Source organism: Crotalus tigris, unplaced genomic scaffold (assembly GCF_016545835.1).
Source record: "Crotalus tigris isolate CLP2741 ecotype Arizona unplaced genomic scaffold, ASM1654583v1 scf7180000018265.1456218, whole genome shotgun sequence".
NCBI lineage: Eukaryota > Metazoa > Chordata > Lepidosauria > Squamata > Viperidae > Crotalus > Crotalus tigris.
Window position 1 is genome coordinate 1,157,729 of NW_024096912.1, and position 288,358 is coordinate 1,446,086.

At 36.6% G+C, this 288,358-nt stretch overlaps 4 long non-coding RNA genes across 6 annotated transcripts; all 4 read right to left on the minus strand.

Moving 5' to 3' along the window:
* Positions 1-8,264: 8,264 nt before the first annotated feature.
* Positions 8,265-242,812, minus strand: LOC120310684. Of its 3 annotated transcripts, XR_005557434.1 has the most exons (6): positions 242,453-242,812; positions 225,402-225,444; positions 24,390-24,492; positions 23,370-23,602; positions 19,900-19,975; positions 8,265-9,878 (listed from the first exon to the last, which is right to left on the minus strand). It is a non-coding gene; the product is annotated as an uncharacterized LOC120310684 (long non-coding RNA). The 3 variants fall into 3 exon arrangements; XR_005557433.1 differs by lacking the exon at positions 8,265-9,878 and having other exon boundaries at positions 18,520-19,975; XR_005557435.1 differs by lacking the exons at positions 8,265-9,878; positions 23,370-23,602 and having other exon boundaries at positions 18,520-19,975.
* On the minus strand, positions 65,091-71,033 carry LOC120310686. The gene is made up of 2 exons (XR_005557437.1): positions 69,661-71,033; positions 65,091-69,153 (listed from the first exon to the last, which is right to left on the minus strand). It is a non-coding gene; the product is annotated as an uncharacterized LOC120310686 (long non-coding RNA).
* LOC120310683 lies at positions 72,760-133,700 on the minus strand. The gene is made up of 3 exons (XR_005557432.1): positions 133,329-133,700; positions 92,796-92,858; positions 72,760-73,745 (listed from the first exon to the last, which is right to left on the minus strand). It is a non-coding gene; the product is annotated as an uncharacterized LOC120310683 (long non-coding RNA).
* LOC120310685 lies at positions 128,346-133,322 on the minus strand. Its single transcript, XR_005557436.1, has 2 exons — positions 132,584-133,322; positions 128,346-128,541 (listed from the first exon to the last, which is right to left on the minus strand). It is a non-coding gene; the product is annotated as an uncharacterized LOC120310685 (long non-coding RNA).
* Positions 242,813-288,358: the final 45,546 nt, after the last annotated feature.

Sequence of the window (288,358 nt, forward strand, 5' to 3'; positions counted from 1 at the left end):
ATAACAGCAGTATGCTGGCTTGCAAGTTATTCTGCTAGGTAACATGAAAAGTTTGGTGAGAAGAAGGTAGAGCAATTTCATTAAAAGTGACTGGATTATTGGAAGATTCAAGTATGAATAACCAGAGACTATATGGTCAGATTAAAAAAAAATGTTTAAGAATATATGTATATCTGACAAAGGTAATGAATATAAATCTAAAAGCACAATTGATTTTATTATTTATTGCAAAATAAGAAATTAATGAAGAGTCTGAGGCTAATGAAAAATTCTGAATGTGAAACTGACTGAATCTGATTAAGTCAAGAACAGATCTTAGGAAATCATGAGCACGAGAGAAAAGAAGTAAAAGAAAGAAAAGTGAAAGTAGAATGACTTGAGGACCAGAGAGACAAAAAATAGCGGATAAATTAATTTCCTGAAAGAGTAAATGGAAAGTAGATATAATCAGCAAGTATGGTGAGGCTGCCTGGAAGAAAATGAAAATAATTATGCTACATAGTATCCTGGAATTGAATGCAGTGGTGGGATTCAAATATGTGAACAACCGGTTGTCTGTGTGGATGCCGCTTTTGGAAGTCCATTCTGGGCCTGGGCAACAAAAAATTAGCTACTGGTTCTGCCGAAGTGGTGCGAACTGGCTGAATCCCATCAATGGGAAGTATAAAGAAGTATACTTGCAGGAATGATGATGTGGAAAAAGAAGAAAAAAATATGTATAAGATGAAGTTTGGAAGAATTTAAGATGACAGAAAGCTCAAAGCTTAAATCAATTGTGCTTTTAGAAAAAAAGATAATTGCAAGAAATATAGTCTGGAAGAATAAGAAATAAATAAAAATAACAGACACAAGGAAAACGGAAAGCAATTTCAATGTGAGTAAATTAAATGTTTCACACATGGATAAAAAGTTAAACAATGACCTTCTGGTAGATTAAATTAAATTTCTTTTTTTAAAAAATGGTGAAATGATTAAGGCATCAGGCTAGAAACCAGGAGGCCATGAATTCTAGTGCTACCCTGGGCATGAAGCCAGCTAGAGGCATAGCAAACCGCTTCTGAAAAGCTTACCTAGAAAATTATTATAATATTATAATTTATAATAACTAATATTATTCAGATAATATGAGAGAGATCCAGTTTTTAAAGGCTTGGTTAACAATGAGCCAAGCTCCAGTATTGCCTCTTTTTTTCTTTTAGGCCATTAATTCCAGAATAAAGATTTATTAGGAATCTAGGCCAGGATTGTTCTATAGTGTTAATTTCCCATGAGAATTAGCATTGAATTTAAGTATCAAATTTAAATATCTTTAAAGCCCCACATTGCACAGGACCTGTGTATTTGTGGAACTGCCTCTCCCTAAGAATATAGGTCTGTCCCATTAGATCAGATACGATAGGTATGCTCCAGATTGCTTTCTTAAAAACCTGCCACTTAATAGGACCTTGGAAGTCTGCCTTTTCTATGGCTGCCGCCACTTTACGACATGCATGTATGCATTATATCTTCCACATGGTTACATTTAGAAAGTTTTTTAAAAGAAATTCTGGAATAGCATGTTTGTTTTTTGGGAGGAGGAGTGGTGCTTCATTAACAATTTCCCCAAAAGCCTTATCTAAATGATTAAAATACAAACATAATGTCTTGTTCTTACAAAAAAAAAGATCAAAGCCTTTATTTTGGGATTTGCTTATTTCCTCATCAGGCAACTCCTGCCGACAGGCAGGTTTTTTTTCTTGCTCTTATAAGATGTAATTGAACTCCCATTTAAACTGTTTTAAGCACCCTCATTTAATTCTAGATTGCATGCTCCATAAAGAGGCAAAGTATAGAACTATGAATATTCACCACCTGCTCAAGCACGAAACCCTGTATCATTTCAGACAAATGGTCTTCTTAAAAATGCCCTGTGTTGGAGCACCCACAACTTCTGGAGGAAAGTTGTTCGACTGATTAATTGTTCCTACTATCAGGAAATTTCTTGTCCAGCCTTCAGGTGTTTTGAAGAATAGGTTTATTAATAGTTCTTCCTCTAATGCAGTGGTTCTCAACCTTTCTAATGCCGCGACCCCATAATACAGTTCCCCATGTTGTGGTGACCCCCAACCACTCATACATCACTGGGTGCCAGGGGCGTGGCCAAAGAAAAGGGGAAAAAATGGTGGACAGCCTTTTTTGGCGACCCCCGTGAAATGGTCGTTCGACCCCAAATGTGGTCCCGACCCACAGGTTGAGAACCACTGCTCTAATGTTACCTGCCTTCACTTTTTCATTTTCATTTTTTTAATGTTAAAAATGGATTTTTGTATTTTTTTGAAGTGGTGGGATAAAATTGACATTAGCAAACTGCTTTCTTACAGATTGCATTTTTATCGCATGCCCTAGTAATGGTCTCAGTTAAGCAAATTAATCTCCAAAGAGTAATTACACATTAAGTAGTAAGTAGTTCAAAATATAGTCAGAGACTTTGCTGTTTGCATTTGATAGAAAATTCTTTTTAGCATCTACATTTTAGAATTTAGAAGTATAATATCACTGCCATCACTATTTTGCCTTCTTATTTTTAGAAGCAGCAGATTAAGTATAGCAAGTTAGGCTTTGTTTTTATTTTGTATTAATTGTTAGCTGTCCAGAATTATTTATTTATTATAGTTGCAAGTTGTGATGGCTCATGTGATCACCTCACTTAATGGCTTAGGCTTTCCTTGATAGGCACAGGTCAATAAGGAAACATGAGTTACCATGGGATGAGAGAGGTCATCGGTGACCTAGCCTAGGTTCATATCCACACTATAGCATCTCCTCAGCTTGCATTTGGCCTGCCCTGGGTCTCCTAAGGGTTCCTCTACCTCGTGAGGCAGCTGAGGTCCACCTCCAACCCCTCATGGTCCCTGCAGGATTTGTGGCTGTTTCCCTCCCACACTGGGTCTTCAAGCATTCAGGGGCTCAGTGAGACAGGATGAGAGGGAGATATGTGTGTGTATGTGGGGGGAGTATTGCACTCCATCATAAGTGCAGACAGATTTTGTTCACATGACCATAGGGGAGCAGCAGGAGCTATAATATTGAAACTGGATCAAAAGTAGCTTTTGGGGGATTTGTCATATCTTTGGTCATCAAACAATCAATCAGTCATAAGTTGAGAACTACCTACTGTCCCTTTGTAGAGCCTTTCCAAAATATAGGCAATTTGATTGAGGGAAAAACAGAATCTATACAATTAAAAGCTTTTGTTTGCATCTTTCATGTAGGCTTTTTAATAAAGAGATTTTGATTTGCATTTTTCCCAATAAAGTTCTAAAGGGATTTACCTAATGTCATGCATTTTTGTATATATTGTTTCACATCTTCACATACATTATTAAACCATTTACATGAATATCAGCATTGCAACTTTCTGAATACTGAGAACAGGTGTACATAATGTTATTCTAATTATTTTCCAAAAATAAGTTCCATTTTTTAAATTCCTAATGATAGGAAGGGAAGAAAGAATTCTTCAAATGCTTCTTTTTGTGTAGTAATTAGATTGGGAAAACAAAGGTCGTATTTGTGCATAACAAACTATTTTTATGAGTTTAATTACTGTATAATTCAACTAGGATTAAGGCGGAAAACGTGGCTGGGCATGACCAATGGGATTTATGATTCCTTGCTTGAAAATTAATTCCACCGATTTATACACTGCAGTCATGTAGTTTGGGAAGTTGATGTTTGAAAAACAGCACAAAGGTATAAGCTTGTTTTTAAATGGATCCCAGCCAATATGTGTATTTGTTTTTATGGTGATATTAGCATTCTTTTCTTCCTTTCACATATTATCACATTGAAGAGAAGGATTCCCATATTTTATTTATGACATTTCTTTACCCATGCCTTGACTTATTCACTGCTGCCTCATCCATTGTACAAGTTATTTGTGCTTTTTTCTCCCCTTCCATTCAATCATTTCTGATTTTTAGAAACTGCCTGGACAAAGCCCTGCAATTTTTTGGGCAAGATTTTTCAAAAGTGGTTTGCCATTGCCTCTTTCCAAGGGCTGAGAGAAAGAGAGTGGCCTAAGGTAACTTATCAATCCTCAAATATTGTATGTAGCAGCTGGAAAACTGAAAAAAAAATATAGAAAAGAAAGAAAAGCCTCCTTATACATTTTTTTTTGTCCAATGGAACAAAACTTTTTAAAAACTTTTTTAAAAGCTATCAACAACTGCATTTTGGCAGGAATACATGTCATGTGCCAACCATTTTTCCGCTACAGAGGACATAGATTTTAGCTTTTGGGGGCTGTAATTTTTTCTTTTCTTTTCTTCCTTTGTTTTTTGTGCCTTCAAGTCAATGTTAACTCCTAGCAGCAGCCTTGACTAATTGCTCAATTTTGTTAGCAAAGTTTTAAAATGTGGTTTGCCATTGCCTGCTTCCTGGGACAGATAGTGATCAAAGCCAACTGTGTTTGTGCCTAAAACAGGACTAAAATTCACACTCTCTGTGTTTCTAGCATGGCATCTTAAATCACTACACTAAACTGCTTCTATGTACTATTAGTATATTAATAGTGCTATATTAATAATACTAATAGCGCTATTTTTTAGTATTATACAATTAGTGTTTTTAATGTTGAAACAGCAAGATAGCAAAAAAAAATACAAAATATGTTCTAAAAATACCTTACAAATGTATTTTATTCTACAGTATACTGGCTGTTCTATACTTGTGCATTTGGTTTTTCTTGTCTAAATGTAAAACCTTACTTTTCTCTACACTGAATTTCATTTTGTTAGATAGGGCCCAGTGTTCATGTCTGTCAAAATTGAGAGATAGAATCAAGATCACATGAAGTGTTAATACCACTTTACAATGCCTTGGTAAGGCCACACTTGGAATACTGCATCCAGTTTTGGTTACAATGATGTAAAAAAGATGTTGAGACTCTAGAAAGAGTACAGAGAAGAGCAACAAAGATGATTAGGGGAGTGGACGCTAAAACATATAAGAAACGGATGCTGGAATTGAGTATGTCTAGTTAATGAAAAGAAGGATGAGAGGTGACATGATAGCAGTGTTCCAATATCTCAGGGGCTGCTACAAAGAAGAGGGAGTCCAAAGCACCTCAAGGCAGGAGAAGAAGCAATGAATGGAAACTAACCAAAGATAGAAGCAACCTAGAACTAAGGAGAAATTTCCTGACAGTTAAAACAATTAATCAGTGGAACAACCTGCCTCCAGAAGTTTTGAATGTTCCAATACTGAAAGTTTTTAAGAAGAGACTGGACAGCCATTTATCTGAAGTGGTATAGAGTTTCCTGACTGAGCAAGGGGTTGGACTAGATGACTTCAAGGTCCCTTCGATCATCATCATCATCATCATCATCATCATCATCATCATTTAAGATCTAGCTATCTAGTTATCATCTATCTATCAACCATCTATCATCTATCTATTTATGTATATGGGCAATGTATAATACCATTAATAAATAATAACAACAGTTGGAATTTAAGAAGATATGCTATGCTTTTCTTTTGATTACATTCTCTTTTCTTCTTGAACTCAGCAATGATTTTCAGGGCCCTCCAGAAGAAATTGACTTTAAACCTGCAAGGAATAATGGCTCATGCTAAACTGAAGATAGGAAGTTGTGGGGACAAGAGAAAAAACAGAAGCATTGTAGTGATAGCTGTTTTTTGGTGTGTTTTCAATTATGAAACAGAAGAAATGTGTATGGGCCAGACAGGGACCCAGAGCAGCTGCCAACATTTGTAAAGTATACAGATAATTGTCCCTTCCTGCAATCTATATAGAGATAAATGATAGTACGAGAATCTTAAGATTTTGAGTGTTGCTTTCATTCTTCTAGTCCATGGAAAAGATGAAGATTCTGGCTGGGAAATTCTGTTGAGGGAAGATATTTGGTTGTTGAAACTACATCTTCTGTTTTCTGGATGAGAGATTTCTGTCACAAGATAGATTATATGTTAGAAGAACTGAAAGGAATTTGTTGGCCTGAAGCAGGATGAACTTGAACAGGGCAACAGAAAAATGTGGACTTAAGACATGAAAACTCTGTATTAAGGACCTCCCCTCTCAAAAAGGAACAAAAAGGTATTCTAGAAGAAGGTGAGAGTAGTGCTATAATGGGCCTCTTAACCACTCAATTAAGGCATAGGAAGAACATTAATTACTTATGATAGCCTTCATTGTATATACTAATATTTAGAATATGGATTACAAGCAAGATCAGCTTAAAGCCTTAATAAATAAAGGCAAATATGATTTAATAGTTACAATAGGTATCTGATGGGATAATTTATTTGATTGGAATATGGCAATTAGAAGATACAAAGTTGTCAAGACAAAAGAAGTGTCAGCTGCTGATCCATGAAGAAAAATTTGGATGATGTTTTTCAAAAGCAAGATGTAGATCTTTCAAGCAGGTATGAATTAGCATTGCTGGAATATTATAGTTATCAACCTTGCCAAGCATGGTATTGAGGAAATCATACCTTTCTTCTTTATAGGATGGAATCAGCAATGAGTGTAGTGAGCTGAGGCAGTCGAGAAGATACTTCAAATGCAGATGGGAATTTTTGCTGTATCTGTTGAGACATGTATGTCTGCACTTTCTTATATTCAGTGTATCTTTTAGTGGAACCACAAAGCAGATGTGGAAGGTATGCATTGTTGATTATCCTAGGAAATTGGATTTATAGTTCTTAGTATAGCCATTTTAAGAATTTGTATACATTTATATAAATTTGCCTCCTCACACATTCCAAAGCACCATTTTTTCTTCTGTTCCAACAATAGAGCAGGGCTCTAATTATATATAATTACACTTTAGGCACAGTATTACTAAAAATGGCTACTAGAAGGGAAAAATAGTAACCTGTCTCATCCCTTATATGGCTATAAAATATTTAATGTAATTAATTATCCATTGTAAGATAGACAGGCAGATTGTCTACACATTTTTAAAAGATATGAAAAGATTTCTGAAGAAATAGGGGACTATAAAAAGTGAACAACCATAATAGCAACTATAAGCCAGAGATCTAAGGGAAGAACAAAAGGTAGTATTTAACTCAACAGAACCCTTCCTTCCCTTCCCCTTCCCTCCTCCCCCATCTCCCTCCTTTTCCTTCCTTCCTTCCTTCCTTCCTTCCTTCCTTCCTTCCTTCCTTCCTTCCTTCCTTCCTTCCTTCCTTCCTTCCTTCCTTCCTTCTTTCCCTCCTCCCTCCCTTCCTCCCTCACTTCTTTCTCTTTCCATAAGGGCTAAACAGGGCAGATATCCATAGAAAAAAGTAAATAAAATGAGTTCATCGAGACACTTTATCATGCTTTCAAACTGTGGCAAAGTAAGTGCCTTTTCACCATCTGTTACTTTTTATTATGTAACTATTTTATTATGTAACTATTCATTTACAGTGTGATCTAAACAAAGATAAATTACTTTACTGTATATTGACATTGCCAGGCCTCTTTGTGTGCCAGTGTCTCCCCCCTGCAACCAAAAAACTGGCATACAGAAAATTTTGGCATCAATTCATCAAATATCTTCAAATTCCTCTTTGTGAGAAATATACAACAAATGTTGTAAATTAGCATACATATGTTTCTTATATCTATTTCTCATTAATCTTGAGAGGAAATGAAGCAGTGATCTGCAACTGGAAAAAAATATAGTTGTACTAAATATAGAGCATAATCCTGACGCTTAAAATGTTGTCACATTTTGTTCAATAAATTATGCTTTTTTCTTGCTACATATTTTTGAGTTTAGAAAGAGCTATGGAGGTAATACACAGATACAAATATGAGTATAGTATTCATACAAAATTGCAGCCATGTTCAAGATATTATTGGAAGTAGAATCGCAAGGGAAATCCACTATTGACTCTACTGAGGATGGATCTATGTAACCTTTTCTGAACAGACTTTATTAAAACATAATAGTTACAATCTAATTTACAGTCTGGAATATACAGATATCCTTATAAGCCAGTGGTTCTCAACCTTTTTAATGCCGCGACCCCCAACCGGTCGTAAGTCGAGGACTACTCAACCGGTCGTAAGTCAAGGACTACTCAACTGGTGCAGCACCGTTTGCAGAATGGGACTTTTGGCGGGCTCAGCAGGGCAGAGACAGCCTGGACAATTCCTATTGGCTTTTGAAAGCCAATAGAATTAGACTCTATTCAAGAGAGTCTATTCTATTGGCTTTCAAAAGCTAATAGAATAAAAGGGAGTAGCACAGCTAAAGAAAAGGGGAAAAAAATGGCGGACTGCGTTGTTTGGTGACCCCCGTGAAATGGTCATTCGACCCCAAATGGGGTCCCAACCCACAGGTTGAGAACCTCTGTTAAAAGCAATGATTTTCAATAAGTAGAGCAAAAAGGATTGTCAGGACCAGGTAAATAGTTGAGCTTTCTGAGAAAGAAGACAAAATTTGAAACTGATATAGACATAGATTTACAAATGGTCCTGGTCCATGGAAGATGTTCCAAAGCTTGACTGATCTCAGGTAGAGGCTTTTATTCTAGAAACTCTCAGTCTGCACCTTTGCCCTTTAGTGTTTGATGTAAAGATGGTGACGACCTTATGGACATAATATCACTGTTGAGATTTACAGGAGCAAGGGCAGAAACAGAGTTACATGTTGCCACTAATGCTATAACCATGGATTCAGGTCTGCCTTGAATTCCTTGGATTCAGATCTGCCAGATTCTGCATCCTTTCTTCATGTTGTCTTTCAGGGATGAATCATGTTTAAAATTTGCTAGATTTGCTGTATATAGGAAAACAATATTCATCCTTAATTCCCATCCTTCCCCACGTGGTTTTCCAGGTTTAGTTTTTATAGTAGCTTCTTGTTTTTGTGAAGATTCCTTTCTTGGCACCCCATTATTCTTAATATAATCCACAATCTGGCCTGATTTCCACAATAAAAGCTTTTCCTTAGCTATCATAGGTATTTCTGAAATCCACTTGTATCTTTTCCACTCTGAGATTTTGGAAATATGTTTCTACTTTGTTTTTTTTTAATTCTTGGATCTTTCTATACCACCTCTGATTCATTTTTGCATGTTAAGCCTACTAAATCTGTTAATAATATTGTATTATATGCTAACTATCCACAAACTCAAATTTAATTTTTTTAATTTTCTAAGTTTATCCCACATACATAATACCAACAATTCATAAGCTGCTCCATGGTTTGTACTGGGAAGTGTTCTGGATGATTGGATTGCTCTTTTTGGCTTCTGTTTCCTGGTAAGTAGTTAATTTGATTCTGTTGTTCATCAGGTGAATTCCAAGTACAAATTATATATGTTGCTTGAAGAAAAAGTTGCCAACAAAGAATTCTATTTGCAAAACTGAATTAACCTGAAAATACAGAAGAGCAAAATAATCCTTTTATGTTGTTCCCAATTACTAATTAAAGGACAGAAGAAAGTAGTGCCTTGGTGATCCTTTCCTTTCCAAAGATACGATAGGGCCAAACAGGATAACTACAGTGTTCAATTAAAGTTCCCACCCTTGGAGGTACTTTGTGTATGTTGAAGTTCTTCCAGGCTTGGGAAGACTGCAAGCAATCTGAAATATATCCAGTGTTAAAGCATTTGTGCTTGTCCTACAGAGAAATGTGAAAGCAATGGTCTGAAGGAATTTGAAGCCTCCTGAATTGCTTTGTAGAAATAAATTGGAATTAGGTCACCTCCAGGGTTTGATGATTTCCCCAAAGTGAACCCATGTCAGTTCACAAACTTTTATACTATACAATGCAGCTTACTCCTGGCAAATAGTATCCTCTAGCAGGACAAATCTGATTAAACTCTTCTCTTCTCTTCTCTTCTCTTCTCTTCTCTTCTCTTCTTGACATCTATAAAATTCAATTTTCAGAATTCAATTTTTGAATAATAGAAGAAGGACCTATCTTTAGGAATTGAAAAGCTGAGCTAATTTTTAGCATACATCTTTATTAAAAGTACTATAAAGTACTTTTGCGGTATGATTGAATTATTTTATTGTTTTATTCTCGATGATTGTTTTAATTTTGGATGCCGCCCTGAGTCCTTTGGGATTGGGCGCCATATAAATCAATTAAATAAATAAATAAATAAAAATAAATAAAAAGAAAGAAAGATTTTTGCAATAATCAAAACTAAAAATCATAATTGCGTTTTTTATTGTATATCAGGGTTTCCAGTCAACCATAAATGTAGATATTGATTTTTTTTCTAATCAAAGAAGTTAATTTAGTCATCTCCACGACTTCTATTTTCTTTATCAATCATTTCCCATTATAGGTAGTACAATATTGAACCTCTCTCATTTTGAACATATAAGTCTAACTGCAGTTATCATATATAAAAACAAACTCCTGTGACTTTTTACTAGCTTACTAGTTAGTCCCAAAAGAGAAAAACTAAACTACTTTTTTATCTGCCAATCCATTCTGTTTTTAAATTATCATAAAATTACCATTTTAAATTAAATATAATTAGTCAAACTGTCACTAGTAATTAAAATAAATACAATGTACTCTGTACCTCATGAAAGCCTTCTAGACTTACAGCATTGGTTCTTGATCAAAACTTGCCAGGGACATGAATGCTTCCCTTAATCTATGCCAAACTATCTTGGACAGCAAGATCTTGCCTGGAGCATCCTTCTGGTGGTATTTAAAACACCTGGTACCCCATGGTAAGTGAAAAAAATTTTTTTTCATTGTGTTTATAACTACATATATACCAGAACTGGGTACTTTTATTACTGTGGACAGAATAATATCACATTATGTTCAAAAGTAATCCAACCAATAAATTAATAGTTCATGCAAATTGTAAATTAATAAGCAAGCAGTAACTTTCATGAAGGAACTTTTTCATTGTGTGCTTTATATCAGAGGTCTCCAACCTTTCCGGGATTGAGGACTCGAGGGAAGGAGAGCAGCTTCAAAATTGGTGCACCACGCACACTGCAGCACTAGCGGCCCTGTTTGCACATGCAACATGCGCTGGTGCTGTGTGCATGCATGAATGGTCATGCACCCTCTGTGGCAGCTAGTGGCCCATTCGCGCATGGGAAAAGGGGCCATGGACACTCACCCCGCGCTAGCATCCCCATTTGTGCCTGCACACATGCAAAAATGGGACCGCAGACCCTTGTGTGAGTGGGGGAATGTGTGACCATGTGTGCATGCACTGGTCAGCCATTTCTGTGGCCCACTGGCCAAAAGCCCACAGCCCAATCCCAGGCCACGACCCTTAGGTCGGGGACCCCTATACTAAGGAATTTTAAATCTTGTAAGACATTATGACAAGTGCCTCAATTTGAATGGCAATTATATTGAAAAGTAATGTAATGTTGTAGTTTGCTAATGTGTATAATAAGTTCCGTATCTGTGAGTGTCTGTCATTGATAACCAAATGGAGGTTTATTTCTGAATTGCCCTCGTATAATGAAAGTATTGAATGCACAGATTTAGTTTAAATCTCACTGTACATTGTCAATGTCACATATTCATATTTGAAGTATACTTGAACAGAATTAGTTCAATTGACTTTCATATTTAAATGTAAGTTTTCTTTTTATTCTGTTTGTATGACTTCTTGTACCTGTTAGTTAATTAATTTGTGTTGGATAATAAATTTGGATAATAATTTAGATAATAAATGATCATTTATTTCTTCTGAGACAGATTATATTGACACAATGAAACAGTCAGTTGGGAAGGCAGTTATGGATTGCTGAGTTACCATGATTTCCTTGGTGTTGGAAACTTTATTTTTTGTTTAGTTGCACTATATTTGTTTTTTTTTTTGGTATGGTGATAGTAATATCACTCTATATGCCATTGGAAAGTATTCTAGACAATTGAGATGCTATAACCCAAAGCTAGTTTAACAGCTCCCTTTGTAAAGAGAAAATTTCAGCAGTGAAATTAATAATAATAATAATAGTAAAGTTGGAAGGGACCTTGGAGGTCATCTAGTCCAATCCCCTGCTCGGGCAGGAAACCCTACACCATTTCGGACAGATGGCTGTCCAGTCTCTTCTTAAAAACTTCCAGTGTTGACTTATTGACTTATGTCCCATGAGTTTCCTCTTTTTTCTTCAGAGAAAACACGGAATGAGCATTTTCTTTTCATTTTCTACTATTCTTCTCGGGGTCTCTCTCTCTCTCTCTCTCTCTCTCTCTCTCTGTGTATGTGTGTGTGGTTTGTGTGAATTAGCATTTTTGCTGCTGCATTTGCAAAAATGTCAGCATTAATAAATTTTTTGCTTTCAAAAATGAAAAATCCCTGAAAAATACACAGTTAAATTGTGGACAAGCAACAAGTACTTTTAAAACAAGATTTAAGATTAATAAATCTTCATCATAGAATATATATATGTAAGAGAAGATAAATAATAACAAATTTCTTCTGGAAGAAATATTATTAATTGCCTACATTAGGAAATCAGGCATAGAAAACTTCCAGTTGAAAGACCTTAAAAATATAAACGGTTATGATATATCCTGCATTTTTAAGTTATAATAAAAACTTCAGCATGAATACCAAACTGACCTATTAAGACAGTCAATAAAGTGTACAGAAATTTTAGCAATTGTACTCTTTGCGAAGCATACTTTGTTTTGTACAATGCACACACATTTATTCATGTTTTTTTTGCTATAAAATGGCTATAAAGCATTAAAACTGATGGAAGCAAAACTATGTATTGATTTTTGACATATAATATAATTCATTGTATAAGTGTTGAGCAAAGATGTACTGTCTTAGCTCCATCTCCTTTACTTTTGCTCATTGTAGAATAGACTCTTGTCATGGATTAGCCTGGATATTACAAACTGTAACATGTTATCCAATTCATGTTTTATGAATCTCAGCAACTTGTGACAGTATATTATCATTTTACCTACAGGTCTAATTTGGAAATAACAGTTCTACTGTATCAGATATTTAAAGGAAGCTGCCCTTGAAAAATAAGGACTGTTATATTTTGATTAACTTTGGTATACTTTTAAACTGTGGTGGTGTTGCTCAACCCTTTTAGTGGTTAAGCTTTAGTAATAGACAATATCAATACTTTTGTTTTAATATGATCTACTTTATTACAGAATTTTGTCCATCATTATTGTAAAATATTGAATCTATCATAATTTCCCCAGGAATCCATATAAACATATACTACAGATTCTGGCTTTAGCAATGTTTGCTTATTTTACTATTTTTGCTGGTAATTGACCATATTTTTAGTACAAAATAGATAAAATAAAAATATGTTTTATTCTTTTAAAAATGATAAGAAAAAATGAATGTGCATGAATTTACATCGTTCATAAGGTGTCTTACATACATATTCATATCACCCTGAGCAATCTATTTATATTTAGATAAGTGTAGTTTTAATAAGTAAAAATGGCAGAAATGTAAATTTAAATATATAAACAGATAACATTATTCTTCTGACTCATATTCTCATATCAAGACCACAATTAACACCTTTGCTCCATGAAGTGCACTGGACCCAGTTTGCTTCCAGGTTCAATTCAAAGTGTTGGTGATCACTTATATAACCTTATATGTCATACCGGAAGGCTACCTAAGGAACCAACTTCACATCAGCCTATCCCACTTGATCAGACAGAGAATGTATACTGAAGATATACCTATCAGTCTGTATAATAACATGGCTATTCTTTCCTTTGTTCAATTATTTGGATCATATTTCATAACATTTCTGCTCCTTTTATAATAAAAACACTTATATGATACCTAAAATAAAGATCTGAATGGGAGGAACATCAACAAATAGTTAACTTTCAAGGGTACATGACAAATGCTTCCACAAAAACTAAAACTCTGTATTCCTTTTCTGTCCTTCCATGTAATTAGAATGTTTAAAACACTTTTCCCATTGGAAAAATGGCATCTGATCATAATAGTGGAAAGATACTTTAATATGTGTTATATTTGTATGTTATGCTTACAATTAATAAAATGGAAAAGTGAAATCAAGGACTACATTGTGCACTAAAAATAAAATTTACTTTGGGCCTTTAGAGGGGAAGAATAAAACCATTTCTGAAAAAAACCTTGCCAACAAAACTGTAGGAACAAGTTCAGGCAGTAGCCAGGAGTTGACACTGACTTGAAAGCACATACACACATGAAAGGGAAGGGGCAATGCCAATTGCCATCTCTTTTTATCTGTGTAAATCCTTTTTCTATACTGATTATGCCTTTTGGCTCCTCAGTGAATTCTTTCCATATCAGTCGTGTTGTAAGGTTTCTAAGGCTTTTGAGTTTGGCCTCAAAACATTACAAGTATAGTTTTTATTCATGATAATCTGTTACTTCTTTCTGCCTCCAAGTCCAACCACAACTACAAAAAGAATATACAAAACAGAATATTTGTTTTAAAAGAGCACAAAGGAAAATATTTCAAGATTTATAAAATATGTGTTGTTTACTTACATCTCTTTTTTCTGATCTATATTTTTTTTTCTAATTTGTATTCTCTCTCTTTCACTAAGGTCTTTCCCCTTTGCTTTTAAAAATATGAACTAATGAAAAATTGTATGTCTGAAATAGCAGAAAATTGATTTTGTTCAAGGACCATAAAGAATTCCATTCTCAGCTTTTCCAGATAGAATAAGAATAATCAGTATACAAAGACAAACTTGTTATTTCAACATCTCAGTTGAGAAAAGGTACCTCATTCACTTTTCTGGTTACTTCTGAAGACAATTTGCAAAGACATGAAGCAGAATCTATCTATATTTATGATGTTGCACTTAAAATTGAAATGTTATCAAATTTCTACATTTCAACTTTGGTCCTCCTACATGGCTCCCTAGACTTTTCCTTTCTTATAACTTTTGTCTTATTGCTTAGTTGCATTGCTTGCACAGAACTGATGTTTTGCCGACCTTTTGTTTTCAAATATTTATGTATCTATTGTAAGACTGCCCATACCATTTATAACACACATGAAAATTCATCATGCAATACCATTTTTGCAATCATATACACCAGAACTTTTAAAACTGATTTAAAGGTCTTCATATATGTTTAATTCTTCCAAACTTCTTGTTTTATAATGTCAGTAATATTTTAAGTAAATTGGTGTCTACCAGGTAGTGCTTTTTCTTGCAAATTTTAAGTTAACAATTTCATATGACCATAGATTTTAAACAATGAATTATAGCATCTTTAGAAAGAGTTTATTTCATTTGCTTACTTTTAATATATTCAATCATCAATGTTTTCTAATGATTTACAAAAGAACTAAAAACATTAAAGGTTATTTTTTTCTACAACCCAGATTTAAAAAAAAATTAACATGCATTTAAAATTAAATCTTCACAAAATTTTAGCAGGATTTTTCTTCATAATTTTATATATATGTATGTATTTTGTTTATTTTTAAATTTTATTGGCTGCCCATCTTACCACAGGACAACTCTAAAACATTAACAGAATAACAGAGTTGGAAGTTGGACAAATGGCTCTCTAGTCTCTTCTTTAAAACTTTCAGTATTGGAGCACCCACAACTTCTTGAGGCAAATCATTCCCTTGATTAATTGTTCTGTCAGGAAATTTCTTCTTAATTCTAGGTTGGTTCTCTCCTTGATTAGTTTCCACCATTGCTTCTTGTTAATATTTTATGAGACAAATCCTACTAATTTTAATTAGTGTTAAATTTTGCATTTTTTTATTTTATATGTCAGAAAATGTTCACACACATAAATGATTATTTGCATCTGTTAGCAATTATTAAGTTGTTGTTGCTTATGAAAAAGAAAAGACAGTTCATAATCAAATTTATGCCATAGGTACAGGGACCATATTTGCTTGGAAAAATAAAGAGAAACTTGGAAAAATCTGAAAGAGATTTATAAGGATAAAACAAGAATACTTATATTTATAACTTGACCTTACAAAGGAAAATTCAAGAGCAAAAGTAAGAAAATAAATAATTAAAGAATCCAAACAATCTGAAATAAAGATATGGCCCTTATATTAAAGGATCGGTAATCACTTTTCAACATAGCAAAAAGGTTTAATTAAAGTAATGTGATACAGCCAAAAATACTGTCTTTCAAATATAAGCACAAGGAAATATCATTATATAAAATGTCTATTCATTGCATACATTTTTATAATGATTGGCTAATATAGGTCATAAAGGATTCTTGATTCTTCAGCAACATGGAGATTTTGGGATGAGAAATAACTGTATCATTTTATACAATAGCCATATCCTGTTAATTGTATATTATGAAATATAACCAGCTATGGAGAGGGAATCCACAAGCATGTCCATGCTATTGTTAGACTTATATCCCACCTATATTTTTTTACAATTTCTAAGGCAGTGGTTCTCAACCTGTGGGTCGGGACCCCATTTGGGGTCGAACGACCATTTCACGGGGGTCGCCAAACAACGCAGTCGGCCATTTTTTCCCCTTTTCCTTAGCTGTGCTACTCCCTTTTATTCTATTGGCTTTTGAAAGCCAATAGAATAGACTCTCTTGAATAGAGTCTAATTCAAAAGCCAATAGGAATTGTCCAGGCTGTCTCTGCCCTGCTGAGCCCGCCAAAGGTCCCATTCTGCAAACAGTGCTGCACCAGTTGAGTAGTCCTCTACTTACGACCGGTTGAGTAGTCCTCTACTTACGACCGGTTGGGGTCACGGCATTAAAAAGGTTGAGAACTACTCTTCTAAGGGCTTCTACCTCATAGCTTCTCCACATTAATAACCCTGGGAGATGGATTGGTTGACACTGACTGCCCTGACTCTGACTCACCCATCCAGGTTCTGTGATCAAGTGAGGATTAGAACTCACAGTTTGCCAGTTTCTAATCCAGGACCTTAACCATTGCAACAAACTATTAACAAAAAATAAATAAAAAATGGAACAAGTGAAAAGTGGACTAATAGACCTAGTTTGGCACTGACCTTTTCAGAATACTTTTTTCACTTCCCAATATAGTTTACAATATTAACCTACTATCCAATTAGTAGCCAAGTTTCACCTTCTGTAACTTAAATGTCATTTATGTAATACAATCTGCCATTATATTCTCTTATAAGCACATTTTAAAAACCACTTTAATAATTATATAAACTGGATACTAAGTGTAGTGTTTGTTCTGTAAATAATTTTGACTGAAATGAGTGATAACCAAATGCCTTATAGGAATTGGTATGCGTATGCCTAGTTTTCAACTCCTGGAATAGTCCCTGCAGGTTTTTTTGTAAAGTTTTTCAGAAATGGTTTGCCATTGCCTGTTTTCTAGGACTGAAAGACTGGTTCAAAGTCACGCTAGAACTCACAGTCTCTTAATTAGAGGAAATACATAAGTAAAATACTGAAGACATGCCAGTCATACAGTGAAAGTAGTATTAAAAATTCAAGTATGAAGATATAAGAACATATTGTTGAAATCATATTTAATAAAATTATTCACATGCTTAAAATGCCATAAAATAAATGAAGTTAACAATGTTGGGGACGTATCTCAAATCATATTTTTTATCTGTCACATTTATTTTCCATTAGCTTTCTGCCACTTTCAACATTATTATCAATCATTTTTTGGCTAAATGTTTTTGAAAGCTCAAAGAACCATATAAATTGGTACTGCTGTTTGACCTCTCAGAATCAAGGTTAATGAAGCTCTTTGCTGTCAGAAAAAAAGCTTCAAGCCAAAGTAACGTGTCAAAGGCAGCCAGTCAGGAATAGTCCCAACACAAAAATACTAGTTAATGTAATACAAAGCAGATGAAACATTTTGAAATGCCTATACTTGAGAATTTTACTTCTGATTTAAGGATTGATTACCTAATATCACTAAATTTTAGTTCTTCCCAGCATACCTGGAAATGACTTATTTTCAAAGATGAGTAATATAGTCAGTGCTGAGGTAGTGATGGTTTTTAAAAATATTAGGCTAAAATGGGAAGGGAACAATAAAACATTTATCTGATAATTTTTATCATGTGTTAAAAAAGAAAGCAGCATTGACATAAACAGCTGCCCAGTAAAATAAGATGATTTGGAATTTTGTACTAGATTTCAGATATTTCACTTTAGGTGTAGGCCACAGGTCCCCAACCTATGGGGCACCAGGCAATGGTTCCATGGGGAGAGGCTTTTCTGCGGACCAGAGGATGCATGGTTTTGTGTGCTTCTTGCATCTCGTGGATGGGGCTTTGCTTGTTTGTGCAGACCAGTTGCTGGCATGCTGCGGCCAGAGCCGGCACTCAGAGCCATTGCCCCAGTCCTAAGACTTCAGCTGGGTTTTATAAAACCTTTTCACTTTAGGCCTCCAGCGCCATGTGCAAAAAAAAAAAGGGTTCAATCAATCAGTAAATTTCAACTTCTCGTGGTAAAAAAAAGATCTTGCAAAGTTGGAATTGATTGATTGAACTTTTTAGTCCCATCCAGTCGCTGTTACCACCGCAGCCACGCCCACCCAATGGGCCACACCCACCCAATGGGCCACACCTATCTGGCACCCGACAATGTATAAGTGGCTTTTGGGTTGCAGTTTGGGCACTCGGGTCTCTAAAAGGTTCGCCATCACTGGCTTATATGATAGCAGCTATCCTAGCTATTGTTTCATCCATCTATATCTCAAGATGCCAGAAGTTATACCTAAGATTTTATTCATAAAATATATGCTCCATCCAAGAAATTCTGTTCTAAAGGTATTATACTATTGTATTCCCCCTTTAAAAATGATGCTCAGGATAACAATTGTACTTGCTGTTGATTTGAGCCTAAGAGGTCTTGCACCATCTTTTTAACATGACAGCTGAAGAATATGTGTGGCTTATATCTTGTTCATTATGCAAGTCTTTTTCCAGTTCCTGCAACTTCCCTAGCAATCTCAAAGGAAGATGTCATGAAGAAACCCTTTCCATGGGATTTTTAAGAACTGGGACTAGCCTGGGAGACTGTAATTCATAGCAGAAAAGTGCATCAACCATGGCTGAAACTTCCACAACTTTTAAGGAGTTTAGAAAAAGTTCATCAGATAAATCAAGCATTCTTCACTGCTGCCATTCTATAAAATCAATATTTTACATTAGTTATGTTCTAGTGTTGACCCATAAAGTATTTGACTATCCCAAGTTGTTGGGAAGCATACTTTAGGATTGCTAACTCCACAAATAAGAAATGATTGATAGATTGTACTCCCCACGAGATAACATTACTTTTTTAGCAATTAGAGAAATAATTGTCAGATCAATGTGGGTCCATCTTCCACACAACTGTGAAAACTGGCTTGCAGCTTTTTAGGATTTCATCACCTTACTGAAGATACCAGAAATCATTCATATGGAAGACATGTACTGAATTAATCTCATGTAACAGAATGGCCTGACATCTGGCACACTAGATTGCCCCGAAGTTCCTGATTGCACAAAGAATGGTACATAGTCATTGGGATTCATGAGATTACTAGGCATGCCATCTATGCCTCTGAACTATAATTCCTAAGCAACACTATAACAATACCAACAAAATCTAAAATTAATAATCAGTCACCAAAATTTATAATTATTTGTTCATTTTTTGATTTGAGTGGAAAAATATTTTTTTATACATCTACATGCTCCCTAAATTAAATGTAGCATATCTGTGATCTTCCAATATTTCTAACTATAACACCCAGAACGTTTCATTATTGGTCATCCCAAGGCTTACAAGTTCCCCAATTACCATAATAAAATCTCATTGCATATCTAAAAAGAACCCTAACCAATTACATTTTTTTCTGGAAATGGGGCATATGGAAAATCATATCACTGTGGCAAACTAATTGACAGGACTTCATAAAAAAAAGAACAGATTGATCATAATGCCAAACTGCACCTGTTTGGCTTTAGATAGGAAGCACTGCCTGGTCAGCAGCTCTTAGAATTTTCAGTGCCCTTCGGAATCCTTGTGTCTGAAAGGCAAAATGTAAAATTAAGCAATTATTAATAGCAATCATTTATCATGACAAAGCCATACATCTCTGCCTTCTGCTGGAGACAGAAATCAGACAATGTAATAGTTGATTAGCTTACTGCAAAGTCATAACCATAGGCCATATTGATTAAATGCTGATCTGACAGAAGGTTGTGTCTAAATGTGAGAGGCTAGAAAACAATAGCTATATTTACCTCTTTGCATTCATGTTCCCTAATACTGGGACAGTTTTTTGCAGTTTTTTCAATATAGGCCTCTCCCGCACTGTCTCATTTATGTTTACGTTTTTTTGATGGCGAGTCTGAGTGAAGCTGCTATGCACCATAGATGTTTAGCAGGGAATGGGAGTTAATATTTGTATTAGGAAACATATTCATTTTTGATTACATTTTCTTATACAGCACTAACACCTTATGTGGCACTTTATACAACAATATAGTTTCTTGCTTTGAGGCTATGTTACTATCCAGCTCTCTGTCCCTTTAATTCAGACAATTCTTATGAAGAGCCATTTTTACTAGTTTCAGGTGCCCTCTGCTCTCGGTATATTTCCACTTAATAAAATAACAGAACAATACATTTGCCTAGTTTGTTGCATAGAAATGTACTACTGACTAAAACTGCATCTCATCTTTTTTGATGTTCTATGACAGCAGTTCTCAACCTTTGGGTCGCGACCCCATTTGGGGTCGAACGACCATTTTACAGGGGTCGCCAAACAACGCGATCCGCCATTTTTTCCCTCAGGGGGCGGTGCCGCACATGCGCACCACACATGGGGGCGGCGCACATGGGGGCGGCGTGCAGGGGGCGGCGGTGCGCATGGGGTGGCGGTGCGCATGGGGCGGCGCGTCCTTATGACTGGGGTCACCGTATAAAAAGGTTGAGAACCACTGTTCTATGACATTTTTGTCTAAAATGCCTGTAATTGGCTGTATCATAAAAAGGTTTCAGGGAGATGGATAATATCTGTAGTACTTGAATTTCTATTTGTTTTGTCTTACTTTAGCCTGATATATTTCTGCTATCAAATCAGACAAGTCACACAAAATAGTAATTGTTACAAGAAGATCACATCCCAAAGGTGCTTTTTCAGGAGGCAACTGGACTTTCTTGTTTTTCTTTGAAGATGTTTCACTTCTCATCTAAGAAGTTTCTTCAGCTCTGACTTTGGATGGTGGGCAATAGAAGGATTTCTTTTAGAGAGTTGTTGAGGCCATTTGGAAGTTTAGCTATGTCCTCAGGGTCACCTGAGTAGTGCATCTTGTGCTTCAGTTTGAGATGCAGACAACACAGACTCATCCCCAATAGCCTGTGCCTGACTGCAACAGTGAAGGGACACAGGGCAGAAAATATCCTGCGGTCAAGAAGGCTCCACATACATTTGCACTACTCAGGTGACCCTGAGAACAGCTTTGGGACACCATGACCTGGATGACTGAGAACCTCCATAGACAAGAAGATCGCATAGACTTCATATGGATCGCATGAAAAAATAGCAACAATGGTGCTTTGGAATTTCTGCAGGAAATACAATTTGCCTGCAAGCAAGACCTGGTGGGACCACATAATAGACAAAAAGAGAAAATGAACAGGGGTCCTAAAAGTTCTCAAATGCTTTGGGACTTTAGAAGTCAAACAGACAAGAACCTGGTGCATAATACTCCAGATTTAACAACTGTTGATTAAAAAAACTATTGATTAAAAAATACAAAAAAGTCTGTAGATAAAAGAGAAAGAACTGGGGAAAAAACACAAAATACAAAGATCTGGAAAAAGAAGTAGAATGACTGAGGCAAAAGAAAGCAAAGATAGTATCAGTACAAAGATAGTACTATTAACAGGTACCTTGGTGCAATCCCAAAATATCTAGAGCACCACCAATGCCATCAATATTGACAAAATCACCATCATTCAATTGCAAAACAACATCTGCTACTCCAAGTCTTTGGGAACGACTTGATAGGTGGCTGACTAGGTGGCAACCAATCAAAGCATATATTTTATACACTACCAAAGTAAGAAGGAAATATGAGTAGAAATTCCTGCTACCCTTTCCTTCTCTTACTCTTAGGATTAGTAAAGTTATTTCAAAATTCTTGAACTGTGTTGAATGTGCAAGGTTGAATGTGCAAAAATTACATTGTAATTTTTTTATCCTGTCTTTTCTGTAGGTGCTCAGAAACCTGGAGGCTACCAATATTTTCTTCTGCTGACAGCCATACAGGTAGTTTGGGTTAAGAGAAGATGAGTGCCTCAAAGCTACCCTAGTGAGTTTCCATGCCTGAGGATAGAGTTGCTTGTTAATTTTCCTATATCAGTCCAGTTTTCCATTTTCTACACCATTCTGGCTTAACTCTTATACAAATAATATTTAAACTGTCTTGGTTAGACATTATGAGTTTTGTATAGACTAAGAGTGCTACTCTCTCACATTAAAATTGAGACAATAGACAATTTTAACTATCTCTGACTCTGTTCACTATAGAATATCTCATTGGACCATAAAAATATTGCCAGTCTAATTTACTGTATCATGTCTTGCTCTCTGGCATAGTGGAATTGGGCTATTTCCTGGGTGCATCCAATCATAATTCATAAAATGCTAACACTGCCTCAGTGGTGAGTCATTTAATTGCAATGATAATTAGACCTGCGCAAGTCAACCCTTCATATTTTGTACAATGAAGGTGACAATATTTTTCTCATCAAAGAATTTTGCATTATTTCCTCTCCATTGTCATGCACCAGCACTTAACTTATTCTGCATGTGTTTTCCGATAATGTGAACACATGGCAATTATTTTTGGTCTTAAAAAATCTTTTGTATATGAGGATGGATTCTGAAATGAAGAAAACTGGAAGAAAGTTAAACCTTCAAATGCTGTGATCCTAATCCAAATCGTGATCCTTTCACTATACAGTTTGTAAACCAACTAGCAAAGAATAAACTTCGGAGACATAAAAGACCAGTTGCACGGTCTGCTGTAGGCCACTTCAAAGCAAAGTAGATTTTTTTCCACTAAAATTATATAAATATGATTTGCTTTATCACCTTGAATCCTCTCAGTGAAACAATTTTCATAGTCTCAAATCTCTCTGAGCCCGTGCTTAAAAATAGAAGGCTTCTTCTGCCTCAATGTTAATTGAAATGGTCTCAGACTGAGGGATTTCACATGCCACTCTGCATGCACTGGAGTTGCCCCTTCAAATCTAGAGTGCTAAAAAAATATGCCACCCCTTTTCTTTCAATAATTTAAGGGCATGTTTCTTATCAAACAAAAAAACCACCATAAATTATGAGTCAGGCCTCTTTCTCATCAATTCATTGCCTTTACAAAGATTGAGTTCAAGTGCTTCTTATTTCATACCTTTGAAAATATCTTCCAGATTTTGGCTGGGGAGAATATTTGTGGTTTGTGAATTGGCTAAGGAAAACTAAATACATTTACTCTTTGTCCATGTCCTCCCTCCAAATACTTTGGGGATGGCAGGCAGGAATGGAAAACAATTGTTTTGGAATGTTTGGCTCTGAGATGGTTGGGAGCCTGACCAAAGCAGCTTCCAGTCATAGAAAATAAATCTTCTAACTTCAATCCCAGAGCTAAAAGAATAAGAAGAAAAACCCTCTTAAGACGTTCATTTTCAAAATGATGATTATAAATATTTCTTCTTGGACTTATTCAAAATGTTCTAACAAAATGCATATTGATTTTAATTTTAGATGACATCAAAATGCATCGATCTTTGGGGTAAATATTAATCTCTTCTTTGGCATAAATCAATATTTACCACAGGTCAATACATGTGGATGCCTGGTTCAACAGAATCAATAGCAGCTTAATTTGCAACAAAGTTAATTATACTGTTACAATGTTTTACATGTCATTCATACCTGAAACAGATTTCTAATATTTATTGTTTAAAATGCTTAGGCAGAGAAAATTTACTGCTTAGGGTCACAAACTCCAATGTGGATGCGGACATATAAACACATTTATGACTTTTATTTCAGTTGTGTAAAGTTTTACTATTATGGAAAACCTTTCCTCTCTCCTCCTCCCAAAATAATTAGAACATTCAAAAATTTAGAAAAGAGTTGGAGCTGTAAAATATCTCTTAATGACATACACATGTTTGTTTAAAAAGATAGATGTGGTTAGGCTACTCTGAGGTTATTCTACTGGATACATTGAAACTTACTTCTCAGAAATATTCATGCTACCAGGCTACATGTCTGTGTGGTCAGAATTATCTATAGACGTTTTTTATATCAGATAAATGTCCATTCAGTCAAGTGCAATATAATCAAGTGCATATTCACATCCTAGCAGAGAGGACAAAAATAGAAATTGCTGTGCAGATTGTTTGGTCAGACTTATTTCCCTTACCTAATATTAAGCAATATTAGATTGTCACTGTTTCTCTCTCTCTCTGTCCATCCAGGGTAAACAGTTTTTTGAGATTGTCAATCTGAGATCCTTATACCAATATCTGGAGAAGAGAAAGAATAAAATCTTTAGCCCATTCCCGAATCTCCTCCTTATAAGCAGGACTGTACAGCAGCTAGAATGAAAATAATGCAGGAAAAGAAGAGTTGGTATCACTTTGAGACTGCTGGCTGGAGATGACCCATTTTTCCAGATTCTTCTGGAGGCTGGCAACATCTGTGTTTTCTGGCCCTGTTATATGAGTATAACTATTTCAACTATTTTACTTTCATACTTTATTAAAATGATACTAAGCCTTGTTCAAGCTAAGAGAAGCAATCTTCCATTTGATATTCCAATATTCTGCTGCAATTACCACAGCAGAATGGGATGTACCACAACAATTTTCATCTCAGCAGGATGCCACAGTTTTTAACCTTCTTAGCATATACATATATATATATATATATATATATATATATATATATATATGTGTGTGTGTGTGTGTGTGTGTGTGTGTGTGTGTGTGTGTGTGTGTGTATATATATATATATAAACCTTCCTCTTGCCTCTATTTCCTCTCTTTGACTTTTAATTTGAATTTTTTTTCCTCGATGGTCCATTTTTCCCAAGTGAAGGAAACAAAAGCTTATTTTACTGGACCTTCAATTTATTTTTGCAACAGAAATATTGGCCACCATGAACTTGAAAATTCTCTTAGGGTTTTGATATGTAAAACTTTTGCTGCATAAAGAAAATAACTAACCATCAAGTACATTTCATCCACATTACTCTTTCTATAAAATGGCTTTAAATTCAGGCATAAGGAGCCTGAAGTCCTTCAAAGGTTGATGCATAGAATTTCCAGCATTATTTAACATTGGCAATGCTAACAAGAAGTGTTAGGAACTGTATTTTGATAAGATTTGTAGATCCACAGCTTTCCTATAATTGGTTTAAATACAAAACCTAGTGGGCCCTATAAGAAAAAAATATTTATTCATAATCCAATAGATTTTGAATGTTTGATCAATGACAGCAAATGTTTCTTTAATGCAGTGCTGATGCATTAAAGTGTGTCAAGAGTGGCTTCTGGAATTAAAAATATAATACATTATAAATTAATAGACATCTAAGGAAGGTCTCTTTTTTATTAAAAAAGCTGACCATTTAATTTTCAGTTGTGACATATTGTCCTTCCTTCCTTCCTTCCTTCCTTCCTTCCTTCCTTCCTTCCTTCCTTCCTTCCTTCCTTCCTTCCTTCCTTCCTTCCTTTCCTCCTTCCTCCCTTCCTCACTCCATAACAAAGAATAAAATACTTTCTTTTTGTGTGATATTATAAAATAAAATAAATTCAGTTGTCCAGATTATTGCATCATGTTACAATTGCATCTTATAAATAATACTTACTGATAATTCTTAAACAATATAGCTCTGCTTCTGAGTGCTATTACACAGTCAAGATGGTGCTCTATTTGAGAATTCTGAATTCCTGCTAATGACAGATCCTTCTGCATTTCTCCCCATAATATAATGTTCAAATGATAAATCCTTTCATCATCCCAAGAAATTTAAAATGTGTTCACTATTAATAAAAATGTCTCTTCCACACATAAAAGCCAAATACTTTAAACTGAATTAAATAATAGAACAGATTTCTTGTTGAAAGTGACCATGTACTTTGCCCTTCTATATCAAGTTTTAATTTGTTAGTAGGAGATTTTGTTTGAGAAAAATAGTCATAAAAAGTTATACACTGTATCTCTCATCAGTCATAGAACATGGCCCTAAATCAGGAGCTCAGCAAAATATTCTCCCACACAATATGTACCAATATATTTGTTAGAAAGGGATGATGATGATGATGAAATAAGATCTTGCTTCTGTCAAACTTGACTTCTAGTGATTTCATGCATAAATAATTGTATGGCAACTTTATAGAAGTGATTTGTCATTAGCTTCATCCTGGATTTTCTTTTCAACTTCCCAATCTTATATAGAGTGGTTTCTCATAGAATCATGAAACAGACTATGCTTAAGTTATTAAGTTATTCATAATTTTTAAAAAAGTAAATTTGTAGTAATGATTTATTGTTATATAAGCTTTAGCTAAATCATATAGAGTTATTTTGATCTGAGTGAAATCCTTTATAATAGTGTAATTAGATTTGAGTCTGATGTACTTTACTTTGATAATATATATCCAGATTTCAAGTATCTAAAATATTTTGCTAAACCAAATATAGGAAGGGTTTGGGAATATTTTTAAGGGTCTAATAATAATATCATAAAGCTCTGATAAGTTTAGATTTCAATATTAGATTGTGAGTATATGCCAGATGCCTTCAAATGAGTAAATTATGGATTGCAAAACCAGAAATATTGCACAGCAGAGTCATAAAGTTATCTGTAATAAAATGTATATTGAACAATTTATACTTGACATGTTACATTGAATTGTCTATTTGTAAACATTTTCTTTTTTTCCAGGAAAAATTAGTATTAGATAATACAACAGCTGTTCTTTGAAACATCTAGTATTTCATTTTACTTCTATCTCTTTATCTACTTAAAGCTGCTGCCAGGTATACTTTCAGTACTATCTATGGCATATGAGAAGAATGGACAGACTAAGGCACTGTAATTTCAAATCCTGAAGACTGAAGTAGCAACCTGCCAGTTATATTGCTTCCATATTTGTGCCATACTGCTGTGCAGCATTTGTCAGGACATTTTTAAAAATTGCTATGTATATTTGCTATACATACAAGAAATCAGGAAAAACTTTCTGGTCTTCCCCAGTTCTCACAAGAATAAGAATGGCTTGGAATATACTTGAATAAATTTGATTGGGATGATTTATATAAACTTGGTTTTAGAGAAAAGTTATTGAAATGAAGCTAGGAACAACCCACTTTCATACCATGAACCACAAGTAAGCATATTTTACCTATAGAATGTTAGAGAATACTGTTTTCCTATTTCACAATCAACATTTTATTTGATAGGATAAATAATTTTAACCCTACTTAGAAGAAACAAGGTGCTGATTTTTCCAAGATAGAATATACTTCTTAATGAAACTGTTTCCTTAATAGTAAAACCTATTACTATATATTTCATTCCCAAGCAATAATAATAATAATAATAATAATAATAATGCACTGAAGATGCATTTAAGTTAGTAAATCAGGAAGGCTTATTGACTACTGGAGAGACCAAACTGGCCTACAAAAAAGACCAAATGAAGAACAAAATAGAGGCACAGGAAGCAAAGCACTACATGGCCAGTACATTAAAAAAAATAGCCAGGAAAGCAGATAATAACAAGACCTGGCAATGGCTAAGAGAAGAAAAGTTGAAGAAAGAGACCAAGGGACTAATTTTGACTGCAAAGACCCAGCCTTAAGGATAAATACATACAAAGTCAAAATTAAGAAGAAAGCAACAGACAGTAAGTGCCGCCTATGCAAAGAAGCTGAAGAAACAGTGGACCACCTGGTAAGCTGCTGCAAGAAGATCACACAGATTGACTACAAGCAACAGCATGACAAAGTAGCAACAATGGTGCATTGGAAGATGTGCAAGAAATATCATTTGCCTGAAAGCAAGAACTGGTGGGACCATAAAATAAAGAAATTCATAGAAAATGAAAATGTTAAATTTCTCTGGAACTTTAAAATTCAAACAGACAAGCACCTGCCACATAATGCCCCAGACTTAACAATTGTCAATAAGAAAGACAAAAAAGTCTGGATAGTGGATGTGGCAATGCCTGGAGACAGCAGAATAGAAGAGAAAGAACTGGAGAAGATAACAAAATACAAAGACCTATAAATAGAAAATGAACGATTGTGGCAAAGGCAAGCAAGTGTAGGACCAATAGTAATAGGCGCCTTGGAGGCAATCCCAAAACAACTGGAACACCACTTGGACAATATTAGCATTGACAAATTCATCAATCAATTGCAAAAGGTGGCCTTACTGGGAACAGCTTCCTCCAACGATGATATCTGTAATACCTTCAATTCAGACATCCACATCTGCCTATCCCAGGTCCTTGGGAAGGACTCGATTTGTAGATAAAAATGCCAAAGCTAGTGTGAACATCTGGCTGATTGTGCAAATAATAATAATAATAATAGTAATAATAATAATAATAATAATAATAATAATAATAATAATAATAATAGTTGCAGATCAATGGTGAGAAGCTGGGAGAGGTTAATATCAAGAGAGGAATATTTCAAGGAGATTCATATCACCATTACTATTTGTTATTGCACTGTTTCCTCTGTCAACAATACTGAATAACTCAGGACATGGTTATCAAACATCAAAAACATCTGCTAGACTATCCCACTCCTTTACATGGATGATCTGAAGCTGTATGGAAAAACATCATCTGAAATAGAATCGCTGCTCAACACTGTCCGTATATATAGCCAAGATATTGTAATGGAGTTTGGCTTGGACAAATGTGCCACACTTACTATCAAACAAGGAAAAATAATGAAAACTGAAGGAATCAAGATGCCCCACGAAAATAACATTAAGAGTCTGGATGAGGAAGAGTACTACAAATACTTGGGTATCCTTCAAGCTGACAACATCAAGCACACTGAAGTCAAGAAAAAGATTAGAGGTGAATACATCAAGAGAGTGAAGAAGATCTTAAAGTCCAAACTCAATGGAGGAAATACCATAAAGGCAATCAACACCTGGGCAATCCCAGTCATTAGGTACACAGCTGGAATAGTGGACTGGACTCAAGCAGAACTAAAAGCAATGGATAGGCAGACCAGAAAAATAATGACAATGAATCATGCCCTTCATCCACGCAGTGACATTGATAGACTTTATCTACCAAGGCAAATAGGTGGGCGTGGAATGCTACAAGTACATCAGATGGTTGAAGAAGAAAAAATGGCTTTGGAAGAATATCTGAAGAACAATGATGAAGATGCACTGAAATTAGTATATCAGGAAGGCTTACTAACTACTGGAGAGACCAAACTGGCCTACAAGAAAGACCAAATAAAGAACAGAATAGAGGCATTGGAAGACAAAGCACTATATGGCCAATACATGAAAAAAAATAGCTGGGAAAGCAGATAATAATAAAACCTGGCAATGGCTAAGAGCAGGAAAATTGAAGAAAGAGACCGAGGGACTAATTCTGGCTGCACAAGATCAAGCCTTAAGGACAAATGCATACAAAGTCAAAATTGAGAAGACAGCAACAGACAGTAAGTGCCGCCTATGCAAAGAAGCTGAAGAAACAGTGGACCACTTGGTAAGCTGTTGCAAGAAAATTGCACAGACTGATTACAAGCAGCGGCATGACAAAGTAGCAACAATGGTGCATTGGAAGATCTGCAAAAAATATCATTTGCCTGTAAGCAAAAACTGGTGGGATCATAAAATAGAGAAAGTCATAGAAAATGATAAAATTAAACTGCTCTGGGACTTCAGAATTCAAACAGACAAGCACCTGCAACATAACCCCCCAGACTTAACAATTGTCGATAAGAAAGACAAAAAAGTCTGGATAGTGGACGTGGCAGTGCCTGGAGACAGCAGAATAGAAGAGAAAGAACTGGAGAAGATAACAAAATACAAAGACCTACAAATAGAAATAGAAAGACTGTGGCAAAAGCAAGCAAGGGTAGTATCAATAGTAATAGGCTCCTTGGGTGCAATCTCAAAACAACTGGAGCACCACTTGAACACCATTGGCATTGACAAATTCGCTATTAGTCAATTGCAAAAGGCGGCCTTATTAGGAACTGCTTCCATCCTGCGACGATACCTGTAATACCATCAAACATCCACATTTGTCTATCCCAGGTCCTGAGTAAGGACTCGATAGGTAGACAAAATGCCAAATCCAGTCTGAACATCTGGCTGACTGTGCAATGATCCAAAATAATAATAATAATATCTAGGCATATTGGAAGCAGATAACATCTTGAATGGAAAAGTCAAAGAGTCAACGCAAAAGGAATACATCAGAAGAGTCCGCAAAATTTTAAAATCAAAGCTGAATGCTGGAAACATAATTAAAGCCATTAATACATGGGTAGTCCTGGTGATATGCTACCCAGCTGGAATTATCAACTGGACTTTGGCTGAACTGGAAAACCTAGACTGGAAAACGCATAAACATCTGAATATGCACCATGCTCTACATCCACAAAGTGACATCGACAGGTTGTACCTGCCAAGAAAAATAGGGGGCAGAGGACTATTGCAAATCCACGAAACTGTAGAAGAAGAAAAATGAAGTTTGAATGACTATGTGAATCAAAGTACAGAAAAATTGCTTCAGGCTGTGAAAACAGAGAGCACTATAAAAATAACAGAAACAAAGGCAGAATATAAGGAAAAACGACTAGATGACAGATTAAATAGACGGAAAACCAAAGCTTTGCATGGACAGCATTTGAAAAGTATTGAAGGAAAATGTGATAACAACATGACATGGGCATGGCTTAAGATGGGAATCATCAAGAAAGAAACAGAAGGCCTAATACTGGCTGCTCAAGAACAAGCACTAAAAACTAATGCCATGAAAGCGAAGATACAAAAATCCACTGACAATCCAAATTGCCGACTTTGCAATGACAAAGTTGAAACTGTTTCACACCTAATTTGTGAGTGCAGCAAAATTGCGCAAAGTGATTACAAATCTAGACATGACCAAGTTGCTAAATTAATCCACTGGGCATTGTATAAAAAATACAACTTGCCTGTGTCCGAAAAGTTGTGGGAACATAGGGTGGTAAAAGTTGTTGAGAATGAGAGGATGAAGATCTTGTGGGACTTTCGAATACAGACAGATCGCCATTTGGAACACAATACGCCAGATATCACAGTTGAAGAGAACCAAAGCATACAGCTGATTGATATTACTGTACCAGGAGATGCCAGAGTCGAAGAAATAGAACTGGGAAAAATTACAAAATATTGCGACCTGGCCATCAAAACTGTGCAATTATGGGTGAAACATGTAACAGTAGTACCCATTGTCATCAGGACACTGGGAACTATGTCCAAAAACTTTGCAAAATACATCAAGAAACTGCAGCTTCCGCAATAACTCCAGCAATGTTACAAAAAACTGCGCTACTCGGAACATCTTATATTTTAAGGAGATACCTGGTTGACACATAGGATGCTGGTAGCAACCCGTGTCAACCATCAGCACCAGCCAATTTCAATGTTCAGTTTGACTGAGGTTCATGTTTAATTAATAAAAGATAACAACAACAACAACAACAACAACAAGAACAACAAAATTGAAAGGAACCTTGGAGGTCATCTAGTCCAACCTTCTGCTCAGGCAAGAAATCCTATACCATTTCAGTCTCTTCTTAAAAACTTCCAGTGTTGGAGCATTCACAACTTCTGGAGGCAGTTTGTTCCACTGATTAATTGTTCTAACTGTCAGAAATTTCTCTTAGTTCTAGGTTGCTTCTCTCTTTGGTTAGTTTCTATCCATTGCTTCTTGTCCTGCCTTCAGGTGCTTTGGAGAATAGCTTGACTCCCTCTTCTTTGTGGCAACCCCTGAGATTTTGGAACACTCCTATCATTTCACGTCTAGTCCTTCTCTTCATAAAAATAGACATACTCAGTTCCAGCAACCGTTCCTTACCTGTTTTAGCTTCCAGTCCCCTAATCATCTTTGTTGCTCTTCTCTGTACTCTTAACATCTTTTTTACATTGTAGTGACCAAAATTAGTGCAGTATTCCAAGTGTGGCCTTACCAAGCCAGTGTAAAGTGGTATTATCACTTCATATAATCTTGAATCTTTCCATCTGTTAATGCAGCCCAGCACTGTGTTGGTCTTTTTGGTAGCTGCAGCACACTGCTGGCTCATATTTAAGTGATTGTCCACTAGGACTCCAAGATTCCTCTCACGTTGCTACTATTGTACAAGGTACCACCTATACTATACCTGTGCATTTGGTTTTTCTTGCCTAAATGTAGAGCCTTATGTTTTTCACCATTGAATTTCATTTTGTTAGATAGCACTTAATGTTCAGGTCTGTCAAGATCCTTCTGTATCTTAAGTCTATCTTCTGGAATGTTGGCTGTTCCTGTCAGCTTGCTGTCGTCTGCAAATTTGATGGGTTCCCCATCTATCCCCTCAACCAAATCATTGATGAAGATTTTGAAGAGCACTGGGCCCAGAACAGAGCCCTGGGTACCCCACTAACACTTCCCTCCATGTAGATGCAGTTCCATTGAGGACCACATGCTGAGTACGGCTGGTCAGCCAGCTACGAATCTATCTGGTGGTGGTGCTGTCTAACCCACATTTTTCTATCTTATCAAGTAGTAGGTTATGGTCTACTTTATCATATGCCTCTCACAGTTACTACTATTGAACAAGGTACCACCTATACTATACCTGTGCATTTGTTTTTTCTTGCCTAAATGTAAAACCTTACTTTTTTCACCACCAACTGACCAAATTTTCTATCAGTTAATTGGACTAGAACAGGGCTTTTTAACCAGTAATACGTGTTGTGTCCTGAGCCTGCAAAGGCAGGCTCGGGACGTTGCAATGGTCCCGGGCAGTTGCAAGCTGCCCGGGACCAGACTGAGTGGCGCCGGCTTCGCGCGCATGCACGAGGTGTGGAAGCGTGCCAGAATGTTACCTTTTTGCCCGGGGATTCTATTAAAGGAGACAGAGAGGCCTGCGAGCCTCAGAGCTGTGTTGGAGAGGGAACTACTGAAATAAAAGGCTGTTGGAATTACAGAATGTGCTCTATTCATTCACCGTTGACTCGAGGACTCAACACTGGCAACGAGGGTGGGATAGCTTACAAAAACAAAAGAGAAGAATTGTAAGCTTACCCCAAGAGTCCTGGAGAGAGGAAGATGGTGTTAAACTCAGCACCTGGCCTGCCAGTACAGCGTCGCTGGAGGTAAGCTGGCTAATAGACCCCTTCCTAGTGTAAGAAGCAAGAATGGCGAAGATAGGGAGACTGTCTGAATTCGATGTCACTCACCCAGAAAGATGGGAGTCTTATGTTGCTAGAGTAGAAAATTACTTTAGAGTAAATCAAGAGAAGATGGCTTGAAGGGCGCTACTTTGCTGTGTGTCTGTGGTCAAGATGCATTTGAAATTGCAGAAAATTTGGCAGCCCCTGCTCCTCTTGAATCTGTCACTTACACAGATTTAAAGAAGTTATTGAAGGAACATTTTCACCCCAAGTTGTCTGTTATTGCGTGGAGACACACGTTTGAACAGAGGGATCAAAGAGTTGGTGAATCAGCTAAAGAATACATTGCAGCCTTGAGAAGAGCAGCTAAGCCTTGTGATTTTAAAGATTTAGAAGAAAGGTTGAGAGACCGATTTGTATGTGGGCTCAGGAACAGAGACTTGCAACAGAGACTCTTTGCAAAAGAGGACATTTCATTCCAAGATGCCTTGAGAGAGGTCACAGAGAGTAAAAAGATCTCCCAAGTACCTTGAGGACTTTGTAACCTTGTTGTCAAAGCAGGGAAGTGAGAGGGTGCCTGCTGTTGTTGGGAAATTGGAAGTGTGAGTATTGGGCAATTAATTCCAAAACAATAGCCTGGTACCATTCTGTAGTGTGGCTAGTGAGCATCTGCAACAGATGTGCAGGTCCTTGGGTTGGCACACCATGCTCATGTTGAGGTCACATATAACTACCTATATAGTTAATAAGTCTCATCCGGGGGGGAAGGGGTGTTGTGTCCTGAGCCTGCAAAGGCAGGCTCGGGATGTTGCAATGGTCCCGGGCAGTTGCAAGCTGCCCGGGACCAGACTGAGTGGCGCCGGCTTCACGCACATGCGCGAGGCACAGAAGCCCACCAAAATGTTACCTTTTTGCCCAGAGATTCTATTAAAGGAGACAGAGAGGCCTGCGAGCCTCAGAGCTGTGTCGGAGAGGGAACTGCTGAAATAAAAGGCTGTTGGAATTACAGAATGTGCTCTATTAATTTGCCGTTGACTCGAGGACTCAACAGTATGGGTACCACCTGTGGTACATTGGCACCTGGCAGGTGGTACACAACCATCCCAGAAAAGTGGTAGTGGGGGAGGGGAATGAGCTGAACTGGTGGCAGCACCGCACAAGCCTGAGCGAGAGATGGCTGGAGCTGCAGAGCTGTCAGGGCTCAGCGGAAGCACCAGGATCAGCACTTCTTTGGGACTGTCAGGGCTCAGTGGAAGCATCAGGATCAGTGCCAGGCTCCAGCTGAGCCCAGAAGAAGCACCAATCAGCTGGAATGTTGCAGCATCTCCAGGGTCTTGTGATTTACATTCAGATGCTTGGCAACTGATTCATATTTATGACAGTCACAGTGTCCCAGGGTCATGTGAAGTGACCAAAACCTGCTGCAACCACCCAGCAGATAGGGGGAATAAAAACACTTCCCACCCCACTCCTGCTGCCAATCCTCACAACAATGAAAACCTCAGACAGGAGGAAGAGCACTGCCGGGTGGGCAGATAGGTAAGTTGCTCGGCTGTGGCTTAGGGGGCACTTTTTTCAATGCCATTGTAACTTCAAATAGTCACTAACTGAACTGTTGTAAGTCAAGAACTACCTGTACTTCATCACTTTTTTCCTTTTTTTTTTTTTTTTGGTCATCAAGTTTTTGACACCTTGCTAGGCGACTGGTGGTACTCACATATTGCCATATCCTAAAAGTGGTACAATGGGTGAAAAGGTTAAAAAGCCCTGGACTAGAACACTTCCAAGGTCCCTTCCAACTCTGTTATTCTGTAATGTTCCACAGTGATATTGACAACTACTCATGATTACTGATTCATCTGCAGTTTCTGAACCAAATCTGAAATTTATCCAGTGAAACCAGAGTAAAGTTCAAGTAAAGAGATTTTTACATCCTTGCCAGCTCCAACATAGGGTCAAAATCCAAGCAAAGTGATATTTAGCAAGAAGGCCCAAAGCTATTTTAGAATAACTTGTTTTATGTTAAATGTAAACTAAATTTATCATGGGCATTAATCATCAAATTTCTTTTTATAAATAACCCAGTGGGGTTTCAATGATGTTGGATAATTGATAGTGGTTTAACCTGAGAAGCAATGAAATAGCAATTGAGGTGTTGGTTTTTCATAATCAAAACAGAGAAAAGAAGATTTGAAGGTAATTTAGATTACAGGATAAATTAAGGAGAAGGAATTCATTAACAAGCAGAGAAAAGCCTACAAATAAAACAGTATTGAGGACTTTCTAAGGAGAGGGGGGTCTTCCTCTCAAAGACTTGAAAAAGCAACCAAACTTAATGTTTAGGGAAAAGGTATCAAAACATATGCTGTTGTGGGTTCAGGAACTCAGTCTTGGGGACTTTGCTGGACCCAGAGAGAGTAAGACTGGATTAAAGTACTAAGAAAAAGAAAAGGAAATTGTTAGATTAGCAAGACGACTTGAGGAGATTTTTTTAAAAAGCAACAATTTAAGGAAAGATAGAAAAATTATTTGAGAGGAAATGTGTAAAGAGGTAACGTATTAAATTGGAAAAAAAATAAATCCAGAATCAGAGGCAAGTTAAGAAAATCAGCAGAACAAGTGACAGAAATATTTCCCAGAATTAGTTAGTGTGTCAGCTACTGATTGAGGACTGAGATCAAGTAGACAAAGAGTGCCACTTTGTAATGATTAGGGAGAGGATTAGGATTGGCAGAGCCAAATTGCTGACAAGGAGCTGTCCGAATCTGAAGGGGTCCAAAAGTATTCAGGTCACTGGGAGTGGGACCTTTTTTCTCCTTAGTTTCTCCTTAGTTCTAGCTTGCTTCTCTCCTTGATTAGTTTCCATCCGTTGCTTCTTGTCCTGCCTTCAGGCGCCTTTGAAAATAGCTTGACTCCCTCTTCTTTGTGGCAGCCCCTGAGATATTGGAACACTACTATCATGTCAGCACTAGTCCTTCTCTTCATTAAACTAGACATATCCAATTCCAGCAACCGTTCTTTATATGTTTTAGCTTCCAGTCCCTTAATCATCTTTGTTGCTTTTCTCTGTATTCTTTCTAGAGTCTCAACATCTTTTTTACATCATGGTGACCAAAACTGGATGCAGTATTCCAAGTGTGGCCTTACCAAAGCATTGTAAAGTGGTATTAATACTTCACGCGATCTTGATTCTATCCCTCTGTTAATGCAGCCCAGCACCGTGTTGGCCTTTTTGGCAGCTGCAGCACACTGCTGGCTCATGTTTAAGTGATTGTCCACTAGGACTCCGAGGTCCCTCTCACAGTTACTACTACTGAGCAAGGTATCCCTATACTATACCTGTACATTTGGTTTTTCTTGCCTAAATGTAGAACCTTACTTTTTTCATCATTGAATTTTATTTTGTTACATAGCGCCCAGTGTTCAAGTCTGTCCAGATCCTCCTGTATCCTAAGCCTGTCTTCTGGAGTGTTGGCTATTCCTGCCTAGTTTGGTGTCATCTGCAAATTTGATGATTTCCCCATCTATCCCCTCATCCAAATCGTTGATGAAGATGTTGAAAGGTTTTGTGTGGTGCTAAAGACATCCCTAAGATGTTGGATGGTTGGCAGCAGAACAGGTTAAGCATTATGGCTAGAAATTATAAAATAAGGAGGAACACTATGGCTAAAAGATTCCTTGGAAGACAATTTCTCAAAATCAGTAATAGCTACTGAATAAGAAGCAGAGGTATCTCAAAATCCTACATATGTTTGCATTTTTCTTATACTTGTTTTCTTAAATGCTATCTACCAGATTTGTTGAAAATATTGAAGCTTTTACATCTTTGAATCCAATCAATATTGTTTAATAATGATATCTGATTGATTTAAGACATCTCTGGAAAGCAGACATCATGGCTTTGTTAAATTTCATAGTCCATAATTAATCACAGAAGAGGCATCTAAGATTCTCCTAGCTATCCTTACATTAGTATTATGTTCCTTTTGAAATGGATTCCACATGTTTTGCAGATGAAAACACATTAAATAGTGAATGCTTGAACAGCTTTTCTTTAAACTTAGTTGAAGATGCTTCTGTTTTAGCTTCCAGAACGAAGAAATTTACAGGTAGCCCTTGACTTACAACAGTTCATTTAGTGACCATTCGAAGTTACAATGTCACTGAAAAAGTGACTTATGACTCTTTTCCACAGTTATGACTGTTGCAGCATCTCCATGATCACATGATCAAAATCAGACTGCTTGGCAACTAATTCATATTTATCACAGCTGCAGCGTCCTGGGATCATGTGGTATTTACCTTCTGACAAGCAAATCACTGGGGAAACTAGAGTCACTTAACAACCATGTTACTAACTTAAGAACTGCAGTGATTCACTTAACAACCATGGCAAGAAAGGTAATAAAATGGGGCAAAAGTCACTTAACAACTGTCTCACTTAGCAACAGAAATTTGAAGGTCAATTGTGGTCCTAAGTCGATGACTACCTGTATAAGCAACTACATCATATCTGAACTTAAAAAACAATAAAGGAGGGGCAGATTTAAATTATAGATCTCTGTTTTCACTAATTGCCCACATCCAGTTCTTGATTTGAACTGCATCTCTATGAAATTAGACTACAGGAAGTCCTAGAAGATACTGAGACAGACAAGAATGGCAGCTATTGATCTGCTGTGACCTCAGGTACTGTGATCTATATTAGTCAATAATCTAAATATTTCCCTACTTACATTATTGCTTTAGAGGAATTCTATTTTCCTTGTAAGAAAAAAAAGCAAAGGGTAAAGCAGAAATAGGGGAAAAAATTGAAATGAGACCCAAAGCAAAATATTTATTTATCAAATTTCCATCTCATCTAATTGATTCTGGGCAGTTTACAGATAACATATAAAATAATATATAAACAGGACTTGAAGCATGGTTAAAAACAAATAAGGTTAAAAATAAGAATCAAATCACAAGATTTTTAGTTAGCAAGGTGGAGGAAGTGCCCTCAAGCCACCAGCCATCCATACGGTTACAGGATAGTCTTAGAGACCAATGCTAATGGGCAAAGCCAGGTCTTAACACGTTTCAGAAAGACAGAAGAGTGGGGACTCACCTCAACTCTGGGGTAACAGGGCAACAACCGAACAGATCTCTACCTAGAACCTGCCAGATGATTACATTATGTATCATTTGCTGTCTTAACTTCTGATACCAATGACTATTATGTTAATAATTGGAATAAGAATGCCTAATTTTTACATGGCTGTATGGCCCTATAAAAATTATGGAACAAGGAAAGCTTTTTGGTGGTTGTTTGCATAATGTACTTGCTGTCTTGCAGGGTAAAGTGAAGCTTTTAAATGGATTTGCAATTTCATGTTTAATATTTGTTTCCTCATTGGAGGCCTGGCTGGCAGCAGCAAAAGGAATGAGATTTTATTCTTTATCTCAAATAAAAATTAAATATATATTGAATATATATTTTATATTCCACGCATAAATGCTACTTTGAAAACCCGTGCATGATTTCAGAAGGAAAGACTATGAATAACTTATAATGTAATATCTCAACTGTGTCTTCTCAAGCATCAGTTTTATTGATGTGAATCTATACTCTAAATACCAACACACACAGATAAAGTTTCCACATTTTAATAAAATGTTCAAAATGAGTTGCAGGAAGTTTGAACAGTAAACAATAAGAATAAAACACAATGAAATAATGAGACAGCAATAAGAAACTGCAAATAATAATAACAAAAAACTAATGTTCTTTTGTAGGGTATTACACTTTAAGCAGGCAACAGGCCTAAGCCCAAGAAAATAGTTTTGTTGTTTATTATTATTTTTTTCCCAAAGGCAAGCGACCTGATGCTTTGCAGTTAGAGAATTCCTGAGTCAAGGAACCCAGCACAAAGAAAAAAAAGACAGGCAGCATGTGAGAAGGAAAGATACATTTAGAGTAAAATAGAATATACAGTATTGCTCAGAATAACATGTATGTTTCAAAGATTTTCACTGACATCAAAATGAGTTCATTAATACTATACCATTATTATTATTTTTTTAAAAAAACATGCATATTTTTCTTAAAATGTGACTTTTCTATAATAGTTCATTGAAATGTAAAATAAAGAAAAATGGTTTGCAAATCTAAATGTGCTTTACTGAAGAAAAGATTCAAAGATATATGAGGCATATTACATGTGGGTGAGTGAGTGGGTGGGTGTGGGGAAACACTGGAAATAAACTGAGTGTCTGAACTGAGACTAATTCTCAAGTAAATGTATGGATAAATTGATACAAAATCTCAGTGATGTTTATATAATTTATACTGTAATGATAGTTTTCTATTGTCTCCAAAGAGTTTTGCCATCCTCCCATCTCTATCCTGCTTTTTGTCTCTCAGTGCACTTTTTTTTTGTTCAATATTTCACACAATTTGTAAAGTCTCCAGAGCTACAGGAAGTTGGGTGGCATATAAAGTATAGTAAATAATTATATTCTTGAATAAATGTGTACGTCAAAGAAAAGTATTGGATTAATTTTTGTGTATTCTCCTATGTATGACTGCTCATTTAAGCAATAGACCTCTCTAAATTTCTCACCAATTTGTCATAAAGTGACATGGTTCATATGCACAGATGTATGCACTGCTTTTCAAACACACTTTGCTGTGAGAGATAACATAGCCGACAATATTTCAACGCAAGTGCAATGTTTTTAATTCCCAAAATTACCTCATCTCCCTCCACTTGTTCTGAATTATGTGGAAGGAAAAGGAAATGACGGGAGACAAGCTGAATGCTTAGGGAGTCCCTTGATTCAAGTCTGTCACACTCTTAAACCTCCTTTGGGCCTCAGGGGAGTCTGGCTGCTCTGTGCCTCTTCTGCCAGCCAGACAGTAACGGCCCACTGCTTTTATTCATTACTTTCAATGTATTGCACTAAATTTAACAAGTAATGCAGGCAGTGAGAATGTATTGGCCTTTTCCAGTATGATTGAATATGTAGTGTGGCTGTGGGCTGCAATTACTGCTGATCCCAGCAACTAACTTCATAAAGGGTTTCATTAATTAATGAAAGTGATAGTTTGCATGAATGGAAAATCTTGGGTGAATGGAAGGATGTGTACACACACACACACACACACACACACACACGTTTCTTCTAAAAATAATATTGCAGTAAATGTAGGAATACAAGCAAAAATGGATTTAATGAAAAAGATGTGAACAAGAAAATAGTAAACTAGTATTAAATTAAGTATGGGGCTACTGGTTTAGCATGCAAGACCCCAAGTGGGCTCATCCATATAACACTACTAGTACAGGAGTGTTATTGATTACTAGTCAATTTTAAAAGTGGTGTTATTATTTGCAAAACACCCTATATAGACCAGTTTTGTCTGGTCTATATGAGTAGGGTATCAGGCTAGAAACTAGTAGAAGAGTGCTAGTCCTGCTTTAGGCATGAAAGCCAGTTGGATGATCTTGGGCCAATTACACTGGGTCAGCCCAACCCACTTAACACCGTTGTTGTTGTGAGGAAAATAGAAGGAAGAAGTTATATATATTCAATAATGATGGTGAAAATGCGACTCCCGGGCATAATTATAAATGGAATGAATAAAGTGCATTCACCAGGAGAGTTTAAAGTTAAAATACTTTAATTAAAGTATTTTACTATATTAAAAGGTTGCCAAGCTTTCGTTGGGAAAACTCCCCAACATCTTCAGGGCTGAGAGACCGTTTCTCGGTCAGCCCTGAAGATGTTGGGGAATTTTCCCAACGAAAGCTTGGCAACCTTTTAATATAGTAAAATACTTTAATTAAAGTATTTTAACTTTAAACTCTCCTGGTGAACGCGCTTTATTCATTCCATTTATATATATATATATATATATATATATATATATATATATATATATATATATGTGTGTAGGTCTTTGGTTGTTCGGGTTTTCTCCCACGTAAAATTGGAAGTGTCTTGGCGACGTTTCGACGAAGTCCCATTCGTCATCTTCAGGCTGGTGCTTTCAGCTTCGTGCCTCGAGCAGCAGACACTTCGTGCCTCGAGCCAAGACACTTCCAATTTTACGTGGGAGAAAACCCGAACAACCAAAGACCTACATACAAATACCCGCGAAAACCTCAGAAAACATATATATATATATACACACACACACACACACACACACACACACACACATATATATATATATATATATACATATATATATATATATATATATATATATTATATATACACATATATTATATATATATATATATAATGGAATGAATAAAGCGCATTCACCAGGAGAGTTTATATATATAATATATATATATATATATATATATATATATATATATATATATATATATATATATATGTTTTCTGAGGTTTTCGCGGGTATTTGTATGCAGGTCTTTGGTTGTTGCTCAAAGCACGAAGCTGAAAACACCAGCCTGAAGATGACGAATGGGACTTCGTCGAAACGTCGCCAAGACACTTCCAATTTTACGCGGGAGAAAACCCGAACAACCAAAGACCTACACACACACACACACACACACACACACACATACATATATATATATATAATGGGAAGCTGCATTGGAAGAAGAGAAAAACATCAACAATGTGCACTATGCTAATGACACTATTCTAATAGCAAAATGCAAAAGCTCTGCAAGATGTACTAGACTAGAAGCTAATGAAAAAAATGGCATTAAAATCATAAATAAAAAAGACCAACCTATGACAACAGGTTATAACAACTGATACTGATATTAATGAATTCTTTTGAAATTTCAACCAAGCCATACTTAAATTAATTTGGCAAGGGAAAAAACCAAGGATTAAATTAAAATTATTACATGATGTTAAGGAAAGGGGGGGTCTCGGGATCCCCGATCTGGAAAAATACTATCAATCTACAATTCTACTGTGGGTGCAGGATTGGATTCGACTGGAAAATCAGCGATTATTAAAACTGGAAGGTCATGACATGCAGACGGGATGGCATGCCATGTTATGGGATGAGAAGCATAAAGTTCACCAGTACTTCCGGAGGCACTACATCAGACAGGCACTAATAGATGTATGGATCAAAATTTGACGACAGAACTACAGGCAGGTCCCTAATTGGATCTCAACATTAGAAATGTACATACACCCAAGGTTTATTCAGTTGGGGAAAGTAATAACCTATAAAAACATACTAGATGAGAGAGGAGAATTAAAATCAAGGAAGAATCTCCAAGATGCAGGGATAGAATTAGAATGGTGGGCATACCTCCAACTACAAGCAAGATATAGGCAAGATAAAAAAAGAGTGGGGTATAAAGATAGTACCGACAGAACTAGATAAAATGTTATTAGGTCCCGAGGATAAAATGATTAAAAAATATATCATTTTCTTTTAGATCAGACAACGTATGAAGAACAGGTTAAGGAGACCATGTTAATTTGGAGTAGGGATTTTGGTTTTAGTATCGACCTACATATTTGGCAAGAACTGTGGGAAAGGAATAGGAAACTCACTTTAGCTACCTCATATAAGGAAAATCTTTACAAGATGTTCTCTAGATGGCATTTCCCATCCGTAAGGTTAGCCAAAATGGGTTCAAACAATTCACCCCTATGCTGGAAATGTAAAACAGCATTAGGTTCATACTACCATATGTGGTGGGAATGCCCAAAGACCCGTGAGTATTGGAACAGGACACGAAACTGGTTGAGGGATATATTAACACTGGATTTACAGTTAAAACCTGAACTCATCTTGTTGGGAATAACGACAGAAAAATATGACATGGGAACAATCTACCTGCTGCTACACATCCTGACTGCAGTTAGGCTTGCTTTAGCGCAAAAATGGAAGAGCAAGGAAATTCCCACAGAGGAAGAGTTAATACATAAAATATTAGCATGTGCGGAAATGGACAGGCTCACAATGATATTAAAAGATAAATGTGGATCAGTTTATTATGAAACCTGGGATAAATTTTACCGCTGGAGGAATTTGAAGAGGACAGTAGGATTAAAGACAAATGTTAAGATAGAAATATATGTTATTTTAGAACAAATAGTATATATAAAACTTAGATGTATATGTAGAGATGAAGAATTGATTGTAAAAAGTGGAATAATCTGATAAGAATGTATATACTGGAATGTCACGTCAAATCCAATGTTTGTTTGTTTTTGATTGTATTATAAATAAAATTTATAAAAAAATGATATTAATGAAGTGGTAGATAGCTTCTGCTTTTAGGATAATCAATAGTAAAGAAATAACCAGTTGAGAAATATGTGGGAGTCTAGCATTTGATAATTTGGTTAAATAGTGTCATCAACACAATGATCATGAATTTGGACATTTCATTTGGAAATTTCCAGAAGACAAGGAAAGACAGGGGAGCCTAGTGTGTTTTGGTCCATGGGGTTGCAAAGAGTTGGACATGACTTAGCAACTGAACAACAACAAAGCATTTGATAAAGCAGCCATGAGGGCCTTGGAAAGCATTCTCTGAAATGGCTCCTGCCTTTGGAACATTCTGTTCCAAACATCTGGACCAGCTCTGCTCTGTTATACAGCCATGGAAATACAGCTTTTCAGTGAGGCATCAGAAACACTTGAAGATTATGCTGTTTAAATGATGAAACATCAAAGCCTTCTTATTTTAATGTTTCTCTCAGTGATTTTTTTGTATTTAAATTTATATTATTATTAGTGAACCATTCAGTCTTTGGAAATAGACCAGCACATAAGCTAAATGATATAAATATATGTCACCTCTAAATTAGCTTGGTGGAACATAAATCTAGTAAATAAATAAATCTTTCAGTAATGTGTCTCTATGTTACTTTAAAATTTACATGTTTAACAACAAGACCTTGAATATGGTCTGATTGTTACAAACAGCAGTTTTGTTCTTTAAGCATACAGTAGGTGTAATAAAGTATATTCTGTACCAAGAGAAATTTTTGAGCAGTAAAAATGGAACTCCCAAATAGTGAGCATGCCTGAATTAAACTGTGATGTTATCCACACATTTATAATAAGAGAGATAGTACAACTTTATACAGTGTACATAGTGGGCAATGTATCAGACTTTGACCATGAATATCTATATGTAAGTCCCCATTTCATGCTATTGTTCATCATAAGACTTTAAATCAACCACTGTCTCTCAAAACAATCCCTATTGTATAGGAAAAAAATAACAGAACTTTCTCTTGTAAGTTATCTTGAATTCCCAGGAAAATATATATGTGATCTAACAATATATGTAATAATACTGTAATTACTACTTCTGTATTAGAGAACATAACTGGCATTCAAGCAAAAGTTAGCAAAAAGTACTTTTGCCCATATCATTATTTTTGCTAGTTTGCTTAATGAAAATAATGTAATCCTGCATTTTCATTTTATTTAAAAGATAACCAACCACATGGCCACCCCTAAGTTATGTTTATATTTCCTCAAGGAACTTCATTATATACCTCATTCAGTGCTGATAAATTTTCCAATTCATGGATTTCATATTATCAGGATTCAAGCTAAGTCTGGTGATGTTGATGTAACCCATAAAGACATCCAAGCATTGATTAATGATTGGATGTAATCGACTAAAGCAGACATAAAGAGTAAAAAAGATAGATGTCATTAGCATAGCGTGATCTGTCTTCTTAATCTAAGTCAGACTGCTCTTTTTGAACAATGCATATACACATTACTGGAGAAACAATAAATATACTGTAAAACTGTGAAGCACAACTTCCAAGGTGGCAATGCTATTAAGTGGGATCAGTTTGGCACTAGGGGTTGAATCAGTGCAAAATAGTGCTCCAAAACATAGTTTACAAAGATGGTCCAACAGAAAATTTGATGCTATGATATACCAAGAAAATAGTGAGTTTGGTGTAGTGGTTAAGACACCAGCCCCAATCTTGGGAATCCATGAATTCTAGTCTTTGCTTAGGCACAAAGTTGGCTGCTTGGCCTAGGACCAGTCACTTTCTCTCAGCCTTAGAGTGGAAAAAATGGCAAATCACTTTTGAAATCTTTCCAAGAAAATTGCAGGGACCTGTCCAGGCAGTTACTAGGAGTTGACATTGACTCAAAGGCACATTGTAATAATAACACTAAGAAATTCATTATGAGCAACAAAATTTAAATCCCCCAAATACATCTAGATTTACAATTAAAATCATTTTTCTCCTGTCCCGTCCCATCATGTCTGAATCAACTAGAGCATGGGTGTCAAACTCGCCGTATCATGTGACCTATAGCGATGCATTATGACTTTTTTCACATTGCCAGAGCTGGGATGGGCGTGGCCTCCATATGATGCAACCAGCCCATGGGCTGGCAGTTTGACACCCTAAACTAGAGTATTTAGAAATACCAATATGGAGAAGCCATTCTTAGATTAATCCATGCAAACAACCCTTTCAACATTATATTTATATAAATTCACCCCCTCCAAGGGCTCTAAAGACAATTACTTTTTGTTGTGGCTTTTTCTGTATTAATGAAACATCTGGTTGTACAAAAAAATCTGCTTTTTGGTGGGAAGAACTCCAAGGTGTAGAACTGGTTTTACAACATTTTATATTTTCTTCTTAGTTCATGTGTCCCTGGACATTTGGACAGCATTTGTTAACAGGAAATATCTGATTCTTCGGACAACATTTGTTAACAGGAAATATCTGGTTTTTCTTGATTTACTTTTCTTTGAAGAATGAGTAGTTGGTTACCTTTTTAAAGCAGTTTCTTTTAATGTGCATCTCTACACAATGTGATTGTGAATAATGTCACACCTTTTTATTTTAAAACCTACATTTTTGCTTAGTTACTAGGTAAGACTGGATTTATCAAACATTTTTAAAAAGGGGCCAAATGTTCAGTGTTACTTCTGAACATTACTTCTAAATATTAAAACATTCTTATGGTTCGTAGAAAGTTTCCTTATAAGCACAATGATAAAGCACACCCGAGTTTTCAAATGCTACAATTTTTCATATGATGACAAAACTACCCAATGGTTTATGGCACTGGCAAAATAGAGATGCTACAAAAGCTTATCATGAAATGTCATTGAATTTTGTGCCAATTGTAACTTCTAATTTTTCTTCAATGACCATTCTATATGTGAATTCATTCAGTGAATTAAAATAAGCCAAATAGATCATTCTAGATAGGGATTCCCATTTTGATTGTCCTCTTGCCATGGCTACTTGCCTACATTTTGAGCAAAAGCTATGAGTCCAGTAGGACTCCTAAATTGCACATTACTTCCGTCCAGGGGAGTACAATCCTATTCAGAACCAAAGTTGGAAGACTACAGATTTAATGTCCTTAAAACCCACAGCTTTTCAATCTCATCAATGTTGAACTGAAGTCTGCTCTTTCCCATCCAAACCCAGAAATAGTGCTACTGCTTCCAATTATTCTTTTAGATTTGAAGGGCATTTCCATGCCTCTTTCATAAATATTTATTTTGACCATTGCATTTACTTGCTTCATTTTTTCATAGAATGGGTAACCACATAGTTATGATGATCTTTATTCTTATAGGGAGTGAAGAACCATCAGTTTGTAAACATGTCAAAAAGGGGATATATTGTAAGTAATTCATAGTTTCTGAGGGAGAGTGAAATATTGTGTATGTGTATGTGTGTTATGTCAATAATAGCTGGCTACCCAGCTGTTGTCTACTGGCAAAGTTCCATAATCATTTTGATTCAAGGACAGATGTCCAGTCCCTTTTTCTCATTTCTACCTTATTGACAGGTCATGCAATCATGGAGCTTCTGTGTGATGCTCAAGCAACTCTTCTTTATGTAGTCTACCTTGGGAATACTACTGTGATTTGTCTCCCTGCAAGTTTGGGATTAATCTAACAAATGAACTGGGAAATGCTGTCGCCTGATTAACTAAAACGCTGCACCAGTGACTGCAGAGAAAAGGCTGGTAACAGTCACAGACAGCTGCCAATACGACTGCAGAGAACTGAGACACGGAAGGGTTAAAAGTTTTGCCTGTGACACTGAAATTGAGGCCAGCTGTAGGTCATATTCATGTCCCAGCCACAGGAAAATGAACCTGTGAGACAGAACCTAATTATCTGCTAAACCAAAAGCCAGTCTCAGTTCAATAACTTACAACAGAGCTGGCAGCCAGATATAGGGTTGCCATGACAACATTAAAGTGTGTTTTTTTTTTTTTTAAAAAAAATCCTATTGCTGCAGAGAAGAAGGAAGAGAAAAGTATGTAACCCTAAGTGTGCTGTAACCATTTGAACTTGGACAGTTTTAAGACCCAGGCTCCCTCAAATGCCAATCAACTTTAATAAACTCTGTCCTTACCAAAATTAACATGGTGTGATTATAATTCTCTTAAAGCTAAAAATCTAGTTACAATCAACCAAGCAAGAATTATTTTGTCATTTTAGTGATTAAATCTGAGACTTTCATTTACATAGGCTTATAAGATGTAAATGCAAACTAAAAACAAGGTCAAGTTACATGCTTACCTAAAATGACTTCAGGCCAATTAAAGCTTTGGTTTCACTTTGGTTCACATTTCTAAAATTAAAGTTATCTGTACAGAGTAAAGCTGTTTTGTGGAGAATAATTAGGCAATAATTCAAACTACCAAATAAATGACATTGGAGTTATCAGTAAGAGGAAAATGGGTTCTAATTAAGGCCAGATGTAAGAATTATAAATACAATGAATATATTCATAGATGCTCATTTTTGCTGATAAACAATTAAGCAATTAATTGCTCATTAAGCAATTAAACAGATCAGTGAGTCATAAGAAAGAGTATAATACAAAGATCAGTAAACTAAAATTACAAGTTTATCAGAATGCCAATGAAGACCACTGAAAATAACTGCAGTTCAGTCACTTGCTCTTTCACAGTGATAATTCTAACACAATAATTAATCCTTGTATTCATTTTTGTGTACTGAAAAATATTTGCATTTCAGCTTCCAGAATGTGATAGATACTCAATGGAATTGCATCTACACGGAGGGAAGTGTGTAGTGGGATGCCCCAGGTCTCTGTTCTGGGCCCAGTGCTCTTCAATATCTTCATCAATGATTTGGATGAGGGGATAGATGGGAAACTCATCAAATTTGCAGATGACACCAAGCTGGCAGGAATAGCCAACACTCCAGAAGACAGGCTTAAGATACAGAAGGATCTTGACAGACTTGAACATTGGGCGCTATCTAACAAAATGAAATTCAATGCTGAAAAAAATAAGGTTCTACATTTAGGTAAGAAAAAACAAACACATAGGTATAGTATAGGTGGTACCTTGCTCAATAGTAGTAACTGTGAGAGGGACCTCGGAGTCCTAGTGGACAATCATTTAAATATGAGCCAGCAGTGTGCTGCAGCTGCCAAAAAAGCCAACACGATACCACTTTGCAATGCCTTGGTAAGGCCACACTTGGAATGCTGCATCCAGTTTTGGTCACCACAATGTAAAAAAGATGTTGAGACTCTAGAAAGAGTACAGAGAAGAGCAACAAAGATGATTAGAGGACACGAAGCTAAAACATATAAGGAACGGTTGCTGGAATTGAGTATGTCTAGTTTAATGAAGAGAAGGACGAGGGGGGACATGATAGCAGTGTTCCAATATCTCAGGGGTTGCCACAAAGAAGAGGGAGTCAAGCTATTCTCCAAAGCACGTAAAGGTAAGACAAAAAGCAATGGATGGAAACTAACCAAAGAGAGAAGCAATCTAGAATTAAGGAGAAATTTCTGACAGTTAGAACAATTAATCAGTGAAACAACCTACTTCCAGGAGCTTTGATTGCTCCAACACTGGAACTTTTTAAGAAGAGACTGGACAGCCGTTTGACTGAAATGGTATAGGGTTTCCTGCCTGAGCAGGAGGTTGGACTAGATGACCTCCAAGGTCCCTTCCAACTTTTATTATTATTATGGATCATTGCACAGTCAGCCAGATGTTCAGACTGGATTTGGCATTTTGTCTACCTATCGAGTAGATAGATCACTCAATCATTTCACTATGTTTGAATCAATGGCTGGAAATATCACAAATTCAGTATCTCACACTGCCCACTGTATATTTTTTTTCTTGAGAAATGAAGATGATTGGAGCAAATGCAGCTTTTTTTCCAATATTACAACTCTGATGGGAAAGGTTCAAAGAATGGATCCCAGGGCTTTGGGATCTCTCTCTCTCTCTCTGTGTGTGTGTGTAATGAAAAGAAAAATGAATGGTCTTGTGTCAGCGTGAGGACAGATAAAAGGAGATATAGAGTGCTGTCTCATAGTGCACAGAGGTCATTTTGCTCTGGGTCCTTCAAGTCTGACATAGGTGAGAGATAAAGATAAAGAGATAAAGCTAAAGATCTGTACACAATATACCAATATACTTATGTATCCAAATCAGCTGAATCCAAATTGTTGGACTCAATTCAGTTCAATTCAATAATTCCTAGTAAATTTTAGCTATAAATTAGGACTAACGCTTACAAATAACATGACATCATAAATCTCCTTCTAAATCACGTATATGATCCTATAGGGCAGATACGAAATGATTGAATAATCTCATATGTGTGTATAATGTAGCCAACCCCAACATGGTGTTTATAAAAAAACCAACCTTTTCTAATTCTTGATAGTTAATTTATAAAGTAGACTACTAGAACTGCTTTCTTTGACAGAGGAGAATATGATGCTTTTCAGATGATTCCCAGTTGTGAAAGATGTTTGCTTTTGTGGTCAATTTATAGAATTGAAACAGCTGTTTGGTTTCTTTGATAAGGATTTAGGTAGCTGCATTATGATTGTCAAATTCTTTATTAATTTTGAAATATGATGGCATTTTATATGTCGTAAGAATTTTCTCTTCTCTTCCCCTATCTAAATATTTTGACTCGGATTAAAAACTAGGCCAGTGTGTTAATTATTGTACAGTTTATATCCTGGTCCTATTAATAAAACCTTTGACTTCTCAGCCTTAATAGCAGATTGTTTTACCTATAGTAAAAAATAGATAATCTGCCTCCTTACTATGATATTGTCAAATTTCATGCTTCCTCCAACACTTTGCAATTTCATGTCCATAAATCACTTTATAGGCTGCTTAATTCTATCACAATCCTAGATCAGGGATCCCCAACCTGTGGGCCGTGGCCTGCCGGCCACCAGGCCATGGGAGAGGCTGGCCAGTGTGCACAGTGTACATGCAGATATTCCCACTTGCGTTAGTGCCATGGCTGCAAGGTGCGAAAACAGGCTGCCGCTGCATCTCGGGGTACAAAAATGGGATGCTGCCATGCTGCGGGGTGCAAAAATGGGTGTCGTCATGCCGTGGAGTGTGGAAACAAGATGCTGCACAAGAATGGGGCAGGGCTATTGAGTATCATGCAGGAGCTAGCCCGCCCCATTTGTATCATACATGTGCTCACAGCGTGCGTGTGCATGTAAAATGCTTCCCCCTCCCTTTCCCTTCAGTCAGCCAACCGAGAAAGGTTGGTGACCTCTGTCCTAGATAATATACTGTGTATATCTAGAAGAATACAAACAAGAAGAATAGCAACAGCAATAGCACTTATATGCCTATATGCTTTACAGCCCTCTCTAAGTGGTTTACAGAGTCAGCCTATTGCCCCCAACAATCTGGGTCCCCATTTTACTGACCTCAGAAGGATGGAAGGCTGAGTCAACCTTAAGCTGCTCAGAATCAAACTCCTCGAGTTAACAGTGAGTTAGCTTACTATACTGCATTCTAACCACTGCACCACCACAGCTCAGGAATCCAGAAAGGACAATCCAATCATTCCAGCAGGATCTATTTTGTGAACAAGTTCTTTACTATCATGTCACTAGTCATAATAAAGCTGTGTCCAGTGTCTGAATTTGTTCTCATATACCATTAGAAGTCTTTAAGGGTCTTCACAACCATAATGCAAAAGGACTAATTCTTGTATTGGGTGTGGTTTCCAAAGGATAATAGGCTCCACTAAGAGGTGTGAGAACAAAATCTTAAATATGTTATTACATTTAACATGCTTGTTTTTCAAGATATTACTGGGCAGACAGATTTCATTTTAGCTAAAGTAGTTCTAGTACTAAGATATTACATAGTTTAATTTTGGCATTCCCATGCTGAACCAGCTGCAGCTGCCAAATTGTCCTCAATAGCAGTCTCATAGGGAGTCAAATGTGAGATGACAAGGATGTACTATACAGGATAATGATCAAAGGTTTGTTTCCAGAAATGATTGCAACAGAGCATCAGAGTATCAATAACCCTGAGAAATAGGAGGAAAAGCCACAATCAAGTCAACTATGGTCAGATAAAGAAATATAACTCTGGCCAAAACTGTAACCTGAATTACCCTCTCATTCAAGTTCCTCCCTCGTTTTCACAAAGATAAAGGGGAGGATGTGGGGGGAAGAAGATTGTAAGATTATGTTACTATAACATTCTATTCTATTCTATTCTATTCTATTCTATTCTATTCTATTCTATTCTATTCTATTCTATTCAAGCAGCATTAATATGCATGATTTTGGTTTCCTAATCTGCTCCATCCTGATAGGTTGACAAGTTATGCAAAAGCCCTCTTGGCTATAGAGCTTCCACTTTCTCATTCCAAGAGACTACTTAGATTGTGAGCCAGCTGCATGCAGAAAAGCACTACCCATTCAGAGCTAAGAACTGTAGACTGTCTCCAGAATTAGTTGACTTCCAAACCACATTCATTATCTCTTGCTGGGATGAAGCCTAAGCTTGTTTTACTCCATCTAGACCCAAACAGCTATAATGGATTAATATGAAACCTGAAATGTATGTTCATTCAGGATTGTCAATAGTTGCCAAACCTGAAATGTATGTTCATTTAGGGTTGTCAATAGTTGCCAATTATAGCATTTTGAATGCCACCCATTTAAATTACTAGTCAAACAAATGAACGCCATACAATAAAGCAACTATTTATTAGTTCTATTGATAGGACCAATCAAAAAAGGAATTTCTAGCATATGCAGTATCCAGAGTATTTATTATTTCACATTACCAAATTCAGTTGTGCAGATAGTTGCCAAGTTCCAACCATCTGCTATAGATGAGTCACTGTTTTGCATATGTTGAAGTTTATATTTTATTATCTATTTAAAATATGGATTCTATATTTTGTAAAAGTTCTTGCAAAGCTTCAAAGAAAGGGCACTTTCTCTATCTTTTGCTTTACATTTCCATGCAATTGGGATTCACATACAACATATACAATTAGGTACAGGTAGTCCTCAACTTTTGACCACAATTGAGCCCAAAATTTAGGTTGCTAAGTGAGAAATTTGTGCCTCATTTTACGTCTTCTCTCGTCACATTTGTTAAGTGAATCACTTCAGTTCTTAAATTAGTAACATGGTTGTTAAATGAATCTGGTTTCCCCCTTGACTTTGTTTGTCAGAAGGTCACAAAAGGGAGATCACATGACTCCTGGGCACTTCAACAGTCATAAATGTGACCCAGTTGTTAAGCATCTAAATGTAAATCACATGACCATAGGGATGTTGCAATGGTCATAAGTGTGAAAAATGATCATAAGTCACTTTTTTCAGTGCCATTGTAACTTCAAATGGTCACTAAATGAACTGTTGTAAGTCAAGGACTACCTGTACATCTCTAGCATTGTAATAGGAGCTTAAACAAGCAACCTAAAAAAAAATCCCTTATGCCAAAAGAGGAAGAAAAATAAGAATGGGTTTGGAATAGTATTTGTGAAATGAAATTGATTTCCATTCCAATCAGGTCTTTTACTCTTCTTGAAAAATGTCAAAGTGTCAGCTTTGGCCATTACCTGTTTGTGATTTATAGTTGAGACAAAGCAATAATACTCAGGTGACTGTCTGGGGCTGTGCTGTAGTGTCTGTGTCTAAAAAGACTGCAGATGGCAGCCATCTCTTTTCTTAACCAACTTGCATTGCTTATTTAAGCTTTGAAAAGCTTTGTTTTTCCCATTGAGAAGAAGATGGGAACAAATATAGCTAATATTGATGTTGGCTGGATGGTTTAGATAATATAAATCTTTAAAAATAAAGAAAAAATATCAATATTAAATATGCTTCCTAAAATATTAATGTTGATAGACATATGATTGCTTAGATTTTTTGCTTAGATCTAAAGTTGACTGTGGCATATATAAAAGACTGAAAAATACATTAAATTATTTATTATATACTAAAGGTTTATATCCTTACTTAATACTAACATCTCCACTGTGTTGTTACTGATTCTGGTTTTTGCATATTAAAGCATAAAAAACCCCAATCGTTTTCTAAAACTAATCTATCTGGTTTCTAACTTCTCCTTTCTTGTGGAGCTACCAATTTATTAGCATTTGAGTCTCCTTAAAAACCATAATGTAAGTGTATATTTGTCATACTGCATCATTTATTGCAGTGGTTCTCAACGTTTGTGTGACAGCAACCCCCGTCACACAAACGTTCTGCGCAGGCGCGGCGGCGCCCCGTACGCAGCACGCATGCGTGGTGCCGCCCCCTGAGGGGAGAAAATGGCGGATCGCCTTCTTTGGCGACCCCCGAAAAATGGTTGATCGACCCCAAATGGGGTCGCGACCCATAGGTTGAGAACTGCTGATTTATTGCATATATGGGAACCATTCTTGCTTGAATTTGGTTGAAACTTTCTTCTAAACATTTGCTGTTAATTTTGCCATTTTTGCATTCTATTCTATTCAAGGTCCCAGTCAGAAGACATCAGAACTTTATCTTTCTCCCAGTGTTGGGTGAAATGTATTCTTGCTGCCATGTATTAAAGTTTAAGCTACAATATTTCTTGGTATTTTCTGCAGACTGTAACTAACCTCCCCCGCCCAAAAAAATGTGATCTCACTTTAAATTTAATTTCTATCATATTTGTCTGTCTTAAAATTTTCTTCTGTTTCATGACATTTCCAACATTTATTGATTTATGAGATATCTATTTTGGATAAGTTGTGTACCATCTGTAGGACATTTTGTACCAAATTTATTTTATTGTAGCTTGGAATACATTTTATGGAATTTGTCAACAATCCTTCCTATTGTTGTGTTCTGACTGTTTTGCATCCATCTTGTTATACAGTTTTTTAATTTGTTCATTCTGAGTTTTGCATTAAAGTAGGAATTTTTATATGCATCCTGACAGATGGTATTATGTATATAAGAGCATTGTGAATTATGTCATTTTTCTTAATGTTCTTTCTTTATTTTTAAGACATTATGCTTAAAACAATTTATAAATATATTAATACAACAATGATACACAATTCATACAGTATTGTGGCCTTTACTGAATAATTCTTGCTGGGTCTTTAATCTGTCCATTGATTCTGAGTGGACTATATCTGCATATGTGATTTTTCACAGTGTTCTTACTATGCTTATTTCCAGCATGAAAAGCATTGGAAGAAGAGGGTAGCAGTGAAATTGTTGGACTTTAGTTTCATCAGACTTTGTCTAGTAATATATTCTTTTATATATTTATGGTCCTTTGTATCTCTTTACTATAAATATCTGCAAAGCCCATGAGATAAACTGGGTCCAGTATTCACATCCTACTATTCAGCAAAGTTACCTATGGTGTTATCAAGCAACTTGTTTGATGATATTTTAAAACTTGAAAGGGCAAGACTATCTTTTGAATCTTGTAAAAGTTTAAATCTAGATCCTTTCCCAGTCCATATAAATGTTCTGACAATTTCTTGCTATTCTGTAAGGTTGTCTCTGAGATAGTAATTAAAACCATGTGAAGCAAATAATTTACTTGGATAATACATTCATTTGGAAGACTGCAATATAGCCCAACAATTTGATTTTAGATTCTTCCCCCTTTAGTGATTTCTTTTGATATTTTGCCATTGTTTAAAATAGTTATTTTGATACATTTCTTGATTGTTACCTGTCAAGTGCAGCAGAAATATTACACTGAGTGTGCTAATCTGACAACCAGATTCTTTCTGCAAAAGATTAACTGGTTCCTGGACTAAGTGTCTTGTGATTATTTTTGATTTATAGACATTAATTTTGTATTTGGAAAATTCTCAAAAACTAAGTAAGAGTTAGTACTACTTCATCTGCATAACATTTGAGTTTATGTTTCTCTCGTTATTTGTTTACATATATTTGTTTATCGACTTCAAAATCTTTCTTTCAATATTTCTAGAGATATGATGAATAATAAGGGACAGAGTGGACATTATTATCTTCTTCCCTTGATTTTAAAATCTGCAGACAGTGCTCCATTAGCCATAATCTTTGCTGTTTGCCATTGATAAAGACTTCCTACCCAGGTTGGGACCTCTTCTCCAGCATTCATTTATATCAATAAGACATAATAATAAAAGATGTAAAAGTCAACAAGAATTACCACTGCAAATTATCAAAAGCTTTTTCTTCATCAAAAAACATTAATAACACTTTTTGTTTCTTATTGTTTATGTGTTCTATTATACTGATTTTGAACATACTATTGTCCTTAATAATCTACTCCGGGATGTAACCTGATTGATCAATGTGTATTAAATGTGAAATGCATTTTTTCAATCACCTAATATTGTTAGAATCATTTTGTAATCTACATTCAGCAGGAAAATTAGTCTATATGCATTTCCTTCTTTGTAAATCAGTGTTATATATGCTTCTTCTTATGTTGATGGTATTGCCTTTTTTTTTTTAATCACAATGTTAAGCAATAGTTTTCATGCTTTCTTCTTTGTAAAATTGAGTTATCACCCTAACTAGACCTGATGCTTTTACAAATTAACTTCATTTTATTGTTTCTTTATTTCATTTCATGGACCATTATAGGTTTCCTTAATATTTGCTTTAAAAATATTTATTTGATACCTTTGAGTCAGTGTTAACCTGCCAACTTTTAGCATTAGACCAGTTTTCTTGGCAAGAAATGGTTTGTAATTGCCTGCTTGTTAGGACTGAGAGTGAGTGAGTGGTCCAAGGTCACCCAGCCGGCTTGTGCCTCAGGTGGGACTAGAACTCCCAGGCTTCTGATTTCTAGTTTGGTGCCTTAACCACTACACTGAAATGGCTCTCAATATTTCTTTATATAGATAATCAAATTCTCTGATAACCAATTTTTCATTATTTTTGTTCATAGCAGTTTCACTGATATTGATCTTAGAATTATTTTAAAAAATGACTTCTTTTATTATTTCTGATGTAGAATTACAGGCAGTAGTGGAATTCAGCTGGTTCGCACCACTTCGCAGAACTGGTAGCTAATTTTTTGTTGCCCAGGCCCAGAATGAACTTCCGGAAGCAGCATCCACACAGAGAACCGGTTGTTCACATATTTGAGTCCCATCACTTATTACAGGTACATTTACAAGGCTAACAGTTGGGGTCCTTTCCTTAATAGTGAGATGGGCAGCATATAAATTTAATAAATAAATAAATAAATAGTTTGTGATAATGAGTATTGCAGTTTATGATTTTATTTTATTAAATCCACAGCCTAATTGAATATAGATTATAGCAGTGGTGGCAAACCTATGGCACTCAGAGCCCTCTCTGTGGGCACGTGCGCCATCGCCCCAGTCCTAGACCTTCAGCTGGGTTTTATAAAACGTTTTCACTTTAGGCCTCTGCTGCCGTGTGCAAAAAAAAAAAAAGGTTCAATCAGTCAATTTCAACTTCTTGCGGGGAAAAAAGATCTTGCAAAGTTGGAATTGATTGATTGAACTTTTTAGTCCCACTCAGTCTGCCGTTACCACCATAGCCATGCCCACCCAATGGGCTACACCCAGCCAATGGGCACACCCAGCCAATGGGCCACACCCACCCAATGGCCACACCCACCCAGCACCCGACGATGCATAAATGGGTTTTGGATTGCAGTTTGGGCACTCGGTCTCTAAAAGGTTTGCCATCACTGGATTATAGAATGGTTGTAAGATAAACTATTAGTTGACATCTTAGCATGGGCCACAGGGAAGATCTTCAGTATCTCACATCACTTTCTGATATGGATGGATCCATCAAAACCAAATGTCCTTTTTCCACCTGTCTGCAATTCTGTCTGTCTATCTATCTATCTATCTATCTATCTATCTATCTATCTATCTATCTATCTATCTATCTATCTATCTCATTTCTCTCAAAGGAGAGAAATCTAAAACCAGGACATATACAATAGCACTAAAAGCACTGAAAAAAAACCAAAAGAAACAAACTTAGATATCTCCTGTTTCTCTGAAAACACAAGTTTCCAAGTATAGCACCAGGTTTGTTTCAGTTCAGAATTAAAGCAGTTAGCTGAGCTTTGTATTCTGCCAGCAGCAAGCCCAGAGAGAGAAAGAGAGAGAGAGAGAGAGAGAGAGAGAGAGAGAGAGAGAGAGAGAGAGAGAGGGAGGGAGGGAGGGATAGATAGATTAGCAGTCATCTGATGCTTATGTCTTCAGCATCTCCAGCAAAATGAGAATTCCTATTTGAGAAGGGATGTCATGATTCTGCAGAACTGAGCAGAGATCATTCTGCCTTTGAAAATGCTTCTAGATTCACATTGTTTTTTCCCATTTTTATATAATAAACTAGATAAAGTGAAAAGGATTTTCTGATTATGGTATCTGTCCACACCACACTGTTCCTAAAGGCTGTTCCTAAAGGCTGTTCATTTATTGATGGTTATTAGAGGAAGTGTTGCTTGAGTTTTGTATTTTTGGTTTTAGAGCCATTTGAAATATGGCAGATAAATATTTGTAATAAATTACAAAATAATCAAACAAATAAATATTTTGCAATAGGCAAAGCAGATTTGGGATGGTGTAGGAAACTGCAAGAGACACAATTACAAAAACCAAAATCCCCACAGATGAGCATACAGAAAAGCAGAAAAAACTTCATTTTAACAAAAAAAAATTATTAGAAGAGTTCAAGGAACTCACAATTGAGTTCACACAATTGATTCATGTAGGGATATTGTATTGAGATTTAAAAAAAAATCTTTATGGCTTATCTAGCCAAAAGTCAAACTATACGGAAAACACTAATGCTGTCTTATGCTCAATCTGGATTTTTTGCAGTCTAAATATAATATATATAATTCATAAAGTTCCTTTTAATTCTTTCCCCAATCTTTTGTGCATTTTTATAATTCACTTTCAGCGAATCAGATGAACAGAAATCTCTTTAAATTATTTCCCTATCTCTCACCCAAAGAAGAAGAAAAAAACTGTTTACAAATTTCAAAATACTAAAAAGATAGATTTCCTAATTGCCAGTATTTTTTTTTTTTTTTTTTTGTGCATCTGTAGCCTTTCTCACTTTCCATTAGAAAAACTTAATTGGATGAATTTTACTTAAATAGGTTTAAACCAAATTTTCAAAGCTCATTTCCTGAAAAGTGATTTGGAAACACAACAAACTTTCTAGTGCTTCTGGTTTTACAGAATTTCAGAAGCACTGTAGTAGATGTTATTTCATAGATAAAATGGATTAAACTTGTAATATAACAAACAAATTAATTTATAAAAGATAGGTATAATTGATGAAGGAAGAGGACTGCATGTAGTGATGGGCTCTCTGATGATGTCATAAGTAGTCATCTATTAGTGGAGGCTATTCTATGACTTTGTATCTAATTCCTCTGGAATTTGTTCATGTAGGTTTGCTGGGGTGGGACAGCAGAAAGAGAAAGAAAAATATAGGTGCAGCTTTATACTGCCATTCTTTTTTTTTCACCGATTTTCTCTGTGTAGTGTGATTTTATTACTTTTCCTCAGTCAATATCATATTCTTCATTACCTCTCAATCTATCTGTCTGATGTCTAGTATAGTTCCAGTTAGTCTTGAGAGCATTCTGTCTGCAGTATTATAGCTTTTGGGTTTTCTGCTTTTATTTCCTTCATTTATCTTTCATATTCCTTATTCAATCCCACAAATTAATAAAAAATGTTTTATTTCTGCTTTTTGTTCATCTTCATTTTATCTTGACTTGAGTGATTATTTGCTAAATGCATGGATATGAAATAATATAACTAAATTTCTACACCTTGAAGAAGTGGAGAAAATCTTGAAACTATTTCATTAAAACCTTTCCCCTAAAATGTCGACCAATCCTGCCAGCTTATTCCACTTTACAAAAAATGAAGCAGAGGGACAGAAGACCTATATCAAAACAGCTGATTATCCAACACTTCAACATAGTGAAGATGAAGCCACTATCAAAACCTGAGATAGAAAAACTACATATTACATCCCAGACTCAAAAAGACTCAGAAGAAAACCTGGATATGCGCTTCAAGCTGGAACATCATTGATACTATCTCCATTGTAAAGCACCACAGGTCATATGAGGCATCAGATCATGGATAAACCAGCTACAGTCAGCCCTTGAGACCAGGTACCATCAGCTAGTATGCTAGAAAATGCCCATAGAGCCCTCATCACAATCCCAACTACTATCATAACTTAAACTAATAAACTGGTATATGCTACCACTGCTGTAATCCTGGGGATGCTTGGCTATACAATGAAGAGTACATACTTCATTCTATACTTCTTCATTGTATAGTCATATACCCTGTCCCTCTCCCCACACCCATAAAATGAGCTTAGAGACTAAGATCAAAGCAACTTGGAGAGAAGTTAGTCAGCTGGTGGAACCACTGAAAAGTGGTGAAACTTAAAACATAAGATTTGGCTACAAAGGCCCAAGTCTATCTGAAGCTTTAGAGACTGCTAAACAAAGGCTCACAGAACTGGCTACCAGGCTAAGGAAATACACTAGAGAAGCAGAAGCCAAGAACTTTTCCAAAGAACCATCCAAAGTACATTCCCAACTGAAGTATAACAACACTGTAACAGCTTACCCACCAACAGCAGAAATTGAACAATACTGGAAGAACAGATGGGAGAAAGAGAAGCACATTATACCAGTCCAAAGTGGCTGGATGGCTTGAGATCAGATCCCGGGCAATCTCCCAGAATAAGAACCAGTCACCATCACCATAGCAGATATCCAAGAGCTGTCTGCAATATGTTATACAGAAAATTGGAGTTACACATAAAACATGCCTCACATAGACTGAATAATCCTTACGCTTCCATCCATAAAATATTTTCAAATTCTGGAAAAAGTTTGAATGAGAAAAATATCTTCTTGCAATAAATCAGACACTGTTTTTTCAGCAATAATTTGAAGAAGAATCCATTAAGTTATAAATTAAGTATCAGTTGTGTAATTAGGGAGAAATCGATTTTTAACTGTGTTTTTATTAATTAATTATAATTTTTAGAGGAAAATGTGCTAGTAAAGATATAGCAGTCATGTAAAGTATAATATCTGAACTGAACTTTTTTAAAGGAAATGGTTTTCTTAAATAAGTATATTTCTTTTTCTGTCCTGCTAAATCCTACTTCAGACTTTGCTCTCATTGTGTATTCTAAGCTTCACCAGTGAATTTTAATAGGTTTTCTTATATGTTTTGTGCATTCAGGATTTCTTTGTTATACTTCCCACCCTGCTGCCTTATGTGAATCCTGGCACGGAAGTCGAGCAGTCAGTTTGTTTTCTGTATTGATAAAAGAATCTACTTTCTTTCGGTTCTTTGAAGATGTTGAAAAGGCTACATGTGAGGGAGGAGGGGAACAGGAACAGATTGAAGTATAATTCAACAAAATGCTGCCTAGGTAAAAACTACTCCACCCTATCCCCTCCACCCTGGAAGAAAATGTTCAAATGGTCAGACTACATTATTTTCCATTAAAGAAAACTAGAGCAATATGTAAATGACATAATGAGTTTTGATTAGCCCTGCAGATCTCATTAAGCAAATGGAAATTAACAAGTAAATAACAATAATAACAATATATTTTGAGATCTTAATCTTAGAAGTGATGCTTCAATTTTTCAAAGCATATGGAAATGGAAGCAGTAATACTCAACAGAGTACGCAAAAACATTGAGTTTATCATTAATTTTGTATGCATGTTGACTTCATGCTTCACTCCAGTAAAATTTTATCAGTGCAGATTCCTGGTGACACTGTAATAAAGTTCACTTCATTTCTAAGATAGATAAAATGATAATGAAGACAAAATAAGTCAGTTTATGAAAATTGATGGCAGTTTTAATTAAACAGTATGAACTTATTCAATTTTTTTTTCAAATGCTACTCATTGACTTCAGAACTGCACAGCAAGCTGTTTTATTGCCTTAAAACACACATTAAATGCTGAAAGGTAGAAGGTCTTTTTCATACTACAGAAAGTTATGTAAGTTATTAAATTCCTCTATCAATGTAAGTACATGTATTGGATAGGAAAATGAAATTAAATGTGAACTAATGCATATTACACGTAAAAGGTAAAACAAACAATTCCCAAAGTAAGAAGATAAATCAGTGCACTAATTAAAGATGGAGAAATGTAGTGTGTGAGCTCACATAGCAATGAATGCCAATGCAAGCAAAATGCATTATTACAAGACCATGATTCTTCACACATTTTTATAGAAAAGTAAGATTTTAATATATCACAGGAAATTAAAGCAAGAAGGACAGGGTTATTTAATAATCATGTGTGATAAAAACAAGATCATGTTAGAAATAAAAAGCAATGTACAGATTAACTGGATATTATGCAAGAAAGGATAGTTTACAAGAACAGAAAAATATGGTGACATGTAGTGAATAATTTTTATGTAAATTATTTTTTCTTTTTTCTCTTCTTTTGTTTGCTTGCCATTTCTTTTTCTATGGTTTGTATAGCATTGTTTGTTCTAAAAGGGAATGCCACATGAACACTGTACATATATATGTTTTTTTCATGTTCAAAGAATCATAAAGTTGAAAGCGACTTTGTAGGTCTTCTGATCCAATCTAAGGCATAATTCTCATATTATTCTAAACAAATGGCTGACCAGCCTTTGCTTGCAAATCTCTAGTAATGGGTGTTCTACACAGCAACAAAAGCAATTTTACATGATTTCTATCTTCTATATATTAAGTTAAAACAACCACATTAATTATGCTAGATATAAAATGCTTCATCTTTTAAATTTACTGATTGCATTTGATGATCAATTGAATTGTAGATAGGTTGGTACATGAAAACTGTAACTTGCTATGGTTTTAGCTACAATTATTATTTGGGAGGCTAGAAATTGCTTCATTTATTGTAGTTTTAATATTTTAATAAACTAATAGTGGTACTCATTATGTTGAACTGTTTTGTTATTAATATTTTAGATTTGAATGCCACATTTATGTGTTTATTATGATTAAATAAATCCTGTTTCAGAATTAATGTTAAACATTGACATAACATGATTAAATGCATATAAGTTAAATATCCTTCCTGAATTCTTCCTGAAAAAAATACTACTACTTGTATTACTGTTACTCCAATATCACACACTACACTTGATCTTACCTCAAAGACTGAGAAGTGATATTCCAACTCAAATATTGAAATGCAATTATAGTGGTAATTAATTTGTCTAATTTACTTTATATATAGCTTGGGTTTTTTTCTCTCCTTCTGTTCAATCATGTTTGATTCTCAGAGACTGCTTGAACAAGAGCTTACGGTTTTCTTGGCAAGGTTTTTCAGAAGTGGTTTGCCATTTCCTTCTTTCTGGGCTTGAGAGAAAATGAGTGGCCAATGGTCATCCAGTTGGATTTTTGCCTAAGGATGAACTAGAACTCACAATCTTCTGGTTTCTAACCGGATGCCTTAACCACTACACTAAACTGGCTGTCCAAGTAGGTTGTTAATAACCATTTAAGACAGTGGTTCTCAACCTTTCTAATGCCGCGACCCCATAATACAGTTCCCCATGTTGTGGTGACCCCCAACCACTTATACATCATCGGGTGCCAGGGGCCTGGCCAAAGAAAAGGTGGGAAAAATGGCAGACAGTCTTGTTTGGCGACTCCCGTGAAATGGTCATTCGACCCCAAATGGGGTCCCGACCCACAGGTTGAGAACCACTGATTTAAGAGGTTTCTTTTTGTTTGTTGTTGTTCCTTTATATTTTTTTAAAAAATAATACTGATAAAGATAAATTGATTCCACACGATCAACCATGGGTCTCCTAAATAATGTAATGTTTTTCACTGCTCTGTCATCAAATGAATGAAAATATATAAAAAAAGATTGTGGTGATCAAGGTAGTTTTCTGTGCGACTTTCACATGGTTGTAAAAATCAGGTAGAACTCATCTATGCTGTTATTGCCTATACATGTTAATATATATTTATTGCAGAATTTCCTACACTTATTACACAACTGATGACAATCAGGCCAAAGCTTTTTTTTTTTTTTTTTTTGCTATTCTAGGTGGAGAGACTTTCACAATGAAAAAGATAGACTTTAAAGTGTTGAACACTGACTGGATTTTCATTAATATTAGTCAGATGGTATTACTTGTGTATAATATATCAATTAGTATTACTGATTTTGCTGTTTTACTGCAGTGAAAACAGAATTTATACTATTCGTGGCTGAGAATCATAGATATTGAAATTTACCACATCTGCAGGGCATACATTTGGAAAAGCTGTATTGTTAATGCTACTGAAGTTAATAAAAAGCTTTTAGCAAAAATGCTTCTTTTGCCCACAGCATAAACATATTTTATTCTCTATATCAAATAGAAAGTATTGCCTTGACTTAGAATCAACATGACATTTGGCAAAACAGATGTTATCCTCCTATGACCATTTGAAATTGATACAGATCATTGCCATGATAATGTATAATCATTTTCCACATGGCAGACAAAAGAACAATTATTTTTAGCTTTTGTACACATGCATGTTAAGAAATAGCATTCTTGGATGACAATTAATAAGGAAGTGATATAAAGGTATATGGGAAGAAAGAAAGATACAGGCAGTTTAAAATATACATGCAAAAGCATGCTATTACTTTTAAAGCGTACAAATAAGCCAATGTCAGAAACTAGATGATTTTTCATTTCCACCACAGTGAACACAGCTCAAATCAGCAACAGCCAGCCATTAATGTGTGCATCTGGCTCAATCTGTTACCAACAATGAATTGTTAATATGACTCTTTTTTTGTATGCATCACACATTATTTTCTCTCTCCTGCTTTGTTGGTGCTGTGGAAGTTGACTTTTTAAAAAAGATATACTAGCTGTAGCATGATGTATATGCACATGTACTGTAGTGTATAATGCAAGATTATATTGTGATGGAAAACTAGCATGGAAACGTGCATGTACAATACAAACTTATATAATTAGTTGTCCATCTATACCAGTGGTGGCGAGCCTATGGCACGGGTGTCAGAGGCGGCACTCAGAGCCTTCTGTGGGCATGTGCACTATCGCTGGGTTTTATAACACCTTTTCGCTTTAGGCCTACGCCGCCGTGTACAAAAAAAGAGATTCAATCAGTCAACTGATTTTTCTCGTGGAAAAAAAAAGATCTTGCAAAGTTGGAATTGATTGATAGAACTTTTTAGTCCTACCCAGTCTGCTGTTACCATCGCAGCCACACCCTCCCAATGGGCCACACCCACCCAGCACCCGATGATGCATAAGTGGGTTTTGGGTTGCAGTTTGGGCACTCGGTCTCTAAAAGTTTTGCCATCACTGATCTATACCTTGACTTTAGAAAAAAAATATTAATTTGGCACAAATGGTCAATAAAGGACTTAATCTTTATTTTGCTTTGTTTTGTATCCAAGTTTCATTTTGCCAACTCTCAGGATAGTATTTGTTCTATCTGAATAAATATTGGGCAATATTTGCTTTAACATCTTTCAAAAGGCTGTGACATCACCCTTTCATAAATCTTCTGGCTGCTGGATCCTAGGTTTGGTCAAACTGGGATTGACTACCACCTAGTACTTCCTCAGGCCTTCAGGTACACCAGGAGCACCACAAGACATGCCTCTTGGATTCAGAGATCTGCCAGGCCATTTCTGTAAATTGCCTGGTTAGTCTTTGGCATTAGGAGGCAAATTGAACTTTCAGTGAGTTTGTTCCTAAATGTTCAGTGAATTTGACATGCTTCTGGACCTTCTGAAGTTCTGGAACATCACTGGATGAGGGCTACAGATGACTAATTAAAAATGGATACACAGTCAGCTTATGCAGTTAATAAAAGAGGCAAAGTATTATTAATTTACTGATTTCACAATCTCTTGGCTGGTGACAATGTTTAGGTGAATTTCCTTTTAGAGAGATGAGAACAGGTGCATATTCCACCGGCCCCTTGTGATTGTTTTGCATAGGATGTTGTTGCTGGCCAGTAACACCACATCAAGGTGTGGTGGTGAGATTGACAGATTGTCCTAGCAGTGGTCTTGCATGGGATGCCAAAGGGATTGATCTTTCCTTCCCTCTTGTTTAGTATTTACATAAAGTCCTTTGGAAAATTTGGAATGCAGCATTATCAACATATTTGTGATATGCAATCATATATTGTCATCCAGTTTGGTGCCTAAAAACTGTTAATCTAGAAGGGAGAAAACAAAAGTTGGATGCTACCAAGATGGAGCTGTTCTTTGTCTTTCGTGGCCAATGGCTTCAGAGAACATTGTCCGGAGAAAGCAGGTCCACAAATTAAGGGTCTTCCTATTAGTCTAATACTGAATGGGCAGATGGAATTCATGGCCAGATAGCCTTTGTCCCATTCTGCCTAGTTTGCTAGTTGTGATTCTCCCCATTACTATGCAATATAGAGTACTGCAGTGCGTTCTACATGGGGTTGCAGCTAATATGGAATAAGTTGGCTCTGTTTTGTGAGATGCTTGACAAAATTACCATGTGACAGTAATTCTGCAGGCTCTGCAGGTCTAGTGGAAATCATGTTATTGAAACAGATACTATTATAAATCTGTACTAATCTTTCAAAATGGAATAAAGTTCTACTTATAGCTCAGGAATACTTCATAGAATCTCAGATTCAGTCCCTGACATTTCCAATTGAAAGGATTATGTAGGAAGCAGTGAAAGATCAGTTATATAATATGAAGCTAACGGCATAAGCATCCAGTACAAATTGCAAGGTTGCAATAATTATGAAGTGTGAATTGCACTGTCATGATGTAAACTCTGGTCTTTTGCATTTGTGTCTCAAATTTGGACACAAGAATGAAAGTCACATTGTGTTTCAATTCACATTTCTCATGGGTCTCCTTTGTCTCTCTTATTTTTACTTATGCTGAAGTGCTAAATGTTTTTTACATTGGTTTATTGTTCACATAGTTATTCTACTGTTTGGCTTATAATAGGCCACACTGTTAGGACAATTCATCTGATTTTTCACAGTAGGAAGTTTCCATTAGCTATAGTCAATTATGTTCATCTCATAGTCTCCCTCCTTCCCAGAAATGGAACAATAGTTAAGCAAAAGCATTTACAGGGCAACTTCAAATTCCTTAACTAAAATTATGAAAACTATTTGTGAAATCAAGTGGCTTGTGATGAAGACATGAAGATAAAAATGTCAAATAATTCTTATACTTTTGTTTATTTTGCTGAATGCTAAAATTGGCATCCATTAGAAAAATATTACCTCAGATTAAGATGAGTGTAAATATAATAACTACTCATTTCTTGTGATAAAATGGTTTTGTCTTCTATATAGATTTAGAAACATTTAATTGAATAATTTTGGTTATGACTGAATTAGTTGCATTATGAGTTGTAATTGCATTATATCAGTTGCACGTCATGAAATATCAATAGATTCCTAGCTGGCTGAAAAATCATAGCCAAAGATTACTTATTAATAATTTCTCATCAAACAGGGAAGAAGTATCAAGTGAGGTGCCACAAGGTTCACACTACCCCCCTTTTTATTAATTACTTAGATGAGACATAAGGGATTTTTTTAATCAAAAAAAATTTGCAACTGACACAAAATTAGATAGAATAGCTAATATCCTAGAAGACAAAAACAAAATTCAAAATAATTTTGATGGGTTAGAAAAATGTGCTGAAAATAACAGAGTGAGATTTTATAAGTTCTTCCTCTAAGAATTATAAAAGGAGTACCTTGGAGGTCATGACAGATGATGCCAAGACCTGCTGTATTATCCCAGAGGGCAGAACACAAAATATTCCAGGAAGACAGATTTCTGCTAAAAATGTCCTAACAGTAAGAGCAGTAGAAACAATTGCCCAGAGCTGTGATTGGTTCTCTGCATTGGACATGTCCAAGCAGAGAATAAATCTTGTGTCATACATTTATATTTCTGTACCACAAGATTGGCTTCTAAGGCCTAAATGGCCTCTTCCAATTTTTCAAATTCTATGTCAGATTTCTTTAATATAAATACTCTGTGCACTGTATAATTGTGGTTGGAAGGAAGTATAACAACATACTGAATCACTCTCTAGGATAAGGACAATAAAAGAAGAAAAAAGATCAACTGTAATCAAAAATATCATTTTTGGAACATTTTTGATATGTAAACAACTCTTTGTTTCAGCCTGTAAACTTTGGATTTTTTGTAGCAGTTGTTGGAAAAAAAGTAGAACATAGGAAGCTGAGGTAAAACCTATAAATAAAGCTGTACATTAACAAATAAATTAAAAATACTGGTTAAAATCAAAGTATCAAATATCTGAAGTTTCTAATTCAGACTGCTAAATATTTCACTCATTTTTAATACAATAAATACAATATATATTTATGCAGCACATGCTAACATATCTATGCATACTGCTTTTTTAAAAAAGTCAAAATGTTCATCCTTTTCATATAATTTTCTCTTTGGTCAAAAAAACCAAAACAAAAAACAATGCAGATAAAATTAATCAATAAAGTCCAAAGTTGCTGGTTCCCCTCCGCCTAGGTCCCAAGAGCCTGACTTGTGATTGTTACTAAAAAACCTCACAAGTTAGGGTCTCAGGGACTAGGAAAAGTCTGATAAGATCCAGTCGAATTCTTCTTCAATTAATCAGAATGGGTTTTGTAGTTATTTTATTTCAGTAGATTTGGAAGATGTAACAAGCAGCTTTAATACTGTCAAAATATACTTTCAATTATTTTGGAAAGAATATATATGTCTATTGCATAGAGGCAACAGAGATTATATTTTTAATGCATAAGGCTTTCATTCCAAAGAAGTCAAAGGAAATACATATAGATTAGAATCTGCTTCCTTTTCTTCCATAGCTTAAATAAAGCATCCATGGTTCAGCCTTATTTCTCTAGTAGCATTTGTATAGTGGGCCCTGAACATACGTATTCTGATCTTAAAAGGCTTTCTGGAACAAGAAAGTGTTTGCAATATATTTAACTCCCATCGATCATCTCAGATTATCATACACTAGAATTTTTTATCTAGTATAAAAAAATGTAATCCACCCAAGTATTTTTCACCTCCTAAATTTATAGTGACTTTCAACAACTTGTTATTCTTTGTGCCAAGTCACTTGAACAACATCTGATCTTTTTTTAAAAAATCTTCATACAAAATAAAAATAAAACAAAATACACCCTTGCTTCCCATCTTTTTTTTGTCCAGGTCCAAGATTTTTAATAACAGAATCAGAGCGCTGAAAAGATTCACCCTTGCCTTCAGCATTTTAATCTTATCTGAAGAATGAAAAATAATGTCTACTTTAGGAACAGATCCATGATGCTCGGCAGAAGAAATAAAAACCAAAGAGATGCCACAAAGGCGCTGGCCACTTAAGTAGAGTCTGGTGTCTGTAACTCATTTAGCCTTGTTTCAAGATGCAGATCAGCTGGGGGGAAGGGAGGAGAGAGAAAAATAATTAGAATACGAAGTTATAAAACAAGCTATACAGAAAAAAATCTTGAGAAATATTTTTAATGATTACCCCTCCCTTGAAGCTGGTTTTCTATATTACGCAGCCCCTCTTCCTGTTTCCACACTATGTTACTTAGGTGTTCAATTACTTGAAACATTTGAATGAGGACAAAATCTTCCTTTGCAAACAACTCTTTCTCATTTGCTCTGTAGCACAGCTTGAATGCTTATAGTTCAGGCATGAAACAGTTAAAAAAAAACCAGCAGCATTATGTATGCTTTTTGTTATGAACTGTAATATGGTTTTCCCAATACCAATTTGACCAAACCAGTAATTAGGAAGAAAAAAAAGCTACCTCTCCATAAATATAATCTTAACATAATTGCACCATCCCTATCGCACAGACCCATCCTCCTTAGGGGATACATCTGATGCTCAGTTGATGGAAATCAGTCAGATTTTAACTCCTCTCCAACGTACCTTCGCTTCTCACTGACTGGGTTTTACCTCCCATGAATATGCACGCGCACATTCAGACAGACAGGCTTCCTTACTCCGAGACATGAACACGGCCGCGCACGCACTCCAGCCCCCCCCCGCAAAAGAGTACACGCGCGCGCACGCACAAAGGCAAGCAAGGCAAGGCAAAAGAGCGACTGCTGACTCAGAGAGGCGGGGTGGGGTGGGGGACGGCATTCGGCTGGCATTTGCACCGCGCTCCTCGTGGATAAGTGACATTCTGGCGCGTGGTCTCTAGCATCCGCCCTCCGGCAAACCGCAAGATTTGCCTGATCGCCCATCCTTTCTGGTCCTTGCAAGAAGAGGAGGAAGAATAAAGGGGGAAGGGAGAAGCAGCCCGAGAATATCCAAAGCCTTCATTTCTTCCGAAGGCTTCCCCCCCCCCCCTCTTAGTTTTCCATCTTTCTACTTCCTCTGTCGCCGCATCTCAGTTGTGGGACATCTTTCCGGAAGAAAATGCCTTGAGCTGCAATAAGCCAGTTGCCTGACGACCCTCCCCTCTCTTCCCAGTTCTATTCCCACCCCTTTTTCTCCCCCTAATCAATAATAAGACAGCTTTCCAAATGCAGTTTGAAAATAGGCTCTGCATAGATGGTCCTCCTCGATTTTCTGCCTCGGGAAGAGCGGGCAAACTTCTCTCTCTCTCTCTCTCTCTCGCACACACACACACACGCACGCGCGCGCGCGCGCGCGCGATGTGGAGAGAAATAATGCCAGCAAGGCTTAAACAGACTTAGAAGTTATCCTGCGCCTTCTTCAGCTTTTCCTCTCTTCCCTTTGCGGCAGCATCCGTCAATGGAAAGAATCCCTCAGTTACACACGGCTTCTCCCAAGCGTTTAGCTTGCAACATTTTTATTCTGGTATTTTAAACCAAGTTAATAAGAAATAGAATCGGGACTTTTTAAAAGTACTAAGGGGGATCTTGGGACTGTATTTTTTTTTTCTTTTGATAAGTTTGGAATATTTAACAGCAGTTCTAGTCTTATTAAAACGAAGTGTGTGTTCATTTGAGCCTGAAGAAGGAGACTGTTGCTCTCTGTTCCTGTGGGTGCGGTGCTTATGTGAGAGGTTGAGCGTGTTTGAGACAGAGCAGCTAGGAGAAAATAATATATTGTACCATTACAGTATATCAGTGTGTAGTGTTTTCGAATTGTATAGATATCTTAAGTATGATTCCATTTATGAAAATACTGAGTCATTTGGCATAAATAAAATATACATCATCTCAGTTAAACTCAGCAAAAACTTTGCTAATGTGCTAAAACAGTTATAAAAATAGATGTTTGTTTCTCTTTAAAGAATAAACTGATGTATGCTGAATGGAATAATAAGCCTGCTTAATTACCGTGTGACACATTGATTTCAAGGCAGAAGGAGCACCTTGCACAGGGATTTGAGGCTTTGTAATCTATGGAATAGAGTGCAACACTGTTATCATGACTGAACTATCAGTTCACTCTAACCTTTTGGTACACAAACAGATCTGATCATTCACTGCAACTATGCTGCACCAATAAAGGAAAATAAATGGCAAAGAGAGTAGGTGGGAAGCAACATGAAGTGTAACTCTTGCCACAAAGTGAAAATGAAAATATTGCAAACAGTTATAACAGAATGATAATGCATCTACAAAGGAAAAAAGAATTAAATGCACATTCCTGTATTGGAACAAGTATTTGTTTTAAAAAAAGAAAATTTGTAAAGCAAGAAGGAACTTATTGCAAAAGGAAAATAAAAAAAATGAAATCAAATAAATCAACACAGGAAGGTTAAACTGAAATAAGACTTGATTCTAATTATTAGAAATTAAGGAGCATTGTAGCCTTCAATCTTATATACTTGTTTACTTGAAAATCCATTCAAAATGGATTCATTCTACAGCATGACTTAAATTGCTTATTGCTGCCAACTTCTATCTATATATTACAGTTCTACTTTTTGCCTTGAAATCCTATGCAAGAACTGAAAAGCAAATGAGCTGAAAACTAGGGAATAAGGGTACTGAATATATGTGCATTTGTCAAATAAGCATATATGGAGTTGAGTTTTAAATCTCTTTTGCTTTGACTCACTTATTTTTATGTTACCATTTTTATCTTAGTTGCTTTTTTTTCTCTGTATCCACGTTACCTTGAATAATGCAGTTATGTAGCAGTCTGGGAAATTGCCTACTGAGCATGTGTCTTCTGCAAATAATCCATCAGACACCTTAGATTTTTTAAAAACTTTTTCTTCCAAAACAGTCTATGGCAGCTTTGCAATTCAGAAACAATAGATGTACATACGGACTAAATATTGTCCCTCCCTTTTTCTTTCTGAATTACTTATTTCAATCTATATTATCTTCTATTCTTAAATTTTGATTATTTATAATCCTATTGAATAGGAACACTTAACAAGAACATAATTTAGAAAAATATGAAATATAACTATGTTTGGCTGAACATTTTTTAATAAATTTTATGTAGTACTTCCACATACCAAAGCTACATTTTGGAGCAATGGAAAATTCTGAGTAGATACAATCAGTAATTTAGGTGTCATAATCAGCTCAAGGGACACTGTCATACAACCAGATTTAATGTTCTTCCTTAGTCCTTTTTTCCAACTTTAAGCTTTCCTAAATTCTTGAATGTTCAGTCATATTACTTTAGGAAGTGATTAAATAGTGGACACGAGTATCCTTGCTTTTCAATATTGTTCTCTTTAAACAATGGAAAATGAATTATATGCTTTCTTATTATGCATAATTGTACATTCTTTAAATGTGTATTCCATAGGTTGGTAGGGAGATAGACAAACTGATGGATGGATATATATATATATGGGACAGAGTATGCAAATGGGTGTGGGTGTATTGTTATGGCTGGAATACGTAGGGTAGCTCAAATAATGTTTAACATGAAATGTAACTTTTTTTTTAGAAGAATACAAATATTATTGTCTTGGAAATAGCCTTGGAATCAGCTATGGCTTTGTTCTAACAGCATATGAAATATTTCATCCTCTGTCACTTGTTTTTTGTTAGAGGAGGTACACATAGCAACATACACAGAATAATAAGTGAAAGCAATTCAATTTTTATATAACATATCAATTACAGAAATAAATAAACAAACCACATATTTCCTTACACAATGAAAGTGTGTAGAATAGGATATTTGGCATGTTAACTTTTCTAATTTGAATTCAATTTTGTGGAAAATATTTTCATTTCTCAAAGAATAATCTCACTTGACAAGAAACACTTCTCAACTTCTTTTAAAAATATGCAATATTATTAAGCAACACAATATGTAGTTTACGATTTCTAATCCTAAATTTGCTAGAACCAAGCAGTGTCAGCACATTTTCCTAGCAGTGAACTAGTGCCAAAGAAAGAAGAATATACTGTATGTATGTGTGTATGTGTGTATGTATGTATGTATACATACATACATACATACATACATACATACATACATACATATAAATACACATTTGCGTATCCAGTTGGAATATTTGCTGCATATTCCTGAAAGATTTTTTTTAAAGTGATGTTTGGGATTTCTTATATTTTTTTGAATAAAGCCTTACTTAGGCATAAACTCCACAAATATAAGAGATTTTTCTTCTGCAGACTCCACATATTCCTTGATTATATTTCTCAGTGAGGCAGATTTGGTGACAGCTTCTCTTCATTTCTGTCTCTTTGTAGACTTTCAACTTCGTTCAGTAGAGGATAAGGAAGGGATACATTACTCCCATTCTGTTCCTTCTTGAATGGAAATAGATTATTAAAGGATTCTTAATGTCTGAACAAGGTAAAAAAATGTTGAGTAAGAACCAGCAAATTCTGTGGGATTTATTACAAAGTAAGCAGGTGTAGGTTTGTGCTCATTGTTCTTTGTTTAACTATAAATTTAGCTTTCATAGCCTTTTTTCTCTTTTCTGTCCATTCTCTTATCTGCTGCATCTTGTTCCCCCTTCATCTTCTCTTTCCTTCCCTGTTTAACTATTTAATTCTGTTATTTATTTCAATCTTCCATGTTTCTTTGTTGTTTTCCTGGGAAAAGAATATTAGTATTTCAGAAAATGTATATTGTACATTTATTATACAAATGAGGAATCAATTCATTTTACAATTTAAAGAAGGAGCTATTTATTCAATTAACATTAATTCAATTGTTTTTCCTAGCCTTGTTTTTTTCTGGAAAGTATGTGCTGAATTATGCACACACACAAACACATACATATATTTCACAGAAATAATTGTGTCAGAAACATATTTGGGTGGGTGGGGAATATCTAGGTGTGGTTTAACTCACATTGTAACAATGGAAAATAAAGTAGGAAAGGTGGATATTAAACCTATTTTTTGTGTAAAAACCTAGAGAGAGATAGAAATACAATGAGTCATTCAGTGATAGTAAGTCTGCTTCAAATCAGAATAGTTTTTCTGATCACAACACCATGAGTTGTTCCAATCACATTATTTTGCCAAGAGGACTTGGTTGGAAAGGTTTCAACAAGATACTGCAAGCAATCTTTTTCATGCACTCCATGTCTTTATCTCTTGTTCTGAGAAGCTGTGTGATTGTATGTTGCATTTGATAGCGGATAATAACTAAAAATCAATTTATTTTGTGAAATGGAACACTGATAATACTTAGACCTCAATTCCGACAATTTGCTCCATTGGACTAAAGGAGAATTATAATTCCATATGACCATAACTTAACAAAAAACCTTCAACCATGTTATATGAAATTTGGCAGGGAAATATTGCATTATCAAGATTATTGTTTCTACAGATGTTTTTAATGATGTGTCACAAAATAATGAAGTGATGTCTATTATAGAAACTTCAAAAGCTTTGTACTGATTAATATGATTTTTCTGCAACTTATCCCATCATATGGTTTAGTTTTCCATTAATTTTAATCCCATTTCACAGAAAAGCAAGAAATGAATGATCGTTTGGGTTTTATTTCATCTACTTTAAATTATGTCTATATAGAAATATGTATGACAGTAGGATTATTATTGCTACTGAAAGCAATGAAATGGCAGAATACTAAATATATTTTTATTGGACAAGACACAGTATTTCTGAAAGCTCATATATATTATTGAACTGTATATTGTATGTGTGCTTAAAATTAGATATAAATCTCATATTGTGATCATACTTATTTTTGGCATAACTTAAATTTAGGGTTAGGATTAGGATTAGGGTTAAAGTATAAATAAATAAATTTTCAATCATGTCATAGTTTGGAAAATAGCATATTATAGCATTATATGTATATTATATATTAAACTGTTATTATATAAGTGCATACAAATGTAGAAATTAGCTCCGACAGGTTTGAAAATATGTACTTGCAACTCATTAATTTCTTCATTCAAGATAATACAAAAATGCCACCTTATTTTACAACAACTGAAACAAAGGTTAACAACCAGAAAACACAAAGAACCTTTTTTGTTTTGAAGAATTTTAAAAAATAGGGGGGAAGGTAAGAAAAGCAATATTTTAGCAAGATAAATGTGAATTGCCGATATATAAAGAATGAGTGTACCGTTATAGTTATCGAAAAACATGACATAACTAAGGCTTAAAAACATTACAATCATCCACAAGGGGACACTACTTGCGGCCATAGCAGAAACTTCCTGTTTCCACATGAAGAAGTAAAAGTAGAAGCAGCCATTGCTGCAACTAACAAAGCACATATTCTAGTTAATTTTTAGAGATGGGGTCCAGGAAATGGTTCACAAGTTTTTCAAATGATACATACAATGCGTTATGCTTTAAAGCAAAGATATTTTGCATTGCTACATTACAGTTTGTGATTTTTGAAGAAGTAGATATGATAGCAAGATCTTTTAAAAATAAAACCTGAGTTATTTTGGAATAAAAGAATATTTTCTACAGAGAAATTAAGTGCCACAATATGTTAATACTTGATTTTGATTAATATGCTTAGAAAAACATACACACCATAAAATATAAATAAATAAAACTTCATATGCAGAAAAGTAATAGATTTAGTTTTATTACAACTGAGATATTTTGAATGGAATGGTAGTTTCATCATATACATGCCTCCTAAGCAGTTTTAAACTCCACTGGGTACACTAACTTTTACTTCCAAGTAAGTAAATAAAAAATAAGTCCTAGCCTCAATCTCATAGTGTATTCCCTTAATCTTCTTAAAATCTATATATTTTAACAAATAAAGACGTAATTTGATACATACGCCTACATATGATTCAGGAAATTTTTATTTTTATTTCTCCAGTTTTAGACTTGTCATTTTTTTTTACTTTTTCTGCAGAGTAGTACAAATTTTGAATTATACTATATTTCAAATTTAATTGTGAAATTGCAGACATTAAACTTTGTACAAAATGTTACCCAATAAACACTAATTACCATTCATATCATTAAAAAATCCTATTTATTACTATTTCAGTATAATTATAATTTCAGTGTAAATATATTTCATATATTTTTGCTTGTAATTGGAAATACAAATTTAAGTTTTCTAATGTACAAAAACATTTCCATTTTTCAGGAAAAAGCCAATATTTGAGCTTAAATCATTCTATTCTAGTAAAATGATTAAGCTTCAATAATTTTATACATTTCTTCTTAAAATGAGTATGTGATTTGTAAACACTGTTAAATAGTTAGCATGCTTTATACAATTTTAAAAAACACAAAATTATTAATAAACTTTTTGAAAAGATTTTAATTTTATTTATATTGAAATTAAATTATTTCTTTTCATCCTATTCTAGATCTATGTATTTAATTTTTTAAAAAAATAGTATAATAAATCTCTGCATTCTAACCTTATTATTTCTGTACTAGAACAAACTTGTCTCTAACCTCAGTATCAAGTGTAATTTATTTGTAATATTTATAAGGCTGATATACATTAAAAATGATATGAATATAGCTCTAGGTAAGTAAGCATCTCATTGTCTTCTTCCAAGGGAAAGGGTTTTGGATTATTGAAAAAAAAAATATCCTGCACAGGCTAAATTCAAAAGCAGCAAATGTTATTATTTATAACTTTTTAAAGACCATTGTGATATTTAAACAATCTTAGATAAAACGGTTATGTGTTAAGTACATGCATACAATTAATATTTCAAACCTTTACATTCAATAAAGGTTAAAGCCTATTCTGCATTCTCATGGTTTGTGTTTCCATCAGTTCCATTGATTTTTAGGGTCAGAGGCTATACCTTCATTGATCAAAGAAACAGCCTGACACAGCGAAAGAGTCTGCCAATTCCAGACAGATCAATCACACTTTTGTCTGCTTTCTATATATAATGGTTATTTATTCTACATCTTAGTGGTTTTCTGTCAAACTGTTTTTAATGCAGTAGTGCTACTGAGAAAAATAAAAGGGAAAATATTCCACTAACAATATTATAAACATTTCTCTGGACTATCTGAAGGTAGATTACAATGAAACTTTGTCAGCACCCTAGATTTAATTTTTGCATTGACTTTTGACCTGGTATTTATGTTTGTATTATGAACATTTTGTGGGAAATGAATTAAAGGACAGCCATTGTAAAAACTCTGAGTAAATATATATTTAATTAGATAGAATAACAGTTACAACACATAGTAGCAACATTCATTTTCAGTTTTTATTTTGAATGTTAAGTATTTGATATATGCTAATATTTGTAGCATCTTACACCAGAGCATATCACTTTTTAAAATTGGAGAAGTTGGAGAAATGTTCCTTTAAAATGAATAAAAGCAATACCTGTGATTTTATGGAGGTAACTTGTTCTTAATTGATAAGACCAAGGGTCTTCAAACTTGGCCCTTTTATGACTTGTGGACTGGCTGAGGAATTCTGGGAGTTGAAGTCCACAAGTCATAAAAGGGCCAAGTTTGAAGACCCCTGGATAAGACTATGTCTCATTACTGTAATTACAGACATTCATTTCTATTGCTGAATATAGTCTTGTCCTTGATCCTATACAGTGCTTTTTTTCTAGAAAAAAAAAAGGTGCTGGAACTCGCACACATCATACAACCTGCCTTGTCTACCCTACAAGGTTCCATCCAAAAATGGTGCCGGAACTCTGTTCTGGGCGTTCTATGAGAAAAAAAAAAGCCCTGATCCTATAACTGCAACTTCAGTTTCTACAAGCTGGAAAGCATATGCATATGAAGTTCATGCAACACAACTCTGCAGAATTAAGGCTACTGAAAGGTTGCCACTTTCATGAAAGATCTGTATTAGTTTTAGATATATGAAATTGTACGTTTTCCCACACTTAAGCATTAAACCGAGCAGCCTCCCATTGATAAGCTACACAGCACAATAAGACTGACACTCTTAAATATCGCAAGGTGATAGGAGTATTCAAACATCTACAGTTACCACTGAAGAAATGAAATTGAATTCATAATATTTTGGAAATTTTTGGAATAAGACCGTTGACTAGCTTACATTGCAAGGCTATAATAAACCATAAACACTTCCATTCCACACAAAAGGGCTACACAAAGACTCTTCTTTTAGCCATTTAATCTGGTAATTTATTTTTTCAACCATCACATAAATCGAAACACAGCTGTAACCAATGACTTGCAGATTCACTTCCCTGCCAGCTGTATTTTGTTTTGCTGAAGCAGCAAGATATATTTTTACATTCTTCACTTCTGTGCATCTGGAGAAATCACCAAGGATTAAAGGTGAACAGAGTACTTAACTGAAATAAACTCTACCAGAAATTAATATCAACTTCATCATCTGCGGAATCGTTATGCCATGCCACATATTAGTTCTTATTTTGTGAATTTCAGAATCTTTAGAAATAATTTGTAATTTATAATTTTCTTTAGTAGAACTAAAATGCAGCTGTTTTTTCTGTTTCAAACTCTTGATTTTTTTGGAATCCTTTTCTACAGATACCAGAACTAAAAGATTATCATTTTTATCAGAATGAATCAATCTACTGAAAACGCAAGCTTCTTCACTGAAATGTATGAACATAATTAATCTGAGTGCACAAGTGTGAGTGTTAGACATTAGACAAGAGGTTTTTTTTAACTTCCTGATGTATGGCTAAGAAGGAATAGTGGGCCAAAAATCACCAAACCTGCCTCCATTCGTAAGAAAGGACTAGCCCTGCTTCTATCCTAGCATTTACATGTGAGAAACACACAGTGGTTCTCAGAGTAGAATGATTTCCCATATATTCAGTTCAAGGGAAAATTCTTAAAATAGTTCCAAACTACCTGCCTATTGTGACTTAAGTAGCTTCTAAAATGCTCTTCAAACTCAGTTCATTCTTCCAGACAGAAAGAGTATGCTTGACTCTTGAAGTGAAAACAAAATGAGATTTGCATGTTGGACAGTTTTATTTAAAAATGATCTTATGTATGTATGCACTATGTAAGCAGGCACTCGTCAGAAAAATGTCTTCCATTGTCAAGTTTTATTTGGATGCAAGTATTGTTATGCAGCATTTTAATGAGTACTATTAAACATTACCAATAGATTTTCCCAGTTTTTACCACACTAATTCTCTGGAGTTTGAGTCAAAAATTGTTTTAAAATTTAAAAAAGCCCACATATAAATCTCTCCTGGGGATGGATATATTATATATATAATAGTTGATCTCCTATCCTGAATCCAGGTTACTCCAGTAAAGATGTCTAGTATAGAGCTTACATATAATGCTTACTTGGCCAATAGGATCATAATGAATGGATTGGACCTCATCCCCTTTTTAAATATAAAGACAATAATAGATGTATTCTATTCAGGGGGCATTTTAAAAATACAATTTATAGTTGTACGCATATGCTGTTTACCATATTGTAAACAATGCTAGAATCTATGCTCACCAGTTAGTGCTTAGTTTAATCAGGTCTGGTGGGATGATATATCTCTCCTGAAGCCTTTGCCATTTTACCATTATGCTATTAGTTTGGAGATTTAATTTGAATTGACAGGAGGCCAGCATGGTAGGTTCCACAGAACCTCTTTAGTGATTATAGAATTACAACTTTCAGGAATGATCAATAATAAACCTCCTATCTAGGAGCCATAATTGGAACCTAATTCAGGGCTACTTTCTCTCATATAGTCAGAAATGATATAGAAAACATAAAATTATCCCTGATCTTGGAAACCTTAATTATTTTTTCCCAGAAGGCATGTTAAGTGAGTTTGCATTCTATCCCCCTTATTATTTAAACCATTAATGATATTGTGGCAAGATTCACAAAATTAGGACATCACTCTCCAAACCTGGCTGGAACAAATATCTTGTATGCAGGTGATGTGGCCTTCATTTTTACTTCACCTATCAGTTTGAAGGAAGCCCTAAAATAAATTGCCTCCTACTGAAAAGACAGAGATTTAATTATTAATCATGAAAAAAGTATCTTTTTTTCAGACTTCTAGAGAAAGAAAAGGTGGACTAGAAACAGCTTTGTGAAAAGCGAGGCCAATGATCATAATGGAATGAAGAGTTTATAAATATATTGGCTTTTCCAAACCTCTCCAGATAAGAGGAGACTTAAGATTCTCCACAAGTGCTTCAGATAGCTGCTCCTTGCAAGGAGATTGTAAGACGGTGATCTCTAGTGGGTTTTGAACATTCCTCAATCTGCAGTCATTGTCTTTGGAAGGATACAATTGAACATTATGATTTCTAATCACTTTTGGAAATTTCTTATTAATTGTTTTTCAGTTTTCAGAAACCTGCAGTTTGGATCAAGAAATTTGAAAATATCACGTGAATTTCCTTCAATCCTTAGCAAAAAAAAAAGTTTTAATGACAAGTTTAAAAAAGAAATGGGAGGGGGAAATACACTTCTGGATTGGGAGCTGTACTATCAAACAGCGGCCCTGATGTGGATTAGAGATTGGATTACTCTGGAAAACAAAAAAATGTTTATATTTAGAGGGGCATGACCTCCAGCAGGGCTGGCATCCTCACTTATGGACAAGGGAAAGCAGGAACTATCAATATTTCTTGAGGCACAAAGTTCGGCAAGAACTCATAAAAAGCTGGAACATAGTTAAACGCCAACACTATATAGGAGTTCCAAGTTGGCTCTCACCATTAGAGGTAGTTACATACCCCAACTTATACAGATAAGATAAGGTTATTACATATAAAGATATCCTGTCAGAGGAAGGCCATCTAAAGCAAAGATAAGAGTTGAGACAACAGGGAATAGTTTTGGAATGGTGGTCCTATCTTCAGAAAGATAAGAAAGAGTGGGGAATTAACAGATGAGATACAGGTCTTGACAAAATATTACTAGGTTCAGAGAGAAAACAAATAAAAAATATATATAAATATATGTTAGAATATAAATTATATGAGGAACAAGTCAAAGAAACGATGGTTACCTGGGCAATAGATTTGGGACATGCGATAAATCTGGACCAATGGCAGCAATCTTGGGAGTGTAACAATAAAATTACATTGGCGACATCCTGCAAAGAAAATCTTTATAAGATGCTTTATAGATGGCATCTGCCATCGGTGTCAGACTTGCAAAATGTATAGTGGTTATTCACCAATGTGTTGGAAATGTAAAAAGGAAAAGGGTACATTCTTTCACATTTGGTGGGTTTGTAAAAAAGTACAGGTTTATTGGTTCAAGGTTTGGAAATGGATAATAGAAATGATGTGTCAAAAAATTCAGTATAAACCAGAGATATTTCTAATAGGAATATTAGAAAAAAACAAACAAAGATGATATATATTTAATTATACATGTGATAACGGTGGCAAGAATCTTGTTTGCTCAAAACTGGAAAGCAACTGAAGTACCTAGTGGAAACGCGTTAATAAGGAAAATTTTATATTGCGCAGAATTGGATAAGATGACTAAAGAATTAAAAAATCAGGAGGAAACAGAATATTATTTAATTTGGAATAAATTTTACAAGTGGAGGGAAATAAGAAGGAAGTTGATAGAAGGGATATAAATAGAAGAAGATTCCTAGAAATGTATAGTTGTATATATAACATTTACTTTCATATGTAAAGTATGGAATGATTAGATAAAGATATATGTCAAAGATGATACACCACGTTCAATGTTTTTTAATTCCTTTTTCTTTTCTTTTGCATCTAATAAAATATTTAATACAAATTTTAAAAAAAAGAAATGGGTGGGGGAAATACACAGCAAAGCATAATTAAACTTTTAATTTTAGAAAGCTACAGACAGAATAAGGGTCCGAATAAATTTGAAGTAAGATTTAGCAATTAATTGTAAAGAATTCTTTACATGGGGAAATGCTTTTGTTTTGTTTTTTTAAAAAAACTTTTCTTAGTATTTACTTAGCTTTTTGCTTTTTTCTCTCTCCTTTTTTGTTTATTTTCTGCCCCTTATACTCTTTATTTTTATTCTATCATATTTCTAGTTTGCATTAGTTTATATTAGTTTATATATTTATTATTAAAATATGCTGAAAACAATAAAATCAGCTTTCATAAACTAAGTTTGATCCATTGTCCTTTTACAGAATGTCAGTAACCTCTTTCATAACTCATATTAGAGCATTACACTTTCTTTTCAACCTGCAGTTATGAAGAACATATATTCCCTATCAACTTCTTGTGAGTATTTCTGTGGAATAATGCTATATTTATCTCACAGCCATAGATTTCTATGTGTTATAATTAGTTTTTAATAATGAAAAAGTAAGAAAACATATTATGCTATTTCTCAGAAAACATGAGAAAGCTGTTTCAAATTTTTCTAAAGAATATGAAATTCTTAAAAAAAAAGAACAATGTCACTGAATTTACTTGATTGTTAAACATGGAGGATGTACATACATTTGCTTCTGTTAATGCTGTTAATTTCTTTTATAATTTTTCCACTATAATGAAATTACCAATCCTCAATAAGAGGCATTGGTCCATCTTCAAGTATTCAACAGAGAAGCAAAGAACTTGCAATCTACTAGAAAACTTGTAACACAGGTATCTGTTCTCAACCACATTGATGTTTATGACATTCACTATTATATTTATGTTATAACATTGAAGATAACTAGGTAAGTGGTAGAGTTCTCATGACAATATGAGTACACACATTAGCTCACTTGTCTAGCCCTGTCCTCTCTTGCAAGATGCATAGGTCTTCAAATGACAAGACACTTAGATTTGTGGCCAGCTTCTAACTGAATAAATGTAAGAGTTCTTTATTCCAGATATCAGAATTTCATTTTAAAAAATCCTCCTCTTTTGAAAGAAATTTGAAAACCAATTTTCTTATTTCAAAAGGAAGAATAAATTATTGGATAATATTGTTAATTTTTCTACATTACTTTTATTTTAAATGTTTTAGATCAATGAATCTGCAGCCATATACCCACTATCATGGCATCTTGATCCTAACGAGCAAAAGTGTTAAGAACAACTGAAGCCAGGTTTGCAAACATTTCCAGTTTTAACAATGCTGTTAAAGGTGAAAAGGTGAATACAGGATTGGCATCTGTTTACTAAAATAAAAAATTGACTGTTTAGAATAAATGAAAGGAGGAAATGAATATGTTTGATATATCTGATCTATCAATAATATCAGATATTATCAGGTAATTATTGTTATAACATATGCAAAAAAACCTAAAAGTTTTCCAGTTACAACATTTATCTTTACATAGAAAGTGTCTATACCCGGAAGAAAGCATTTAGCTTTCTTTCCCCAAAGTATGGTACCATGAAGAAAATAATTTGAAACTTGTGGCAAACTGTTTTACATGAATGGCTTGACTCATCTGTAAGTCCCACATGGTTGTACTTACGATGATCATTATAGGAAAGGTATATTTAATTTTTTTTAAAGTATTGGATATGTGTGTGTGTTCACATATGTATGTTTTTACTCCTAATATAATGCTTTCTAGGCTGAGATATAAATTTGTTTAAATATTAATGAATGCACTAATACAAGATTACAAAAAATATATTGCAATAATTACAGACATAGACCTCTTATACTGAACACAATACACTGACTACATTATTTTCTTTATAAAATGATTTCACAAAAAATCATTACTAACTTTTTTAGAATGTAAATAAAACCAATCAGAAGCATTACATTACATGGTTGGATTTTTCTAACAAAAAACAGAGGTGATTGTTTCCATCTCTGCATTCATACATATGTTGGATAGCTATAAAAACATAAAAACCTTAAAGCCTAAATTATCCAGGCAAAATAGCTTGAGTTGCAGGATACAATACCATTAAAATATTATAATGTATGTACATACAGAATAATACATAGCTTTTAAATGTAATGAAAATATTTTTTTAAAATATTGTGTTTATGAGGTCATTACTACTTTTAAATAAATACAATATTTTTCAATATAATATATTATGTTCCTGTTTATCTAGAAAATATTATATATTATCGTCTTGCATATAATTGTTAACTGTTGAGTATCAAAATTACAACCATCAATATTTTATTTTGTATATCTCCATGACTGTTCATTTGTTAATATATAGGTGTGAGTATGTGAGTGTACATGTGTATGAGTGTATGTTTATCTCTCTTTTCTTTTGTATATATGTATGCATATTTATCACACTATTCAATTTCAGAATAAGCAGTCATGCATAAAAGGTAATCAGCTACAACAATTGGTAGAATTTTTTTTTAAAAAATATAAATATAACTTAATTTACACAAAGGTCAATGACAATTTTCCAAATCTTTTTGTTCCATCAGGCCATCCATCCTTACATCTATCAGCTGCATATACTGATTGATACCCAGACATTTTGTCTTTATAGTCTCTCTCATTTTAAATCTTTTTAAAATTCCACTCTGCTATAACTTTCTTGGTCTTCCCCTTCTTCTCCACTCTACATATAATAGAGTAGGGGAGAAGAGGAAGACCAAAAAAGTTATAGAAGGGTGGAATTAAAAAGACGTTCAAAATAAGAGAGACTTTAAAGACAAAAGATCTGGGTATCAATCAGTATGTGGAGCTGATAAGGGTAGGCCAAGATTGGAGAAGCTTTCAATGAATGTCTGCAGGATCAGTGGATCTCAATATGGTTTTGTTTTTAGTTTCAAACAACATTCACTGAAAGCCTCTCCAATCTTGGCCCTATCCTTGTTTTTTTTCACATATATTTTTAAATAACTTTTCATATAGTTCCATCTTGCGAACCATTGTTCTTTACATCATATCCATATATCAAAATTCTACTCTCCACAAACTTTTATCATGCATTTTTCCTGACATATTAATTCAATTTTCATTTCCATATAACAAGATGGGCAGAAGGGTACACTTAGGTAATTTTGCTTCTTTTGATGAATATTCATTCTTCACACTAGAGTGCATATTACCCCATCTTTCTACTATTAATTACACACCTTAAAACTTCCCCATCCCTATCTACCTATGATGTGCTTGGTTTTTCATATACCTTTTGATTTTAAGATCAAGATGTTTTCCACTATACGCATCAACTCTTTTCCATTCCTGGAAAGACTTTACTGTGTAATCAAACTCATGAATATATGAATGTGTTCCAAGGAAAAACATAAACTACATTAAAAAAGGACAAATAATTTAAATTATAACTCAGATCTCTTCACAAATGTGTCAGAAGATAATAAAAATTATATGTAATAGTGCTGGAAAATCTTCAAATCCTAAAAGGTTGTACACTGTTACTTCCAAGTAAAGCAGAAACTAACAGAAAGTGCCTGCTAATACACTTTAAATTCATAGTCTCTATGCAAAGGGATTATAATTGTATTCAGTAACACGGTTGTGTTGGAATACCTCCTATCAGTATTGTGATTCCTTATGCACAGATAGCAGGTGACATCTCAATCCATATATACAATGTACACATATAGATGTTTTAGTCTTGATGAAAATGGTCTCAAAAATTTGGTGTTTATTTCCCTCAATGGACAGACACCATGCATAGTCTATGCTCTTAGATAATCCACAGAGTGATTAGATTAGTGAAAGAGAAAATAGAAATATAAAAAGTAAATGTATTTGTACAGTCAAACCAGTGCTTTTTTATTTCAGCAAAACATTAAAATAAGAGATCAACACATTCAATAAAGATAGTCATTGTCCTATTTTTATAGCATTTATAACAGCAAAGCTTTGTTTAGTGCCAAATTCCAAATAGCATGAACATTCCAGACAAGCCCAAACTAACAATCAGAAAATACTTATGAAAAATAGAGAACACATGGTATTTTAACTGTTTCTTAAAACTTGTTTCCTATTTCAACTTTTTCCACAGTGCCCAGCAACTTCTCTTTTGGCGTGGTACTCAATTATTGCTTTGCTAATAGCTCCCTCATATGTCAAAAGCTACAAGTGATCCTAAATTCTGCCATGTACTATTTCAGAAGTGTTTGGATGCTTTAGTTTTTATCTGAAAACACCCCTCAAAAACTCCTACAGAAAACAAACGGATTTATGAAAATGTTCTTTTATATTTAAAAAAAATACCAAAAAGTACTATTAGGAAAAATAATTGACTTTTTTCCAAATAAAAATAAAAATGCACATATTATAACTATAATATACAGAAGCGAAATCCCTTGTATGAGGATGAAAATGTTCCAGATAATGTTCCTAAAACATTTCCAACATTATTATAAATATACCAAAAACAAGTCATCGTTCTTTCTCAAATACTATACTGTGTAATTATAGAGCAAGAACATTAGCTTTTTTCATAACACTGTATATAAAACAGTCATATTTCAATATCAATAAAACTTCATCCAGATAGTCCTTGACTTATGACTATTTCTTTAATGACCAAAGCTAGGATGGTGGTGGAAACCACCACTTGCACTTATGATTGTGGCAGTGCCTCCATAGTAATGTGATCAAAATTTCAGGTCTTAGCAATGCTAGTTGCAGTTTCCCAGAGCTGTGACCTTTCCAGGGTGTTCTCAATAAGCAAGGTCAAAGGGGAAACCAGATTAATTTAACCACTACTTGATTTACTTAATGACCATGGCAAAAAAAGTGATAAAATCAGGTATGACTCACTTAACAACCACATTATTTAGCAATGGAAATTCCAGTCTGAATTATAGTCATAAGTCAATGGCTATCTATAGTATTCATTCTCTATTTACTACACAATGCTTTGATATATTAAAAAGACGATGAAATCTTTGAAGATTCAAGTGTGCTCCAAGGAAAGCTAGAAGGTTGTACAGTTAACTCCTGGGTGTAACTCTAAACCATACAACCTACTACCTCAACCCGGATGCACACAGCTTGTAATGTCTTCTGATCTTCTTCTCTTTTAGACAAGCATTTTCATAGATTGTTTAACACGAGTGTGAAAAGATCTCTGAACCTTTGGCATCTGTCCTACTGACTACGTTTACTTTTGCACAATAAGATAAATTATGAGGTTGCAATAATTCAAATAAATCGTATTAAACACATATATTTTAAATGAAAGTGCTTCTGCAGAACAATAAATCTGAGGGCCACTTTACATTCCAGCAACAAAAAGTTTTTGTCACGTTTTTCCATGCTGCACTTAAATATATGTGTCATTGGTCTGGTGCGTAGAAAATTTCCTCTGCTAAATCAGATATATTCTGTCAAATATAATGATAAGGCAACAGTTGATCTAAAAGATCTCTGTTCAGTTTCTTTCAGTCATAATAGATCTGATAAATGTATAAGAAAATCCTGTATATGGTGGATATAAAAAGTTTACATGTCCCTGTTAAAATACCAAGTTTTTGAAATTTTAAAAAAATCAGATCAATATAAATCACTTCAGATTTTTTTCACCTTTAATATAACATATACACTTCAACTGAAAAACAATTTAGGGGGAAAATAGCAATAAAAATGTACAATAACATGTTTGTGTAAATGTGCACACCCTTTTATAAGTAGGGATGTGGCTGGCTTCAGAATTAACCAATTACATTGAAACTGTTATAAATAGTACTCAGTACATACTTGGTATCAATTAAAGTGACTCTGATCAAGCCCATATAAAGTTCAGCTGTTGTAGTAGGATTTTTTAGACATTTACTCATTTATTTATGAGACTTATATACCGCTTTAAGTGCAAGCACTCTCTAAGCGATGTACACCAGTAAGCAATGTATATATATATTTACATTGCCCCCAACAATCTGGGTCCTCATTTTACCTACCCCGGAAGGATGGAAGGCTGAGTCAACCTTTGAACCGCTGACCTGCTGAACACAGTCAGCTAAAGTGGCCTGCAGTACTGCACTCTAACTGCTGCGCCACCTCGGCTCATTACATTAAAAGCCATGCTCTTCCAAGACCTTACAAAGCATCAAAGGGATCTGATTGTTGAAAGGTATCAATCAAGAGAAGGATACAAAAAAAAGTCCAAGGCATTGGATATGCTATGAAACACAATGAAGACAATCATCCACAAGTGGAGAAAATATGACGTAATAGTAACATTGCCAAGAACTGCATGTCCCTCTAAAACAGAACTTTTCAACCTTTTCACCCATTGTATCACTTTTAGGATATGGCAATATCTGAATACCACCAGTCACCTAACAAGGTGTCAAAAACTTGATGACCCCCCCCCAAAAGGAAAAAAGTGCTAAAGTACAGGTAGTCGCTTAGTGACTGTTCAGAGTTACAATAGCACTGAAAAAAGTCCCCCCCCCAGGCACAGCCGAGCAAGACGCCTGCCCGCCTGGTCACGCTCTTCCTTCTGTCCGAGGTTTTCATTGTTGTGAGGCATTTCTGTTGAGGATTGGCAGTGGGGATGGGGTGGGGGGTGTTTGGTTTTTATTCCCCCCGTCTGCTGGTGGTTGCAGCAGGTTTTGGTCACTTCACATGATCCTGGGACAGTGTCCATCATAAATATGAATCAGTTGCCAAGCATCTGAATGTAAATCACAAGACCCTGAAGATGCTGCAACATTCCAAGTGATCGGTGCTTCTTCTGGGCTCAGCAGAAGCATCAGGATCAGTGCTGCTTTCCAGCTGACTGGTGCTTCTTCAGGGCTCAGCGGAAGCACTGACACTGATCCTGGCACTTCCACTGAGCCCTGACAGCCCTGAAGAAGCGCCGATCAGCTGGAGCCTGGCACTGATCCTGGAGCTTCCACTGAGCCCTGACAGCCCTGCAGCTCCAGCCATCTCTTGCTCATGCTTGTGCAGTACTGCCACCGGTTCAGCTCATTCCCCTCACCCGCTACTTTTCTAGGATGGTCACGTACCACCTGCCAGGTGCCAATTACCACAGGTGGTACACGTATCACTGGTTGAAAAGCCCTGCTCTAAAAAACAGGTCCAAGAGGCTGATAAGAAGTCTACAACAATATTAAAGAAGCTGCAGGAATTTCTGGCAAGTACTGGTTGTATACTACACATGACAACAATCTTCCATATTCTTTATATATATGGGCTGTGGAGTAGGATGGCAAGATGGAAGTCTTTTCTTACAAAGAAAAACATCCAAGCCTAGCTACATTTTCCAAAACCTACATCAAGTCTGACAAAAGCATTTGGGAAAATGTCTTATGGTCTGATGAGACCAAGGTTTAACTTTTTAGTCATAATTCCCAAAAATATGTTTGGTACAAAAGGACTGCATACCCTCTGTGAAGCATTGTAGTGACAGCATTATGCTTTTCAGCTACTTTTCTTCAGTTTGAAGTGGGCTTTAGTCAAGGTAGAGGAAATATCAGTCAATTTTTGCACAAAATGTTCAGGTCTCTGCTAAAATGCTGAAGATGAAGAGAAATTTCACCTTTCAGCATGACAGTGACCCAAAGCATATCTCCAAATAAACAATGGCTTTAGAAGATCAAAGTTTGGGAATGATCTGGCCAAGGCCCAGTTCTGAATCCAATTAAAAATCTGTGGGATGTGCTAAATAGGGATGTGCATGGGAAATGTCCTTACAATCTGACAGATTTGGAGTGCTTTTGCAAGGAAAAAAGGGGAAAGATTCCCAAACTGATAGACTCCTACTCCAAAAGACTGAATTGTATCATAAAATCAAAAGGTGTTTCAAGAAAGTATTAATTTAAGAGTGTGCACACTTATGTACAATAACCACATTATTGAAAGATTTCAGTTTATTTTCCCATTAAATTGTACCACTTATATATTATATTAAATGTGGAAAAAAAATCTGAAGTGCTTTACCTTGATCTGATTTTTTTACATCTCAAAAACCTGGCATTTTAACAGACTTTTTATATCCACTATATGAATGGTGTGTGTGTGTGTGTGTGTGTGTGTATGTGTGTGTATGTGTATATATATATATATATATATATATATATATATATATATATATATATGTGTGTGTGTGTGTGTGTGTGTGTGTGTGTGTGTGTGTGTGTGTGTGTGTTTGTGTGTGTGTGTGTGTGTAGGAGAGGGAGGGGGAACCCATTCCATAATGTAACACTATTCCCTAATGTTCAGTAGCTCCCAATTTGCCCTTTGGGCTAAAATAAATTATCTTTCCAGGATTACAGGGCTAAGTGTACAAGGAATCTGGCCAAATTTTATCTCCATAAAACAGATTTTTTTATGCTTATTTGTCATATTTTTATGTTGCTTCTCAGGCTGTGCATCTACAATATTAGCACAATTTATAATTCTAAATATACAGGTAGTCCTTGACTGATAACCACAATTGAGCCCAAAATTTCTGTTGCTAAGTGAGACATTTGTTAAGTGAACTTTGTCCTATTTTACAACCTTTCTTGCCACCATTGTTAAGTGAACCATTGGAGTTGTTAAGTTAGTAACACTGTTGTTATACGACTATGGTTTCTGCATTAACTCTGCTCGTCAAAATGTAGCAAAATATGATCACATAACATTAGGATACTGCAACCATAATAAATATGAATAAATTGTCAAGCAAATGAATTTTGATCAAGTGACTATGGGTATGCTACAGCGGTTGTGTGAAAAATGATCATAAGTCACTTTTTTCCAGTGGCATTATAACTTCAAACCGTCACTAAATGAACTGTTGTAAATTGAGGAATACCTGTACAATATATGCATAAACCCCTACCATTAATGCCTCTAGGTATTTTTATGTTCCCATCTACATCCATTCATCTCTTTCTCTCTTTCTTCCTCCACCAACATCATTTACAAGAGTATAAATCCCAATGGGATGTAATCACTTGTAATTATTATATCTTATAATCCATAGACTTGCAGACCTGTACAATGTTTACTGCCAGCTGTGGAATGGCCAATTTTGTATTCCCAAGCTACTACATTTCTATATGTACTAAGTACTATATGTACTAAGAAAGCCAACTTCAGTTTTTCCTTATTGGATTTTGTTTATTGGTTATATTGTTTTAAAAATAATTTAAAAGCATTTTCCTGGAATGTATGTATGTATGTATTAATAGGTAAACAATGATTGCTTGAAAATAGTTGCCTAGAAATCAATAATGATGCTTGATATACCTTGCTATTTACACTTCCGTTAAATCACCAGACTGACACTGACCCATAGAAACGAGCTTGTACATACTATTTTACCACAAGATCGGATCTACGGGTTTATGCCAATTGGCACTCATGGAAATAAATTTGAAAAAAATAATTGCTAAGCATTTATGAGGAAAAGCAAATCTCAAATTCATATTTGAAAAATGGTACAAATCATAAAAAAAATGGTTACAATTATGCATGTTTTCAATATTGAAAAACTACTTAAACTTTAAAGTATACTTATCTAACAGATCTATGACAAAATCATTTGCAGAAAACTAAGGATACATTTTGGCTAGTGATATACTGATACAGTAGTACCTCAGTACTTGACTACTTCAAAACATGGTACTCAATGCATTTTGGTGCAGAAATGTCCCAGTACTCGTGTTTGTTTGGTACCTAATGTGCTATGACAGGAAAAGAGAAATGGGCATGGGGAACAGACAAGAAGTCAGCCATGCCAGGAAGTTTGCTGCAAAAAAAGAGGGAGATAGCCACAGAAGATGAACAGGAAGTTAGTCATAGGAAAAGGGTCAGACAGGAAGACCTTCCTGCCAAAAGAAAGGGCCATGTTGTAAGTCACATGGTTTGTTTGACACTTGTTTCTAGTGTTCATCACGCCTCTCAAAACCCATTAATGATGGGTGCTGAGGTATCAATGTAGCTCAAATTTCATAATTAAAAAATTAAAAAAATGTGATGCAAATTTACCAGACTATTAAGAATGAAAAATCAAATTCTCAATCTAAAAACAGCTTTTATGCAAACAAATATCCAGTCCCTCTGATTAGCTTCTTAAACTCAGAGAACGAAACAGATTTCTTAAATCAGCATTCAGACAGTAGCAACAAAGGTAAATACGTTTGTTATGCATTCTTAAAAAAAAGTCATATTAAGCAGGAAAGCAGATCATTTGATAAAGTGAAATGATCCACCTATATATCCTCATATATTGTCTTCAATTAGAAGAAAAAGATGGCCCTCATGACCCATATAGCGCCCCCAAAGTGCAATGAGCCCCGTATCAGTAGTTAGGTAAATTATGTTTCTTTTAATAGATTGTACTATAAAGTCAACTTCCTGAGTTTCTTTTTGGAATTTCTATATTTGATCATTTTTTAAAATTATTTGTTACTTTCATCATAATAGACTTTGCTTTAGAAATATTAATTCTTTTATTCCAAAATATCATTAGGTCTTCCTAAAATGTTTTTCCAAGCAAATCTATCTGGTAAAACATTATGATGTTGTCATATTTCATTCCTAGAATGGAATACATATACTCTCAGGTAAATATAAATAGGTCTCTCAATTCAAAGGAAAGCCATTGCATTACACATTGGTTGTGATCGAATAACATTACTTCATATACTTTAAATCAGGAATTCGATTTGGTTCTCTTCATTGATAAACCTCACTTTCCGATAATGAATCCAAAATATTTAAACAAAAGTTTAGGGCAAGATAAACTTGTACACTGTACTCATATGGTAAGTTAAAAGTTTGTATTGAAACATTATGTAAATAGCATGTATGAGACTATACAAAGGTACAGATAATATTTGATTACCTTGTTTAGTTCTTATATGATCAAATTCTTCGTCTGTTTTTTCCATTTATTTTTTTCGTAACACTATAATAGAATTAAGAAATACAGCATGAAACAGTTCCATATTAGGAGACCCTTAAAAAAGTATATCACATGATCATGTCATTCCCCCTCTGAACACCTCCTGAGCTCTTTGGCAGGATATATTTAACTATTTTTTTTTCAATAATTAAAAGAAAAGGAATAATATACTTTTACCCTAAATAGGCAAAATATTTTTAATTGGACGAAACAGAAATATATGCTACTTAGCAATGAGACTCATGCTGCAAATTAAGGTGACCAACTTTTTTACAATGAAAAGGAGGACACAAATAAATTGAAGAAAAAATATCGTAAATAAAAGAAACATTTTATTCATTCCAACAATAATATAGACAACTTGCATGTGCAAAGTTTGCCGACTGGGTGTTTTGGCGTGCTCAGCACAATTCCTATTGGCTTTCAAAAGCCAATAGTGGGATAGCACAGCACATGCAAAAGCTGAAAAAAAAAAACATCAAAAAATGGTGCCGGAACGCCATTCTAAGCGTTCTATGAGGAAAAAAAAAGCCCTACAGATTAGTCTTCAACTATCAAAAAGGAGGACATGTAGGAGGACACTTTTCGAGGGAGGACAGAACTTACAAAAGGAGGACTGTCCTCCCTAAAGGAGGACGTTTGGTCACCTTATGCAAACCTATGTAAATGCTTGAAGATCCTGCTAAATATTGTAACCTAAAACTATGACTATTACCTTTACTGTAATAATTATCAGTTTATAATAGCAATAACCTGCTGTTTATGAAATATTTATTTTTTCCACTAAAGCAATTGGCACCAAATTTGGGTGTAACTACATCCCCTCAAAAAGGAAAATGATTTATTTCTACTGCTATTCCTATTGTTTTTGTGAATGGTCATTTAATGAGCAATTTGCTAAGTCAGTTTCAGTCTGACTTTAAAAAAAAAAAATACTGGCGTTTGCAGCTTTCTTGGCAAGATTTCAGAAGTGGTTTACTACTGCCTGCTTCCTAGGGCTGAGAGAGAATGACTGGCCCAAAGTCACCCAACTGGCTTCATGCCTCAGGCAGCACTAGAACTCCAGTCTCCCAATTTTTAGCCTGTTGCCTTAATCATTACCTGTATTTTAATCTCAATATACAGAGAAAGACTGAAGCAGCAAGCTACATAATAATTTAGTTAAAATTCTAGTTAAGGATTTATGTTTGTGAAATGTGAATAATTTTTCACTTGGCAGTAACTATTCAATCAACAAAGAAAAATAGTTCACAATAATAGAATAAATTCCATATTTGAGAGCACACAATGAATTATTAGAAATATTAACTGTTTATGGAGTGATCTGTATGCCTGTAGAGAATATAACTATTACTTTTTATCAATAATGTTTAATTTAGAATATATTTTTCATATGGAGACATAGTTGTTGCTTTTTGAAAGAGAAATACAAAGAGTCATAATAAAGCATATAAAATTGCCTTATATTGATCTGAATTATTTTTTACATTCTGCCTTCAAGTGAAAATTAATTTTGATTAGAAATACTCAAGTTACATAGCAACAAACATTTATAAAGAGCTGATTTGCTACACTGGCATTACTTTTCAGTACCATGAGTACATCTACATGACTCCCTGAAAAAATAAATGGTGCACATTTTCCCTTACTTCTTGGAGAAGTACCAAAACCCCAGAAATAGACACTGTTACAAACTGGAACTCTACTCACTATCTATATCAACTTCTAAGTCAGGGGTCTGCCACCTTGACAACTTTAAGACTTGAGGACTTCAGCTCCCAGAATTCCTCAGCCTCTGGGAGCTGAAGCCCACAAGTCTTAAAGTTGTTAAGGTTGCAGACTCCTGTTCTAAGTATACGGTTTATAAGACTAAATAATTTGTAATATTATTATACAGAAATGAGAAGACTTCTTAGAAGTGCCAGAAGAATCAGCATTTTGTTTTCAGGCACCAGAAAACTGAGTTATTCTATCAATTTCATGCAGCTTAACCCACTCTGTTTAAGGAAAAGGTTTGCATTCCTTAGCAGCACCCCCACCCCCACCCCATGTATTTAATGTCATACTGATAATCAAAGTTTAACTGAAAAGGAAATTGACAAAAGATATCTGCATTACTTCATCACTTAATTAAGATTAAATGTGGCTCAGAATTAATCATAATATTTTTGGGTCTTCGTTCCTCCCCCATTTTCATCAGTATTCTGATATGAATTAAAAAGCCCTTAAAAGCAATGCAATTAGTTAAGGAATCATAATTTAAAAAAAGCATTGAAATAAAGGTGCTATATATCTGTTTGGGAAAAAATATGTCAGCCATAATGAAAGCACATTTTTATTCAAATCACATGGCACAAATCAGTCTTTTCATCTTACTGGACTATGTCTGAAATACCCTAAACCAGTGGTTCTCAACCTTTTTAATGCCACGACCCCCAACCGGTCGTAAGTCGAGGACTACTCAACCGGTCGTAAGTCGAGGACTACTCAACTGGTGCAGCACCGTTTGCAGAATGGGACTTTTGGTGGGCTCAGCAGGGCAGAGACAGCCTGGACAATTCCTATTGGCTTTTGAAAGTCAATAGAACTAGACTCTATTCAACAGCGTCTATTCTATTGGCTTTCAAAAGCCAATAGAATAAAAGGGAGCAGCACAGCTAAGGAAAAGGGGGAAAAAATGGCGGACTGCATTGTTTGGCGACCCCCGTGAAATGGTCGTTCGACCCCAAATGGGGTCCCGACCCACAGGTTAAGAACCACTGCCCTAAACATATCTTCATTATTTTTGTGAACAACTGCAGTAACTGCACTGCCAAAATCAGTAGAGATATCTTCCTGGGTACTGATCCAGGCTTAAGATCATAAATTGTGTTGTATTTTTGTTATTTCTCTGAGAATTCTAGTCACACAGAATAACATCCAAGAAATTATAGTGATAACCCTCTCTAAAGAACTAGAAGCAAGACAAACCAGCCCCCATATAAAAACAACAAAATCATTGTGCTGATTTCATAAATGTGGATTGCAAAACTTGCCCAAGGAAAGGGACAAAGGGGGAGTTGCTGAATTTGCACTGTTCAAATTCCTGTTCAGCAAAACTCAAGATATTAGTATTTTTCAACACTCAGAATTGGGGGTATAAACTTTCCATCTTGCAAAACGCAAATAATACATGCAAACACAGACAACTTCATTGTCTCTGGAAGGGAAAATCCGTGGTGGAGGGAGGGACAGAGTTTGTGCTTTAAGGGTCACTTGCAGAATTTATTTAATATAGGATACAAAGGTTCGTCATTTTCTGACACATTCAAGAAAAAAGCAATAGGTGAAAAATTCAGTTCTTTTTTTTTTTGAGTCTCTGTTGCGTAATTGCAAAATATTATCCATAAAAGTCACATTCTTTTATCCAAATATTGAGTGCATTCTCAAAAATCATTCTGTGAAGGCAGCTATTGTCTACTTTATACCCAAAATTCATCCCACTGTTCATACCGGTAGCTAAAAAATGCATCACCACTGGGACTTAGGAGTCATGGTAACCTCTACTTGGCCAGCTTCCCACCTTTTCTGCTTGTTAGCCAGAGGCAGAATTATGCTGCGTAAATGTAACAATGCCTGGGGAGTGGAGTGTCCCAAAGTGAATCTGATCCTTGTTCATTCTTTCATTTGTTCCTTGGCAGATATAGATGGATCTGGCTGGGACATGGGGAAGAGAGGGAAAGAAATAGGGCAGCTTCTAAATACAGCAGTTAAAATATGTGTATGCTTGCATACTTTAGAACTTGCCTCTACTGAGCTACATTTTTAAAGAATTGAAATGTTTTTTATTGTGCATATTTAATGTTTAAAACAGTGCTTATTTTATTTTTCTAAATAAAAACAACATTTCCAACATGTCCAAATGCTTAATATATATTAGATATTTTCCAATGGTTCCCCTATATCTTCCTGCTACTTTTATTAGTGTATGTCTATACACTGGATATATGTCTATATCCAGACACAGATTGTAGGCATAGGCAGCTGTACCACAAGTGAACTAGAGAATTCAATGTCCCTTCATTAAAGATGAAGTTCAAATGCCTTTATCTTGCTGTGTTTTAGAATGCCTTAACCACATTCAAGCTGTACACTAACAAAGTGACTGAAAATAATGTTTTCTTTCATTCACAGTTTTAAAATTGTTACTATTAAAAATATATTTAAAGTTAAAAAAGATACAAGAGCTAGTTGTTCCGATCATGATAGAACAGTGTTTTTCCTCCTCCTCCTCCTCCTCCTCGTCCTCCTCCTCCTCCATTTGAAGACAGAATGGAATGTGCAGCAAACCCTAATAACATTATCTGATCTGCAATATATGTCTGCCCAATTATTCAAGACTCTAAGGCACGGTGTCAAACTCAACTGCTTTACATGATGTATCGTGATGTATCGTGATGTTTTTTGCCTTTGTGGAGCTGAGGTGGGGTGGCCTGCATGTGACACATCTGGCCCATGGGCCGCCAGCTTGACACTCCTGCTCTAAGGTAAGCTTAATAACTTATTATAAATAAAGTTAATAATATGCATAAAATATACATCACTCTGAACAATACACATGGATAAAAGTGCAGCTTGCAGAACAAATCTATTTCCATTACTATCTGCTCTGCTGCATTTTGGACTAGCTGAAGTTTCCATGTGGTCTTCAAGGGCTTCCCTATGTACAGTATAACGCATTGCAATAATATAAATGGGAGGTGACCGAGGTATGAGTGACCACAAACACCTACTGCTTCCATACTTTGCCTTTTATTCTGGGATAGCTGACCTTTTTTTTTTTTTTTTTTTTACTTTTTAGGAATCTTATCTCCATTAGTCCCAACTTTCTTGGTCTTCCCCTTCTTCTTCACCCAGCCATTTTTTCTTCTTATATTTGTTTTGCAATTTAATTGGTCTCTATGTCCAAACCCCCCAGTGTGCTATCTTTTTTCAATATTAGTCATTCACTTTTCCATTCCATTTACATTCATTCATTGCAAATTCATTTTTGATCTCATTTTTGGTTTTATAACCTACATCTTAAAGATCACATTTCACTGTTTTCAAATTGCTTTTATATTACACTTAACCCTCATTGCTAGTCAGAAAAATGTATAGAAGCATGCTTTTACAAACAGCCAGTTTTTGCTATTTTTCACAAAAATAGCCCTAGAACGTATCACCTAAAATCCGTAAGTTTCATACAGCATCATCTTAAGATTTATTCGTCCATTTCCTTATCTTTAGTAGACATTTGACCAAGATACACAGATATGTCTATGTGCTGTTTTTTTACCAGTCACATATAATACTGTATGAAATCTTTCATTATACTTTTTCTGATAGACACAACTTTGATAATCTTTGATATATTAATCACAGGTTTAGGCTCCTAATTGCAACATGCCATAATATCAGTTGCAGATCATTTAGACTTCATGCAGCAATATGTCATTAGCTATATCCAAAAGTGCACTCATACTGATATCCCCAAACAAAATGCCTTGAACATCATCATAGGTATATTCAAACAGATATCCATAAAATATTAGAAAATGAACACATCCTTGTCAATGCTCAGTGGTTCAGCACTGAACATCAGTGCTGAACCATTCACTAAGCATTTTATTTAGCTTATATATATTTAGTTTCAATCATATACTACTGTTTTCCCATTACTCATGCAATGTTCAATTCCATTTTCACATAGAACTTTATCTTATACTTTCTGTAAATTAACAAATATACATTAGTAAAGCATATGATTACTAAGACCAGATGAATTTAGTTGAGAATAATATGGCTTATTTATAGCATTAAGACTTATTATTTATTAGCCTTTAAATGGCGATTGTATTTTGTTTTCTATTTATTCTGTTCTATTTCAGCCAGCTTTGTCAGAGGTCTAGTCATTATTGAAGCTTATAACCCAAATTTCTTTTCAGCTATCTGTCCTGTTTTAGTTTCATTCTTAAGCTTACTTTTACATAACTTATCTTCCTGTTCTTATTTTTTAAAGTTAACTTTTCTTATTACATTTTTAAAGTTAGTTGTCTAGTTTATAAATCTACAATTATATGGGCTAATGATTTGTTTTGTGCTGATTAATGACTGCAATGAAGATTGATAATGATAAATGTACAATAAGCTTTTTCACGCATATTATACATTTCTTAGTGATATGCGAAAGAGCACCATATAGCCTGCACAGTCTTTTCCCAGAATAAAACAGCCCTGTATCTTCAAAATTTAACCAAAGTTTTGGTAGGTATACTTAATAAAGTAACAACTATGTGGTTTTTGCATTAATTCTTATTTCCTTTCTTTTTCTGTAGGGGAACAATAACCACATTCTTCTAAACGTAAGGAATTACTGCAGCCTTCATATGTAAATAAAATCATATAGCCAAAATATAAGCAAACCACACCCATAGTTTGACATTTCTCCAGTTATATCATTACACTTGTGGTCTTACCATTTCTCACATCTTTTATAAATTCCTTTAATTATTTTTTTGAAACCTACCTTTAAACCATTTTTTTCAATCCTACTCTTGAATATATTATTCCCATAAAGATCTATAAATAATCTTCCTGATTTAAAAAGTATCTATCCGAAACAGAAAAAAATATTTCTTCATTTCACTTGCATCCCAGATTAAGTAATCATGTTTAATTTTTAATTGTATTAACTTCGCTAGATGTGTCTTTAGTCGTCTTCATCCATTTTGGAATAAGATTGTACAATATGTTGAATTATTGAGAAAACTCTTTTTTTATAAAAGATATGTGTATTGTACATGTACAATATATAACAACTTGGAATTTAACATGTTTGATAAATATGGTGTTTTCATGCTCTAATAATAACAAATTATTTGTGTTTGTGTTTGTGTGTGTGTGTATACACACACACGGGTGTGTGTGTGTGTGTGTGTGTGTGTGTATGAAATGACATTAAAAATCGAAGAATAACAATTCCTGGCTATCACCAGGAGATAAAACAACACGGTTTTAATAAATAAGACCAAGCTTTCGATGGCTAGGAATCTGCCATCATCGTCAGGGTATAAACCAACCAGTGAGGAAACCTGCTTATGAATACAGCCGCGCCCGCACTCTGCGCCTGGACCTCGTGATGGGTCCCAGCCGACCGATTCTTACTTCACTTATAGCATTTGATGATTCCTTCTTATGGTCCTTACTTACATCCACGTAGCCACCCACCTCCCCATCCACTTTAGTTCTCAAGTCATGAAGGCAACGTGTATTTCCCAAAGTTAAAGTATCCTCTGCGCTATTGAGTTGGTTCTTCTTCCTGTGTTCCTCAAAGCATTTCTCTCTTCCACTCCTCCGGTGCACATCATACTCATTTGTATTTTTGTTACCACAATATTTCATACCGGGGGTTCTACCCTGACCCTCATTTTCCAGCACATTTATTCCTACCACCCCTCCAGCACCCTCACGATTTTTACCATTGATCTCATCCATACTTTTGTTTCCCCCCACTGCTCCTAATGTATCATCTAATGGAATCCAAGGTCTGCCTTGTTTCACTGTAACTGGTGTTCCCCGAGACGTTTGTGTTAATTTGATGTCTATTCGATGTCCTCCGTGCTCCTCCTTTGTGCAATCCGGCATGATTCTCAATCCGGTTGCCTCTCTTTCAGCCTTCTGTAGGATACAACTTAATGGATGCTTGTGCCCTAGATTTTATGGCAGCGCTAGAGCCTGCGTTACATCGTATTGGGACAGAGGAGGTTGGAGATTCTATCAGGCACTGAGTGACAGGACTGCTGATGGGCCACAGACATCACCAAACTCTGCCCAGAAATGAGCTGGAGGCTCTTACCCAAGTCAAGAAGGAGGGTGCCACATACATTGGACAAACTAATAGGAGAATAAATGCACGCATCGCAGAACACAAAAACGCAGTCAGAAAAGAAGAAAAAACTTCCTCCCTCTTCCAGCACCTTAAAGCTACAGGACATGAAATTGATTTTGAAGGAACCAAACTAATCTCCAAAACTGAACACCACAACAAGAGAATAATTATGGAAGCCATCGAAATAGAAAAACACCCTCACAACATGAATAAACGTGACCTCCCGCCTAACAGACATCTGGAAACTATCCCTAATCAACAAACGAGTCCTAGCCATAAAAACTGACCCCGGACCCAGAACAACACAGTACGCCACCAACATTCACCCTCACCAGACCCAAACCCAAGCCCAAACCCATCCCTCAGACGAAATGCAAGCACCATCCAGAAGCCAAACCACGACAACATTACCAGCTGCTGCACCTCCCTCTGACCCCCACACAAAGCAAACAGACACACGCCATGAACACAGAGCTAGACTGCAAACTCGGAGCCAAACCAAAGCCTGGTATGTTATTTCACAGCCTTCAGCTCTGGACATCACATCACAGAACTCAGGAGGCTACAACGCCAAAGCTCAGGATGTTACAACACAGCCAACCACCCAGGATGGTGCAACACAGGATCAAATATCTTCAATTAATTCTTAATAATACATCTTTTCCTTAAAATTAATTTTTTTCCATATAATCACATTTCATTCCCCAAAGTCATAGATCTCAGCTGTAGGTATAACATCATTTGCTGTTCAAAAGTCCTACATCTGTTTTTCATTGGAAAGAACAGTTACTTGCGATTATTGCAATGCAATACAACCAGTGATTAAATAATATAAATTACATTTCTCAGATGGTCTTTTAATATAATGCTTATCCAAGTTGGAGTTCCAATCACTGATGAGAAGAGGAGGAAGTTGATAAATGTTATGATCAATTTCAATTTGAAATTGACAAAACATGCAAAGTAGTTGTGCTTCTTTGATTTAAGACCAGACTGGCAAAATTGCATATAGTAAGGAGAAGAACATAGTTTCAGTGGACTAAACATTGACATGACACATGAAAATGACTCAACAATCTCTGCCTATACAATAATTTCTTCATTGCTAACATAATCTTGTGAGTTCTATTGCACAACAGAACAAATCAACACCTGAAACACAAATGACCAGGTTCAAATTACCATATTTAGGGCACTGCTTCGAAAGGTAGAAAGAAAGGGGAAAAGGATGACCAGCAGCAAGGTGGATTGATTTGATTACAGCACTGATGAAGGTCACCATTGGAACAAATACAAGATTGGGTCAGATCATCCTGGAAAATTATGTAAATGCTAAAAGGTGACACTGACTTAATGGTGTATAATCAATGAAAGGTAATAAACCAAATCATATCTTAGAATAATTCCTCCACTATTCCATCCTGAAGGTTCTACTTTATGATTATTCTAATTCTTTCTCCTTTATGATTATGTATTGAAATTTTTAGATTAAAACATGTCAAATAACATAGTGATCCAAGGCACTGATATTTTTTTAAGATACTCCCATTATAGGAACTCTAAAGATATTTTGTCCTCTTTTACATTCCACTGGATATACATCACACAGAAAAGAAATCTCTTTCCCCTTTGCCTTTATTCTTGGCATTGAATAATAATACTATTTTTTCTAGATAGAGCACAGAAATTTTATTCAGTCACTTCCATTCTTGAATGGGAAATAATCTGGGATCCAAGTATTGCTAGACAATAATTCACAGCATCTCTCATCACTATTCATGCTATCTGGATTTGCAGATGTCCATGTTGGTGCTTGCTCATGATAACAGCTAATCTGATCTATAATGTTTAAAAATGTCTCTGGCATTTTTCTTCAGGGAAGAGCTATGTAATGTTGGATATTCTCTAGTCTAAGAAGAAAGAACACTGAGAGGACTATAGATGAGAAAAAGTTTAGCAGGGAAAATATTTGAAGACATCTTCTGAATTACAACTTTATCAAACTTTTACTTCTTCAAAATAGCTTTAAATAAAATAAAATCCAACTAAATTGGGGGTCACACTAATTTCCCCTATTGGTATGGTCTCTTCAGTTTGCTTTTGAAAAGAGAAAAATACTCTTAAATATCCAATTTGTGTCACAGTATTTTAGTGGCCAGCAATAGTTTGCAGATCAAAATTATGAGCTAATTGATTATACTGAATAAAGCTTTCACTATTTTGTTGAAATCTGAATAAATTCAGATTTAATATAGTTTATGATTAAAATATGCAGTATTTTCTGATTTATATGTACTTGCAAAGAGCAATAAAGAATAAAAATGAAGAATAACAAGCATATCAGTCTATTACAGTACTTCCAGATAATATAGAGTAAACAAACAAGGTTGCATATGTTAAGAGCAGGTAACACACACTGATCAAAATTTTTCTCTTCAGGCATGGGAGGAGGTTGTTCTTGAAAATTACACTTAGCCTGCTGACCAACCACATTTAACACACTGTTCAATTTCCTTTATTGTATCATTTTCCACTGAGATCCACTGGCCAAGATATATATGGTGGTCTACTACATCTAGTTCTTCTCCAGATATATATTTTTTCTTTTTTCTTTTGGTGATTTTATTAAACATAACCTGGCTCTTTTTGAGGTTTATTTTTAAGCCAAATGTTCTCCTGCTTTGTGCAGCTTTCGTATGTGTTTTTGTAGCTCTTCTGGGTCTTGTGAGAAGAGGACAACATGATCTGCAAATCTTAAGTGAGTTAAATAGGCCTATACATAATAGAGTTAATGTATTTAACAATTTGCTCATTGGATATAATCACATTTCTTTGTGGTTTATTTGAGTTTATAAGCTTTTTCTACTAAGTTTTAGTTAACTCTGGGAAGAAGGGGGAGGGTTTTGGGGAGAGTTGGGAGGGATTGGGAAAGGGGTTTTCATTGTAAAATTGTAAAAAATTATAATTTGTATAATTGTAAAAAATTATAATAATAAAAAAGTGAGTTAAATAGGCGCCATTGATTTTTATTCCATCTTTTGAACATGGACACTAACTTCACAATCAATACAAAAGCTACGAGTGGCGCAGAGAGTCATGGAAAAATACAAGCTCAGCAGTACAAGACAAGATAGAAAGACCTGCACACGGAATAGAGAACAAACAAAAGTACACTATATCATCAAGAGAGTGAAAGAATTGAAATGGAATTGGGCTGGTCACAAAGCAAGAAGAAATGATGGCAGGTGGACAAGGCAGTCATAGAATGGATCCCATTTGATAAAAAGTGTCCATGAAAGAGACCTAAAACAAGATGGATTGATGACATCAGCAAATATTGTAAGCCCAAATGGCAAAAGAAGGCTCAGGACCATATTGGTTGGAAACATGTGGAAGAGGCCTTCATCCTGTAATGTATAGACAATGGATAAAATGATGATGATGAAACAAGGTTGTAAAAGGATAGAGAAATATGTAATGCCAAAAACCCCCCACCCACCATCAATGATACCACCACAACTCTAAGGTAAATTTAAGAGGACCAATCCAAAAAGATGCTTTTCAAAGCTGCCTCAAAGGGAGGGAGAAAAACTGGAGCATTTTTCATAGCAGAATTTTCAAAAACATTTCATCAATGCAAAAATTTTTATGTAAAGTATACATTATATATTTTTGCAGATTCTTTTAATCTTAAATATTCTTTATAAATTGTAGAGTATCGAGAATGTATCCTGCACAGCCTCAGTGACTGACCCAAGGTTTTTTCTTTTCTTCTTTAAAAGCAGTGGAAAGTATAATCAAATAAGTGTTTATATCTTTATAATTATACTTAAAACATCAACATATTTTCAACTTTTTATATTTGGGATGCTTTTTAAAAACAAAACTCTGTGTTGTTCTACTTTTTAACAAGGCAATTTAATTCAACAGCAGTGATTTCCTCTTAGTGAAAGAGCCTTGATTCTCGGAATAGAAGTGATTTTGACTAATGACTAGGGATATGGAAAACTTTTTGAGAATATTATTCCAATCAAGAAGACCCAGCCTTTTTAAAGTTTTGTTCTCACCATGAAATAAATGGTGTCATTTTCAGGATGAAAGAGGGATGGCAACCTGACCACTGCAGACGACCTGTTTTGTGAGTTATGATTTTGAACTTTTTTTTCCCAATCCTTTTTCATGCTGGCGTAGCAGAGACTGATCATATCCTTGCTATTAGTGATATGGATAGTAATAACAATAGCACTTAGACTTACTGTATATACAGCTTCACAGTGCTTTACAGCACTCTCTAAGCCAGAGGTCCCCAACCTTTTTGGCACCAGGGACCGGTTCAGGGAAGACAATTTTTCCATGTATTGGGAGTGAGATGGGATGGAGGGTGTAGGGGAGGTTCATGATTCAAGTGCATTATATTTATTGAAAATGTTCTAAATAAACAAACAAATAAATAATGCACTTATTTCTATTATTATTACATTGAATTAGATTAGATCAGTGACTTTCTGCTTCTAAGAAAGTGGGAAGGAAGAGATAATCCTAAACTCAGCCTTCCAGCAAAACCCAGCATGTTGAGGAAGTGCTGAGAACACCATGAGAGAGAGAGAGAGAGAGAGAGAGAGAGAGAGAGAGAGAGAGAGAGAGAGAGAGAGAGAGAGAGATGGAAGGGGCGTTTGGCTTGCAAACTTGGAGACCTGCAGAAGAAAGGAGGAACAGACACACAGAGAGACCAAAATAAACTACGAAAAGCAGGCAAGATGTTGCCAAAATATGAGGCACCTGGAGCATCAAAACAAAAACAAAAAAACTCCGGTTGAAATGCAACGAGCCCAGCAGTCTTAGAAAAGGTGCAGACGAGAGACAGACAGAGAGAGAGAGAGAGAGAGAGAGAGAGAGAGAGAGAGAGAGAGAGAGAGAGAGAATGAGAATCCTTTGGAGACTTGCAGGGTTTAAGGTGAAAGGTAACTTTTCCTTGCCCCTATTTGGACCCTGACAAAAAGACACCCTCACATACACATACCTTGGGAAGGTTCCCCTCCAATGAGGCTTTGGGGAAGCTCCCGATTTCAAGCTGGGCTGGTGTGCACTTGTCTTGCAAACCTGGAGAGTTGCACAAAGGGTATGCAAACTCAGCTGGGGTGCCGGAAGGGGGAGAGAAGGAAAGTGAGTAAGAAGAGGAGGAGGAAGAAGAAGCAGGAGGAGGAGTAGCCAGTTGCAAGTGCAGTTGCCGGAGGACCTTTGCACTGAGCAACACAGTTTCTGCCCAGCCACTCTCCTGCCCCTGCCCAGATCCCTGCAGTCTCGCCTCATGTCTGGAGGTGGAAGCTGTGCCTTTAGCGCACCTTCAGCTGCACAGCCCGGTTCCTAACTGGCCACAGACTGGGACAGTCCACAGACCGGGGGTTGGGGACCCCTGCTCTAAGCAGTTTACAGAGTTAGCATACTGCCTCCAACAAGCTGGCATTTCACCAACCTCAGAAGAATGGAAGGCTGAGTCAACCTTGAGCCGGTCAGTATCAAACTCCTGGTAGTGGGCAGAGTTAACCTGTGATAATGTTTTCTAATTACTGTGCCACCAAGGCTCTGGAGGGTGATGTAGGAATGGGGTTTGAGTTATATATGCACAACAATACAGCTTCAAGTTACATAACTGCTAATTTATCTGATAACATTGCTGGTTTTGTTTTAAAATTTATGAGGTGGGTAAGGAATTCTATTTCTGTCATCCTGCCTTATTTTAAAGGCAGTTAATGCAGAGGGTAAATGTGTGCACACACTAGCTTGCTTTTTACACAAAACTTTCTAATGCTGCTGAAGTTATATAAAAATAAAGGCTACTAGGATAATGCCTTTTAATGGTATGTTTTTCATACAGTTAAGAAAGAGCATTTGCTCTCTTTTTTGTTTTGCTTTTGTTTAGCAGCCAACAGATTCCCTTATGTGCAAGCATAAACATCAGTTGCTTTGCTACAGAAAATTGGCAAAACAATAAGAATAAAACCACAAAACAGTAAGAAAAAGTTATGCCACATATTTATTCATTGAGACAAATGCTAGATTAGCTTTCTCATTGTCCTGCACCTTGCTGATGGTATAAGCCACAAGTCGGCAACCTGCGGCTCTGGAGCCGCATGCGGCTCTTTGAGCCTTCCCCTGTGGCTCCCAGCCTCCTCTGCCATTTGCAGAGAGAGACAGAGACAGAGAGAGGCACTTGCGCTTCCCTGCTTCTCTCTCTGTGTCTCTGTGTTTGTGCTTATATGTGTGTTTGTGTGTGTGTGTGTGTGTGTATATATATATGTGTGTAAAAGAGAGTGGACTCACTGTGTTCTCCGACAAGCTGAAAATCTTTTGAGGCGTGGCTCCTCCCTTTGCTGCGTCTCTGCAGGAAGCAGGAAGGGCAGGAGAGAGCTAGCTAGCCCAGCTATGCTGACTCAGGAATTCTGGGAGTTGAAGGCCATGAGTCATAAAAGAGCCGAGGTTGCCTACCTCTGAGCTTGTTGGAGAACAGCTTGAAGCCAGCTTGCCACATGAGCAGAAGATCGGAGAGGGGGGAGAGAGAGAGAGAGAGAGAGAGAGAGAGAGAGAGAGAGAGAGAGAGAGAGAGAGAGAGAGAGAGAGAAGAGGACTGGCAGACCAAGGGCAGAAAGAAAGAGAGGGAGAGAGAGCCTTTTGATATCTAAAATGAAGATAACACTGCATATATCCTTTTTTACCTTTATGAGATATATATGTGTGTGTATATGTGTATATGTGTATATGTGTATATATATATATATATATATATATATATATATATATATATATATGTGTGTGTGTGTGTGTGTGTGTGTATATATGTGTGTGTGTGTGTGTGTGTGTATATATATATATATATATATATATATATATATATATATATGTAGGTCTTTGGTTGTTCGGGTTTTCTCCCGTGTAAAATTGGAAGTGTCTTGGCGACGTTTCAACGAAGTCCCATTCGTCATCTTCAGGCTGGTGTTTTCAGCTTTGCTGCTCAAAGCACGAAGCTGAAATTTTTTGCGGCTCCCAGTATTTTGTTTTTGGTAGGAAATGGGTCCAAGTGGCTCTTTGAGTGTTTTGGGTTGCCTACCCCTGGTATAAGCAATAGGCTACACACTGAAAGACATTGCTTCTTTCTGTTCAGTATATGCTCACCTAAATAAACGTCAGTTGATAAGGGCAGAATTATATCTTCATTGTTTTCTATAGAGATTTATTATCATTTTAAAATGTTGTAAAATCCATGGCCTTGATCGTATTTTATGGAAACTGGTTGGTAGATTGTATTCAGAACTGACAATGCAATTCAATTGTTTTGTACAGCTGAACTCTCAAAATTGTATGAAATGTATTTTAGTGGAACAAAGAATATTGAAGCTCTATTGAGTGTTGGATTCAAAACTGTCAACTCAAAACATTTGACTGAACTGTTTGGGGCTGCTTTAGTATCAACTAAAAATGACTTCCCATTTCATTCATACCCTTTTTATTCCTTCCATTGGAAGTTTCCCATTGTTCTGGGCACATAGGGCTGTGTGGGAAGTTTGTACACTGCCTTACTACTTACCCTTTTAAGGAAGTGAAAAGCTCATGAAGTTAATTAACTCTGTTTCTTGACCTTATTTTAAAACCTTAGACCTCATACAATATTTAAGAAAATCAAATATTCTGGGTTATATCACTGATTTATTTTGGTAAATAGGATTTCTTCTAAATACGTTAAGAATAATGTTTCATTGATATTTTAAACTAATATTTTAAATGTAATGTGGAATACTGGGAACTAATGTTTTCGCAGAAAAGAACTCAATTTTAATATTTTAATAAGAATTCACAATTGGATAAATCTGTCCATCATCATCTGTCTGTCTGTCTGTCTGTCTGTCTGTCTGTTTACTATCTATCTATCTATCTATCTATCTATCTATCTATCTATCTATCTATCTATCTATCTATCTATCTATCTATCTATCATCATCTAAAGAATAAAGTAGAAATATGCAATTATCCCTTCTGGAATTTGTAAAAGTTGCTTCCATTTGCTTAAGCAAAGATTAATAAACATGTATTTTCAAAAGATGTGTTCATAATGCTTGGTTTGTGCATAAGTTTAACAGAGGATTTCATTTTTATTAGATTAGAAGAGGTTTTGTGAAGTAAAAAAATTAAATCAACAAAATCAACAAAAATCTGTATCTCCGATAAAGAGAAACTGGGTTCAATATGTCTCTTACACATCTTCCTAGGGAAGGTTTCTGATGAAAGCAGAATTCTTGTTGTTTCCCGTATCTGCTACAGATCTGTAAGTAACTGAAACTCTACTGGATAGAAGATTTTAGGCAATAGTATACTGTTGGCTCAGATTACAGGAAAAGAAAACCAGCAAAAACTCAGAAATCTACAACTAACAGAAGCAGAAACTAATTCAATTTTTATTCAAAATATTTTCTATTGTTTTAATCTGATTTGCAGATTTTTTTTGAGAAGCCATTTTCAAAATTTTATTAATAATGCCAAACTTCTATCACAGAAAAGTACAGTATATACTTTTCTTTTACAAAAAATCAGATTAATCATTAGTTTAGAATGTATTAAAATGAATCCTGCAAACCATACCCCTGAATCAGTTGCAGAGGCACTTTATTTGTCAGAATCAATAATACAGACAATACAAGCCTCAGTCGTAATGGATTATGAGCAAGATAAATATTACTAAAGAATATTAGCTTGAAGCTGTATCTAATCTGAATGTAACAGCTATATCATCATCCAGAATACCATTAATTAAGTACTACTGCTTACACAGGCAAACTCTTGAAAAATGAAAATAGTTTATTTTGTTCAGAAAATTGAAATTTAGGCAGGATGGTATTGGTTAACAAGACCTAGATTGACCATAATAAATCTGAGAATGGACTCTAAAATTTAACATACTATCAGCTAACACAACATAGCTTTATGATTAACAAATCCTGTTCATATCCGTATACACATAGCAGTTATGTAAAAATGGGACATTGCTGCTGTATGCTTGATGGCAATGTATTCACTGGCCTTAATGACGAGGGAAACAGTAGAGTGGACAACGGCAAAGCAGCTTTTGAAATAAAATATGTTTAGAAATGCCTATTTTGAGGGGTTTTTTTTCCTATAGATAAACCTGGAGAAATATGTTTTGCTAAGTTCCAAAACTTACCAAAACTTATATATATCTCCCCCCAAATTTCTTCCTGCCTATATATTATATATATACCTTGGAGATAATTTTGCATTCCTATTTGATTACATTTTTTATTTATTTGGTTACAGTTTTCTACATTACAATTTATACTTTAGCATTTTTAATAAAAACGCCAATTTAGAAATCTTTCCAAAATTGTAGAACAAATTTTGAAACATATTTTGTAATTTTCACTTCTGACTCACCAAAACAAAATTGTTTAGTAGTAGTTTGTATAGTTTCTTTCCTTTGATGATGTAACATTAGTTGTATATTATTAGATTTGAAAATATAAGTGCTAAAGGAGTTATATTCTAGAATTATAAATATTCAGGTACATTTTTCATTTTCTTTTAAATTGCACTCCTACAGAGTTTTATGCATATTTATCATGTTTTTAGAAAGAAGATAATGTAAATCTCACTGGCACTTGTATCACCATACTAGTGACTTGAATTCTTAACATAAACAAAAGTGATTAAGAGTACAGTCTTTCTGATTTGTTCTTTAATTCCATCATTGCAACACTATCCATTCCTGTTTGGCATTTGCTTAGGCCATTGTATAAACATTCATGTGTGATTACAAAGCAACCATACTAGTTTTTTTTTTTTAAAAAAAAACCTCATATATTGAAGATACCGGTGAAGCCTGAATTAAAAAAGGAGAGTATGAGAGTCAAGAAAGTACTGAAAGAAATGAGGAATTGAAAATAATTGTTCATATGTAGGAAGAAAGCAGCTAAAAACAAAATTCCAAATAAAGGGAGTTGGACAAAGATCATAAAGGAAATGCAAAGATAATTATTTTGTGTGACAATTATAAAGAGACTAGGCTAATGATCCTATGAAAAAGCATATTTATTCTACTAGGATTTTGAATAAATCTTTTGTGAGAATAGCCAGGAGTAGATTAGAACAATGCTTATAAAGTACTGTTCAAAGAATACAAAACATTGTTAGGATTATTGATTTAGAAAAAGAAAAAGAAAAAATGTGGGGCTACTGACATTGTGGTGCATAATATGACACTGAAGCATAGGAATAAACAGAGGATAAGAAGTACAAAACTTAAACCACTAGCTTCTAACCATGTTTCTTTTTCCAGCTCCTAACCAAGATGTACAATCATGCAAATATACAGAGCAGAGTTGGACAAGGCATGAATTATTTGTACATATACTGATGGCACAACTGAAAGGTGATTTTGGAATACTGATGGGGATATAACCCAACAATACTTGAAAAAAATTGGGTATGAAGAAAATAAAATTGCCTTCAATTTGACCTTGACTTCTATTGACTTCATGATCATGTGCATATAAGAGTTATGAAAATAGTTTGCCACTGCATTAGTCCAAGATATATTTCTGGTTTTTCAATGTAGCTTTCAGCAAAAAATGGCTTTCAAATTCTTCAGAAAATAATTTGTCCTTTGCCTTAAAAGTTAGGATTTGCACACTTCCAGTTCTCTTTCTTAGACCCACATACAGTTTTGGACCTAAGTATGCATACACATATGAACATTATTTTACTATTTTTGGTAATTTTTATGTAAAATTATTTTTTATTTTTCAGTTCTGTTTTTGATTCAACCTTCTTGCTGAAGATGTGAAAGTTTAAAAAAATCGTATTTATTTTACTGTTTGTATCAAAACTATCTTTGAAGAGTTTTCCAGTCTACAGATTTTTATCATCATTATTATCATCATTGTCATTATCATCATCATCTACTAATTTTTAAAATGTTTATGTTTGCAAGCTCTCAAAACATTTTGCTTACATTTTCTGTTAATTTATGCAAATTTTCATGGACAAAAATAATTATTTTTTCTTTTTTACATATACATTTCCTTGAGGTAATTTGTCAAGTATAAATACTCCCATTGCAATTTTTTTAGAAAAGTATTACAAACATTCTTTGCACATAAGTGATTTTTAAATGGATATTATATTTATCATAGGAAAACAATCCCTGGAAAGCTTTGCTTGAGGCTAGTGAGCACTAACGATTATGTAAAGGAAATGAAAAACCATCTAGCTGTTTCTGTTTTTGTGTCTGTCGTCTTGTATCTTTTTTCTGAGATAAAAGACAATGGTTGAATATTGGCTTTTTCTAAACAAATAAACAAAAATCTTTTAACCCGACAAGATAAGGAATACTTTTCAGTTGTTTTTCAGTATCTGAGATAAGGAAGTGCAAAACTCCTGTAATATGTCCCCAAAGTGACTCATATTATCCAAACTGTAGAAGTATCCATGAAAAGAGCTGATCACCATAGTTTAAAATGAAAGAAACTATTCTGTGCCAGTTACTTTTATAACAGCTTTGAGCTCACTTTCTCTCTCTCTCTCTTTCTCTTTTTAACAATATTGAGTGAACTCATGGGAAAAAAATGAAGCTGATTTAAGATACTATAATTTAAATTTTGAGCATAAACATATATTAGTTTATTGAAAAAAATATTTATTTTTAATATTTTTGTAGACAAGATGCAACTAATTCATTAACTTGACTTCATAAATATCAGCATTCAAAAAGTATATACAGTGTTAAATTAATAAATTAATCAGGTCAAAATCCACAGATATTGGGAAATCCAAAATTTAAATCCCACCCTTTGTTATACTCATGTGGCACAGATATGTTTTATCGTATCGGTAAGACCTCACTACATGCTTTAATATGCTTTACGTTAAAATTTTCCACTCAACAGGATTGTATTTTGGACTATCTTCAAGGCAATAATTTACAGTATTCACGATCTTTAGATACCATGATGTCAAAGCATAACATCTAGGCTTTAGACTCATAATTAAATTGTAATCAAATATATTTCACTTTCATAAAATTAAAAGGTGTAATGTCCCTATTTTTATATACCAGGCTTTCTGCAATTAGCAATTTCTGCTGATTTGTTGGATGGCTACGTCTTTATTTTCAGGTGCCTTGATGAAGAACAGAGTCCTCACTTAATGTCCACTTGTTCAGCAATGATTCAAAATTATGATGGTGTTGAATGAATGGGAGTTATAATGGGTTGTCCTAGTTGTCTCCATGGTCATGTGCTTCTGGTGCTCAGCAACTGGCCAGCAGTTACATGGTCATATGGTCACCATTTGTAACCTTCGGTGCTGGTTTCTGACAAAGTCAATGGAGAACCCAGCAAGAGGTTGCAATCATGTAACCTCAGAAAGTTGTGACTGGGCAGAATTCATGTAACAAAGGCAACATTATAAGTTGGTGTGATCACATGACAAGAGTTCTTAGTCCCAATACTACTGGTAAATGAGGTTTATATGTAGACCATTTCTATTTTTAACCAGAAGGCAGAAAAAGAAATAGTTCAGAAATATTTCTTCTTTTGAAAAACAGCATTGTTTCACAGGGGCTCAACAAAAAGGCAGAAGTGTTAGCAGGAAAATAAATGTATCCCTATTATGAGACTGGCCACAACTGCTGGTCACAATAAAATTAAACTAAACTTGCACTAAATAATGGAAAAGCAGGAAAAAACTGGCATAGTTTAAGCATGCTGTACTAATCTACTCCTAACCTATTCACAGAGGGCAGCATTGTTACTGAAAGCTCATTGTCATTTGAATGTATTTGGCTTTACAGCTATCATCATGTTTTTGGTTGCCATAAAGAATTCCAGAAACAAGAATCAAGAGTTGTCAGAAACAAAAACAGAAAATACACTGTGTTTCTTTAATAGTTCAGGAGCAACTACTTAATGCTATAAAAGATATTATAGGTCAACAGCTTACACGTCCTAGAATAACTGGGAAATATGACATACATTTGTTAGATGTCATCTATTAACAGTATCCAGAATTAAAATAGTTGTCCACTTAGGGGACCAATCCACAGCCAAATTTAGAACCATTTAATAACGGAAAAATTAACTCGCCTCAAGTTTCTTATAACTTGGCTACAACTTCTAAGTTTTGTTGTTCAATTTATTGTAGTTTTTTTATTTGTTTTGCCACATGGCAACCTTTTGTAACTTATGTATTATATAAGAAAAAACACTTAACTCTTAGTGAATTAGGAAGCAAACAAACAAGTAATTTTAGAGTGTCATCTAAATTGCTTCTATCATTAAAGGATAAGGATTTATATTGTCTGACGGAATACTATGTACTGATCTCTTTAGCATTTTACCACCCATATAGCTTTAAAACGTATTTCTTATTTCACAGAATCAGAGAATCAAAGGGCTGAAAGAGATCTTGGAGGTCTTCCAGTCCAACTTTCTGCCCAAGGCAGGAAATCTTATTGCATCCCAGACAAGTGGTTGTCCAATCTTTTCTTGAAGACCTTCAGCAACAGAGCATCCACAACTCTAGGAGATAAGCTGTTCCACTGATTAATTGTTCTTACTGTCAGGAAATGTCTCCTTCCAGATTGGATCTCTCTTTAACAAGCTTCCACCCATTGTTTCTGTTCAGGTTTGTCTTTTCTTATTGCTGATATATTGTATATTTATTTTGTTTATTATCATGACTTTTCTGCTGTTTCAGCCTGACTCCTAGCAGTTGCAAAATATCTATTCAACAATGTAGAAATATAATCAAATAACATAAAATGTTGTATTTTTTACAATATGTATCTAATACTTTTTTATTGAATATAAAGAAAATTGCATACAGTTTTAAAATTAAAGGTAAGCAAAAGATAGATTATAAAAAAAATTTGTAGCAGGTCAATTAAGAATATTTGCTAGGAGTCACTAGCACTTACACCCTTTTTCAGCTTTAAATATGAGAAATTAACTCTTAAACCACCAAAACAAATCATTTTTGTAAGAATTATTACATGCATTTTAGTCTCATGCCTAACCACCTATATTTTAATAAAACATTTCCACTAATTTTAAAACATTAATTATATTTTAATCTTATGTAACTAAAATGCACTACACAATTATGCAGAAGGTGACTGGTGATTAGAAAGCCCTAAGGCAGTGGTTCTCAACCTGTGGGTTGCGACCCTTTTGGGGGTTGAACGACGCTTTCACAGGGGTCGCCTAAGACCATCGGAAAACACATATTTCCGATGGTCTTAGGAACTGAGACACTAGTGAGAATTTCTGCTCAAGGCTAGCTTCGCCAGCCAGCTCGGACAGACAGGAAAGCAGCCACCTCAGCAGCATGGCAGGGCTGCACTACCTATCGCAGAGCAGCTACTGTCACGTCGCCACAGCTATGAACCTCTTGCTTGGCATCTTTCAGGTCCTCTTGCCTGGCTTCCGTCTGGGAGAAGCACAGGGCCAAGGTAAAAGAAAAAAGCCTGGCAAAATACTCCCGAGGGTAGCGTTGATCTGTAGTGGGAGGGGGTGGGTGGGTGGGGGTTGACCAGAAGGGAATCGAGTCTGATAAGGGCGAAAGTTGAGTGAGGTTTTCCCCCTCGCCCCTCTCCCCGCCTCCCTTTATGCAGTGGCGTCTCTGGCTGCTGCCTTCCCAGTTGCCGAGAAAGGGGGGAAAAAGAGCCGTGAGCGAGTTCCCCTTTCTGCCTCATTGCTTAAAGCTTTTTTTTAAAACGACCGCTCGTTCAGAACTCCTCGGGGCTTGTTTGCACGAGCTTGTGGCAGATCAGTAAATAAAGGGGTGGGAAGCCAAACTGTCCAAGGCGTTTGCACCATGAACGTGTGGGGGCTGCTTTCATGACTTGCCACCACCGCCCCCTCTTTTCCCGCCCTGCTCTGGCAACGTGCTGCTGCTGCTGCTGGCTGAGATGAGCTGAGCTGCGGTGCCAAGCCGGTCCCCATGCCTCCTGGTTGCCCGGCCGCGCTCCACCCCGGCCACCCTCCGCGCCATGCCAGAGCCTCCCCCGTGCCGCCCGGCCCGCCTCCCTCGCAGTCGGAGGTCGCCTTGGCCCTCTGGCGCCCGGTGTGGCCCTGGGACTGGCAGGCAGGAGCAGCTCCTTCCCAGCTCACCGGGCTCTGGGCTCAGAAGCAGCCAGGCAGCATTGATGCCCGCATGTGCATCGGAGGCCAGCCAGCTGGCCCAGGAGGGGAGAAGCAGCACCTTCTAAGCGGGAGCTGGCACTCCGGCCATGCCCCTCTCATGTGCGATGAGTCGGGAAAGGGTCGTGGCAGTGAAGGCTGCGCGGCATGGAAAGGGGTTCCTGTGACCCCACCGCTGTGAGGCTGGAGGGGCAGGCAGGTCCCGGGGGTGGCTGGGAGAGGGCAAGAGTTGGGAATATTGGGAGTTGCAGTTCATCACCATCTGGAAAAACATGACTGTCCAAAGAGCAATCCATCCATCCATCCTTCCTTCCTTCCTTCCTTCCTTCCATCTCCTTCCCTTCCCCTTCAATCTCTCCTTCCTTCCTTCCTTCCTTACCCCCTCAATCTCTTTCCTTCTCCATCTCTTTCCTTTCCCCTTCAATCCTCCTTCCTTCCTTCCTTCCATCTCCATTTCCATCCCTTCCCCTTCAATCTCTCTTTCCTTCCTTCCTTTCCCCCTCAATCTCCTTCCTTCTCCATCTCCTTCCTTTCCCCTTCAATCTTCCTTCCTTCCATCTCCATCTCCATCCCTTCCCCTTCAATCTCTCTCTCTCCTTCCTTCCTTCCTTCCTTCCCTTCCTTTCCCCTTCAGTCTCCTTCCTTCTCCATCTCCTTCCTTTCCCCTTAAATCTTCCTTCCTTCCTTTCCCCTTCAATCTCCTTCCTTCTCCATCTCCTTCCTTTTCCCTTCAATCTTCCTTCCTTCCTTCCCCTTCCTTCCCTCCCAACATTTCTGAGTAAGGAAGAGTAAGCTTCTCCAGTGAGCATTGCTATATTGTTTTTGTGATTAATCACTATGCTTTAATTATGTTCAATTCGTAACAATGAAAATACACCCTGCATATCAGATATTTACATTACGATTCATAACAGTCGCAAAATTACAGTTATGAAGTAGCAACGAAAATAATTTTATGGGGGTCACCACAACATGAGGAACTGTATTAAAGAGTCGCAGCATTAGGAAGGTTGAGAACCACTAAGGGTCACAAAAATCCACAAAGAAGCTTTAGGAGACAAAGGAGGAAAAAAGAACTTGATAAAGACTGCTCTGTGGACAGAGAAAGATGAGCATTGTTGCAAGTGGAAAAAGAATGATAAAACCAAGGACATGAGCAACTATCAAGAAGAAGACATAACCTATTTACAAGCTATAAATCAAAGAAGGATTATTAAACTATGAATCCCACTTAGGTATTGCACTATATGAATTTGTTTTTTGTTTATTTGCTTTTTTGTTCTAGCAAGCATACTTGCCTGAGAAATACAATAAATAAATAAAAAGACAAATAGATAAACAAACACATAAACAAACAACTTTGAAGAAAGTAAAGATCATAGTAATTAGGAGCTGATCCAATCAGGAACAGTCAACTGGGCCCAGAAGTTTAGTCTTCCAAGCTTTTGGACTCATGCTGGAGCACATCCTCAGGGAACTTCTCTCTCACCAGAATGCCTTTATTCATTAGGAGTTGAGATTATATTTTTGCTTTGCTTCATTTATGTAAGGTAGAGTTTTGTATGGCAGATTCAATGGGCTAACTGCAGCCTTTGAACATGGCTTAATTTACAGAGCTCCAATTGTTGCACATGCATATTGCTGGCAAAAATTATTCTTCTTGTCTTCTGCTAATAATCTTCATCTTGCTGATTTCCATATGACAATATATTGACTTCTCCAAATGCTTAAAAAAATTCTTATGCTTAAATCACACTAACACACACTCATGCAAACCACACACACACACACATACACACACACAATCTTACAATAGTGTAGGACTTTGATAGTCATGCTTCAATGAAAAGTAATATATAATGTTTATGCATGAAACAATTATTTCACTTTTATTTCCTGTCATTAAAATGCTCTGTAGCTTTTTTTTTTTTTTTTTTGCAAAAACCTACGTGGATTTTATTTCAATTTCAACTCATTACAAAACAAATACAATGAAAAAGGACCATTGTCTGTGCTTTTAATTACACTATAGCCTACTACTGTTGCATTACTTGCAATTCACCCTGATCAATCTAAAATTAAGCAAATCACATGTTAGTGTGATGTCTGAAGACAGTAAATGTCCAGCGAAACAGTCATCTGACTAGACTTCTTCAGTGATTTTAGTTCTGCATTAAGAGACCCCTGGCTGTGCAGAGGTGGAAAAACTGAAGAAATGTTTGGCCAGCATAGCTTTATGTTTTTTTTTTTTTTCTTTGCTGGGAGTTCATCCTTATATATGTGGTTCTGCAGAGCTGGCAGTTGCACCAGTTTATGAATGACAACCATTTTTAAATTGTGTTAGCAGTCTTCACATTATACAGTGACACTGAGAAAAAATGTTATAAATGTTAAATTTGCAGCTCTCCTGATTACCCCTTATTTTTTTTTTTTTGAAAATTTTTATTTTTTAAAACATACAATCATTTATAAAAATACAATAAAATTTTAAAATAGAGAACCCCCCCCTTACCCTCCCTCCCACCCCCACCCCCCCTCCCTTCACTTCCCAGAGCAGAATACAGGGTTAAGAAAAAAAAAGAAAAAGAAAATTATAATAATTTAAAAAAAGAAAAAAAAAAGAGAAAGAAAAAAAATATCATAATTAACCTTTAACTCCATAACTTATAAAACAATTCTCTATAATATTTGATATTCATTCATAAAATAAATAAAACTTTTTAATTCCATATTTTTTCTGAATATAATCTATCCACCTTCCCAATACAGTAATATATCTTTCTTGTGTATGATCCTTTAAATAAGCAGAAATTTTTGCCATTTCTGCAAAACTAGATACTTTAAATATCCATTCTTCTAAAGTAGGCAAAGAATCTTTCTTCCAATATAGACCTACTAGTAACCTTGCTGCAGTTAATAAATTCAACATCAAAGTAGTTTCTTTTTCATTTAAATCAACAAAAATACCAAGTAAAAATAGTTGAGGAGTAAACTTTATCTTCTTTCTAAAAATCTTTTGAATGTTCCACCAAATCATAATCCAAAAAGCCTTTACTTTTTTACAATTCCACCAAATATGAAAGTATGTCGCATCATTATTGCCACATCTCCAACATTTGGGCTGTATGGTGGAATACATACAAGATAATTTTTTAGGATCTAAATGCCATCTATAAAACATTTTATAAAAATTTTCTCTCAAATTTTGAGCTTGTGTAAATTTAACATTTCTTATCCAAATTATCTCCCATAAATCCAATGAGATCGGCTCCTGTATATTCTGAGCCCATTTAATCATACAATCTTTAACCAATTCTATTTCCGAATCTAACTCTAATAAAACATTATATATTCTTTTTATATGAGCTGGACCTTGGTTTTTAATCTGAATAACCAATGTCTATCTTCTAGTGTTATTCCCTCTTTCTTGTCTACAGTCCATCTATCCATTATTTGTAAATATTGAAACCATGACTGTAGAATATTTTGCTGCCTTAATACATCTAGGGATTTCAAATGCCAATTCGAACCAGAACAAATTAACAATTCTTTATATGAAATTTTATCAAAATTTGTCCCCTTAGAGGTTCCCTCAATTGCATGTCTGGGAATCCCCCAGATAGGTATTTTATAATTTAATCTATAATTAAAAAAAAAATGCTCTGTAGCAAATAACTGGGAGTCCATCAAGTTATTTTGTAGCTATAATCTTCTGTGGCTGGATCAAAAGCAAAGGAATTAAAGTATTTTCATTGATGATAGCTCTCACTATATTTCCCACCTTCTTTAGAACATGCAACATTTCTGCTAGCTGACTTCATGCATTTTTCATTGCAAATTTCTTGTCATACAATTGCATTAGACAAATTTTCAGTTCTGATGGAAGACATAACTCACACTCCCACCTAAACGTAGACAAGAGAAGCCAAAATAGCTCTTTTACAAAAATATAAGAGAATTAGAGTTTGCTGTCCTTTATTCATTATGGAACAAAAAAGGTATAACAAGATTTATATGACTTCAACCAAATTGATCATAGTAAATGGATTTCCATTCTTCTAATAGGTGCTCAGATGTCAAATATCAAATAATAGAGAAGAATAGTCAACAATCAATCTAAACCCCTGTCCTAAATCCAGAAGATTCCGTCCCTAATTATAAGCTTTCTCCATCAAGCCCTCAAGAATGTTGGCTTGTTAAAAGAGAAAAAGTAGAGATAAGAAAGCTGGCTATGTCAAGACACAATTGCATCTAGTAAAGCTGCTGGAGAATAAACTGCTGGAAACAGCCAGACATGATAAGAGACAACCGTGCTCATGAGGTATCAGAAGCTGCTGATAACTAGGCTTCTCACTAATATCTCCAGAGCAAAGCCCTATCAAAAGTTTCCTGTCAACTATTGCCAAGAACCTTCCTTGGAAATTTGACTCACTCTGTTTTTAGATTTTCTCTGTTGCAGCTTCTATGAAAATAGTTTGCCTGGGAGATTGCTTATTAGGTATATGAAATAGCATGAATTTATGACTTTGAGATACGCTGATTAGGATGGGGAGAGAGATAGAAAGAGGGATGATGCATGCTACATATAGTATGTATAGTTTACTGACCTATAGTATTCCATATTTCCCTTCTATTGTTTCTTATCCAGCCCCTCAAAGTAATCAATACCCTTGCATACACATATGTTCAACAATGGGTCGGATAAAGGAAAAGATACTAAGATTAAATCCCAAAAGGCAGTGGTATTGTTAGTAAACACCGGTAGTTCTCGACTTATGACCACAACTGAGTACAAAATTTCTGTTGCTAAGTGAAGCATTTGTTAAGTGAACTTTCCCCATTTTACGACCTTTCTTGCCATGGTTGTTAAGTGAATCGCTGCAGTTGTTAAGTGAATCTGGCTTTCCCATTGACTTTGCTTATCAGAAGGATGCAAAAGGCGATCACATGACCCTGTGACCCTGCAACTGTCATAAATATGAGTCAGTTGCCAAGCATCCAAATATTAGTCATATGACTACGAGAATGCTGCAAAAGTCGTAAGGGTGAAAATGGTCATAAATCACTTTTTAAAGTGCCATTGTAAATTTGAACAGTCACTAAGAGAACTATTGTAAGTTGAAGACTACCTGTAAAAATCTGGGATTGGTGACTGAGACTCATTTTATTTTACATGAGTTTGACTGGTCCTGAAAAAAGCAGATTCATACTCAGGAATACTACTTGACCATTCAGTATTGGATTTGCAGCCTGAATTGTGTTTTTAGTCATATCCCATCTTGATTGTTCAATATACAGGTAGGTCTCATTTAATGAATACAATTGGCACCAGCAACTTAATCAATAAGCAAAGCGGTTGCTAAGTGAAACCGTGACTTTGCTTTTGATCTCATTTGGCTGTCCTTTGCTTCAGAAGCCTATAAAGGTCAGAAAAGTGAGAACTAGTCACAATATTATTTTTCATCACTATCATAACTGTAAATAGTTACTAAGGGAGACAGTCACTAAACAAAAACTGATTGTAGTCTATATATTTTGAAATACATCAAAAAGTCGCAATTAGTGGAAAATGTGGCTTCTAATTGTTTTGTACAGTACAATGTAGACTGATACTACACTAGTTGTCCACTGGAAAAGTTCAGCAATGTCAGAGGCCCATCTTTTTGGGATGCAGAAACTTATTGATACCAAACTATCCTCATCTGCTGTATTTGGCTTCCATTCTCTCAGTATTTAAACAAGTGTAAAGATTAATTTATCTTAACAGGATTATAACTGCAAAATGATTTTAGTCTAGATAATATACTATATATATATATATATATATATAGTATATTATCTCCACTGGAGAAGGAAATGGCAAACCATTCCAGTATCTTTGCCATGAAAACCCCATGGACAGTACTAAAAGGCAAAAAGATATGACACTGGAAGATGAGCCCCTCAGGTCGGAAGGTGTCCAATATGCTACTGGGGAAGAGCAGAAGGCTAGTACTAGTAGTGCCAGAAAGAATGAAGCGACTGCGCCAAAGCCGAAAGGATGCTCAGCTGTGGATATATCTGGTGGTGAAAGGAAAGTCCGATGCTGTAAAGATTTTTTCTCTATAGGAACCTGGAATGTAAGATCCATGAATCAAGGCAAGCTAGACGTAGTCAAAAAAGATATGACAAGACTGAACGTCGACATCTTAGGAATCAGCGAACTAAAATGGACAGGAATGGGTGAATTTAACTCAGATGACCATCAGATATACTACTGTGGGCAAGAATCCCTCAGAAGAAATGGAGTAGCCTTTATAGTCAATAAAAGAATAGGAAAAGCAATACTGGGATACAATCCCCAAAATGACAGAATGATCTCAATTCGAATCCAAGGAAAACCTCTCAATATCACAATAGTCCAAACCTACGCTCCTACCACTGGTGCTGAAGAGGATGAAATTGACCAGTTTTATGAAGCCCTACAGCACCTTATAGAATTAATAACAAATATGATGTCCTTATCATCATGGGGGATTGGAATGCTAAGATAGGAAGCCAAAAGATAACCGGAATAACAGGCAAGTTTGGCCTTGGAGTACAAAATGAAGCAGGGCACAGGCTAATAGAATTTTGTCAAGAGAATACAATGGTCATAACAAACACTCTTTTCCAACAACCCAAGAGACGGCTCTACACATGGACATCACCTGATGGTCAACATAGAAATCAAAGTGACTATGTGCTCTGCAGCCAAAGATGGAGAAGCTCTATACAGTCAGTAAAAACAAGACCAGGAGCTGACTGTGGCTCAGATCATGAGCTTCTCGTTGCAAAATTTAGGCTTAAATTGAAAAAATTAGGGAAAAGCACTAGGCCACTCAGGTATGAAATAAATCATATTCCTGATGAATATACAGTAGAGGTGACAAATAGATTTAAGGAATTAGATCTGATAGACAGAGTGCCTGAAGAACTATGGACAGAGGTTCGCAACATTGTACAAGAGGTAGCAACTAAAACCATCCCAAAGAAAAAGAAATGCAAGAAAGCAAAAGGGCTGTCTGAGGAAGCTTTGCAAATAGCTGAGGAAAGAAGGGAAGCGAAAGGCAAAGGAGAAAGAGAAAGATACACCCAATTGAACGTAGAATTCCAGAGAGTAGCTAGAAGAGATAAGAATGCCTTCTTAAATGAACAGTGCAAAGAAATAGAAGAAAACAACAGAATAGGGAGGAACAAAGGTCTCTTCAAGAAAATTGGAGATATGAAGGGAACGTTTCATGCAAAGATGGGCATGATAAAGGACCAAAATGGCAGAGACTTAACAGAGGCAGACGAGATTAAGAAGAGATGGCAAAACTACACAGAAGAACTATACAAGAATGAGCTTAACATCCCAGATAACCAAAATGAGATGGTCACTGACCTCGAACCAGACATCCTAGAATGTGAAGTGAAATGGGCCTTAGAAAATCTGAGCAACAACAAAGCTAGTGGAGGTGACAGTATTCCAGCTGAACTATTCAAAATCTTAAAAGACGATGCAGTAAAAGTGCTACATTCAATTTGCCAGCAAATTTGGAAAACTCAACAGTGGCCACAGGATTGGAAAAGGTCAGTTGACATTCCAATTCCAAAGAAAGGCAATGCCAAAGAATGTTCAAACTATCGCACCATTGCACTCATTTCACATGCTAGTAAAGTTATGCTTAAAATCCTACAAGCTAGACTCCAGCAGTATGTGGATCGAGAACTACCAGAAGTACAGGCAGGATTTCGAAGAGGCAGAGGGACTAGAGATCAAATTGCCAACATACGCTGGATCATGGAGAAAGCTAGGGAGTTCCAGAAAAACATCTACTTCTGCTTCATTGACTATGCAAAAGCCTTTGATTGTGTGAATCACAACAAATTGTGGCAAGTTCTTAAAGAGATGGGAGTACCAGACCATCTCATTTGTCTCTTGAGAAACCTATATGAGGGTCAAGAAGCAACAGTGAGAACCGAACACGGAACCACTGATTGGTTCAAAATTGGAAAAGGAGTCCGGCAAGGCTGTATACTGTCGCCCTGCCTATTTAACTTATATGCAGAGCACATCATGAGAAAGGCAGAGCTAGATGAATCAAAAGTTGTAATTAAGATTGCCGGGAGAAATATCAACAACCTAAGATATGCAGATGATACCACTCTAATGGCAGAAAGTGAAGAGAAACTAAAGAGCCTCTTGATGCGGGTGAAGAAGGAGAGTGCAAAAGTTGGCTTGAAACTCAACATTAAGAAAACCAAAATCATGGCATCTGGCTGCCTCAATTCCTGGCAAATAGATGGGGAAGAAAATGGAGGTAGTGACAGATTTTATTTTTCTGGGCTCCAAGATCACCTCAGATGGGGACTGCAGCCAAGAAATTAAAAGACGCTTGCTCCTGGGGAGGAAAGCTATGGCAAATCTAGACAGCATACTAAAAAGTAGAGACATCACCCTGCCAACAAAAGTGCGTATAGTCCAGGCCATGGTTTTCCCAGTTGCAATGTATGGCTGTGAAAGTTGGACCATAAGAAAGGCTGAGCGCAAAAGAAGTGAGGCCTTTGAACTATGGTGCTGGAGAAGACTCCTGCGAGTCCCTTGGACTGCAAGGCGTTCAAACCGGTCAGTCCTAGAAGAGATCAACCCCGACTGCTCTTTAGAAGGCCAGATCCTGAAGTTGAAACTCAAATACTTTGGCCACCTAATGAGAAGGAATGACTCACTGGAGAAGGGCCTAATGCTGGGAAAGATTGAGGGCAATAGAAGAAGGGGACGACAGAGAATGAGATGGCTGGATGGAGTCACTGAAGCAGTAGGTGTGAACTTAAATGGACTCCAGAAGATGGTAGAGGACAGGAAGACCTGGAGAAACGTTGTCCATGGGGTCGCGATGGGTCGGACACGACTTCGCAATTAACAACAACAACATATATATATATATATATATATATATATATATATATATATATATATATATATATATATAAAGCGATCTGGTATAGACTTCGGGTTATTAAACAATCATGATTCGAAGGATTGGAATGCCACGTGTAATTCCACCGGCGATCCTGCAACTAACTTCACTAATGACATTTCCCGTTTGAGCTGTTATTGCCTTGGGAACGCAGGAGAACAACGGGGAGATGAGAAGCCTGTTCGCTATAATCTTAGAGCTTCCACACGCTCCTACAGACATTTGACAGGAACGACTCCCCGTAGGAATGCACAAGGAGATACAAATCACGACCGTAAGGATTCCGCCTCTCTCCTTTTAAGGAAGATTGCATACCCTCAAGTAATGAGCGAATACACAAACAACAGTGAAGGGACAGCCCCCTCGGAAAAAGGGGTCAGCAATCAATTTGTGGGTGCCACGAATTCTGGAGAGGGTGTTAAAATCACCCCCATTGAAGAGAAAATAGAAAGGGGAGTTAATAAAGTGATACGAAGGATCGGGAAACAGGATGATGTAAACACAATGGAATCTTGGGCTACAGAGACAAACAATAAGGATATAGTTTTGAAAGAGGATCATAAACAAAGAAATAGGGGGAGAAGAGAAATAGGGAGTACCAAGAAGGAGGATGAGGAGAATAAACAACATAAACACAGACAGTGCACATCTAATTACATGGAATTAAGGAGTCCCCCCGACTTACAGTTATGCAAAAAAGGGAGGAAGAGCTGCAGTACCAGCACAAGTAAGGAAAGTGAGGAAATTACAGCTTGCAACACAGAAACTACGATCAAAATGCAGGTGGATTGGCTGGGACCCATGACGAGGTCAAGAAGCCGGGCGCAAAGAATGCCACATCTATAAATAGCTTCTCCCATCGACTGGAGACTACCCTGATGATGCTGGCAGATGCCAGCGAAAGCTTGGTTTTATTCTGGTTTTATTAAAACTTTTTATAGTTTTATAACTTCCTGGTGTTCGTATATTTTATTGTTTATTATATATATATATACATATTGATTTGTTTTTAATTCTTTATTACCTGTTCTGGTGTGATTCGTTTGTTTTAATTTTGCTAGACACTATATTTATTAGAACACCAAGGCAGGGTAATGAATCAACCAGTCAATTGAATAAATCCAAGTGGTATGGATCTGATAATAGCTGTAAACAATAGAAAGAAAATTAAAAGTTTTATTACACATATGGAATGTTCTAATCATCAGACATGTCATAAATATCAGAGAATTCAGGGATAAAGAATACTTAATATACATAACTATAATAAAGGTGCTGATTAACACATTAGGCTTAAGCCTATGGACACACTTAGAGCATTAGCGACAGATTACAATGACAGAGTAATCTTAGCTGAGAAAGCCAGTTGGGAGCTGGAACCAGTTATACCACATATCACTCTGCTTCATGAATTGTTACAAATATTCTTCAAAGTGATTTTCCTCAATATGTAAGTATGATCTGAGGCCCAACTTCACAGGCCAGACATCCTATTTAAAAAATGGGCCACATTAAAGACCTAGTCTTTACCCAGACCTATAGTCCTTCAGCAAATGCACAAGAAGAGCGGTTTCACTAAACTGTGAAGCAAATGTTTAAAATGTTTATCTACAAATACTCTAGAAAACAGTAGCAGTTTAGCATCTATGATAACTGCGCTCAAAAGATGCCACTAGACTGAACTAACATTTGATCAGAATAATAACACATTATTCAAAAATAGGATTTTTAGTTAGGACAAAGGGTGTTGTGATCAATATTTTGGTATAATCATTTTACCCATTGATGTTTATATGAGACAGCTATTAAAACAGATTGTGCCTATAGATTATGAAGTTCATTTCACTTGAAAAAAGAATGTTTCAAATAGTTATTTGGGTAAGTATATAGTATTTAAATTGTGATACATTTATCATATGCACTTAAAATTATAATAATCCTTTACATACATTTATTTATTTGTTTTATTTGTTAGTCAAATTTGCATAGCCACCCTCTCATAAAAAGCAACTCTAGGCAGTGTGCAACCTTGAAAATACACTGATTAAACACAAATAAGAACTAGCATAGGAGTTAATAATTAGTAAATGATGTACATATAATTAATCGTTCTAATGTTCTACTGTTAAAAGGGAAAATTAGAGTATGACTGGCAAAAGGAAGTATGTTGAAAACTGTAATATGAAAGGATAGAGATAGTTGAAGTGAAAACTAATATATCAAGGTTGAAATGTTTAATGGTAGTTTAATGGGCAGTAGTAATAAACTTTGAGGAACAAGGGAAGACCTACAACCAAGACAGTGGTCTTAAAGGACATCTTAGTCTGAGGCAGAAAATTACTTGAGAAAGAAATGTATTCAGATTTGCAAGTTTCTATTACTATACTCTTATAATAAAAGCAGCATGAACATTCATACCTTTGGTTCCCTAATGTTCTTGAAGCAGACAAGAATACAAAAAAAGCAACAAAATTTTCAGAATATTCTTGCCATAGTTTTTTCCCATAGAAATTCTGAATATATGACATCTACATTTTTGTTTTTATCTATATGAAGCATATGTTTGTTTTACTTGAATACATTTCTACTATATTTACCAAAACAAGTATGATAAAAATATAATTCAAGATAACTCCAAGTTTCAAGAATAATCTACTCAATTTTCTGATGAAGAAGCAAAATTATTATAATGGCTGTAATAATCTCTTGCTGAGGTGTTGTTGAAAAGATTGTACTATCGCAGAGGATTTCCTAGTGTTTATTCAAAGTCTCCTGTACTGTGCTTTGAAATCAGTAATTTGGGTGCAATTTGCCTACTACACACGATCTTCAAACAATTAAATATGGCAATCTTATAATCTACAGAGGTCATCTATTTATATATAACATTTGTGCCCCCACCCACATTGGGACCAGAACAATGGATGGCTCAAAATTCCAATATAAAAGCAATATCGTACAAATAATTAAAACAAAAAAAGTAAAATAAAGCCTGGCACTATACCCAAACTCTCTTGATACAACTCAAGATACATCTTGCAACTTCAGCTTCACCTTGTCCCAATGCGTGAGGGGAAACTCAGCTCATCACAGTTCTTTTCTGAAAGTAAAAAGAGTAGGCAGTGGCCTGTCGAATTTCAAGGGTAAGGTTGTTCCATAAGGCAGGAATTGCCATGGAAAACTTATGCTTCATAGATCTCACAATGGTAACATTTAAGGGAAGGGATATGACGTGTGCCTATTCTATCCAGTTGGATAGACAACATATCTAACTTCTACTTTCTTACAATATCTGTAATCCCAATTACCACCTTTACTATCTCCCTACTTCATTTTAAACATGGAACATCCTATTTTTCATTTCCTGTAAAAGGAAATTGAACTTTTCACGAAGTTGAAAACAATTACTCTTGTTTATACATTTCAAATAATTGACATGAATTTTGCAAAGAAAAATAATAAAGTAGGAAAGATAGTATAGATCATTTTGTGACCATATGTAAATGAACAATATCAGTCTCTTCACTACACAAGTCTGTTCATTTGGGTAGATTCCACATACTGCAAAGGAGTAGATTCCTTTGAAAAATCTATAACAGAATAAATGGATACAAATTATAAATAAAACAAATATTGTTAAGTAAAAATATAATGTAATGTCGTGTAACTTAACATTTTTAACCTAAAGAATGCAATAAGAAAACAGAATATTAATAAGTTAAATAAATTTTATAGTACATATTATCTGATTTTCTCTTCAAATTAGTGTTATGGGTTCCCCCCCTTTAAGGAAAGCCACAATCAATAAATCAATGTTATAAAACCTCAGTCAAGCAAAGTAAAACAAAGCAAAATAAAACAAATTGCTTTAACTCTAAATTGGTTCAGTTTTAAAATTCAGAAAACATAAATTTATTAAACATAATTCATTACTATATGAAAATTAAAAAGAAATTAGTAATAGAATGACAAAAATAAAGCAGCAAACATTTTTTACTTTTATGTACCTCTACAAATGTACATAAAAGTAATGTTCTTTTTGGACATAGTTCTTCTAGTTACTATGTAGGGTTGCTCAGATTCAGAAATCATAGATTCATTCTAAGACAGAGTCATTCTAAGCAAGTCTCAAATGTACACGTACATTATATTTTTCCCCTTTCTAAATAGTCTGCTTGGTCTAATTATTGGTCAGCCAATTATTTCAAAAATAAAATAACAAATGTAGTGTATTATGCCTTGTGGACCATAGATGATTTAGATGAGGATGCATCATAATTCTGATTTCTTGAATTACTGCATATTGTCCTATAGCCAGTGGTGGGATTCAGCCAGTTTGCACCACTTTGGCAGAACCAGTAGTTAATTTTTTGTTGCCCAGCCCCAGAATGACTTCCGGAAGCGACATCCAAACAGAGAACCGGTTGTTCACATATTTGAATCCCACCACTGCCTATAGCTCATTCTTTAAAATTACAAAGCAGCAACTACATAGCAAGAATATTTCATCATCACAGTTTCCAGTACAGTATTTACAGCTTACTGACCAACTTACTGACCAGTTGGAAGCATCCTGTAAGCAATTGCATTTCTCCCTAACCTTCTTTTCACAAGGAGAAGACTTGTATTAAGTTCAGTGTAATTTTTTCTTTCAGATGGATACCAAATTCAGTTCCAAACCACTGAAAATTAAATGATACTGTTCCAAATGCCAATTCAGTGATGAAAGATGAATCACATGTATTATTTCTTTGCATCTTCATGTACTGTAATAGTTACTAGGATCTTTCTCATCCTCCTAATTTTTAACACTATACCTTATTTTCTAAAACCTTTCGGAGTTTGGACTTTAAGGGCTAAAAGTATCATACTAGCTCCTTGATAAAAAAAATATTGTGGCCATACTTTTCCTCTTCATTGTTCCCTTCAACAGTAGAGAAAAGAATGAAAATTTACTGAATACAGTTGCATTTTTAATAACTTTTTAATAGTACATGAAACAGATAAGCAACAAGTAAGCAAAAGAGAAACTTAGGGCTCTGTTGTAAATGAGAGCCAATTGTTTAGAACAATATTTGCTTTGTTCTATGGATAAAGTAGGTTTTATACAGACTTTGCAACAAATTTGAACTCTCATATAGAAATTCATTCTGTTCAATTTATCCTAGAACTAAAATGCTGACAAAACAGAATTCCAAGAATCAGAAGTGATTATGTCCAAGTGTTTTCTATGCCAGACATTTTTTAAAAGCCACTGAACATAGATTTTCAAAGGCCACTTTCAAAAAACTCAACATTGCTTATTCCAGTAATTTTGAGGTTTTTTAAAGTTAATTTTAAAGTATGTAATATTCTATTATTTAAAATATTTTTATGGTAACAACTTTACTATTTCTCCAAAAGAATGAACCAAAGATTTATATATTAATGAACTATTTATAGTCTTCTTACATAAAAATAACAAATTAAATGGTAAGAAAACCTGAAAACCTGAAATACTGTACTGTAAGCAGGATATTAATACAATGAATCAGTGGAATGTTAAATTCTCGTTAGATTAGAAAATTGTAATTAATCATTTTATTAAACAAACTTGATTTCTACATGTATTTCTAACTATGTTTATTCAGAATTTGTACCATTGTTATTGATTAGAATTATTCCATAGTTAAGTGTCCTTATGACAGCAGTAAATATCATATTGAGTTGTACATTATCATTTTTCAAGATATCTTATGTCATTAAAATGATCAAAATTGCATATGTAACTTAATATGTATGTATGTCTCTCTCTGTGTGTTTGTGTGTTACATTGCATACTACTTTTATCCAACTCTTACTTTAAGCTGAATGGTACTAAATAGTAAAAGGAATTATAAAAGTTAAATTTCTAAAAACAATGCAGCTAGAAATTTTGCAGATTTGTTTTTGCTACAAAAATATTTGTCTTAATAGCTAGAGCTGTGAAATATATATTACTATATACTATAACTCAATATTTTTGTTCTAAGAATGTAACGGGAATTAGTTTAATGAAGGCAAACTTCCATCACAATTCTGCTAAATAAGTTTTGTTGACCTCAACATGACTTCCATAAGACGAGCATAGGATGTCTGCGAAATCAATTGCATTATATAGTATAGAAATTTACAACTGGAAGACATTGAACGGGCCAATGGGAACATAGATTTAGGTCAGGGCATTTCTTTTGGAACATCTGATCACAGTTTCCTTCCTCCCCCCCTTCTTTAATTCCGAGGTGCAAAAAATAACCAGTATTGATTTTTTATTATTTAAACTCATGTCTACAAAAAGATTAGAAAGATATGTTTCACTCTGGAACTGTGATGTGACAGTTATCAAAGTAATTTATAAATAGGCTTTGCTTAAAAAGTTATGATTTTAGAAAAACCTTCAATTCAAATTCTGCATAAGCAAAATATCTCTTAATTATTTTTTATCAGAAAGAACACTTTAGGTAGTTCATATAAAGTTTCTGCTCTGAACCTGAAGTGAAAAGTTAATTACATTGGATCACTAGCTATTTAGAATGTTAAAAAGGCCCAATCATTAATGGCTAATTCTTATTTTCATGTTCAAAACCATATATAAATTACAACCACTTTATGCTCTATATGATTTATTTAGGGGAACATTTTTCTGTTAAAGAAACCCTTGCTTGCATTAAATGTTTTTACATTTAGCAACTTTTTAAAAAGAAATCTCCAACTGTATCTACTAAGGCATTTATAGTTTATATATTTAATTAACACAATGAATCAATTAGTTAAACATATTTCTATTCTGGAAATTTTCAGAGTATATATATATGTATAACATTTTAATATAAGAAATTGGTTACTGTATTATAATTTGGATTATAGCTATATATAATATTGAATAACTACAAAACTGACAAGAATCAGTTGTTTTCTTTAATGACAACTGAAGCTCTCCTAGATGCTTAGTTTTTCAACCACTGGATTCAGTTATTGAAAACAGATGGGCATTACTCACATCCACAAATACAAATGTATAGCCCATCCATATACAGTATAAGATCTAATTATAAGAGATGTGAAAAACAAAATTTCCACCTATGATATTTAAAAATACACACATGATTTTTTTTGAGTGATTTCTTGTTAGCTATTACAAGAACAAATGAAAAATAGTTTGAATGTTCCCAATCATAAAGTAGGCATCCTGTAAAATGTGTAGATTTTACAGAGTTTAAACATTCCAATATCAAACATATTTAACCATTGTAACATTTTTCTCCCAAGACAGTTCATCTAAACTTTATTTCCACAATATACAATAAGTAACTATATAACTTTAATAAAATATTTTCTTTAAAACTTAAGAGACAAAATTCTAGAAAGGTATTTACTTACTCTTCATTTAGCTCTAATGAATGAAAAACTTAAAGAAACCTTCTGTGTCTTGATGTGTTTTGAAGCAAAACTTATCACTGTAAACTGACCCAAATGTGATATGCTTATATTGATTTTCTGGGAAACTATATATATAAGTACAAACCTTCTATACCACTAGACTCAATGAAACCTATTCTGAATGGTGAACAGTCTGAAAGAAAATAAAATGATAATTCCAACAATTTTGCATACCATGAAAAAAGAACCTGGAATGAAAAGGAATGTTTCATGTCCGTGTATAAAGTCATTTTGACATGCCTACACAACTGGTTATGGCAGCTTTCAGAGTAATTCCTCATCACAAAAAAGAAAGAAAAAATGCTCCAGGTTCTTTTAAAGAAAGCTCTCTGTTGGGAAGTTGATTCTGGCCAAGTGCCAAAATCATGTGCAAAAGGGGCCCTCATTACCAATTCATGGCAGCCTTCAACGCTAACAAAAAAATGTGACCCAACAGGCTAAAGCAACAACAAAAATTAAAAACTATGAGACAAAGACAACTTACTTAATATTCCCTTCAGAGCTACGTTAAACTTTAGTCATTTAAACCTTATTAGTCCAAAGCTATTCTCAACTGGATTTCAATTTTTCAATCTGTAAAAGTTGAAAGCATGCTTTGAATCTCTTCCCAAACGCCAGGTCTTTTTAAAAATATATATATATATATATATTTCTATGCAATAGCTGAACTATTTTTTTTCCATATTCATGCCTAGAAATCTTTTTTCTAAGTAGATATAAGAATATCTACCACATTAATTTCTATGAAAATTCTAAAGCTAAATAGAATAGCACAACATTTTACCAGTTTCTAAATAGAATAAATTCTCATTCAGATTTTAAGGATATATTCATGAAAGCAAGGCAGTTTACTAATATGCAGTTAGCTGAATTTCACTACACAGTTTCTCAGAAACATAAATTTGATAGTCAGCCTTACCTAGATGTCGTCTTGCTTTTCTGTGGATCAAAAAGTTTCCTGCCTAAGCATACAGATATTCTTTCACAACCCATAAAGGCCCCTTTTATTAATCCAGGACGATAACAAACTTCTTTCTGCACCATATTGGGAGCAGGATGCATCAGCTTTCAAGACAGAACACATTTTAATACACAAATGTTGGCAGATTGCATAATACTGAATTGATCTTCAAGAGGGAAAGGACTTTTGAAAAAAGAAAACAAAAAGGGTAAGAGGGTGCGGTTAGATGTTAGGCTATCCCTGAGAAAAGGCCTAGGCTGCATTAGTACCTAAATGCTAGCAGAAGCTTACTGGGAAAGGAGCCAATGGAATGACTTTGTTTGACCCAGCTGCCAATCTTTTCTGAAGCAGTGCGCCAGACTAAACACTGACACTATTTTAACTCAAATCAGGCTACAGCAGCTGTTTGCTTTCCTGCTCTGAGCTATGCACCATGGCTGTGATGACTGTGCATGGCATTCTATCAGGTTAAAATATGTTCCTTGTTTGGTTTGTCATATAGCAGTCATTAAGTTTAACCACTTCCTCTCTTCTGGTAAATAAAAGTTAATATTATATGATCACTGAAACTTCCTGTAAATAAAATATTACCATGGAATTCTAGAGATTATGAAATAATAGAAAGGCTACAAAACTAGTAGCAGCACTAACAATACTAGGACTGCTAAAGAAAACTTCATTTCCACATCATCCAAATATATTGCCTGACATGTTGTTTAAAATGCTTTACCAATAATATATTTCATTTTCAGTTATAGACTAAAATTATATTTTAACCAGCCTACCGTGATGCTGCTGGTGATGATTATGGGCAAGAAGAGATACTCTATCATAGATACTTAGATGACAAGGCCAGACTAAATATATTTTGTCTACCACTTCCTACTTTTGTAGGAAAAGTATGGCTACCTTCTGGGCTAAGTAATATTTATGATTCCTTCCTTCAAGAGAAACAGCTTCTGACAATCCTTACTGATATGACACACTGTGTTTTCCAACTATACTCCAACTTCTGCTGTCAGTCACCAGTTTGAGTGGAAGAACATAGCTACAGTCTTGTCTAGCCCTTCTGCTTCATTCTTTCCTGTAACTTTTAAATCTTCTGCTGCAATATTAGTCTTATGTTTTATGAATCATATTAGAGAATGTGGAGAGATACACCAGGATGTAAATATTCCGCAATTACAACGCTTAGATTCTGTGATGTAGAAACTCTTGAATATGCTTCATTGTGCATCTCTTGTATCATGTCAGAACTTCACATACTAAGAAGTTTTTCATTCATATGCTTGATGGCTGTTGAAGACATGTATTTTGCTAATTGGATGATAGGTTGATATTCATAATTACCTGGATTTATCACACTTACAATGGCTTACAATATTACAAACTGAATATCCTGCTTTGCCACAAACTTCTTCTCCATTGCTGACCATTTAGCAAACAATGTACCTAAATTCAGCTGCTTAGCATAAACTAAGTTCGCATAGAATTAAATTCATAGTCAATCCCTACTCAGTTTTTATTTATTTATTTCTATTTATTTCTTTAAATTACTTACAAGAGAGACATTATTGCTTGCTATGGAACCTTATGAACTGCAAAGCTATCAGGCTATAACGTTATAAACTTATTTTCAATAGACCTGATTGTTCTAAACCAGGGCTTTTCAACCTTTTCACCCATTGTACCACTTTTAGGATATATCATAGTACCATCAGTTGCCTAGCAAGGTGCCTGCCTGCCCAGCAGCGCTCTTCCTCCTGTCCGAGGTTTTCATTGTTGTGAGCATTTCTGTTGAGGATTGGCAGCAGGGGTGGGGTGGGGGTTGTTTGGTATTTATTCCCCCCGTCTGCTGGGTGGTTGCAGCAGGTTTTGGTCACTTCACATGACCCTGGGACACTGTGACCATCATAAATTGAATCAGTTGCCAAGCATCTGAATGTAAATCACAAGACCCTGGAGAGGCTGCAACATTCCAGCTGATTGGTGTTTCTTGTGGGCTCAGCAGAAGCGCCAGGATCAGTGCTGCTTTCCAGCTGGAGCCTGTCGCTGATCCTGGTGCTTCCACTGAGCCCTGACAGCCCCGAAGAAGCACCCATCAGCTGGAAAAGGGCACTGATCCTGGCTTTTCCGCTGAGCCCTGACAGCCTTGCAGCTCCAGCCATCTCTCGCTCAGGCTTGTGCGGTGCTGCCACCGGTTCAGCTCATTCCCCTCCCCCACTACCTCTTTTCTAGGATGGTCGCGTATCACCTGCCAGGTGCCAATGTACCATAGGTGGTACCCATACCACTGGTTGAAAAACCCTGTTCTAAACTACATGGCCAGAGCAGCAAGTCAGGTTCTAGTACACTTGCAAGCTTGTAAGCCATGGCAAGCCCACAACAATTTATAGAGCTTTTAGCCATGGCATTAAGAGACAGATACTGTATCAAAGATAGATAGGTCATGAAAGCAGCAACTATAAGGGTATAACTAAAGGCTTGAGGAAGGACATACAGTAATGAACTTCTGAAGATACATTTCACTGCAGCAAAATAAAACCAGTAGCTTTTCTGCAGAAGTCAACTGTAGTGGCACGATGGTAAGCCAACCAGTCTTCCAGAAAATTTGTTAACACCTTGAATATCTATAACACTTTACATATTCTTTTGTCTGGAGAAGCTCTTCTCTTTTTCTGTTGCTTTTTGTCATGAAGCAGAATTTGACAAGAATTGAAGTTTGAGATCTGTTTGCTTATTTTGGTATGAAAGACTTATTGAATTTCCAAGTAGCTCTCTCCTGTGGCTGGTTCTAGAAATTACAATTTCTAACATAATAAGATACGTGCATTAGACAATTAATATACATAAAGCAACAATATAAAGCAGATGGCAATCATTGGATTCCCTCCTGAATGCTTTAATGTGCCTAGTCTTCTAGAAATATAATAGGAATACATGTTTTTTTTTAAAAAAAAAATCTATGTAATTATAATAAACAGATACAATTTCGATCTGATCTGAATCTAATCATAAGAAACTGAAATAAAACAATTAGAGTATTTTTGCTACTAAAAATAATCTGTGTAGTCAAAAGCTCTAATTATGTTATTTATGACCTGATTTGAGACTATTTACTTAATGTTTACATGGACAGATCTTGATTTTCATACTTCCCTATATTCTTATGGTAGAAGTTCTGTGTCATAAATTCCTGAAAAGGTTAAAACACAGCCAACACAATCTAAGCATATTTATTAGCTTATGGTTAATAAATTCAAAGCAGTTTGAGCTTGCCAGGAAAGTAACATGATTATTTTTGCTAGGGAAAAGGTGCAAACAACTTTATCTCAACAAGGCACTTTGCCACTTAACCTGTCTTAAACAGCAACAAGTTACAAAAGCATTAGAAGCAAAGAGCTTTCCCTTTCTTAAAAGTAAAGGAATTATGATGCTTTATGAAAATATCTTCCAAGGGGAACTTCACTCAAAATCTAGTTGAAACAAAATATCCCTTCAGATCTTAGAACTAAAATTAATGCTGTTTATCCAGCAATGTTTAAACGTAAATCTCTGAGTGTCTATCAATGTGTTTTGTGTGTATGTATAGGTAAATGTAGATGACGTAGATACAGACATAAATATAGAAAGAACAGAACAGAATAACAGAGTTGGAAGGGACCTTGGAGGTCTTCTAGTCCAAGTTGTTCCACTGATTAATTGTTCTAACTGTCAGGAAATTTCTCCTTAGTTCTAGGTTGCTTCTCTTTTTGATTAGTTTCCATCCATTGCTTCTTCTCCTGCCTTCAGGTGCTTTGGAGAATAGGTTGACTCCCTCTTCTTTGTAGCAGCTCTAAGACAGTGGTGGCGAACCTATGGCACGAGTGCCAGAGGCAGAACACAGAGCCCTCTGTGTGGGCATGCGCGCCGTCGCCCCATTTTAGGCCTTCAGCAGGGTTTTATAAAACCTTTTCGCTTTAGGCCTGTGCTGTGTGCAAAAAAAAAAAGGTTCAATCAATCAGTCAATTTCAACTTCTCACGGGAAAAAAAAGATCTTGCAAAGTTGGGATTGATTGAACTTTTTAGTCCCACCCAGTCTGCTGTTACCACCGCAGCCATGCCCACCCAATGGGCCACACCCACCCAATGGACTACACCCATCTGGCACCCGACGATGCATAAGTGAGTTTTGGGTTGCAGTTTGGGCACTCGGTCTCTAAAAGGTTCGCCATCACTGCTCTAAGATATTGGAACTGCTATCATGTCACCCCTAGTCTTTCTCTTCGTTAAACTAGACATACCCGATTCCGGCAACCATTCTTTATAGATATGGATACAGATGTAGACATAGATATTGATATCTAGATATCCTGAGCTTTTTTAAGTCTTTAGTATAAGTAATTCATACAAAAAAGAAACATTGAAGACATTTTCACAAACAGGATAATCTAAATATCATTTTTCTCATTTATTGAAACAGATCTAACAGAAATTCACATATATTTATAATCACACACACCACACACAACACACACATACCGACACAAACACATATACATATTCAAACATTTGAGTTTTGATACCCAGATAACATTTATAAGGGTCATTCTAAATATTGTGAAAGATACTAAAAATTAAAAGAAAAAAATTCATCAAATATAGAGTACCTACATGTTTTACCATGCAGGGTTTTTTTCCAGGAATAAGCAGTGTAATGCACTGTAGAAAAAATGAGTAAGAAATACTTAGAAAAAAAATTAAAGAAGAGACAGAAAAATAAAGAAATGAAAACACATTTAAAATGAGTTTAATACTATTCATGATTTTATATCTCTACCACTTCATGTATGTTCTTACTTTTTTTTTTTTTGAGATTCTCCTCAACTGTATTAAATATACACTTCTTGGTCTTTCTCTTCTGTTTCTTGATCCATTCATTCTTCCTTTTCACGTGCACTTTAATATACACACATAGTTTTGCAGTTAAATCTTCATTAATACATTCCACATGATCAAACTAGCATATTTTGCTGTGCTCATACTTTCAATGTACATTCACTCAGCATCCATAAATTCTTGATCAGGTTTAATCAAACACATTTCTTAAGTATCATATTCACACTGTATTCAACTTGTTTTTATGTTTTTTTTTCAACATGGTCAATTCTCACTACCATATAAAAATATGGACATAAGAATGTTCTTATACATTACATTTTTCCTACTTTTCAGAAACATTCATTCCTCATAGTACACCACATAACTTCCACTACTTTTCTAATAGTATTTATGTTTTTTTTTCTATTCATATTTCCATCTCTAGTAAACATTCTATCAAAATACACAGAATAATTTGTGCTTGCTATTTATATAGAACATCAATATTTCTCTGCATTCTCCTGCCAAAGACTAGTCTTTGAGAGATTAATTATCTCATATGTGGGTTAGAAATTTATAATATCTTTGAATTGCCAGTACGCAAACAACAATATGTTGCCAGCAAGAAAGCCTGAAAAGCAGACATCCTAGCTTTCATTGAAGAGCCGGTACATGCTTGGGACAAAAAACATCACTGATTGTGCCAAAGGCATACTGGCCAAAATGGAGCAAAATGGACCAGTACTATCATGAAATAGTTGTGATTTATGTATGTCTGTATATATATCTGTATATTTATTTGTGTGTGTGTGTGTGTATGTGTGTGTGTATTCTATATAAGTGTGTGTGTGTGTGTGTATATATATATACATATACATATACATATACATATACATATACATATACATATACATATACATATACATATATATATATATATATATATATATATATATATATATATGTAGGTCTTTGGTTGTTCGGGTTTTCTCCCGCGTAAAATTGGAAGTGTCTTGGCGACGTTTCGACGAAGTCCCATTCGTCATCTTCAGGCTGGTGTTTTCAGCTTCGTGCTTCGAGCAGCAATGTGTGGTCTTAGCTGTTTCTTCCTTTTAACTGCACACAGCATGAACAAGCGAGATGATACCTCCCGCCTACCAGCCATTTGGAAACCCGCCCTTATTGACAAACGACTCCCTAACACAAAAAATGATACCAGACCCACACTCACAAAAACCACACAGGGCAATACTGGAAGAAGGAATCTCTGCCTACCTTGCAAGAATGGTTTTTTAAAGTTTCTTATTTGGCGGAAATGGCAAAGATTTCGGCTTTTTTAAAGGATCAATTGCAAGAGAAGTTTTTTGCGGTATGGGAAAAATGGATAGATTTTATACAACATAAGTTGGATATAAAAAAATATTACTTAGTTTTTCAATAACCTATATATAAATTTTAATATTTTATAGATTGTATTTTTTTTCTTCTCTTTCCTTATATTTTTTATTTTTATCTCATCTTATTTTACTTTTTTTATATACATATCTTTTCTTCTTTCTTTTCTCTTTTATTTTCTTTCTTTTTAAGTAATTTTTTCTTTTTTTTAATATCTATGTTTTGTTTTGTTTTTACATATATATTATTGTTAATTATCTTATAAGCTTAGGTAATGTATTTAGATATATTAATGGTTTATATTTTTCTAATTTTTTTTAAGATTTTTAGAAATCAAGGAGTATACGAAATCCCATGCACCACTTGTCCCACCACATACATCGGACAAACCAACAGAAGAATAAGTGCATGCATTGAAGAACATAAGAATTCAGTCAAAAAAGAGGAACCAACATCCGCCAAGACACTTCCAATTTTACACGGGAGAAAACCCGAACAACCAAAGATATATATATATATATATATATATATATATATATATATATTAATATATATATATATATATAATAAAATATAAAAATGAACACTAGGGTAATAAAAACTAAAGAAGTTTTTAATGGGTTAAAACTATAAAAGTTTTAAAAAGCGCCAAGCTTTCGCCGTCACCTGCCGGCATCCTCAGGGCTGGCGTGCCAGAGAATGAGAAGGTCTTTTTATAGGCGTGCCGAGGTTTGCACTCGGCTCCTTGATCTTGTTATGGGGCCTGATTGGTTCAGCCGTGTGTAGTTGGCCTGCGCTTTTTTTCTCTTCTTAGTTGTATTTTTATCCTCGTCCGTCTCCAGTTCTCCCAACCTCAGATTAGCTGAATGGCAATTCCAGTTATTTCGGTTGCTTTCATGTTCCGATCTCCCCTCAGGCTTGGGTGGTGGTGGACGTTCCAAGTTCCTTTCTCCGCCCCGTTCTGTCCGGTTGCTACTTTTAGAGTCCCATATATTTCCGGTCTCAATGCTTTCGGTTTTAATATGTTTATCATCCTGGTAATCCCGTAAATTGTTACGAGTCTGGTATAGCGTGGGGGGGTATTCCGCATGGTGGAGGGGTCGTCTCTTGTTCGTTGTCATGCCCAGCTGTCTCGCACGTGTCTTACTCCGAGTGCTCAATCCTGGGGGTGTGTGCATAGTCATCGGGGCGCGTCCCTCCTGGTTACCGTGTTCTTCCTTAGTTCTCCCCTTTTTTACCTTGTTGGAAGCGCTCGCGTATGTTCTATGGGAGTCCTCAGGATCGTCAGGTAGGGGGTATGACAGCTCGATCTCTCGCCCCCTGCCGCTCTCCGACTTTCCTTCCTCCTCTCCAACGGTATGTAGGGGTTCATCATCAACCACCTCCCATGGTTTGTCCTCATAGGAGCTGATCGTTCCAGCTACATGGGGAGGTTTTCTCCTCCTTTCCCGACCAGCTGCGATGTTTCTTTTGGTGTGTGGGCAGGCCATTGCGTTTGGTGATTCCTCCGCATTTCCACCTGCCGTATCTTCCCTCATCTCCTCTTTGTAGCCGGGGGTCCGGACCTTGGTTCTTGTCCCTCCCCTGATCTTCTGGGATTGCGGCAGTCCCGCGGGGATGGTCAAGGTGCCTCGCGTTTGCTTCCTTTCTTTCGAATTGCACCTGGTTCGTTGGGCGGTGCGGGTGCTACCCAGATTGTTATCAAGCCGTCGGGGGTGTTGCCGCCGATTATTGGCACTCCATGATCTTAAGGCTAAATAGGATGGGCATAGGTCAATGTGCCTATTAATAGACTTACTGTCTGAGAGCCATGCTTCTCTAAGAAGGCGGCCCCCTTTGGTGTTATCATTTGCCAATACACTGACGTCACTAAAGTTAAACTTATGGCCTAGATCCACCATATGGGCCCATATTTGGGAGTGACAGTCTCTCCTTCTCACTGCTAATTCGTGCTCATGGACCCTGGTCTTAATGCGTTTAGCAGTCTCCCCAGTATAATTACATTGGCAGTCCGTACAGTCAATCCTATAGACGGCTGCTGATCTTTCGGTGCTGGGGAGCGGGTCCTTAGGGCGCATTATGGCCGCTCGCAGTGTTTGGTTGGGTCTATGGGCCACCTGTATTTTGTGTGGTGCCAGGATCCTAGCTGTGGCTTCCGATACGTTATGGATATAGGGGAGGGCAATACGTGTGGTGGCTTGAGGCACGGATTCTTGAGATGCAGGGTTACTCCGGAGTCCAGGTGGTCTCCTGAACTGATTAATGATTTTAACCGGGTAGCCGTTGCCTCTACATGTTCGGAAGAGGAACATGTAGAGAAGAGAGAAACCACCTCTTCCGAAGGCCGGTAGATTGATCTCTGAGACAACTTGCTGGAGGACCCTCCTACCAAAGGAGGCGTCCGCCGATGCAAAGCGGTCTATCTTGTAGTGTCGTATAAACGGGGAAGGCGAGGACCATGTCGCGGCCCTGCAAACTTCCTCGATTGACGCCTGGGTAGCCCATGCCGCCGAAGTTGCAGCGCTTCGGGTGGAATGGGCTGTGAGATGACTTGGGGGCGGCAGGGATGATACATTGTAAGCTTCTGCGATACAGCTTCGGATCCACCTTCCAATGGTGCCCGCGGAAACTTTCCGCCCCAAGGTGCCCGCTTGGAAGGACACAAATAGGGCCTCCGATTTGCGGAAGGGTTCTGTACGCTTTATATAACGCCGCAAGGCTCTGCGGACGTCCAATGTATGCCACTGCCGCTCCCGGTCATGTGTTGGATTTGGACAGAAGTTTGGGAGAATTACTTCCTGTGTCCTGTGAAAGAGTGAATTCACCTTCGGTATGAAGGCAGGATCTAACCTAAGGACCACCCTGTCCTTGTGGAAAATGCATAGGTCGTTTCTGACTGACAGTGCGGCCAGTTCCGAAATTCATCTGGCCGATGTGATGGCAATCAGGAACGCCACCTTTAGCGACAGGTGTCGCAAGGAAACGGTCGCCAATGGTTGAAATGGTGACCGAGTGAGTGCGTGAAGGACTCGCGGTAGTTCCCAGGACGGGTACCTGTGAATTACTGGAGGTCTGGTGTTATAGGCGTCCTTGATAAAGGCGCGGATCCTGGGGTGGTGAGCTAAGGGAACCGAATCCATGCAGGTGAGGAGGGTGGACAAGGCCGCCACTTCCCTGCGGATGATCGCGGGGGCGAGGCCTCTGTCTAGTCCCTCCAAGAGGTAATCTACTATCTGAGGGATGTAGAGTTTGTGTAAGTCAAACTGCCGTTCCCTGCACCAAAGGCAAAAATTTTTCCAAGTGGAGTCATAAATGCGGTTTGTTGCCGGACGGCGTGAAGCTTGAATTATGGTAATGGCCCCGGGAGAGAATAGTTCCTGTGCCATTATCTGGCGCTCAAGTGCCAGGCGGTCAGTTGTAACCATTGGGGTTCCGGGTGACTGATGGTTCCCTGGTGTAGGGACACTTGATGAGGGGGAATGTTCCATGGGGGCGACTGAGACAGGTTCATCAGGTCGGCGAACCACGGTCTCTGTGGCCAATATGGTGCTACTAGGATCACTTCTGCCCGCTCCTGAATCAGCTTTCGGATGACCGCCGGTATGAGTGGTAGTGGGGGAAAGGCATAAAGCAGACCCTGAGGCCACTGAGTTCTCAGAGCGTCCGTCCCCTCTGCTCGCGGGTTGAAGTAACGAGAGTAAAATCTGGGGAGCTGGGCATTGTCTGATGATGCGAACAGATCGAGGATCGGGTACCCGAACTTGCGGGAGATGTCTAGGAACAAGTTCGGGTGTAGCCCCCACTCCGAAGGGTCCACTGTGGTGCGGCTTAGGAAGTCCGCTTGCTGGTTGTTGACCCCCGATATGTGTTCCGCTTTTAGTGACTTCAGATTGGGCTCTACCCAGCTGAATAGGAGTCGTGACTCTGTCATCAGGGTTTTTGATCTGGTCCCCCCCTGCCGATTGATGTGCGCCTTGGCTGCTACGTTGTCTGTTAGGACTAGAACGTGGTGGCCTCTGATTCTGTCTTTGAATTGTTGCAAGGCTAGGTGGATAGCCCTGAGTTCTAGCCAGTTGATGTTGTTTCTCAGATCCGTGGCGGACCAACATCCCTGTACAAACTGGGAGTCCAGATGGGCTCCCCAACCATACAGACTGGCGTCTGTAGTGATGGTAACTCTGACTGGTTCCTTGAAGGGTGACCCCTTGGTCACGGCCCGAGAGCACCACCAGCGTAGCGCCCTGCGGATTTGTGCCGTGACCCTGACTAGGTGGTTGGATGCGCTGGTGTTCTGCCGTTGGTACGGGAGCAGAAACCACTGTAGTTCCCGTAGGTGGAGCCTGGCCCAGGGTACAATGGCTATGGCCGATACCATCTTGCCCAATAATTGGGAAAGTGTTAGTATCGGAACTGAACGTTGCCTGTGAACCCAGCGAGCCAGTTCCCTGATGCCGGCCACCCGGTCTTGGGAGAGATAGACCATACAGTTGGTTGTGTCTATCATGGCCCCCAGATGCAGCAGCCTGGACGAGGGAACTGTCTGGCTCTTCTGAAAGTTTACTGAGAATCCGTGTAATTGGAGGACGCGAATGACGGTCCTTACGTCCGCCTGAGCTGTCTGTAGGGATGTTGCTTGGATTAGTATGTCGTCTAGGTAACATTGGACGCGTATTGGGATTTTTCTCAGTTTGGCGGCTACCGCTGCTAGTATCTTGGTAAATACCCTGGGTGCCGAAGATAGACCGAAGGGGAGAGCTCTGTATTGGAAGTGTTTTCCCCCGTAACAGAAACGTAGGAACCGGCGGTGGTTTGGGTGGATGGGGATGTGAAGGTAGGCTTCCGTGAGGTCTATCGATGCCAGGAAGTCTCCTTCTCTGATGCTTCCCAGGATGGACTGAAGGGATTGCATCTTGAATTTTTTGTATGTGATGTAGCGGTTGAGGTTTTTTAGGTCCAGGATTGCCCTCCATCCTCCTGAAGTCTTTGGAACCACGAAGAGGATGGAGTAAAATCCTCTGCCTCTGTATTCTGCTGGGACCGGTTCTATTGCCTGAATGTCCAACAGGTGTTGGATGGCCTCCTGCATGAGTTTGCGTTTGGTGGGGTTCCTGGAGACCGAGCAGTTGATGAGTCGGTCTGGGGGTGTGACCAGGAACTCCAGGGACAGCCCGGACTGGATGGTTTGTAGTACCCAGTTGTCCGTGGAGGTCTGCTCCCACTGGTGGAAGAAGTGAGCTAGTCTTCCTCCAATGGGTAGGTCTATGTAGGAGTCATTTTGTCTTCCGGTACGGACGACCCGTTCCACGAAAGGGTCGTCTCGACTGGTTTTGTTGTCTGGGCTGGAACCCCGGTCTGTCGTAGGGGCGGCCGTACGGTTTGTTCTGCCTGGGAGTGAATGGCTTGGGTGCCTGACTGATAGGCGTGGTTGTCGGTTGGCGAAAGGACTGCCTACAAAAGTAAGGTGTGGTACGTTTGTCTGACCTTTTGTTCAAGTGTGCCATGACCTTCCGCTTGTCTTTGTTCTCTACAAGATAGGGGTCCAAGGCCTCCCCAAACAGACCGTTGCTTGAGTAAGGGGCGGTCGCTAGCCGCCACTTAGCCTTGGTGTCAGCTTGCCAGTGTTTTAGCCATAGCATTCTCCTGGCAATTATGTTGGATGCTATGGATCTGGATGAAAAAATGGCCGATTGGAACGTTGCGTCTGCAGCGTATTCCGTGGCTGCTACCATCTTAGCCAGGTCCTGGTGTGTTCGTATGTCCTCCATAGGAACTATGGTTTGTAGTTGTTGCAACCAGATGAGGGTGGCCCGGACAAAAAAGGAGGCCAAGGTGGCTGCTTTGATGGCCCATGCCGCTGTCTGGTGGGTTTTGCGAAAGGCTTGTTCCCACTTTTTGTCATCTGCCTTAAGGGCCTCCACTAGGTCCCCAGCCATGGCTGTCTGGGAGACCAAGGGGGTCCAGGCTTCATCTACTTTAGGAATTTCTAAGGCCTCATTGAGGTCTGTGGCAGTGCTGTATAATTTTTTGTCCGTACCACTCACTGATGGGAAGGAAGCGGGAGAGTCCCATGGCTTCTTGATCCCTTTCAGGAAAATGGCGGGGCAAGGTATATGGTGTTGCGTTGTCACCTTTTCTACGAATACGGGTCTGGATGTGGTGGCCGGTGTCGCTTGCGGCTGAGAAAACTGATCCGTCCCCATGTCCGCAATGGCTGTGGCCTTGCGTAGTATCGTGAGGAAGCGGTTGGGATTAAATAATCCCCCTGAGGGGGGCTCAGGGGGAAGTTTCTCATTCTCTGACATAGAGATCCCAGGTTGATCCTCCTCTTGTGGTGAAGAATAACCACTCATGGAGGACTGGGCCGGGGAGACGGGTTCCTGAATGCCTGAGGACTCTGAGGGGAGTTCCGAGTGTGGCATGGCTGAGATGGAGGGCCCCTGGTCGTGGTGGGCGGAGCGCTGTGCTAGGGCTCGGTCCACCACTTTGGTTAATAGGGCCTCTAGCCGTCCATCTGCCCAGATGTCCCCTATGTCATTACCTTTGGGTGTGGTGACCGCAGGTGGAGAGTTGGACTCAGTGGTTGTGCCTGCCGCCGTGGTTGTTTGTTGGGCTGATGTAGATGGCGGATCCAGTGGTTGCGGTGTTCCTGGAATGGACCACGCGCTCTGGGTTGATGTGGATGGACCCAATGGTAATTCCATCTCGGTGGCCGCTATTTGAACCAATTCCAATTGGGCCTGCCTCTGCGCTCTGGAGAACTCCTTCTCCAGGGCCTGGTGCCTACGGCTGGCTTGCTTTTCCGCCAACTTGGAGGGCCTCTTGAGCGAGTGTTTTGTCTTCGCTTTGCACTTGCCTGCCGCCTTCTGGTCAGAAGGTGTGTTGCAGCCGTAATTGGGAGGTGGAGGGGTCGTGCTCATGGATTGAGGCAACGAGGGTCCCTCCATTCCGCTTGAGCAGTCCCAGAAAAACTGAGAAGACGCTCAGGCAGGCAAGTATTGGCGGGAGCGAAATTGGAACAAGTACCAGGACTGTTCCCCTGATCACCCGACCACAACAAAAATATTCTCTCTGGGCTAAGGTCACGGTAGCTGAGGGAGGTACCGAAGGCACGTTTGGAACCACTCTTTGGGTTCCGCCCGGAGGCCTTAGGTGACCAGGCAACGTGCACCAGTAGAAAAAGGAAAAGGGAGGCAAAAAATATCAGTGGCGACCTCAAAAGGGTCTGTAGGCCTGACTTAATACACAGCAGGTATCAAATGGCGGTCACCTAGAGCGGAATTTATTCTTATTAATACTATTACTATTATACTAATAATAGGAACAACAATAATAAAATAATAATAATAATAACAACAACAACAATAATGGTGATGATGATAATATTGTGTGTTCTGTCTTTAGGCCTGTTGGCCCTGAAACCCAGAACATCAATAGTGATTTTTCGTTCTATGGGTTTGGTATTTGGCACAGACAGATAAAGTACTTCAACAGTGTTCAGGCTAATAGTCAGGCTGTAGCATGCAGCAACTTCTGAAAAGTTGTTCAGCATGAACAATAAATCATTGTCTTTGTACAGTAGGCATCAGCAAAGAGGATTTCTTGAATATTGTATAGAGGCACTTCATAAAATTCTATTTCCTCAAGCAATGAAGAACAGAACAGAATAGAATAGATAGGATTGGAAGAGATCTCGGAGGTCCAACCTCTAGTTATGGAGCACCCACAAATCCAGGAGGCAAGCTATACCATCTTACTGTAAAGAAAATTCTCCTTAGTTCCAAGTTTGATCTCTCTCTGATGAACTTCCATTCATTGCTTCTTGTCCTACCCTCAGGTGCTTTGGAGAATAAGTCAAGTCTCTCTTCTCTGTGACAGCTCTCAAATACAGGAAAACAGCTATCATGCCACCCCTAAACTTTCTTTCATTGGGTAGGCATACTTAATTCTCTTAACTGTTCCTCATATGATTTAATCTCTATACCCCTCATCATTTTTGTTGCTCTTCTCCACAATTTTTCTAGGGCCTCAGCATCTTTTTTTTCTATCTTGGTGACCAGAATTGGATGCAATATTCCAAGTAACATCATGGTTACTTTAATGGTAAAAGTAACCTATTTCCGATCTCTTTGAAGTTCTGCATTTTTTAAAATGTGAAATTGTATTAGAAAATATCTTTATCTGCATTCTGTAACTGTCCTTGAATGGATCTCCATATTAGAATATATGTATTAGTCTACTTTCTTCTTCTAGGCTGAAAGAATGTGAAAATAGCTTACGTGTTTCAGAAGGAATTATTCTATAAAAAGTGCAAGAGTCATTGATTAATCAAAGACTTAAAAATACTTTCTTCCAATCCACAAGCAACTGTGCATTTTATTTCATTTACAGCATATTCACTTAGGTTTATAACATTCTTATTATAAAAAAAGAAAGTTTCCATTGGATATAGAGCTATTGAGCTAACAATATATTTCAACATAATTATGAAATGAGAATAAATGTAACCTGCACTTTCTTTGTTTTTATACCTAATTCTACACGTTCATAGTACAAATTAAAACCAAATCATATTTGGTTAAATAAAAAGAAACAGAGTGGTAAAAGTTAGTAAGAAACTGTATCATGCCCAACAACCTGGTACTATGCAATTAATTATAGTCTATCAAGGATATAATAGATAGATAAGAAAATACCAGATGAACATTTTATAATATAGGTAATCTTTAGTGACTACATTAGAAGGTGTGATGATGCTGAATAAGTGATACTTAGAACCACTTTGAAATTCCAGCCATTGCCACATAGTCAGATGATTGTTGATGTGTGCATTTGGCAAACAGTTCACACTTACAATAGCTGCAATGTCTATGATCACATAATAGCCACTTGCGACTTTCTCTGCTGGCTTCTGTTAAGCAAAATCAGTGGCAAAGCTGGCAGGTAAGATGCCAAGTTGCTTTAGTAAGCACTCCTTCCCTTCCACCCCGATCTTCCTGAACACCATATCACTCTTTTCTTTCCCCATCCTCCCGTAATAAGCTCCATTCTGTCCCCTTTTTTCTTCGGGCTCCTTCTGCACATGATGCAGAGTACCCTCCTTCCTCAATCTCCTTCCCTTGGCCTCCCTTCACATGTACTAAATCAAGCCTTCCTTCCCTCAGCATCCCTTTGGTTGCTCACACCTTAAATAACAGTCTAACTTTGCATACCTTGCCAAGCATAGGCAGGCACTAATACTGTCCCTGTCTATCCTTGACCTACCTGGAATCACATGCACCTGCTATCTCACCACTACACCTGGTTCCCCAAACTTGCACATGGCCTGTATAGGCCTCTCAGGATCTCCCACACACCATCCCATACTCCTTGCATGAGACTCCTACCACTTCTCACTTAGCAACCTGTGCACCTTAGAAATAGCAATAGCACTTAGACGTATACACTGCTCCATAGTGCTTTACAGCAATCTCTGAATGGTTTACAACGTCAGGGACCTCATTTTACATTCTAACCACTGTGATACCAGGGTTCCTTGGTGTTATGATGACAACAGGGACTATCTGGATTACCGTTGTTAAGCAATGCCATCATGTGATGTCAGTCTTTATGACCATAATGCTTATGAACAGTGCAGTGGTGGAATTCAAATATGTGAAAATATGTTTTCTGTGTGGATGCCACTTCTGGAAGTCCATTCTGGGCCTGGGCAACAAAAAATTAGCTATCGGTTCTGCCGAACTGGTGCGAACCAGCTGAATCCCACCACTGGAACAGTGCCCTAGTCCCACTTGCTATTATAACCCCGGATCTACCTATATTTTAAGTAATCTGCTTTTTTTACACTGATGTAGGCTTGACAATAAAATATTTGCATTTTCCTTTTATGAAGAAGGATCAGATCTCCAGTTATTAAATAATCATATCATATTTTATCTCTCAAAAATTCATACAGGCAAAATAAAATGGAAAATGCAATTATAATTCTATTAATTTTTTCAGGTACTTTAATAGGAGTTTTAATTAACTGAATAATAGTTCAATGGTAATAGATTTGTAAAAATTTCAAAAACAAATCAGATCTGGCTTCCTCTTTATTTTACACATTATTTTATTTCTTTGATTCACTTTTTTGTGTAGCCATAGATGTTTTTTTTTTCCCTTTTTCAAACCAGTAGAAAAACCAAAGAAACCAAAGAAAAACCATTTTTGGTGATTAATAATTCTTCCCTTATTTTTTTATCTTTATGCTTTGGATCTTTTATTCTATGACACAATTTTTATTGAGTATATAATACATATAAGTAGAAGACTGATACTTTAATAAGAGTATTAACATTATATAAAATATATCAAATCACCAGAAAAGGAGTACTAATAAAATTTACTGTTTCAAAAGAAAATAAATAGAAAAATCTGCAGGGTCAGACCAAAGGTCCATTAAGCCAACATCCTATTTCCAAGGAAAAGATTCCAAGTTTTCATATGTTTTTTCAGATAATTTTATTAACAATTATACATGTAAAGGATACAAGTCAATACAAACTGCAAAAAATACAAAAAATATATATAAAAGAAAAAGAAAGGAATGTGAAAAAAGAGATAGGAAAAGAAAAAAAAACTTCTTCCCAGCAGGTAAAAATAATGTTATACCTCATCGCTGCTTTAAATAAAACATAATTTCTAACCCATCTCTTAGGTAAGAAAAACAAAACCAAATGCTATTTCAATCAATCACCTCAATCAGTCTTTATCAGCAAAAGTCCAGTACTGTCAACCAGATGTAACTATTTTCTTTATAATCTCTCTTCTCCTCATAGTTCATCTCTTAGATAAGAAAAACAAAGTCCAAATACTCTATCAATCTTTATCAGAAAAGGTTTAGTAAGGGCAACCTGATATAATTTTCTTCTTTTAGTCCTGATCAAACAAGCCAATCTTATAAATCTTCCCTGATTTTTTATTCTTTGGCCCTTTAAAAAAAAAAAGTTTCAGAGGTAATTTGCTTCTCATCTGTGTTTCAAAGTGAAAATCTTTCAGAACTTTAACAGATTTCTCTTTCACTCGTATTTAAAATTTATAGTTTTGCTTGCCATTTCTAAAAAAAAGTCCTTCCAAATTTTGGCAGAGCTCTTTTGTATAACCAGAGGAAAAAATAAGTATCCAAATCACTATTATGACTTTACAATATGTCTGTTCATCTCCTTTAGAGAGTCAGTCATCTGTCATTCCCGATTTGCATTGCATGTAAGTCACCCCTCAAATTAATTTCATAAACACTCATTGCATCCCATTCTCATTTTACAACTTCATGAGAACATGTTCTGTCAATTTTGTCAGTTGTTTGATCCAAACTCTTAGTAGAAAGGCATTCAAAAACTGCACTAAGGATTTCTGCTCCATTTTATTTATCCCCTTGTTCTAGAATCAAGTCTTAAAGACACCTTATCATAAATAAACAAATAAAAACAATGTCCATTTTCCCATGAGGAAATAGCGTCTAAATAATTCAGTTATAATTCATTATTCCTCTGGTCCCTTAATCCATTATTAACTTCCCAAAATTCATATACTAAGCAAATATACATTTGCTCATATATTTTTAAAACTTTCAAAATCAAATTTACCATTGTCTTTTCAGAAGATAGAAACTCATCCAATGAATTAAGTGGATGCTTGCCAGTCTGAAGGAGCTTGGTATCTTTAATATGCAAAGAAACATATACATATACCTATTCATATACATATGTATCCAAAACGTGATTAGGATATAAGGTTCAGTTTGCTTTGCATTTAATTTAAATTCCAACTCTCACCCACCCCATTAATAAACTGCCCATAAAAATGAAGTTTTCACAGTCTACTCATGAGGAACAGCTGTCCGGAGTCATGTGGATGATCTCAGTGATCTTTCCTTTGTTCCAGAAAGATTATCATTAGACCATCTGAGATCCAGCATCCAGAGATGATTCTACTCATAAAATTGTCCTGCTAGCTAACAAAACCATCAAAGCCTTTGTTTGCCATGCACATACAGGAATTCTTTCAAAATTTCATTTCTGATGCCTGATATATAAATTAAATGCCATTCCTTTTAGGAATGGACACTCTTTGTTCTCTGTGTTTTTTGTTTTTTCTGGGACTGTTCTTCCTTCATTTAGGCCAGAGGTCCCCAACCTTTTGGGCACCAGTTCCGTGGAGAGAGGTTTCTCCATGGACTGGAGAGTGCGTGGTTTTGTGTGCTGCCTGCATCCCACGGGTGGGGCCTTGCTTGTTTGTGTGGACCCATTGCTAGCATGCCACGGCCCAGTACTGGTCCATGGACTGGGGGTTGGGGACCCCTGATTTAGGCAACAGTATGAAAAAAGGATCCTTTTTTGAACTTTCAAGTTACTTGTTGTTTCTCATGTAATTTCCATATGTACTTTGTAACATGTCCTGCACAGATGGAACCTGATTGCCAAGGATCACTGATCTAAAGTAGTCTCACTCATTCACTCACTCACTCACTCAGAGACAAACTACAATTTATTCCCATTTTAAAAGTAACATAAACAGTATTGGATTGTTCATCATCACATGTTGGATTCTACATCTCATGAATTAATAATGCATTAGTAGATTACTTTAGATCACTGTAAATGTATTGCCTAACAAATCCAACAGTTAAAAGTACTTTTAGAAAGGAGTCCCTTTATTTGGCCATCACTGCCACCTCTGTAGCCTCAAGTCTTCAGTTATTCAATTATAAAATTCATCAGATCTGTAAATCTTCAGCTATACAGATATTCTTGACATCAGTGGTGGGATTCAAATATGTGAGCAACTGGTTCTCTGTGTGGATGCAGCTTCTGGAAGTTCATTCTGGGCCTGGGCAACAAAAAATTAGCTACCGGGTCTGCCGAAGTGGTGCGAACTGGCTGAATCCCACCACTGCTTGACATCAAAACTGATTTAATTAGATTTGCCTAACCTGTTCAAATAAATATAAGCAAGCCTTTAGAAGTAAAAAAAAAAGTTTTGGAAATAGCTGAGTAAAAGAAATCCTTTCATTTGTTAAAAAAATATTTAGAATGGAAAAGTAATTTGTACTGAATCTTGTGATCAAAAGCCAATATAATGATTCATGTGCTGGAATAGGGTCAGACACATCCACATTTAAGTTCCTCTGCAATCATTTGGTTTATTATATAACTCTGGCTCGCCTTTAGTTCTCATTCCAATCAGAATTGTTGAGCTTCCAGAAGACAATAAAAAAATAAATATAATCAGCAACAAGCTACATGCATAAACAATTGAACTGCAGCTGCAGACTGCTATCAGTCTCAGTTGCAGTCTCTGATTTTGTACAAATAATGTAAAGAAAGAAAGGCAGTTTATAAAATTGAAGCAAAATATTTTATAAACTTTTAAATATTTTAAATGCATTTTATTTGTTTTTGGTTTGCCCCCTTTTGTGACAGGCTTAGGAACTTTCAAGGCAGATTCCAAAAACATATTATCAGCACAATAATTATCACCTCATGTAAAAACGAAAATGAATTCTGAACAAATATAAATATATAAATACAGTGCATTCAGAAAGTATTCATATCCCCTTCACTTTTGTCAATTTTGTTATGCTGCAGGCTGATTCTACAGTTGTTGAAATTCATTTTTTCTTATTAATCTTTACTTAGTACCCCACAGTGAAAACAGAATTAGAATTAGAAATGTCTGTAAATTTATTAAAAATGAAAAAACTGAAATATTATAATGGCATAAGTATTCAGACCCTTCACCCAGTACTTGTTGAAGCACCTTTAGCAGCAATTATATCCTCGGGTCTTTTTGGTTATGACGGGACAAGCTTTGCACAGCTGGATTGGGGGATTTTCTGCTATTCTTCCTTATAAATCCTCTCAAGCGCAGTCAGATTGGATGATGACCATTGATGGATAGCCATTTTCAGGTCCCTCCAAAGATATTTAATAGGGTTCAAGACAGGGTTCTAACTGGGTCACTCTAGAACATTCACAGAGTTGTCCCTTAGTCACGCCTGTGTTGTCTTGGCTGTGTGCTTAGGATCATTGTCAAGTTGGAAAGTGAATCTCTGGCCCAGTCTCAGGTCCTGAACACCATGGAACAGGTTTTCATTGAAGATATCCTTGTACTTTGCTCCATTTAGCTTTTCCTCAACCCTGACCAGATTCCCAGTCTCCTCTGCTGCTGAAAAATACCTCCACAGCATGATGCAGCCACCACCATGCTTCACTGTTGGGAGGATATTGGGCAGGTGTTGAGCAGTGCCTGTTTCCTCTGGACATAACTTTTAGAATTGAGGCCAAACAGTTCAATTTTGGTTTCATCAGACTAGAGAATCTTGTTCCTCACAGTCTGAGAGTCCTTCAGTTGCTTTTTTGCAAACTCCAAGTGGGCTTTCATGTGTTTTGCACTGAGGAGAGGTTTCTGCCAAAAGCCCAGATTGGTGGGGGGCTGTAGTGATGGTTGTCCTTCTGGAACTCTGTCCCATCTCTACACAGAATCTCTGGAGCTCGATCAGTGAACAGCGGTTCTTGGGTACCTCTCCTACTAATCAACCTCTGGCCCAATTGCTCAGTGTGACTGGATGACCAGCTCTTGGAAGAGTCCTGGTTATGCCAAACTTCTTCCATTTGAGAATTATGGAGGCCACTGTGTTCTTAGGAATGTTCAGTGCAGCAGAAATTTTATTGCACCCTTCCCCAGATCAGTACCTTGCATTAATCCTGTTTCTGAGCTCTGCAGACTGTTCCTTTGACCTCATGGCTTTTGCTCTGCTACAGTATGCATTGTCAACTGTGAGGCCTTCTATATAAAATTATGTACCTTTCCAAATCATGGCCAATCAATTTAATTTACCATGGGTAGACTCCAGTAAAGGGTAGAAACATGTCAGCAACGATCAAGAGAAATGGGAGACATCTGAGCTAAATTTCAAGTGTTATTGCAAAGGGTCTGAATACTTATGCAAATGTGATATTTCATTTTTTTTCTTTTTAATAAATTTACAGACATTTCTAAAATTCTGTTTTCACTTTGTCATTTTGGGGTATTGATGAATAGAATAGAATAGAATCCTTTATTGGTCAAGTGTGATTGGACACACAAGGTATTGCCTTTGGTGCATAAGTTCTCAGAGTACATAAAAGGTATAAGTGATAAATTATGATCATAGTCATTGTAAAAATACATTCATCATAAATCGTAAGATGCAACACTTAGTGATAGTCATAGGATACTAGATAAGCAATCAACATAAATCATACTAAGAACTAAATAAAACAATATAAATCATAAGGTGCAAGCAACAAAATTATAGTCACAAGTAGATAAGAAGATAGGTAATACGAAAGATGGTGTTGTTGTTCTGGTGTGCAATGCCCTATAGCAGTGGTGGCGAACCTATGGCACGGGTGCCAGAGGCGGCACTTGGAGCCCTCTCTGTGGGCACATGTGCTGTTGTCCCAGCACTGCCTCCCCCCGCAACCCCCTCACCAGCAGCCACCCTGGAGGAGAGTTGCCACCAAGCGTGGCCCACATGGAGCAGCGCAGCCAAGGATATGGCACCCAGGCAGCGTAGACAAGACTCTGCCCTCACACCTCATCGTGCAGAGTTGATGCTGGGCATGGGGAGAGGGCATGGCCGCCATGGTGCTGCTGGGCTGCCTGGGCGATCTGCAGCGGGCCCTGGAGGCAGTGAGTAGCCCTGCGGGCAGGCGGGGTGGGGCAGAACAGGGGTGGGGCAGGGGGTCGATAGGGGGCAGGGCCAGTTTTGGGGCACTCAGTCTCTAAAAGATTTGCCATTGCTGCCCTATAGCATCGTTTTGAGGGTATAAATTGAAATAATTTATGTCCAGGATGTGAGGGGTCTTTAGATATTTTCACAGCCCTCTTTTTGACGTGCAATATACAGGTCCTCAATGAAAGGCTGGTAACAATTGTTTTTTCTGCAGTTCTATTTATCCATTGAAGTCTCTGTCTGTCTTGTTTGGTTGCAAAGCCAAACCAGACAGTTATAGAGATGCAGATGACAGACTCAATAATTCCTCTGTAGAACTGTATCAGCAGCTCCTTGAGCAGTCTGAGCTTTCTGAGTTGGCGTAGAAAGAACATTCTTTGTTGTGCTTTTTTGATAACATTTTTGATGTTAGGCATCCATTTTAAGTCTTGAGATATTATAGAACCAAGAAACTTGAAAGTCTCTACTGTTGATACTGTGTTATCTAGTATTGTAAGAGGTGGCAATATAGGAGGATTTCTTCTAAAATCTAATATCATTTTTACAGTTTTGAGTGTATTTAGTTCAAGATTGTTCTGGTCACACCACAAGGCTAGTTGTTCAACCTCCTGTCTGTATGCAGATTCATCGTTGTTTTGAATGAGACCAATCACTGTTATATCATCTGCAAACTTCAGTACTTTAACAGAGGAATCTTTTGAGGTGCAGTCATTGGTATATAGAGAGAAGTGGAGAGAGCACAGAGCCTTAAAGGGGAGGCTGTGCTAATTGTACAGGTAATTGATGTAATTTTGTCTAGCTTTACCTGCTGCTTCCTGTCTGTTAGAAAGCTTATGATCCACTTAGAAATGTGGTCAGGCATAGTTAGTTGATTTAGTTTAGTTAGAAGAATATATAGAATGATGGTATTGAATGCCGAGTTGAAGTCTACAAAGAGGGCCTTTGCATAAGTCTTTGGAGATTCAAGATGTTGTAGGATGTAGTACAAAACCATATTAACAGCATCATCTGCCAATTTATTTGCCTGGTAGGCAAATTGCAAGGGTTCTAATAGTGGATCCGTGATGGTTTTCAGGTGGGCCAGCACTAGCCTTTCAAAGGCTTTCATAACTATAGATGTCAGAGCAACCAGTCTGTAGTCATTTAGTTCTTTGATGGAGGGTTTCTTCGGCATTGGGATGATATAGAGCATTTGAAGCCAGAAGTAACATAGCACATCTCTAGTGATTTATTAAAGATACGGGTGAAGATGGGGGCCAGTTGGTCAGCACAAGCTTTCAAGCAAAAAGAGTTATCTTGTCTGGGCCTGGTGCTTTTCCAGGCTTTTGTCTATAAAATAGACATGGCACATCATTTTCTGTTATCACCAGAGTTGGAGGGCCCAAATGGATGGGGTTAGTTGTAGGAGGCTTGGCTGTTGTTGGTGTATCTGAGATGGGGATTGTGGAGATAGGTGGCAGTGGTTTCCTCTCAAACCTACAGTAAAACACATCCCTGTCATCTGTCAATGGTCAATTTCCTTCAGCATAGAAAGGAGGTTTGCCAGTGATATTTTTAAGAGTTTTCCATGTATTTGCTGGTTTATTAGTTGAGAACTGATTGTACAGCATTCGATCACCTTTTCTGTAGGCTTCCTCTTTGGCAAGACATAGCTGCTTGAGTTTAGCTGTGAACCAAGGTTTGTTGTTACTATTTGTTGATAGAATATTAATGAGAAAAAAATGAATTTCAACAACTGTACAATCAGGCTGCCACATAACAAAATTGACAAAAGTGAAGGGAGTCTGAATACTTTATGAATGCACTTTATACAACTATGAAATGGTATGTTATAAATGCCTTACCAAATGCAAAAAACTAAGTTGCATTAACAGAAAGAGGGTATCTGTCCTTTCCACCAGGGAGGATATGCTCCAGGCTTCTTCTCTAAAGGCTGACATCTTATGGAACTTAGGAAGTATACCTTCTCTATAGCAGCCCCTGACTTGTGGAACATCCCTTGAAATCATCCAAATGCCCCATTTTCCTAGTCTTCTAGAAAGCCTTAAAGAGTTGGCTCTTTCCACATTCATTGGGATAGGATGAAACTATGGCCCAGGACAGCTGAAGGTGAATGTTTGGGGAGGTGGGTGGAAATATAATTGCCTTTCAAGTGATGGAACATTTTTGTGGTTTTTATAATTTTTACGTATTTTTAAATTGTAAGCTGCCTGTCATTCTGGGATATAAAATAGGCAGTTATATCAGTCTTTTAAATAAATAAATCCATTATAGTTTTATACTATCCTAGTTCACTAGTTTTCTTTTTGCTAAAGAAAATGTATGTGATCTCAGTTATGTCTGTAGCTATTAGTTAGGAAACAGTTCCAGGTACTGTGGCAGAAGTCAGACATAGTGAATTATGAAATTACCATGTATATTTGTGTTGCTGCCAGAACATATAAACTTGGACTTATTAAAAGATTCAGCATATGTTTGAAATATAAACTTCATATCCGTATGGCTTTTCTATCAAAATGAATTCCCACTAAACCTATTCATTTCATATTCTTTATTACTTTCATGTCAATATATTTAGATGAAAAATTAAGATATTTCGCTAAATGTATAATGTTCATTTTCAGAGGGACCATGTATAGTGAATTTACAATAAGAAGTTGATGGAATTTGGAATTTATTTTTTTCTTATGATATGAATTGGATGGAAAACAGAAAAATAACTCTCATTCACCATTTATTTTTTTAACTTCGGGGGGGGGGGGGGAATCACAGTTCATTTGAAAGTATTTCAATAAACCAGATCACCAGGATTTAAGATTCAAAGAGTAACCACTAGACTTAGCAATTTAGTTAGCCAATTTATAAACTAGATTCTTAAATCATATGACAAAAGTTTATTCTTGAAAGCAGGTGTAGAAATGTGGTTTGGTCTTATATTCTTCCTATTCAATTACTTAGTTCCTATTAAGACAGAATTTCACAGCCAGTTTTTCGGTAGTAGTTAAAGGACCAGGCTAGAAATCAGAAGACCGTGAGCTACAGCTAGTTAGCATCTCTCTGGATTACTTTAGGCTAGGTGTTCTCTTTCAGTCCTAAAAAGGAGGTAATGGCAAAGTACTTCTAAAATTTTGCCAAGAAAACTACTGGGACTTGTTCAGGCAGTCACCTGAAATCAAAAACTGACTCAAAGGCACATAAACACATAAACAAAAACAGAATTTAATATAATCCTATATTATGTTTTAATATATTTGTATCATTATGAAACCGAAAGAAAATTACAACCAAGAAAATTACATGGTCTTTAATTTTAATCTTAAAATAATTTCAACATTTGTTTCAGAAACAAGTCCAACAATCTTTTTCAAGAGTCTGTTTTAACAGAATTCCAATATAATATCCAATCAGACTGATAATTCTAATAATAGATAACTGCTGTATGTTTAATGCACAGACTACCATGAATATAGTTTAATAATATATAGAATATTATTTAATATGTGTAGAACAGTATTGGACTATAGTTTTTATCTTGATCACTAATTCCTTTAGCTAAGTTACAAAAGTTCATTTCTTTACGCTCCCCCCCCCTCGGATTAACCAGAAATAGTAAGGAAAATATACGACCTTAAGCAAGAATCGATTCAGGAGTCAAGAAAATTCAGTCTAATCGGGCTCAAGACTAGTCGAGATTTGGGAAGGGAGGTCTCAGGAAGAGAGGCGGAGCAAAATTGGCTGACTAGTCTATCGGCAGAAGACGAGAAAAATCCATTGGTGGATTCTCTACTCGTCATGCTGGAGAATAGTTTAATCTATTATTTAATATGTGTAGAACAGTATTGGACCATAGTTTTTATATTGATCACTAATTCCTTTAGCTAAGTTACAATTACAGTAACTACCAGCAGTTATTTATATATTTACTCATCAGGCTACTTCATTTAAGAGAAAATATTATAAAAAATAATAACCCAAAGCATCATAAGACATGAGGTAACAAAATAAAAATAAATATTATAAAGCAATAGAAATTTGTTTATATCAATCCTACATTCCTACATATTTTGTATTTGTAAAACATACTTTTTTCTACAATATCAAACCTTAGATTATTCATTTAATTTTGTTCATTTGTACAAATTTTTGCCATTTATATTTCTGATATTACAAACTACTGTGTATTTAACCATAATTTTATTGGTTTTTCTTTTACTCTTAGCCTAGTCTTTCATCTTTCATATATTTGTTCTGTGATTCTATACTAATTCATTCTCTTTACATGATCAAAAACATCTCTAAGAGTTTTTTTATTGTTAAATAAGGATCATTCACCATCCATTCATTCTTGACTTTATCTTTTATATGCATTAATTCCTGTTTAATTTCATTTAGGTTTGTGCTTCTCCTGAAATAACTAATTCTCATTTCCATATAACAAAATGGGTAAAAGCAGAATTTTATACATAGTTATTTTACTTCATATAACATCCTTTTTCTCTTTACAAACCATATGCTACACATGACAATTCTACCAATAAATATTATATGAAGGTAAACAATTTTATGTAGTGCTTCTGTATTTTTTTTGTTGTTTATTTATAAGCCAGTTTGGTTAAAGCACCAGGCTAGAAAGTAGGAGACCATGATTAGCCATGAAAGCCAGCTAGATAATATTGGGCCAGTCACTCTCCCCCAGCCCAACCCACCTCACAGGATTGTTATTGTGGGGAAAACAGAAGGAGGAAGGTCTGTTGGATATGTTTGCCACTTTGAATTATTTGTAAAAATAACAAAGGTGGGATACAAATAAATAAATAAAATAAAAAATAATTAATTATCTTATTTTCAAATTGTACTAACTTGGTATTCAATGCATGACTCTTAACATCCACATTACTTGTTTCATCATGCAGTCTAATATTTCAGTGGAAGAATTATACATAGCTCAGGGTCGAACTGTAGAGGTATGTCTCTGAACTCTGTTGTTTGCTTGAAGATGTTTCATTAGCCAAGTAAGTATATTAGTTGGGTAATGAAACATCTGCAAACAAATAACCAAGTGTAATATTTACTGAATCTCATTCAGGTTCTTAGATTGTAACACTGCATTGTATGCATACAATATATATGTATATTCATATTCCTAAACAATACATTTCTAACATTATTATAAACGTTACTTATACATTTATCCATAAATACGTCAAACAAGAGGAATGCCAAAATAATTTATTCACTCCATTGCCACAGGGATGCAATGATCAGGAAAAAGAGATTTAAAGCACTGTACCATTATAAATGGATTTCGAAGAGGCAGAGGAACTAGAGATCAAATTGCCAACAGACGCTGGATCATGGAGAAAGCTAGGGAGTTCCAGAAAAACATCTACCTCTGCTTCATTGACTATGCTAAAGCCTTTGATTGTGTGGATCACAACAAACTGTGGCAAGTTCTTAAAGAGATGGGAATACCAGACCATCTTATTTGTCTCTTGAGAAACCTATATGCGGGTCAAGAAGCAACAGTGAGAACTGGACACGGAACCACTGATTGGTTCAAAATTGGAAAAGGAGTCCGGCAAGGCGGTATACTGTCGCCCTGCCTATTTAACTTATATGCAGAGCACATCATGAGAAAGGCAGGGCTAGATGAATCAAAAGTTGGAATTAAGATTGCCGGGAGAAATATCAACAACCTAAGATATGCAGATGATACCATCTAATGGCAGAAAGTGAAGAGGAACTAAAGAGCCTCTTGATACGGGTGAAGAAGGAGAGTGCAAAAGTTGGCTTGAAACTCAACATTAAGAAAACCCAAATCATGGCATCCAGCCCTCTTAATTCCTGGCAAATAGATGGGGAAGAAATGGAGGTAGTGACAGATTTTATTTTTCTGGGCTCCAAGATCACCTCAGATGGGGACTGCAGCCAAGAAATTAAAAGACGCTTGCTCCTGGTGAGGAAAGCTATGGCAAATCTAGACAGCATACTAAAAAGCAGAGACATCACCCTGCCAACCAAAGTGCGTATAGTCCAGGCCATGGTTTTCCCAGTTGCAATGTATGGCTGTGAAAGTTGGACCATAAGAAAGGCTGTGCGCCAAAGAATTGAGGCCTTTGAACTATGGTGCTGGAGAAGACTCATGCGAGTCCCTTGGACTGCAAGGCATTCAAACCGGTCAGTCCTAGAAGAGATCAACCCCAACTGCTCTTTAGAAGGCCAGATCCTGAAGTTGAAACTCAAATACTTTGGCCACCTAATGAGCAGGAAGGACTCACTGGAGAAGGGCCTAATGCTGGGAAAGATTGAGGGCAATAGAAGAAGCGGACGACAGAGAATGAGATGGCTGGATGGAGTCACTGAAGCAGTAGGTGTGAACTTAAATGGACTCCAGAAGATGGTAAAGGACAGGAAGACCTGGAGGAACATTGTCCATGGGGTCGCGATGGGTCGGACACGACTTCGCAATTAACAACAACAACAACCATTATAAATATATAAATTTTAAAAATGAAATAGTAGCACTATTCACTAGGGATATACAATGTAGTAGCCATTTTCAATGCCATATTCATACAACTGTTCCAGTGTTCAAACCAATCCACTATTATATTATTTCCTTAGAGAAGCACACATATAATCATTCTGATTATACATTTCTCAATGAACTTTTCAAGATCAAAAATGTCCTTGTTCTATGTCATGTTTTCTTGCCCTACATCACACTGTGCAAATTTTATCATTATAATCTCTAGCTACTTGTTATTAATTTATTTGATATATATTGTGTGGTATATAATGCTCATTACTTGTATTTTCTCTACAACCTCAAGAAATGTATTAAGTTAGTGGGGTTGGAGAGAGTGACTGGGCTGAAATCACTTAGCTGACTTCCATGCCTAAGAGGAGACTAGACCTCAGGGTCTTCCAGTTTCTAATCTTCCATCCTAACTGTTATACTAAACTGGCTCTCTTTTTCATCAATATTTTGCCAAATCTCTTCTAAGGCATGCTTATCAAACATTACCTTAGTCTGCTGCACTCTCTGTGTGCATGTCAATAACTGCATATAGCAATAGTATTTTGGCTTGAAAAACAATCTCTAGACTAGATACAGTAGCTTTCATAGAGTAGCCTGAACTTTATGGGCTTTGGTTGTCCTTATGGCATTTGATCTGAATGGGTCGAAACTGACCAGTCCTTCTATTAGCAGGGAATGCAAGGCTGGTAATCTAGTTGGCACTTCCTCCATCTTACTAAAACATATTATCTGTCCAAATATGCAAGAGACTGAACTCCTAAGGAGAGAAATAATAACTTAAATTCTTATATTTTTTAACCATGAAACATTCAGGGCAGAGAAAGTATTCTGAATAAACTAATCTTCTATGCCTTAGCTTGAATGTAACAGATACAACACACCAAGTAAAATTTGTTAAATACTTTTTCTACATCTTGCTTTGTGTCTTCTGATCTTTTTCAGTTCCACCAGTGGAATTAGCCTTCTTTCATTAAGCTTCTTTCACTATGCCTATTTATATAACAATAAGAAAATTCATCTCTCTCCTCTTTCATTACAATTTGATATGCATGTGTGAGTGCATGTACATATCAGTGCAAGCGCTTGCATTTTTTTTCAAGGAAAAAATTCCCATTCCGGAATCACTGTAAAATAATTTGATCCTAAAATGATGATAACTAGGTTATTTACCAGTTATTTCCTCAGAAGCTTCCCTAATCTAAAAAAAAAATAGTTTTAAAAAACTTTTTAAAAACTATTTCTTATGTCTCCTTTAACAAAATACTCTTGGAGAAATTCCACTACCTTCTGCTTTCTATCCCTAGAACATTCTGGGATATATATATAATGTCATATATCATATATATCATTACAGCCATTTATTAAACCTATTTAATAAATCAGAAAATAACATATAGTCATTAGATATTACATTGTTCTTTCAATAAATAAAATATTTTTTTATTCAGATAAAGTGAAATAAAATAAAAAATAAGGTATTAGGTACATATTTTATGTCAACTGCTACCTGATATATCTAACTATTGTCTTCACTTGCACTGATTTAATATTCTTTTTTTCCCACGAGGTGGCAGTCATTTCAACTTAATATAAACACAAATGGTTATCACATGTGAAGCAAACAATGATATTCTTTGTGTTTGGAATTATAGCAAGAGAAAATTGATTTTAATTTTCTGAGTTTCACAAGGTTTTGGCTAGCTAATGTAGGTCAAGCTATACATTCACAGGTTAGTTCATACCAAGCATTGGGACATTTATATTGTTTTATTTATTATTTAATGTTAAAGGTCAGTTTTCAACTACTTGAGATAGACTATTAGTATACTAGGTTTATGAACCTTAAGTGTAATATATCACAATCCATAGACATTTTCCAAATATTAGCATGCCAAACTTTGAAACATTCAAAACGAGAAGTCATTAAAGATGGTGATCAATCCTATATGTTGCAAATTAATACAATAAAATAAAGATGCATTAATTTTGTTAAATCTATGATTGCAAGTACTACATGAAATTGGATTCTAGGTTGGATTCCAACATTGTGAAATATCTTTGATCTCCAAAAGGTAGGTAGGTAGGTAGGTAGGTAGACAAACAGACAGACAGACACTCATTTTAGACAATGATAGAATGTCCATCAAATCAAAAGGAGAGAGAAAAAGAAATACTAGTTATTGCATGCTGACATTGATGGTGTTTCTAGATTAATTATAACCAGTTTATTTGTCTGGAACATTCAACTCACAAATGACTAAATAAAGGATTAGAAACTTTAAACAAAAAATCTTATTTTTGTACCATTAAAAATCCATCTGTGGAAAATCACCCTCCACCCAAAATAATAAAGCATCTAAACAAAAGGAAAGGATAAACGTTAAGGAGATTTGCATATTTTGTCAGCAAATTATATTAAGATGAATCATTGTATAAAGTGGCATATTTGTTAATATGTCTTTAGCTTACATCAATACTTAGAAAAGTTAATTTAATACTAGAAACATACTAAAATTCTCCAGATTCTTCATCCAGTTGATCTTAAAAAAACTGATTCTGCATTTGTGTTGATTTATTACAGAAGAGCCAACATTCAGTGATCACAAGGATATTAGGGTCTTTGTTTAAATGCTACTGAGAACATTGGCTGACAGGTTCCGTTTTTTTCTGTTTTGTTTTGGAAAAATGAAAATCTGAGAAAAAATGGTAGATATGCCAGAGAAAAATTACTAGTTATGCCTTCTGTAAAAAGAGAATTGGGATTTTTACTAAAATAGCAGAATTTTCCATTGCATATTTCATTCCAAGTCACACTGACCTTTTAATAAACTTACAAGAAAAATCATGGATTCATTCAAACCAAAGTCCTGATAGGAAAAATATACACAATCAGAAAGCATTGTAATATTCACACAAGCCAGAATATTAATTGTCCCATGGCATTTCCAGCAATCTGTAATTTTTAGACAGATGCAAGCATTCTTGACACTTGCTCAAGGTTTTGTTTTTAAAAAATATTACTATTCAAAATCTATCCATTGGTGTCTACCTTGCACAAAACTGAGAATATCTTTTGATCCACATGACCTTGGTCCCATGATTTGGGATCAAAAATATGTATTTTCAGATCTAGAAACGTTAATTCACTTCTTTATTAATATTACTTTGCTACCAAGGAAAATCCTTTTAACAATTAAACCTAGCATTTTAGTTTCATGTAATACCTAGCTCACAGGTCGGCAACCTGCGGCTCCGGAGCCGCATGCGGCTCTTTGAGCCTTCCCCTGCGGCTCCCAGCCTCCTCTGCCTTTGCAGAGAGAGACAGAGAAGAGAGAGGAATTGCGCTTCCCTGCTTCTCTCTCTCTCTCTCTCTCTCTCTCTGTGTGTGTGTGTGTGTGGGTGTGTTTGTGTTTTTGTGTGTGTGTGTGTGTGAGTGTGTGTGTATGTAAAAGAGAGTGGACTCACAGTGTTTTCCGAGCTGAAAAGCTTACTGGGCGGAGCTCCTCCCTTTGCTGCGTCTCTGCAGGAAGCAGGAAGGGCAGGAGAGAGCTAGCTAGCCCAGCTAGGCTGACTCAGGAATTCTGGGAGTTGAAGTCCAAGAGTCATAAAAGAGACGAGGTTGTCTACCCCTTATCTTGTTGGACAACAGCTTGAAGCTTGTCAGGTGAGCAGCAGATAGGAGGGGGGGGAGAAAGAGAGAGAGAGAGATGGAGGGAGGGAGAGAGAGAGGGAGAGGAAAGAGAGAGAGAGAGAAAGAAAGAGAGTGGGGGAAGAGGAGTGGCAGGCAGACCAAGGGCAGATAGAGAGGGAGGGAGGGAGAGAGACAGAGAGAGAGAGAGAGAGACCCTTTTGACATCTAAAATGAAGATAACACTGCATATATCCTTTTTTTACCTGTGTGTGTATGTGTGTGTGTGTGTATATATATATATATACATACATACATATACATATATATACACACACACACACATACATACACACACAAACACACACACACAAACACACACACACCTATAATAAAGGTAAAAAAGGATATATGCAGTGTTATCTTCATTTTAGATATCAAAATGGTTTTGCGGCTCCCAGTGTTTTGTTTTTGGTGGGAAACGGGTCCAAGTGGCTCTTTAAGTGTTTTGGGTTGCCTACCCCTGACCTAGCTCATTGCCTATTTATTTCTCCTCCTTTCGATGCTGTCACTGAAAAACCAATAATTTAATACTCAAGCAATTCATTCCAGATGAGAGAGTTGCCTAAGAATTAGGAGATTAGCACTATTGTTTTTAAAAACTATGTTTAACCAGGTTGTTTAGACTAGAGTTTTAGATTCTTATATAAAATTTAATCTCTACCAGCATCTAATCATATAATTATAAATAATAACTTTCTAGATTATGCCCATGCATTTTGAGATAAGGAATCTTATATACTGCATATTAAAGATCAAGATTATGAAGTGGTCCTCAAGATAAGGTCAAAGACTCATCTGCTGAGAACCACTCAGTCATGTATACCAATGAAGACTATTTTTTGGGGGGTGGAACATTTGTGTGTGAGACGGGTAACAACTGGCCTAACCCACTGTTTCACAGTTCAGTGATTTTTAAAATTATCTGTTTGCTCACCTCAAAAAGGGACTTTTCAACACAACAGTAAATTCCAAATCTGTCATTTACTCAATCGATATATTATTTCAAGTAATCAATATATTTTCTCATATTGTCTATGGCAGACATCAAACTCACAACATCACGTTACGTTGCACGACGTATCAGAACTTTCCCCCCTTGCCGGCAATGGGGTGGGCACGGTTTTCTTGTGATGCATCCGACCCGTGGGTCGGCATTTTGACACCCGTGGTCTATGGAGATTTTCAGTCATCCAGGTCATAGTTATCCCAAAGATGCTTTTTCATGAGGCAACTGGACTTTCTTGTTTTTCTTTGAAAATGTTTTGCTTCTCATCCAAGAAGCTTCTTCAGCTCTGACTGGATGGTGGGCAATGGAAAGATTTATACTCCTGCAGACAGCTGTTCATTTGCATTCTTTTAGCGAGTCATTTAAGCTACCTGGAGGCTTGTCTGTTTGTTCAGGGTCACCTGAATGATGCAAATGGGTGTGGAGCCTTCTTGGAACTGTTGAAAGGACTGTGTTGTTGACTGGAGATAGATGATGTCAGATCCCTCCCCCTCTGTTGAGAGAGGGCTGTTCAATTTTGACAATCAGAGGCCATCTTTGTCAAAATTGAACAGTCCTCTCTCAAGAGAGGGGGAGAGATTCAACATCATCTATCTCCAGTCTACAACCCAGTCCTTTCAACAGTTCCATGAAGACTCCACATCCATTTGCATCATTCAGGTGACCCTGAACAAACAGAGCAAGTCTCTTGAATATAAACTACAGTTTCACTTAAACCTTGTGCTTGACTTTGTCGATGTAAAGAAATCTCTTTTTTGTAGGCAATTATCATCTCCATGTTTTCTAAAATTTTGTCCAAAATATATTTATACATAAAAAAATGGGTTCCCTCCATTTTTATCATATTTGAAGATATTATGTTTTTGGGGGAGACTGTTTTTAATGGCAATAAATCAATATCCATCTCCTCCCACGTTTCTTAGTCTTTTTCCTTTATACAAATTCCAAAAGAAAGAAAATAGCAAGAACAATACCTAGTTTCAATAGAAGATGTCCCTCGATGAATAATCAAAGTTAATCAAATAATCAGTCTTTTCGGATGCCGTAAAAAATAAAAGAAAAACAATACTCTCTAAATACATAGGATCTTAAATCTCTCTAAAGAATATTCTTGGGGCTCCCAAGTATCCAAAAAGAAAATCAGCCATTGAAACAAAACATTAAAACAAAAATGGATTTCATCCTTTTCTTAAGCTTCTCTTCCCCCATTTAAAACGCCGCTTCAACAAAAAGGGAAATAATTCCAAAAAAAGAGAAACTTTTCACAGGAAAAAAAAATAGAGGTTAAAAAAAAATCTTCCATGGTGGGTCTGCTTGCTTAGATGATCTTATGGCTTATGGCTGGTGCAGCTAAATGATCGGCCATTTTACTGGCCAATCTTTACCCTGTCAGCCCAAAGGAGATATTTGGTGCACAGAGGATGCCGCCGCTCCTCTGCAACTACCCAAGAAGCCTCCTCAATGGTAGACGCTCCTCCAGAGCATCTTTTCGACCCTCTAAGGGGTCTACCGGCAGGGGAAACTCGATCGGCAAAGGGACGACTCCCTTCGCTCGAACACACCACCGCGAACCGGAACCCGATCTTGGTTTTCTTAATGTTGAGTTTCAAGCCAACTTTTGCACTCTCCTTCACCAGCATCAAGAGGCTCTTTAGTTCCTCTTCATTTTCTGCCATTAGAGTGGTATCATCTGCATATCTTAGGTTGTTGATATTTCTCCCGGCAATCTTAATTCCAACTTTTGATTCATCTAGCCCTGTCTTTCTCATGATGTGCTCTGCATGTAAGTTAAATAGGCAGGTGCCCGAATACAGCCTTGCCAGACTCCTTTCCCAATTTTGAACTTTGGATTGCAAGTGTTTTGTGTCCAGTTCTCACTGTTGCTTCTTGACCCACATACAGGTTTCTCAAGAGACAAATAAGATGGTCTGGTACTCCCATTTCTTTAAGAACTTGCCACAGTTTGTTGTGATCCACACAATTAAAGGCTTTAGCATAGTCAATGAAGCAGAAGTAGATGTTTTTCTGGAACTCCCTAACTTTCTCCATGATCCAGTGTATGTTGGCAATTTGATCTCTAGTTCCTCTGCCTCTTCGAAATCCTGCCTGTACTTCTGGAAGTTCTCAGTCCACATACTGCTGGAGTCTAGCTTGTAGGATTTTAAGCATAACTTTACTAGCATGTGAAATGAGTGCAATGGTGCGATAGTTTGAACATTCTTTGGCATTGCCTTTCTTTGGAATTGGAATGTAAACTGACCTTTTCCAATCCTGTGGCCACTGTTGAGTTTTCCAAATTTGCTGGCAAATTGAGTGTAGCACTTTTACTGCATCATCTTTTAAGATTTTGAATAGCTCAGCTAGAATACTGTCACCTCCACTAGCTTTGTTGTTGCTCAGATTTCCTAAAGCCCATTTCACTTCACATTCTAGGATGTCTGTCTCGAGGTCAGTGCCCATCCCATCGTGGTTATCAGGGACGCTAAGCTCATTCTTGTATAGTTCTTCTGTGTAATTTTGCTACCTCTTCTTAATCTCTTCTGCCTCTGTTAGGTCCCTGCCATTTTGGTCCTTTATCATGCCCATCTTTGCATGAAACATTCCCTCATATCTCCAATTTTCTTGAAGAGATCTCTGGTTCTCCCTATTCTATTGTTTTCTTCTATTTCTTTGCACTGTTAATTTAAAAGGGCATTCTTATTTCTTCTAGCTATTCTCTGCAATTCTGCATTCAATTGGGTGTGTCTTTCTCTTTTTCTCCTGCCTTTCGCTTCCCTTCTTTCCTTAGCCATTTTGCTTTCTTGCATTTCTTTTTCTTTGGGATGGTTTTAGTTGCTACCTCTTGTACAATGTTGCGAAGCTCTGTCCATAGTTCTTCAGGCACTCTGTCTATCAGATCTAATTCCTTAAATCTATTTGTCACCTCTACTGTATATTCATCAGGGATATGATTTAGTTCATACCTGAGTGGCCTAGTGCTTTTCCCTACTTTTTTCAATTTAAGCCTAAATTTTGCAACGAGAAGCTCATGATCTGAGCCACAGTCAGCTCCTGGTCTTGTTTTTACTGACTGTATAGAGCTTCTCCATCTTTGGCTGCAGAGCACATGAAAAATGATCAGAGTAAGCAGCCATTTTTATTATTTTTCTAGTTCTTCTGTTTCTGAATCACATATTGGTCTTCCCTCCAATTGTCTTTTATTCCTTGTTTAAATCAAGATTTTTTCATGGAACTAACTAATAATTTATATCTGTTGCAAATCTTTCCACACTTCTATTTTTCTAGTGGACAACATGGTCCTAGGCTTGTCTGATGAGAGTTAAGTCATAATTTCTACTTATATTTAAACACAACTGTAGATGTTATTACAAAATAACAGCAAACACTAGTAATAAAAGCATTGATCTTTTAATCTTCCCATGGGGCTGTGACCTTCTTATTTGCTCCATATTAAAAAAAATTATAAGAATGAATAATAATCTTAACTCCTAACTTTTTCCAACTTGGTAACCCACAGGCAAAATGAACTTGACACTAAGAGCCAAAGGCAATGTATCTGGAAGACACTAGATTGAGGAGCACTGAAATAACCATTTGCTTCTGTAGTCCTGGTTGTGGTTTTTATCCTAACCCCAAAAGATGAGTGTCATTATAGCTGAATTTATTTAATACCATACTTTAAGAATTATCCATTAAGTTGTTTACACCTGCATTTCAGAGTTTTTTCTATAGCTCAATAATATGTTTGAAATAGAGATATAGAATTCTAGAAAGAGAAATAACCTATGTGAACACAAGTTTCATCCAAAACAGAAATAGGAAAAGGACAAAAATACTTACGAAACAATGGCAAGGAAGTTGGAGTTATCAGATTTTTTTCAAGGCACCACTATTAGTTTGCTGTTAGTATCATAAAATAGAATGGAATATAAAGCTGAGAAACTTTGCAAGTTATTCTGTTGAGGTGGTATTTCTCACATGAATTGGCCTATAGAGCAGTGGTGGGATTCAGCCAGTTTGCACCAGTTCAGCAGAACTGGTAGCTAATTTTTTGTTGCCCAGGCCCAGAATGGACTTCTGGAAGCGGCATCCACACAGAGAACTGGTCGTTCACATATTTGAATCCCACCACTGCTATAGAGTCACATCACTTGAAACAGAATATTCTCATTACCTGTACACCCTTTATTATTATTTAATAATTTCCTATGCTATGTGATTTTTCCCTTGCTTCATTATCCATAGCAAAATGATTCAGCAAACTGAATCATTGACAACCACTTAGAATATTCATACTACCTATGTAAAGCTGAATTATACAAACAGCTTCTTTATGTAAAGGTAGTAACTTTGCAAATAATCTCTCCTACCATCTCTTAAAACTGGTTGGAAGTCAAATGCTCTTTTCCCTGATTTCTAGCCCCAGAGGCTCCTAGTTTAGAAAAAGCATGGAAACAGCTGCTTGGCAACTGTTAGTGTAACTCCATATTGCTTTCTGTAACTCAGGGGCACTGCATCTCTTAATAGAGTATTTTAACTGAATTAGACCCACATAGAACTGCTTATAAACAAGAAGGTAGAAGAGATTATTATAATAGAAAAGGCAAAGCCCTACCTAACTGCCATGAGACTTGGGCAGTGCTCAGTACAATAAAATGCTTATTGGATATGGAGTAACCACTGAATATATAATGGAAAAGGAAACTGAAGAAGGTTAATTCTTTTTGCTGTTTTTAGCAGAGAATAAAGTTCTGAAATGTTATATAGAACAGCAATTAAATTAGAGAAATATTCATGTTGTGGCCCAGGCATTTTGGAAAGTACTTAGACTTTGACAGCTGTCAATTCTTAAATGTATATGAAGGCTGACAAAGTTTGCATGGATAACAACAGAAAAACAACATATTGTTTGAAAACTGACTATCTCTTCACATATTACTCAGCTGATTATCCTCATATAATTAAACAGAAAGTGTTATGAATGATAGCCTCTTTACATGCCTTGTAGGAATCTCTAAAAGACAACATAATATGTTTATATAGCAATTATTACAGCAATTGTATTTTGCTTAGTACAATTTATATATTTAATATTTTTGTCTATAATATTAAGAGCTGAAAATATTGTTGAAAATGTAAATAGTTCTGCGAGCAATCCACTGTCCTGCTGATGCCTGGTATCTTCCATGCAATTTAATACAGTGATACAAATGGCCAAGCTACTATGTAATTTCAATTTCTTGTGGTTTATTTATTTGTTAACATGAAAATAAGAAAGGAATGCTAAGGCAAGAAGGGTCTGTTATAAAAATGTCCCTTTACATAATTGCATACTTGTTCCATTGTTTTAAAGATGTATGCCAAAAATTTATTGCACTATGTTTATTTTCAGCAATGATAAAGTTGAATATTTGTGTACAATATTCATCTAATGCATTTTAATACTAGAAAAAATATATATCATTTAAAAATATTCTAAAAATATTATTCAGAAAGGGAAGAGGCTGAGAAAAATTCACTTTTAAAACAAGCAAAATCTGGATTTTGTTATAACTTGGTCATATTCAACAATCTAGAAAAAAAAACATGTAAAGGCTTTTGTTTAAAATCTCATCATTCAAGATTAACAAATTCAAGGCTTCAGCTTGGGGAGGGGACATCATATGAATAGCCCACTATGTTACTATATTTAATTAATTTTTATTTAATATTGTTATTTTATTCTCAATTCTGTGTATCAATAACCAGAAATATCTCATACCATGCAGTATAAAATAAGTTTATTTTTGGTTTTCCAGGAATACAGATATAAGCATTAAATTGTAATGTCAAATATATCAAGCAATAATAAAAGGTATGTGAAGAGAACTCTCTATTAAACAAACATCTTAAAATCTGATATTTGCAATTCTATTGAAAACTATTTTAATATACAGAATTTTCTGATAAAAAAAACTGTATCTTTTTAAAATGTCTTTAATGATTCCTTTATTAGCATTTATGTTTGCTTTAAATTGTCTCTAAAATGTTTGAAAATGTTTGTTTTCTTTCTTCCCTTCCAAGTACCACATTGTAGACAAAAAAATCTTTTAAAGAAATATTATTATGCAACTAAACCATGATATTTCACATGGCATAAAGCTCTCAATTATATTTTTATAAAATATTTTGTTTTACTAAATATTAATCACTTGCATATGGATTTTACAGAAATCCATATAATAAATTATTGTAAGGACTAAACATTGTAATAATATACATTGGTTAAGTCATAATCAGACTGAAAAATCCACAAACATTCAATATTAATGTTGAATGTGGAGAAGTACTCTTCAGCATTAATATTTCAGTAATGTATACCTATATTTATAGACTTCAGTAATCAACATTATATTCTTAATTGTATAATTTTATACAAGAATATTAATAATCAAAATGATTTCTTTGTTAATATTGTTCTAATATCCCAACAAACATAAAATTCTACAAATGAGAAATACAATATTAAGATGCCTATTAAGATGCAGTGTTGTCTATATTGCATTTAATATAAAATAGTATTTGCAATTTCTAAACAGAAGCATAGTTCTCTGTAAATTAAATTTGTAAAACAAAAGTAAATGATGGTGTACTTTCACTAGATGAAGAAAGCATTTTAAGAAAATCAGCATTAAAAGAAGTTGTTCTCACATTCTATATGCAAGCAAAAATAATGAAATTAAGATTGAGAACAAAGTATAGAACGTTATAGAAATAAAATAATTAAGATTGGCAGAGAAGCTATTTTTATGCATATCAAACTTACAATAATAGTTCAGGTCAAATGAAAAATAAAATCTTACTAAGCATTCTCTAAAGCTTTCTTAACAAAGGGGCTTGTGGCCCTTTCATGCACAAACTTAACCCTTGACCTTTTCTCAGTTGACAAAATAAGAATACTGTTACATATCATATAAATGTTCATTTTGTACAAATTCTTTCTTCTCTATTCTTGGGTTAAGAAAAGGTGCTCTATTCAGAATGAGTCCAAGACAACCCTGCTTTTTAACTGTCATGTGACTCTTTTTTTCCCCCTAAAACCCATGTGCTCATGTATCATTTTACTCCAAAATATCTACACGGATTTCAGCTCAACCTGGCTTTGCTCTGAATGCATGACATAAACTGTTTGGGAGCATGAGAACTATCTCTCTTAAAAGCAAGGTCCTCATAGTTGGCCTGTAACCATGGAAGCAGATGTCTCTTTTTTGCTTGTGTTTTTTTTTCCTTTTGCTTACCCCTGCTTACCTCTTTGCAGCCCTGAGCTGCTCCTTATTGTTAAAAGGGGGCTGGCTTGATTTTTCTTCATCGTGAACGAACTTGTCTCTTTTTTCAAAGGCTATGATGCTGCAGGTCATCGGTCTAGACTGTTTGGACGGTCCAGAGAATAGCCTTGAAGTAACCCTTGCTCTGTCTGTGCCACACCACCAGCCAAGCAACTGCAGACTGTGGGGGGACATTGGAGATCTGTTTTTGAAAAGAAGTCCGTCTGATTTTGCCATTGTGCCTTTTCACTCATCGATCGAATGAATATCGAACCTTCTGTCGTTGCATGTGTGAAATAGATAGCTTAGCAAGCATATTTGAGCTCAATCCTATGCAAAGGGCCAAACTGTTATTCTGTTCTTCCTAATTTTCATTTTGTATTCTCCAAGAGGTGTTCTCCATCAGAAATCTCTTTTTAATATATATTACCCATTTACATACTAATGTTAAATGCCATCTATACATTCTCATTTCCTCCCTCCTCAGGCTACATCAGCTTATATTCTAAGATTTGGAAGTTGTTTTGTGTGTATGTGTGTGTTTGTATATCCAGTTCCTTTAAGTTTCATAACTGAGCAAAACATCTGTGTTTTAAAAATAATTTCTGAAGGGAAATGTGAGTTCATAACCAGTCAAACATGTTCTAAAATCACACTGTGGTGTATTGACAGTTATTATACTAATTATTATACTAAAGCTTATTAGAGGAAAAATAAAACATATTCTCATGTTTTATGTGATAAAGTAACTGCTTCTCAGAATATTTTTTCTAAATGAGAAAAAGAAACTGTCTCTCACACATGTTCATACAAAGAACTAAATACGAAGCATTCTTATATTTTATATCATCCAAATAAACATTAGTCTGAAAACAATAGGCAATGTTATTTAACTGAAACATATTTATGTTTTTGATGAAACAAAGCACATGAAAATTATGTGGAAATTTATTAAATCAACCATAATTCAAATGCATTTGCTTTCTTTTTAAAAGGTTCCAAGGTACCTAAATGAGATATTCTGAAATTCATTCATACTATTTTGCTTATATTCAAACTCTATGAACAAATCTCTGTCATAAATGGAAATTAAAAAAAAAAGTTCCCACCCTGAAAACTGTGGGGATGTGCTCATTGTAGTCTTTATACTGATCCAATAAAATTCAAATCAAATAGGCTTACATTTTCTTCTGGGGGTCGCTTATCCAGCATTGTCTATATATGGCTTCAGCATCTATATATATTTTCAGATATCACTGCCTCTGTACTTGGAGACATACCTATTTTTTTCTAATTGCCAAAGGCAAAGGGGAGGTACACTAACGAATAAAGAAGGTTATTGTGACAGATGAAACATAATTCACAATGAATACTCTTTTCATTCAGACTTAACATGGAAGAGGATTAGTCCAAGCTGAATTTTAGGAGAAAAAGTAGACTTCATTCCAATAATAAAAGGACATGCCAGAAATTGGAAAACTACTATACATGCAAACAGGATTTTGCTCATGATTTTGGATTGTTTCATATCAGAAGAAATATTAAACTGAGGAAAGTTGAAGATAAATAGCCAATAGAAACCAAAATGATATGTGATTTTTTTTTCTAGACAGGATCATGATGAATGCTTATACTATGTTTCTTCTTCATTTGACAGAGATTTAATTAATGAAAAATGTTTGTTTTTCTTCAGTAAATGTGTTCTTTGAAAGTAGGTATTCCTTTTTATATGTTTACTAAAGTTACCTTTATATTTGTTAATGATTCTTTTAGACTTTGTTTATATTTACAAGGGGGTTAAATTTAGTGAAAAGTATCACAATAATTATTTTACTGTATGCAAATATTTTGGATATCAAATGTTGATTTGGAGTAATAACTGGCTTAAATTTTAATTACTGCTTATAAGAATTTTATTAATTTTGTTTCTTTTTACATGCTTTGAGACTACTAACAAAGTAAGTTAATAATTATTTGATTTGTTAAGATTTTTTTTAAAAAAATGTTGTTCTTAAGTGTTTACATTTCTTTCACTGCAAGTTCGTTTGACTAAGGGATGTACATATTTTAAAAGTTGACCATTTTTAATTTTATCCATGGTTATATTAGAAAACTATTCATAGCTATTATACAGATGAATGCAAAGCCTAAAAAGAAAATATCTAAAACATATGCATGAAAAAGATGTTCTATATATTTAATGTTATTACATATTATAAAACAGATTAAAAATATTTTCATGAAGTTAACATTATCAAAATATTTCAGATAATTGAATTCCTGTAGTTGCTCATCTGAAAATCTCACTGAGTCAACCAGAATGGCTTTTGAGAATGCAAATATAGGATTGTACTATGTCTCTTTAAAGTACTATTTCTATTTTCAGCTATTTTGCTAGATGCTATGACCCCTAACTTCTGAACAATATGCTATATATTTCAGCAACCTATGAACATTAAAGAAACTTGTGAATTAAGATTTCATAAAACAACAGAAGATTGTCCGTTGAATTACATTTGCATAAAATTTTATACAAATTTTATACAATTTTATTATAGGAAAAAAATCACCTCAGAACATTCTCAGAATTCAACAATATTTCTTAATGTTTATTTAATCAAATATAACCTTTCTTTTATAAAAAAAAATTAAGTCAGCAATGATGAAAAATAAGGGTAGAAAAAAAAGCAAGAACAGTTTAGCATTATGAAGAAGAAAGATTTTTTTAAAACTTTCCTTTAATTAAATGTCTACATTTCTATTTGTTATCTAGAGAAAAACATTAGGTGATAAAACACATACTTTTTTGCTTTTCATTGATACTCATTTAGATTTATTTAATCCTTAGAGATTTTTTTAACATAAATTGTAACTGATTATTTAAAATGTGAGGTTTACAATTAAAAGTTAAAAGAGCATATTTTGAACACTGCTAAATTTGTACATGGGCATGTTTAGAAAAAGAAAGAATTGAAGCCGGTAATTTATCTAAAGAATAAGATATAATAATTCTATTTGAATTTTCTATTTTAAGTTAATCAGTAAAATATGTCATTATATTGTAAGCTATTTTTTTTTAAAAAAAAAACATGTTCTAGAAGATGGAATAAAATTGCAACCTGAAATACTTTAAATACTGCATTGGATATTTTCAATACTAATTCAGAATATCAGAATGTATGAAAATGAATTCTTCAAATTGTATTTTTATCTAAAAGTGCTTGTGGTTTATTTTCCATGACTTTGGATCGTTAATTATTATATAAATTCTGGCCAGTGCTGAACCATACTGAAATAAAAATATTTAGATTAGTTGGGGCTGGGAGCAATACGCTAGGTCTTTCTTTCTTTTAGATACTATGATTTCATAAGACAAGCTGGAGGGGAGTCAAATCTGCCACATGCTGTGTGAAAAAAATGCCACCCTGGTGTGAACAAAGGGTTTAGAATGGAGTCAAGAAGCGTGCAAGCTCAATGTCTAAGCTTTTCCTGTGAATTGTTCTGCCACAACCTGCAGGATATCAAGTGGGCTGGAAAGAATAGGAGCTTTTGGAAGCTACAGCAGAGAAACACTTGCAATCCAAAATAGAGAGAGAGAGAGAGAGAGAGAGAGAGAGAAAGAGAGCCTCTTTTGTTTTGTGCTTCCTTCGGCAAACTGTTTTACCCAAAACAGAAACCAAATTTCAGACAAAAAATTAAATAAAACTCCAAGCTTGGCTAAAGAATCGATATTATCTGCCTTTACTTTGAAATTTATTAATAATGTAAATCATAGCATGGGTCTTTCAAGTGTCATTCCAAATGGGCTTTAATAGGCCAAATATAAAAATGCTTTTTTAGTAAAGTATATTTTTTATACCTAAATTTTCCTGGTGATCGCATTTTATTTATATTATAAAAATGCTACAAAATACATCAAAGGCTCTGAAACCATTTTGTGAACTGAGACTGAATAAAGCATTCACTATCTCATTATATTTTGGTTTAAGTGACAATAAAATTTAGTTTTGATTATTAGGCTCAATGAGATCCTTTAGTTGCCTAGTTGATTACCTGAAAAAAGTTATTATCATGCTGACAGTTATTATTAGAGAGCATTACAGTATATTATCTTTTTACCCTGCATTAAAAAAAATTCTAGCAATAAAATTTCAAAACATGAATAATAATGATCCTATGATTTTCATTTTGTTTATAGAATCAGTTAAATTTGTTTAAAGTATAACATTACAAGCAAATTTCAGAATGTATGTAACACTGAATCTTTGCTTCTTGAATGGATTATAAACTTATTCTAATTACTTTATAGCTTTAATTCATTTGAATTCTAGTTTGAAAAACTAACACTTAAGGTTTTAAGCTTTAATACTATATCATATTATAAAAAATAAAATAGATTGACTCTGTCCTGCCCTATAATCTCCTATTTCAGCTCCTATTTGTTATTATTTTTTAAATAATAGGAAAGAAGAAGAAAAGGAAAGTATATAGTATATTTTCCCACAAAACAAATATACTATTCATGGCAAATAGACTGAATCAATCTATTCATGGGAAGAGACTGATTCAATCTGAACATATTATTATGAATTCAGTGTAGGTGTTATTAAATGAGTCATTCTCTACTCAGGAATATTCTACTGAGCACAATTATACTTCAGAAAGACCTATTCTGCTATGAAACTGTTTTGTTGTGAAATTGAAGCAGAAATACCAAGGCGGTAAGTTAAGACATAGTACTAAATTACAAATTTAAGATGACAATCACATCTTGGCCAGTCTGTTTAAAAATAATCTGACCATTTGCTAGTATAATAAATCCCTGTAATGAGCAACATTTTTATATTTTCCTATTACCAGATTTGTAGCAATGAGTCAATTCATCACTCTTAAAGGAGAGTATAACTAAAATTATTTACAATCCCACTTGCTCATTTTGTAAGTACACCAATATTGCATTAAGTTGGAAGAAATATGTAAATAGCTTTAATTATTCTGAACTCATGTGAGTTAATTTGGTTTCCTTTCTTTGTTCTGTATTATCACTTGTCTTTTTTTCTCTCTTTGCAATAGAGCAGACATGTCAAACACAAGGCCCGGGGGCTGGAGTCGGCCCGCGAAATGGTTTCATGTGGCCCGCGAAGCTATCCTGGAAACAGTGAGGGAATGGCCCTGGCCCAGGCCATCCGGGAGCCAATGTACAATTTTGTGGTGGCCATCTATGCTGAATCCATTCAGTCTTAGCTCCACAAGGCCGTCTGGAAACAGCAAGGAACCAGCCCCTGCCGTGTCGGCCCCACCCCCAGGTGCATACTGGGGAGGTGTCACTCTTTGTGAGGAATGGAGAAATGCACCATCGCCTGGAAGTGGCCAGCAAATATATTTGACCTCTGCTGTCCAGGGCTCCCAGCAGCCTGCACCACCATCCAGCCCTCCCCTCCCATATGGCCTGAGAGGAACAGTGAGGCTCCTCCAGTGGACCACGCCTTGGCACTTGCGTCCCATCCCCTTCTGCCAGAGACCCTCAGATCTGTCCCATTCCTGCCCAGGCCCCCACAGGCACCCTTGACGCGAATGATATAGAGCTGGCCACGCCCACCCAGTAGGTCATACCCACTCCATCCACGCCCACCCAGTAGGCCGCACCTACCCTGGCCACACCCACCCGGCCCTCCGAGGGCAGCCGCAATGCTGATGCGGCCCTCAATGAAATTGAGTTTGACACCCCTGCAATAAAGCATATGACTTCTTTTTCCTCCCAACTAAAATAGGCTAAATTTCCATCTTTCATCTCTCCAATTTTTACAAATGTAGTACAGTACATCTACACAGAGACACAGATATTTTTAGACCATGCCTAGTGTTCTGCTTTTTATTTTTGTTATCTTTATTTGTATCCTATAATGTTATGCTAACTTATTCCAACTTCTTTATTCTCTATCCCTTATATACCCTCCATTATGTGTCTTTTGAAAAATTGGGCCACATTTTTCCCTGTAACCCTTCTAAAACATATCCTCTTTTACTCTTCATCACACTTGTTTCTTTGTACTCCCATCTCTTGTTTGTTCTTTTTTCTTTCTTCAATCATTACTCCTTTTCCTTAAATCTTTATCTCAAAGTCTATGCAATTTAATAGCACCTCCCCTGCTGTTAATACAGTAGAAGATATTGATAGAAGATAGCAAAATTGTATCAACTTCATCTGTCATTCTAAAAGGAGCAGCAGCAATGGATGACAAATGATTTGGGGGCTTTGATAGGTCTTTTTAATTTCTATAAAAAAATAGGAAAAATGCATATGTGGGATTTTCTTAGAAATGTCCGCTCAGAGTCACCTTGAACTGCAAAATGGATAACAAGTGAATTTAACAACAACAATAACAACTGTCTGGCTGTGCAATGAACCATAATAATAGAAATGGGGAGACCATAAAATGGAGAAAGTCATAGAAAATGAAGACGCTAAAGTGTTCAGGGGCTATAGAATTCAAACAGACAGGCACTTACCACATAACACCTCAGACTTAACAACTATCAATAAGAAAGACAAAAAAGTCTGGATAGTAGACATAACAGTGCCTGGAGACAGCAAGGCAGAAGAGAAAAAACTGGAGAAGATAATAAAATACCAATATCTGCAAATAGAAATAGAATGACTGTGGCAAAAGAAAGTAAAGATAGTATAACTGGTAATAGGCAACCCCAAAAGAACTGGAGTAGCACTTGAACACCATTGGCATTGACAAAATCACCATCAATCAATTACAAAAGGCAGCTTTACTTCGAATAGCTTACATCCTCCGACGATACCTTTAACACTCTGAACAACAACATCTGCCTATTCCAGGACTTAGGGAAGAACTCTATAAGTGGATAAAAATGCAAAATTCAGTTTGAGCATCTAGCTGAATAATTAAAATAATAATAATATGCAAAGTCTAGTTTCAGCTGTATTTTAAAAATGTGTATACGTATTCATTTAACCCAGAAGCCTGGAATTGTAGCATTTGGGGTTTTTATGTCACAGTCACATCTAACTCTTATTATTCTCACATCTATAATGGGGGACATTTCAGACATTTAGGTAATTGTTATTAAACTTTCCATTAAGCTGGAAAGTCTTCATAAGGTGGCATGCTAAAAGCTATATTGACAATTGAATATTGAATCTCCTTGAGTAAATTTAGATAACAAAATATAAACCATAAATCTTTTTCTGGCCTTTATGTAGAACTGAGCTACCCACAATAATGTTGCAATTTTTTTCCTGAGACTTGTTACTTATATCTCTTTAAAATACTGAATATATTTCGTTGACCAGAGTCCCCAGCAAAATGTACAGAAAATATGACTACTAGTTTTATTGAAAATGTAGGACTAAGCTAGAAGCAGAAAGGACTGGTACACAAAAAGAACATAAGGATTAGGAGCAACAGAGCCAAATAGGATTAGCTTTGTTTTAGGATTAATTTTAACCTTAACTTTACGTGGAACTGATGAAGACTGTTTGGGATATATACATGTTATGTATGTAAACTTGTTATGGTGGCATTAAGGAAAACAAGAATTTCTAATTTAGAAACCTATTGAGGGCCAAAAATTTTCTCCTGCCCCCTTCCAGTGTTTCCCTTCTGGTTACTGGATGTAGTTGCACTAATTAAAATGGCATAAATTTAAACTTTTCTTTAAAAATAAAGAGTGAGTATTTGTTGCAGAGAAGAACTACTGACAAATCTGAATTTATCTGGTGGAAATCATAAATTGGCAAATGTAAATGTTGTTTTTTCTCTGTTTCAGCTGTGTTTGCTTGCCACTGCTTTCCTCGTCTTGCTGTTTTTCTTTCTTTCTTTCTTTTTCTAAGAGCTCTTGACCTGATTTGTTTTCCTATTGCCAATCTGCCAGCAACAGCATTCAGCGATCCTAAAAGGTTTCATTTTGGGCTTTTGGTTTGGGTGGATGGGACTGGTGAAGAGAATGGGTTATAAATGTTATATGCAAACAGCATAAAGCAAACAAACAAGCAGAATGTATATAATACAGATTGCTGGTAGAGAAGATGAGAACACTTGTAGTAAAGGAAGAACTGTAATCCACATACAGGTCCTATTTCACTGAATGGGTAATTAAAGGATGAAATGTCTTCCATTTATAGTTGTCAAGATATTTAATTTCACCAAGGATATTAAGGTAATTAGCAACATCAGTAAGTTACCAAAGATCAAAATGGTAGCAATATTAAAAATTAAACTTGTTCTAACAAATTTAAATATATTTCTCTAAGTAATATTCTTATTTGATACAGCTGGGGTTTAATAAATTCTGATATCAAGTTCTGATTATTTACTTATTTATTTATGTAGCCCAAAAAAGTTATTGGTGCCAGGATAAAATCCAAGCTAATCCAATACCTCAATGGCAGAAATGCTAGTGAAAGAAGTAGCACAATTAGTACAAGAAAAAAATCTATTTAACTAAGCGTAAATTGTGAAAATGTACAGAATCAAAGTGACAAAATGTTGTCCTAACACAATATAACTATTACTGAATAGTTTTGCTCCACTGTTTAGCTTAGGATATTTCAAACATAAATGACTATGTTTATGTGTCAAACATAAATGACTATTAATATGCATCAGGAAATAGATAATCACATTACACAAACAGTTTGCACTTTAAATTATTTAAAAAATCATGTTTTTCCTTCCTTCTATGCATGAAATGCTATGAATAAACAATAATTCTTGAATATTTTGTCAGCATAAGCTGTGGTAGTTATCTTCCCCAGTTCTGCAATGCTGCTTCATTGTGTCAGGAGTATTATTAGAAATAAATGAGTAAACAACACCAAGATTGTATTTTAAGGCAGTTCTCCCAGTAGGGTGACCCAAGGCATGAAGATCACCTAAACTTTTCAGCTAAAGCAACCAAGTGGCTATATCAGGCAGCATCAATTCTGGAGAAAGATTTACCAGTTTCTGCCATTTCAAGGTATACCAAGCAAAGGACAGACAATATTGGAATTGCAGGATTGCTACTTTATTGTTATAGAATATGATAACAGAATCTAGAAAAATCTGTCCATGTTTCTTATACATCACAAATATTTTGAATTGGGTTATTTTGAGTTTCTTTAATCACTGATTTGTGAAAATGCAAAACCATTCTAAATGGTTCTTTCATGTCTTTGCCAAGATCACTCTGAATTTCTTTACAAATAGCAAAGAAAACAGATTTAACAGAATGTGCATACTATTGCACAATATCTTTAATTCCATATGCTAACAAAATAATGCTTATCCAACACAGATTAGAATGTTACATGGGAAAGGAGATGCCAGAGGTTCATGCTGGTTTTAAAAAAGGCCAAGGAACATTGTTGCTGATAGATAATGGATAACTGAGAAAGCCAAAGCATACCAAAAAGAAGTAAATTGGATAAAAAAAACCGCAGATATGTTAACCATAATAAGCCACAAAATATCCTTAGGAAAATAGAATTTCTGAGCCATTTTACTGTCTTCATGCAAATCCTATACACAAGACAGGAAGCCAAAGTCCAGAGAAAACATGGAAAAATGCACTGCTGAATATATATTGGGGAAAGCTGAATGGGAATATGGGCATTATTTTAAAATATTAGTAACTTCTACCATGATGATGATTAGTCTGATAGCTGAAAATGCAAGCTATATTAATAAAAATTTAGGAGTACAATGAAAAAACTGATATTACAATTAAAGATAAAGAAGACCAATTAATGACGACAGCAGCCTTATGAAAATATTGAAGTGGTGGATAACTTCTTCCTTTTAGAATCAGTTATCAACAATAAGGAACCAGGAATCAAGAAATACACCGCCAGCTAGCATTTGGTACAACAGCAATGAAAACCTTAGAAAATATATTCAGAGGTTATAATGTGTTTATACATGCAAGATCAGAATTGTGCAAGCAATAGTATTCATGTGACACTCTATTGAAGTTGGATTTTGAAGAACCAGCATAGAAAAAGAATTGATGCTTTTGAACTCTGGTTTAAAGAAGACTCCTAAGAATAACCAAGAAAACAAATAAATGAATCATAGAACAAATCAACTCAGAATTCACCTTTGAAGCACAAATAACCAGGCTTAAATTATCGTATTTTGGACATTTCTGCAACAAAAACACCCATCTGCTTTAAGAAGCCCATAATGCCTGGAAAGGCAGAAAGAAAAAGAGGAAAAGGGGCGTTGACTTACCTGAACGCCTTTTCTCAGCACGGAGATGGATAATCCACGCAGTGGGTTGAGACTGTATTCCTGGCCAATCAGATCAGTCAGCCAAAGTTGCCACGCCCCGTCCTGGACCATGATTCTTCAGTCTTGACTCGAGCGTAGCCATTGACTGACAGTAAGACGTTTTGGCTCCACTAAATATACCCTATTATCCTAGTCTATAAGGGTGGGTGTGGATTATCCATCTCCGTGCTGAGAAAAGGCGTTCAGGTAAGTCAACGCCCCTTCTCCAGCACTGGAGATGGATAATCCACGCAGTGGGACATACCAAAGCCTATTGTCCCTTGGGTTGGGGAATAGACTGGTCCCGTGTGTAACTTTGGTCTAGAACCTGCTGGAGAACCCTCCTACCGAAGGAGGCCTCTGCAGAGGAGTACTTGTCGATTTTGTAATGACGAATGAATGGAGAGGGCGAGGCCCAAGTGGCTGCCCTGCATACCTCTTCAATAGAAGCCTGCATGGCCCATGCTGCTGAGGTGGCAGCACTCCTTGTGGAATGGGCCGTGATATGCTTGGGGACTTGCAAGGACTCCGCCTGGTATGCCCCAGTGATGCATGCCCTAATCCACCTACCGATGGTAGAGGACGAGACCTTCCGGCCCCTAGTAGCGGGGTGGAAGGATATGAAAAGCGCTTCCGAGCGTCGGAATTCCGCTGTGCGCGAAATGTAATGTCTTAGTGCCCTTCGTACGTCCAAAGTGTGCCATTGTTGCTCCAGGGGATGAGCTGGGTTTGGACAGAAATCTGGTAGGACTATTTCCTGTGATCTGTGAAAAAGGGAGCTGACGTTTGGAATGAATGAAGGGTCTATTCTTAGGACTACCTTGTCCCTGTGAAAATGGCACAGGTCCTTCCTCATTGAGAGAGAAGCTAACTCGGATATCCGTCGAGCTGATGTGATGGCTACTAAGAATGCTACCTTATGGGTCAGGTAGCGAATGTCACGTTTTGAGTGGTTCGAAGGGCGCTCTGGTAAGAGCTTGTAGTACTCGTGGTAGTTCCCACGATGGATACCTGTGCACGGTTGGCGGTCTGATGTTCGCAGCCCCCTTGAGGAAGGATCGTATTAAGGGATGCTTGCCCAAGGATTCACCGGGGCTGGCAGAAAGTATAGTTGAGAGGGCGGCGATTTGCCTGCGCAGCGTGTTTGGCGAGAGGTCCCTCTCTAGGCCATCTAGTAAAAATTCTAGGATCTTGGGAATTGTGATCCCTTCGAGTAACAATTCCTGTTTAGAGCACCATGATTGGAAGCTTCTCCACGTGGCCTCGTAGATACGGTTCGTGGAGGGGCGCCTTGATGCCTGTATGACCCTAATTACACCCTGTGAGCAAGCCCCCTTGGCTAAAATTGACCGTTCAAGAGCCAGACGGCTAGTTGTAGCCATTGTGGCTCTGGGTGGGAGATCTCCCCCTGCTTGAGGGAGATCCTCTCCGGAGGAATCCGCCATGGATTCGTGCGGGAGAGACTCCTCAAGTCTGCGAACCAAGGTATCCTTGGCCAATAAGGGACCACAAGGATTACCTCGGTCCTTTCCCGCAGAATCTTGCGTACTACCGCCGGAAGGAGAGGTAAGGGTGGAAACGCGTACAGGAGCCCCCTTGGCCATGGGCTCCGTAACGCGTCCTTCTGCTCTGCTCCCTTGGATGGGAATCGGGAGAAGAAGGGAGTTAGGTGGGCATTGGAAGGAGAGGCAAAAAGGTCCACCTGGGGAAGCCCGAAGCGGTGACAGATCTCCCTGAAGATCCTCGAGTGTAGTTGCCACTCCGAGTGATCTATTGTTGATCTGCTCAACAGATCTGCTTGGATGTTTGCCTCCCCCGATATGTGGTCGGCCTTTATGGAGGCCAGATTTTGTTCCACCCAGGCCCCCAGTAGGAGGGCCTCGGCCGAGAGCGAGCGAGAGTGTGTGCCCCCGACGGTTTATGTGGGCCTTGGCTGTCACGTTGTCCGTCAGGACCAGTACGTGCCTGCCTTTTATGCTGCTGTGAAAATGCCTTAACGCTAGGTGAATAGCCCGCAGCTCGAGCCAGTTTATGTTGTATCGGAGATCCACCGCTGACCAGCGGCCCTGTGTCCACTTGGTCCCCAAGTGGCCTCCCCAGCCGAATAAGCTCGCATCTGTTGTGACTACTACTCTGTCTGGTTCCCTGAAGGGGGACCCCCTGAGGAGAGCTGGAGATAGCCACCACCTGAGGGAGTGTCGTACTCTCAGAGGTATGCCTACCCTCTTCCAGGATGCACTGATTTGCTGTCTCTGAAACGGGAGCATGAACCACTGCAGTTCTCTTGAGTGCAGCCTTGCCCAAGGAACTATTGCTATGGTCGATATCATCTTCCCTAGCAGCTGGGAGAGGCAGACCAGCGTCACTGACTGACCGCGGCTTACCTGTTTTACGGCTTTCTTTATGCTGCTGAGGCGTTCCTGTGATAGGTACACCTTGCACTCCTTTGTGTCTATGACCGCTCCCAGATGGAGTATTCTCGTAGTTGGGGTTAGATGGCTCTTTGGAAAGTTCACCGAGAAGCCGTGGTCCTGCAGCATTTTTATCACTAACTTTAGGTCCGCCCGAGACTGCTGGGCGGACGATGACTGGATTAGAATATCGTCCAGGTAGCACTGGACTCTGACTGGTACGTTTCTTAGGTGTGCTGCCAGAACCGCCAGAATCTTGGTGAACACCCTGGGCGCTGATGACAGGCCGAATGGAAGTGCCCTGTATTGAAAATGGTGCCCCCTGTAGGCAAACCGTAGAAAGCGGCGGTGAGCCAGAGAGATAGGGATGTGCAAGTATGCCTCCGTGAGGTCGATCGATGCCAGAAAATCCCCTTTCCTTACGCTTCCAAGGATGGAGCGTAGTGTCTGCATTTTGAATTTGCGGTATTTTATGTAGAAATTTAGCCTTTTCAAATCCAAAACGGCTCTCCAACCCCCCGAGGGTTTTGGGACCACGAAGAGGATAGAATAAAACCCCTGGTCTCTCTGGTTCATAGGCACCGGCTCTACGGCCCGTATGTTTAGAAGGTGCTGAACGGCCTCGTTCATGAGCCTTCTCTTTGTTGGGTTTGTGGGACAGGGGCACGGGCGGAAGCGGTTCGGGGGCTTTGAGAGAAATTCTAGAGATAGACCATGACGTATGGTGTTCCTGACCCATACGTCCGTGGTGGTCTCTTCCCACTGGGGAGCAAACCCTGCTAGTCTGCCCCCTATGGGAAGGTCTGGGTGGGAGTCATCTGGTACGGCGGAAGGGGCGGTTGTTCCCCCGAAAGGGCCATCTTCCCTGTGTTTGCCTATGTCTTGTGTTCTGTCTGTCCCCCTGTCTTTCCCTATCCTGTCTAGCTTGGAAGGGTTGGGAATTTTGAAAGTAGTTGACCCTGGCTTCCGTACGAAAGGATTGTTTCCTTCCCCAGGAGCCGGGTCTCTTGTCCTGCCTTTTAAGCATGTGTTTAAGGACCTTGCGCTTGTCCTTGTTCTCTGTCAGGTATGGCGTTAGTGCCTCACCAAACAGCTTTGCCCCTTGGTACGGAGCCGAAGCCAATTTCCACTTGGATTTGGTATCCGCCTGCCAGTTCTTTAGCCAGAGGATGCGCCTGCTCGTGTTGTTTGCCGCCATTGCCTTGGCTGAAAACTTGGTCGCTAAAAGTGTTGCGTCCGACGCATATTCTGTGGCCGCTACCATTTTGCTGAGTTCCTGGTGAGTGTGTATATCCTCCATGGGAACCCGGCCCTGTAACTCACGGAGCCAACAAAGTGTGGCTCTGGTGAAAAAGGACGCGGAGGTAGTCGCCCTCGTAGCCCAAGCTATTGCCTGGTGCGTTCTCCTGTAGTTGGACTCACTCTTTCGGTCCTCGGCTTTAAGAGCCTCAGCAAAATCTCCTGATATGGCCGTGTCCGATATCAGGGGACCTATGGGTTCGTCCACCACCGGCACCTCCAATGTTCCCTCTAGCTCCCTTGCTACGTTAAATAGCTTCCTCTCCGCATTGCTAGGAAGCGGTAGGGAGGTTGGCGCTGCCCACTGTTTCCTTATTGTGTTTAGGAACATGGTCGGGCATGGTATGCGGTGTTGAGTGGTTACCTTTTCGGCGAACGTCGGCTCAGCCTCCGTGTCAACTGTGACAGGCTCCGCTGGTGTCCCATGCCCCAGATGGGCTGTGGCCTCAGCCTTGCGCAGAATGGTAACAAAAAGAGAAGGGTTAAACAGGCCGCTGAAGGACGGCCCTTGAGGTGAGGTGTCCTCCTCTTCCTCAGACATTTGAATCCCTTGTGACGTACCTGGCTGGTCCAGGTAAGCTTCCTCAGAGACCGACGAGTCTGAGAAGGAGGAGAGGTCCTGATGGTCCTCCATTTCCTCCCGATGCCTCGTTCTAAGTCCTAGAGGCTTGGCTTTTGAAGTTTGAGCCCTGGCCTCAAATGCACGGTCCACTGCCTGTGCTATTAGGGTAGCTAGCAGATCCCCCGTCAATGCAGGAGGAGTAACCATTGCCTGCGACCCTGCAGGTGCTGTGGTTAGCATGGTCCTCGGGGTTTCCTGTAACCTCCGTGGGGAGGGGGATCGGGAGAGCGATGAGAATTCGCCTATCCCACCCTCTGTTTGGGACTGTGATGAGTTCCCTAATGACCAAATGGCCCGTGGAGATGAAGGGAGACCCAGCGGTAGATCAGGACCTATCCCCCCATTCTGCCTATTTTCAATTCTGGCCCTTTTCTGGGCTCTGTCGAACTCTTTTTCTAGGGCTTGGTGTCTTCTGATTGCCTGTTTGTCAGCCTTCTTTGATGACTTCCTTGCAGCCTTTCTAGGGGCTGCAGAGGATTCCGAATCCTCTGAAGCAGGTGCTCCAGAGGATGAAGGCGGGGCTCCAGTGGAGGGAATGATTGCTTCCTCCATTCTCCACTAACGCTGGGCCGCGATAGGGGGGACCCAGGTAGTAGGAGAGCTCCAACTTTGAGTAAGGACAGGCGCACTACTGGGGGCGTCTGGAACTCAGGAGCAGACTCTGCAAAATTGTCAGAGTTAGTCACTGTGCACGGATAAGAACAGGCACGCTAATGGGAATGCCTGGAACCCGGCTTGACTATGGTGGGTAAGGACAGGCACGCGACTGGGGATGCCTGGAACCCACCACTAAATCCAGAAGCGTACGGGCCACTAATGGGGGACCCGAAGTCCGGAAGGAGCCAAAGGCAACTAAACACAGTTAGTTATGAAAGGTTCTTATTTACTTTAGGTAGAAGACACCAAGTCCTGGAACCAGCAGCTATGTGTCTGATTTGAATGTCTCTGAATGAATAATAGATGCTTTAGTACCCCAGTACTGCTTGCCTATTAATTCACTCCAGCGGCTGAACCTAGCTTTCTCAGGGAGCCTTAGATCCCCTGTTTAGACAAAAATATGGCCGCCACTGCCAGGAGACTACTGCGCATGTGTTAAAAGGAGCAGGAGATTATTGCGCCTGTGCTAAAAAGGCTGCCTGTGCCACGTGCGGTTGTAACAAAGAGCCGCGCGTGCTCCCAGCTGTGCAGACAATGGTGCCTCGTTTAAAAAATCCTGAGCAGCCTGGAGTGAAAAAGACTGCTCCTTCGCACGCCAGCTGTTTCCCTTAATCAATCTCCCTCCCAGCATGCGTCCCCTTTGTCCTCCGCTTCCCTCGCTAATTGCTTGCCTTTCTGTCTTTTTTGTTTTGTTTGTTTTAAACGCGAGGGGTTGCCCGAGCCTCCCCGTTTGTTTAAGGCGGGCTGCCGGCTACTGGAAGGTGGCTGGGGTTTGGGTTAGGGAGGGGAGTTAGGGATTTCCCCCTTTTAAGTGGGGGTGGTTTCCCCTGTAGGGAATCTGACTTCCTGAGTCTTACAATTTAGCAAGGAAATTTTTGAGTAATCAATTAAATTGAATTAAATTATCTCTAATTAACTTTTAAACTAAGCAATTTCAGCTACTAGAAGAAATCCCCCCCAATGGAAAGGAACTATACCTGCCCAGGAGCCAAAGTTGTAGGTCTTTCTGTATGGCCAGATCAGTCAAGACTGAAGAATCATGGTCCAGGACGGGGCGTGGCAACTTTGGCTGACTGATCTGATTGGCCAGGAATACAGTCTCAACCCACTGCGTGGATTATCCATCTCCAGTGCTGGAGAACTAACCATAAAGCAGATGGATTTTGTTACAGTAACAATGAATGGACTATTGGGAGACCTAAAGATTGGGGACAGTTCTATATAGTTGTTAAGTGTCAACACTGACTTCAGGGCACAATCAAATAATCATAACCAATCATGGGTTATATTCTTAATTCAGTTTGCAGATACTGTTGGAACATATGACCCATTAAATCACTGTTGATAGCAGAAATGGAATCTGGGAAATTGAATATGGCAATTTTTCTATTTCATTTAGTCACAAATCATAGAGAATTATACTTCAAACAAGGATCAGTCCTGCTCACCTTCAAATCTTCCTGCTGCACCTTGTCTTTATTTACTTTGAAGCCCTCATATTTTAAGGCAAATGCCTGAAAAGGATAATGGTATATTATTAAGGAACTAGAAAATCAACCACAATTATTAATGGGTTGTTAAGTACAAATTGTGGTTTTCTGAACACGAAAACTGCATATTAGTTTCTATCCCAGAAATGAAATTCCTGAATAACTGTACATACATCTCAGTTCTGTAAAAATAAATGTATTAATCTATTTTTTGGCATAACTTGCTCCCACCTACACATAAAGTGTCTTGATACTGAATAAATGGTTGTTTTCTGTCAGGAAATATAAATTATAGTTTACTTACAATGAGGAATTAAAAACATAATGAAATTTAAAATAATCAATAGGACAACAATAGAAAAAGAAAATAGATTGCATCAGTATAGATAGGTATTCCTGCAAATAATTATAGCATTACCAGATTAGAGCAAATAATCTAAGTAAAAATAAGTACCTTTTAACATTTAAATCAAATCCCTTTTGTTGTTGTTTATAACTTTTTATTTTTAGGATTGGATTATTATTAGATAGAATCAGGTACCCCGCGGCAGCAAAATAATAATTACAAATAACAATAATTATTTAAAACTGCCAGCCAAGGGTGCTTGTCTTTATAGCTAGACAGGTAGATCATTTAATTAAAACTGTATTGGCCATATTGTGTTTGCTGTTGATGAGTGACAGCAAGATAGTGGCAGATGCAATCTCAGCAGATATTGCTTCTCAGAATTATTTTTAAACATCTTTAATCTCTCATTCAAATCACACACTACCTTTGTCTTCCTTCTTTCCCTCCAAAATACCCATCACTTCAATAGTGCTTTGTCCAGAGTGGTGGGGGAACAAAGTGGGAATCTACGTAGCCTATCCATCACTTTTTATCTTAACTGAATGACATACAAATTTGATCGATTAAATGAAACACAAGACAACTTTGCATTTCCACACTCACTTTCTCTATTACTTTCAGCTTTCATTGTGACTAGAAACATTAAGCACAATGTGATTTGAACACTGCTGCCAAGTACCCACACACAAGCGGTTACTATAGGAATAAATTGTCAGGCAAACAAAATCCATTCTACATTATAAGAGGCCAAGAAATCAACTCTAGAAACATCAACCATGTTCATTTTGAAGGCTTGTATTAGTGAAAAAAAAAGAGAATTTGTAAATTATTGTTCTCTTGCTTTCAACAGAAGTTCCTACCTCCTTTTCCCACTTTTTTCCAGCTGTGCCGGGTACTGTGATAAGCAGCTAAACTGACCTCTCAGCTCAATTTTGCACATTTCATAGTAAACCAAGACCAGCTGTGATTTCCTTGTATACAAGGTTTCTTTGCTCTCCCATATATTATTGATAAACTTATCACTGTGCAAAATGCAAAGATTTACAGAATCATAATCCTAACTCTTTCTTGAAAAGCTTTGCAAAGCCAATTGCATGAAGGAGGAGTAGGAAAATTGAGGGGGAAGTGGGTAATTTAGATAATTGCATTTATAGATTATATTCATTGTTATAATTTTGATTTTGCATGTTCCTCTTTCCTGTCCTTCCTGTCCTTATATTTTTAAATATTGACAGCAACCATTTAATTCTAAAGTATGCCAACTAGTTATTAACTCTAATTATAATTACACAGTAACAATAACAACAAACCTGCAGACTAAGCTGCTTATCTATTCCTATTAATGTGTGTATGCCTCATTCAACTGTGAATCAATCAAGAAGCACAAAATGCAAATATGCCAGGACGTAAGTCCACAGTTAACAGTCTCAATTATTTGGCACCTGTAATAACATCATTATTCTGTGGGCCGCATTGGTTGCCATTGTGCTTCAGGTTCAATTCAAGATGCTGATTATCACTTTTAAAGTTTGGATTTGGACCAGGTTACCTGAGGGCCATCTTGTCCCTGTTGTTTTTAACCTATCCAATCTGGTCTGGCATGCTCTGGGTCTATCAGCCAGTTTGATGGGACCCAGGAAACATGCCTTTTCTGCATAGCACCTGCCCTATGGAACATTCTTCTTACAGCAATTAGGATGGGCCCAATCCTGCTGGTCTTTTAGAAGGCTCTGTAAACCTGGTTCTATGCTCAAAATGTGCGAAGAGTCCTGCCTCCTGATTGTGCCGACAGCCATCAACTATGTCATCCTCCTCAACTGTGTACTTTAATTTTTTTTTATTGATGATGGGAATTTGTTTTTAAATTATTTTGGTTGTTTGCCATCTAGAGTCATTTGTTGAGATGTGTAGCCAAATAAAGTGAATGAATGAATGGATAGATGCAGGGCTTTTTTTTCTCATAGAATGCTCAGAATGGAGTTCCAGCACCCTTTTTGGATGGAATCTTGTAGGGTAGGCAAGGGAGGTTGTATGATGTGTGTGAGTTTCGGCGCTTTTTTTTTTTTTTTTTTTTTTAGAAAAAAAGCACTGGATAGATGTATGTATGAATGAATGAATAAAATTATTTGCTACTAATTATAATTCATTTGAAGTCTTGGCCAATTGTTTGTTTATCTGATCAGTTGGTTTGCTTTCTCTAATCTCTCTAGCCTGATTTTCCTTGCTTTAATGCTCTGAAAAAAAAGTAATATCACACTAACGTTAGAACTGGTACCACTACATTTTTATCTATCATTTGATATTTCTTGAAACTAAATCTTTGATAGACAATGTTTCACAATTATGGTGATTAGAAGTTTGTCAGTAAAGCAGGTTATTTCTTATAAGTAATATAAAGCTGAAGCAGCAAATGACCTTGTTCTAGCAGGTTTAATTAATATACTTCTCTTAACATCTTTTTAACTGGATTTAGAAAAATGGAAACACATAGGCTTTCTGAACCTTGAAAGTTCAAGTAATTGCAAGGATTGTGACAGCTATGTACATAATTATTTCATTTGTTAGCCTAAATTATTAATTTTCTAAAACCAGAGTCATATGTAGATATTTACTGTTTGTACTTTCAAAATACCTCAGCTTTCCATCTGCTTGGACAATTAAAGAACCTTGTCATTGCTGGGAAGGCCCACCACCAAAGGAAGTTCAACGCCTGACACGGAACTCGAACCTTCTGGGTGGAAGCACTGATGCGTAGCCACTGGAATGGGAGCAAAACCCACTGTAGTTCCCTGGCATGAAGGGGTGCCCATGGAACAATTGCTATACAGGACACCATCTTCCCCAAGAGTTGTGACAACAGTGCCAGGGTGACCACCCACTCCCTCCAAACCTGATGAACTAGGGCCCGTATGCTATCCTGTCATTTCTGTGACAGATAGACTGTACAAATGTTTGTGTCGATGATCATACACAATGGAGGAAGCGGGTGGATGGAACCATCTGGCTTTCCTGAAAATTGACAGAAAACCCATGAATCTGAAGGGCCGTGATGGTGCGGGCTAGATCCAATTGAGCTTGCTGGAAGGATGGAGACTGTATCAGAATATCATCCAGATAACACTGGACATGTATTGGAAGTTGTCTCAGGTAGGCGGCCAGCACTGACAATATCTTTGTGAACACTCAGGGGGCTGAGGAGAGACCGAATGGAAGGCTCTGTATTGGTAATGCTGGTGGGCATAGCAAAATCTGAGGAAACTGCGATGCCCAGGGAGGATAGGAATGTGTAGGTAAGCTTCCGTTAAGTCTATTGATGTCAGGAAGTCCCCTTTTCTGATGCTGGCTAGGATCAATTGAAGTGACTGCATCTTGAACTTCCTGTAAGTTAGGTAGTAATTTAAACTCTTTAGATCCAAAATTGCCCTCCAGCTCCCCGAAGCCTATGGAATGACAAAAAGATTGGAGTAAAACCCCCGCCCCTTCTGATCCTCCAGCACTGGTTCTATGGCCCTTATCTTTGATAAATGGGAAATGGCCTCTGACATGAAGTCTGCTTTGCTCGTTTTCTTGGGGGTGGGGCAAGACTGGAAATGTTCCGGAAGACTGGACCAGAATTCCAGGGCTAGACCATGAGTCCTGGAGTCCTTCTGAAAGGACATCCTCCTGAACCTCGAAAGGACCACTTGGTCTGGAACTGTGCTTTGGCCCTGGGTGTGGGGTGGTCCTGCTGACGGTCTGGTGAGTGATCTTCAGACTCCCTCTCCAGCGTTGGTCCCAACACTGAGCGATTGAAAGAGATCTCCCTTGGGAGGGTCGCCCTGCTGTCCTGGATGAAGCAGTCCCAATTGAGTCCTCCCCCCCAGTCCTGAGGAGGGAAGAACCCCCTTCCCCAAGACTCTCCACTGGCTGACTCACGCAGCGCTGGTCCCAGCACTGTTGGAGTAGCTGTGGTTGGGATAGATAGAATCCGCCAGTGTTTTAATCTATATTACCTGCCTTAGACCGGGAGCCAATCTTATCACGTATGAAAAATGAAAAGAGTGCATCAAAGTTTTGCTAGTATAAACAGCAAGAAGTGCCAAATAAATTATGATATATGAAAGCTGTCTTTCAGCACAGTGCCCTGGTTACTTCAATCAAAATGGTGTATGATCACACTAGTAGGAAATTACTGTTAGGGAGCTAATTTTTGTGTCTTTTACTTATTCTTGACTTCTCATGACTTCATGAATAAGTCTGTACAATTTTGTTGGCAATATCATTTTTCCTTAGCCTTTCTTCAAAAGGCTAAGAGGGGGAGACTGATCCATATTCAGTCAATTGGATTTGTGTCATGGCAGGACTATCTCCCAGGTTTTAGTCCAGTGCCTTTAATGGCTATACTCTTCGCTAGATTTATCAGAGAACCAAAACCACATATATTTCTTTATGCTTATAAATACTACCATTTAGATAAAATTATATCCATGGCAGTTTAGTGATAGGCTTCCAATAAGCTGTCAAATAATGAAGAAACAATTTTAACAATTGGAAAAAAATTCATTAATTAAATTAATATTTATTTTATTGCAATTATATAAGGACATTAATTTGAAAAATAAAAAAATAGGTAAAGCATTTGTTAGTTGAGGAAATAGCTATTTTAAGAATGGTTGTTAAAACATAGTTAGAATTATTATAATTAAGACACCTTGCTATTAATCTTTTAGTTTCTTCAAGCTTAAGTCAGATAAAAATGATTGGGCACTAAAATATATGTAAAATTTCAGCATTCTACTTTTGACATAAAACAGAACTTTTAAAGTAAAAAAGAATCAGCTGTAAAAGCTGAATATGAGAAAGCATACAGCCATTTGAAGAAAATAATATAACTCCACATCCCAATTTGAAAAACAAAATTGCTTAAGAAAGCTGCTATAATTTTAATGGAAAACTGACCAATAGAGTGTTCAGTCCCTAGAAGTCACCAAACAGTATTGCCTCAAGATCTGCTTCACAGTTGTATATCTTTATGGCAAAGAAGCACAAAGCTATTCAGTTTTCTCAGCATTGTAATCTGATCAACTTCAATGATACAAACTTCACATAAGAACTGCACATAGAACCCCAGATTCACAGGAACCAAACAGAACATTGCTTTAGCTTCTCCATATAACTGCCACATTTGTATTTTATTTTTTAAAAAATAATATCTTGGCAGCTATCTCTCCTAGTATGCCAACTTAACAATTATACTGATGAGAAGAATTACACGATCCGAAATTTGTAGAGGATATTTAGTCTCTTCTTTTAAAGGGGGATACTTGAAAAGCTGAAAGCCTCTGGCTGAAGTGACTTGTAATGATAAATATTTTAAAAGCTCAGTCCAATTCCAGTCCAAACTTTGAAATTTCCATATCAAATTATAAGCTCAAAATGCCCGGAGCGCAAATAAACATACTAAAGGCTTTTTATCCTCAAGGAGATAAGATCTCTCTCTCTAGAGAGACTTCGCAAAACTGCTCCCTTGCCTTTGTACAGACTGCAGGAATGTGCTTGCTTTTCATTTCACTCTTTGTGTCTGGCTCTCAGGCCTCACACGCAGTGTCTTAAGCCAGGCAGGGTCAGCACAAACAGAGAGCAGCATTCATGGACAGATCAAGTTTATGTGAGAATCTGCTCCTCCTGTGCCCTCAATTTCCATTTGAATTGTTAATAAAATTTCAACCTGAAAGGCACATGATCGCATCAGTAGAGAAGTCACGCAGAGAATCCTCGAGCTCAAAAAAACAAAATTTCTTTATTTTTTTTAAAGCCATCCTTCTCCTGCATTCATGGGAATTATGCCGTCTAATATCTCTCCTGAACTGATCCTTCCAGTGCCATAGTTACATCTGATGGTAAGTAAGATGCTTGCTTTTTCACATAAATGAAAAAGAACACCATCAGCCACCCAGCAATTAAAAAAACCACAAGAATAGCAACAAACTACAATTAAAACTAGATTCTCCAATGTTACAGCTTCAAAAAATTCAACAATGCAAAGAGGCTTTTCATTATTTTAATGGCATTTCAATGAGCTAATTGTACTGATTAGCGGACTTTTCCATTGTTTTATGATATAATATGAACTCCACAGAGTTAAAGTCAGACTCCAGTTAATTTGGTACCCCAGTACAAATACTCTCTAGGAACAAAAGTCACTCTTTGTTTCTGGAAATTGAATCATGGCAACTGTTCTTCTTTTCTTTTTGGTGGAAACATTTCACTGCTTATCTAAGCAGTTTCTTCAGTCTGAGCAAGTTGGTTACAGGGAATCATATATGTCCTCCATGGAGGTTTCATTTCTCACCTAGTCTAAGTAGTCTAGTTAGGTAAGTAGCCAGAGAGTCATTGGGGGTGTAAATATTCCAACTCCTAAATCATTTGCCCTAGGTGGGTCATTAAGTATGTTTTCGCTGGTGAACCTGTGAAGTGTTCCTAATATTCTTGGGGACTAATGAAAGAGCAGTATTAAAAAATGGGGGACAGGTTGTGTCTGAGGCCTCCATCTCTGTTGAAGGATGGATTTTCCACTTTGGCCTAAATGGATTCCTTCATTCGTCCCTCAATCTTCCCTATCCAAAATGTGAACATTATTGTTGCAAAAGATTAACTTTTTTTTCCTTCTAAATGAAGATATACTGCTGATTCTGGCCCTGTGTTGTTGCTTCTCCTGTATCTTGAACTGTATTTGGAAACCAGTAATGTAATAATCATGCAATTCCTATAGCAATAATTTAATATGTAACACTATTGTAGTTGACTAATAATAATATGGTTGCTGCATTCTGGATCAACTGATGTTTCTGAGTGGTGTATAAGGGCAATTTCTATGTGATGCGAATTACAATAATTTAACTGGGTAATGACAATGGCATGAAGGACTGTCCTAAAAAGATCTATTCTAAGTAAAATCATAACCGATGCACCACCTCTTGGCCTACATTATCCTCTTGCTGATTACTTATGCCTTTCCTATGGCTGAATGCAACCTTAATAAAGTCAAAATTTATACAATATTGGAATCAATTCAGTTCTGAGTTTACATTCACTTATTTAGGATTAGACTAAGCCTATTATTCCCCATCCAAACTCTCTGAGCCTCCAGGGACCAACTTAGAAATTCTATTTTCTATTCAATATGTTGAGTATCATCAATTTATTGATAAACCCTCTCTCAATGGCTTTGTGCTGACATAAAGAGATTTGGGGAATTGACCAAGTCCTAGAGTACCCTAGTATAGGCTAAACATCTTCTCATTACTATTACTGACTAATTCTTTTTTTAATAATTTTTTATCCCCGGATCTCCTGTCTCGGATCACCCCCAACGCATGTCCCTTTTCCTTAACAGAGAAGGGTAGTCAGTAAAGAGGATGAAGGAGCCCCTTCCTCCGGTATTCCCCTTGGGGAATTGGAATGAACCGGTAAGGATGGAGACCACATGGCCCAAAATGGCGTCCGTGTGGGGGGAGGCCCTAGACCTGCCGCAGTCTGGGAGGCTTCTGAGGCAAATGCCAGCGCAGAACGAGTGACCCCTTGTCCAAGGAGAAGGTCTGCACCTGGAAGCTTGCAATTTAAAGCCCCTCTGATCCGCCGCCTAACAGCTGATCGGTGCAGGGTTTTTCTAGGTGTGCATGCGCCTCCGGAGGCCTCCTGATGCCCCGTGAAAGCCCAATAGTAAGGCCCCAACAGCTGAAGGGAAAGGGAGAAGACTTGCAAAATTAAGCACTGGCAGAATTAGGCACCGGAGCTGCAGCCGCAGCTCCAAGAAATCAGAGACTTAAGGATTTCCGAGGGGGGTACTGGGTCCATCGCTACCAGCCTCCTCCGCCGGCGCTGGTATTAAGCCACCGGAGCTGCAGCCGCAAACTCTGGTAGGAAAGAGGCCAAATTAATGTCAGCTGGGGACTAACAGCCGTTAGTCCACTGGCTGAATCCAGCAAGCTAAGGCTGGGGGGGAAGGGGGGAGGGGGGTTAAGGAAGGAGCCCCTTCCTTATAAAAGACCCAGTTTTTCTTTTTTTAAAAAAAAAACCCGAATTAGGAATCAAGAGGAAAGCAGGATGTTTTTGAATAGGATAAGGAATAATAATTACAACTAGAAGGCCAAATTCTGTGCTGAATACAGCACTGTTCAGCAATTTGGAAATGGAAAATCCACCAATAGAGACTGTACCTGCCTAAGAGCCAAACTTGCATGACTGTCCTGGGCAAGATCAAGTCAAGAATGGGATCTCTATGGTCCTGGACAGGTGTGGCAACTTTGGCTGACTTGATCTCATTGGGCAGGAACACAGTCTAAATCCATTGGTGGATTATCCATCTCCAGTGCTGGAGAACAGTGCCTCCAATGCCTAACTTTCACTGTTAGTACTGAAAGATAGTATGGTCAAAAGTATCGAAGACTGCCAAAACATATTGGAAGGCAAAGATGTCTGTGATCCTTCCTTCCAGATTTTACTTCAGATCATCCATGAGACTGACTATGATTTCTATTCCATGTCCGGATCTGAAACTAGATTATCATGGTCTAGATAATGCATATCTTTTACTTCTCAGATTGTCTGCTTCCACTTCACCAGACTGCTCTTGAAGAATGACTGCTTCTTTCATGATTCTTGGAAGCTTTCCTTCCTTCATAAAATTATTATCTGATGCTTGGATTAAATTCCTAGTCGGCTAGTTAGCTGATTCAGTTCCTGGATGATAAGATCATAGAGAACTCTGTCTGCTTCCTTAAGATCCAGAGAGTCCAAAACTTCTGAGATAATATTTTAAGACAATATCTCTCCAATGTGAATAATTTTTGTTCACCTCACTTCCAACTGTGTTTCCACAGAAAGTGGTGTTCACTGGGTAATCATATCTCACACTAATTTATTCTTCCGTTCCATTTTTCCTAGTAAGGTTCAGGCATTCTATGGTAAGTAATGCAGCTGATTGATATTACACAAACAACGTAAACTGAACTACAAGTCTATTATCACCATAGAATAAGCTTAAAACAGAGCTCATAAAGAGACATACTATTTCTCATTTTCCACTAGCCCAACTCCAGAATCTCTTCACTTGCTTCATTTCCTGAAAAAAATCAAAGACAGGTGACTAGGGAGAAGTTGTCCAGGAGCAATGCTGTCCAGAATCCTGATTTTCTTTGTAACTAGTATGGAAAAACTGCAGTTAATACTAAAGAATTCCATTGATTATTGGGTGAATTCAAACCTTTTTTATATTGAAAACAGGGTTCAAATTCTTGTACCTTTTTTTCCTATCTATGCATGTAACAGAATAGAAAGCAAGTGGCACGATTCCTATCTATTTTGATTGCTAAATTTTCTTTCTTTTCTTTCTCTTTCTCTAAACTTCTTCATACATTATTCCACAGTTGTCTCCTAAAATAAACTGCATTGATGAATGAGAATATGGTTACATTATAATAATAATATAGTAAACAACAGAATGCCCTTTATCCATTTTATAACAAAAATGTAGCTTCCTCCGTTAAAAAAAAAACATAGTATGAAGAGAGAAATAAATATTCACATGTGTCTTGGGCAACTCCAAAATTTTATGGTTGGTCAGTGAATTATCCCCTGATCTCTAATAAAAGTTGAATATCTCTCTTTAAAAAGTTAATGTCAAAGGTGTTTGCTGGAAGCTTTTGTCTTTGAACCTTCCCAAAGAAAGAGTAGTGAGGACCTGGTGGATAAGAAACAAGGAGGGTAACTTCAGGTTAGGAAATTTGATTATTTTAAGATTTTAAGAAGTGGAAATCCAATGCTCCCAGACTTCTAGATTCAGTAAATAATCAAGCTGTGCTAGAGTTATTGGAGGTTTTTTTGGAACATACTCAAAGCCTTGCCCAATTCCTTCCACAGCTTCTAAGGGTCAATATGGATAAGTCTTTACTCTTGAAATCCAAGTTTTTTCCTCTAGGCCAGGGGCGTCAAACTTGCAACGTTACGTGACATGTCTTGACATATCGCGACTTTTTTGCCATTGCCAGCAATGGGGTGGGCGTGGTTTCGCTATGATGCATCTGGCCCACGGGCCGGCAGTTTGACAACCCTGCTCTAGGCCCAACACCTTTGTATAAGCTGTTTTCTGATAAAATAAACCTTTAAAAAGTACTTTAAATAGTCAATTTATGTCTTGAGAGCAATAACCTGCTAAAATGCCATAGAATATATAAGCCTCTGCAGATCAATTACCAATTCCTTCTTTTTAAATTAATATAAATTTATATTAGTATAATTAATATAAAAGAGAAGACATTTTCCTTGGGCAAGGGGAAGAAGCAGCTTACTTGTAAAAATCTAGCTAAAAGATTAAAAAGGATTGTGTAGCAATGTATGCCAGTGAATGCAACTCTTGGGCTAGTCTGGCTGGGTAGGGCAGTCCTGAAAAACTTTTATATGGAACTAGATTTTTGAACCTTTAAAACAATTCTGGTAAATGCATAGTTCAATATAGATTTTGGTATTGTTACTATTGATTTTTGGATAACAAAAGAAGAAGAAGGGCAAGCAGGCAGGTGGCATGTGATGTTTTACTCACAATAACATAGTAATCACAGTATATTATTTCATTTTTTGTTACAAATAATATACTGTAAAACATCACATGCTCATCTGCCTGCTTTTTTGTTACAAATGTATTGCTGTACTCAGAGTAGAATAAATACATGCTCCTAATAAAAAACAAAGTGACTGAAAATGTCAATGTAAGTGCAAAATATGAACTGCAGATGAACTGGTGTGCATATTGTTTTAAATAGCCTCATAAAAATGGAATTTTGCAGAATAACTGTTAGAATTAACTGTATGTAACATTCCTCTGAAGACCCTGCTCAAGCCCAATATCAACCCATCATATCCGAACATTGAAATTCCAAAGGATCAGAGAGTATTTATTCAGATCAATGATCTGTTAGATGTGACATATACAGTGGAGCTTAGCAAGTAGATAGCTCACTAGTGCATAAGGTTTTTGTCCCAAGTCAGTCTTTTGTACAATGACCTTTCCATTCATCCAGTTCATATAGGTAAGGCTAACTCAGTATAGAAAAGCCCTTTTGTCAAACTTCTTGTCCAGAAAGTGGATGGAGATAGAAATTCAGGAGGGCACGGACCTGCAAAGATCTGCAGCTAGAACTAGAAAATGTAAAATATGAGGAATAGAAATGAAAAAATATTAAACTGTATATATTACCCTATAGCAGTGGTTCTCACCTGTGGGTCGGGACCCCATTTGGGGTCGAATGACCATTTCATGGGGATCGCCAAACAACGTAGTCCGCCATTTTTTTCCCCTTTTCCTTAGCTGTGCTACTCCCTTTTATTCTATTGGCTTTTGAAAGCCAATAGAATAGATTCTCTTGAATAGAGTCTAATTCTATTGGCTTTTAAAAGCCAATAGGAATTGTCCAGGCTGGGTCTGCCCTGCTGAGCCCGCCAAAAGTCCCATTCTGCAAACGGTGCTGCATCAGTTGAGTAGTCCTCGACTTATGACTGGTTGAGTAGTCCTCGACTTATGACTGGTTGGGGGTCGCAGCATTAAAAAGGTTGAGAACCACTGCCCTATAGGAACATTTGATATCATCAATATGCAGCAATAATAAAATAGGTAATATCCACAAATAATTAGTACAAGGTATTTGTGCTTTAAAAGACAGTGGTGCTACATGATATATCAATTTAAACAATAGCAATGTTCTCATATTTTTTAAAACAATTTCCTACTTTCAGCTGTAGACTTTGCTTCCATAGTGCATGTATATGTATATGTTATGTATATATGGTATGTGTATATAGTATGTGTGTATACACACACACACACACACACACACACACACACACAGACTACATTTCACATTTCTAATATTTGTTCACAGATTACCTGTACTATTTTAGCGCAGTAGCCCTCATATGATATAATGGTGCAAGCAAAAGAATTCCAGAGATACTATCAAGAAAAAGTAGATTTTATGATTAATGTTAACCAAAATTTTTCCTATAGTACATTCATGTTTCCATAGAGTGCTTAACCAAATTTAGTAATGTGGCCTCCCTTTTCAGCAACAGCATTGTATAATAACTGCTTCCTACATAGTGCAATGAAAAGTTGTATGCAGGAAGAGATTCAATTCTCTCACTTTTTATATCAGAAGTACAGAACTGAGGTTCCAAGCCTAAATAAATTCCTTGAAAACTTTGAGCTTATCCAAAAAGGCTTTCAAGTTTTGTTACCAGATTAGAATTTTGAACGGATTAGAAAAGAAAAAAAATTAAATACATGATTGGGGGGTAATTAAACTAAGTTTCAATCTGAATTAAATTAAATATACTTTAGTGTTTATCTTGGTAACCATTGCAGCCACCCCCTCTCAGCCCAGTAATGCAGGCTTACATTGCCTCATTATGAATATTTAAATCTCAATTATAAGTTATGAATTTATAATTGTGTCCTGATTTTATGTTTTACTATGCACAAATCTGTCAGCTTTGGAAGTGGCATTAGAAAAAGAAAAATTACTGTGTTTCCAATAATGAAGAGTTCCAAATTTTGAAAGAGAAAATCCACAAATATTGGGTAAGTTAGAATAGGCCTCTCTGATGAATAACAAATGGGCATTTCTCACAAGCTTCACAATACACTGGACAGCTTGTAAAAATTTCTATAGCAGAAGCGTAAGGCATAAGAAATAATAATAAAAAAATCTTCCAGAGAATTAACATAAGTCTACAAAGAGGAGCAGACTTTACCAAGAATCATGTATGCCACTGAAGATATGTAGCAAATAACATTTTGACCCATTAGTCCTAATGGATACTAGTTAATATGTTTTATGATCTTAGAGTAAAACTAAAACAAATTAAAATACTGAATCCAGTTAGGTCAGGAGAAACCAATATGGGCTTTGGCATTCCCACAAAGTAACAAACCATAATCAGTATTCTGAAACTAAATATAAGAAAAGTATTGTACCTCAGCAAGAAGTAGAAACATTGTCAATTTTAAATGTAACATTAAAGCAAAATTGATGACTGAATAAACACTACTTTAGGGACGTATGTATGTTTTCCCCCACACACATATGGAGAGTTTCCATTGCATGCTACTCCTCTCACATGAAGTAAATAGAAAACTCCTTTGTGGAAGAGGCTGACCACACATAATAGAAAAAGAAATTTGTAGTAGATATTGTAATTTTCAAATTCATTTTAATTTAGCATATAAAGAGCAATACTTAGAATGGAAAGATTCTATTTATGTGGGAGTCCCCGGTACTCTCTGGGTTTAGCTGTTTTCTTGCACAAGTTTCATTATCTGACTAGGTAACATCAGTGCTAGAACAGAATGGGGTTTGTCCTCTCTTTTAATCTTTATCTTAATTTTAATTAATTTTGAGTATAGAGGCATGTAACTATATTACACCTTAATTACTCCATCCAATTCTCTCGACACCCAAAGAGAAAGTAAAGAACAAAACTCCATCCAATGTCTGTCCTATTTTTGCAAGTTTTCTTTGCAATTTGTTTTTCATCATTCAATCATTATTTTTCATTGTGCTCATTTAACACATCATTTCCTATTCATTCTTCATTCCATGAGCTATGTAAATAAAATATATCAACTTTGCTTTTTATTTGAAATCAATAGAGCAATTTTTGAAGAAGAAAGAAAGTAACACATGGTAGCAGAAGGAGAAATTAATACAATAGTTTTTAAAGGTAACAGATGAAAAGTCCATTAAAAAAGTAATAGAGTGTTTTGAATTTATTTGAGTAAAGCTTCTTCTAATTTTGTTTAAAAAGAACAAAGAAAGAAGGCCAGAAGAATGAGGACTGGATATGTCAAAGATTTTTTCCACTACCTCCAAATAATCTTTATCTACTGTGCTTACTATATTTATTTTGCTGACTTAATAGCAGACACTGTAAATACATCTTAAAATACAGACATATAACAATTCCAAGACAACTGGATTTTTAAGTGACATGGGAATACTGATGCAACTGGGACTTAGGATGCCTTTTGGATTTTCAGGACCATCAGTAACTGAGCAGGTAAAAGACTCAGATCTCTGGAGAAATCTATAATTCTAGAAAAGTTGGAAGAAATAAATCAGGATGATTTGCAGCAAAGTGGATGGACTTAATTAAAGTCACAAAGTACAATGTTGGAAGATGTGTTGGCTACAGATCATCCTGGAGGAAATATGTCTATGTGATGATTAAGAATCAACACCAAGGTGATGGCATTAAGCAATGAGATTTTCCAAATGGAACTTTAAAATGGTACAAAAATTTATGCATTATATATTCTAATATATTAAACTTTTGTAGATATATTTATTTCATGTATATAATCATTAACATATATTTCCCATGAAAGTTATTTTAAATGCAAATTTCTTGTTTTGATTCTTTAACATCTAGAATGCCTTAATCAAGAAAACTTTGCAAATATAAGCTTTTTTCAAGGAACTTAAAAACCGACTTCTGGGTCATTCACAATTTTCAGTAGCACATTTATAAAAATGAGTTTTATTTTTATTTGACAATTAGATGCAACATTCTTCATGACTGAAATGATCATGCAACTGAAAAATCTAATTAGAATGCTCACTTTAACTCTCAGTGAATTCTTGGATAAATTTATTTACAATATTATTCTCTGGTTTAGTAGATCTCAGAGCTTTGGTCAAAAAGCAAATAGGTTCTCATTTTCCCATCTTTTATTTTTAACAGAAAATGAAATAACATCCTATCCGAAAGCAAAAATCAAATACTTTTAAATGTGAACTGAAAGAAGAACTAAAATTGTAAATAGCCCAGCTTGACATAAACAAATGTATTTTTAAAATGATACCAACAAAGGAGATTACAACATATTCTGTTTTTCTTACCAGTGACATATCATTTATATTTATTATTTATGCTGTATGCATCCAGTGGAAAGCAAAAGATCAGCAAAGTCTTTATATATATAAATGTTGCATAATTTTTTGTCACTTATTTTAATTCTTATTAGTTTAATAGCTTACACATATATTGTTTTTAGTCTCTACATTTTCATTTTTTTATGACCTGATGGTTTAAAGTTTTAGAATAAAAACAATATTTGTGAGAGGGACATTTAGTTATAGACTTCAAATAACTCTAGTTGAAGGGCCAAGACCACCTTAACTTATGAGTGTAGTTTGGAATTGTATCCAAATCTTAAAAAGGTAGTCAGGTTAGTCAGTTGCAGCAAAAAAGTTAGTGGAATTTTAAAAACTAACATTTGTTATGGCACAAGCATTTGTAACTTATAGTCCATCTCATCTGATGGATAACTATAATCCAGAGTGAACATGGCTTGAGGAAAAGGTCTACCGAGAAAGTAAAAAGAGAGATTCATTAGAAATCAAATGTAGGGGATACAAACAGTGAAAACTATATATAAAGGATTACATTCTAAATGCATATAGAAGCAACTCAAGAGGTCAGCATTGAAAAAACTCTGAAGCAAGTCCCCACTGTTTACATGCTGGCTGATCTCAATACAACAATTAACAGCCAAGCAGAAACAGGTATCACTGGTAGCTTTGGACCTGAGACAAATGATGTAGATGGTTGTTTGGTCCAATTTTGCCATGAAAATTGAATATCTGGTTAAAACAGTACAAGTGTCGCTTACACACACGGACTTCAATAAATAAAGTGCACCATAATCAGATAGACCATATACTATCCAGCCATCAGTGGATCATACAATCCTCATTGACATATTCAGGTGCTTATTGCAATTCAGATCATGCATGAATTGTTGCTGACTAAGATCAGAGTCAAATTATGTGACATCAAAAAGACATCACTACCAAAGAAGTCTGAGGTGACTTCCATTTCAGGTATTCAACTGCAATGAAAAAATAATTTTAACTGCTGAGAAGATGCCGATGAACTGTCAAGAAATTAAATTGACCATGACTAATTCAGTGGTTGAACACGTACTACAAAAATCCATAGAAAAAGCACAAATGTCTCTTAGATGAAACCATTAGGCTAGTTGAATGAAGAAAATCATCAGGCATGGTAGGAATCAAGCAGCAAGGAAACACAATGAAATTTACTGAGACCTGTATTGCAGTATAGATGAGTGCTGCATGACATGCCACACCAGGAATGCGTTGGTGCTGGTCAGAAAGATTTGAACACCATTTACTGCTCATAAAAGAATGAGCTAACCGCCCCCCCCAAAGCCCCCGGGTGTTGATACATCTAGAAGAATTGCTGAGGCGCACACCATCTCTAACCATCACTGTAATGAAATGTGTTGATTGCCCGTTGGGGTGAGGGAAAGAGGTGCTTCTGACAGAGTGAGAAGTTCCCAGTGGATTAATAGGCGGAAAAAGAAATTTAGCAAGGACACACCCTAATTGACTAAGCAGCTAAAAGTGGCGAGAAGTTTATAGCTTGAGTCTTAACAATATTCTATTAACATAGCCTTACAATAAAGTAAAATTATCTCGTCTAATCATGCTTACCTGGGAGGACTGACAATCACAACTTTGTGCCAAAAAAATTTGGGAAATGAATACATGGCTACAGGATTGCAAGCAATTATATTTATTCCATTGCCAAAAAGGGCAACTCCAAGGATTGCTCCAAATTCCACACAATTGCCCTCATCGCTGGAATTGTCTATCCTACATTGTTCTACTTTGTTAAATGCCTTACTTAATTCTGAGTAAACTGTGTCCACAGCATTTTCCTTATCGACTAATTTAGTCGCTTTATCAAAGAAGGCAAACCAGGCATGCTCTGTTTTTTACAAACCCATACTGGCTTCTAGTAATTGCCTTCTAGAAATCACAAGGAGTGCCAACACACTCCTTAAGTTGGTGCAGTCACTGTACACAAACCAAGAAGCCACTATGATTGGTTCAAGATAGAAAAAGGAGTGTGGCAAGTATGCATTCTTTTACCTTTCTTATTCAACCTGTATGCTAAGGCAATGATGAGGAAGCTGGAAGAATAAAAAGTTGGAGAAAAGATTGGAAGCAGGAACGTCAACAATGTTTGATATGCTGACAGTGCAATTCTTTTCAGAAACCAGCAAAGGCCTGAAATATCTATTTTGCTAATTTTGTCTAAGATTATTATAGTGATCAAAGTGTTGGCTCTAAGAAAGAGACCCAAACTCTATTTTTTTGCCCATGAAGATTTACTAGGTGGTTTTAAACAGACCCGTTTCTCACCTATCATCATTCTGGGATTGGCCAATGTAATATTTCATATGCGATGTCACCATGATTTACTTTTATGTGTACATTAATATCTCAGCATGCTTCTGTGTTTTTCCTTACACTAGAAAGATAACTACTATCACATAAGTAGATAATATAACATAACATAAGTTAAAATGAAAAATAATCACTTATCGCATCAGCCTGTCCCCCTTGTTTAGGCAGCAAAGACATACTACAGACCCCTTCAGTCAAAAAATTTCAATTGCTAGGGTCAAAAAAGGGAGACTTTTCTGCTTCTGCTTCTGCTCCTACTTAGTGGAACATCTTGCCTTTAGATGTGAAGAAATCCCCCAATCTCTTGGTCTTCTGCAAAGGCATCAAAACCTGGCTGTATAGCCTTGTACAGGGGTCATAGGGACCCACACAGTCATGGGGCTAGTTGACCTCATAAGCAACCCTGCCCCCCACCCCCCAATTAAAAACTTTTAGTCTCTTCATCTTAGAATTCTCCATTTGTTGTAATTTTATGTTTTACATTTTAAAAAAAATCATAAATTCTTCAGTTTTTAATTATTATATTGGTTAAATTGTACACTGCTCAGAGCCCCTCTACGAGGGAGATGGGCAGTTAAGAAGATTGATATATGAATAAAGAAATAACTGCCAAGTTTACTTTTATTTTTTCCCATCCCTAAAGAATTATGGTTTACTCTATTTTGTTAAATAAGTTGCCAAAATAATAAGAGTTGCTTCTGACTTCAACTATATTTTTAAAAGGGCTACCATAGTACTCTAAAAAAAATCCGTACAAAATATAATGAATATATTGCACTACATTATTCTTACTGGTTGAATAAACATGCCCATTGTCTTGTACTGTTGCTTATTTAACTTGGCCTGGCTGTGTATCTGGTAACTCTTGTAGACTCAAGGTATCTAGAAATTTGAATAAAACAAGAAACAATAAAACCTATTCCTGATTATTCTGTATTAATATTATTATTTATTAGAAGAAAAGGCACAACAGTGGCAACAGAAATGCCTAATTAAAAAAGGCTTTTACGCTGTCTTTATTTCCAGATGAAATGAGGCAAAGTATGTAACTTATTAAGAAGTTTAACCATCCCGCAAAAACCCTAGTAAATCAGCTTTCCAGAACTGGTAAATATAAGGCTTCCAAACCATTATTGATTGCAGGCTGTTTTTAGGTTTCATAACCAAAACCAGAACCAGGAAGAATCCATTGTAACACATGCAATTTAACTTTAAAACATGTGTGAAGACTGCCAGATTGCAAAGCACTAAAGACTGAATTTAACAGTAATTTTAAGGAATTCCGAAAGAAAGCTTTCAACAATGCTAAGACAGATTTAGCATATTTAGAGAACATCTGAAGTTGCTATTGCCATGGAAATTTCTACTAAGCTCTTACACAACTGCAATCAGAAGTAACAGCAAATGTGAATGAGCTTACAATAGCATACAAATAGAGAGTAACTGCTTAACATAAACTGCTAGCATTATAACAAAGATTTACAGATATAAATCTGTAAACAGAGGGATAGAATCAAGATCACGTGAAATATTAATACCACTTTACAATGCCTTGGTAAGGCCACACTTGGAATACTGCATCCAGTTTTGGTCACCATGATGTAAAAAAGATGCTGAGAGTCTAGAAAGAGTACAGAGAAGAGCAACAAAGATGATTAGGAGACTGGAGACTAAAACATATAAGGAACGGTTGCTGGAATTGGGTATGTCTAGTTTAATGAAGAGAAGGACGAGGGGGGACATGATAGCAGTGTTCCAATATCTCAGAGATACCCATATCTCAGAAAAAAAACTAAATCAACTGCTAAACATAAGCAAGTTATTACTTGAAAAGAAGCGCAATATTGAATCTGATATGCTATAAAATTTACAGGTTACCTATCTCTGTTTCATGTTTATTATCCAATGTCACACAAAGACGTGACATTGGATAATAAACATGAAACGGAGATAGGTAACCTGTAAATTTTATAGCATAAAAAGTTAAATAGGACCAAGAATAAAGTTCAAATCAGAAATGAAAGCCAAAAACCCTACCAGTGCATTTGGCTATTAGTATTGCCATATCAACATTGCAAAGAACAACAACCTTTCAGAGATGATAAATCAAAGCCAGCAGACACACACTTAAAAAGTTGTACTGAATAAAAGATCATTCCCAATGGAATGATATCTGTAATTGAAAAGAGTAGCAAGGTATGTTGGGTTTCTGTGTTGTGGAAATGAAATAGCATTAACCCAGGGGTGTCAAACTGGTGGCCCGCAGGCCGGATGCATCGCAAACAGGCCATGCCACCCAGCTCCGCAAAGGCAAAAAATGTCATGATATGTCACAATACGTCATGTGACACGATTGAGTTTGACACCCGTGCATTGGTACTTTTCCTTCATTTTCTCAGCTTTTCCTGAATAAGGATTGCTGCATCTTTTGTATAGCAGGTCTTTCTCACTAGCATAATGATTATAACATTTGCCTGACATGCAGAAAATCCCCTTATTTGGAACCATGAAGATGGATGAATGGATGATAGACCGACAGATAGACAAAATTTCTTTGCCTAAACTATATACTGAATGACCTATTTTCCTGCTAAATTTTAAGTAGTCTACCAGTATTATTTCATAATTTTTCCACCCACTTGAAGTTAAACAAGTGTTATATTCATTATGAAGCAGACTTCATTCAGAAAAAAACTGGGGAAATGCAATTTTTTTGTTTCTTTTAAAGCAAGTTATTGCGCATATTAATGCTTTAATTATATATATATAAATTAAACTGTGTGCGTGTGTGTGAGAGAGAGAGAGAGAGAGGGAGGGAGGGAGGGAGGGAGGGAGAGACAGACAGACAGACAGACAGACAGACAAGGACTGTTCACAGAAGTAACTAGACTAGCAACTAATTTTCCTAGGATGAAACTTAATAGGACACAATAGCAAGAGAACTGTCCAATCCAAACCAATTATTTTGCAAGCTGCTGAGTCAAGAGCAGGAGCATCTTAAGAGTGCAATGCAGATATGCCAATAGTTAGAAGATATGCCCATAGTTGATGACTTCTTATTGTAGGAGGGTAGTGTAATTCTATTTATGAGTAAGTCCTACTAAAATCAAACTTTGCAAGATACCAGGAGACTAGATTTCAATCTTAAGACAGCACCAATAGTTCCATAAGGTACTTTCATGCAACTGTCTTCTGATCCGCTCATTAAGCAACAACTCAAAGGTTCAGCACATCTGCTCTGAAGTTATTCTAAGTTTTTTTAGCATTATTTTAATAGGCCCAATACAAAGGTAAGAGGACCCACATTAACACTATGGTTAAAAGTGTTAAATGAGAAGCCAGGATATCATATACTCTAGTTCTGCTTTATACATGAAAATCAGCCTCTTTCTTTCAGCCTCAGGAAGAAGGCATTGACATGCTACTTCTGAAAATGTTGTCAAGAAAATTGCATGGACTTCCATCTGGAGTCACCAGGAGTCAGGGTTGACAATAATACATATCTGGATTGAAACAATCTGAATGACTAAGAGATGGTAGCAGGATTTAGGATTTTGAGTTTGTATTTGGTATCACCCTATGATAACAGTGATAAATCTTTTCTTGTGTGTATAATAGATGTATGTAAGCTTTCCAAATGTATATTTATTATATATGTGCATATATGTATGGACATATATAATAAATTCTGTAATTTTTATTGAGCAACATTTTTCAGAACCTCAGAACACGTTACTTTAAAGCAGATTTTAAATTATTTCATTAATGATAATAGCTTTAATTTTTACTATTACATTTATGTAGAATTTCTCCCTTAGATGCATTTTGGGTTCAAAACCTTTTTAAAATGCAATTCAATAAAATTCATTCATAGATGTATTGCTGCTCTGATTCGGGTAGAAAAAATATGTTGGAACTGTCCTAGAAGGAATCTGAACATTCCTAAACTATTGTATGCTAAAAATGAAGGATTGTGACACAGGCTTGGTGATACTATGGAAACATAGACAATAATATATCTATATTTGTATACTATCCATATCTGTATCACTTTACCTACAAGTCTATGCTAAATCTATATTTTGACGTCATAATAGCTGCTTTTGGGGGGGCGGGGGAAGGTTCAGTTTTATACTACATGCATTACTCTTTGTGTGTAGGTATACGTGTGCACCTTACACTGAATGTTGGCTCCTGGCAACTGCCTGGACTGATATCTGCAAGACTTTTAGAAATGACTTGCTATTGCTTGCTTCTTGGGAGAGAGGGAGAGAGGGAGAGGCAGTGGGAGAGAGGGAGGGAGGGAGAGAGAGAGAGAGAGAGAGAGAGAGAGAGAGAGAGAGAGAGAGAGAGAGAGAGAGAGAGAGAGAGAGAGAGAGTTACCCAGCTAGCTTTGTACCTATCTCAGGACTAGAACTCACAGTATCCCTGTTTCTAGCCTCATGCTTTAAACACTTCACCAAACTGACACTCATATATGCCTTGCTTACTATGGAGAACAAAATGAAACTCTATAATTTTCAAATACCATAAAATGGTGCTATACTTTTCCAGCCATATTTGTAGATCAGGTTTGTGTTTCTAAATTAAATTTGAAAGGTTGATCTGTTGCTGAGTCTGCCTACTAGCAAGATGGATTTGGGCCTCTATTTGCCCCTGAACTTAATTTGGCAACGTGGGAGACTTCCTTGCCTTCAAAAGGCTTTGAGAGGTTTTGGATTCCTGAGTAGGAACCTATACTTCACTTCCACAAATCTTTCAGGCAGTTTAGCTGCTTTGGTGATGAGCTTTGGGATTTGATTAAATACATACTCCTGTAAGTATGCAGTAAGCTTTAGACAATTGCTCAAGGAGTATCAGTTTCTTCAATCCTTGCTATGTCTTGCTCTCTTTAGGACTGGGCAAACTTTACATACCTAATTAGATCATCTTAAAGAAGTTGTGGTAAGGTCCAGGCATTTCCTGAACAGATTGCTATTCTCCATGATCTTTATCAGTAGCAAGTGCACTCAGTTGTGATTGCAGGCAATGCTTCTTTTAATGCCACTTTAGGATATGACATAGTATTAGCTGAAGGACGTGATAGTGCACCCTCTCTTCAAAAGCTATTTTTCAATTCAGTGGTAAGTATTGCTACTCTTTTATTTTCCTTGAGAAGGCCATATACAATGGTTGCAGAAAGGTGTTCATTAAGTCAGGGTTTGGAACTGAATGTTGGACTCAATCAGCATTATTCACTTCAGTCAGACCTGAATGCAATGATTATGACCCTCCTTATCCGATTGGATCTCCCAATAGCATTTTATCTTTACCACAGAATCTTTTTGGATTGCTACAAGGTTGGGATTGAACAGCACTGATTTACAGTGATTCTTCTTCCCGAGTATGCAAGTCCAGTTATATATTGTAGAGGTTGCTTGGAGAGTGTTTAAGTCTTCTCTACCCATTTCCATGCTAGTTAATATCTAATGAAACTTCTGCAAAAGATGGCCTATCTGTTTGGAGTGAGTTATCATTAATATGCTCAAGATACCCAATATTCCTTATTCAATATTGACATTAGAAAGGCCGGAGTGCTTGAAACTGAACTGTAAACTTTATAGAATGCAAAGTCAGCTATTCATTGTAACCTAGTTCTTTTTGGCAAGTTACCATACTTACAAAATACAATACTTATTTTTATAAACCTATGAATATTTCAGTAAGAACAGCATTTGAGACAGCTGGGAGAAATAGTAGTCTCATGCTTCCACAATATTTCAGAATGCTCAGAGTATTTTTGGCACATCTTCTCCAAATACAAATGAAGAAAGCAGGGTATTATGTCTGCTCAGTTAAAAAAAGTACCGTATATGCCGGCGTATTAGGTGACCCGGCGTATAAGACGACCCCCGTCTTTATAGCCGGGCCGCATTCCTAGAACGTCGTCTTATACCCCGGAAACTACCAGTATTTCCGGCATATAAGACGACCCCCGTCTTTGGCGCCGATTTCAGCGCTCGCGGAAGTCGTCTTATACGCCAGCATTTACGGTATGCTATTGTATCTTTCATATAAAATTGACATATTTATAGATATTATGGACAACCATTCCTGATGAACATAGGACATATAGGGGGATCTAATAAAAATTGTAAGCAGCTAGATAGTGTTTATTCTTTGATAAATATTTGTTTTCTGTGACAAAAGTTGATTGTCTGTATTCCCTCCTCAAAAGGAGTCAGGGGTGGTGGTTTTGTAGAAAAAAATATCTAATAACAATAGCACTTAGACTTATATACTGCTCCAAAGTGCTTTACAACAGTCTCTGAGCGGTTTACAAATGTTAGTATATTGCCTCCCACAATCTGGATCCTCATTTTACTGATATCGGAAGGATGGAAGGCTGCATCATCCTTGAGCCAGTCAGAACCAAAGTCCTGGCAGTGGGCAGAGGTAGTCTGCAATACTGCAATTACTGCGCCACCAAGGCTCAGTAATTAATTAAATAAATTAAATAGACAGCAAGCCCAAGACAAAAGTAAAGAAGAGGAAAGTCCCTGTTGTTACACATAAATATATACATACAAACAAAAGTGCATATTTATACATAGCCATAAAAAATGCAGTGATTATAATGGAAATGCAAGCTTGATAGTCTTGATTGTTTATTCACAAATACACTCCAATAAGTTACACGGACTTAATCCCCAGAGAGGAGCTAGGTCTTAGTGGTATCATATTTAGGCTGCAAAAATCTAGAAAACAATGAATTGGCAGTCAAGCGATAACTAATGTCATCTAAATGATTATCTAGGTAAGTCAATTTTTTAGCCATTTTACAACTAAGTTTCCAATTTACAGCTGCCTTCAAGCTCTCTGGAATATGTATTTAATTGAAAACTGATTACTTTTTATTCTTCACCTTTAACAACAATCACACATGAATTAGAAATTTTTGTAAAAGGTGTGTAAAAATGACTGCAGGAAGAGTTTATCAGAAATAGATGCTTATAATCCTTTTCCAGAGTTCCAGAAGTTGCAAATCATATTAAACAGACAATGTAATCCAGGCAATAGAATTTTTTTAAGAAAGTAAACAATATAGATAAAGAGCAAATAAATAAAATTTTCCCAAATAGTTAAATGATCAATTTGCAATGTTTAGGTTTTAGGGTTCTGAATATCTCTCTTCTTGTAAGGTACTGAATGAGAAACACATTTAAATTTCAAGCACCATCTACAGAATTTTTAGAAAAAATTAGGTTTCTACCACATTTTTATCACACCATTTTCATTCTGCCACTAAAATCACTCTAGTTTTAGAACAGAAAAAAACAATTTATTGGGATTGTTATAAACAATCTGACTTTTGTGAACTATGTTGCAGAAAGAATTATCGCACAAGATAATTTCCATTTCATAATCTGTGTATTTCATAACAAAAGAAGCATCAAACACAACCAATATGCAATGCAATGAATCCAAGATCAACTGAATTGATCTTCCCAATGAGTGAAAATAAATTAACACTCAATATGATAATGAACAAAGAACAATTTGAATGGAGTTTCAATATTCTTCCCATTATGGTATTGTTGCATTCTATGCTGGGCACAAATAAAATGAAGTAAATATGATTCTTCAAATCATATGTTTATCTCAATAGTGCTGCTACTATAAACAAAGTATGTAAATTCATAAAAATTCACAATACATGCATTACAAAATTTGGCCTTTCCAAATATATTGCATTTTTATAAGTGAGAAAACTCATATTAAAATGACATGTGAACTTGCCTTAAAACTAATACATTGTGAAACAGTTCATCTAGAATACATAAGAACACCGTAATTGGTACTTCTACTTGAACATCTCTTTTTTCCAAATAAAAATATTTTCCCCCATAATTTATGTTCCTAGTGAAGCAGAAGAGTAGATAAAACACAAAAGCAGGACAAATGAAAAATGACATCATCTAATGGACTGATGAATTACATGAATTTCAGTCTATCCTATTTCACTTTTATGTGCACTCATATATACAGTGGATATAAAGCCACACACCCCTGTTAAAATGCCAGGTTTTTAAGATGTAAAAAACCCAGACCACTTCAGAATTGCTTCCACTTTTAATATAACCTCTAAGCTGTATAATTCAATTGAAGAACAAACTGAAATCTTTCAGGGGAAAACTAACAATAAAAAACTTACAATAACCTAGTTGCATATGCGTGCATATCCTCTTATAATAGGATGTGACTGTGTTCAGAATTAACCAATCACATTCAAACTGGTGTTAAATAATGGTCAGTACATGCCTGCCATCAATTAAAGTGACTCTGATCAAGCCCTTATAACTTTCAGTGGTTCTGCTAGTATTTTCTGATAATTACTCAGTTCCCTTTTATAGCAAAAGATATGAACTTTGGACAGCTGAAAAAGCATTAAAGCAGGGGTGTTAAACTGCTGGCCTGTGGGCCGGATATGTCATGCCAAAACCATGCCCATCCCATTGCTGGCAATGGGAAAAAGTAGCGATACGTCACGACACATCACGTGTCGTCGCGAGCTTGACACCTGTGCAATAAAGGGATCTCATTGTTGAAAGGTATCAATCAGGAGAAGGGTACAAAAACATTTCCAAGGTATTAGATATACCATGGAACACAATGAAGACAGTCATCAATCAGTGGGACAAAATGCCACATTATCAAACTCTGGATGTCTCTCCAAAACTGATAAAAAAAAAAAACCAATGGCTGCCAAGAGGCCTACAAAATTCAGAGAAAACCAGAAATGTGATAGATAACTATATTTCCCCCATCCAGAACACAGGAAAGCATGAAACAGATCAACTCACTTAAAAACACAGATCAAATTACTTTTTCCGATGTTATTTTGCCTCTGTAAAATTTAATGAATGATGCAACACTATCTCAGAACAAAAGTCCATACTTATACAAGGACTTTAAAAAAAATAGTCACTAACAATTTTAAAGCTTCGAGTAATTCTTACAAAATACACAAGCATACATTAAAATCCTTGCTAGAGCACTATTACCAGTATTATAGCTTAGAAAAATCTCTTCATCCCAATCTTAAAAATTCTTTAAGAGAATAAAAGAAAAGCAACTAGAATATATGTATTTAAAATGCTTTGGAAGCATATCAGTACTGTAGGTTTTGAGTATTTTCCTTCCTTCCTTTTTCAAATTAAACAAGTTTTCTCTGTCCAGTTTTATCTGACTCTAGGGCTCAGTGCTCATCTCCACTTCTTGGACAGAGGAGCTAGTGTTATCTGAAGACTTTTTCTGTGGTCATGTGACCAGCATGGGTACATGCCAAAGGTGCACAGAACACTGTTACCTTCCCACCAAAGTGGTACCTATTAATCTACTCACATTTGCATGCTTTCAAACTACTAGGTCAGGTTTGTCAAATTGGTGGCCCATGAGCCAGATGCATCACATGCAGGCCATGCCCATCCCAGCTCCGCAAAGGTAAAAAATGTCTTGATACATCATGATATGTCACATGACGCAGTCAAGTTTGACCGCCCATATACTAGGTGGACAAGAGCTGGGGCAGGAATGGGAGCTCACCCATTGTGCAGTGCTTGGGTCTCAAACCTGGGCTGTCAGCTTTACAACTGACAAGCTCAGTGTCTTTAACCGCTGAGCCATCACACACCCCTTTTTAACCTCCGTTAAATAGCATCACTGAGCAGAGAATATTGAAAATACTGGATAAATTCTGATATGATACCTCAATGTCCCTGTCCAAATCATGTGGGTTGAATAATACAATAGCAAAACATTACTTGAACTATCAGTCATAAAATTAAGCATTTATTTTCCTTTCTTAATTTTGTAATGTTACTTTTATATAGAATTTTCCTACGGGATATTTGAATCTATGACATATCAATTTTCATTACAGAAAACTGAAAATTTAAAATTTTCAAAGGTTTATCTGTATTAGTATTTTTAAGAAAAGGTAATTGATTCTTGTAGCACTTTAAAAAATAAATATATTTATCAGCAATAGATTGTGCATTAATACCTGTTATTCTTTATGGTACCACAATACTTCACATATTTGTTTCCATGTTTTAAGCAATCTACCACTTTGGGAACAGTCTGTGTTGCTCTGGACCACCTTGACCCATCATTGTTTTTCTTCTGAATCAGTACTTAAATTTCTGAAACATGTTGCATTAGTGCCCTCAAATTTTTAAAAGAATGCTTCACTTAATGAATGCAGCATCTCTTCAAAGATGGTTTCTGCAGCACATGTGATTCTTCATCCTAACTGCAAGACAAAACAGCCACAATGATTGGCTTCAAAAGCTTATGGCCTTCAGTAAACAAAAGAAGCTTTACTCTCTAATGTTTCAGGTAAGCTCCTGGAATCAATGGAAGAAGCTCTAGAGTATGGCAAAATTATTTGCTGCAGAGAATCACATCTTCTTCTCACCTTGATTAAGAGAAAGAATTGTTTCCATGGTATAAAGAACTGCATTAAACCAAAATCCAAGCAGACTTTCTCTGGCATCTGTTGTTTAAGTTTTAAGCTTAGGTTCATCTAAAGCCAGTTCATAGTCCCAAACAGCTATCATTAATTCCAAAATTGGGATGCTAATCCACTTTAGGGTTTAAAGAGCAGAAATTTATGTTTAAATATCCTTTCCCTAAAAACAAAAGAAGGAAAGACTCATATCCTTGCAAGTACCCCTTTCTCCATAGCAAGTATTGAGTTACATATTTTTAGCCTATCATCTAAACCAGGGCTTTTCAACCTCTTCACCCATTGTACCACTTTTAGGATAAGGCAATATCCGAGTACCACCAGTTGCCCAGCAAGATGTCAAAAACTTGATGACCCCCCCAAAAAAGGGAAAAAAATATAAAGTACAGGTAGTCCTCGACTTATAACAATTCGCTTAGTGACTGTTCGAAGTTACAACGGCACTGAAAAAAGTGACTTATAACCATTTTTCACACTTATGACTGTTGCAGCTTCCCCAGGGTCATGTGATCACCTTTTGCAACTTTTTGACAAATGAAGTGAATGGCCAGGGGGGCGTGGCCAGCTCATCACTCAGGTTGCAGGGTACCTATGAGGGGTGCGGGCGGGGGATATGGGGGGATCCGAGGGTCTCTGGTGGAAGGGGGTGGGACAGGAATGGTAGCCGTCCCTCCCTCCTTCCCTCCCTCCCATTGTCCCTTCCTTTCTTTTTTCCTTCCTTCCTTTCTTCCCTCCCTCTTTGTCTCTTCCTCCTTCACTCCCTCCCTTCCACTGTCCCTCCCTCATTGTCCTTTCCTTCCTTCCTTCCCTCTTTGTTCCTTCCTTCCCTCCCTCCCTTCCATTGTCCCTTCCTTCTTTCCTTCCTTCCTTCCTTCCTTCCCTCCCTTTGTCTCTTCCTCCTTCATTCCCTCCCTTCCACTGTCCCTCCCTCATTGTCCTTTCCTTCCTTCCCTCTTTGTTCCTTCCTTCCCTCCCTCCCTCCCTTCCATTGTCCCTTCCTTCCTTCTTTCCTTCCTTTCTTGCTTCCCTCCCTTTGTCTCTTCCTCTTTCCCTCCCTCCCTTCCAATGTACCTCCCTCATTGTCCCTTCCTTCCTTCCTTCCCTCTTTGTCCCTTCCTCCCTTCCCTCCCTCCCTCCCATTGTTCCTTCCTTCCTTCCCTCTCCCCCTCTCATTGTCCCTTCCTTCCTTCTTTCCTTCCTTTCTTCCTTCACTCCCTTTGTGTCTTCCTCCTTCCCTCCCTCCCTTCCATTGTTCCTTCCTTCCCTCCCTCTCTCCCTCCCATTGTCCCTCCCTTCCTTTTCTTCCTTCCCTCCCTCTTTGTCTCTTCCTCCTTCCCTCTCTACCTTCAATTGTTCCTTCCCTCCCTCTCTCCCTCCCATTATCCCTTTCTTCCTTCTTTCCTTCCTTTCTTCCTTCTCTCCCTTTGTGTCTTCCTCCTTCCCTCTCTCCCTTCCATTGTCCCTCCCTCCCTCATTGTCCCTTCTTTCCTTCCTTCCTTCCTTTCTTCCTTCCTTCCTTCCCTTTGTTCCTTCCTTCCTTTCCTCCCTCCCTTCTATTGTTCCTTCCTTCCCTCCCTTTGTCCCTTCCTTTTTCCACCCCTCCATACCCAGGAAGGGATAAGGGGAGGGGGACAGGCTGCCAGCATGGCTGGTGGCTGTGCTGCTGGTGGCCATGGCAACATGCCAAACCTGCCTGTGCACATGCAGAGGCAGAGGCAGAGGCAGAGGAGAGCTCTGCTCAGCTTACTTGCTCATGCTTTGCTGGGAAACATGCCGCTTGCTAATTTAGCAGAAGTGCCAGGATCAGCGCCAGGCTACAGCTGATTTGCGCTTCTGCTAAATTAGCAAGCAGCATGTTTTCCAGCGAAGCATGAGCAAGTGAGCTGGGCAGGAGCCCAGGAGAGCAGCTACAGCTGATCTGCACTTCTGGGCTGCTCTGCAGAAGCATGGATCAGCTGTAGCTGCGTGCCCCGATCCTGGGCTCCTGCCCAGTTCACTTGCTTGCGAATTGGCGTTTCTGAGCACACACCGATTCGCACCCCTTCATTCTTCTGAATGAAGAATTTTAGGGGGTGTTGAAAGTGAGACAGACTTAGGGCTGTATTAAGATCATAGATGTAAGGAGAGGGGAAGGGAGGCGAATTTGGGGTGGAGCAGAAAATATGGGGGGGGAAGGCGTTAGGAAATAAACACCAAAGGTACATGGTGTCTTGCAAGGTATTCCCGAGTGTTCCGTAATTGTTTTTCTTCTCTCTTCTGCACAAGAAAAACTTTTGCGACGTAAATCTGAAACCAAGTGTTCTTGTGAGGTGGCTCAGGAGGTCCTTGGGAGAGGCGAGGACAAGCTTGGCGTTTCCTCTCTCCTAATCCCCTTTTTCTTCCCTTTCCCGGCCTGCCTGCAATCTTAGCTCGCGGCTCTATGGCTTTTCTTTGCCTAGCCTAGCCAAGCATTCTTCCGCCTGCCCCGTTCCTGAGAGCAGAAGCACCAAGGAGGTACAGCAGAAACACGTAAAGGCGAGAACTAAAAAACAAAACAAAAACAGAGTTCCAGCCAGCAGAGGCTTGGTAGCCCGGCTGCCGAGGAACAGGAGAGCACAAAGCCAAGGAGAAGAAGGTGGCAGTTTCTTCCCAAAGGGGGCTCCTTTTTTCCACCCCTTCCCCTGGGTTTGTGGGGGAGTTTCTCATCTCCAACATTGACAGGTGCTCCTTGCAGCCCACCGGGAGCTTTCTTGCCCCCTTTGCTTCTCCCCCAGCTTTCGTGAGGATTGTAGTACCCTTGGAAAGCTGATTATGCTTTGAAACTTAGGAGAAGAGGAGGAGTCCCTTCCTCCTTCCCTCCCTCTCTCCCTGTCAAGCCCCCGCAGGTTCGTTGTGAACGGCCAGGGGAAGGGTCGAGGACGACATGTGGAGCAGCAAAGGAGACCAGCAGCCAGCACCATTCTACCTGGCAGCTTGGGTGTTGGCTCCATGGGCGTCCCGACCAACAGCTGAGCGGCTCTGACTTCTGGCCACCAAACAGCTGAGTCCTCTGGGAGGCAACGTGAGGGGCCTGAGGGGTGTCGCAAGCTCACGGGGGGGAAGGAAAAGAAGACAGAAGAGAGTGAGGCCGCAACAGAGAGAGAGAGAGAGAGAGAAGGGGGAAAAGGAGGGGCGGTTGGGATGTTGGTGCTCAGGGCCGCGATGAGCGGTCTCCAACCCCTTCCTGCCAAGGGAGTGGACGGCTCTGTCTCCTGTCAGGCTATCGCTTGTTGTGAAGTAAGAAGAGGGGAAGGGTGATATGGATCCTGCTGACCTGCATGCACAAGAAGAAGTCAATCCAGTTGCTGCACAATGAGTCCCTGGGGAGGGTGGGGTCTTGCTCTGCACCTGCGCTCTTCACACGCCTCCTGCAGGGCACATTTGGTAGAATTCATGGAGGCTGCCGCCAAGCAGCATGTTTTCCACAAACAAGTGAGCTGGGAAGGAGCGCAGCGGGGGGAGGAAGGCGACGCCGTGAGGGGGAAGAAGGTGACACCGCGTACCACCAGCCAGGTGGTTGAAAAGCCCTGATCTAAATTGTATGGTGCAATACAGCAATAAAATGATTGCAGTCATAAAAACAGCTAATAAATCAAATAAAAACAACTGAAAAATTCAAATACTTTTTTTTTCAAATAATCAGATTGTAAATTTTTGCTATAGTCAAATCAGTATACACATGGCATAATTCTTTTGGATATTCAGAATACTATGGATACTATGGTGACACATTTCTCATTAAAACATAGGAACAGATTATTACTAGATAATGCACTTCTTTTAGAGCCAGTATTCTAAATGCTTTTTTACACAGGAAAAGAACACCATGCCAAAAAGTCCAGTCAGCTGCCAAGAAGAAAGACCTCAGTGACCTCTCAGCTTAAAACATGGGAAATAAAAAAATACCAAGACAGTATAGAAAATCACACATGATATTGAAAGCTTGGCAATAATGTTAAAATTGAAGAGTAATCCATTATAACTAAACGTGAGGGATTCAGGACTGATAAATGTTCTTCTTTATATGATACTTTGTATATTGGAACTAATATATTTGGGATAATAATTGTTTAAAAAAGACCGAACAATCTCATAAAGGATCAACAGCTGTTAATGTTGATGGTTGTAGACTCTGCCCAGAATAACAAGCAATTGTCTATAATTATATAATAGGTATTTGGGAGTCAAAATGGAAAAAAAATCTGTCTTCATAACCATGTGGATGACTTTTCTGAAGGCATCTCAATGGACCATGTGAGATACAGATTGCTGGGCTAGATGGGAAACTAACTAAATTTAACAGGTTTCTACTTTTCATTATTTTTATGCTTGAAATAAACTATAATTAAATGCAAGTTGTAAAACTTGTAACATACAACTCACGCATGTTATACAATTTTAAAATGTTGCAAATATTACTGCAAATAATAAAATACAAATAAAATTAGCTGCACAAGTATACAGTCATATGTTAGACTAGGAAGGAATCAAATCCCAAGATAAATTGCAAATCAGTCATGAAATGTGTAGTGGTTGAGGTCGGAATAGAGCAGTGTTTCTCAACCTTTTTAATGCCGCGACCCTCAACTGGTCGTAAGTCGAGGACTACTCAACCGGTCATAAGTCGAGGACTACTCAACTGGTGCAGCACCGTTTGCAGAATGGGACTTTTGGCGGGCTCAGCAGGGCAGAGACAGCCTGGACAATTCCTATTGGCTTTTGAAAGCCAATAGAATTAGACTCTATTCAAGAGAGTCTATTCTATTGGCTTTCAAAAGCCAATAGAATAAAAGGGAGTAGCACAGCTAAGTAAAAGGGGGAAAAAATGGCGGACTGCATTGTTTGGCGACCCCCGTGAAATGGTCGTTCGACCCCAAATGGGGTCCCGACCCACAGGTTGAGAACCACTGGAATAGAGGGACACTTGTGCTCCTAAATGATGTTAGGCAAGTCACACCTTCTCAAAATAATCTGAGTGCTGTTGACATGACAAAATTGAATAAATACCATTGCTACTTAAATATCTGGATGAGAATTAACTATATAGTAATAGTAGTAAAGTTGGAAGGGACCTTGGAGGTCATCTAGTCCAACCCCCTGCTCGGGCAGGAAACCCTACACCATTTCGGACAAATGGCTGTCCAGTCTCTTCTTAAAAACTTCCAGTGGTGGAGCATTTACTGCTTCTGGAGGCAAGCTGTTCCCCTGATTAATTGTTCTCACTGTCAGGAAGTTTCTCCTTAGTTCTAGGTTGCTTCTCTCCTTGATTAGTTTCCACCCGTTGCTTCTTGTCCTGCCTTCAGGTGCTTTGGAAAATAGCTTTATTCCCTCTTCTTTATGGCAGCCCCTGAGATATTGGAATACTGCTATCATGTCCCCCCTTGTCCTTCTCTTCGTTAAACTATACATACCCAATTCTCGCAACCGTTCCTTATATGTTTTAGCCTCCAGTCCCCTAATCATCTTTGTTGCTCTTCTCTGTACTCTTTCTAGAGTCTCAACATCTTTTTACATCGTGGTGACCAAAACTGGATGCAGTATTCCAAGTGTGGCCTTACCAAGGCATTGAATAGTGGTATTAATACTTCACGTGATCTTGATTCTATCCCTCTGTTAATGCAGCCTAGCACTGTGTTGGCCTTTTTGGCAGCTGCAGCACACTGCTGGCTCATATTTAAGTGATTTTCTACTAGGACTCCGAGGTCCCTCTCACAGTTACTACTATTGAGCATGGTGCCACCTATGCTGTACTTGTGCCTTTGGTTTTTCTTGCCTAAATGTAGAACCTTGCTTTTTTCACCATTGAATTTCATTTTGTTAGTTAGTGCCCAGTGTTCAAGTCTGTCCAGATCCTTCTGTATCTGAAGCCTGTCTTCTGGAGTGTTGGCTATTCCTGCCAGCTTGGTGTCGTCTGCAAATTTGATGAGTTCCCCATCTATCCCTTCATCCAAATCGGTGATGAAGATGTTGAAGAGTACTGGGCCCAGAACAGAGCCCTGGGGCACCCCACTACACACTTCCCTCCATATAGATGCAGTTCCATTGAGGACCACTCGCTGAGTACGGCCGGTCAGCCAGCTACGGATCCATCTGGTGGTGGTTCTGTCTACCCCACATTTTTCTATCTTGTCAAGTAGTAGGTTGGATAAACTTGGTAGCAGAGTGATTAAGTGAAGCATTGCATGCAAACTCTGCCCATAGCTTGGAATTGGTAAAATGAGGAATTAGGTTATTGGGGGCAATATGCAAATAATGCTGACATAGTAAACCACTCTGAGTGCTGTAAAGCACTATGGAGCAGTATATAAGTCTATATGTCAAAATGGCACTTCTATTGCTATTAAACAGCTTTGGAATTTTCTCCTGTTTATAGGGAGTTATTTGCAACTGACTGCAAAATAAATTGCAATTGACATTACATTAGACTGATGTATTATAAACATTGCTTGAGCAACATATAATAGTACTCAATAGTAATCAATAATTATACAATTCAGTAATAACAGACAAGTCCAAAACAACTTACTCTCTGTAGAGTTATGGCTTGGCATGTAGAAGTCCCAGAAATCCTAGAAAATGAAGGTAATAAAAACCAGTTGAAAAAGTTTTCAAGCTCAATTTAAAAGTTTCTAATTTTATGAGATTTTTGTTTGGATATCACATTTTAAGGATGTTTTTTAAAATTAGTGACTTCTTCCATTGGATATATTAGGTATTTAATACTTTTCTATGGGACATGAAACACTGCTTTATTTCTCAAAAGACAAATGTTATGCTCACTTTGTAACACCAATCATACTCAATCTGATCATACAATATAGAAATAAAATGTAATTCATTTATTATTCAAGCCTGCTGTTAGCCTTTTTATTCATATTACTTACATTTTCTCTATTTTAATATGACATTTTATTTCATTTTACTGTACTGTAAGTCACTCCAATCTAAATGACGTAGAGCAGAGACAAGCAACAGATAAATCTACAGTAACTACGCCAATCAAATACACACATTACACACATGTGGCTTTAATATCTAAAAAAAAGGGTACTATAACAAACCAAGCAAACTTGCAAAAAGTGAAAAGTTGACTTAGATAAATAAAACAAACTTAGAATTCAAATTATCCTATACAAAAAGCTACTACAAGTTTTGATTCAACGGTATGATTTGAAACAAGTTCAACAAATTTGATACTCAAACTGCTCAATCAGTTCAATATATTGAATTAAAACAGATGCCTTTGATTTGATTCAAATATTTTAGCTGCTTTTATGCATGCACATACTGTTTTTATTAAAATGAGTCATCAGACTAATTCAATTCTCTGACATATGTCAAATTCAAATCAAATAATACTAAAACTTCAAATTAAACAGTAAACTGAAATCAAGTTACAAATTGCAAAAGGCACATAAACTTATCAGGAACAGATTTTAATGTGCAGTATTACAAACACTGAAATTATTGGAATAATTTAGTGGAATAATTATTTACAATATCTTATACATTCATTTTTATGTGATACAGAAGTGACTGCTAGCTTAGCTAGATTATTAAGACAAAAGCCCAACAAATAATAGGGATTCTGAATGGGAAAAAAATTGATCAAGAATGTAAATCAGTAATTCTGCAAGCATTTTATTGAACCAGATGCTAACCTTCATGAATCCTTGGTTTAAAAGTTTTATTTGTATATTCTTCATAGTTCTTATTAAACTGCTGCTTCCTAAAATACTGCAAATTTCTAACATCTTTAGAATAGATCAGATGCAACAGGTTAGAAATCAGTCTAATTTTTTTCAATTTCATCTTCAGATATATTTTCTTAAATCCAACCTATTCAATTTTAATCATAGGGTTTTTTAAGCAACAACAAAGATAATAATTAATATATATAAATATTAAATACATATTTACTTACTGAACATATTTATTATAAGCTTACAATAAAGGAAGTATTAATACTCATGGTTTTGGTTTCTTGACTGGACTAAATGAAAGACTGACATAAATCTTGCTAGTCTGAAAGCACTTGTCTCCTCCCTTACTTTTACTTTCTAGGCTAGGGAGATGCCAACGTTCCCTGGTAGTCCAGATAGGAAACATGATGAGCTAATTCTACTTTATTGTAAATCTATATTAACATTACATTAATCTTGCAATTCGGAAAATACAAATCTCCCGTCATCTCCTTTTTACCACCTGATAAATTAGGGAGGATCCTTTCTTCCTTCCTTTCTCTGCCTGTTATGTAGTTGGGGGCTCTGTCCCCTCAACATCTCTTATCCCCCTATATCTCAAGGTCATTTGCACATACTGTTACAGGTGGCACCCATCTAAGATTCTTTCCATACCTCCATTGCTTCTGTGGTTTGAGATTTGTTTTGTCTAGGCTGCCACTTTTCCTCCTGTCTCCCAAAGTTATTCTCATGGCCTGTTATACCCATGGACTTGCACATAACAGATGACCATGTGATCATCTTTTTCCATGCAGTATCTCTGAGAAAGGCAACATATTTACAAATGACATTAGTCTCATAGGCATTTCATAATTCCACTTTTAGTAGCAAATAGTGATAGCAATAGATACTAGATTCAGTGGTCATTTACTTTATTGTCTAGTGAGTCTGTTTTTCTGTTTAAGTAAGCATTTGGATCATCTTTTAAATATAGAACATACAAAATGTCAAAGTTTAACTTAGTTCTGACCTGCAATTTGTATAGGATCAGGAAAGTTCACTTCAGAATACGTACACATCAAACTTCTCAAAATTCTGCACATTAGTCTCATGTGCCCATTAATATTTGATAAGCCTTTCATCCCAGAAAAAAAAATCATGTCTATTTCCTATACCGCGGGTCGGCAACCCGCAACTCCGGAACCGCATGTGACTCTTTGAACCTTCTCCTGAAGCTCCCAGCCTCCTCTGCCATTTGCATAGAGAGAGAGAGAGAGAGAGAGAGAGAGGCACTTGTGCTTACCTTGTCTCTCTCTCTCTCTCTCTCTCTGTGTGTGTGTGTGTGTGTGTGTGTAAAAAAGAGTGGCCTCATGCTGTTCCGACGAGCTGACAAGCTTATTGGGCGGGGCTCCTCCCTTTACTGTGTCTCTGCAGCAAGCAGGAAGGGCAGGAGAGAGCCAGCCCAATAATGTGTGTCAGCTTGTTGGAAAAGAGCCTGAAGCCAGCTTGCCAGGTGACCAGAAGATTGGAAAGAGGGAGAGAGAGGGTGAGGGAGAGAGAGAGAGGGAGAGAGAGGAGAGGGAGAGAAAGAGAGAGGGGGAGAGGGGGAGGGGAGAGACAGAGAAAAAGAGAGAGGGAGAGGAAAGAGAGAGAGGGAGAGGGAGAGGAGAGAAAGAAAGAGAAAAAGGGAGAGAAAGAGGGATAGGGAGAGAGGGAGAAAAAGAGAGAGAGGGAGAAAGGGGGAGAGAGGGGGGAGGAAAGAGAGAGGAAAGAAAAAGAGAGAAAAAGAGAGAGGGAGAAGAAAGAGAGGGAGAGAAAGAGAGGGAGAGGAAAGAAAGAGGGGGAGGAAGAGAAAAGAGAGAGACAGAGGGAGAGAGAGGAAAGAGAGAAAGAGAGAGGAAAGAGAAAGAGATAGAAAGAGAGAGGGAGAGAGGAAAGAGAGAAAGAGAGAGAGAAAGAGAGAAAGAGAGGAAGAGAGGAAAGAGAGAAAGAGAGAGAGAGGAAAGAGAGAGGGAGAGGAAAGAGAGGAAAGAGAGGAGAGAGAGAGAGAGAGAACTCATGCACAGTAGCCTCTATTTCTTTTTAATTAAACTCTTCAATCAAGGTTCCCACTCCTTGCGTGCACACGCGCGTGCACAAGTTTTGCAGCTCCCAGTGTTTTCTTTTCTCTAGGAAATGGGTCCAAGTGGCTCTTTGAGTGTTTAAGGTTGCAGACCCCTGTCCTATACAGTACTTGCAGAATCCCCTCAATTCAACATTTAGTGAAACATACTGAACAATGCATATAACAGAATAACAGAGTTGGAAGGGACCTTGGAGGTCTTCTAGTCCAACCAAGCTCAAGCAGGAGACCCTGTAGCATTTCAGACAAAAGGTTATCCAATCTCTTCTTTAAAACCTTAAGTGATAGAGCCCCTACACCTTCTGAAGGCAAGCCATTCCACTGATTAATTGTTCTAGCAGACAGGAAATTTTTCCTTAATTCTAGGATGGTTCTCTCCTTGATTTCTTCAGCAATTAAATAAAACCTGCAACTCATGACCATTTGTTTTTAAAAGGATCTTTAAAAACAAAATATTTGTTTGTTTCTTTTGGCAGAAGGAACATAGAAAACTCCAAAGAGAAAGAAAAATCAAAGGTGAGAAAATATTTTACTTGCAATGGAAACTTTTATTCACAACCAATATCTCTGCTTGTTTTGAGCAAGAAAGACCAGATACTTTAACGATCTATACAGGATGTTAATAATATATGACATTAATGATATATATTCACAAAGGTTTATTAAGGATACCTTTTAATTCCTCATTTTATTTATTCTGTCAATAAAGAGTTTGTGTGTTTATCTTCTAGGACAGAGAAACAAAGAGAGACAGAGAAACAAAAAACCAGGAGAGCTAACAAGCTTTGAAGGAAAGGATATACCGCCTACTAAAATAAATGTAATATAGGATTACTATGTCTCAGTTTAATTGTTAACTGATATACAGCATGTAATCCAGTCCAGATACATGCTTTTGAGTTAATTTAAACCTCAGCATGATTTTGATTGCAGGTTCACTCACAAAGACTCATCACAATGGAACTAGCAGAGATCATTCCTTGTAAATCTTATTCTCATTCTTGAGCTAACAAAGATAATTAAAGTGACCCATAGAAGAAGAAAAAAAGCAAGACTATAAACATAGCAGGCAATGCAAGTTACAGAGTAGCAGAAAGGCAGATAATTAAACAAGTTCATTTCCAGAACAAAAAAAAGCAAGTCCATAAAATTGTTACCAATTCAAAACTGTTCCTAAGAGGTCTCAATATCTTCAACCAAAAATTGGTAGCTAACTAGAAGCAGAGAGAAGATCCATCAGAGGTCCCTTAGATGTTTCATGACATGCCCAATAATTAGTTGGTTACTTGTTCCAAAACAAAAGCCATTTATAATTCCAAGAAAGGACTAAATACCTATAACTACTTATAGTTATAGGACTACTTGTAGACATCTATAACATATAAACTTCATGATAAAATAAAAAAGTAAAGTAGCCAATCAATCAAATTTTATTACAGTTACAGACTAGTATCATAAAATAGTAGGCATTCATATAATTAATCAAAGCATTTCATTCTACATTTTTGAAATTCAACTATCTTAAAAAAACATATGATCTGCTGATTATATTTAAAATATGATACAACACAAACACATCAACTGATAATAGTGGAGAAAGATACCAAAATTACAGAATAAGTTTTGCACATAGTAGTTTTAATATGATTTTACCATAGACCAGGGGTCCCCAATCCCCTTTTTACAGATCAATACCAGTCTGTGGCTTGTTAGGAACTGGGTTACAGGTGAACAAGCAAAACTGAAACCATCCCTTCCCGCAAACCGTAGAAAAAAATGTCTTTCAAAAAAACCGTCCCTGGTGCCAAAAAGGTGCTATAGACCAATGCATGTCTACTCAAGAGTACATAAAGTCAATTAACACCCAGGTAGGCCTTCTGAGGCATATTCTGTAAAATAATTTATGGACAATAGTTCTAAATTGTTTCAAAGCATAATTTGAAAAAAAAAGTTTCTGTAACATTCTCTTTTTAAAGCATTAAGATTTAGACCAGGCATGTCAAACCGCCAGCCCGTAGGCCAGCTGCATCATATTGAAACTGCGCCCACCCCATTGCCAGCAATGGGGAAAAAGTCACAATACATCGCACATCACGTGATGTCACGAGTTTGACATGCCTGATTTAGACAATTAAAGCTAGTCATTATATCATAATATACAAACTTTGATTTGTACTATAAGCCTATTTAGAACCGAAGGAACAAATTGGAATTATAGGTGAACAAACTGATAGCTAATGTACTTTAACTGGAGATATCTCTTTTAGCTTTGTATGTATGCAAAGCGTCATTCAAATTTTGGCCTATTGAATTTACTTTTTAAAAATGTCTTTAGATACTGTTTTTATGCATTGGAAGAACTAGATGTCTCTCTTGGTGCCTGGCAGTTCAATACAGCAACTGTTTATAAATCTGTAACCCCCATCCATCCATGTCACCCAATAGATTCTCCTTACCAAGACATATTGAGATTTAAGAGGTTTGTAATTTAGTTTTCAACAACTTGTTCTATATATATTTAATAGTAAAAAAGCTGAATCTCTTTTGGCTTTTGCCAATTAAAATCAAATTTAGAAGACTGTTCAACATTCTAACAACAAGCAATTCTATTGGTTGCATGCATTTTGGATTACTTAATCAAGGTCCTATATTCTAACTGTTCTATAATCCTCCACGTAAGAAATGAAGTTCTATGGAGAATTATGGAAATTTCTAATTAATTTCTAATACAATTTCTAATTGTATTAATTTCAATTTTCTTTTTTGTTATTGAAATAAACTTGTATTTTGAATAGTAAAAAAAAATGAAACAGTAGTTGTCCATATAATAGTATTCAACCAAAACAAACTGCAGCACCTAATCAATTGTAGATGATCTGGGAAATGTTGAATAATACTGAATTAAGTAATATTTGAATGGCAGATTACCAAGAGGTCCCAGACTATTTGCTGGACTGGGTAATTAAAACAAACAAAATAAATTTACAAGGTGTCTCATGATTTCTAACTATATCTTATATATGTTATCATCAGGAATCAATTTTAGCTTTATGATACCTTTATAACTATTTCGAAGTATTATTTTTATAATTTATAATGGTATGAGAAAATGGATGGATGGATAGATGGATGGGGGGAGAGAGAGAGAGAGAGAGAGAGAGACTTTCAAAAGGATCTTCGTGAGCCTATTAAAGACTCAGCTGCTTTAATTATTTAAAGGAGGTGCTTGTTCACTCTCCTGTCTAGGGCAAAACACGACTGTTGGATGTTTTGCACAGCTTTTTCCATAAAGAAAAATAACTCTTTTATTTGCAGAAAACCAATCCTTTCTGTTCAGATTGTATAAACCTTGCAACTTTTATCAGTCTTAATATAGTTTTCATTTAATGTTCTTGTTATGTATTGAGGTTAATTACTTGGAAACTGTTGGAAACGGTCTAACGGCTGCACCTATTAAGCTCCAAACTGACTGTCTACGTGTTAATTAGCTTGTCTTTAAGCGGGAAATACTACTTTAATTCTATTGGCTGCCACCTAGTGGTGAGCTGTATAAATAGTGGTTAAGCAGCAGATAGGGCTGCTTCTGTTGTTAACTGAATAAAGAGTTGTTGTTTGCACCATTCATCTCGTCAATGCCTCACCGATCCTGAAACATAACAGCTCTATCAGAAAGAAAAGAAACATATAAAACATTCATATTAGAAAATAGGATAAAAGTCAGTATAGTTCAAAAGCACATCATGGATGGGGTGTTCTGTGCCTGAGATAAGCTACAAGATACAGAGCAGAAGACTCACTCTACTTTGTTCAATCCACCTGTGAGGTGAAAATCTTCAGCATATTTTACTGATAACACATATAGAGGATCTACAGCAGTGGTGGCAAACCTATGGCACGCGTGCCAGAGGTGGCACTTGGAGCCCTCTCTGTGGGCACGTGTGCCGTCGTCCCAGCCCTGCTTCCCCCCACAGCCCCCTCACCAGCAGCCCCCCTCCTGGAGGAGAGTTGCCCCCGAGCACGGCCTGCACGGAGCAGCGCAGCCAAGGACATAGCCGGGCAGCAGGGACAAGACTCCACCCTCGCACCCCATAGCGTGCAGATGATGCTACGGGGTGTGGGCGAAGGGCATGGCTGCCATGGCGCTGCAGGGCTGTCTGGGTGATCTGTTGCGGCGGGCCATGGATGCAGTGCATAACCCTGTGGGTGGGCAGGGCAGGGGGCGGACGGAAGCAGAGCAGGCAGGACGGGAGGCGGAGCGGAGGTGGGGGGCGGTTTGTGGGCACTCAGTCTCTAAAAGGTTCACCATCACTGATCTACAGTGTACCTGAAGAAGATAGTCCCATAAATAACAGAACCAAAAGACATAGGATTTCCTAGAAAATAACCAGCAATTGAATCCAGAAACAAACTGACAACTAAAGAGCAACCACTATGTAAGTATTACCTGATAAAGCTACCTCATACAAAAGCAGGTGAAAGATATATTCTTAACCAAGTGAAGCTTCTGAATAATCCTAAAAAGCAGCCTCAAGTAGAATGTAAACCCAAGGTGAGATGATGAAAGTAGTAATGACATTTTCCAGAATCACAACCAGTATATCAGACAAAGTTGGGCAAAAATTCTGCAGGCCAGGTCTTTTACTTGCTATTTTTGGGAAGCTATCAATCTAGAATAGCAATCTAGAATTGCAAACTAGTCCTTTAGGTGGAGTGTTCCATTTTATTTGGAACTGGAATAAAATTTGGGAGCAAAAGTCATAATATTGCTTTATTTTAAATACAAGTAAACATGGGACATAATTATCACATAGTTAAATGCATTCAAGTCACAACTGAGTATTGAAAGCACATTGTAAGATTTTGGGACATGCAATGTCTCTAAGCTAATTGTATCTTTTAGGATTCTTGTTGACTGTATAAAATAGATTAAGGAATATATTATTAGTACTGTAGTATCATTTGCCCTCAGTGTTGATAAAAAATTGGGAAAGAAAACAAAGTACATAGTATTTCACAATACTTTTAGTTGTGTTTACTCACATGTAAGCAACTTGAGTTGGAAATATTGTGAATACTGAAAAATATTTTCAGACTGAAACAGTTGAAAGACTACTGTAAAACAAATATTCTATACATATTTTGCAGTTTCCTCCTGAATGATCACTTTTTGTCTAATTCAGTTTGTTAGTCATAGCTTATATACAAAGTAGATTGTATATAATTCTAATTGGGTATTCTAAAAAAATACCCAAGCTGCTATATATATTGCCCCGTCTTTAAATTTCACACTCACATCACTTATCTAGTTTGGGCAATTATAAAATACATCAGCATAGATGTGTTCGTTGCATTAAGCTATCTAGAAGCAGGATGTTAGGAGTTAGTTTTAATGACACGTGACAAAACTGGTTATCTTTGTAAATAAAGATTCCAGGTCACTTCCATAGAAAAGAATGGATTGACAGAGAAGCATATCCACAGAAATTACTTATAAAACATGTTTTATTTAAAAAATTGGCTTGGTATAAACATTTCCAGTAATAACTGTTACTGAGAAAAAAGCAACAAAACTGCCAACACAGGATATCATTCTCCTATCATAAATTACATCTCCTAAGTGCTCATTTAATTACTTCTAACTTGGAAAACATTTCACAAAATATTTTTAGGGGATGAATATTAACTGAAGAAATAAAATTTCAGCATTATATCAGTAAATTCAGTAAATTTTCAGTATTGCATTGTGCTGTACAAGGAAGATCAACTTGTGACTGAGAAAAGTTCCACATTCTTAAGGCATAAGCCATTTGACACTCAAACAGATTTCCAAATTTTGAAGGCATCCATTAGCTTACATCTTTAAAAGGATTTTCCCCAGTTACAGTATGTCTTAATTGTATTTATTCATCATGACTGAATATTGAGTATCTATATGCCTCTCTTCCTCTCTATAAGCAGGATAAAAGAGGAGTGCACTGTTAAGTTCAACATCAGAGGCCCTGGTTCCTGTTCCGTGAAGACTAGATAATGTAGAACAAGAAGCAAGTTTTCCTCAGTAATAGCTGCAAAATTTTTGAAATGCCTTCTCTAAGGTACTCCTCCAGAGTCCTCTTCTCTATTAAATTGATCATTCCCATGAGGTCAAGCAGGAGAGACATGCTGCAGACCCTGTCTGAAAAGAGTTTCATCTGAGGGGAATCTAGGAGTGAAACTTTTCTGCCCGGTACCCATCCTCTGAAACATCATCCCTCCTGAGGTGAGATTTGCTCTAACCCTTAGGCCTTACAGAAAGCCCTCAAAACATGTTTTTTTCCCAGTAAGCTTGGGGATCCCCTGCTAATTGCAACCTAGTGTGTTGGTTGTATTTGTAACATTTTTATTCTCATAGTCTTGTTTATTTATTCTTATTGCTATTATCCTGGTGGCACAGTGGTTAAAGTGCAGTACTGCAGACAAAATCTGCCCATAGCCTGGAGTTTGATCTTGTGGATCCATATTATTGGAGGCAATATACAAATAATACTCTACATTGTAACAACTCAGAGAGTGTTGTAAAGCACTAGGGGTGGTCTATAAATAGCCTAAATCAGTGGTGGCGAACCTATGTCACGGGTGCCAGAGGCAGCACTCAGAGCCCTCTCTGTGGGCACGTGTGCCATCGCCCTAGTCCGAGGCCTTCAACCTGGTTTTATAAAACCTTTTCACTTTAGGCCTCCGCCAGCGTATACAAAAAAAAAAGGTTCAATCAGTCAGTCAATTTTAACTTCTTGCGGGGAAAAAAAAGATCTTGCAAAGTTGGAATTGATTGATTGAACTTTTTGGTCCCACCCAGTCTGCCATTACCACCACAGCCACGCCCACCCAATGAGCCAAACCCACCTAATGGGCCACATCCACCTGGCACCCAATGATGCATAAGTGAGTTTTGGGTTACATTTTGGGCACTCGGTCTCTAAAATGTTTGCCATCACTGGTCTAAATGCTATTGCTGTTGCTGTTTTAATGTTTTTTAAAATATATAATAATTCCTGATTTTATTATATGGTGCCAGAGTAATTTTATGGAAGATGGGTGACCATATAAATTTGTCAAATATACTGTATAAAATACTATTATTAAATATTTACCATTTTTTTAACTTTTAAATTCTATTCTGGTTTTTACACTGAGCTTTGTTTTAGAATTCCTCTCCCCCCCCCTTGCTTTCTTTGACTGTTTTAAGATTATCTTTGGTTGCTATTAATTTGATTAATAATAGCAATAACACTTAGACTATATACTGCTTCATAGTGCTTTACCGCCCTCTCTAAGCGGTTTCAAGAGTCAGCATATTGCCCCCAACAATCTGGACCCCCATTTTATTGAGCTAAGTGGAAGGCTAAGTCAACCTTGAGCCAGTCAGGATCAAACTCGTGGTAGTGAGTTGAATTAGCCTAAAATACTGCATTCTAACCACTGCACCACCATGTCACAATAGAATAATTGTTGAGGAATACAGGTAGTCTTTGATTTACAACAGATCATTTAGTGACTCTTCGAAGTTGCAACAGCATTGAAAAAAGTTACTTATGACCATTTTTCACACTTATGACCATTGCAGCATCCCCATAGTCACGTGATTTACATTTGGATGCTTGACAATTGACTCACATTTATGAAGGTTGCAGTGTCCCAAAGTCATGTGATTCCATGTTGTGATCTTCTGACAAGCAAAGTCAATGGGAAAAAAACCAGATTCACTTAACAACCATATTACTAATTTAAGAACTGAAGTGATTCACTTATCAAATGTGACAAGAAGATATAAAGTGGGGCAAAACTCATTTCACAAATTTCTCAGTTAGCAACATAAACTTTGGCTCAATTGTGATCATAAGTTGAGGACTATCCGTATAGCATAAAGATTGTGGCATTCCACTTAATATGACCCTGCAGTCTGATAAGAACTGAAGAACCACTCTTACAATTTTCAAGCCAGCCAAGTATTCACTTACTTACTTGTCATGCCACCCATCCCACAGTTAGCCAGCTTCCAACCAGACTATCAGTGTGCCTTATCAAATGATTTGCTAAAATAAAAACATGGTATATTCACAGAATTCCCAGAATCAGTTAAGGGAATTATCCAATCAAGAAACAAGACAAAGTTACTCTGGCAAGATTTATTTTTGAGAAATCTGTGCTGACTTACAGCAATTACCTTTTGTTTTCAAGATGCTTAAGCAGCAATCTCTTTATGATTTAGTATGCCCAGGGCTTTTTTTGTCATAGAATGCCCAGAATGGAGTTCCGACACCTTTTTTGGATGGAACCTTGTAGGGTAGGCAAGGCGGGTTATATGACATGTGTGAGTTCCGGCACCTTTTTTTTTTTTTTTTTTTAGAAAAAAAGCACTGACTATGTCTTAACGTTAATGCATGAAAGTTAGCAGACCATTAGCTAGTTCTTCAGTACACTATTAACCTATTAAAATTAATTCAATTAAATATATATTTCCTGATTTTGTTTCTGATAGTCTCAGGATTCAGTCCTTGTCCTTTGGGGATTCAGTCCTTGTCCTTTGGTAATATAGAAATGAAATAAATACATTTCCTGATAGTGCACATCTTTTATTTTTGAAGAATCGAAAAAGTAGCTAGCAGTTTACCTTCTTTTCCAGTTATTTTGTCTTATCCATATTTTCCATTTTTCTTTTATTTTGACTATAGCTAAAGGACACTTTTTGTTTTACTTTGTTCATTCTGTGCTTTCTCATTCTTAACTAAGGTACTGAATGCACGTGTACTTTTTGCTAGTGAGCTGGCCATCTTTCTGCCTCCTAATTTGTCCGGTTTTTTTTTTTTTCAGTTTTTCACAAAAGTTTCATGTAGCTATTTTCTCCTCTGTGGTCAACTGTTTTTGCAAACAAAGACAATATAGACTCCACACAGATGCAAAAGAAAATCACAGTCTTGTCTATGGATGGTGGTATTCCATTTGCAGAGGGTTGTTCTAGCTAAAGTTTGCAGTTCACATGGAAGAATTGATACAGATTTTATGTTAAGCAGATACATTTGCACTGGGTATACTTAAAGGCATTTGGTACCAGTTTCTAAACTGTAAAAAAACAAAATAAAGCAAAACAAAACCCCAGACTTTCTTTTTAAAAATGAAAATCCGCATAACTGTTTAGCTTATATGTAATATTAACTTTAATCTGTTCCAGTGCCAGTAAATGGATTCCAGAAGTGCCTATGCACATAACATGCCTGAAAGAATTATTAGAGTTGTGCAAAACTTTCTGGAAGATCCCTTCCTTGTGGCATTCCTGTGGGTGAAGTTCCTCTCTGAAGCTGCTCCTTGAAGCCCCAAAGTACTCATAATACAACCCACGTTGAGGAGCTTCCAAATTTATCTGTTATGAGACCAATGGTGAAGCTAGCTGATCCTCTAAATGGTTTGCACACTTCTACTCATTAGTATCATAAGTATGCTTAAAGTTATATTCTGGATTTCCTTCAAAGAACTTAAACTTTATGGCTTCATGTCCCATTTGTATCTTCATCAAAAGCTACACAGGCAAATGTATTTACTTATTTGATTCAAATAAGATAAAGAAAAACACATTGAAATAAAAATATAAGTATACATAAGCAACACCAAAATATATACAATATATAGTATGCCAAAGGTATCCAGTAAATAATGCCATCTACTCTGCCTCAAGGTCTGACAGAAGTATTCTATTATCTATCTATCTATCTATCTATCTATCTATCTATCTATCTATCCTATGATATATCATATCCTATAAAACCAGAGAGGCTAAAATGTTATACACATGATAGAAGCCTTGGCAGCCGACAATTGCTAGATAAAATACCCAGGCTTTTCAGAAAGTCATTGGAAAAAGAGCCATGTGGATATCAGGGGGAACCTGATCAAAGTAAGACATATCTGCTGATCCAAGGTCACTGGTGAGCCACACTGAGATGGAAAGCTGGATCTCTCCAGGATAATTAGCTGAAGTTATGCTTACATAACACTTCTGTTTTATAATAACCTTTCATGTCTTTCTGCACTCCATACAGCTACATGAATATGTATGTTTAATAAAACTATTTTCTGCCAAAAGATTATCTATTTCAGACAGTAGAAAATCATGTTTCCTTCCTTTCCTTCTGTCAAGATATTCATGAACTAGAACAGAATAACAGAATTGGAAGGGATCATGGAGCTCCTAGTCCAACCCATTGCTCAAGTGGGAAACCCTATACCATTTTAGACAATTGGTTATTCAATCTCTTCTTAAAAACCTCCAATGTTGGAGTACCCACAACGTCTGGAGGTAATTCCACTGATAAATGTTAGAAGATGTCTCCGGTGTATGCAACAAACTATTGCAGCTCTGGGGGGGAAGCCACATAATAACCTCTATAATCATTTATAGATATAGTTTTGAAGAATAGCAATGTCTAATTTTGTCTTGATTCTTCTCAGTGGATCCAATGGAAGTTATATTGTGTCACCAAAAAATAAACTATCAGCTTTTGCTGCAGATGTTTTTATCTAAGGAGAATTTTCTTCTGACAAATATATGCAGGACTGAAATAACCAGACATCCAACTTCTACTCTATCATCATTGGATTGTTCCAGAAAAAGGGCATCTTAGATATTAGGATTGATATCTATGAAAATGGCTATTGTCTACTTTTGACAAGGTCTGGTTAATTTAATAATATTTGTTCTGTTATTTTATACAATTTATATGACCACTGAAGAGTTCCAGTTTGAGAATCCAGATTGCTGACTTCAGGAAAATTTGAGATATAACCCTGCCTTTGTAAGTGTTTGCTCTTCTAACTGCACTATTTCTATATGAACAAAGATTTGGTAATTTGAGAAAAACATATTTACAGTTTAGCTCTTAAGATCTTCCCATTATTTGCACATCAATACTTTTCATTTATGAGACTAGAGATATCAGGTTCATAATATTTTACTGACAGATCAACAAGTTAGGTTCAGCATATGAACAATATGGACTCATAGTGGACATTACATAAAGGAATGCCACAATTCAGAATGATATATGCCCGAAGATTATTGTCTTCATGATACCATCAGTTGAAAATACAAGTATTAATTGATTGTGTTTCAAAGAATATAGTAAATGTAGTACTATTCCTAACTTACAGATGTGGTTATCAATATTTTGACAGATATTAGACATATTCAGTTTTAATTGATCAAGATTATTATGTAATAATAAAATGATATTTAAGAAAAGTTGGACTGACTATAAGGACAGAACAATCTAACAATACAAAAAGTTTTACATAGAATACAAACACATCTTTAATATCAGGCAAGGAATAGTTTGGAATGATACAATATCTTATAATGCAGTTGGAACAATCCAGATGTTTGATGGCATTAAATAATACTGTGCTGCAATGCAGATTATATATCTTGGTGGCTTGCTAAAACATGCAGATTTTTATCAGTTTAGAAAGAAAATGCAGTTAGGCATGTGGATTCTGGATTCAAGTCTCATGTTTGTTTAATTGCTGTGAGAATTGTAAAACCAATAACTATGTAAGTTTGTTTCTAAATTATACTTTTATTTATGGATTTTGAAAAATTATCAGAAATTGTGCACCTAGAATAATTTTCTATTACAAAATTCTAATTTATTTTGTTTTTTCTTCTAATGTGTTCTATAATTTGTTTTTTCTTCTAATGGAATGTTGACAAATTTCAGTGACCTTAAAAAAAAATCCCAACAGCCAGGTTAAAGAGATTTTTGAGGGTGGTAAAGCATTCAAAAACTGTTTTCTCCCTCTTTCCTGCAATGGGGAAGAAGATACTTATGTTCAGAACAAGTACCTGAAATGGCTGCTTTCATTCTTTCAACCCCATTTCCCTTATCAGTCTCTTGATTCAAAATGTGTTCTGAAAACAGTCCAAAGAAAATAATCCATGCAAAATATAATTGCTAAACTCCTTTCATGCTTTCTTTCTTTGTCTAACTGCAGAGAGTAAATCTCAATGCCTAAAAAAAATTCTGCTGCAAACATAAGGTTTACAAGTTTTATGTAAACTCTATTTATATCAGCATACATATAACAATTATGCTTTTATGTCTCCAATAGATAAATCTTCTTCAAGCAAATCATATTTATATGAAAGGGGGCATCCTTGATTTTAATGTAATAACCCTTTAATGTAAGATCAAACAGAGAAAAACTTTTTTGCCCACATATTCATATTCTCAACAAATCTAAGATAATTTGCACATTTTTTAAGATGAGTTGGGAAAAAATAGCCTTTTTCGGAGATGTGATATAATTAGCCCCTTTTTGCAAACTATCTAGTTAGATAACACTGAACAAACTTTTAAGATTAAACAAGGGGGAAGAAAATATCTATGATAAACAACTGCAAACATGCACATTAAGGACTTCTGTACCTCTGGATGTTACTAGTTTTTCATTCATATCTGGAATAGAGGTATATTCTGAAATTTGATATTCTTTGCAAAATTTGCAAAGTTGAACGTCTTTTAGTTGAAAGGTATTTCCAGCCATTTTAACATTGTGTAATTTGGTTTTTTTTTAAATACAAAATTAGAAAAAAGGTTCAGTACATTTCTATATTGTTTCTTGTCCACAGCTAAGGAATAGAAGTCTTTACATTTAAATGAGGGGAAATGCAGTTAAATTGCTTAACTTCAGGTTGTTTTTTTAAGTTAAGGTGTTAAATTATGATACATGTTGTAATCTTGGCATGCACAGATTTGTTACTCTAAATTTTATGTACTCAGGAGATTTTGCAGTTATTTCTGTACTTCCCGTCACATAACATTTTATGTAATTTTTAAAATAAAACTGGTAAGATTTTCAAACCAGCCAATCATGCAACTTAGAATTATTATTAATTGATTACCTGGCAACTATTTAGGCAAGACCTTCCCCACATCTGTCAAAATTGTTTAGAACATATAATCTATTTTATTCCATGCATAAAATAAAATGCAGCAAGATCTTCAGAAGGACTTATCGTAGTATCCAAACTCAGAATAATTTCATCAAGTTTATCTGTTTCAGAACAAAGGAATGACACATTGTGATTAGCCAAGAGTTGCTAGTAAATATGGTAAAAAAAAAAAAACGAAACGAAAAGCTGTCAATAATATATGCCTCCTGTGTAACAAAGGGTAAAGTTGAATACAAGCACAGATGAGAATGGGCAGGGGGGGAAAGCTGGGAGGAAGGATACCCCCTCTTCATTTCGCTTGAAAAATAAAGGACGGAGAAATGAGTCTTGCTGGCAGACAGATAACTTGCAGGCCTTGACCCTTCGACTCACCAGGAATTCAAACACAAAGCTCTTTTCATAGTGACTGTCTTATACATTCTCAGATAAGGCAGCACATAAGGGCAAGCAAAAGAATTTACAAAACAGAGGCTACTGCAGACACTGTTACAATAGATGGTTGTTTCTTTTCTCACTGTCCCTGTTGACGCACACCTGGGAGTGTTTATATGCAGATATGCCACCTCCTTCTTTGGATCAGTTTAAATAACAATGTGGTCTTTCATTCAGGAATCATTAACCCTCCCAATGATGTGCATGGAAGGCAATAGACAAGCATGATAGAGAGGAAGGAGTCTGGAATCAACTCTCTGATCAAGATTATTCTCTCATCCCAATAAAAAATTAAATAAATATCAACATGCACATAAAGAAAACTGGGCACATGTATACCCATATTTCAAATCTGGACTCACCATCAGAAAGAAAGCAACAGTTGCCTGAAGTTTGTGGTAATTTTTGTCTTGCTCCACTGCACTTTTTTCCCCCAAGGCTGTCCGGAGCTTACAGCTCAGAGATGCCACATAGAGGCCCTTTATGTGATATGGCTTATTTGCCTGTCAGCCTGAAACAAGTTTCTGCACTGAGCAATAGTCCATTTTGCTGAACTCTGAGTAGCATATCCACAAAACTCCTGTAATTGTCTAGAGCAGGCAGCTGGCTCTTGGCAACTCACCGCACCCTGGATTCACTTTTCCGTTGCACTGAGGAAAGCTTTAAGCTGTTCGCCTCCTCCTAGTTTAAAAGTTTAGTTAGTAGTGGGTGGAGAGAGGATTCAGTTCAAAAAGGAAACTGCGCATAATCAGAACTTGGAGAGCTTCCTCTGTTCCTCTCTCCTCCCCCCTCCCCCTTCCCAACCAAGCTAAGCAGCCACTGCTCCTTCATAGAATTTAGGAATGTAAAGGGAGGACTCGAAAGAGGCCCAGTCAGACAAACCTTTCTCAATCAATTAGTTTGCAACCATTACTTGTGACCTAAGGTCGTGCAGCATAAGTGTGTGGGGTGTGCCTTGAGCACCAAAGCTGCTTATTAAAACTTACATAACCCAAAGTGTGCTAAAAAGAGAAAGAAAAGAAAATCAAACACAATTTGGAAATGGGGGAATGAAGGAGAGAAACATTTGCTAATATTAGACAAATACAGGAAATTATTAGATAGTTTTAGGAGAAACTAAGTGAACATAGACCTTAGGGATCCAAATGCATCTATGGATTATATTTTTATTTTAAAATGTCCATTTTATTTTAGGGGACATTGATAAATGTTTATAGTGTAATAGCTAATACTGTTAAATGAAACTATGTTAAGAAACAGCTGGATATTTGTTTTGAATTTGAGTTTATTACTTGTCAGATCAATTTTATTCTGTTTGTAAAAAGACTATTTTCAACTATGGTTTTCTCCATTATGCAATTCCTTAAACATTTCAGCTTAAAAGCAATTAGATCCACCATAGAAACAGAATACTTTTAGGCTAAAAATACATGTTTTTCATTCCATTACCCTGCCATACTGATTAAGGAACAAATACAGCACTTAAGAACTCTAATGTAGTTTGTGATCTTAATATAGTTTAGATGCAATGATTCCTACTCTTTAATAACACCCATGTGGTCTGAAAAGATGATTTCAAAATGAATTTCAACTTAATATGTTGTCAGAAAAGGAGGGAAATGTAGCAGTGAAAAAGTCAAAAACATGGCCTGATTTCCAAAGAAGATATTATTGTATCATGGGAATCATATGTCTATATCTCAGTCCAAGGATAAACTTCAGTTCAACAGGCCAAAATTAAAGAGGTTCTCTAAGAATATTAAGGGAGGAGTAGATGCCAAAATAGAACTCATATTCAACAAATTTCTGCGTATCATTGTTTAACAACTTAAAATATTTTTGTTGAATGACGCTATGCGGAGCAACGTATACCAACTTCATTCAGCTTGGCATAGGATCAGGTTTCAAAGTGTGCTATTAACTCTTATTTTTATATGAACTGAAAATTGCAAAAAAACCCATTCATTTTTATACATCTCCTAAAATTTGCCTTTTTCATACAATTTCTATAACATATTTTCTAAAATGGGGGTTCCCAACTGGAGGTGCTCTCATCCCCTCGAGGTGCGAGATGATATTCCAGGGGGTGCGAAAACTTGGGTTTTCAAAATTATAGTGTCTATGCATAATTTGTTGCTGTTATTTCAAACTTTTATAAGGGGTGCGAGAATATATCAGAAGCGTTCTAGGGGTGTAGGGTATATTAAAGGTTGAGAGCCGCCGTTCTAAAACAGATAACCATAAAAGATACCACTATCCTTAATAGAACAGAGAACAGGCTGGAAGGGCCTCTAGTCCTACTAAAGCAGGAGATTGTGTACTATTCTGGATAAATAGCTGCCTAGTCTCTTCTTGAAAACCTTCAGTGATGGAGCACCCACAACTTCAGGAGGTAAGTCATTCCACTCATTAATTGTTGTCACTGTCAGGAAATTTCTCCTTAGTTGGATTTCTTTTCAATGATCTTCCACCCATTACTTCTTATCCTGCCCTCAGAATTTTGAAGAATATATTGTCTCCTTCTTCTCTGTGACAGACTACTATCATATCATACCAGTCCTTCCCTTCACTAGGCTAAACATACCTAGTTCCATCAATCATTTGTGATATGGTTTAGCCTCCAGACCCCTTATCACTTTTGTTACTCTGCATTCTTTCTAGAGTCTTAACTTTTTTTTTTTTTTTGGTGCCATAGTGACCAGAATTGGATGTGGTATTCCAAGTGTGGTCTCACCATAAAGTGATACTATTATTTCACATGATCTTGAAAGTATCCCTCTGCTAATGCAATTTAGAACTGCATTAGGTTCTTTGGTAGCTGCTGCAAATTGGTGGCTCATATTAAAATGATGGACTAGTAGCATACCTAGAACCCTCTCACAATTGCTATTGTTGAGCCAGGTTTCACCTATACTATATATGTGCTTTTAGTTTTTGTTGTGTGTGTGTGTGTGTGTGTGTGTGTGTGTGTGTGTGTACATATATACATATGTATATTCTAGAAAAACATGTTGGTAGCATATTTAATGCACCTGGAAGTATAAATTAAATGTTTACTTAAAATGTAGATTTGAATAGATTTTTCAACATCTATAACTGTAGATTTACAAGGAAGAAGGTTATAGTTCTGCATGGAAAAAAGAGTAAGGATGTAAGTCTAACCAAGTTGGTCATGAAATAAGCCCAACCAAGCACAATGGGATTGATTGCAAATTAAACATTTATTTGATTGTACTATCTCATCAAAGTCTGCAGCATTCAAGAGCCTATTTTCAAATTTTTCCTCACATTTGGCAGAAAACAAAGTTAAATGATAGAATACAGTTTTTCAAAACAAGATGATTTATAAGGACAATATGTTGTATAAGGACAAAAAGCAAGTAAAATAAAATATTATTAAACCTGATTTATGTTGCCATCCTAGTTATATTGGAATTGCTATTTGATTAGAATTACCTTCCCAAGGAACTGTAGTTATTGTAGGGTGACGGGCGGGGGGGGGAAATAGGGGGGGGAAGCAGAGAGAACAAGCTAAACTGTTGGGAAAATCTGGGAGTCCACAAGCCACATTACACAATAATCTGCCTTTTGAATATGGAATTTTGCCATTTGAATTAATAAGTTTTATCTCCAAGATAAAATGAAAGAAAATTTATCATAGCACTCAACATAATAGAAGCTGTTTTTTATTTGATATAGCAAATTTCATGATCTAACTGACATAGTTGAGGCTTGGACAAATAATTGCAACTAGTGATTTTAAAAAATTCATAGGCTTTAATATTTTTTCATATTAAGAAAGATCTACTGCTGTTACAACCGTGAGGAAAAGCCCATTTTGTGCTTCAAAGAAATGTCAGTAATGCCCAACTTTTTAATCATATATACCGAGACCGAGTGCCCAAACTGCAACCCAAAACCCACTTAGGCATCGTCGGGTGCTAAGTGGGTGTGGCCATTGGGTGGACGTGACCCATTGGGTGGGCTGGCTGCGGTGGTAATTGCAAACTGGGTGGGACTAAAAAGTTCAATCAATCAATTCCAACTTTGCAAGCTCTTTTTTTTCTCCCATAAGAAGTTGAAATTGACCCATGCCATAGGTTCACCACCACTGATATATAACAAAAAAATCCCAGATTGTAATAAATAAATAATATTTACATGCATTGAATATTTCACTTCATGACATAATAATATCACAAAGAGATTTGTAACAAGAATATACATACATTTGAATGTATCATTATAACAGAAGTTCAAAAAAATAGCTCAGAGCCTGCAACTATAACAGTGTTTTGAAATTAGAAAGCAACAAAATAAAGTTTATTTATTCAATCTCACTGAAGTAAACTGATCGCCTCAAACAGAATTCCCAGCCAGCAAGACATCTAATTTCAAAAGGAATGGGATATTTCTATTCCTCATACTATCTATATAATTACCATACAGGCATTAATCTAATATCACAAAAAACCCTCTCCCTTTTTACTACCCTTTAATCCCTTAATCTGGGGTAGTGTTTGGGCAACTGGATGGAGCTGAGCATTTACTGGCCAGATAGCCTTCCTGACGCCATGACGAGTTTACAGCAGATATTTTTTCTTTGTGCCCTAGGAGAAAAACTTCTGCCACTACCTAAGATTGAACTCTCAGCTTTCCAAGTGGGAGGTGAGCATCTTCACCTTTAGGCCACCAAGCCACGCAATTAATCTGATATTATATTTATTGTTTTATTGTTTTATATTATTATATAATTATTGTTATCTTTTGTCATGTATTTTACAACATGATAAAAGATATTAACATGATGCAACCCAGAGTTACATGATAATGAGATGGATGACATATGAATTTAATAATTACATGAAAATTAAATAACTAACTACATAGAGAATGTTACAGATTTTCTAAAGGACATATTGCCCATGAAAGAATGGAAGAAAAATATCATAGAAAACCAGAGGTCTTGCTTGACTCCTGTTTGCTTTAAATTAATTACCTAAAGCTCCAATACTCCTAGGCAGTAAAATAACAGAATAACAGAAGGTCTTCTAGTCTAACCCAGTGCTCAAGCAGAAGACCCTATAACATTTCAGACAAATGGTTGTCCAATCTCTTCTTAAAAACCTCCAGTGATGGAGCTCCTACAATCTGAAAGCAAGCCATTCTGTTGATGAATTGTTCTAATTTATTTCTATGTCTGTTCTCTCCTTTATTAGTTTCCATCCATTGCCTTTTTTTCTGCCTTCAGAGGCTTTGGAGAATAGGTTGGCTCCTTGTGGCAGCCCGTCAAATCTCTTAGTATGTAAGCATAACTATTACGGGATGTAATTTCTGAGATTTTTCAATGAAAACCATCACTTTGAGAGCTTTATGTCATGATCTGAAAATCCTTAACACTGATTACACTTTGAACATACTTAAATGCAGCTTTTTCTTTATTAGTGCTATAAATATTAAGAGAATGATCCTTAAAAAAAGAAACCTATAAATCAGGAGTCTTCAAACTTGGCCTTTTTATGACTTGTGGACTTCAACTCCCAGAATTCCTCAGCCAAGTTTGAAGACCCCTGCTATAAATGAATGCATATCTTAATATTAATCATAATCGTGTTGTTATTCATTGTTATCTTCATTATACTACGTGGTTCAGCTTGAGTTAGTTCACATATCTTAGTATTCCCGGTGTTATTTGTTTTGCTTTTCTCTTATAACAAATTTGAAAAATTGTGATCTAGGAGACTTAACAGGTACCAATATGCACAAAATGGAAATAAGCATGCTATCATATGCAGTAGCTGCAATAAAGGATTTTTTCCCTGAAGGCCATATAAATGATCAAATAAAATTTTACATTGTAATAAATTCAGTCCATATTGGTGTGTTTCCATTCCAATTAATTTTGTTTTTAGCTGTTTTTATGTTTTTCCTACTTTTGTATCCCACCCTAACTCCACTGGAATTGGGCAACCAATATATTTTAATACATAAATATTCTTATTTTAAAATTTTGTAAAATCAAAATATAAATTCCATGCATACATAAATCAATATTTTGGATGGTTGTTAAATTATAGTTCATCAATAGTTTCTAGTTCCAGTTGTGTCAGATTTACTTTTAAGTTACAAAGTTATTTTAGACATCAAAGCAAACTCCCACAACTTGGTTAGCTATTCTTAGGTTAAGAGGATCCGACAAACTTTCTAGTAAGAAGCATATAGTACTCAGGCAGCAACTGTAATTTATCAATTTTATTAAGTTGAAATGTTAGATCTGAAACAATTTCTCATCTATATATATCATGTGTTTGTTTATGTACATGTACATGTACAGTATATGTATATGATGTATATGCATATGAATATGATGGGGAACTATTTCAGGTTAGATGTATGAGCACAACTATTTCCCCAGTACAGAAATTACAATTCTATCTAGTCATATAATTGATCCATTTGGCCTCATCTGAAAAGATAAAAGGCAGTGAGGGCATAGTTGAAATACCTGAAGAGAACAAAGTTACAGGTCAGTACTCATTTTTATTTTTATTTTTTTGAAGCCTCATCAGATTACATTTACATGGAGGGGAAAAAATCTGGGGAAAAAATGAATAATCATCTTATTACAATAGAAATCAGAAATTGCATTATATCCTCCTCCTGAGTAGCAAAAACTAAATATTTGCATGCTGTCACCAGTGATGAGGATGGTCATGAAAATGCATAACAATTTTATTAATTACAGTATTTCTCTTTACATATTTTCTGTGCACTTTTTACAGCCATTTTTTAACTGGGAAAATTTCTATTAATTAATAGGTGTTATGTGCATAACGTTTTTCATATGGATTTTGTAAATTGAGAATAGTGTGATGTTAATGTCAGCATTACTACTTTAAAATTCATCTATATATGGAATAAATACATATTTACCTGCAATTATAGTTCAAAATTGAGTTTAAGCAAAAAAAGTTGTAGTGACTAATTGTCATACAGAATTCCTGTCCATGCAATAAGAAATGACATGTTGAATTAGGTGTTATATATAAAAATGTCCTAAAGGAAATCAACTCTGACTGTTCTTTGGAAGGACAGATACTGAAGCTGAAGCTCAAATACTTTGGCCACCAATTGAGAAGAAAGGGCTTATTGGAAAAGAACCTGATGTTGGGAAAGATTAAAGCAAAAGAAGAATGGGACAACAGAGAATAAGATAATAAGATAGTGTCATTGATGCAATGAACATGAATTTGGGTGAACTCTGGGATACAGTGGAGGATAGGAGGGGCCTGGCATGCTGTGGTCCATAGACTCACGAAGAGTCAGACTCAAGTTAGTGACTCAACTACTACAACAACAAAATATAAAGATGTGATAAATTTCTCACATTTTATAAAAAATTCAGATTTGCAACTGATTTCTTCACAGACAACCAGACAGGTTTGATTTAGTCTTATCTTTTGCTTTTGCTTTCCTTTCCTGAATTACCAGGAAATGACCTACATGAGGGTTCAATATCTGCATTCACACTTGGACTTCTTTCCTGAAAATCTAGGTTCAGTCAGTGACAAACCTAGTGAAAGATTTCAATATTTTTTTTGAAAGAGACAGAATGTTACATGCAATTCACTTGTTTATTTATGGTTTTTTTTCTTTCAATAAAATGCTTTAAAAAAAACTACCCCGCATCAATTTGTATCATATAGCATAATTCAAGGATTCTTGTGCTGTCCTCCTTATCAGGTTTTTTGTGCTTAAAAATGCATATGTTTTATATGAGATAAGTAGCACAGAAATCTAATAAATAACTAAACTAAATTAAATACCTTGTCTAGCATACTTTGTCTAATTTTGTAAAAGGGAGGATTGGACTAAGTCATACTTGGGGGAACACCATCAAGAATTCTGTGTGCTGTAAGTCAGACTAATTCAATTCTATATTGTTACAAATAAAACTATGTGCATATGTCTATTAAGTGACCAGGACTCAATTACAGTTGAAGGGGTCTTTACCATTAGCTTGTGGAGAAAATGTGCTATGTTAATAACAGATTGCAGTTCTCTGAATAAATTGATGTTGCTATTTTATTTGTTTTGAATCTGTACAAATGAACATATGCTGCAAATATCATTTCTAGATTTAGAGAATGAGGTTGCCTAAAACGAGTTAATGAACAAATAAATTGGTTGCCAGCTAACCAGCAGAGGGCATAAATATATGAGAAAAACATCTTTTTTGTATGTATTTATTCTCAATTCTGTACAATTGCTTGCCTCAAACTTGTGTTGTATTTATGTTTTGCCATTAACAAATATAAAAAGTTGATGTTGAAGCCTTCAATTTATGGAACCAATACTGTGGTAAATATACCATGAAACTTGCAACAGATTCAGATAATACTTTTAATCTGAAAAGTAAATCACATGTCACAGTCATTGTCTGCTTTCCTTCACTGTTGTTCCAGACAAAATACATCAACTCACACATTCTTTTTCTCTTCTATCCTTTCACATTTTAGCCATCTGCTCATATGACCTACTCCTTTTCATCATTATGCTATTCTAACACCTTAAGGGCAGCCTAGATAGAGGCTTTTGTATATATTAGAATGTTGAAGATTAGTCTGAAAGAGTTCATATCGTGGTCCATTCTCAATCCTTATGATAACTGAAACAAAAGTATTCTGTAAGTAAATTGAAGGAAGTTTAACTTTATTTCCATCAAAATAATTAAAACTTACATATTTTAATAAGTCATTTGAGTGGGTTGCACAGTATTAAGTTTATGTGTTTTGCACTTTGCAAAAAGAAAAAAGAAAATTAGCAAGAGGGAGAAAAAATTATCATAGAAGAGAAATTGAGAACAGAAAATACTTGGAATTAAATAAATGCAAAATTCCTTTATGGAAAAGAAAAGAAATAAAAAGCTACTGGAATTATAACCATTGAAAAATACATGTTATAACCAAACTGAAAAATACAATTTGAATATTTTGTTCGTCTGTCCTAACTTTACAGGGCTATTTTTAATTTTGAGTTAATAAGTCAAAGACTATATTGACATTATTAATAAATCTTTAGTTCTTCATAAACATTGTCTAACCAAACTTGTTTTATCACAAAAAAAGCAAAGCGCAGTTGGAAATGGTAAGTAGAGACTAACAGGTTCCCAGAGTATAATGTTGCTGGCAGTTAAAAAAAAAAAACTTTCTTGTAAAAGGTAATGACAAACTGTTTTCATATTATTGCAAAAAAAATGGATATACCATCAGAAATCAAATTAAAAACTAATACCAGTATCTCAGTGTACCTGGAATGAGCCCAATAATCTTTAAATTGCAAATTAATTGTAAAAAATGCTGATGTATCATTTCTTTTATAGACCATGGTTTGCTCCACAGTTTGTGTTCTCTGCTTCCAAATACTTGAATGCCCAAGTTTTGCTTATGACTCGTTTGAATCCAGATAATGTCATAGTTCTGAATGTTACATACTCATAAAAAGGAGTTTCTGAATCACTAATACATATTAAGGGTTTACATCAAATTCATCCTAATCCCAAATTGAATTGCATACATAAAGCTACTCACTGTTGTTAACTTACTTCTGTGGCTTTTGTGGAACCAAGAATATATACTGTAACATCAAATATTTTCTAAGAAAATACTACTTGCTGTTTCCTGAATATTCTTGCTGCATATTTATATAGTGGTAGGATAATAGTAAGCAGAATTTTAAAAAATGAAATGTTGTTAATTTGTCCTAGCTTCCATAAATGTCTACATCTTCTTCTAAATTTTGAAAATTAGTTTTATACCAATGATCCTTTGAGTATATTCTGTATGTGTGTGCTTGTAGACACCATCTAAGGAAGTTCTACCAAAAAAAATCTGCTGGTTGATTTCCTAATTTCATAAGGCAAAGAGGCTGATTTTCTTTAAAACCTACATTGGCTTTATATTTATAAATACTATGTATAGGTTTTATAATTCAATTTGCATATATGTCTTATAATACCAAAGAAGAGTATCCATGGGCTTTTAAAAGTATTACCAAATTGAGGAGTCCTTGTGCTCTTTGAGCTTGGTTGTTTTCTTGCAGATGTTTCATTACCCAAACTGGGTAACATCATCAGTGCTAGTGATTGACTAGCAATGCTGATGTTATGTTGGCTAGATAATGAAATGTCTGCAAGAAAACAACCAAGCACAGAGAGCAACAAGGTCCCCTCATTTCAATCCTGTGCTATAAATATTGTCTTTTATTGGTACTACAAATTATATGGCTTCATCACTTGTGATACTTTGATTAAAAAAAAGTCAGTAATGACATAATAGAACCTGATATTCAATTACATCTTACACATTTATTACAATATAGTAATTTGTTAATTAATAATTGACATTGCTTACATAGAAATGTAGACTACTTCTGAAAGGTTTTTTCAGAACTACTTCTGAAAGGTTTTTTTTTAAGCTTTCAGCACAAATCCCATGCATATATTTATAAGAAAAAATACACTATAGTTTAGTATTAAGCATGATATACTAGATAAATATTTGAACTGTTAAATCAGTGATTTACAAGCATTTGGGGATTCCTTACTATTCTTCATAATAGATTGCTGCTTTGTCCTCTTCATTTTAAAGCATTATTTTCTAAAACTTGATGAAACAATGGAATGAATTACAGGACATACAATATGTGCAAGATCAAAAGTCCTGGTGAGGTCTGCTTTCTGAATGCATCTTCTGTGTGTTTTTCTCATACATTCTGTGATGGGTCTGAGATACTATGGGCCTGCTGTCACAAATGTTTTTGTCACAATCAAAAAGTGTAGAGACAAATTAAGAAGAAAAATTATAGGACTGTAATACAAAGCTTTCTTTTCTTATAGGGTAAGAGATTATCTTACTTTGAAATAAGTGGTCAAGAAGGGTTAGATATGTTTTCCAAGAAGGAATAGAAAATAGAACAGTTTTTGAGCCATCTTCTGCAAGATAAAACATATTTTCCCGATCCTCTCTTTGAAATGTGTAAATAAATTAATTTACTTCTTGGGAAAGAGGCCAGAAAAAAATGCCCTATGGCCCCTGGGTTTCATACACTGTTCTCCATATTCCACTATACCCATATAGTCAATCAAAAATGCCTAAAAATAATTTTTGGATCAGAATTCCAGAATTATGATATACTTTTTAAAATTTAGTTGGCATTAAGTCTACTGAAGTTGGATATGCTAAGTTGGACTTAGCACATCATCAAAGCATACCATCACCATCACACCAATGACCAAATCTGAGATGCAGTTCTATTCTGAATATTTACTATTCAGTAAAGTGGGATAAGAAATTAATATGAAAAATACAGCCAAGGATTAGTAAAATAAAATAAAATAACCAACATATAAAGAATGGTTGCTGATATTACTTATGTCTAGTTTAATGAAAGGAAGGAATCAGAGTAACATGATTGCAGTGTTCCAAGATCTAAGAGGTTGCCAAAAAGAAGAGAGAATCAAATTATTCTCCAAAGCATCTGAAGGCAGGTCAAAAAATGGATGGAAACTAATCAAGGAGAGAAGCAACCTAGAACTAAGAAGAAATTTCCTGACTGAACAATTAACCAGTGGAACAACCTGCCTCCAGAAGTTGTGAATGTTCCAACACTGGAAGTTGTTAAGAAGAGATTGGACTTTCTGAAATAGAATAGGGTTTCCTGCCTGAGCAAGGAGTTGGACTAGAAGACCCACAGGTCTCTTCCAACTCTGTTATTCTGTTCTGTTCTGAATCAAATTTGGCAACTTGCCTTAAAAAAACGGTTGACTGATTTTAATATAAAAATACCAGACAAGGGTTAGTTAATAGGAGAGTTTTTAAATCAAAGTGCCAAGGTTCATACAATGGACAGTGTAAGTAAGCCAACAAGCTCACAATTTTTTCAATTATAGTAACCTTTGAATATCAGTTTCATAGTATAAAACACATTACAAAATAATAACTTTTCACTAATGGATGCAGATCAAAAAATGGTTTTCTAAAATAGTAAAGTAAAAAATAATACAAAGTAAAATTCAATTCATTGGTTAGTAATGTTAGTGTGTGCACATTTTTCATGATGAAAACAATACATCACAAATTTATGTACATGTACACACACACCCATCCCCACACAAACACATATTACAATAAAGGTTCAACAAGATCTTAGGGACATTCATGCTACACTGGAAATATTAGTAAAACTACTGAGAGCTAAGAAAAAATGGTATCAGGATAAATACTGGCATGTTACATTCAGTAGCATGGGGAGTTAATGCTAAATTTGGATTGCAATAGTGTGATTATACTATCATTAAAATATTTTGACACTGCATACTGGTTAATATCTGATAATGCCTTGAAGAGGAATGCAATTTTAAAAGTAGCATAGGACATTTTTTTCTAATGACAGGTTTATAAGTAAAGGTGTAGTATTAACATCAAAATTATCATCCTAAAATTATGGGTAATAGATTAACTGATGTAATGTAACTGATGTAATATAAAGAAACATGGTGGCTTTAAACATTTGTTGGTGGTCAGATTTAAAATAATATTTTAAACCAGAACAAATACATTAAAGTGGTAGACAATGAATTGGAAGTATAGCAAAACTGAATAATTCAGATCCTGTCCAATAATTCAAATTCTGTCCATTCTCAGTTTACTAATGATAGCGGAAGGGATAAATGAACTATGTTCTGAATCTGAGATTCTGCAAAAACCACTACTAAAGATGGCTGGAGCTGTGATGGTTCCATTTATCATGCTAGCCCACTGATTTTTAAGAAGTTTGGCATATGTCGTTCATCTTCTCTCATAGAAGTCTACCCTGTTCTCAAATTTCATCCCATTATGATTTTAAAAATCCACTTGTATTTTTCTATGTTTAGATGCAGTAGAAAAGAATTCAGAATTTATTCGTTTTCCTCCAGAATAACTGGTCATGAAGATTTTTTTTGATCATGCTTATCATGTTGTTTCCAAGCATAAACTCTTGTCTGAGCCACTGAAGCAGATCAAATAGTTTCTTCAACTTTTGAAGCATATTCTTATTTCAGCAGAATAGAAATATATAGAAATCTTTAGCTGTTAGATCTAGGTCTGCATCATTTGGGGTGGGGAGGAAATTGAAAACAATTACTACCAAGTTATAATGGTCTTTTATTATGTTGTAATTTTGTTTCTTCCTTAAAAAATTGGGGGGAAATTTTAAAATAATTCTGATATCTTCTTTTTTATATTAAAAAAGTTTTTATTTTCCATTTATTCATACAAAATACAATTAACCATTGGTACAGCCTGCCCATTCCCCCCAGGCTGCGTCCACCCTCTCTAAATCTTCCCTACTTCCCTCCTCTTTCTCTCCTCCCCTCCTTCTCTCTTCCCCTCCCCATCTCCTCTAACCATCCTACTTCCTCCCTACTCCTTCCTCCCCTCTCATCCCTCTCACACACATGAACGCAGCATAGGGGAAATGCCCAAGCATTTGCCATAACTATATTATCATTACCCACCCACTCACACACCCACCCACCCTCAACCCTCCCCCCCTCGCTTCCCAGAGCAGAGTACAGGGTTATTAATAAGAAAGTTAACAATAATAAAAAAAGGGAAAAAAGAAAAGAAAGAAAAGAGAAAAAAAAACATCATACTTAACCTTTAACTCCCCTTAAATTAAGACATATAAACAAATCTCTAATTTTATCTTCTTAAAATTATTAAAATGTCAAAAGATGGGAAATACATTAAAGAAATGAATTGATATGAAGAAATAAGTTAAGATGAGATGAGATGAGATAAGATCTTTATTGTCATTTTTTACTGCTCTCAAAAAAAGTATAGATCTACACATACACATAGATCAGGGCTTTTCAGCCTTTTCACCCATTGTACCACTTTTAGGAAATGGCAACATCCGAGTACCACCAGTCACCTAGCAAGGTGTCAAAAACTTGATGACCAAAAAAAAGAGAGGAAAAAAACTGATGAAGTACAGGTAGTGATCGACTTACAACAGTTTGCTTAGTGACTGTTCAAAGTTACAATGGCACTGAAAAAAGTGCCCCCCAAGTCACAGCCGAGCAAGACACCTGCCTGCCTGCCTGGCGGTGCTCTTCCTCCTGTTCAAGGTTTTCATTGTTGTGAACATTTCTGTTGAGGATTGGCAGCAGGGATGGGGGGGGGTGTTTGGTTTTTATTCCCCCCATCTGCTAGGTGTTTGCAGCAGGTTTTGGTCAGTTCACATGACCCTGGGACACTGTGACCATCATAAATATGAATCAGTTGCCAAGCATCTGAATGTAAATCATAAGACCCTAGAGATGCTGCAACATTCCAGCTGATTGGCGCTTCTTGTGGGCTCAGCAGAAGCGCCAGGATCAGTGCTGCTTTCCAGCTGGAGCCTGGCGCTGATCCTAGTGTTTCTGCTGAGCCCTGACAGCCCTGCAGCTCCAGCCGTCTCTCGCTCAGGCTTGTGCGGTGCTGCCACCTGTTCAGCTCATTCCCCTCCCCTGCTACCACTTTTCTAGGATAGTCGCGTACCACCTGCCAAGTGCCAATGTACCACAGGTGGTATCCGTATCACTGGTTGAAAAGCCCTGACATAGATAACACACATATACACATGCTGTTACATACAGTATATATATACACCCATACATGTATATACATATGTACATATATATATACATAGCGGAAAGACGAAGTTTGAGAGTTCACAAGGTTGATACTATAGGGAACAAAACTGTGACTGAATCTGGATGTTCTGCTTTGGATACCACGAAGCCTCCTCCCAGAAGGTAACAAGGAAAACAGATTGTGAAGAGGATGTGTAGTGTCCCAGACAATCCTATGGACCCTGCTCAAGCATTGCTTATATGCTATGTCTTGCATAGAAGGAAGTGAACTAACAATAATCTTTTCTACTATCCTTATCATTCTCTGCATTGCAAATTGAGAATAAACTTTCATTTTTACATATTTAACATAAAATGAATTACTTATTTACACTATTTTCTTTCCATCTCCCCAACATGACTATATTAAAAAAAATCTCTAATTCAGTCAATGGATCTGATACAATTAATATAATCTACAACAATTTATAAGATAATAATATGGTGAAAAGCAATTTGCATATACAGTGACAGTTTGAACAGGGCTAAATGCCAAAAGTACAGAAATAAACTACTTCAGCCTTGTCTTTAACTTAAATGGAGGACAGAATGGATAGATAGATTTTTTTTCTCAGCTATTATGAAGTATTACAGTCAATGAAATCATGGTCTTGAATATGGAACATGTAATTGTAGCTGAAATACAAAATAATATTTTCTTACATATTTAATTAAAACTTGAAATACCCACTGTATGTATAGATACAGTGGCCACAGGATTGGAAAAGGTCAGTTTACATTCCAATTCCAAAGAAAGGCAATGCCAAAGAATGTTCAAACTATTGCACCATTGCATTCATTTCACATGCAAGTAAAGTTATGCTTAAAATCCTACAAGCTAGACTCCAGCAGTATGTGGATCGAGAACTACCAGAAGTACAGGCAGGATTTTGAAGAGGCAGAGGAACTAGAGATCAAATTGCCAACATACGCTGGATCATGGAGAAAGCTAGGGAGTTCCAGAAAAACATCTACTTCTGCTTCATTGACTATGCTAAAGCCTTTGATTGTGTGGATCACAACAAATTGTGGCAAGTTCTTAAAGAGATGGGAGTGCCAGACCATCTTATTTGTCTCTTGAGAAACCTATATGCGGGTCAAGAAGCAACAGTGAGAATTGGACACGGAACCACTGATTGGTTCAAAATTGGGAAAGGAGTCCGGCAAGGCTGTATACTGTTGCCCTGCCTATTTAACTTATATGCAGAGCACATCATGAGAAAGGCAGGACTAGATGAATCAAAAGGTAGAATTAAGATTGCTGGGAGAAATATCAACAATCTAAGATATGCAGATGATACCTCTCTAATGGCAGAAAGTGAAGAGGAACTGAAGAGCCTCTTGATGTGGGTGAAGAAGGAGAGTGCAAAAGTTGGCTTGAAACTCAACATTAAGAAACCAAGATAGTGGCATCCAGCCCTCTCACTTCCTGGCAAATAGATGGGGAAGAAATAGAGGTAGTGACAAATTTTATTTTCCTGGGCTCCAAGATCACACAGATGGGGACTGCAACCAAGAAATTAAAAGATGCTTGCTCCTGGGGAGGAAGCTATGGCAAATCTAGACAGCATACTAAAAAGCAGACACATATCCTGTCAACAAAAGTATGTATAGTCAAGGCCATGGTTTTCCCAGTTGCAATGTATGGTGGTGAAAGTTAGACCATAAGAAAGGCTGAGTGCCAAAGAATTGAGGCATTTGAACTATGGTGCTAGAGAAGACTCCTGCGAGTCCCTTGGACTGCAAGGTATTCAAACTGGTCAGTCCTAGAAGAGATCAATCCCGACTGCTCTTTAGAAGGCCAGATCCTGAAGTTGAAACTCAAATACTTTGGCCACCTAATGAGAAGGAAGGACTCACTGGAGAAGGGCCTAATGTTGGGAAAGATTGAGGGCAATAGAAGAATGGGACGACAGAGAATGAGGTGGCTGGATGGAGTCACTGAAACAGTAGGCGTGATCTTAAATGGAGTCCAGAAGATGGTAGAGGACAGGAAGACCTGGAGGAATGTTGGGCTGGACACGATGGGCTGGACATGACTTTGCAACTAACAACAACAAATGTATAGATAGCACAAAATCTATCCCAATTCATTTTTCGGATACAGACAGCTTAGATTTTAATCCTATACTCAGTTACTTAAGCTTTCTCTTGTCTTGTGTCACCATCCTTTTACAACATGCCAAATGGTTATAGGAAAAGTAATGTGTCCTATATTATTCACAGCAAAAAATGATAGGCATTTAAATTAATAGGCTTTTTTGTAAGAATTAAATAGACACTAATTTAAATGTGAATTAATCTAATAATTGCTAATATTTGTAAAGTTACTATATGGAAGTAGATTAAAAGAGAACCGATTGTTGTATGGATTTTCCAGAGATTTTCTCTTTTAAAGTATATGCTGGAAAGATGCTTTGCAAAGGTTGCTTCAGTTGGCTTGCAATTGTTTTATACACTTTCTTTCCCCTTTCTTCATTCTTTTCTGAATATCCCTGGAATAAGTAATTACTGTGGGAACACTTCTTTACAACTCTTCTCAAACAGTGAAATTGGCAGAGACTGGTTTTATAAAGTTCACAAACTCAATAGTGCCTTATTGCCAAAAACAAAGGGACTTTAACTACAAGCATTAAAAATACACTAAGAATATGAGATAAGCAAATCTGTGAATAAAGATAAGTCTTTAATTGAGAAGAAAATGAAGGATTAAGCTAATGTAGTATTATAAGCAATATGCCGAGGATTCAAACTCTGGCCTACGTTACTATTTTGGATGAGGCGATTAAAAGAGCTTTTCAAAGGACAGAAAGTAGCACTCCTCAGAGACAGCTTCAGCTAAAATGCACAAGAACAGGGACAATGGCTCCAAAGTCTGCTGCATGTGCATAGATGTAAATAATCAAGATAATTGAAGTCTTTACAAATTAATTAAAAATAGAGTAGTAAATGAGAAACACAACTCCCACCATGGAACTGCTACATTAAAATATATTCTTATTCGTAGAAGAGAAAAAATAAAAAAATAGTTCAACATTTAAGTTCCCTCTTTATTTTTCAATAATTTGTATTGATTCAGAGCTCAAGTTAATCATCTGCTATCTTAAGCCCCTACCTTTAATGTATGAATAATAATATTGTATTCCTTCAGAAGACTATTAAGAGAGTTGCCATGAACTCCTGTAATAATGGAAAACTCCCTATAAATAAAGATTTAATATTTAAAAAAAAATAATGCCAAAGATCACATTTGGACTTTGAATGATATGCCAACAGCAGCACTAGAAAATGCAAGCAGAATCAGCCCCCAAAATAAATTGGATTTAATTTGATTTGCATTTAATACGATTTCACCCATTTATGGAGCAGTGTGTCTCATTTGTCCCAATAAAGTTACAATTTGATGGTCACATTTAAAAGGATTTTAGGGATAGATTCTTGTTGGGGGGAGGGGTTTAACCTGTGCACTTTTGGTATAAATAGTTGTCTTGCAAGTTATGGAGTCTTATGAAATTGATTGAGAAGAAAGGTGTTTTGGATATGTTTGCTGCCTTGAGGTATCTGTAAAAATAATATAAGCAGGATACAAAGAAATAAATAAAATATAAAAATAATTATGATAGAAATAATGTATACATAAACCAATAAAATCATACATAAGAAATATGTCTGTCCATTGGTGAGAATCATAGAACGCTGCCTAAAGTAGTGTAAGATGCTGGTATGAGCTCAGAGGGAAAAATTATTTGTCCTTGCCATTCATTTATATCTGTCCTTAGATATATTTCTTTCCCTGATATGACCTAAGACATATCTTCATTGACTGATTCCTGCTCATAGATTATAATCATCCTAGCATATTATCAAACAAATTTTATTTGCATACACTTTATCAAGATATTTAAGGAATAACTAAAGGATCAAATAATCATTATTTACTTTAATTTACAGTAATGCAAATCATGATTTATTCTGGGATATAATAAAAAATGTATATTTGATGGGAAGACAAAGGGGAAATAATTTAAATGAAGAAATTTCTGTAAGAAAGAAAAGAAAGGAAGAAGGAATGAAGAAAGACCCACCAAGTTGTAAAGATTAATTTAAGTTAATTGAATTTTAACATTTTATTTATTAAGTTTGATGTGTTCATTAGTGGCATTAACATTATGTTTTACATCACCAGTAATGTCTAACCATTAAGTTTTTCAATTACAACATATCCAAACATGAAGGAGTTAGCAGGAATTCTTGTTTCACCCAAATTAAAGAACATAGAAGAAGATATCCACCAAGTAATTATTTAGCCACAGGATAGGAAACTCCTGAACTAGAATCAATTTTGTGGATTACACAGCCTAAATAAAAAGTTAGGTTTGCCAGAAACCCAAGAGAAGAGTTGGAGGTAAGGCATTTGGAGGATAGCTTATTTCACCATCGTAATCTAAAACTAGAGTATTAAGTTGAAGAACAATACTTCCTCAAATTAAGAAAGGCCCTTTCAATGACATAGTGTAGCATAAACATTATCTTTATGAAAAAAGAACAAGGAAGAAACTACAGAAACTATATTACTTTAAATTTTCAATACCAGTAGGAATTAATTCAGGATATTGATAGGTCAACAAAAGGGTTAACAACTAAACTATATGCTGTTTTAATGGAATATAAATTCTTGCCATTAGATTAACATCAATTTGGGCACATGACCTATAGACTATTACAGTGGAGAGGAATCAAAATGAATTAGTAATGAAAATTATAATAAAGAACTGTTGGCTTGTATTGATTTAGAAAGATAGTGCTATTTATAACAAAATTCTAGAAGTAATAGATAATTCTTAGAGAAGACATATTTGACTGATGAAGTCATATGAATATTTTTATGTTGTTAAATCATTTTATGTTACTTTGTTTTTAGACAATAATAAGAACAAGAGTAAAAATTAAATATAATCATCGGAAATCTTGAAAAGTTTTCTTTCCCTTCTCTCTTTCTCTCTCTTGGGAGAGGCGGAACCAAACTTGCTTGATCAAACTAACGCCTTATAATCTAGGAACAGATGTGGCAATGCTGCAATGGTTAGTTAATTAAAATAAGACTATCAAAAAAGACTGTCAGAATCACTGTATGTGCTCCATTACACAAACTCAAACAGATTCCCTTCAAATCTCTGAAACAAGTTCTTTCAATATTCTTTGCTTTACTGTCGCAATTCATAATGCCATTTTGTGGAGAATGGAAAGCATTTCCTTTTCCAAATATTTAAAGCTCTAATAAGTTTTGTGGTTTTCTTTCTTTTTTAAATTGGTGCTAAGGAGAATCAAGTCAGCTATGAAAAAGAGGATTTAATTAAAATGTCTTTTACAAAACTGATGAAAAGAATTGGCAGCAATTGAAGAAGAAGTGGGAGAGGCAAAGCTAAGCTGTAAACTGAAACATAAGGAACAACTAGAGAAGCAGAACATGCTTTGAATGTAAGTGGAAGTATACCTGTTCAGTTCTGATTACCAGTCCATCAAAAGTTTAAATAACCACTCTTAGCAATAAAAGCTTTCAAGCACTCAGTTCTGATCTAAATGGATTCCATAGGCATGAGGTTCTTTTAATAATGAGAAGACAACTCTGCCTGAAGGCATAAAAAAACTGTCCACAGGAATAATAAGTAGCCAGCGAATACAACTTGTGGGATGTGTGAAAATCTTCTCTATCATGCATTTAAATTTGTCTAAACATCAGTGTATGGATTCAAAAGAAAGAATGCCTAAATTATATAACTTGGCCAACCTTATTTAGACTTTGTGAAACCCAACAGATTAAAATATATAAAAAAACAGGAAGAGACTTTTCAATGTAATTGAAACTCTATTCTAAAATACCTTGTTATTTAAATAAATTTATGTCACAGTAAAAAATAATTTTTCAAAGTCTACAATTTTATTTGATCATGAGTTACTTTAGCTAAAGAATGCAAAAAGATACAACGTAAAATATTTTTCCTCAGTAAATAAGTAGTAAGTATAATATTTTTGATTCATTCATTTGAGTTCTCTTTTTCTAGTTTTAGGACTTGTATGAAGAACAATGTCATTTATAGACCAACACCTATTTCATTTCACAATGATGCTCTGTGGAAGCATTTTTCTGCATGTTAATAGTCACAACTCAGTTTATACTGCCATCCATTAAGGAGTCAAGCATGGCTGCATTCTTGTCTTCTTATTTGACATTTGTACTGGTCTTCACCAAATGAGAATTACATTTCATAACCAAGGTCTACCAAGTATTTATTGTATATGATCATAACACATTTTATCTGGTTTGTAAAGTTGTGTCCAAAATTGCTTTGCAATTATGTATTATTACTATTATAATGAGCATGATTGTCCAGATACAAACCAGTTCAGTTTAATGCTTGGGAAGTTGTCAAATCTTGGCTTATACCATATAAACCTAGACCATAACTTGCAGAGATGAAAAAAAATCCTGCATATATATATACCACATGCTGTATGGTATTATACTACCCATATTTGCCATATTGTATTTTCCACAATAAAATGTAAAGTTAAGAAAACATGGTATATAGTCCTGGTATCATCAAAACAAGAGCTATTGTGTAATTTAACTTGCTTCTTTTTTTGTACTGTACAGGAGAGACAGTTGGCATTATTCAAGTATTGGCTAGATGCCCATTATATAAGCATTGTCCAGCATGAAACTTAGTGCATCCTTGCCCTTGCATTAGTTATGCAAAAAATGAATCTTACACCAGCACCATTGCCATTCATATATGCTGATCTGTAGAATAAAGAATGCAATGTAAAACTGTCTAAGTGCTAAGACTAATGGTCATTTCTTGCCCTTTGATTAAAAAACAGTTTTACCACCAATGAGGAAAGAAAACTCCACTTAAAATATTCATTCTGATAGGTGAGTGGTGCATTAATGCATTTCAATAAAAAGGCAAAAGGCTACCTTGCCAGCTCAACTGTAATGGAAACCATCATAGTTGCTGCACTTACAATTATTAATTTAATGAGAGCTGTCAGCAACACCTTTGCAAAACATTTTTTAAAAAATCTTTCAACATTCTAGCTCTTATTTCTTGGAAGGCTATGTGGTTCTTCATGACAGTTTATTCAAAAGAAAAAAGGGAAAAACTCATAATATTTAGAAATAGGATTTGGGATAGATATTGTTGAGCCTTAATCATACTTAATGATATGCAATTGCATTCTCCTGCCACAATTACCATTGCACCAGCTTTCAAATTTGAGAAAAATAAAATAAACTGCAATTTATATCTCTGAAATTCTTTTTTGTTGTTTTGCTCTTCATTTGAATCCAAGACAAAACACTGACAATGTCTAATTTCTGCCAAGCCATTAATAGCATGGCCAATTTCTCTCGCACTCAGTCAGAAATACAAAATAACTTTTCTTCATTGCACTCTGCAGTGCCCAACATTTTCTTTCTCCCACCAGAAATTACCTTCTGGATGATCATAATTGTCACTTTAACATAAGGCACTTTGTAGAAAGATAGGAGGAAGGAGGAAGGGACGCAGGGAAGGGGGAGGAAGGAAGGGAGAGAAAGAGAAAATATAATATAATTTGGGGAATCTTCTTTTAGCCTCAGGATCATAGGAGATCTCTGAAAATATTGCATAATAACTGTTGTGCAAGGAATTATCTGAAACTGTAGAAATGTGATATTTGCATGAAAGCAGATGTGCAAATGGAAACAGAACAAGTTAGATTTAGGCCCAAAAGAACCAGTGTAAACCAGATGTTCAAGCAAAAAAAAAATTACTATAAAATACTGCTAGAAGATTGCAAGTTGCCCTCATCAGCAGATTCATGAGCTGTGTGACTCTACTGGCTAGAGATAAGAAATGTTGTTAAATGTATATGTTATTAAGAGACATAAAGCTACTTTGTGTGATTTATAAATAACTTTTATCTACTCTTCAGATAATGGGGAACTGTGATTGAAATCCTGCATCATCCTGCTTTTTGCCTCACCAGACATTCCAAGACTGGAATAAAATCCAAACCTGGATTTCTAGCCTATACTTGAAATTCAAATCTAAAGAAAAGGAAGGGAGAGAGGGAGGGAGGGTGGACAAAGAATATCAAAAAGAAATCATCAGGTACTTCATCAATTATAAAATAACTTTTTGTTGATCACTTCAAACTGTGGAAAGTGCTTGGACTCACAGACTCACTGTCCTCATGAGAAATTTATATACAGTCAGAAGGTCACAGTATGGACAGAACATGTGTAATACATTGGTTCCAGGTAGGTAAAGGAGTGTGAAAAGACTGCATACTCCCCTTATTTATTCAATCTATATACAGAATACATATTAAGAGAAATTGGATGTGAAGAAAATGAGTGTGATTTTAAAATTGGCAGAAGAAACTTCAGTAACCTGTGTTATGTTAACAACACTACTCTGATAGCTGAAAGAGCAAAGGATTTGAAAACTTTAGTACTAAAAGTCAAAGAACTCAGTGAAAATATGAGATTAAAATTAAATATAAAGAAGACCAAACTAATAACAGATAGACCTAACAGCCTTAGAATTGACAGTGGAAGTGGTGGATAATGTCTGCCTTTTAGTATCAACCATCAACATTAAAGGAGTAAGCAGTCAGATTACACTCAGTGAAGCAGTAATAAATGCCTTGGAAAAGAACGTTCTAATTCTAGGATGTGTCTAAACCTACAAAAATAAAAAATGTGCAAACCATGGTATTCCCTATGGTGTTCTATGGAAGCAAAGGTTGGGCTTTAAAAAGTAGAATAAGAGAATTATCATATTTCAGCTTTGGTGTTAGAAAATACCATGGGCAATGAAGAAACCAAACTGATCAATCATTGAGCAATTCAACCCAGAGTTCTCACTCAATGCACAAATGACCATGTTCAAATTACCCTACTTTGAATATATTATGCAAAAACCCACCTTTATGAAAAGGTTCTAATTTGGAGAAAAAAAGAAAGACAAGAAAATGCCCAGCAGCAAGAATGGACTCAGTTAGGGTGGCAATGAATGCGTCATTGGCAGACTTGAAAGAAAGGAAAGTGATAGATCATCGTGGAGAAAATCTGTGTCATGGACAAAATCTGTGTGGTTACTAGGAATTGAAAATGACTTGATGACAAATACTCAATCAATATTTGAAATTGATAGTTCCATCAAGAGAACTATTTTCAGTGTGGAGTCAATACACCCATGTATGTGTTGCATACAAGTAATATTATGTGCAAATGATCTTGAGATATGAAGGGAAGAAATGCTATCCAGGAAACAATTAGACAAGAAAGGGAGGAACCTGCAAGAGCTTACAGGTCAGAGGAAGAAACAGGAAAAAACACCCTTCAATTGGTGAGGCACTTAAATGTGGCAATGGAAGATTTGTACTTACAAACTTGTAAGGTTCTGTTAATGTAGCTGTACATTAAAGTAGAATTAGCTCATCTAGTCATGTTTCCTTTCTGGTTTACCGTACTGGGGCTCAAAATATGAATGGACTATTTTAGCAAGGGTTGCATGCACTACAGATTGCTTTTTTAAAAGTAAATAAAGGAAATCTGAAGCTGAAAATTGGTTATATTTATATTAAAAGCAACTCTTATATAGAACTTTAACTAAATTCTCTATTGGATGCAAAGATTTTACTTCTGGATGGCTAAACATTATATCTGAAGAACATGTAATTCATGTAGAATTTTTTTCCAACATTCAATAGTTGAAATTTAATTATTCTATCACTCTGTGCAAATATTAATTAAAAATTTAAAATGTATTACTTTGAAAGGTTGTATGATCAGGGTTTTAACCTTAAACATTACATATGTGTCAGTACAGCTCTTACCATACTAATTCAGATATGAGTTTATATTGCTTTATCAGGTTAAAGGTATATTTTTTTCTGACAAAAAAGAAAAAATTCAATGGTAACCCTTTAAGTTGTTTGAAATGGATGTAGGCTAGCAATTTGCCACTGGGGGTATTTTTTTTGCTATTGAAACTAGTATTTTCATGGATACAAAAAGTTTAATGCTGCTCATGTAAAAATATACAATCTACAATAATTAACAGTAAACATTTTTTAAAAAGAGTTTTATTAAGAGGCAATAAACTGACTTTCTGTATTAAAGTAAATTATGTTATAAAAAAGCAACAGATTGTTGCTTAAGCATTTTTGTTGCCATCATTAATCTAGTCTTATGTGCAAATTAAAATGTAAACATTATATTTACAAATTTAAGACATTGTCATGAGATGGATACAAAGACACATTTTGTGCTTAATGTGAATAATTTATTATCAGTGGGGTATTTAAAAAAAATGCTTAACACAATTTCTTTCAGTTGATGTTTAAAACATATGAAATTCGCATTCACAACAGACAGTGTGAATAACTCTAGAACTTAAGTTTCATTTGCTTTGTTCATAAGGTAGCACTAAAAAGACACAACAAAGCCAATAAGAAGTTCAACCATAAAAGAAATTTCAGTGCTCCCTAAGGATATAGTCTGACTTGATTTAATTGTATGGAAATGAGATTTATTTTACTGTATTATTATTATTCTTCCCAGAGTCTGTGAGTATAAGATTAGTAAACTAACATATTTTATTAATAGTATACAGTCTAGGAAAAAGTACTGGTTTAAAGGATACCAAAAACATAACCATAAAAGACAGATTAGAAACAAAAATTAAAATAAACAAGAAAAATGTAAGAAAACACCTGTCTGATTTTGACAGATATAAACCACAGGGACCTGATGAATTACATCCCAAAGTTCTGAAGGAGCTGGAAGATGTTATCTCAGAACCATAGCACCATATCTTAATGGTACTCTACACGGAGAGAAGTAAGCAGTGGGGTACTTAGGCCCATTATTCTTAGGCCCATTATTCTTCAATATCTTCATAAATGACTTAGATGAGGAAATAGAAGGAGAACTCATAAAATTTGCAGATGATACTAAGCTGACAGGAATAGCCAACACCCCAGAAGACAAGCTCAGGAATCAAAAAGATCTTGACAGAGTTGAATAATGGGCCCTAGCAAACAAAATTAAATTTAATGTGGAGAAAGGCAAAGTTTTACACTTAGGTAGGAAAAACCAAAGGTACAAATATAGATTAGGCTCAAAAAAAGTAACTGTGAGAGGGACCCTGGAGTCCTAATGGACAATCACTTAAATATGAGCCAGCAATATACAGCAGCAGTCAAAAAAAGCTAATCAAAATCAAAATCAAAATCACATGAAGTATTAGTACTTGTTTATAAAACTGCTTTGGTTAATTTAAGATGCAGAGTTAAAGCCTGTGTTCCACCACAATTATAACCAAATCCACATTAAATTAGTGCCCACTGCAAACCAGCAAATCTAGTTCTCTGAGTTATTCCATTGCATCTTAACTTGAACTATCTACAGAAATTACACAGATTAAAAACAAAGCAAAAATAATAACAGTTTCCTAAGAAATATAAATTGACAGAACTTTCTAATCACCATAGTTTGTAAACACTGTACTCAGATTAGCAATTTCTATAATCAGGATATACATGGATTAATTTACAATTTGTTTATATTCAGTGATTCCAAAACTGATTCTAGACACCAATAGAGATTTTCCACTGGGTTCCTTGGTTTAACAAATAGAACAGATAAACCTCTCTATAATCTATATACAGGTAACAAGCCAAACTTAGAAAAGTGCTAAAATATATGATAGGGAAGCTGGAATGGTGAAATTGTTATGTCCTGGGCCTGCTGAATGACTCAGCAGGCTCAGGAGGCTGCAGAAGGTTTGGGCAGACCATGTGATTATCTGGGATCAGACAGCCTGTCTCCAGCCTTGTGAGCATGTGCAAGGTGGGAGACTAGCCTTGCATTGATAGGCTGATGCTGTCCCTGAAAAGGGAGTATAAAAGGGGCAGCGCCATTTTGTTTGCTGTTCTGTTCTGTTTGTAATCTCAATAAAGAAGTTGTGTTTTGTTACTCCTGCCTCACTTCGATGTCTCTGATTCTAAAACAGAACAGAAATAGTTAAGCAAAGCACTCTCTGGAATTTAATAACTTGCCTTCGATTTCGGTATGGCTAGTTCAGGACTAGGGTGATACGTTACCAGTGTTCCAGTATCTAAGGGGTGTCAACTTTCAAAAGAACTTGAAAGTTTGTTGCAGCTATCTTTATTTCATTTTTGGTTGCCACAGCAATGGGAGGGGGGAGATGCATTCTTTTAGTTTAGACATAACAATAACTGTTTTGTGGGAACCAAGATCAAGCTACCTAAGTTTGGCAGGCTGAGGCTTCTGTTAGAAAGCCCTCCAAAGTAGATAATTGGGGATTGTGATTTATGACATATTGCAGGGGTGGAAGTTCAACTTGTGACTTTGTAACATGGGGGGGGGACTTTCAGTTTTAGTTTCACCTTTGTTTGTGCTGATACTATATAGCTATTAAATGTTTTCTTTGGGGAAAGCAAATGCCTCAGAGTTCTTATTTCTACTGGTCTCATCTATCGGAACCATGACAAGGGGTTTGTCAGAAAGAAGAGAGAGGTCAACCTATTCTCCAAAATATCTGAAGGCAGGACAAGAAGCAATGAATGCAAACTAATCAAGGAGAGAACCAACCTAAAACTAAGAATAAATTTCCTGATAGTTAGACTAATTAATCAGTGGAACAACTTGCCTCCAGAAGTTATAGGTGCTCCAAAACTGGAGCTTTTTAAGAAGATATTGGACAACCATTTGCCTGAAATGGTATAGGGTTTTCTGCTTGAACAAGGGGGTGGACTAGAAGATCTCCAAATTCCCTTCCAACTCTGTTATTCTGTTCTGTTCTAATTTCTACTCTTGGAAGAAAATTAGGACTTATATAGATATTATAGCTATGAAGCAGTATCTATACACAGATAGTCCTCAATTTATGACTGGTCAATTAGTGACTGTTCAAACTCAACAGAATCTTCATAAAAGCTATTTATGTACCATTTTTGAAGTTATAGTAGCCACACACACTGTCATGGTCACAAGATTGCATTTTGGCCTCTTGGAAATCAGCTGACATTTAAGGCCATTTGAACCATCCGGTCACGTGACCATGATTTGTGATGTTTTTTTTTGTTTTTTTTTTTTTTTGTAAACTGGCATTTACTTCTAGTTTTGAGCAAAAAATACCCTTTGGGGAAAATTGATTTAGACCCATGGTGGCGAACCTATGGCATGCATGCTACAGGTGGCAAGCAGAGCCCTCTCTGTGGGCACACACGCCCTCACCCCAGTCCTAGGCCTTCAACTGGATTTTATAAAACCTTTTCGCTTTAGGCCTCTGCCACCATGTGCAAAAAAAAAGAGATTCAATCAATCAATGAATTTCAACTTCTCACGGGGGGGGAAAAAAGATCTCGCAAAGTTGGAATTGATTGATTGAACTTTTTAGTTCTACCCAGTCTGCCGCTACCACCATAGTCCACCCAATGGGTCATGTCCACCCAATGGGCCATGTCCACCCAATTGGCCACAGCCAGTCAATTGACCACACCCATCCGGCACCCGACTACATAAGTGGGTTTTGGGCATTCGGTCTCTAAAAGATTTGCCATCACTGATTTAGACCATCACAAAAAAGAGCAAAAAAATAGATCTGGTCACATAATACCTCAACTTCTACCCACAATATCTGACAATTCCAAGCTCAATTATGGTTGTAAGTCAAGGGCTACCTATATACAGAATTGTATTCCTCCTTTTCCTCCTCCCCCAAGTTATCTTTGTGCCAACCAGGTCAATTTCAGTCCCATATCTAGGCCAAAAATCAAATTGAGATGAAGTTTGAAGTCCAGAGCCAAAAATTCATCACTTGTTCCAACTTCTTGTGCAAAAGTTCATGTCTGATCTTAGACAACAATCAAATAGTAAAAGAATTTAAAATATCTTATTGAATATATATCACCTTGTTCATTCTAAAAAAAAATACTCTTACAACTTTTATCTCCCTGTTCATGTGAAAAAATGAAATTGGAAGCCTTTGTTGATTTGAACAGTATAGTATGAGACAGAAAGAATTCTTCAAATATTAAAATAAGTTTAAGGCACAAATGGATAACAATGTACATACATACTTGGCTTAAAATACTTAATTAAAAAAATTAATGTTTATTGAATATTGATTATTTACAATCAGTATTTTATCTCCCTATTGAAAATAATGATAATGTTTAGATAAAAGCAGAAAATCAAGACATTTTGAAAATGTAAACACTGAAAACAGTATTCAGCATTTTTAAAGATGTGTCTTCCTGCTATTATGCATTTAATTAGATCTAATGTCTTTTATATTAAATAGCAAAAACTTTGGAGTTTATTTTCGCATCCTGTAATGACTTCCTTAGTATTAAATATTTGTGAACCACAGCTGAAAAGAGAACAGGTCAGAAAGTATTTTTCTTATTCAATAATGCCAATAAGCTATAAATGTTTTAAAGATGGCAAGCGTTTCTGTACATCTAGTTGAACTTTATTTTCCTTCCTACTGTATTGTGTGAAACTATATATTGACTTTATTGAGCGCCATTGGTGCTTCCAAACGTTTGAAATTCACCACAGCTTTCAATGGATAACACACCACAGTTATATTATCTGGAAAATCTTTCTGCACAAAACAGTTTTCACTTCAAATATATAAATATTTGGCATGCACACAGCTTAGGTATGAAAAGTTAAGAGCAAGCCAAAGAATTTCCTTGAGTTTTATTCTCAATCCCTTCACCATCACCAACTACTCTGTTTCCTGGTTTTCATCATGTGACATACCCAATTCACTTTTGAAAAATTGCTTATTCTTTTTATATTTGCAAGTTTTCAGGTTCCCAGAAAACCTAATTTATAACATGAAGGAGGTTGCAGTTTTCTGGCACAAGCAATTGTGCAGATGTTATTCCTTAAGGAACACTATCTTGATTGCCTTTGTGAATAATGGCTCAGAGCTGGCTGGCATAGTGCCAAGAGTTCTTTCATAGCTGAATGTATAAAACTACTCTCCTACTGAAAGAAGACCCCCAGTAGGATAATATATTATTACGCATGATTCAAATTACAGGATCTGCAGAGGGGAACTAGTGGCTGAATAAGGATAAGCGCACATGGAATACTGATGATGGCATGATGGAATCTATCACGCATTGAAAGAGCCATCATTTGTTTTTTTTATTTAAATCCTGTATATCTTCTTTTTCTCATAAGGTTCTGTATAGGTGATTGTATAAATAAATACTGTAAATCAATCATTTTACATATCCAAATGATTTCTGCCACATTTGTATTTCAAAATAAAGCTGTGCTTCTTGCCAAGCATTGCAATCCATGAGCTCTAATTTAATAAAATAGTGTGGAATTATTCTCCTATCTGATCCAGTTACAGCTGGATATATTGTATTTGTAGAACAAAAGTTGCTTTGTTTTTAATGGAAATTTCTGTATTCCACATCATTGTTTAAGTCTCTTGCACAACAAATTACTATACCCACAAAGAACTAAATCCACATGTTTGACACATCGTTGGTTTCTCAAGCATTTTCCTTTTTAAAGAAGTCTTGTTCAAGAAACTATGCATGAAAAAGGAAGGGAAAGAAATAAAGCATTGAGTATATTTTTCTATTTGCTATAAAAAACTCATTCAAGGAGACAGCTATTATTTGGGATATTAATATGCAAGTGTTAAACACACATAGCCAACTAGAGTCTATCTCTCCCTTGCTCAAAATAGCCCCAAGCCAGTTCTCTTCTTAACTTCTTTTCACACACACACACACACACACACACACACACTTGTATTCAGTTATTCTAGCAAAAAGGATGCTAATCAGATGCATTGTGCTGGAGTAGGAGGAGTGAGAATAAAATTTGTTCAGAAATGGTCTCAGTTCTATTCATTAATAAAGTGACATCTTGACTGAAAAGTGGCAGAAAATGAAACAGCACTGAACTTGGTTTAGATGTGGCAGATGCTGCTAAGAGAAAGCACAGCATGTAAGGGTGTGTGCGCCACAAGAGAAGTCTGAAAGGAAAGAAATGTTTAAGTGCAGTTGTACGAAGATACAGAGATTGTCTGCGGCAGCACTCGCGTTACCTTGCATTACCTCCAAAGCCTTGAAAATATTACAATGCAAGATGAAGCAGAGTGGGAGGGTAATAAACTGCACATAAAATCAGATGCTCATTTCATTATATACAAAAAAAGCCATTATTATAAAAAGAAAGAAACGCTCTCTGTGGAAAAAAATAAATGCATAGTACCCACGTTATCAGCACCTCCCTCCTGAGACAACAGTTTTCACAAAATCCCAGAGCATCTGGGAAAATGAAGCCACCATTTTGCATAGTGATTCAAATTATGCTGGTAGAATAGTTAATTGAGCGACCTAATCTCAGGGAGGGAAAAGGGGAGGAAAAGATACATTAAATAAACTTCATTACTCTATGATGTAAATGAGTTTCTCACCAATGATGTCACTGATTGGCTGAGATGTGGAGCTGGTTTTGAAGAGTGCAGCATGGCCGGATTGGCTGCTAGCTCTTCTAGTGACTGCCTGCTTGGGCAGTTCTTGAACCAGACACTTTTCTCCCACTCTTGTTGTCGTACGAAGGAAATCTTGTTCATCCCAGCTGTGTCTCCATAGTAGTGGCACCCTAAGAGATTCTCCCTCCTGCTTCCCACAGCTCATCTGTAAGGCGGTCGCTGCTGTGAAATACCAGCCTTTGGCACAGAGCCCAGACTACGTTGTTAGATCTGTCTATAATACAGAAAAGACATTTTTTTAAATAGCAGTTTGTTCACCAAATTACTTTCACGGACTGATTAATAATGCCCCAATTGGAAATGGTTTGTGTACTTTGAAATTATGTCACACATAAACTTTCTAAAATACACGAGACAACCTACAGTATAAGAGAGCAGCATGAGCTTGCATAGAAATCACAAAAAAGCAAGCAGGCATGATGCCTCTTTGTTTACCTTGATTATAGAATTCTTCATTTTGTTCTAAGGACTGTGACTGATTTCTTGGCAGAGACCCAACCATTTTGATTATGACTGTTGTTACTTTACAAAAAAAGAAAATCGGGGGAAAAAGTTAAATCAGCACCATTCTCCTATTTGCATCAATGTGGGTATTTTTTTTTCTCTCCCTCTATTCAAGACAGGGGATTCTCAATTAGTATTCTGTTTCAGTGTGTCACCAAAAGAAGGAAATGATTTCCAAACCACCCCTGCAAATAAATAAATAAATCTGAAAGGCAGGAGAAGGAGGGAGAACCCTACAGCGTTTACATCTGAGCTGTCTGAGGGAGGAGGGAGGGAAGAAAGAGAGAGAGAACGAGAGAGAGAGAGAGAGAGAGAGAGAGAGAGAGAGAGAGAGAAAGAGAGAGAGAGAGAGAGGGAGGGAGGGAGGGAGGGAGGAGGAGGAGGAGGAGGAGGAGGAGAATGCAGTGATATTAACTTTGCCAGACAATAGAGTACCTAGAGGTTTTCCTCCAGACAAGTCTTTTATAACCACTGAGTATTATATGCTACAGACAGTGGCCAATCAGAAAGCTCCTTTCTACAGCAGTGACACAATAGGTGCAACTGGCCATTCTGTCCTCCTAGTAGCCTGACAGCAGTTCAGGTTCATTTGCGGTGCATGGGAATCTGGGTCCCCCTTTAATATTTCAATCTAAAATGCTACCACCATCAGCATCTCCTTTTGTTTTTAATGCAATTATATCAGTCTAATTACTGCGCATGAGCAGCAGCACTACTGATCAGAAAATGGCAAATTGGAATTGTGTCATACAAATGTGCCCAAATTCCCCTGATTATTTAATTAATAAAATGGATTGGTTGCTGATGCTCTACCCACATACCAATTCACTAGCCCCTTTTCTTTTCTGGCTTCCACACCTGGATTAATTACATTTAGGTATAATTTTGGTTTTTCAATCATATTTATTTTGCCAATCTTTCTTTCTTTTTCTTTCCTATCCCTTCCCCCATTTTGAGTTATTCTTGGTCATAGAAGAAATGAAAGCCAGTGAGGTTTCACATCAGCAAAAATATAGATGGGAAAGAAAATTCCATTTCAGTCCTCAACTGGATCTTGGAAATAAATCTGCAGATTTAAGAAAATATTACTACCGGCAACAAACTTACATTAAACACCTTATGTGCTTGATAATTAACTGCCTCCGTAATAGCAGCCTGTGAAACCACTCATGTAACCAAAAGATTAAATCATCACTTTTTACATATTAGTTCAATGTAATTGCTTTTGTTCAAGACAGAAAAAGGGTGGGAAGAAAAGTTGTAATACTAATTTTTGTTTTATTCATAGGATTTACATATTCATGAAGAGAATAGCCATTATGATCACTGATGGAACAAAATGAACAGAAAGGGCAAGATTCTCCAGCATTTACATTATTAGCATAGCCACACATACAGATCTAGAAAGAAAATAGTACACCATAAGGAGAAATTAATTTTCTTTTGTTTAAAATATCAAAATTGTTAAACACAAGAGAAAATGGCATTACTATTAATCACCCTTGCCATATTAAGTAATGGCATTACTATTACTATTAATCACCCTTGCCATAATAAGAACGTGTTTAGACCCTTTTTCCCTATTCCTTTGTCATAACCAATCCCATCATTCCAGAATAACAGATTAACATTTTCTTTTCTGCTTCATTTTAGAGACCATTTTAAATGGTTTTTCCAGTCAAATCCTGTCATTGTATCTTGAGTTAATTTCACAGCATGAATTGTTGCCAACTCATTTCAAAGAATGCCAATTCTTTGATAATTTAAGCATTTAGAAAATAACCTAAATTACATTTCAATTCTCTGTCAAGACATACAATTCATCCTGTGTATTGTGTCTCACAAGCAGAATTCTTGATTTTTGTATAATTTATACAAAAAGAAGGTACAATAGTCATGTTTTTATTTCAATCATTCTATATCAATGATATAATTACTCAAATTACAGTTCAATGAAACAATTAAAAGTATAACTAAAATGCATATTAATCCAAATACTGAATACACAAAAGAAAGCTAAGTCAATGTGTATAGCAAAAATTGGAAATACTATTCTAATTAGTTGTTTCCCAAGTGATTAGAACCATTTTAATGGCTTTCCAAAAATCATAACAAGATTTGTGAGGCTATAGCAAGCATGCCTTTTCTTTTTTGCTTTCTATAATAAAAACACTGTCATTACCCCAAGTAATAGCAAAGCAGCCCAGCAACATCTATCTTAATATTGAGTAGACTACCCCAGTGGGAACCATACTTCATCATGACATAGCTTAATTCCTACAAAGGTATGTGTACATAGGAGTATATTCTATTTTGCTATACTGAGCCCTTAATAATACCCAACTAAATGGAGGACATAGGTCAAATAAAGGAACCCAGAAATAACCCAGAAATAATTTTATATGGGATTGTACAAATTACTCAAAAGTCACAATGGAGTTTGAAAACTTTGCGGCCTCCCCCCCTACAGTTGTTCCAGAAGGCACTGAAAACTTGATTATCCTCCCAGGACCTGCAGAAGGATGATTGTCAGCTCCCATAAGATTTGGTTCTGTTTGTCATAGTTCCCCTTCCTCTCTGGATGTTTCTCTTTGTTCTATTGTTTATTGTTTTAGCTTTTATAAAGATCCAGTGGGAGTTGAACTGTTTTAAAAACTAAGTAAAAATAAATTTTAAAATGGGGGTGATTGGGTTATTAACAAATGAAGTAGGATGCTTAGTCCTTAAAACAAATAAGATACTTCATTTGCTCTTTAAAAACTTCCCTCATATCCCACACTGCAAAAAGGGATGACAAGTTGACTTCTCTAACTTTGGAGAATCCTGCAAGAATGATTCTGACAAGTCACATGCAACTTTTGTACTTAACTTTTTTGCATCTTTATTCACAGAAATAAAGGTTCAGACACATTGCTCTATGATAGAAAAAGAAAAATCCATTCTTTCTCTTCGAGGGAATGCCAGAGTTGACATTTGGTCAACTCTGATACCCAAATGCTTGAATTAATATACATCCTTGGTAATATAATCTCGCTAGAAACCAGAAAAAACTATTTATGAAGTTTAATATTTCCAGGGTATTGCTTCTAATAAACATTTATCTAACATTTATTTTATTTATGCAGAAAATATGAGCATTACCTAGACACTCACATTTTAGTTGATCTTTCGCATTCAAAATACATTATTTCTATTCTACTATTCTATGTATAAAATTTTGAGGAGCAAGCAGTTGTACTGTTTCATTTCATCTGTAATCAATAACCACATTCTATATTACTGTATATGTAAAACTAGTCATAGATATGAACCCAGTGACAAAGCCCCAAATGCAATAAATACCATGTAGTCAAATATTACAGTAAATTATAAATCCAAACTGCTGAAGAAGTAACTTCAAACTCTAAATACCAACTACCTTAAAAGGTTTATGAATAGTTAGTAAGGAGAGGAGCACAACAGCACTTCTCCTGTCCCATTAAAGACACAGTGCTGCTGAAGCTAAATTTAGTTACATATGAGCAATAATTCAACCATTAATTGAGCAAAATGTTAGATGTCAACCAATTTCAATCTGTCTTCAGATAAGGAACTCAGAGCTGGTATTTTAGGACAAATTTATACCTAACCCATAGTTAAAATATCAGTGTTAAGTGCATGCTCCTTTGCTATACTGTTTGACTTATTTGAAACTTTATAGACAACAGTAAACCTTTACAGTCAAGTATCAGTCAAACGGAAGTTACCCTATTGAATTACTAAAAGTGAGCAGCAGTAAGATATTGGTATACATTTAATGATATTGTCTCATACTGGATCTATTTTTCATCCCAATTTATCTCACAGAGTGCTCATTATGGGAAACATCTGACAAAAGCATTGCTATATAAATTGCTTTGAGTCTTGGATATCTTTAAGTACATTGTTAAAACAAATGAAAATGTCAGTCAGAAAACTAAATAATAAACAAAAAACAGTTATACATTGTAAAAATCCTTGACAGGAATAAATATTTTTTTTAATTAGCAAGTGATAAAAATTAAGCTGATTAATTTTTAAAGGAGAATAATCCTCTAGTATTACCCAGCTGTAGCCATTTGTACAGGTGGGCATAGAGGTAGACCTTGCTTATTGATCTTGTTCAACAATTATTTGAAGTTACAACAGTGCTAAAAAAATAACTTTAAAACCAATACCCACATTTAGGACTTTTGTAACAATGTCAGTCATGTGATAGCCTTTGCAGTCAGTGCTTGACCTGTAGTTTTTTCTTTTCCCCTAGGGCCTAGGCCAGGCAAAGTGGACAGATTGGAGGTGAAGGAATTACGAAGGAGTAAACAGCTCCTGTTTGTGTAGCATGCTTGGTGTTGCCAGTCACCATATTCTTTTTAATCTGGTGTCTTATTCTCTTGTAATCCTTTTCTCTTCAAAGAAAGTAAATTAAAACAATAATCCCCCTTTTGGTATTTATTTCACCACTGGGGTGAGCATGCTAAAGAGCATCAATATGGTCAGGAGGCAAACAAAAGCTGAAAGTATGAAATTGATTAGTTGTGTCAGTTTAGAGCCAACTATCCCAATTCTGGAATGAGCTTTCCAAAAGAAAGGAAAAGGAAAGTACAGCTGCAGTCATATGATTTCTCACTTAATAACTGCTTTGCTTAATGATAGAGCTATCAGTCCCAATTATGAGCACTAAATGGGGATTACTATATATCATTTTTAATCTGTGGATGTCATCTTCAACACCCTGACAGGAGACTGGGAGGCTGCCTCTGAGTCTTCCTTTTTCCCTTTTTCTCTTTGCTATTATCTTTTAACATATTATTTTCAAAAGAGGTTGGGATTAAATTCATTTAATTCACATTTTAATCTAAACTTAATTTTTATTATGAAAGCTATATTGAAACCAAAGCGTTTTCAGATTTTGTGATGCTGTGTGCACCTAAAAAAATAAAAGGTATACAGTTGGGGGGAAATCCTATAAAAACACGTTATGATAAAATGCATATACTAGGAGAAATATATTAAAAGACACAGTTCAAGAGAAAGTGGACCAAAACCACACATACCCATTTCTGTGCAAATTGCAAAGTACTCCAGAACAGGACAAAACCGACTTTAAGCTGAAAACAGGAAACTGAACAAAATTGAACTTACATGATAAACTACAGAAATAGCATTGATCTATTTTACACTATCTATGGATTATTTAATATATTGGGTATAGAGAAGGACTCAATAACTTAGTGTGGGTAAAAATAAAACAATGCAGTTTGATAATCTTGGCTTCAAGTGATATTTTTGATGATATTCAGTCTAGGACTTATTTGTTTATTATATTTGCAGTCAACAGGATGCATAATAGCCACCTCCAGTGTCACAAAGACCTCCAGTATTCTCCTATTTGTCTTTTTCAGAGTCCAAGTTTCCCAGCTATAAGTAGCAGTATATATTAAATTGGGCAGATATGCCGATTTAATCAGGAGATATGCCTAGAATAAATAATGTTACTTTACACGAAAATGGAAGAACAAATAATCAGTAGAAAAAGATTTGAGAGAAGTTCACACCAAAGTGAATGGTATATAATACATTTGGATTTGTAATGCTGTCAAAATCATAGCACGTAAGAATAAGTATTAAGTATTTATATTTATCTTTTTGAGTGATTAGCTTGTTTGCATGGGAACCTAGAACTAAGGAGAAACTTCCTGACAGTTAGAACAATTAACCAGTGGAACAACCTTCCTCCAGAAGCTGTGAATGCTCCAACACCGGAAGTTTTTAAGAAGAGATCGGACAGCCATTTGCCTGAAATGGTATAGGGTTTCCTGCCTGAGCAGGGGGTTGGACTAGATGACCTCCAAGGTCCCTTCCAACTTTATTATTATTATAAAGGAAGAGTGGGGTTTACTGTGCACAATGTGTAATTATAAAGGAGAGTCAAGAATATTAAGTTCTAGGGAAAGATCCATTTTAAAGTTTAGAATGGCTTCATTTGGCCTGTTCTTATAGAGATATGATATGAAAATTACAAATTTCTTAGGCCACATAAATATCAAGTTCTCATCAGAAGTCATTTTAAGGGAACTCAGGGACTTCATCTGACCTATTTCAAAGCCAAACCATATAAAGGAAAAGGAATGCAGAAAAAGAAGAGCAGGAGAGAAAAAATATGGAATATATTGTTCAAAACTTTCTGCCAATAATTATATTGCCAGAGAAAACAGTGAAGAGTCCATGAGGATGTTTGCTAAAATCTCTTTTTGATTTCCCCAGTGATATACATTAACAATATCAAATCAAGAGCCTAATTTAAAATTACAGCATATTCAAATGATGCTGTACTTTCTATCTGATTTACATTAGATTCTTAAGAGCTTGATTATTATTACTGCATGAAAAGTTAGGGCCAACTGGTACAGTTTCTTTATACCTGTACATTAAACTGAAAAGGCACTGAAGAAATCATAACCCCATTTTCACAAATATTATAGCAACAAACTTCCATTTAGTAATGCAGCATTCTAGTTATACTTAAGTACACTTTCACGCTACTGGCTGCAGTCAAATCCTAGAATGTTCAAAGAAGCCACTACATTCACAACAAATTCATAAGACTAGTCAGTAACCTGACTTTCATCCAAATTTATAATATTGACCTTGGGTTAATAGTTAATATTAGTCAATATATCAAGTCATTGCAGTGCTCAACACAATCCATAATATGTAAACATGAATTAGAAATCAGGGTTCACTGCCCTTTCTTCTAATATATTGGAGGCAATAATAGCAGAAAATGAGATGTATGCCATCACATATCATAAAATGATAGTACAGCACAGAGATGAATAATTAGTGCAAAAAAAAAAAGAATTCAAAGAAAGCTGAGAAAGTATCCACATCCATCTTAAGTAAAAGGTAAAGCTAAATCTTAAATAAATAGAATTCATTAGATCTAAACCCACTGAGAATTGTACTTTTTCCTGATTTTATGGTAAGGTACCTAGTAGACAAGCCCAAAAATTTCTTATACTCAAACACTCAAAATAAATAGGTGCTATGCTGGTCTTCTACTGACAAAATAGAAAGCTGAGATTAGCAAGAAACAATATGTTATTAATGACTTCACTAAGTCTAGAGCAATCACACAAATACTGTAAACTGAGACTCACTACCTATCTCATGTGACCGCAGATAAAGCATCAGTGCTGATTTCATACATGTTTAAAAATCACAATAGTGGTTGAAGGCAGAATTTGGAGAAAATTGGAACTATGTGGTTCTAGCTGATTGGAGTTCTTAGAGTTTTTAACGTTTTCAAGTCAACAAGCTACCAAAAAGATGAAGATGGTTTGCAAATATAGTAATTTAAGTAATTAATCTAAAAATCATAATTTTTTTGATAGTCTGATTTTATGTGTATTTTGTTTAGTGATAAAAGATGGGTCAGTGACAACTGCATGTTGTAAATATTTCCCTTTCAGTAAAGATGGACAATTACTTTATATAAGAGCGAATGAAGGCTTTTCCCAGGATAATGTTGCAGGATCCAATCTGGATTGGTCACCAGAACACAGGTTTACGGTAATCTTCAGAGATTTAAGACTCGTGCTCGAGCCCATCTTCAGAGAACTTCTCTCTAGAAGGGTGTGTGCTTTGGGCTATTCTGTGGTGCCTGTTGTATGTGGCTTTTTAGAAGTTGATTAGAGTGTAGATAAGAGCAATGAATGCCAAATTCACAAAAGGGGGCAATGCTGGGAAAAAACACAGAGAAAACTAGCCACTCAGGAAGTGCTCATAGTAGTGATACATAGTACATTGCTCAGAGGTGGTATTCAACATTAAGCATGCATAAAAGCATACAGACCTTAGTTTTATAACTTTTTACTCCATCAGTGAATGAGAAGATATTGAAGGATAAACTAATTTAACCAGAAAGTTTATATAAACTATTTATCAAATTCACTAGTAGAGGAAAAAAATGATGGATATATCAGTAGAAATCTGAGAAGAGGATTTAAGAGATGAAGATTTAGGAATCTATTAGAATCATTCAGACTGAGGTTTTTTATGGTTTGAGAGAACTAGTCAGCCATAGCCATTATTAGCATAATGAATGGGGGACTTGATCAATCAGAAATCCCAGCATGCCTTGAAATTTGGCCATTCAGGAATGAGAAGGTACGTCCACCAGGGCCGGAAAAGAATATATAAGATCAACAGCACAGAAAACTAAACCTTTAGAGAAATTTTGCTTCTTGGTTCTAAATTCTATTCTTGTCACTGCATTTACTCAATTTTACAATCCTCTATTTTCTCTTGCATAAACCATCTAATTAGATGAATCAAGTATTAACTGGTAAAGATCCTCTGTATGCTTTTCAATTGTAACATCCACTTATATTAGACTTTGTCTAATTGACAAAGATAGTTATCTGTAATATTTTTGCTTGCTTGTTTATTTGATTTATTAAATAAGTACCTGAGATGTCTATTTCAGATTGCCACGGATTATCTCTCAGATTATCAAACAAGAAAAAAGACTAAAGAACTCCTCTGAAAATTCAAGGCAGTTGCTAGAAAGAAGAAGCTTTAAGAAACAGTTTTCAAAATATATCATTACTAGAGCACATTTTTGTAAGCTTCTTAAAAGAATCAAAACCCAAGTTCTGTGGATATGTATTCTACAAATGCTCCTCAATTAAGAATAAGGATATTCTGGGAAAGATGTGTTATGTCCCGAGCCTTGCAAACGGCTCGGGGCGTTTGCAGGCGGTCCCGGGCAGGTGCAAAGCTACCCGGGACCAGACAGGCTGTCGCCAGCGCCGTGCGCATGCGCGGGTGCTGGCGCGGGAAAAGTATCACATTTACCCGGGAAATGTCTATATAAGAAGCTGGGAGGTTTTGGGAGCTGCTGAAGCCATCTACTTGTGAGCTGAACACAGAATAAAGAAAACTGAGAACTACAACTGCTTCTCGTGTCTGCTTTTCGCCAAGGACTCAACACTGGCGACGAGGATGGGATTGCCTTACATCACCTGGAAAGGAAGAAGTGTAAGCTTACCCAAGTGAGTCCTGAGCGGCGGAACGGCGTTGACTCGGCAGCTACTCGCCAATCCAGTGCGCATTCGGGGGTATGCTGGCTGATAGACCCGTCTCCTGAAGATGGCAAAGGTTGGAAGTCTTTCGGAGTTCGACGTCTCACATCCAGAGCGGTGGGAGTCCTACGTAGTCAGGGCGGAGAAATACTTCAAGGCAAACCAAGTGAGAGAAGAGAGCTTGAAGGCTGCCATCCTGCTTTGTGTTTGCGGTCAAGACGCCTTCGAAATCGCAGAAAACCTTGCAGCACCTGTTCCAGTAGAGTCTGTTAGCTACGCAGATCTAAAGAAGCTACTGAAGGAGCACTTCCAGCCTAAGATGTCTGTCATCGCATGGCGCCATACCTTCGAGCAGAGGGATCAAAGATCCGGAGAGTCGGCCAAAGAATACATCGCCGCATTGAGGAAGGCCGCCAAGCACTTCGAGTTCAAGGACCTCGAAGAACGACAGAGGGACCGATTCGTGTGCGGCTTAAGGCATCGAGATCTACAACAGAGGCTTTTCGCCAAAGAAGAACTGTCCTTCCAAGATGCCTTAAGAGAGGTCACTGCAGAAGAAGCAGCAGGCGGCGCCGTCAAGAACATGCGGCCGATCAGAAACAGTCCAGAAGTTGCATCCGTGCACCAGGAAGACGTCCAAGGAAACTCCGAGGAGGATCCGGACGAGGAAGTCGACCGTCTCCACCCCACGAAGGAAGGAAAGCAGAAGGGAAGCTCTTCAGCTCCACTCAAGTGCATCGGCTGTGGAGGTCGCCACAGGAGAACCGACTGCAAGTTCCGCTCCGCTACCTGCCGGGCATGCGGCAAACAAGGACACATTGCAGCTGTGTGTCTGGGCCGACGAAAGGTACAACCTCAGGAAGAACTGCGCCTGAAAGGTACCGGGGTCCCCAGCCAGAATAGGGTAGGTTTTTGCGCTTCGCGAAGAAGCATCTTCAGGACAGGCACACACAAGCCCATTAAGAAAAAGCTGTCACTTAAGGTGAAGCTACAAGGGGTTCCATTAACTATGGAACTAGACACAGGGTCTGCCCTTTCAATCATCTCCTTGCATACATTTAGGAAGATTTGTTCCGGTAGTGGAACTCAGGCCAAGTTAAGGCCTTCTGACATTGTGTTAACAGATTTTCAAAATTCAAGAGTGTGTGTTAAGGGGGAGGCCACCCTTAACGTGCAATACAAGAATTTTGAAGGTCCACTAGACTTATTAGTAGTAGGGGGTGAACGAACGAGTCTCATAGGACTCGATTGGTTTGAGGCCCTGGGGATACACGTCACAGGACTCAACAGTTACAAACACTCGACCTACAGGAAGTCTGCAAAGAATTTGCAGATGTTTTCAGCCCCCAGCTGGGCACATTCAAAGGACCCCCTGTGTCCTTAAAGCTAGACCCCACTGTCACTCCCATTAGAATTAAAGCAAGAAGGGTCCCTTTTGCTTTAAAGAGTAAAATTAACACTGAGTTAGACAAACTGATCCAACAGGGAATTCTAGAACCTGTTGATTCCAGTCCTTGGGAGACCCCCATTGTCACGCCTCTAAAGGCAAATGGGGACATTCGCATTTGTGCTGATTACAAATGCACTCTTAATAAGGCATTGCAGCAACATGCCTATCCTGTTCCTGTGGTCAGTCATATTCTGGCCTCCCTCAAGGGGGGGGCGCGTTTTTGCAAAGCTTGACCTAGCTCAAGCGTATCAACAGCTGCCTGTTGATGATGCTGCTGCTATAGCTCAGACTATTGTGACCCACAGGGGAGCCTTTAAGGTAAAAAGGCTACAGTTTGGAGTGAATGTCGCTCCTGGGATTTTCCAAAGCGTAATGGAAAACACACTACGGGGCATACCGGGGGTTTGCCCCTACTTTGATGATGTCTTAATTGCAGGAGACTCCACACACATTCTAGCTGAAAGGCTAAGGGCTGTTCTGTTAAGATTGAGGAAAACAGGCCTCAAGCTCAAAAAAGACAAATGCAAGATTGGGGTGCCTTCTACTGAATTTCTGGGCTTCAAAATTGACGCTGCTGGAATTCACCCTGCTGAATCCAAACTAACTGCTATTTTAGAAGCACCTAGGCCAAAGTCTAAGGCTGAACTTCAGGCCTTCCTGGGCCTCCTGAATTTCTACAATTCCTTCCTTCCACATAAAGCCAGTGTGGCTGAGCCTCTTCACAGGCTACTAGACAAGCAAGCAGTGTGGCACTGGTCACAAACACATGAGGCTTGTTTTAACAAAGTCAAGGCCTTGCTCACTTCTAACAGTGTACTTGCACATTTCAACGAGTCCCTTCCTGTGTGCATCGCTTGTGATGCGTCCCCTTACGGGGTAGGAGCTGTCCTGAGTCACCTCAGGTCTGATGGAACTCAGGTTCCTGTTGCATATTACTCCAGAACATTGTCTTCTGCTGAGCGCAACTACGCTCAGATAGACAGGGAGGCTCTGGCTGTTGTTGCTGGAATTAAAAAATTCCATGATTTCTATATGGCAGGCATTTCACGGTCTTCACTGACCATAAGCCTCTGCTGGGACTGTTTACCACACGTAAGCAGACTCCCCAGATCATTTCCCCCAGAATGCTTAGGTGGTCTATTTTTTTGTCTGCATATGATTTTTCTTTACTCCACAAGCCGGGGAAAGAAATGGGCCATGCTGATGGCCTCAGTAGATTGCCTCTGCCAGTAGTAGAAGCTGACCCTGCGCCAGCTGTCAACATTCTATCAATCCAAGCCTTGCCCGAGCTCCCTCTTAGTTCCAGGGATGTTGCCGCTGAAACAGGTACAGATCACACACTTTCACGTGTCCGTTCCTGGGTTTTGTCTGGTTGGCCTGAGCACTGCCCTAGTCCTGAGTTTCAGAGTTTCTGGTCCAAAAGGAACGAGCTGTCCCTTTCTCAGGGTTGTCTGCTTTGGGGAAACAGAGTTGTCATTCCCACCTCAATGAGGACTAGGGTCTTAGAATCCCTCCACGAGGGTCATCCTGGCATTGTCCGTATGAAGGCTCTTGCACGAAGCCACTGGTGGTGGCCTGGTTTAGATAAAGATATTGAGGCTAAGGTGCACGCATGCCACCTGTGCCAACGATCTCGCCCAGAGATGCCCCAAGCTCCTGTGCATAGATGGGAGGAAACACAGTCACCATGGTCTAGGGTGCACATTGACTACGCTGGGCCCTTTCAGGGCCAGTTCTTCTTGGTCCTTGTTGACAGCCATTCAAAATGGCTTGAGGTTGTACCTGTCTCATCCACCACCACTGCAAAGACTATTCAGGTACTGAGGGGGATTTTTGCTGCACACGGGCTTCCAGATGTCATTGTGTCTGACAACGGCCCTCAATTCACTTCCTCCGAATTCCAAGCTTTCTTACAGGCTAACATGATTCGTCATGCCACGTCTGCACCTTCCACCCGTCCACCAACGGTATGGCTGAACGTATGGTGCGCATCACGAAGGACGCATTGAAAAGACTCACCTACGGGGACTGGCATCACAGGTTGGCTTACTTTCTCCTTTCTTATCGCACCACACCGTCCACTTCTACAGGGAGAAGCCCAGCTGAACTTCGTTGGGGGGTCAACTTACTACTAAACTTGACCGGTTGCATCCGGACAGACTGCCTTCATCTACCTCACATCCTAGGGCACCTAGACAACTATTTGTGGGTGCCCCGGTTTGGACTCGCAATTACGGGCCTGGTCATACATGGGTCCCCGCTTCTATTTCCAAGGTCACAGGTCCTCTCTCCTACGAGGTAGCCCTGGACAACGGTCGTGTCCTGCGTCGGCACATCGACCAACTTCGCCCTAGGCGGGACCTTTCAGATGAGACTCCTGGGTCTTTTCCAGGGGGAGGGGGACCCTTTGGAGCAAAGGGAAGGGCACGAGTTGCTGCCCATCTCCACTGATGGAGCCACTGACGGCCCATTTCAAGCTTCCGCAAGTGCTCCGAAAAGGAATTCATGGAGCTTACCCACACAACAGGCACTCACGCCTACTCCAGCCAGGGAGTCACCCCGGGGGCATACTCACTTTCCACACACATCACACAACACTCCAGTCACGGAGGATACCCGGGAGCATCCCAACAAATCATTCCCCGCAAGAGAGCTGGCACACAATCCCCAGAGTTGGCCTGACCTTACCCCTAATCCTACAGGGGGTCAAACTTACAGGGAGGTGGTCGAGGAACCAAGTCCTGACCGCAACACCTCTAGCCCAAATCAGGGAGTAACTGAGTTTTGGGAAGGTACAGAGACCCACACGAGCCCGGACACAGAACGGGGCTTAGGGATTGGACAGCCTCCTGACAGGTCTTGGACGGACCTAGGAGGTTCTATAGAGACGCCCAGCAGTGGCTATCACTTCAAGGGGCCCGAGGGCCTACAGCTAGGCAGGTCAACCAGGTCACAAAGTGACAGAAGCCCTGGCCTGACGAGCCCGGTGGGCGAGCAAGCAAGCCAGGCATTGGGGCAAAGTCCTTGGAAGGCACCAAGGCATGATAAGGGGAACAGGCTCTTGTCACCTCTCAGTCAAGGAACACCTGTCAGAAACCCAGAGCTGAGAAGGTCACAGAGAGCAAGGAAGTCTCCTAAATACTTAGAGGATTACATAACATTGCTGGCTAAACAAAAGCCAGGTAACGGTAGGAGCACTGAGAAGCAGAACACTGCATAAAATAATGATTATATGTTGGTAGTAGTTTTAGCCCGGGGGAAAGGGGTGTTATGTCCCGAGCCTTGCAAACGGCTCGGGGCATTTGCAGGCTGTCCCGGGGAGGTGCAAAGCTGCCCGGGACCAGACAGGCTGTCGCCAGCGCTGTGCGCATGCGCGGGTGCTGGCGCGGGAAAAGTATCGCATTTACCCGGGAAATGTCTATATAAGAAGCTGGGAGGTTTTGGGAGCTGCTGAAGCCATCTACTTGTGAGCTGAAAACTGAGAACTACAACTGCTTCTCGTGTCTGCTTTTCGCCAAGGACTCAACAGATGTATTTCCCAATCTCGACTGTAATTCATTTCTAAACATAAGACATTAGTGGTTAGTATTGCCCATCTTGGCTTACATGCTGAATACAATATTCAAGAATAAATTAATTGATGAGCAACTAGTCATGGCAGACCTTGGCCAGTCAATTATGCTTCTGTAGAGTGGTCTATGCTCCAAAGAAAGATAGATTCCCTTCAACACATTTGCCAATAATTATTTTTCTACAATTATTTAATTATGGATGTCAAATACAAAATGAATTCTGAAGAGAAGCTGTATAAAAGTGATAAGAGCAACTTCTCAAGGAATCAGTTGCTGTTAATTGTTTATTTTCAGCCTTTCAGA